Genomic DNA, 288,358 nt, shown 5'->3' with positions numbered 1-288,358 from the left:
ACTTAAAAGCATATCACGCTATAATTGAGAGAAGGGAACTTCCTTCAGACCTCAGCAGCCTTTGAGTTGGGGAACATACAAGGAAGTCTAAGATGTAAGTATGTTCCATATGTGGCCAATGGCCAAAAAGAAAAAGAAAAAAAAAAAAACAGAAGATAAAGGGAACGGGAAGAAAGTAGGAAACACACTGTAAGGTGGCAGATGGCAGATGTAACCTTCATCTTATCAATAATCACATTAAACGTAAGTAGTTTGTATGCTCCAGCTAAATGATAGACATGAAGAATGAATTTAAAAGACTAATCTATAATTTTTCTACAAGAAATACATTTTATAAATGAAGATAGAAATTAACAAAAAATAAAAGGATGGGATTTGTGTTTTCACCCCACACAAATAGCTGGAAAGGGCACTATTTCTACATTTACAACAAGAAAAATGCTGAACAATGACAAATTAATAACTTTCTTTAGGCCCACCAGAAATCTGACTTTATGAGAAAATTATATATACTGAAGTCTATGAATGATCAGATATTTGGGTTTCCAGTGTCAGAAACTAAAAACACAAGATACTCAAATTTTTATTTCAAGTAGACAAACAAATATTCAGTTTAAGTATTTTCCATATATGCAACTATGCTACAAACACATATGATTGAATTGTTGTGTTTATCTGACAACCCTACTGCTAGGAAAAAAATCTGAAGTACATGCTGCCAAGTTTTATAAAGCTAGGTAAAATTTTCCTACTTTATTTTTCACTTACCAAACTGTCAAAAGCCAGTTGTAGGCCGGCATATTATAAAGCCACTGAGTCTCACAGATACAAGGGGATTCCAACCCTCTCAGTGATCTACCCTCAAATCTGTCTAGGTGGCCACATGGAGTACATAGAGGTGTCTCAGCAAGTTGCCCTAATGATACTCCCCATAAAAGAGGATACACAGCTATTGCTGACACAGCCTGGATCCCTTTCTCTCATCTTTTCTCTGGAAAAAAACATCCAGGTTTTAAGAATTAATATAAAACACTAATAGTCAAGCAGTATAATATTGGTAAAACAATAGGCACATATAGAAAATTGAGATAGAGCAAAAACCCCAGAAATACATCTACAAACGTATTTTCAACTGTTGTTAACAAATGAGAAATGCAATTCATTATAAAAATATCAGTCTTTGGGGGCGTGGTGGTGCACGCTTGTATTCCCCGTGCTTGGGAGGCGGAGACAGGAGGATCGCGCTGGTTGGAAGCCAGTCTTGCTGGCTTAAGAGACCCTGTTTCAAAAAAAAAAAAAAAGAAAAAAAAATATATATATATCAGTGTTTGCAGCAAATAAGACTGTAAAATTGGATGTCCATTTGTAATAAATATATAAATAACCTAAATATATAATTCAGACCTGACTCTAAAAATAAATAAAATGGTCATAAACTGAGTCCAACACATAAAGATGTAAAACACCTGGTAAATATGCAAGAAATTGTGGTAACCTTGGTCTTGGTGCTAAAAGTTTAATATGAGAAAAAAATCATAAACCATAAGAAAAAATTAATAAATTGCATATAAAAATTAAAGATTGTGCTCTTCAACAAACAGTGTTATGAATTTGTGAATGTAAATCTTATTAGGAGAATATCTTTGCAAATGATGTATCTGATAAAGAACTTAATTTCAGTATATTTGAGTAAAAATTCTCCAAATTAAGCAATAAGAAAATAAGCTATACAATTAAATGGGCTGAAGGTGTGGACATGCATTTAATCACATCAGATATACAATTGACACATAAGTGTAACCAAATATTTTTCACATTGGCTACAGACTTCCCTAAGAATTTTTTAAATTTTAAATTCATATTTATTTATGGTCAGTTGACAGATAATACCTAAAAAAAGAACTTACTTAAGACTTATATATCCTTCAAAGTGCAGCTTTCTCTTAAGACACTGTGCTTTTATCTTATTGGTAAGATATAGCAAAAATGGCAATTTATTTCATGCTGTGTGTGGAATATTTCTTGTGTGCCTAGCTCGTTTCAGCCAAGAATTTAATTCTCTTTTCTGTCCCTTTATTTTATTGGGCCAAATAAACCAACCCTATCCAGAAATATGTCAGACAGCAATTTACACATATCCCCTGGCTTTCTCCATGATGTCATCAGTGCAATAAATCAAGTGGCTTCCAAGAGGAATCATAACTAAATCTTATCTCACCAGGTGACTTCGGTACACTGGAGAACCTAAACGTCCTCAAGAAAGACACTAAATCTATTTTGTAGTCTTAACCTGTGAAAAAAAAGTATTATGTTTATCTTCTCTCCATATTTGCCATGACAAGGGAATTGGCCAAGCCTTCCAAAGCACAAAAGTCATTTTGAGCCCTTGGATTTTGTGGGTAGTGACAGCCGTGTCTGTCTCAGCATAGTCAAGAGACACTGCTTTGCCATAGACACTGGAGACAACATGGATTTTACTATATCCTTTCATTTAGAAAAATTTCGCGTACATCTCTATTAATCATCCTTTCTTTCTTCTAACACCCCGTGCGATTAGAATTTCTCCACTGATCTTTCCATATTCTCTGAAGTTTGCTTCTCCTCATATATTTTGCCTTTCCCTCGTGTGAATCAGAGTTCCCAAAGTTTTTATTATAAATTATAAATACATACCTCTTCAAAACTGTATAGGTAATACATGTATTTATGATTTCATACATTTATTGGTGCATTATAGCCTCACATCATGATGAAGTTCGTAATGATAATGAGATACATGAACACAGCACCTGTTTTAACTTCCAGGTCTTTCCCCAATTCCTCCTCTTCTTCATAAATAATACTGATATTGGCATTATTGTTCTCATATATGTAAACAGTGTCAATGAAAGTTTATATTACAATTTTAAGAAATTATTTCTTATTTTCTAATTAATTCTCATGACACTTTTATAATGGGAACATATCTTGGAATCTCTATGAAAATGCTAATCTGCTTTACTTGAAACTTGTTTGGGGAACTCTAACTGTTCTCTCTTCATGGGTCAATATTTCTACAAGTCTATTTTCATCTTTCTTTCTCATTGATCCTTTTCAATTTCTGGTGAACAACAATTGTTCTTCCCAAAGAATTCCATAAATGTAAAATTGGTTGGATACTCTGTGTAGGTGGAATTCATTGGGATATCCAATCATCGCTGCATTTAAAAATATACATAGGTAAGTCAATGAAAATATTTTAAATCTGGCAAAATAACTGTCCTATTATTTAATATTATAATTTAGGCTCCAGAAAAAAGTTATAAGGATAATATATACAATAGGCAATATGCCATTTATCTTCTTGGAAAAATATTAGGATTCCTACCTTGTACTTTAGAAAACAGTAAGATACAGGTGATAAGGTGCAAAACATACTACCTACAAGAAATACTAAGATATAATTTTGTACTATTTGATTGGTGATGACCTAAGAAAAGTAAAATACTCCAAAAATTAAAATCTTCCACTTTAAAAATTTCTAAAGAATAAAAGATAAGAAAGACAATCATAAGATATTGACATGTGATATTAAAATTCAATAAAACAACTAAAAATGAATGTATTTATATAATTAAATAGTCAAATTGAAATAAAAATACAGCCAGTAGAAAAATAATATGCAGAGGTTTAATCTGAGAATAAACATAAAAGTCTGGTAAAATATCAATATAAGTCTAAGCAGAAAAAATAATAAAAATGTGAAAAACTAGTAATGTTAAAATTTAATAAGGATATGGGAAAACGGTCATTTTAAATGTTTATTAAAGTTTGTTCTTTATAACATTTTGCTAGATAAAATTAAATACTAGTTGTCATTGAACACACTAAATAAATTATATAACATTAAAAATAAAAGTGGCTATAAGATAATAAGCTATATTAATATAGATACAACTGTCAGTCTAATTGCTAAAAAATGTATTATGTACTTAGGCATATTCATAAAAAAGACAAAAATGATATATGTAGGTCCACATATGAATGTGTCAACACAAAGGGTTTAGGACTCATGAGCACTGTTCTCTTGACAGTGTTTGGAGCTGAAGGCAGGTCGGAGCCTTGAACTGGGAAAGGGTAGGTAGAAGTGATTTGCATTCTTAATATTGCCTGTACTCATAACTGAAGTGCATTGAAATGTAATGTGCTCAATAAAACTCCTTCCTACTAGTATTCAAATAAAATGTTAGCTAGGTCAATATATCTATGGTATTTGAAAATGTTAACAGAAGCACTGTTCTTTCCTTCCATCTGTCAGAAAATTATATTAATCACTGAAATATGTCACTCCACAGAAAAAAATCAAATGCATATGCTCTTTATTAAAGAAGAAGTATCAAACAACTGGTTTCCTAGTGTCTGAATTACACATCCTGTGTGTAGGGCTAGATACCCTCCATACTGATGCCGTTTTCAAATTCAGGCAAACTGAATATGAATCCTCAAGACTTCCGTCTCAGAATCTATGGTTGTTCTATTCTCCCTGGATGAGTTTCATTTTTGCATCCAAAGGAATGACTTACAGTATAATATATACACACACATATATACATATCTGCAAAAATACAAAATTATATGTTTTCCTCTAGGATAGCCAAACTTTAAAGGTTTGTTTTATGAGATAGTATCTGGTGTTGGTTACAAAAGAACCTGATTGATCATAAGTCAGTTAGCATTAGGTTTTGCTCAGTGAATTCACAAACACTTATGGAAAGTCCACTATGCCAAACACCCTTCTCTCCAAACCCTGGTAATCCCGCTCTGAGAAGCTAAGTATAATTCTTGCCATAGTGTCTGTAGTCTATAGTGGTGGAAGAAGAAATAGATAATAAAAAACTTATAGCACTGGAAAAATCAAAATTTTGATAACTTCTATGATATATGATGGTCATGTTAAAGAGAATAAATCTGTGCAAATATGTATGGTTAGTAGGTTTATGGAAGCCCTATGGTTAATGTGTTAAAGGCATAAAATGCAAGCTAGGACCTGAGCAATGAGTAGGAGCCAACTCTGCCAATAAATGGAAACCTAACTCTAGCAAGAAATAATATCCATCTCAGAGGCACTGAGGTCAGGAAGTACTCAGCATGCTGTGAAGAGAAACAGTAGTCCATCATGTCTGAAGGATGGAGACAAGAGAGAGGGAGCGATGAAGACCGGGTTGGAAACTAGTTCAAGACCAGAAAAGATGGGCCGTAGTGAGAAGTGATAAGCGACCTGGAATTTATTTGAGGCTCAATAAGAAAGCCTATGAAGGATTGTAAGTAAGGGTAAGAAATGATGTGATGGCTTTGTAGGCGGGAAAATAGACAAGAAAACAAATTAGAAGACTAATGGGAAAATCCAGCTTATTACACATTGACAGTAAACCCAATAGTTGTGAAATATCAAGAATAAGTCCTGTGTTTTGTGTTGGATAAGCCATGTGAGGCTTGATTCCACCAAATACTCAAATTAGTATAGGATTCAGGCTCAGGGACACAATATGTTTAAAGTAATATGTATAAAGTATCACATTTCTTAAGGAGAATTCCGCAGCTCACACCTTAGTTTATGTGTTTCTTATTAATCACTAAAATAGAAAATTTTACCACGGCTTAATTTCAGAAGAGAAGAAGTTGTAAAGATCATTAACTTTATATTGCTGTAATCATTAAAAACAATCTGAACCCAGTGTGGTGGTGCATATGTGTAATCCCAGCCAGCCTCAACTATTTGGTGAGGCCCTCCACAACTTAGTGAGATCCTGTTTCAAAATAAAGAATAAAAAAGAGGGCTGGGCATATACCTTGGAAATAAATGCTCCTGGGTTCTATCCCCAGCACCACATACATACATACAAAGAAAATATGATTTTGTTTAGTCATTTGATAAACAGTGAATTTTAAATGTCTGACATAAATAATAATCAGAATTATAACAATAACATTATGCCGGGCATGCTGGTGCACATTTATAATCCCTGAGCTTGAGGGGCTGAGACAGGAAGATCGCACAGGTTTGAAGCCAGCCTCAGCTACTTAGTGAGGCTCTCAGAAACTTAGTGAGATCTTGTTTCCAAATAAAGTATAAAAAAATAAGTCTGGGAGTATATCCCAGAGGTAGAAAAGCCCCTGGGTTCTACCTTCAGTACCACAAAATAAATAAATAAATAAATAAATAAAAATAATATTATAATTATGTTTGTGCAGAAAAATTAAAAATATATAATAAATAATAAATATATTAATTTATATAATACTTGAAGCAAAGGTAACTTGGAGCAAAATTATTTTTCCATATAGTATTTAATAAGGCTTCATTTCTTTTGAAATCTTAAAAGATATCACTAATTATTTAAAGATAATACAAGATAGTACTATTAAGATATCTAGATTTGTACTTAAATTGGCTCTTCAATGCTGAAATATACAAATATAATTAAAGGCAGATTTTATTTGAATCCAAATGTGTCTGAAATGTGTATTTCAACTCTTGTAATGTGTTAGATAACTGGTACTTGTACACTTCTTAGCAGACATGTCACAGTATGTCTCAGTTATACAACTAAAGTAAAATAGAGACATGTATAAATAATGATAAGCATGATAACGTTTGGGGCATAGCAAAAATGTAAGTAAGTCAATGTTTGTCATAATGTATTATATATTTAAATATTTATTATTTTATATTTAGCAAAGAATTTAAGTTTAATGACAATGTTTACAATTTCTATTTGCATAAGAATACATACATGTCTTTAGGAACTGTCTATAAATACATCTTGAGTTTCTCACCCCAACTCTTTCTTATCATATTTACCACATTTTACATAATAAATGTACACTAAATGTATAATTAGTTCATAAATAAATATATTATCCAGTGATAGTTAAGCAATGGGCTCAACTACAGGTCTACTATTGTATAAATAAAAATAATAATTAAGGTTACTTGTTGATGTCTAAAATGATTGTTTTGCATGAGAAATTTTAGAATATTTTATGAAAATACAAAAACTAAAATACCTTTAATTAATATGACACGCTGTGTTTTTTAATCCATATGATATATATAATTTTTAAGTAAGGGGTTGTGAGTATATGGAGAGGAATTGTACAATTCATTCTGGAGTGTATGAAAAAGGGCATGTGAAAATATAATTAACTACACACAGCACATATTTGTCAGACATGCTGATTACAACATCGCAGTTGCCCTTTCAATTTCCCTCTGTCCTGAATACTAGCCGCTGGTTGTCCTGGAATGAAGTGAATTTATACGGAAATAAAAGTCAGGCTGGCTGCTAACATTTGCATCCGCCCTGGCCTTTTCACTCTCTAATGTTAAAATTCTAGTCGAATTCCCTTAAATTGAACCTATAAGTCACTACCTGGAGAAACCAGAGGGACGTTTCTTTTCTATGTATCTGCTTTATAGAATGTGTTTTATCTATCTTTACAGACCAATGACACTCTGCGAATTATTTAGAGGGTCAAATTCTACTAATTGACTACCCAATGTCTTTTTTTTTCTTGATAAAATATTTCTATTTTTATCTGAGATGGCAATAAAAACTACTCAATTTCCTGAATTCTTAGGCAGCTGTGTGAAGATGTGGTTGAGATATTTTTTCCACCTTCATTTTTTTATCTTATCGTTGAATTGTAATCAGATATCGTGATAAAGTTGAGGTGACCAAGGCATGCATGCACACAGTACTCGTTGAGCCCACTCCCAGTCTCCACCTCACTCACTCTTCCTCTTCACCTTTCTATCCATGATGTTATGATCGGCATTGATAAATTTCTGTATGAAGTTGAGATTTGGCCAAAGAGATTAAGAGCACACCAGCAGTCCTAAGGTCCCTCGGATACTCAAGAATCAGCAGCTCTGCAACTTAGTTTTTTTTTATCCATAATGGTTATTTTTATATGAGAGCATATAGTTTTGTATACTAACATGTAACATTAGCCACAGGCTGTCTACATGTCTGGCCAAACATTATTCCAGGATTTTCTGCAAATATGTCTTTTGGATAGGATCAACAATTTAACTGGTAGGGTAGAGCAGATTGCATTCATAATGTGGGCAGATATCTCATCCAATCATTAAAAGCTTGAGTGGAGCACAAGGTTTAGTGCTCCTCTAAGTAGAAGTTTCTCCAGCAGAGTTCCTTCAAACAACACCTATACCAGAGCGCTCCTGGTGCTCCAACTTGCCTGCTCACACTGCAAAGCCAGATGGAATTGCCAGTCCCTGCCATCACATGAACCAAATCCTAAGATATATACTATTAATATATATAAAATATATGTTAATAGAAATATATAGCTAGGCTTGTTGTCTCATGCTTAAAATCCCAGATTTTAGTAGGCTGAGACAGGAAGATTGCGGTTCATGGCCAGCCAGAGCTACTTAGTGAGGCCCTTTGCAAATCCGTGCGACCCTGTTTCAAAATAAAGAATAAAAAATAGGGCTGGGGGTGTTGCTCAGAGGTAGAATTCCTCTGGGTTCCATACTCAGTACTGCGAAAAAGAAAGAAAAGAAATATTCCTCATTTCTCTTTTCCTCTCTCCATAGATATATATACATGAGCATGTATATACACTTAGATTCTGCAGTAAAAAAGGCCTGTGGAGAAGATCGAAGAAGAACCAAGAATTGCTAAGCAGCTGTATATATATAACCTGTTGTTCTAAGCCTCCAAGATTCAGGGTGTTTGGGTATGCAGGAAAGTGAGCCAGTGGGCCATAAAGGCCTCAAGACACTGCCAGGAAATTCTGCACCTGGGCCACATTACTTTGACATTTACCAAGAAATTTTGGCATTTTTCCATCGGCTTATACAAAGAAAATATCCAAGAAAAATCCTTGAAACCTCGTTACTTTTCTTCAAGTGAAGATACAGGGTGTTAATGTAGCTTTTAAGTCACTAAGTTTCTTCTTGATAAGAACTCATGGGAGTGATTTCAGTGGAAGAGATAGTTGTCCTTCTCCTGAACAAATTATGCCTGATGCTTTGGTTCACGAGCTTGCAAGGAGGAACGAGGTAACTGAGTAACTTTAACTTGTTCCTTGGATTCTAAGAAACATAAATATCAGCAAGCCATTTTGGATATCAAATATTCCAATGATTACTTCCTACTACTTTAAACATTCATTTCTTCCCTTAATTTGGCTAATTCACTCATTTTAAACTTATTTTATTAGAAAATGCAGAACTTCTGGAAAGATAGCAACCAAGAAAAGCAACAAATATCAGACTGCAGACATCCAATCTCCATTGCCTTTAAACAGCATTATTATGAAATCAAGAAAATAACATATCTTTAAAAAGAACACAATAAGTAAAAGGTGACAGGAAATAAAAACTAGAAGACCAATCAGAGAGCAGAAAAGGAACCTGTCCACCTTAAAAGCAGAAAAGAAACCTTCTCACCTTGAGGCCATGAATGGCATAGTGGCACCATCTTGCCTCACTGCACCCAACTCTAGAGATTCACAGCAAAACAACCACAGGAAAACAACCAAGGACTTGAAACAAAGTAAGCAGCTGCAGATCATTGGAATTGTAAGCTATCAGTTCCTCCTGTACAAACACTGGCTATAACTTGCAGCAGTGGCAGCCAAGTTCACCAGGCCCTCCAGAGACCCACAAAATTTCAATATCAAAATTTACTTCACATTTTTATTTACATCCTTGAGGTTGATATATCAAAGTAGAATTTCTATATAAATGGTAAATAAATGTCTAATCTTTTAATTCTTACCAAATTACCTATCATCAAAAGCATTACATGAAATGTTACTCCCAATACAGTGCATTTAAGATATATAACCCTCTTTTGACAAGTATTTGTGTTAGATTTTTAAGATTTTAATAATTTGATGGAAAAAGGTATCCTGTTTGATATTTCCATTTATTTGGTTTCTTATAAGGCCATTCTTGTAAACACCCTTCTTGAACAATTTTATGACTTTCTTAATTATATTTGGGCATATAAGACCTATTTACTTATTTATTTATTTATTTATTTATTTATTTATTTTAATTGGTGCACTGTATTCATAGATCATAGTGGGATACAAACTTTTGTAGACATACATGCACACATCGCCCAGTCAGCCCCCACCCGATCCCCACCCCATTCTCTCCCCATCCCTCCCTCCCATGCTTGGCTTAGTGGTTGACATCTAGTATTAGAGCAATTTATCCAAAATTAAAAATGACAATCTCACATAACAGTTTCATTTGTCTGATACCAAGCTTTTGATGACTTAAAGATAACATTTCAATATTTCTTTTTACTTTCTTTCTTACCAGAGAATATTTTTTTCTATTTTTTTAGGTGAAACTATCATATATTTATATATTTATTTTTCAGAAAAAAAATCTATCCTAATATGGAATATGGACTCTAGATACCCAAAATGATCTTGAAAAAGAACAAAGCTAGAAGATATATATTTTCTGATTTCAAACCATATAAAGCTACAATAATTGAAACAGTGTAGTACTATTCTAAAGGCAGATATATAAACCATTGGAGTTAAATAAAAGCCTAGAGCTAAATTCTTCCCTATATTGTCAAGTTATTTTTGACAAGGTTTCCACGAACATTTGGTGGTAGAAATAATAATATTTTAACTAAATATTGTTGAAACATAATAATTACATGGAAAAGAATAAAGTTGGACCCTTACCTAATCCCATATACAAATATTAACTCAAAATAGAAAAAAGACCTAAATATAAATCTTAAGACTATAAACTTTTAGGAGAAAATCTGGGTCATAAAACCTCAAAACACTGAAATTGGCATTGATTTCTTGGATATGATTTCAATGGCACAGGCAACAGAAGAATATACAAACTCCCTAAAAAATAAAAAAATATTGTATATCCAAAGACAATGTAAACAGAGTTAACAGTTACTAATAGAATGGGATAAAATATTTCCAAATGCTATATCTGAAGGTATATTAATATTCCAACTAGAAATCCTAAAAATTAACAACAATAAAGGCAAACAATACCATTTAGAGATAGGTAAAAGACTAACATAAGTAATGAATCTCCACAGATAACCAATCTTAGTTGACTGTTGGATGGAAACTCTTGTTTCTCTGGTTCTGGTGTGTGTTACCTATTTCTTCTTTGTAGTTAATCTCTTTGAGTATTTTCTCTAGCGCTGGTTTTGAAGACATAAATTCCTTCAGTTTCTGTTTGTCATGGAAGCTTCTTATTTCTCCATCTAATTTGATAGAAAGTTTTGCTGGGTAGGAAATTTTTGGCTGGAAGTTGTTTTCTTTCAGAGTTTGGAATATGTTACTCCAAGCCCTTCTGGCTCTCATGACTTGGTTTGGGAAGTCTGGAGTGATTCTAATTGGCTTGCCTCTGAATGTCACTTGGCCCTTTGTTTTTGTTGCCTTTAAGATTCTCTGCTTGGCTTCCACATTGGTCATTCTGACAATTATGTGGCGTGGGGATCCTCTTCTCCGATCCTGTCTAAAGGGAGTTCTATAAGTTTCCTGGACCTGTGTATCGACCTCTTGCTCTATGTCTGGAAAATTTTCTGCTATTACTTCCTTGAAGAGATTGTTGATCCCTTTGGTTTCACTTTCTTTTCCCTCCTCTATTCCAATTATTCTTAGGTTAGCTCTCTTAAAATGGGCCCATATTTCTTCAATATCAGATTCCTGCTGTCGGATATTTTTTTCTAGATTAGAAACTATGTGTTCATTTTTGGAATGATCATCTTCTAAGAGCGAGATTCTGTTCTCCATGTGGTCTAATCGGTTGTTTGTGCTTTGAATTGAGGACTTTACTTCATTAATTACATCCTTTATCTCTTTTTGGCGCTCTCTGAGTTCTTTTCAAAGCACCTCTATTATTTCTACAGTTATTTTCCTGATTTGATCTTCTAGAAATCTCTGATTTTCTGTTTTATCGGGTTCTGATGTTGTGGGGTTGTAGGCATTCATTGCTCCAGTATTATTCCTCTTTCCCATGATTTCGGAAGTTTGTGCCTTCTCTGGGTTCTTCCCTTGGGTCACTATGACTTCACTTAAGGTGTTCTGGATCTCGAGTCAGTAGTATCTCAGACCCCACTATTCCTTTGCTGGGTTGTATCACAGAGTCTCCGACCCAGAGAGTCGATAGAGGCTGCTTTAGACTGTGGGGGGTGCCAGGTTGCACGTTCTCCTATGCTGTGATATCTCTGCAACCGCCCCTCCCCCACTGGGTCAAGTCCCAGGGAGTACAGTACTGGGATTTCTCCTCTGTGGCCCACAATTTGACTCACTGTTCTTGAGTACACAGATGTAGCTATACTGGATTCGGTGAATTCTCTGTTGCTGCCGCCGGTGGCAATATGGCACCGCCACCATGCCTTCGGCCGTGAGGCTGGCGTATTTCTTCTTGGTTTTGATTTCCACTCTGAATCCCTGCAGTGTGTGCTGAGCTCAGCCACTGGGAGCTTTAGATTTTACCTGCGCCGAGAAATCCCGCCTGGCTGTTCTGCAGCAGCTCACCTCGGCTTGCTGTAGCCATCCGGTGAAGTCGCTGCTACCGCCGGCAGTATGGCGCTGCTGCCGCGTCCTCGGGCGTAGGGCAGTTATGTCCTCTGTGGCTCTGAGCTCTGTTCTCAGTCCGCTTTCTCTCTGGAGCCTGGTTATTTTTTTGTTTCTCTGGTGATGGTGTTTTCTGGCTATGAAAGGCGCTGATTTTGTGGTAATGGAGATTGGTTGTTAGCGGGGCTCTTAAGCCTTGCTTTTCTCGGTCGCCATATTCCCGGAAGTCCAAGGAAATTTAAAAGATCTTGACGAAGAAAGCGGCATCGATGGTGTGACCGGAAGTGCTCTCCTCTTTTGTTCAGCGGAAGCTTTTAGCATCTGCAGCAGCCACCCGCTCTTTCATGCCAGGCAACTTCCAGTGCCCCTCTAGCCAAGACCTATTTATTTTAATTGGCACATAACTGATATGATTTAGTGCATATATATTCAGATCACATATTGCAAATATTTCTCATTCGTCATCTGTTTTGTTTACACAAATTCACTTTTAGCTTTTTACTGATATACAACAGAAATTCTGTAAGATACATATATATTTAATGAGTAACTTGATTAATTATTAGCAAGTAAAGATTTGGACCTGATTAATACACCAATGTAGTCATTAGTTTTTCTAAAAATAAAATCTATCATCTATCTTGATATTTCTGTCATGCTTCCCTATACACACCTGGTAACATCTATTCACTATTCTCAGGCCAATGGCTTAATAGCAATGAAGATTTTAAATCCTGTATATAATTGAAATACAAAATATATGTTTATTTATTTTGAGAAAATATGTTTGTAATTGCATAAAAAATTAACAATGTTTCTGCATTTAGCGCTTTTTGCAGTTAATTTTCATTGTATGTTGTAAAAGACTTAACTATTGGAGAGCTGCCAAGTGAACAAAGGTAGATACAGGTTTTCCTGAATTCGAACTTTCTTGTAAACTGTCATCATTTGTAACAACACTCCATGCAGAGGCAGGCTCACTGTTCCACAGCTCATGGAAGCATTGTACCTTGAGCTTCCTTCCACGTTTAGGTTTATGACATGTCACAAATTAAAGTTTGTCTGCTTTGGGATATCCAGTATAGAAATACAATACTTATAGCATCATTTATTGAACAGGATACATTTTTTCTCATTGACTTTCATGAAATCATTTCTTCTAAATCAAATGACATGCAAATATGAGATCATAACTAATATATCACACATATATGCATTTCCCTATGCATATGAATTTGTTTGAGGCAAAATAGATGGAATAAAAAGTATTGGGTTAAGATGAAATTTTCTGTCTAGAATGCTAAAAATAATATCTAACACTGAGAGCATGGTCACTATAATTTTTTCAAATCTACCTTTTAATTAAATATGCAGTATTTGAAATTAAAAACAAGTATAAAAGCAGCTTTTTCCCCTTTTCTAAAAATATACCTCTCAGAGATAATCCTCTATTTCTAAATCACTATGAATAGAGATCCATTGTGTTTTGTCACTCCTGCCATTTCAAGTTCCTGTAAGTGATTAGCTCTGTGATATGGCACACCGAGACAGAGTGTCAATGACGAAGAGTTGAGATTGTGTCCCCAAACCCACCGTTGTATTTTTTGGCAAGACACATCTAAATGTTAATCATCTACCCAATTTGCCAAGCGGAGATCAAAATAGAAATATATAATCATATATTTGTGCGTTCAATGCACCACTGCAGTCTCCTTTAGGATGGCGAGGGCAAATGTGGCCAATCCCTATCTGTCTCTGCCAATGTTTATTTATTGTCAGTTGGTTCTCTGGCAGTCAGCAAGGCATTTGGCAGAAAAATGAGAAAAATGGAGATAAATATTCCAAATTCTAAGTCTCTGGCATGCTTAATGAAATTAAAACACCTGGAGAAGAAGGAAGATGAAGAGAAAATTACCCCGAGATAAATAATGTGAAAAACACGCTGACTGTGTTCCACCAGGAATGGCTAGCCAGAGACGCCATGAGCCACGTTGCCTAAATATCCATAAAAGTGTTTCTTTTGTGGACGGCTGGTTTGGCACCCATATCGGCATGTACCTCCCATGGAATGGACTTGTTCTCCGCTAGGTCAAGCCCATCCTGAACGCAATCAACAAAAGTTGCATAATTATTCCTGGTTGTTGATGAATATGGACTTCAGATGACTGGACACACACATCTGAGTTAAAACAATTGTCAAAGAGCTAAGAAGGAATCCTCAGACTCTGACATGAGTTTGCCATTTCAAAGTGGGGGATGAGGAAGGGAAGTAGAGATGAGAATCTCTTGCCAGTCAATAGCTCTGCAGAACAAAGACAGAGATCCTTTCAAGATATATAAATGGCGAAAGCAAACATTCCATTTAATCATTGTGCAATTCCCTAATGAAAGAAGATTACTTTTGGGAGCTCTAATAAAATTTGAGCACACATAGAGATTGGGAATCCTAAATAGAATCCAATCAGTGGAATGTGAAATGTGGGTATTGGCTAATAGGACACGGGTTGGAGTACTGCTCACAAAAGACAATTCTGTGAACATATTAATAGGGTTTCATTTGCTATATATTCCTAATTTTGTATTTAATTTAAAAATTAATTAGAATATATATGTAGTAATTATTAGAAAATGAAGGTTATTCAGGTGTTGTCATATTTAGATTTAGTGGGTCTTTCCTGTATACTCAAGGACCAGAAAAAAAAAAAAACAATATCAAGACATTGCTTTGCATTTAACAACTAATTTTTATTAAAATCTCTCTTAAAGAGAAATAGAAATACTACCATCAACTATGAGTATACATGTAAATATATGAATGTCAATCTGGATATTCAGTTTTGGGAGGGAGGGAAATAGGGAGGCAGGGATTCCACCAAGTGCTGTGTGCATGTATGTAATTGTCAACATAATTTACATTATTATGTGAGGCTATATGCACCAATTAAGCATATATATATACATATACACACACACACACACACACACACATATATATATGTGTGTATATGTATATATATATATATATATATATATATATATATATATATATAATCACAGATGCCAAAGAAGGTTCATGTCTCATTACCTGGTTTAAGAAAGACTAATATAAAAATTGTAAGTTATTATTCTTCTTAAATGACAACAGAAAAATATTATTAATATGAAAAACTATATACAAAAATGTCCATATTTTATTAATATAAAAAGACACATTTTAAAATATTCAGAGAACTTGTAAACCATTTGTATATCTCCATAAAACTTAACTTGAGAATGCTAGTTAGCTTTATTCTCCATTTAAATATTTCAACCAAGAGTAGTTATCTAATCCCAATCTTACTGACCTAGAACTGTAATGAACATGCCTGAGAATGATTCCAGGCAATTTAACCTACTTTCTATCTACTGTGCACAGGTGAGTTTTACAGCCTATATCTGTTTCATTATAAATTAGAGCTTATATTTTTGGTAGTAAATGAAAGGCACAGTTTGAATTCATCTAATAGTCTCCTTAATGATATCTAATTAGGACATCTGTTCAGGGTTCATGAAGTCACATTTTTCACTTGGTTTTCCCATTAAATTAGCATTTTGATTATTTTACTCTTTTATTAGAAGTTCATTATTAATGTGAAGATATATGTGTATGCATATGTAAGTACATAGGAACTATAACTAATTTTGATCCTAGAATATACTTCCTAACTAGGTTGAATGAACTTGTTCTTTTTTAACTTAATAATTGGATTAATCTCATTATGAATTTAGAATCTCCTCTTCCCCTTTCTCCAAAGATCTCTAAATTAGAGAACTTCCACAGAAGGTCTCTCATTAACTAGCGGTATCAATTGTCAATGACTTGATGATCAAAGGGATGATGTGATAAAGACTCAAATTTCTGATATCTTTTAAAGAATTCTGCTTTACATCAATATTACATTGATGTGACTTGAAGATGTCTTCTTAATAAAAAAAATCACATTCAGCTCCAACTTAATAAGTTTATAAGGCCTCAAATCTTAATTATACATGGTAGATATTTTAAATCAAATGAAATATTTGTTTTTCCTATTGCCTCTAGACAATACATGATACTTATTTTGTTTTTTTTTTGTTGTTGTTGTTTTTTCATTGTTGTTGTTGTTTTTTTGGTGGTACTGGGGTTCCTGGAAGCCCTTCTACCTACGGGCTACACTCCCAGACCTATTTTTCCATTTTTATTTGGAAACAGGGTCTCTAAAGCCAGAGCGCGAGGGTGGCTCCGAACCTGAGCAATCCTCCTGTCTCTGCCTCCCAAGCGCGGGAATTACAAGCGTGCGCCACCAGGCCCGGCCATGTTACTTATTTTGATTTTCTTTAGTCTTTCAGATTATCTAAATTAAAAAATCACACTGAAATTCTATATTTAAATCACATGAAATCACCATATTAATATTTTTGCTTCTTATTTCTACCTACTTTCAATGCATGTTTGCTTTTATCGTGGAACATTCGTTATAATTTCACCTTTAATAGATTCTATATATGTATCTGTTTCTCCAAACTAACATTATAAGTTTTTAGAAATATTATATTTATTAAATATCTCATGCAAGGTAAGTTCTTTGAGCAACAATTTCATTTATTCTGATCATTAACTTAATTTGTGTTTATGAATACATATTACTATACAAATAACACATAATCTAGCTTTGATGGAAATCTACAAAACAAAGTAAAGCAAAAATCTCAACAATAAGGATGAAAGAAACGGTATTTGTTAAAATATCTGTTGGATGCCTTTTTTATGTAAAATATGACAAACTCAGATAATAAATTGAAATGTCTCAAAGAATAAAAGCACAAGGATCACTTGGAAAAAACACAGAGGTCATATTTAAATTACTGATAATATAAAATGTTTATAATAATCAGCAAAGAATTATAATTTCCAAAAATAAAGCTTTAGAAATTTTGAGACATAGTAATAACTCAATAGCTCTCTTATTAGTAAACATTTAGTGGAAATGTGTGAATTCATAATAAAATTAAAAGTAATATATTCATTACAAAAAATAATTCTAGTGATAATGCTGACTACTTATGAAAGCCTGACTATTCTGATTTTAAAATTTACATCAATGATTAACCTTTTTAAATCATAAGTACAAATGAAGAAAGGAATATATTCATATAAAGGAATACATATATATGTATTCATATATATATATATATATATATATATAGAGAGAGAGAGAGAGAGAGATAGAGAGAGAGAGAAACTACTTCAGATCTGTTTCTGACAAAGATGATTATACTCCTCAAATAGCAGTTCTATTTCTGCTCCCACTGAATTTGATCTGGCCTGTGACTTTTCTGATATTAAAGTTCAGAAGAGAGGGCTGTACAGTGTTTCTAGAAATAGAGGAAGTACAGCTCTTGCCTTAGTCTCAAGCCCAGAGATGCCAAGCAGGAAGTATGATTGGTCTATTAGAAAACCCTCTTCTAGCAGACCCCCAAACCTCACCAAGTGAGATAGGGACTCATCCCAGCCAATCCTCTCACCTCTGCTCCACTGAGGTAGCAGGCATGAAACTGAGGTTGTCATGGGCAACCTCACCCCCTACACACACACACACATACACACACCCCAGCTGTCATCTAGATATCACTTAACATCAGATAAAACAAGTGAAATTCCAAGATCTGCATGAATTTTGAAAGACAAAATCATGAGCTTCAATACATCAATTGATGTTTTAAACTGCTAAATTGAAATTGGTGCATGAAAAGGCCAAAGGAAACTGAGACATATTTTTTTATAAATGTAGCCTCTTTGTTTTAAAATTAAATGGTGGATGTTATTAGTTTTATTTTTCAAATTACTGATTATAAAAAAAGTAGAGTGGGAATATTATCCAGGATTTTTTATCCTGTTTAATTAATTAATTAATTAATTTATTTATTACGATACTTGGGTTCCTGGAAGCCCTTCTACCTCTGGGCTACACTCCCAGACCTATATTTTATACTTTTTTTTTTGGAAACAGGGTCTCTAAAGCCAAAGACTCCTGTCTCCGCCTCCCAAGCGCAGGGATTACAAGCATGCGCCACCACGCCTGGCATTATCTAGGATTTTTATATAAGTAATTTTTTAACCCCATATTAACACTACTACAAGCCAGGCATGGTGGCGCACGCTTATAATCCCCACGCTTGGGAGGCTGAGACAGGAGGATCGCACAGGTTCAAAGCCAGCCTCAGCTACTTAGTGAGACCCTATTTCCAAATAAAATATAAAAAAGGTCTGGGAGTGTAGCCCGGAGGTAGAAAAGCCCCTGGGCTCCACCCCCGAGTGCCCCGAGTTTATTATAATAATAATAATAAAATAAATAAATAACACTACTACAGTAAACGCACTTCTTAGTGGGTAGTTTGATTGATACTTAAACTTAACAAAAATAAAATTAAATATGTGGCAATTTTTAATTATTTATAGTTATACAAAAATTTCTATATGTATCAATGATTCATGCTATTTCTATGAACAATTTACTTTTGCATAAGTGATCGTGTGTGTGTGTGTGTGTGTGTGTGTGTGTGTGTTACTGGGGATGGAACCCAGGGGCAATCTACCTCTGAGCTACACCCTTAGCCATATTTTTTATTCTTTATTTTGAAACAGGGTCTCACAGAGTTGCAAAGGGCCTCACTAAGTAGCTGAGGCTGTCTGCAAACCGCGATCCTCCAGTCTCAGCCTCCTGAATGCTGGGATTAAAAGCGTGCACCACCATGCCTGGCTGCATAAGCAGCCAGCTAAACGTAACAGCCAACTAAAATCTGAGAAATGAAAAAAACTCTCCAACCATTAAGATTTTTAAAAATATAATAATGATCTAAAAGCAAGAATAGCGCTCTGGAGGCAATTAAAAATACTATCCAGAACAATGAAAATATGTTTCCAACCCTAGAGTAAAATCTGTTGTACCTGAAATAATTTAAGATTGAAAAGTAAATTAAACTTGACAAATTTTAAAGGCATCCCAAGAACTGATATTTTTCAATTTGATACAATATTTATTATAAAGTGAAGAAATTAGACTTTTGACCAAATAAGAAGTCTTGTACCAATCATGGTAACTTTCTGGTACAAGCTGAAAATGCCAATCACTGCTGACCGGATACAACACTTTAACTCAAAGCACTTAGATTAATTTCCTTTCTGAGATCAAAAAATAAATAATTGAATAAGTAAAAATAAAAGTTGTAGCCGGCGATATGGTGCATACTTGTAATCTTAGAATTTGGAAGGCTGAGAAGGGAGGATCTGGTTCACGGCCAGCCTCAGCTACTTAGCAAGGCCCTTTGCAATTCAGTGAGACCCTGATCCAAAATAAAGAATAAAAAATAGGGCTGGAGGTGTAGCTCAGAAGTAGATCGCCCCTGGGTTTCACCACCAGAACCACAACATTAATTCATTAATTAATTAATTTAAAAAGTTGCAACTAAAAGGAGGTAAGCTGCTTGGAGTTTTAGATAGTTATATGGCAGTGGAGAAGCAATAATTTAGAATAAATGGCTTCACAGGATAAGCAGCCCAGTCACACTAAAGTTGGCGCCTCTCTGGCTTCTCTTCCGGATTGTGCTGATTACCTCATAGCCAGCCAAAGGGGGCCACGGGATGCCCAACAACCAGTCCCCTGATAACACACTCAGTGGGGGATGAGCCATCCAGTCAGTAAAGGCCTTGTACTTCGCGCGATATTCCGCTGTGAGCGGAAGCCCCCTCCTATTTTCAAAAAATCCCCAGCTGCCTGATATAAAAGGGAGCTGGGCTGTCTTAACAAAGCTCTTCCTTGCTTGCTTGCTTGCTTGCTTGCTTATCTCCGGCTCTGGCCTTGGGTTTTCTCTGCGCCAGATTTTCACTTTCAACAGGCACAAGGTTCTCTGTGTCAAGTAAACGAGGGGAAGGCAGCCCCAAACCTGGTGCTACTTTTCCCTCCCTGTATCTACAAACTCATCATGATCTGGAGGTTGAGACTTCAACAAGGAGCAGCGGACAGGAGACCAGCGAGCTACTCTGAGTGTTCCTTGGGCCTATAATGCACAAGAAGAAGATAGGAAAGTATGTGCTAACCCTACAAAGGAAAAAAGTATCGAGGGTCCAATGGGAGGACACAATGAAGAAGAGCATAAAAGATAAATAGAACAGAGCAGAAACGTGGAGACCACGAATGGCCACTGCAAGAAAACGTGGCCAGAAATGGAGCAGAGTTTTCTGCACCTGGTGAGTGGGCAACCGTGCTCTGGGGCCAAGGTGACAGCATGGTGAGTGGCATAGCTGACTAGAGCTGCTCAGACCCTGGCTGCTGGGACTGGAAGGGGAGTGGGGTCATGGACAAGATAAATCCTTCCGGGGCACAGTGACCTACTTCCTCCAACCATGTCCCACCTCCTAATAATCTGTTCAAATTACCAGTCCGCCAGTGCCTGAGCAACCAATGATGTGAGGGCCCTCAGGATACTGTCATTTTTTCAACACTCCCCCCTCTGGATGTGGTCATAGTAGGGACAAAGCTTTTTATGCATAAGCTTTTGGGGGACATTCTAGATCCAAGCAGGCACAGGGAAATACTTATAAAGGCTACCTCCAGGCTACGCGTATAAACTGTATGTGAAACATAAATGGATTTTGTGTTCACACTTAGGCTCCATTCCCAAAACTCCTCGTTATGCATATGCACATTGAAGAGATGTATTGGAAATACTTTAAATGTGGAAAAAAAGTAATAATTCGAAACACTTCCAGCCCCAAGTACTTTGGATTAAGGTTACTCTACCTGTAATGAATGAGGCGTGCTATTTGTTGTTAATGAAAGTCAAAGCATTCAAGTGTTTTTACATATTTGCAATGTCAGTGAGCTCTCACAGCACTGCTGCCGGTGTATCTTAATTATTAGAATATGTTCGCTAGAGTCACAAAGATCTCGCTTAAGATTTTAACTGAATTCCATGTTCACAATCTCTGTGAGCCTTGTGAGGGTCTCATTTAAATATGACTATTCAAAATAAATATTTTCTATCGTCACCACTAAATAATATTATGAACTTTCCAAGTGAGTCATTTTTATTAGTCAATAAAAATGCATATGGTGGGGCACCACATACCTTTATATGGTTCAATCTCAGAAGAAAAGCTGTAAGAACAAGATGGGCTCAGACCTTGCCGTCCCCAAAAGACCTCTCCAAGGCTTTGGTTTTTCACGTGGTGAAATGAATTCAAAGTTTGTTGAAAAATTTTTTATATCCTACTGCATATTAGTGTTGAGGAACACACTAGATTCAAGGTGGCCAAAAAAAAAACAAAACAGAATTTGGAGATGTTAGAAATAATTTGTCAAAAATCTTGCAGGGTGTGATGGCGCACTCCCATAATTCAACTTTTGGAAGGCTGAACAGGAGGATCTCAGATTAGAAGCCAGTCTCAGTAACTTAGTGAGATTCTCAACAACTTAGCGAGACTCCTTTTTTCAAATAAAAAGTAAAATAGGTTTGGAGTATAGCCTGGAGGTAGAAGACCCATGGGTTCCATCCTTAGTAACACACACACACACACACACACACACACACACACACACACACACACAACATTAGGACAATAAAAGTATCTGGAAAAGGTAAAAGAATAAGCTCCTGGTAGTGGTAATCATCTATCATCCCAATACTTGGGAGACTGTGACAGGGGGCTATCAGATTTAAGGCCAGCTTTGGCAATTATAGAGAGGCCATGTTTCAAAATAAGAAATAAAATGGGGATGGGGTAGATCTTGGACATAGAATGCCTTTGGGTTCAACCTCCATTATCTAGAAAAAATAACTGGAGAAAATTGATTATATTTAAATACATTTTGAAAGACAACACGGTTTCCTGAATAATTGGATATGGATTGTGAAAAAATAGAGTAATCAAGAACAACTCCACTATTTTTTTCAGGAGAGTGTAATAAAAGAGTGAGTATCCATCCACTGAATTGGGATGAGTTTCAGGTGAAGTAGGTCTGTGGGGATGAATCAGAAAGTAGGCTTAGGAGAGGCAGAGAATGAAATGTTTATCAGATAGAATTAAATCAGAAATGTCAACTATAAAAGCAATCCATTCAGGGATCTCTGTCAGACAGATGGGCTGATGATCTGGACTTGAGAATCTTCAAATCTTAAGTGATACTCAAAACCATCCCTGTATCCCTGCTTTCAGCCTCCAGAGAAGAAATCAGCAAAGATGGCGGAAATGGCCAGGGAGATATGAGGAGAACAGAGGTGTACTGTAATAAGGAAACGAAGAGAATGAGATGAATCGAGGAGGAGACAGTGCACTGGGCTAAATACTGCTACCCTAGAGTCAGATGACTTAGAAGTGCAGGAGGAACCCAGAGACTCCAGCACAGACATCGTCATGACACTGACAAACCCGATTTCAGTGAAGTAATCGAGAAATCCTGTTCCTAGTGGTTTCAGAGGGAATGGGGAGAGAGAAGTAGGAGAAAACAAGTATAGACACCTGTTTCAAAGCATAATTCTGCAAAGGGGAACAAGTAAGTGGAATAGCAATTCACAAAGGAAATGAGCTGGACAGGAGGCTAGTGTGTTTCTTGTAGGTAACTTTGTTTCATTACCTGAAAGCAAGGATGGCATTCTTAGAAGTTAAAAAATAAACTTTAAAAAAGTAAATATTGCTGTAGGAAAAAGAAAATAAACTTTAAAATTATTATAGAGATTTTGCAATATAAACAAAGTAGACTGTATGTTATTGTAAACTCCCACACATCTGTCTATTCAATTGGACAATCAGGAGCACTCTAATAATCTTGATATCTATCTCATTTTTGTTGTGTTTGTTTATTATTTATTTGCTTTAATTAATTTTTGCAGGCTTTTGAGGTAAATTTCAGGCATTTTATCATTTCTCCACTAAAACTTTAGTATGATTCTAATTGAAAATTATATTAAATTTTTACATAATATTATTTTATCAACTGAGCAAATTTGATTTTAATCATTTAATATTTTATATTAAATAACATCATATTACTATTCTTCTAATTGATTCCAAATATTATAGTATGTGTTTAATACAAATAAGATTTTATTTGCTTTATTCTACATTTTTCCATTTCATTTTCCTCTTTAGTCTGTGACAGGTTAGCAAATAGCCCACTCTCCACATTTGGCTGATTGTTGCCTGTTAACATGAGCTAACTTGCTTTTCTCCTTTCTGTGTTCTACACAATTGCAGTTAGACTTGGAGGGGTAAAGAGCTCATGGACCCATATGTCTTTGGGTGGCCAGATCACACTGGCTGCCTCTGTGTTTTCTATTCCACCCTGTTCCAGGGCGACTCCTGACTGCAGCCTCGCTGGGTGATGTCAATACTGCTCAGGGATGTTTAAAGTGAAGCGCTTTTATAATATGTAATGCTCCTATCTACTTTTCACCTGAAGGTTTTACTCTCCATTAATGAATGTTGCCTAAATTCAGCATTACAGCAGATACTGCAATATGAGAACTGTCCAAATATATTATTCTTTTTATTTCCCCCAAAATAACAACCTAAAATAGAAGTCATAGATGTATTCCAGGATGAATATTAATTTTTCCAATTTTTAAAATTGTAGATTGAGGCCGGGCGTGGTGGCACACGCTTGTAATCCCCGTGCTTGGGAGGCGGAGACAGGAGGATCACACAGGTTCATAGCCAGCCTCACTGGCTTAAGAGATGCTGTTTCCAAATAAAATATAAAAATAGGTCTGGGAATGTAGCCCGGAGGTAGAAGAGCTTCCAGGAAACCCAGTACCACCAAAAAAAAAAAAAAAAAAAAAAAAAAAAAAAAAAATCGTAGATTGGGACTTTGTTCAACTCCAATAGATTGAGTTTACCAAGTCATGGAATATCTATGTGTATATATGTATATATTATATATAATATATAATACATCATAAATATATAAATATAAAGGTACACGTATTTATACATATTATGTGCATGTACATAGATGTAATGTTTTCCAGCTTTAATTTTGGGCATGCTGACGTAATCTCTCTTCAGTTAGCGTCAATATTATCAAGTTTTCCCAAGTGCCTTTTAAAATTAATAAACCATTATTTTTGCTTTCTTATTTTAAGCTGTGCTGGGGATTGAGCACAGGGCATCACACATGCTATGCAGGTGCTCTGCCACTGACCTACATCTTTTGCACTAAGCTTCATTCTGTAGAGAAGCTTTAGGTTCACAACATAATTAAAGAGAAATCAAAGGAAGCATGCACCCTTTGTGACCCTCTCCTCACACACCACACAACAGGTGCATTTGTTAAGTTGGCAGACTTACACTGACCTATTGTTACCACCCAGAGTCCATGAGCTACATTAGGCTTCACTCATGGCATTGGTTGTATGTCATATGGGTTTAGACAATGTACATGATAGTATCATATAGAGCAGTTCCCTGCCCTAAAATCCTCTGTGCTCTGCCCAGTCATCTTTTCCTCCCTCCCATCAGGGGCAAGCACTGATCTTTTTACTCTATTCATAGTTTTGCCTTTGCCAGAATATCATACAGCGAGGAACATACTTTCAGACTGGCTTCTTCCCCAGTAACATTCATGTAACGCTCCTCCATATATTTTGTGACATGACAGTCCATTTCTTTTTAGCACTGAATAATATCCAATTGTCTTGACCTACACAGTTTATTTCTCCATTTGCATACTGAAGGACATCTGGGTTGCTTCCAAGCTTTGGTAAGGATGGATAAAGTTCCTATAAATATTTCTGTGAGTTTTACATAGACATAGGTTTCAATGGATTTGTGCATGTAGATAATCTATTGTTTTCTTTCTTTCTTTCTTCCTTTCTTCCTTTCTTCCTTTCTGTTTTTGACAGGGTCCCAGTAGTGGTCAGTAGCTTTCATGTTTTTAGGAAAGTGTACTCCCCAGCTCATTCTACATGTTTTCCTATTCAAGTCTACAATAAGATCTAAAACCAGTAATCTCTGGTTCTATACAGAATGAGGTGCCTGGTAGAGATCACGTGCTCATGCTATGTTAACCTATACATGATCAGATGGTCCCTTAAGTCAGTGGCCAGTCCCTCTGCCTTACTCTAATAATGCATGCATTATTTCTTTATTCACATGTAAAAACTTAAGTGTTCAAACTTTAGAAAAAGCAATTCACATACTTAAAAAGACTAAAAAGTGACATTTCCCGTTGCCTTATGAATATTTTGAGCTCATTTTGGCCAAAACTAAAATAATCATCTTGCTTTCCAATTCTCCATGTGTCCTATTTTTATTAATTCCAATTTCTATTACATATATACAAATCATTATGACTCTTTCCTGTATATAAAATAATGACTAGTTAGCCTAAACTTAAGTTTTAAGTCATTTATTCACCTACAGTTTTAATTTATATTCAGTTTTAGTAGCAGAAAGGCATAACTAAATTCTGGGAATCCTATAAACTGGTATGAATTTAAAAAATGATACTTCATTTCAAAGTAACATGACCAAAAAATATTGCCACATAATACAAAGTTTATTAAGATTTTCCATTTTATCTTTTCACAACAAAAGTCACAATTTAAAAAAATCCTAAAATAAAAAATAAATAAAATGATTTAAAGTTTCACAAGAAAAACATGATTAAAACTATAAAATTAAATTAAAATAAATAAAAATGAATAAAATAATTTATACTTATTTGAAGCTATAAGAACAATATGTAAAATATATGCAGGTTAATCATTTTATACATCTGAAAGATTGCTTGTAGAGTATCAGCATTTAAAAAATATTTAGTAGGTATAGAAAAACATTTTTGGTTAAAAAATGTGATTGTATTACTTGAGTTCCACACTTCATTTTATGTTTAAGATCCTCAGTTGAGAGTTGTAAAACTTACAACTTTCAGATCTTACATTTTCATTGGGATTTTCTATGCATGACTCTTGGAATCTGGCCTTTTCTTCAATGAGAAAAAAAATCATGGGCAACATGTTAAGAATTCGGTCTTTTTTCCTAATTCTTAATTTATTCCATATCCTCAAGCATGGCAGCAAGATAAGTCACAACTCTGTGCCAAGAAAGTATTAACTGAAAAAAAATGCTTTCAGAATATTTTAAGTAGATTTAAGAATTTGATTTTCTCGTTCACTGGATGACTACAGTTAAAAATGCAGTTTGAATCATAGATATTTAGCAAGTAAATCTAACTTTAAAATTGTTTCAACATTTCAATTAAAAACTATTTTGAATCATGATCAAATAAGTGAAGAACACAGGCAATAAGATTGCTTTTCATACATGATACACCCCATTATTTCTCTGCTAGGAACAATTATATTTTTCTACATAAAGTCAAGAAGAAAAGTCCCATCTTGTACTGTCAGGAAATTTTGGAGGCAATGACTGATATTTAACATGGATGAGTTTTCACAAAAGGAGATATTACAAAGACATCAAGTTAGCTCACATAACTGAAGACAGCGCATGACTGCCAAAAAATCCCCACGATGCTGCGAGAAACATGAAGGCAGCATTGCTCGACTTGTGTTTGGTCTCTTTCTTCTGCTGCCTTTACAACCTGCCATCTCCACCTTGCTCCCAACTTGCACTCTCTGTCTCTCATCTCTTTCCCATTGTTTTTCCTTCTTCCCCTTCTGCCTCCTCTCATCTCTTCTCTTTCCCTTGGCACTCTGCTCTCATTCCCCTCTTTGTTTCCCCATTTCTCTCTAGTTTCTTATCTTCGCATTTTCTTCTGTTTCCAATCTCTTTTCTTTCTCTCTAGTTCCTCTTCCTCATCCCTCTTTCCATCCCATCCTTGTTTTTTTTTTTTTCATCCATTTCTCTCATTTCTACCTAGCCACACCTCTCATTTCTCTATTTTTTGTCTTGTCCTTCTTTCACACTGCAGATACATACCGTGTTTGATGTAAAAACATAGCTACTATCCGATAATCAAACCTTTGAACTCTTGGGCCTTGAAGCCACTCTCTCTTCTGTCTCTTCCTTTCTCTTCATTTCAGAAGCCCTCCTTGTGGCTCAATTTAACTTAGGTCCTGAGCTTAGACCTATGTTCAGATAAAGTAGTCGCTATTATTGATTATTATTGATTTGTCTTACCTAATTAATCCTTAGATTATAAAGTGATTCCAAGCAGTGGAGGAGTTAGCATGTAGGAACATTATACATTTAAATAGAGACCAGTAGATTAGAGGTGTCGGATTCTACTTCTTAGATGTTTATAGAAACAAAAGATAAATGTCAAGTCAATGCTCCCAAAAGAAGACATCATTTAGACAGAAATATTTATATGATATATTTAAATATCAATAGCACATCAATGGTAATGGGGAAATAAAGATAGGATAGAATTAAAAGGACAGAAGTTGATGCACTCATATCTGATTCACAATGTATGTTAGAGCAGTTCCAGAGAAAGAGGAAATGTTGGCTTGGTTCAGGTAGCTGTGGAACTCAGAATATTTAATCTGGCAGGAGACATGAAAGAAAATTGTTAATTAGTAGTAATATGTAAATCAAACATTACAGACTGTACGTGAAATGATGTTCAGAGTTAGGCTACTAGGTAGATATAAGAATTTTCAATAAATTCTTCTCTCCAAACAATGAAATTAATGCCAGAGAATAAAAATTCTTAAACATATCAAAACCAGCAAATTGACTGAGGCTTCATATGAAAGCTTAAGTACACAGTACCTACAACTGGAAGTGGAAAAGGAAGAAAAATGGTGACAAGTACAACTTTATACACTCAAGGATAGAAGCAGAAAATGATTCTCATTTGACTTTTAAGAAACTATGGGTAAATATTGCATTCAAGATATGTAAATATAAATTTAAATGAATTGCTACTCAGTGCCTTGGTGCTAGTGTTATCCTTAATGGTCACCCTACTGTAGGGGTGCTGGAAAGCAGGCTGGAAGAAGCACTTTCCCCCCCAGCATGAGAAATTAACTAGAGAAGTCTTCTCCCATATTAGGATTAGAAATAAGATATTAGAATGTAGAGTTAAGATATAGAAGTAAGATAGGATTGGAAACAGAATGAAGGTCTGTAAGCCCAGATGCCCAGGTTGCAGGATTCAAGGACCAGGGTAGGGGACCCACCAGGTCAAACCCTCTAATCTCCAGCTTGCTGGCCAAGGTCTTTGTACATGGGACAAAGACCCATGTACATGGGACAAATCCCCATATCTCTGAGCCAAATCAGCAACCCCCCTCCACCCTGGGGAACAAGGCCATGCTAATCTGCTCTCCAGGCAGATTCCTCAGCACAGAGATAAGCCTGGCCCAGCCAAGGTGGGTGGGAAAGGCAGCCTTAGGGAATGAACACATACCATAAGGGAGATAAGCAGTCCTTAGCAGGCTCTGATGTGTGAGGATGCATGTTTTAAAATTATTGGTTGTACTTGTCTGTCCTTGTATCTGATTGGTTGTATTCCAAGGTTGGCAGGCTCAGACTTTTGGTGGGCTCTGACGTGTGTAACCACTCCCTCCTGGGGCTATAAATTGAGATCTGAAGTGAGCTCTGGGTCGAACCTCGACCATTTAGTGTCTTGGTCTTGACCCCTGGCTAGTCGGAACAGAGCTGCAGCACAATAAACCTCGCTTGCATTTTACATCTCTTGTGAGTCCTTCGTTATTTGGGTTGGTGGGCGATTCTCGGACCCTTCACCTACTTGGAATACACTGCTTATTTTAAGCATCCTGATGTGTTAGTAGTCCTGATACTTCATGAGTAATTGTGCCACATGTCCATTTATTGAAAGCACTGTCAAGCCAAACCTTCCCGGATCTTTGATACTTTCTTTACCTAAAACTTTTCAGCTTGATGAGATTAATAACAAGACACAGCAGTGTCACAAAAGGAATCTCATGATTCATGACACCTCAACAAATCACTACCCAGAATAACTCAGAGCCTCCGAGGATGATAAAGGAGGCTGCTAGTAGATTGCTAAGCTGTTTGGAAAAAAACCCTCTGCTACTGTTGTTCTCCATTGTTTTAGTTTTCTTCTGTTGTCTTAAAAGTTGAAGTAAGGACATCATTTTGATGTTTTAAAACCTATTTAGTGAATACTGATTTAGTAAATCAGAGTGAGCAAATTTAATTACATCGGAGAATCATGGACTGTGAATACAGGATAGAGAAAAGTTCAATGGCCACAAAGATAAGGACAGTAGAAACAAACTGCAAACTGGAGGACTCTCATAGAGCCTAAAAGAGCCTGGTGGTGCTGGAACCAGATCCATGTCCACAATGAATTTTTTTAGACATTCTTTTCAAATACTCCAGGGAATTGGGAATTCTTAGCTTTGGCTCAGTGTTACACCTCAAAAAGTCCCAATGATTCAGTAAGCAGATGCTGAGGTGAGAGAACAAGAAACAGCTGCCCAGATAAGGCAGTTAAGAATAAAGTATGGCCTGAGGAATGGATAAATACTCTGGGATCTGAGTTTCTTTAGATTGAAATGACAAAATACCTATCCTGGGTAATCTATATACAAACACCAGAAATGCATTCCTGACTCTTTTTAGGGCTGGGAAGTCCAAGGCTGCAGAGATAGAATATCTAGTGTCTGTTGAGGCTGCTCTCTGCCACATAGATAAGACCTTCTCAATGTCTCCTCATGCGGTGAAAGGCAGAAAAGCTCCCTTTGCCTTTTATGGCGTCTCTGTCTACATGAACAACTCATTCACCAAAGGCCCTATCTATCTATCTGTCTATCTATCTATCTATCTATTTATCTGTCTATCTATTTATCTATCCATCATCTGTCTATCATCTATCTATCATCTATCTGTCTATCTATTTATCTATCTACCTATCTATCATCTATCATCTTCTTTTATTTTGGTAATGGGGGTTAAACCAGGGACATTCTACCTCCTAATGCACCCCAGCTCTATTTTTAATAATTATTATTATTGTTATACTTTGAAACAGAATTTTACTAGGTTGCAGAGAGTCTAAGTTTCTGAGACTCTCCTTGAACCTGTGATCTTGTCTTAGTCATGCATGTACTGGAATTACAGGCATGGGTCACCACCCTCAGCAAAGACCTACCTCTTAATACTATAGGTTGAGGGCCAGGTTTCAACATACAAATTGAGGGGGAATAAATATTCAGGCCATAGCATTGTAGGGGTGCTGGAAAACAGGCTGGAAGAAGTGCCCCCCCCAGCATGAGAAGTTAACTAGAGAAATCTTCTCCCATATTAGAATTAGAAATAAGATATTAGAATATAGAGTTAAGATATAGAAGTAAGGTAGGATTGGAAACAGAATGAAGATCCGTAAGCCCAGATGCCCAAGTTGCAGGATTCAAGGACCAGGGTAAGGGACTCACCAGGTCAAAGCCTCTAATCTCCAGCTTGCTGGCCAAGGTCTTTGTCCTCCACGTGCTGCCCCCACAGCTGCAAGCAACATGGGCCCCGATCCCCATATCTCTAAGCCAGATCAGCACTCCCCCTCCACCCTGGGGAACAAGGCCATGCTAATCTGCCCTCCAGGCAGATTCCTCAGCACAGAGATAAGCCTGGCCCAGCCAAGGTGGGTGGGAAAGACAGCACTAGGGAGCACATACCATAAGGGAGATAAGCAGTCTTTAGCAGGCTCTGACATATGTGGATGCATGTTTTGAAATTATTGGTTGTACTTGTTTGTCCTTGTATCTGATTGGTTGTATTCTAAGGTTGGCGGGCTCGGACTTTTGGTGGGCTCTGACGTGTGTAACCACTCCCTCCTGGGGCTATAAATTCAGACCTTGGAGTGAGCTCTGGGTTGAAACCTCGACCATTTAGTGTCTTGGTCTCGACCCCTGGCTAGTCAGAACAGAGCTGCAGCACAATAAACATCGCTTGCATTTTACATCTCTTGTGAGTCCTTCATTATTTGGGTTGGTGGGCGATTCTCGGACCCTTCAGCATCTAATCTTCTAAAATATTTCTGGCCCAAGCCAGAAAGAAGTCAATTTGTTCAGTTTGTGTACCAGTCCTTTGATTGTGTCTCAGAATTATTTTGAGAACTTTCAAAGGCGCATAACTGGGCATAACCTTAGAAATATTTACTAAACCCCAAGGATGTGGCAAATCATTTGTTTTTTAATGTTATAAGTAATTTTGACATAATACCCCAAAATTAAGCTTTTTGCAACAACAATTTGATTAAGAAAAACAATATATTAAACAACGTGAAAAGTAGCATATGGTCAATGCTTGAGGCAAAATAATCACACAAGTAACATAAACTCTGCAAAGATGTAGTTTGATATAGAAGAATTTTGAAAAGTTTCTCAATGTCAAACTCAAGAGGATGCATCAAATGGAGAAAAGGTACATTATAATTTGCCTAGAAAACAAAATGCGTATCAATCCTGATGCTCTAGACAATGAAGGGTCTTAAGTCCTACGTGAATTTCTAGGTAGAGAAGATTTCAATTTATACAGAGGCCAGTGAAGCTTTCTCATATGGAAAATAATATTTGATCTATACTTTGGGATTCTGGCTAAGTTCTAAATGAAAAAGAAAACTGAAGCAAAAAATGACTGGTTCAGAAGCTGTGCAGAAGGGATACCTCAAAGTCTTCAAATTCAGAACAGAAGTAATCCTGAAATGTATAATTTGTGTAAAAAAATTCTTAGTGGTTTTTCTTACATGGTAATGAGAAACCAACAGGTTGAGAAAAATCTTTACACTGAGTCAGTGGGTTATTTTTCTTTGAACAAATGTGTGTGTGTGTGTGTGTGTGTGTGTGTGTGTGTGTGTGTATGTGTGTGTGTGTGTGTTACTGGTGATTAAACCCAAGGAAATTCTATCTATGAGCTTCACTTCCATCTTTTTTCTTTTTCTTTTTCTTTTTTTAATTTGGAAACAGGGTCTCACTAAGTTGCTGAAAGCCTCACTAAGTAGCTGACGCTGGCTTCGAACCCATGTGATCCTCCCGTTTCAGCCTCCTAAGCATGGGGATTACAAGCATGTGCCACCACGACCAGCTTTTTTTTGAAACAGGTTTTCACTAGGTTGCTGAGGCTTTCCTTGAACCTGTGATTTTCCTATCTTAGCCTTTTAAGTACTGGGATTACAGTCATGTGCCACCACCCTGGATTTAAGCTTAATTATTACAATAAAGGAATACATAAGGAAAATCATGGGATGACTGATTTATTGTTTGACTTTTAATATTTATAAAGAGAATTTTCTTCTTTTATTAAGAAATATCAAATACATTAAGAGGAACGAATATCCTGCCTATTACTTTCCCTGCTCATTTTTTCTGTCAAAGCATTGATTACTATTGATGAAACATCACCTGTGTTAACAATTTTGCTTCATTCTGCTCTTCTTATCATGAGATTCAAGAATATTGTAAACAATAATGGCTTTAGGAAAAGGCTAAATAATCCTAAGAGAATTCTAAAATACACACATTATGCTAAGTGAGATTAGTCAGTCACAAATACAAGAAATAGTTGCTTTCTCTAATATGCAAAAGCTAAGGCGAAATGGGTCATAGGAGGAACACTAGATGAAAAAGGAGATCCTATAGAGGAACAAATAGGGCAACCTGAGGGGATGGGACGGGGGAAGAAGGAAACTCTCTAAAGTACACGATGTACTTAAACATATCGAAGTCAACCACTAAGCCAAGAAATGGGAAGGAGGGATGGGGAGGGAATGAGGTGAGTAATGGGTAGGGGCTAACTGGGTGATGTGTGCATGTATGTCTACACAAGTTTTTTACCCCATTATAATGTATGAATACAATGCACCAATAAAATGATTTAAAAATAAATAAATTTCATTTATTACAATGCAATTATTATTTTTTAAATGTAATGACCTTTCCTTAGATTTTATTAAATGTTGGTAAAATAAGTGACCATGTAAAAATTTGTTCACTTTGTTATTGATTTGTTCACCCAAATACAGTTTATGCCAGGTGTGGTGATGCATAATCCCAGTACTTGGGAGGCTAATGTTATGGATTTGGGGAGTATGGTTTGGGGGTACTGTTCCCGGGGACCCCTGTTAGGGTCCTGGGCACAATTTCCCTCAAACCACAACAAAACCCAAAACGACCAAAAACAGAAAAACTGCAGGGTTCTTGTCCTAAGCTAAGAATAAATATGCATAGTTTGGACAGTTGCTGAAGATTTAAAGAAGTTTATTAAAAAGATAGAAATACAGGAAATAGAAATACAGAAAATAGTTGCAGCCCCATGCCAAAATGGCATGAGGGTGAGGGTGGCCCTGGCCAACTCACCACTCCCCAGACACAGCATGTGGACCAGAATTTTTATACCCATGACCTCCATCTTGTTTACATAATTCTGACATAGTAAAAGTCCCTGTAAGGTACCTCCCTCAAAGAGGTGAGGCAAGGTGTCTCCTTTCATGAAGGTCGACCCCTCCTACCATTTTAGCTAGCTTATCTATTCAGGTAGATCTGTCTTTAGATAGAGAAAGGCCTAGTTCTCCTCTCCTATTGACGTGTTAATTACTTTTAGCTAGGTTATTTTACATTGGAATAGTTGCCTGCTTTTAGGCAGAAACCAAGTCCTTGCACAGAATTGTCCCTCACCCAATTTTTGAAATATATTAATAATCAGAGCTTTCTCAAATCTTCCTAGGCCATTCCCAATACTGGTACAATTTCCTTCTGAGACTTGGGTCCCTTAATCTTAGGAACTGCTGAAGGATGAAGCTCCATCTTCTGTAGCTTTTTCTGAGCTAAAAAGGGATGTAGACCCTGTCTATCCAAGGACCAAACTAATCCTAAACTGATTTAGATCCTAACTGACTTAAAGGGGACATGGGTGATAAGTAAAATAAAAAATTAAATGCGAGTAAAATAAAAATGAGTACGGCGGAGTGTGAAAAACACGAGAGAGGTCCGGTACACGTGGCATGTAAAGTTTTAATGGCACGGCTCTCCCGGGGATCAGGGCGAGGCACTGTGGGGCCCGCGCGCCTGTCCGAAGCTAGAGGACGCGGGCTCTCCTTTTAAAGGCATGCATCTCGCGAGATGAGGGTTTACTCGCGGGAACGCCCAATTCTCGCGGGGGTTTCAGCCCCTCCCTTGCCCTGCAGAGGTCATGTGACACAAAGTCACATGAGTGCAGGACCCAACTTAACATTCCGGCCTTTTGATGGTAGGGATAATGGATGACGATTGGACCCTCTAGCTTCTTCCTGCTGTCAAGGGGCGTCATCAGGGGCCCCAGGCCGGGAGGAGTCGGGAGTTCAGTCCCCCAGAAGGGGGTGCAGGTGGGTGCATAGCTGCAGTGCGAATTGGAGGTTACCCTGGACAGCTTAGTGATGTGCGCTTGAGGAGGCTTGAACAGGCAAGGGCTGCGGCTCATCCTTTTCCAAGGGCACTGTTCCAGTGGCCCTCCTGGCCGCACGCCAGGCACAGTCTGATTGGTGGGCGTGGCTTCGCCCCACTTCAGGCAGGCTCCTGGAGGTAGTCGTCATTGCAGTCCTCCACACCTAGGTGGCGCTCCAGAGGGCTGAGCCGCCACCGCCAGCCAAAGGGCAGCTACCAGGGATCTGCTTTTTGGCAAAGTCAAGAGTGTACGCTCCATCTCCACCTGTTTCTCTCTGGAATTAAAACTTAGATGCCATGTTAAGGTTCTGTCAGCTGTGACGGACCTATACTCACAAAGAGCACGTCCCAAGATGGGTGTCTAGCAAGAATGGCAACGCGGACTCCGCACGGGCAGACAGAGAGTGTCGCCCCAGCCCCGGCCTGTCGTTTCCCGCAGCACCTAGGGCGCGCCTGAGCGGGCCACCCAGCAAAATTGCAGTCTGGCGCAGGCCAAGATGGTGACTGTGACATCACCAGGCAGTGACTATGCGCCATCACAAAATGGCAGCTGGCAGGAAAATAAATGGAAGCTGATGGGGGAGAGCATTTGGAGGGATACCAGACCGCTTATAAAAGTTCCTAACTATTCCTGGGCCACCGCAACCTATTTCCCAACTCGTATCAAGGCAGACAGGCTCTCAGGGCATCTGCTAGTATAAAGGTTCGACTCCCCATAATTGGTTCGCGGGCGGAAACGAAGAACAGGAAATGGGCGTCCCCGATTTCCCTGCTCAATCGTTCGGAAACAGAGGTTAAGAGATAGGGAAGAACGTCTTCATTCCTTCTCAAAACCGGAGGATGACCTGGTCATCCGCAGCGTGGTCCCAGTGGACCGGGGGACAATGGGTCACCAAGCGCTTGGATTTTTAGGTCCCAGTGGACAGGAAGACCCAAGTCCGGAACCCGCTAACCAAGGGAAGGAGGCAGTTTACCAGAGTATAGTGATGTCGGCCAGCGCTGGCTGTGACAGAAGCGCTGAGAAGCTGCTGGGGGCATGGTGGAGCCAGGGCGCGCGGATGCCGGTGGCTGGTGTGGACGGCACTGGCGGCTGGCGGGATCAGTGGGGGCGCGCAGGCGGCGTGGCTTGCCGGGCCCGCGGCGTGGAGACAAAATGGCTTCCAGGCACGCGCCAGACGCTGAGGCTGGGCCCCGAGGAGCACCGCCAGTGAGCCTGGCTCGGGGCGGGTGGGGCAAACCGGCCAGAGGTCCCGGCGGTGACCGGAGAACCAAGCTGGAACGGTGCTTTAGGAGGTCCAAGCGGCAGGCAGAGGTCCTGGCCCGTGCAGGAGGTCAGCAAGTAGAACAGGTGCCAGCATCACCCAAGGAGCCTGGCTCCGGGCGGGTGGAACTAGCAGCCTGGCGGCCGGTGGAGCCTGCACGCCCCGGCGGTGGTGGCCGCGGAAGATGGCCGCCGGCGCTCCGGAAGAGAGCACATGGGCGGGAAAAGATGGCCACCGGCTCTCAGCAGAGCTTGGGGCCGAAAAGATGGCCGTGAGCTCTCAGCAGAGCTCGTGGCTGGAAAGATGGCCGCGAGCTCTCAGCAGAGCTCGTGGCTGGAAAGATGGCCGCGAGCTCTCAGCAGAGCCCGGGGCGGGAAGAAGGCCGCCAGCTCTCCCGGAGAGCGCGGGGCCGGAAAGACGGCCTTGAGCTCTCAGCAGAGCGCGGGGCTGAAAAGATGGCCGTGAGCTCTCAGCAGAGCTCGGGGCTGGAAAGATGGCTTACGGTCCGGGCAGGCACGGGGCAGCAGCAGCGGCAGTGGTGGGAGCAACTCCTGCAAGCGGAGCGCTGGTGTGGGACCTCACAGTCAGCTGCTGGCGGGTCGGAGAGTCCGGGGCTCAAAAAGAGAGTAAAAATAAAAAGAGAAAACAGAAAAAAAAAAAAAATGGGGAGGGACCCAAGAGTTCTCCCGGTTCGGCACCAAATGATAAGTAAAATAAAAAATTAAATGCGAGTAAAATAAAAATAAGTGAGTATGGCGGAGTGTGAAAAATACGAGAGAGGTCCGGTACACGTGGCATGTAAAGTTTTAATGGCACGGCTCTCCCGGGGATCAGGGCAAGGCACTGTGGGGCCCGCGCGCCTGTCCGAAGCTAGAGGACGCGGGCTCTCCTTTTAAAGGCATGCATCTCGCGAGATGAGGGTTTACTCGCGGGAACGCCCAATTCTCGCGGGGGTTTCAGCCCCTCCCTTGCCCTGCAGAGGTCATGTGACACAAAGTCACATGAGTGCAGGACCCAACTTAACAATGGGGAGGTCAGTGATTTTGTTGGCTGTAGAACCATCCTCCTTTGATACTCTGGAAAAGAAGGCATAAACATGCTATATATTAAGCCATTGACAACAGTAAATCAGACAACAGAAGAGCATCCTAATGCAAAGTATACTGGCCAGAAAAATGAGAATTTTATTCTACCAAGATATTAACCAATCATTTTCTTGAAAGGAGGTCCACCAACAAGGTAATCCAGATGATCTGAAAGTAGGTAGTAGCCACAAATCCAACAGACACTTTGTTAATAGCCTGTTGTGCCCAGTCCAGGGGGAAAAAGGTGGCTTTTCCCTGAAAGAAAAACTAGGAGAAAAATAAGTTGACAATTCTTTAGTTTTGATAGACATAATGTAGTTATAAGGAAAAGTCAGGTGATTATGTCTTTCTCAAAAACCTAGAAAAAGACTCTTACATCAGTTTCTCCCAAAGTGGAAAGGTTCTTTTCAAGTTTTTACCACTCCTGCAGCTGTTAAACTAGAGGAACACAGTTCCTGGATTCATATGTCTAGAATTAAACCTGTACTTCATGAGACTTTACAGGAATAAGATTGCAAATTCAGGAATAAGCCTCCAGATGCTGAAAAAGACCTAAAAATACTATTCTTTTAAGCCTTTGGAAGATTTTATTATTCAAAAAAACCAAGAAAACTGAATCAGGATGTGTTACTTTTGAACTATATTTTTAAAAATAGTTAAAATATGGAGCATTTATGTATGAAAATTCAAATAACACAGTAAGTTGATAGTATACTGCTTTGAGAAGGCTACATGCCCCACATACATTCATCTTCTCTCTCACGCACAAGTCCCTGCACATTATGGTTCAGTAATATACTAAATAATTTTATAGAATAAAAACATATTTGTACTGAAGTTAAATTTAGATCCATCCACATTCAATAGCATTAAGACACAGAAATTCTGTCTGTTTACCATTGATATTGTGCCAGTATTGGAATGGCCTAAGAAGATTTGGGAAAGCTCTGGTTATTAATATATTTCAAAAATTGGGTGAGGGGCAAATCTGTGCAAGGACTTGGTTTCTGCCTAAAAGCAGGCAACTATTCCAATGTAAATTAGCCTAGCTAAAAGCAATTAACCAGTCAATAGGAGAGGAGAACTAGACCTGTCTCTCTATCTAAAGACAGATCTTAGTTGAGGAGAACTAGGCCTCTATCTAAAGACAGATCTACATGATTGGATAAGCTAGCTAAGATGGTAGGAGGGGTCGACCTTCATGGAAGGAGACACCTTGCCTCACCTTATTGGGGGACATACCTTACAGGGATGTTCACTTGGTCAGAATTATGTAAACAAGATGGAGGTCATGGGTATAAAAAGTCCGATCCACGTGTAAGCCCTTTGGTGCATTCATTTCGAGTCACCCCCCCATGCCACTTTGGCATGGGGCTGTATTTCTATTTTCTATATTTCTGTCTTTCTAATAAACTTCTTTAAATCTTCAGCAACTGTCCAAGCTATGCATATTTATTCTTAGCTTAGGACAAGAACCCATGGTAATTTTCTGTTTTGGGTCATTTTGGGGTTTTGTTATGGGTTGGGGGAAAGTGTGTCTGGGACACTAGCAGGGGTTCCTGGGGAACAGTTTCCCAAACCATATTCTCCCAATCCGTAACATATTTTGTTCTTCACTCTACCAAAAGAATGTCCATCACAAAAAAGTATCATATGTTTTTCTTCATATGTGGAAGCTAGTGAGAAATTGAGATACAAAAGAAATTCAAAAAAAGAATCCTAGTGGAGTGATGGACAGAGTCCATGGGATGCTGATAAAGAAAACACTTCAATAAACTGGATGTACATGTACAAAAATATCTATGCCAATCTCAATTTTGTGCACAGAAAAAGGCAGGGAGCCAGCTGGGCTCCAGGGGAAAGTTCACCAAGTGCTCTGTCCATGTATGTCTCTATCACTCTAAACCACATTATTATATATGATTGTGAACCAATAAAAATGAAAAAAATAAAAAGTAATGCCTAAGCTGAGTTAGATTACGTAAATTTTCTATGAATTATGATTCCAAAGAATATAAATTATATGAACAGAAAGTAGTAGTCATACTAAATTCTTAAGTTCTGCGTTATCAATTTAATGAAATAGTTTTAGATCTCTAAAAGAAAATAGAAAATGACATTAATTGATGCTGAAAATTCTGAGTTTTAGCAGAATACAAAGAATGATGACACAGATGCTAATATTTTTCTCTATTAAAAGGTAATTAAGGAATTTTCACTGAGAACTGCTATTTAAGTGTGTAGCTCTTTGGAAGAAAATATCTGAGTCATGCTGAGTGAAGAAATGAAGGATGATATCCAGAGCCCAAATAATTATACAACATACTCTAAATTTATGCTTAACAGAAACTATAATAATTCTCTAAGGAGAAGATACCATTCAGTGACCTAAATGTTTTCTGATTTGTTTGGTACTGAGGATTGGAACGAGGGGTATTCGATCAACTCTATGAGCCGCATTGAATGTTTAATTTATTTTCATTAAGAATACACCCATGGTCTATACACCGAGATGATTCAAGGAGGTGGTTTACCTTACAGGTGGAATAAAACTTCCATTCACTTAATTTCTTAATGTGTAAATAACATTATTAAATCAATTTATTAGGTGAACAAACAGTATTGTCTATGTGGGAATGTGTTAAATGAAGAAATTAAAAATAAAGAATTTTTTAAACAAAGAGCTTGCCATTCCCTTTTGGACTCATATGATTGAGGCCTAATGGCCACACAAAGAAAAAAACTTTTATAAGGAGATGATGGAGGCTGATTCCCAGACCTTTTATCACTTTCTTATCTTTGAAGAGAGAGCCATTAGGGTGACATCAGTGAGTGTAACTTAAAATGCTGCTTCCTTAATAGAGATGTTTAGCAGAGCACAGTGCCTCTGGGGTGCTTTGAGGAAACGGTGAGGCGATTGTGTTAAACAGACACAGAGGACAAGGCTCACACACAGTCCACAGCCACCAGTAACGTAATCACAGCGGCTGGTTAGCCTGATTCCTGTCTTTGGCTGCTGCTCACACTGTTCCTGTCATTTAATTATCATCCCAGGGTCTTAGCATTCTGAGATAGATATTTTCTCTTTGGGGTGGGAAGGGGTCCTGGGGATTTAACTCAGGGGCATTATACTTCCAAGCTACACTCCCGGTTTATTTATTTATTTATTTATATTTGGAAGCAGGGTCTCTTGCTAAGTTACTGAGGCTGGCCTTTAATGTGCAATCTTCCTGTCTCAGCCTCTCAACTACTAGGATTATAGAAATGAGTCATCAGTCCCTTACCTGAGATAGATATCTTCTATGAGACCTTTTTTATAGTTTGAATTAGTTTATGGGCAAACATTCCCAATGGATTTGTTGATGCAAGTGAGTATATACTTAGTGACTCGCTACATCTTTTTTTTTTTTTTGGTGGATCTGGGGGTGGAGCCCAGGGGCATTCGACCTCCGAGCTACACCCCCCCTGCCCTACTTTTTTTTATTCTTTATTTTGAAACCGGGTCTCACTTAGTTTCAGAGGGTCTCACTAGGTAGCTGAAGCTGTCTGCGAACCACGATCCTCCGGTCTCAGCCTCCCGAATGCTGGGATTACAAGCGTGTGCCACCAAGCCCGGCTTGACTCACTACATCTCTATTGAAAATTTTCTACATTAAATGCAGGTGATCTGATGTAAAAAAAAAAAAAGGCATTCTCTCTGCTCTCAAAAATGACTTCAAAAATAACAAGGTTCCTCAAAGCAGCATTAAGAACATCTGGAATTGAATTATTCTCTGATAGCGAGGGCTGTCGTCCACTATAGGATGTTTAACAGAGTCCATATCTCCACCTATCAGATGCCTAGCCTATCTCATCCGTACCCGTGGCAATCCAAAATGTCTACAGCCATTGTCGCGTGACCTCTGCGGGTGAGGACAGAGTGAGCTCTACTTGGGAACCACTGTCCCAGAGTGTGAGTCGAGGAAGGAACAAAGCAGAAGGTGCAGCAGTGTGGATGTTCAGCAGCTCCATGCATTAAGTGCCACATGGACTAGAAAGAACAGACAGATAGGGTACTATTAGTTTCCGGGATGAGTAAAGAGGGTTAGGAAAGATGGTCAGAATTTTGAGAGGTAGAAAAGATGTGGGTAGGACATTAAAATTGCTTTAAAACTTTCAGGGAGAAGAGCATACAGTGCATGCCCATCTTTGTGTAGAGAATTCTATAGAACAAATCCTGTTTGAATGTGCCATCCTACCTCTCCGTTTGCTCTGCTAAAATTTCTCATTTTTGATTTGTCCACACCATAAGAGCACGTGCTTACTCTTACCTTTATGCTAATTCAACTCTAGTCCTGTATTAATACTCTATGGGTATTTAAAGTTGAACACCACCACTAACTATTGTAGCTACAGTTCTAAGTATTTGATGTGACTTGATGTTTTTAATATATGCTACAAGTGCTATTATCCCCACTTTGCTAAACACAGTGGGTAAAATAAAGCATTCCATTCACACACTCTGTGCGCACTTGGGATTTGGACACCGGTCAGGTGTTTTTAGACTCACATTCTTCATCACCGTGATACCCAGGTGAATAATCTTCACTATCTTTGCCAATTAACACATGGCTTAATCCAGGCTGATAACTGCCCACTAGAGTAACTTCAAATCTATAACTTTAACATCCTATTAAATCAACTTGTGGAGGCACGTTTACTTCAGACTGTATTACCTAAAGTTACCGAAACTAAGGCACTAATTAAAATAATTTGTAAACGACTTCACATTTCTACATCACTGTATGCATTGTGGCCACGGCAGGCACCTCTGGTCCCATTTTGCTCGCTGGGAAACTGAAAAGCAGGAATCAGCTACCATCTACTGTGTGTCAAAGAAGGTCTGTGCTCGTCAAACATATTTCTAGTGTTTCTAGACTACAGGGTCTGGTGTAACCTTTGTTGATCTGCTATTTTCTAACTTAGACCATTGTTTTTTCAAAGATTCTGCTTTCTCGTTTGACTCAGACCTTTATAGAATTCCTTCCTTCCTTCTTATATTCCTTCCTTCCTTCCTTCCCATTTCCTTTTCTATAGTATTGAGGTTAAACTCAGGGTCATTCTAACCCTGAGCTACACCCCCAGCCCTTTTTAATTTTTTTTGTTTTAGAGCAGAGACTTATTAGTTTGGTAAGAATCGTGTTATATTGCTGAGGCTGTCCTCAAACCTACAATCCTCTTGTCTCAGCCTCCCTAGTACTGAGATTAAAGGAGTGCAATTAAAGGGTCAAAGGACACTATCAGTTTAATAGTAGAGCAGAACAGGAGACTACTGCAGATCTTTCAGAATATTCTGTATGGTACAATCATTTAGATTATAATTGAAAACTTAAACAAGAGCAAGGCATTATTAGTTTAGAATCCTAAAATCAGAAAAATTAAGTTGGTATTATCAAAGAATGCCCAGCAACATTTTTTAACCCTATCAGTAATATATGAGATGAATGTTTCTATTAGCATTGTTAGTAACCAACAAATGCAAATGATCTGAATGTCCATCAACTGATGAACAAATAGTAAGCAATAAATAAGTGATATATCAATATAATGTCATAAAATTTGTCAATAAAATGAATTAAGTACTTCATAAAAATGATTAATATTCATCTTAGTCTAATAAAATGACCAATGCCAATGTCAGTATGCCAAATTAAACTCAAAATTGTAAGTAACAGAGACTAGATAAAATTAAAGTGTCCAAAGGTCAACTGCCAAACTATTATACATCTATATACATATTGAAAACTAAATTAAAATTTAATTTAATTTAATCTAATTTAACCTAATTTAAACTAAACAAAAGTGACCCTCTGAAAACTAATTCCCGTGTAAGGACCCAGCTAAACACTGTCAAGAATCCATGGGCTCTGGAGTCAGAAAAACCTTTCTCTCATTGCCTCTGCCAGTTGGTTAAGAGCATGACCTTGACAATGACTTAGCTAATTGAGTGCCGTTTTGTTCAACTGGAATTCAGAAAGAAAAAAAAATTAATTATATCAGTAGGCCTTATTTTGTGGAGAAAATAATATATATGAATCACTTGTTTGTCATGAGCTTAACAAACGTCTCTCCATTTAGGTTTTGCATGAAACCCACATCATTTTTCTTTCCTTTTAACTCAAAGAGTTGGACTTTAAATATTACCATAGAGAAAGAATTTTCTGTCAAGTTTTAACTCTCCAGAAGGAAACGTCAGTGATTCTCTGCTGCATAGAAAATAATGGTTGTTTTTGATGTGCTACTTCTATCATTGTTTAATTATGGCAAGTGGTCATTTCTCGTTAATGATGAACTTGAGTTCTCCTAACATAAGAGCTTCTTTTGATACCCCAGTGTTAAGGAAAGTATCCTCCATGCACTCAGAGCACACTCTGACCATCTCAACCACATTCCTTCATTGTGTTATGTGAGAAACACACGTTTCGTGCCTATCTTTTGCACTATAGAGTCTGGTATGAAATGATTGTCTTTACCTTGTTCCCCAGAGAATTCAGAGTACCCTGTGAAAGAATAACCATCATGTACGATCCTTAATTACTCTTAGATAAAACATGCACCTTTATTCTTCAAAATGGGATTATTTTACAAGAAACAATTTACAAATCCATATATCGTATTTGTTGGTACATAATAATTTACATTTTTACACATGAATTTACTTTCATAAAATTCTTAGGTAGTTTATACAATTAAAACCTACATATTAAATTACTACTTGAGATAATTTTATATCTAGCATATGGCAGACAAAAGAGCCTGAAAAACTCTTTTCAGTAACAAACACCCCAAATATTAAAAATCTGTGTATTAGTGTGGTGTGTGTGTGTGTCTCTGTCTGTGTCTGTATGTCTGTGTGTGTGTGTGTGTTTGGGAAGAAAAATAAAGACAATTCAAAGCGGAATTCTTCTACATAAAAAAATGTTCTAACACCTGACTCCAGACATATGCATAAACACAAACCTATTGCTCTGTGTGTCCTTCTAAAATATACATGTCAAAACCTCCTCTCCAACAAAATAGTACTAAGAGGTGTTACCTTTGGGAAACCATTAGCCACAGTTGGTCTACTTTTACAAATAAGATTATTGCTCTAATAGAAGAGGCCTGGCAGTGTTTATTTGTCTCTTCATCCAAGTAAGAACATACAGAAGTTGGGATGTACAAGGACCAGGCGCTCACCACACACAAAATCTACAGGCACCTTGATACTGGGTTTCTCTGCTTCCAAACTGTGAACACTAAGTTCCTATAAGTTGTCAGTTATCCAGCCTACCATATTTTGCTATAGCAGCCAAAACAAACTAAGATACCTTCTAGTTTAAAGATGACTCGGGGTGTGGGGTCGGGGCACCTTCCAGGACACCCAAACTTGTTTTCAAGGGGAATTTTCATCTGCATTAGCACTGCCAACATTCACAGAAGGCAGGAAATAAACAAAACCGCAGTGTTGCTGGAGACATTTGAGAGAAGTCGTGAGTATCACTTATGTAATGATTTGTAGGCCACTTGAATCTTCACGGGAAGCTTTACAAGCAGGGTTTCCCTCATCACTACATGAAGAATCAACTAGAAGGAATACGGGTGAAAGCTTTGAAGCTGCTAGTAAGGATCTCATACTATGGTCTGCATAGTCAAGTAGCAAAGAATTTAAGATGGTAAAGTGAAATGGAAGATACGCATGAAGGAAAATTGTAGAGGCATAAGAGATAGTATTTGCTCAAAGATTAAATGCATACATGGTGAGGAAGAAATTAGAGCGTCACAAGTCCCACGTTTCTGAGTAGAGCAATTAGTACAGGGCAATGTCATTGTTATAACCACTGGGATGGGGTTTCAAGGTCTCAGTAAGATGGGAAGTGAATTACTGTTTGGTTTTTAATGGATTATTTTTACATAATAGTACTTGTTACTTTACAGTAAATAATGTTTTCTTTCTATTGCTATTTGTCATATGTTCTTAGATATTCTTCATCCTTTGCTGCTTAATGAATAGCAGATTCTTTCTTCTTATTATTTTAATTGTTTGTGAAATGTCCTTTCATGAGTTTGATAAGATTAGCATTTAATTAATATATTAATTTATGGAGATTTTCCCTCTTTATGCTAGTGACTGTTCCCATCACAGACATATCTTCCCTTTTTCAGGTTTTATTTTACATCCTTTAATTATTTCCTCAGGAATGACTCACATGTATTTTGCTGATTTACTCATAGGAACCTCTTGTCTTTGCTGTGATTATGAACATGAGCATTCCTTTTGCTGTCTCTGCTTGGTCATTGCTATGGTTAGGAACACTAGCCATTCATGGATTTTCAAATATTCTAAGTTTTCTTGCCTTTCTTATATTTTAATTTCAAATAGTTTATTTTGAATTTTTTCAATTTTTTCAATATAGATCCCATATCATTAGGTAGCATCAATTTCCTCTCTTTTTACAGTTTTATCTCCTGGTGAGTTGCAGTTAAGTGCAGTTTTATAGATGGCACTGTCTGTGACACAGGTTTCGGGCAGGAGCACATCTGCCCTGCAGCCTGTCTCCCTGTTGGCTTTGAGGACAAGAGCTAGGGAGGTTGGGGTAACTCCAGGAGGTGTTCCGCCTACCACAGCGGCCAGTGGATTCTTTTTATTAGCAAATCCAAGCACCCCTAACCTGACAGACCAATCAGTGACCTGATTTTAAGCCTGAGCCACAGCTCTTTGTTGGATGTAAAAAAAAAAAAAAAGAATAACAATTATTCTCAATTTTTAATTATTCTCAATTCTTTTTTGATGTCAGGCTGTTAAGGGAAAACAGAGAATCCAGTCTTAAGAGAGATGACGGGAATGGGAGTTATCCCGAAGCTTACAGGAACACTTCAGAAAGAAAAAAGGCACAAAAATACACGGAAAAAGTAGGAAAGAGATTAGGTCCAGTAAGCTTAAAAGAAATATGCATGAACAAGAACAAAACTAGTACATGGGGAATGGAAATAAAGGAGAACTGTGGACAAAGGGGACAAAACCATATGATAAAGTAGAGAGGAGAGGAAGGGGAAATTGAGGGAGGAAAGGAAGGACATGGCGCAGGTATGAGGCGTAGGCAAGACTGTGCGTGGGGAGTAGGGCATCTGCTCAGGAAAAAGGAGGTACTGGGACACAGTTTGAAGGCTGGGCGCAGGTTCAGCATAAGAAAGGGATGGCTCAAATTATCAAGAATCATCAAGAATGTGTTTGAGACACCTCAAATTATCAATATTCCATGAACTAAATGAGGAATGTAATGTTTATAATGAAGATGACTTCTTAAAGCAACTCAGTGACATTTATTACATTCTCTATGTTGTGCAACCACCATTCCATTTAGCTACAAAACTTTTTAATTGTTTTTACCTCAATTGCTGCATTATAGCCTGACATCATCATGTAGTTCGCAGTGATAGTGATATATAAACCTGCGCACAGTACTTGGTCTGCCTTCCCTCCAGCTCCTTCCTCGCTCCCTTCCTTTCTCGGGCAGGATATTGAGACTGACACTGTTATTCTCACATGCGTACACGATGTCAATGGAAGTGTTTTATTCGTTTGTTCTCCCTCTCCCAGCCCACCCTTCCCTAGACCACTTCTCTCCCTCCATGGGGTTTTCTCCTCAATTATTGGAAGTCTCTCTTGTCACCCCAAAGGAAAGCACATACAAATTAAGTAGCCAATACCATTACCATTACCACTACAGCCACTCAAGTTCTTTCTATCGAATTAAACCACCTATTTCCAACATTTAAAGTGCATGAAATCACACCTTGAGTGACCTTTAGAATCCGCTTCCTTCTCTTGGCATGCCATTTTAAAGTTACATGCACATTTATTTGATTAATCATTTTAATTCTTTTGGATGTTAAATTACTGGATTAGGAAATCGAGAAAGGTGAGTCCTTCAAAGCTGTTCTTTTTCAGTACCATTTCGGCTAGTTATAGGCTTATGCGATTCTATTCGATTCAAGAACTGGCTTTCCCATTTTGAAAAAAAAGGCCATTGTAATTTTGATGTACATAGCTTTGACTCTATACAGGAGTTTTGTTTAGACAGTGTGTGAAGATACCATATAGGAAAGAGATGAGAAAGGGTCACACTGCGGGGAAAGGCATCTGGAAAGGGCCAATCCTAGAATGGGAAGGTGGCCTGGGGCAGTGGGTTACACTCCAGGGATAGGGTCTGGAGAGTCTATTTCCAGGTTTGGGAGTGGACTGGAGAATTCCATATCTCAGGTTTTGTGGTCCCTCTGGACGGACACCTTCCTTATGCATCTTGGGGTGATCGGCTCTCCTTTACATTCACCCTTCAGTGACCCTTTTATTGTTCCTCTGCTCCCTTCCAACGGGAAAGGGGATCAAAGGGAGCAAGGCTCGCAGCTAAACTTCCGGTTCAAACCAGCTCACCTCATTTGTTAATGTCTACCTAGAAACCTAACGATTATTTTCTCACATAAAAATTCTAGCACAGTATTGAATCACAGCAGTAAAAATTGTTTGGTATCTTTGTTTCCTTTCTGTCTTGAAGGAAGATCATCTGGGGGAGGATACTAGGCACGTAACCAAGAACATTCCATCTCTGAACTGTACTCCTGAGGCTAATTTATTTTTTTATTTACAAAGGGGCCGAGGGTCTTGGTGAGTTGCTGAGACTGGCCTCCAACCTGGGACCCTCCTGCCTCAGTCTTCCAAGCTCTAGGATTACAGCCATTCTATTACATCTGGTTCTTTCAACAGTGTTATTATAATTATCTCAGTTTTATTCTTCTTGGAGTTGATTGTGAATTTTGGGTATGTACATTCATGTGTTTATGAAATTTGAGGAGTTACTCATTATTTTTTAAAATATTCATTCTGTTTCTTTCTTTTTTACTAGTCTGCTAGGACTCTTGTCATCCATCCGTGGTTTGCTTGGTAATTTCTCATAGTTTTCTTAGGCTTTTTTTTTTTAATGTTTCTACATCATTTTATTATATTTTTCTGCTTCTTAGACTAGATAATTTTAATGACCAACCTTCAAGTTCGTTCTTTCTTCTGCTGCTAAAATCTGCTATAATCACCTCTAGTAATTTTTTTTCATTAATACCTTTTAGCTCTAGAATTTCTATTTGATTTCCTTTTATAATTTCTGCCTCTGTTGATATTCTGGGTTTTATTATTAATTGTTCTCTAGGTTTCCATCAGCTCTTTGCCCATAGTTTCCTTCAGCTCTCTGAATATACTTAAGACATCTGGTTTAAAATTCTTACCCAATAAATTCAATGTCTGTGTTGCCTCAGGGAACAGTTTGTGTTCATTTCTTCTGTAAATCTGCTATATATTTTCTTGTTCCTTTGAATTTTCTGTGTGTCAGTGTGCAGTGTGCAGTGTGTGTGTGTGTGTGTGTGTGTGTGTGTGTGTGTGTGTATGTGTGTGTGTGCGCAAAAAACTGGACATTCTAAATATTCTTTTTTTTTTTTTTTGGTGGTACTGGGGTTCCTGGAAACCCTTCTACCTCCGGGCTATGCTCCCAGACCTATTTTTGTATTTTCATTTGGAAAGAGGGTGTCTTAAGCCAGCAAGTCTGGCTTCGAACCTGCGCGATCCTCCTGTCTCTGCCTCCTAAGCACCGGGATTACAAGCGTGCACCCCACGCCCACCATGGACATTCTAAATATTCTAATGACATGACTCTGAAAACTATATGTTCCATTTTTAAAGTTTTGTTTGGTTGATTTTTATTGTTGTAAACGTGTTATTTAGTGACTGATAAAATTACTTTTGTAGATTTTACGCTCTTTGTCATGTGTGAACTTGGAAGTGTCTATTTCTTCATCTATTGTTCAGTTAGTGTTTTGATAGACATTTCCTTCAGTGGCAGGGTAAGGGGAAAGAAAGAGAGAGAGAGAGATCAGAAAGGAGGGGGAAAATCACAGACATTGTGAATTAGCTGTGTTTTGCATAACCCCATTAACACTTACACTGCTGTTTGGAATTATCTTTAGTCTTCTCTTTGGCTAGTACTGCGCTTCAAAAAAAAAAAAATCAAAGATGAAACCTTAGGCTGTCTCTGGTTCTTATCTAAGTAGGTGTCATTGCTAGACATTTTGGCATATTTCCTAAACTCACTATACATAGGCTCTCCCGAATGCACTAATTTCCCAAAGAGATGCTCTCCCTGCATTTTTCTTACAGATTCTCAGTTAATTTATTTCTCGTTTCAACTATAATATTTTATCCCAGAAATCTGTAGCTTGTTCATAGAACCTTACAATATTTTCAGAAAAAGTCTACCATTTTCTCTGTTGTATGAGTTTTTAATTAGATGGGACAAAGACAAGGACCTGGCTTCAGTTCTTCAGGCAGACAGATTAGAACCAACATGGTTCATTGAGAATAAAATTGATTCCTCTTTTTGTACATGAGGGACCAGGCTCCAACCCTAGAAATCTAAGAGGCTATGTCTTCTATATTTTCACCACATTAAGGAGGGTTAAGGGTGAATAAGAAGGTCACAAGGGGTTTCTACCATTTTTTATTTTTTCTAAATTAATATTTGTTTGTTTTCTATACATTTAGCTAATTTCCAAAGTGCAGACAAAAATTATTTTGACGTTTTCCCTTCAGTTATTTGTTGTTTCTTTGCAGGAATGGGCCAATGAATATACTCTGGTATTTTCACTGAGGTCACCTGCTCCCATGACTTTTAAGTTGAGCAGTGTGATTCCAAGTCAATATTCTCAGAACAGCAAGATGGCCAAGGACTCTGCATTACTTGGACAAAATGATTCAGTGAACATCGATTCTGTTCTGAACTTCAAAAACTTAGATGTTGTATTATTTAAAAGGACCTTTGCCAAAGTGGTTGGTTGTACTATATGTAAAATTTTTGTTTTTGATTTTTGTTTTTGCAGTGACTATGTAGAGAAAAATCCATCTACGGAAAGTTTGTGATGATATATCGTGCACCCTGCCAGGGGATTTTCATTTATCATCACAAATAAGAGGAGAGGATGAAAACATGCAAATAATTAGCGAATAAATAGAAAGCTGTATTCAAGGCAAAACAAAGGACCAGAATAGTTCCACCGGTTCAAGGATATAACTGTTAGATAAAAATTCTAGACAAAAGAATTTACTATCCCTCCTGAAATTTGCTTTTCCACCAGTAATTGAGGGACTACAGGGAAGTTTACATAAGTCTTAATGTTTATCTTTCACTACCACTGAAGTCGTTACAGCAGTGCAAGCTGAGAGTCACAGAGGCTAAGTAAACTGAGTAAGATACAGACCTTTAATGAAATCCCAGGTTAGATGGCTTGAGAGCCAATCCTCTATCAGCTACAGTTTGAAGGCACTTTAAGCAATAAATATATATTTTTCTTAACCAAAATAATATATATATGAGCTCAATTGTCTTCAAGCTATCAATCTGCTTGCATTCTTCCAGGAGGCAGCAATGCTACTGCTGACTAATGATGACCAGGGCAACCACAGCCTCTTGGGGCCTCTCTGAGAGTCACAATCTTGGCAGTCCTGAGCCAGCACCAGGGATCAGTGTCAGCCTCACTGCTCTTGCTGAAGAAGGTCTTTGCAGTCCTAGGCCTCTGTACCGTGGAGCAAGGAGGATGGTACACAGTAGTTCAGCAGTTACCTCTCACTGCCGGCTCTTCTAAGTTATGTGCCTTCAGTTCAGAATTTCTATAACCACTGGAAATTCCAGTGATTCATGAAGATCATCCTTTTTCTGAATTCTAGGAATGGGATCATTTTTTTAGCTGTGTCTTCTGGTTGCGAATAATAAGTGAACTCAGAGAAGACACTTCAGAAACCTTCGGATGACTTTGATCATGTTAACAAGAAAGGACAAAAGAGAGACGGAAGTCTACATCAATAACTTTCAACAGCCGGGTTTTACCATTTGCTCAACCCCTTACTGAGTGCCTGTTATTTAGCAAATCACACATATTTGTGATGTATTTTGAATATCTGAAGCTATTTCTAACAGCTTATTATCTGAGGTATTGAGATAGTGTCACCCACTCATCTACTAATATTTTTAGTCTTTTAACATATGAGATTAGTGACAGGGTCCAAATCTATTTAGTTGTCATACATAATCAGTAATATAAAAAATAAAAAATACACTCCAAATAAAAAAATACACTCCCAGACCTATTTTTTATCTTTTATTTGGAAACAGGGTCTCTTAAGCCAGCGTGGCTGACTTCAAACCTGTGCGATCCTCCTGTCTCCACCTCCCAAGCATGGGGATTACAAGCGTGCGCCACCACGCCCGGCGAAAATCAGACATTATTTTTTTTAAGTTTATCTAATGTAATCACCTCTGTGCTTTAAAATTTTTTCAGTTCCAAGATTAAGTTGTCATACCTGGGATGGAGCCTGGGAAGTAAATAGCATGATTGTGAGAAGTGGTACCTCATCATGGGTTATTCTTAACCTGCCTCTGGACAGCATTTGAGAAGTACAGACCGAGCCACATCAGGAGACCAGAAGAAACCTCACGTGTTCCAGGAAAATCTGGTGTGAAGGAAGGGACAGCAAGGTGCCCTGAGGGACGGGACTGCAAGGTGACCTGAAGGAAGGCACTGCAAGGTGACCTGAAACTAAAGAAAGAGGCAGAAGATACAAGACTAAGTGGGTGCATGTAATGATTCATATTTAAAATGTCCCCTTGAGACCTCATGTATAGTAAGCAACCATGTTGGAGGTGGACTTTGGTTGCTGAAGAGGATTCCCATGGCACATAGCTTTAGGATATAAGACCCCTCCTCCCCTTCTCTCTGTTGCTGGTTTTCACCCTCTAGGACATGTAGGCAGCGTCTTCCTGTCGCCCTCTCCTGCCTCCAGCCACCATACCTGCTCTCTGCAGATCCAGCCTAACATGGACTATTACTCTGAAGTCTCAAAAACCTATGAGCAAGTAAACATTTTTTACTTTAAATTGTGTTTTCTGTTGTTTTGGATGACGGCATCAAGGATACTGACTAAAATGGTACAATGCATTGGTCATTTACTGACCAAATCCAGGTCAAGTGTAGCCATGGGACAGAGATATCTCCATGATTTGGGTGAGATAAAGGGGGCTTATAAAGTACTCAGGACAAAGGTAGCATCATCCAAGCTGGAATTTGCCTGGTTTATCACAAGCTGCATCCATGACACTTTCCGAGCACTGAGCACCAGGGTGTGGTCATAAAGCTCTCTAGGGCACTCAGTGAGTTTCTTCCTTTATGATACGCTGAGGAAATAGGAGAGGAAACAAAGCGGGTTACTCGGTGATTCTTGGGTGATCAGAGATGATCAGAGTCAGGTCAGGCTGAATTTCTGCACTACTCTGCTTCACAAATTTGTCTAGAATGAGTGTTTTAAAGTAGCACAAAGAGCCGGGCGTGGTGGCACACACTTATAATCCCCGTGCTTGGGAGGCGGAGACAGGAGGATCGCGCAGGTTCAAAGCCAACCGCGCTGGTTTAAGAGAACCTGTTTCCAAATAAAATATAAAAATAGGTCTGGGAGTGTATCCCGGAGGTAGAAGGGTTTCCAGGAGCCCCGGTACCACCACAAAAAACAAACAAAAAGTCGCACACAGAGCTCTTCTAGGTTGGCCAGTGGTAAATACCCAATAACTGAGTCATGGCTTCAAGCAAGGGATCTTGGTTCCGGAGCTAATGCCAGAATATAACATACTTATATGGATTCTATTCAGCAAAAGTGCACCACACTTATACTCCAACGAGAGCAGCTTTCAATTCATGCTTAATAAACAGAACATATGTGATTCCTCCTGAGATGAGAACTAATCCTAAGAGGGTGTTTTAAAAACTATCCTCAACTTCTAAGTCTACTTTAGCCTACTGTTCTAGTCATTTCTTTCCAAACGTTTTACAAGTAATCTCATATACTATGTATAGGTTAAATTTACTTTGAAAAAATTAAAAAATAAGAATAATATGAGGTCTTTATAAAGCATATAGTTTTGTGAACATTCCTTAAAGAGATGTGAGAACAAATACAAAATTAGTTTTTAAGTTAAATATTCATAATGGGAGAAGAAATAACAAAATTCAAAATGCTGGCAATTGCACAGGATTTGCATATTTTTAACTCATAATAAACTTTCTCACATGTCTCTATCATTGTTTCTCTATTTTTCCAAAAACAAATTCACAAGCACTTTGGCTGTATAGTTTTTATTGCCTCTTCAAATGACATACATTTATGTTATTTTATCATATTGTCACATATGAGTAGGAATACAGGCTTCCTATAAGAGAGAGTAAGAAAATAATTATAATCTTGCCTCTCAATTTTCTTTGACTATACTTAGGTGAGTGCTGATCTATATCTGGAATGTGGTAACTGGCTAATACTACCCACCCTTCATGCAGGAGCTGGCTTAGAACGTCACTAGACCAGTTTAAAAAAAAAGACAAAAGCTACCCTGGTATTTCTGATTTGCATAATAAAAACTAGGTAATTAGACTTTATGGAAATACATCTTGCATGAAAACTAGGAGATGAGTATTTCTGAACACACTGTACCATTAGCAAGCTGTGTCAGAGTAGGTAAGTTGTACAAACCCCTCTTAAGTAATTTGCTCATTTTTAAAATAGAAAAAAATTAAGTGTGTTAGGACAAGTTAATGCTATTTTTTTAGCTTTATAAAATTTGATAACAATATCCAGAACCAAATACTGAATCCTATCAGTAGGTAATGATTTATGTCTCCATGTGTCCCGATGCAATTATACTAGCTGTGTTTTTGAAGCTGTGTTCTTGAATTATTTAATTATTTAAATTCACAGGGTGTAGTGGTACACACCTGTATTCTCAGTATTTGGGAGGCTGAGAAAGGAAGATCACATGTTTGAGGCCAGTCTTGGCAATTTAGCACGACCTTCAGCTACTTAGTAAGATGCTATTTCAAAACTGAAAGCAAAAAGGGTTGGGAGATTAGCTCAGAGATTAACTGTTCCTGAATTCAGTCTCCAATACAAAAACAAAAAATTAAATTCAAATGTTCTCACCAAAATAGCCTCTAAATACCAGTACATAAGAGGCTGAGACAGGAGGATTGCAAGTTTGTGGCCAGCCTCAGAAATTTAGAGAGGCCCTCTGCAACTTCTTGAAACTTCTGTTTCAAAATAAATACATAAAGTAGGGCTGAGGGTGTGGCCTGGGGGTACACCACCCTTGTATTCAATCCTCAGTACCACATAAAACAAACAAAATAATTTTACATATAAAATATTGTGCTTTTCTTAATTATTACACATTGAATCAAAATGATATTACATAAAATCCTTAAATACATAAATAGTAGGGAAAATAATTCATCTGTTCTAGATATCTGAATATTGAAGTATTTCATATTTTTGAAGTTTTATATTTCTAGGTATATTTGAGACATATAAAAAGAAAATTGTTAATATCCCAGGTACATTTTCCACAAAAAAAAATGTGTCAAGCCTATTATGAAAGCATCTATTTGACATCAACTGCAATTTGAGGGCAAGAAGATAAAAAATTGTCTATAACTTTGAGAATCGCATTAAGATTCCAAATGTCTACATCTATCACTGCTGAGTTTTTATTATATACTCATTTATATACTATGCTGCAAAATCTATCTAAGGTCACTTCTTTATTCTTTGAAAATATGATACTTATTAACAGGAGGAAAATGAGGGAGACAGAAGAAATAGAGAAGGATTTATCAAAGAAAGTGACTTTTCTTAGTTGAGAATAAGAAAAAAATTCTTTATTCCTCTAGGAGTGTTAAACCACAGAAAGTGAGAAAAGGGCTGGTAATTAAATATAGTTTCCATTCCATTGTCATCCAGGGGGCAGTTCAGTTCTAAAGATGACAGCACACGCCTAAGCCCATCTAAAGGAGCCTTTGCTTCAAATAATTATAGGAAGATTTGAAAAACTAATGTTTCTATTTCATATGCAAATTTCCATGCAATATTTATGTATGTCATAATGATAAACCAGGCATAAATTATTATACAAGTCCCTGCAGTTAGGGAGCTGATTAGTAAATTCAGAGGCGCTTAAAGAATTTCTGCAGTGACAGAAAATAGTCTAAATCCTCACTATGCAGTGCAGTACCTGGCCAAATTTGGCTACTGAGTGCCAGAATTGTGGCTACTGCATAAAAGAAACTGTTTTTTTGTATTATATTTGATTTAAATTCTCATAATAGTAGACTCTTCCACACTGAGCACTTTTGTTTGATTATAGCACTTTTGTTATAGAAATGGAAAAAGTTGAAACGCAAAGATACAGGTCTCTAAAATAGATCCAAAATGGAAGAAACAACAGACAACAGCTCATCTTATAAGGAATTTGATGACTTTAAGGCATTTGATTTAATTTTATTATTTATTTATTTATTTATTTATTTATTTATTTTTGGTGGTACTGGGGTTCCTGGAAGCCCTTCTACCTCTGAGCTACACTCCCAGACCTGTTTTATATTTTTACTTGGAAACAGGGTCTCTTAAGCCAGCGCGGCTGACTTTGAACCTGCGCGATCCTCCTGTCTCCGCCTCCCAAGCGCTGGGATTAAAAGCGTGTGCCACCATGCCTGGCTTTAATGTATTTTAAAATAGAGGAAAAATCTCTAATGCACATGATATACTTTAACAAGCATATCAATCACTAAGCCAAATGTGAGAAGGAAGGAGGGAGGGGGAGATGATGAGATGGGAACTGGGTAAGGGCTAATTGGGTGATGTGTGTATGTGTGTCTCCACCATCTTGTATCCCATTAGGATGCATGACCACAATGCACCAATAATTTTTTTTAAATAAAATACAAAAAATAAAATAAAATAGTATTATTTAGGGGCTGGGAAGCAGCTCAGTGGCAAAGCACCTGCCTTGCAGATGTAGTGCTCTGGACTCAATCCCAAGTTTCAAAAAAAAAAAAATGCCGGGCGTGGTGGTGCACCCTTGTAATCCCCGCGCTTGGGAGGCGGAGACAGGAGGATCGCGCAGGTTCGAAGCCAGCCGTGCTGGCGTAAGAGACCCTGTTTCAAAAATATAAAATAGGTCTGGGAGTGTAGCCCGGAGGAAGGAGGGCTTCCAGGAACCCCAGTACCACCAAAAAAAAAAAAAAAAAGACAAAAAAAGACCTTCAGAAAATAGTATTATTTATTAGATTTTTTTTTGTAAAAAAGATAGCATATTCATATATATATATATATATATATATATATATATATATATATAGAGAGAGAGAGAGAGAGAGAGAGAGAGCAAGATTCAAGAGCCAACAGAATGGGAGAAGATTTTTGCCACCTAATCCTTTGATAGAAGACTAATATCTCGACTATACAGAAAACTCAAGAAACTCAGCACTAAGAAAACAAATAATGCAATAAAAATGAGCAAGGGAACTAAATAGACACTTCACAAAGGAAGAAATTCAAATGACCAATAAATGAATGAAAAATGCTCAGCATCATTGGCAATCAGAGAGATGCAAATCAAAACTACTGTGAGATTCCACCTAACTCCAACTAGAATGGCAATCATTCAAAACACAAACAACAGATGCTGGCAAAGATGTGGAGAAGTGGGAACTCTACTACATTGTTGGAAGGACTGCAAAGTAGTGCAACCACTTTGGAAAACCGTATGAAGCATCCTCACAAGAAGCATCATTACCATATGACCCAGCAATTCCACTTGGGGATCTGCCCAAAAGAATGGAAACCAAACTACCAAACTAATGCATGTGTATCTACATTCATGGTTGCACAACTCACAATTGCCAAACTATGAAACCAGCCAAGATGTCCATCAACAGATGAATGAATTACAAAACCATGGGATATGTAACCAATGCAATACAATTATGTCATTTACAGGGAAATGGATGGAACTGGAGAACATTATGCTAAGTGAGATTAGTCAGTCACAAAAAGTAAGAAATTGGATGTTCCCCATAGTATGTGAAAGCTAGGGAGAAAATGGGTCATAGGAGGAACTCTGGATGAAGAAGGAGATACTATAGATGAGCAAATAAGGCGGCCTGAGGGGAACGGAGGGGGAAGAGGGACATACTCTAATGTTGATGATCTACATTAACAAACGTATCAAAGTCAGTCACTGAGCCAAACGTGAGTAGGAGGGAGGGTGCGGGAGAGGGGTAAATTGGGTAAGGGCTAACTGGGTCATTTGTGCATGTTTGTCTCCACCATCTTGTACTCCACTAAGATGTATGACTACAGTACACCAATAAAAAGTTTAAAAAATTGTATACCCATTCTAAATATGGCGCATAAGTTTTATGGTACACATATGTGCATCAAAAAAGCAGGCTAATTGGCTTGTGACTTGGAAAACTACCTTAATGTGTGCGTATACATGGGACCAGAGTTTTAGGAATAAAGTAAAACTGCCTTAAGTAGTTTTAAGTAACTAGAGGGTTAATCCATTCTTTTGTGATGATATCTAATATATCCAAAGCCGGGCATGGTGGCACGGGAGGCTGAGACCGGAGGATCGCGGTTCGCAGACAGCCTCAGCTACTTAGTGATGCCCTTTGCAACTCAGTGAAATCCTGTTTTAAAATAAATAATAAAAAATAGGGTTGGAAGTGTCGCTCAGAGGTAGAATGTCCCTGGATTCCATCCCCAGTACCGAAAAAAAAAAAAAATCCCTTGTTTCATTATCCATTTCTCTTTTTCTTAGCACCTAAGACTCTCTGCCTATTAGTTACCACAGGGGATGACTGTATCTAAGATAATATAAATGGGGGGAAAAAAACCTTTATGGTGTGTACTCTGAGGATCAGGGGCAGGAGAAGAGTCTTAGAGATTATCAGGATGGCACTATATCCTTGTCCTTTAAAGGATAACTGCAGAGCCTAGCATGATAGAGAATTATTGGAAAGCCCACACAGGTAGTAACAGAAGACATTCCCAAGGTGGTCTTTTCAAGCAGCATCAGACGAGAACAGTTGCAGCCACAGACACCTGTGTGTCCAAAGGGCATGACCCGATACTTCAAACTTTGACACCTTGTAAAGCAGCAGTATCTTCTGAGGGAAAGGGGCAGAAGGTCTCAGTTTGATCTGTAGCTGACAGTAATTTGAGCTGTGGAAGAATAAAAAACACCCAGGAGGACAGATGTTATGGGCAGACTCACCTCCTTTAGCACAGGAGAGGTGGTAGAGAACTTCTTAAGTCTCCCCAAGTGATTCATATGAAGTAGAAATCATAAAACAAGGACTATTAGGACATGATCGAGAAGAGTTGGGAGAAGTCAGGCATGCTGGCACAGGTCTGTAATCCCAGCGCTTGGGAAGCTGAGAAAGGAGGATCACGGGTTGGAGGCTAGCCTCAAGGACTTAGTGAGACTTTGGTTTTGTTTCTGTCTTTTTTTTTTTCCTTCTGGTGATAGCGATTGAGTCCATTCTACCTTTGAAGTATACCCTCAGCCATAGTTTATTTTTTATTTTGAAAAATGGTCTCACTAAGTTACTGAGGCTGGTTGTGAACCTGTGATTGTCCTGCCTCAACCTCCTAAGTACCAGAATTACTCGTGTTCACCATCAGGCCTGCCTGAGACCCTGTTTCAAAATGAATAATAAAAGGGCTGGGGGTATAGTTCAGACTTAAGATGTCCTTTGGTTTAATCTACAACACCAAAAAAGAAAAAGTAGAAAAGGTGATTGATGAAGGAGACCACGTTTACCTCACAGACTTAAAGTGACCCAGGGCCAAAGTTTCCTTTGCATTTGACTGAACCGCGTAGCATTTCTCCAAGGTAAGTTTTCTCTTCTCAGTGAGCTCCCTGGGTGCCTCATTAAGAGAGATGTCATTAACTGTGAGGCTAGCAGTATTTCATTTGATGTTCACTGTAGGCTGGGCATTGTGCTTTGAGACATCTATGCAAGAAAATATTTATTGCCTTCTCAGGAATGTTGAAATACCCCACAATGTTCCTACCCTGTAAGTAGCAGAGTCCAAGAAGGGAAAGGCAAAAAATAAATCAATGTCCAATATTTAACAAAACAAATCATGAGGGAATACTTAGAGTTATTCTCAAGAATTTATCAAGATTTACATAATATAATAAAGTCATTTACCCTCCCATAAAATAAGGAAAAGGAATTCTTATTCAGCAGAAAAGAACAAAATAATATTTTCAGAATGTATGTCAGATGAGCTCAAATATAACTGTAGCAAGGAGAAAGAGATTCTGTTAGGTCCTGGGTAGAAAGGAAAAAAGATATAGGGAAAAATAAAAAAATAATAAAAATGCTAGATGGTCATTTCTGGCCAATAGCCAGATTTTCAAGCTGAGAAAATAATCCATAAAAAATGTTGGTCAGAATGTTTCAGTGTTGTATGTGATTCGATGTAGACACAAACACAGACTATGATGTTTTCTCACTCTTTCGAAAATAGTATTATCCCTTAGCCCTGGAGGCAGAAGCAGCTTATCCCCAGACATTTAATAGTGTAGGCCAGTCCTACTCGATCCTTACCCACTTCTCTTCATTTACACAACTGCCGGGGTCTAGCCCTAGCAGGAGTCTGGGGTCCACGAGTGGTGGGGTGAGGAGTTGGCGAAGTACTGTGGAGAAACAGCACATGACTCAGTGGAGGGTGAAGCTGATCTCTTTATTTTAGGTTTTGTGTTCTCCTGACTTTTGGTTTTGGCAAGCATTTTATACTGTCTTTTTTGGCTACCTTGTACAATTTTTTGAGAATTAATGCATCAGTAAATATACAAAGAACCAATACATCAAGGCAAGGTGGCAGACAACCAGTTTATTTTTTAGGGGAACATTTCCTCTTACAAGCAACCAAGGAAAACATCAGAAGTTTATGATTAACTACTAATGCAATATCATAACAATATCCCATAATAAGCATTAAGTTGTCTGATTGATGTACATCATTGTTTTTAATTAATAGGCACTACTGAGGAGAGGAACGTTTTATATTTTCCCATGTCCCAAGGCTGTGCCTGGGTAGCCATCTATTCTGCTGCTGTCCACATACCCAGTGTATGACCAAGGCGGTGGGGTTACTGGGGGTCAGTAGGCACTCTACCATAGCCTAGGTCTGATAACATATGCTGGCTCCCAGAACTCATGAGGTGGGAACAACTTGTCTTGGCTCTGTTTTAGGTTTATTGTTAATATTTGGTTGGGAAAAGTCTGGGAAGGATCAATTGCCTTTACCTTTTTGTTAAGAAGACCAATTTCAAAAAATCCCAAAATACCCATGCTAATACTATTCCCCAGAATGAGATGCTGTGTGCCCTTTCCTGGGAATGTCTGCCATGCAGGGTTCCCACTAAAATGAGCCTTGCTCAATTTTAGATGGTGAAGAAGGCGCGACACACAACCTTTAAATTATGATGCTTCTATCAAGGACAGATCATTCAGAAAGCAATTTAGAAAAAAATGGGAAAGCAGAAAAAGAGATAGCCCTTGCTGGAGAATTTGTTTTAAGGTTCTAATGGAGCAGAAGTACAGTTGGCAAATAATAATATTCTGTGTAAAGTTATGATATTAAGATTTAGCCTAATATGTGAGTGAATGTTTAAATTATGATAATTGTGTGATAGGAAGATTTCCCCCAAAGCCTGAGACCTGGTGTAAGTTTAACAAAGATGGTGGCCAGATTGGAATGTATGTGAGAGTGTTTATAGAAATGTCAAAAAGGTTCTGGCAGTCATACAGAAACTCTATCACAGAAGTCGGCAAGGGTAGTCTCAGAACAGGAAAACAAGGTCTGTGCACAGTCTCCTGTTCACACATTGCAAGATAAGTGCACAGGTGTAGAACATATCAGGCCATTAAATGCTTTTGAGAATATTATCTAAGTCTCCAATTCCCAAGTTCAGAAGGTCTCTGAGATTTTTGGATTTGATAAACTGCCTGTACCTTCTACAATCGCAATAAAACAAAGTCATCTATTTTCTTATTTTTCTCATCTATTTAATTTGATTATTTTATACAAATGTATTTGCAATAAAAAAGTCTAAATAATTTAGGGCAATAATGTATTTCCTCATTTCTTCCTCTAATAAAAATCCGCAGGACCTTCTAGTCGTAGAAGATCCCATTTCCTGCATGCTATTCTTCCCCATGTTAGGTCCTCATTAATATATTATCTCATTAATATCTTATCATTAATTTATTATCTCATGAGTATATTACCTCTTTAATATATTATCACTTACTGGCTTTGTTTCTGATATTGGCTTTCAATTATGTTTGCTTTAGAATATATTTATTTCTTTAACAGATTATTTTTTGGTGCTTCTAATTAGTTTACAAACTGACATAAACCTAAAATATTCTTACACTTTTGCAGTACAAAATAATTTTATATGAATATTGAAGAGCATGGAGCTACTTGTCACATGAAAGTCAAAGTGGCCATAAAAGAAACTTTAGGAAATTTGCTTATGCTAACTTTCACCAAGGAATGGTAATATTATCTAATTGCATAGTTATTAGGAAACTATGAGTTCTTGCTAATACTCCAGAAGAGATCAAGATTGATTTATTCTGTCTATATATTTTAAAGTAAAGATAAATTTGATTTTTCTTCTTTCCATTTATTCTTCCATTTTTATTTATTCTTCTAAGAATAGCATTGATGTATAAACAAAATATGATTTGGCTCAGTAATATCACTCTCCTTTCAATAACCTAACACAGATAGGTATACAATGTGCTGAACATTATAAAACAGCTACCTGCCTTATTTCTTCCAAATGGATTTCTTTTGAAAAATAAGAAGGAACATGGAATTGTAACTAGCATATTAGTTCATCGTATTATGTTAGTATTGATTCTTCATACATAAATGTTTTTTTTTAATTATTTGGGAAACTTATGGATAGGTAATGGCAGCCATCTAAACTTAAATTTCTCGGTATAGTCTCCAAAACACTACAGAGAACAAAAAACAATGACAAATAAAGCTGAATAAATACCATTTCTTCCCAATAACTAGGCTATAAAGAATGCTATATAATTCTGTTTAATCATGAGTACAAAATATGCCTCCAGTCCAGAAATAATATAGTACATATGAAACTAATTATATTTTTAAAACTGGCATTTCAAGTCATTCAGGTAAAGATAGTATACCTAAAAATTACCTCCAGATATATTAAATATGTAATATTAATATTAAATACTTAAATTCAAAAATTAAATTTAAAAATTATTTATTATTAAATTTTAAAAATAAAGTAATAAAACTACTAGAATGAAATACAAATGGTTCCTCAATAAAGTATGGATAGAATTTCTTTCTTACTATGATTCAAAATTGCTATTACAAAAATTGCAATTAGAAAACTTGACTTCATTATTACTTTTAAGTGAATGGTAAATTACATCATAGACAAAGTCAAAAGACAAATTAGAAGTTTGGAAAACACATATATTCTAGATGACACTTTTGACCCTAATATGTAAAGAATACCCCTAATTTTAAAATCACACATTTTGAAGATAAATAAAATTGTGGGTATTTAACATGGACAGCCTGTGTTTTAAAGTCTATATGCACTGTCGAATGGTTCAGTCTAACTAATTAAAATATGTGTCACTTCAGTTAGTTAACACTTTTGTGGTGAGAACTCTTAACATTCATTATCCTAGCATTTTTCAATAATACGATATATCATAATTGGCTACAGACATCGCTGCACAATATCTATCTTGAACTTAATGTCAGCTGACAAACTATAATCATGTTTCCTTTCACAGCTATTTCCTGGACCCTCTACTCCTACTCTAGTTTTTGGTAATTGCCATTCTACTTTCACCTTCCAAGAGACAACATTTTTAGAATTTATGTAGAAATAAAATCATGAGGTGCTTGTCATTTGGGCATATATCACTAATGCGCTTCACTTTCATTTATGTTGTCTCAAATGATAGGACTGTCTTCTTTTTATGGCTGAATAATATTTCATGTTGTTATATCATCTTTTTTTTTTTACTCATCTGTTGTTGAGCACTCAGTGGAAAGGAAAATAATACCAAAACACCAAAAAGAAAAAAAAATAATATTCATACACAAGATTTTAACTCTATGTTCTCAAGATGAATACAAACGTGACTGCTAATATTGAAAAGAAGTGGTGATTTAAAAAGTAACTCTTTATAAATATTGAGCCTTAGTGAAAATTATTTTTCACAGTATGATGAAGAATGCAATGATTTGGATTGGGTTGGATATCTATTAATACAGACTGATGCTTTTTAAAGGTTATGTGTTAATACATAACTCACAGTAATTTAACATTTTTCAATTTTTGCATATGTTCAAATTTTTCACTTGCCTAGAATGTAAATTTTAGTTATTTTTTTTCTGGTGGATTTTAGAACTTTTCAGTATTCAGCACAAAATAATACATTATTATCCTGGTAAGAAACCAGGATTAAAAATACAAATTCAACTCCTGGGGTAATTGACATGCTTAAAATTATTTCTTTTCTATACAGATATTTAACATGTCCTAAATTTTAAAACTCATTATATATACACTTTTTAGGACAAACAAGTTATACAAATATGGGTTTCCATGTGAGCAAGTATCATTTTCCCATTGCAAAAGTTCCTAATTATCTTATTTTGTATAAACAGGGAGCATGCTATAAGCATTTCAGCAAAGTCACATTTAGAGGGCATCTGCAGATTGTGAAATCTGTCACGCATGATAGGGACCAGAGAGAAAACACAGAAGGGATGGGAAGCATGAGTGAGGGTTCCTTCTGGACAGTTGGGTATGACTTTGGGAAATCATTAGGCTGGGAGTTGCATCCTTTCTAAGGTTGCAAGGTTAGAGACAAACAGCAGTTTCAAATTCTCTTATTTGAGATAAAATAATTTCAGCAACGTTTATTAATGGCCAGTATAGGAGCTGGAGTTAACATACACAGAACAAATTTTATAAGTAATATCAAGTCCTCCTCTAGTGAAAAATGTATGTATTGTTTAATTTGCTTCACATATTCATCATCCACATATTATTCGACTTGAAGAAAATATCCTCCCAATAATTTCTGAAGTTACTAGTTAACTACCTGATTTCTATCAACACATTCAACTCTAGTGATTTTATGTCTATGTATATATTTATGCATATATGTATGTAAACATGTATCTACCTACTATCATAAGTGATAAGCCCTGAAAGGCGAGTTGGGCATGCTTGTAATCCCAGAATTTGGGAGGCGGAGATCAGAGGATCATGATTCGTGGACAGCCTCAGCTACTTAGTGAGGCCCTTCACATCTCAGTGAGACCTTGTTTCAAAAAGAAAAAGAAAAAATAGGGCTGGGTTGTAGCTCAGAGGTAGAATTCCCCTGGGTTCCATCCCTAGTACTGCAAAAAATAAATAAATGATAAATCCTTAAGCTATAGACAAATGGAATATGGTGGGAAACACTGGAGTTTGAGCAAGTATTTCATTTGGAGGATCAATAAAAAGTTCATGGGGAATGTGTGATTGAGATGAAATGTGGTAAGCAGGTGAAATTTTAGCAGGTAAAGTTCAATGGCAGAGTATTTGCTACGAAGTCACATGTATTAGAAATAGCACCAGGAAGGAACACCCAAAGCCTCTTTGTTTATTGAAAGTTAGGATTACAGGAGAATTACAGGGCACCTAATGTTAGAAAGATAGATTGAAACCAGATGGTAGAAAGGGTTGAATGCTTTGCTCAGGGGTGTGCATTTTTTTTTAATGTGGAATGATTTCACTTGATTTAAATTTTAACAAGGAAGTAAATAATCAAATAGTGCTTTTGCAAAGTACTCTGAAAAGCCAAGTTCCCAATAAGGTAGAATGAGAAAGACAGTAAGAAGTGGCAGATGAAATGCCAGAACTCAATGAACGCCCAAACAACAGAGTGTGACAGGGTACCAAGCCAAGCACAACGGAAGCCCAACAGACCAAGGACAGAGACTGGACGCAATCAGCAGGGTCAGGCAGTGGGCAGACTCCCACCCACTTCACCCCAGAGATCAGGAGATTGAAAAGTCCCCATAGCAGTTCTGAAACACTTAGGATGTCATTCTTACTGGGTCCTCGCAGAGACTCATAGATATTGAAATTCATACAAGAGACACAAATAGTGGGGAGAACCCTTCAAAACGTGCATTTTTATCACCGTGTTACTTCCCACCAGAACACTCGAACTGCTCTCCTTTCCAGTCTTCCCCAGGGCAGTTGTGCATCCCATCTGCATACGTGGTCATGCTGTCACCAGTGCTTACAAAGACACCATGGCCTTGAGACTGCTTGCAAAGACTTTCCAAATGTCAGCCGCTATGTTCCATGTGACCTGGTTAATCCCAATCTTGAGACCACTGAAAATTCTGGAGGCTAGCAACCCAGCTTCCCCAAAATGCTTCTTCAAAACATCTTACTGGATTTGATATTTTTATTATTTTGAAAACTCATAACTCAAATGTGATGCAGTGTGTGTATGTGTGTGTGTGTGTGTGTGTGTGTGTGTGTGTGTGTGTGTGTGTGTAATCATGGAGAGAATATGGACTTTTCCAAGCTTATTCTTTGAATGTATCAAGAGAATGGTATTTCAGAAGTCTGGTATAAAGAAAAATGAGTCCTTTCACTTCCAGGCCAGTAGTTTGAATTCAGCTCAGCTCCGTATTAACTTTAAGTATGAAATATGTGATGTTTGGATTGGTTCTAGAATAAAAATAGAATGGCTGCCCCATTCGGAGCTGAAAGCCATCCATATTCTCCAAATCAGAGGCCCACTACTCCTGACATGTGAGGGTAAATAAAATAGGATGCAGTAAAATGGCTTAATAGAGCCCCTTATACAAGCAAAATGTAAGTATACTCTAAGTCTTCCACAATCTATTTTAGTTGAAAATAGGAATTAAATGAAGAGGTTCTGTTTTGTTAACCCATCATTAATGGAATGAGCAAGTCTACGCTTGAGTAAGATTAGAAATTGAAGGAAAGAACTTCTTTAGGTTATATGACTGTGCCATTAAGTAGGAAGCATTTTTTTAGAGATGGGGAACAAACCCTAAAATTCAGTGCCTATTTCCTCACTTTATTCTCCTAGAATCATATTTCACTGTAGCATAATGCCTTGTTTCAAGGTAAATTCTTCATTGTATTTTTATAATGGCTAGACAGAGGGAAGAATGAATGGGTAAAAGATTGGTTGGATGATTTGTGAATTAAAAATAAAAATCAAACTCCTAATATATCCAGCTCTTTTTCTATGGCTCAGACATGCACCAAGTGCTTGCATTTAACTGGGCACATTCACCTTGGACACAGCCTGGAAGAAGAAGCCCAAGTAGAGGACAACACCACAGGGTCATACTCATCACCTACCTCCTTCCTCTGCGATGGCTGGAGCTTCTTGCTACTGGGGGCTGAACTTAGGGCATTCTACCTCTGAACCACAACTCCAGTGCTCTTTTAGTTTTTGTTTGGAGCAAGTTAGGAAGTGTTCTTTTTTTTTTTTTTTTTTTTTTTTAGGTGGATAGTAGATATCCAAGTAGAACTAGCATACAAAAACTAGATATACATATTTTATGATGTCAAAAAACAGGCCCAAGACAGAGATTTGAGAGTCATTAGCAAATAGATAACAAATTACCAAGTAGATTAACAACTAAGGCTGCTTTAAGAGATTGCAATACACTCAATTTTTAATGGAATATAGATTTACATCTGGAGGCCTTATTTAATTATTGATTGCCTGATTGGTTGATTGATTGCAGTACTAGCGATGGAACCCAGGGGTATTCTACTACAAGCTACACCCCAGCCATTTTTTTTTCTTTATTTTGGAACACAATCTCACTAAGTTGTGGAGGACCTCAGTAAGTAGCTGAGGCTGTCTGTGAACCTGTGATCCTACTGTTTCAGCCTTCCCAAGTATTGGAATTACAAACATGTACCTCCATGCCCAGCTTTATTTCTGGAGGCTTCAGAGTTTAAAATAAATCTTGGTGAATTAAAATCAGGATACCAACAGGATCACACTCTTCCTGGAGCTCCATGTGAGAAGGCCCTCCTTTTCACCACTGGAAACTCTTCATGAGCGCCCTGCTCCTCTCTGTCCATCTTATATACCAGCAGCAGTATGTTGAATCCCCCTAGTGTTATCTTTTATCTTGTTTATCCCCCAATTCACACTTCACATTTTAAGGACCGTTATGACAACATTAGGCCCATCTGGACAACCTCCTTAGCATGAGATACACCTACTAGTAATATTAACCAATCTGTTAACCTTACCTCTCCTCATCCGTGTAAACTGACATACTCACTGATTCCAGGGATTAATGTACAGACATTTTGGGGACCAAACCTACTGCCTACCACTTTGGTTTTAGGCAAATTGTGTAATATAATTAAGTGGAGGTTTTGCCCAGGGAGCACAGATTGTGACATGGAAACAGGGAGAGGTTTTATGTCCAGATGTTCCTCCCACCATCAATCAAAGAACAGAAGAAGGAGGATAAAGACATATGATGGGCTTGAGGAACTTGGGAAAGGAGAACTAGAAGATTAGTGAAATCAGGGTGATGGGGAATAGTCACGAAGAGGGAAGATGGTAGTCAAAAGGTGGGATGTTTAAGCCTGAGACCAGAGAGAGGTTGTAGATACTGCTATTGATAAGACTCAGGGTGTAAGCTCAGAGGAGTGTGACACATGAGAGATAGCCCCCACCTGAAGGGCCAGATAACTAGAGAGCTAAGTTATATGGATACTGAAATAAAAATAAATCACACAACTCATGATTCACCAAAAATACAACTCTAACAAGAAAAATAATTATTTATATTTTGAATTCTTAAGCAATTACTATAGTTTGGGTATAGAGTAGGGTTTTTTGTTTGTTTGTTTGTTTGTTTATTTTTGCAGGTCTGGGGATGGAACCCCGGGGCATTTGACCTCAGAACTACACCCCCTGCCCTATTTTTTATTCTTTATTTTGAAACTGGGTCTCACTGAGTTGCAGAGGGCCTCACTAAGTAGCTGAGGCTGTCCACGAACCGTGATCCTCCAGGTCTCAGCCTCCCGAATGCTGGGATTACAAGCCTGCGCCACCACGCCCGGTCTAGAGTAGGTCTTTATTAGGTATCTGTGTAATAAAAATCAATTTGTGCATGCAAATACAAAGAAAGGCTTGGAAGATTACATAATAAATCATTTCCTATAACAAAACTATTTTATATGCCATAAGAAAATCTGGTGTGTGTGTGTGTGTGTGTGTACATTTTGCTATTTATGTATTTCATATATGCTACAACATTCTAAACAGCCTTTACACATGGCAGCAGTAGATTTTCTTTTTTTTTTTTTTTTTTTTTGCGGTACTGGGGAAGGAACCCAAGGGAACCTCTGAGCAACACCCCCAGCCCTATTTTTTAGTCTTTTTATTCTTATTTTATTTATGTATTTATTTATGTATTTATTTTCCACTACTAAGGATGGAACCCAGCGGCATTTTACCTACCAGCTATACCCCCAGCCCTATTTTTTAGTCTTTATTTTGAAATAGGATCTTACTGAGTTGCAATTGAATTGGGATGGTCTTGTCTCAACCTCCCCAATGATGGGATTACAAGCATGCACCACCACCCCCAGAAGTCTTTTTAGTTTTGAAACAGGGTCTCACTGAGTTGCAAAGGGCCTCACTGAGTAGCTGAGGGTGTCAGTGAACTGCGTTCCTCTAGTCTCAGCATCCCGAATGCTGGGATTACACGCGTGCATTACCACACCCTGATACATATTGAATTTTTTTACATAACACATTTAATATATTTATTTATTTATTTATTTAAATTTTTGTGGTACTGAGGATGGAATTCAGGGGCAATCTACCTCTGAGCTCCACCCCCAGACCTTTATTTTTTTTCTGTACTGGGGATGGAACCCAGGGGCATTCTACCTCCAAGCTACACCCTCAGCCCTATTTTTTATTCTTTATTTTGAAACAGGGTCTCACTAGGTTGCAAAGAATGTCAGCTGAGGCTGGCCATGAACCGCGATCCTTCTGTCTCAGCCTCCTAAATGCTGGGATTACAAGTGTGTACTACCACACCTTGCTACCATATTTGATATTTTTAGGTCAGGAGGCCATACTACATAATTGTACTAATTCTTAAACAGCTACCATGATGTACAGTAATATACACATTTATATATAAAGATCAATCAAAGGAAAAACCTGTTGACTGCTAATTGCTCTGGAATGAGTTACAGTCCCCTTATTCCAAATGCGATAGTGTTTGGAGGTGAAGCCTTTGGGATGAGGTCAGGACAATGGGCTCTCATGATGGGGTTAGGATCTCTACCCCAAGAGACATGGAAAAGCATGCTTTTAGTCTCTCTTCTGCAAGTAAGGACTCAGCCTGCAAGGTAGAAAGTCCTCAGTGGGGAAGCAGAGCAGCTGCTGCCTTCATCTTGGACCTCCCACACCCCACAACAGTGAAAAATAAGTTCTTCTTGTCTACAGACCCAGTCTATGGCATTTCATTTTACAGCTGCTCAAGCAGAAAAAGTACTTCTCAAAGGAAAGTTGGAGAATTTTTTAAACTTTAGATTTACGTTCTCATCTCTAAATTATTTTAAACCATATTGATCAAACTTTTATACTGTGTAAAATGAGTAAAAACCTAATTGAAACATCCTGTAGCAGATGATCAATGAAATCATGCTCCCCTATTATCTTGTATTCAGTACAGTGTGAAATAGTTAATATTATAGATTACAACAAAACCTTCAGTTTCATTTCAATGATTTAAGTGGATGCGATATTTAAGGAACGGTGCTAAACTTAGAATAATTGCTCGGTAGGTAATAGTCAAGAAATAGCACTACAGGAATGCTTCTAGACACATGTGCATTTGTAAGTAAGTGCCTTTCCTTGTTTTTTTAAATGTACAGTATTCGAATCTGCAGGCTGCATCTCGATTGCTTTGATTTCACCCAGTTGCTGAACACCTGAGGCAGAGAAAGCAATGATCAATTCCAGAAGAGTATTTCAAGACAATACAGGAAACCGTGTTTTCACTTCCATAGTCAAATAATAGGCTAAAGTCAGAAATGTGGGAGAGAGCTACATTATTGATGTTCAAATGAGAGTTTGAGAAAATTGCCATTTAAATGGTGCAGCCTATGTCAGGCTTAAGAAACCTACAATGAATACACTGAGACCTGCAAAAAGTTCTCACACTGGTAAGATTATCGCAGCCAGACACCTTAATAATATGGTTGCAAAAAGTGAGGGAAAGGATTACATTTTTTTTTTTTTTTTTTTTTTTTTTTTTGCTGGCTGTGAGGATCTGAGGTCAAGAAAGACATTTGAAAGGACTTGTAAATTGCAGATTAGGCTAAAACCCCTTATCAGTTTTTCTTTGATGAATCCTCTGCTATCAGCTTTTAAGTACTACTGCTTTTGGAGTCTCTGTTAAAAAAAATAATAATGATTGCCATAATGTTGGGAAAATGCACAAGCAATCATTGACTCTAGTTTTATCGCTTTGAAAGAAAAGGACTTTCACTGTAAAATGGTGTGATCACTGTGTAATAAAGACTCGCTGAATTATCTGAGCCACTGGCTAATATTGATGAAGGCATTGCTAAGGCCTTCTTGCTCCAATCAAAAGCACATACTTTTATATGGAAGTTGAGTTGGGGCCATCACTTTTTGAATTGAATGCACTGTAGTTGAAGGATAGAGAAGGAAATACTATAGGAGGAAAGGAGAAGGAGGCAAAGGGACTGAAGAGGGAGACCAAGTTTCTGAGCAGTAGCCATGCCTGTTCTCAAGACCACTTATTTAACCATTACATTTACCATTACATTTCTTTTTTCTTTTAATTGGGTGCATCATAATTTTACATTGTATTGGGGTAGAGAGTGCTAGAAAAGTACATGCACATAACTTCTGTTGCCCTAGGCACTGGGTCTTTCCCACACTCACCGTAACCCTCATCCCACTAGATTTTTAGATTGGAAGTGGCGATTTTATAAACACTCATGGCATTATTTCTGCTATTGCATTCTTTATGACTTCACCCTTTACTTTCCTAATCCCCCTCAGTCACTCTCCTGTAGTCTCTGCTCTTCTTCCTGATGTTGCCTTCATTTCCACTATCTTTCTAGCTTCTACATATAAGAGAGAACATACGGCTTCTCATTCCTTTGGACTGGGTGTACTAATTTAATATAATATTTTGAGTACTATTCATTTTCCTGAAAATGGCATAACTTTGTTCTCCTTTATGGCCGAGCACAATTTTGTCGTGTGTATAGATCGGTTTTGTGATCCATTCATTCATTGATGGATATCTTGGTGGATTCCAAAGTTTAGCTATGGCAAATTGTGCTACAATGGCATTTTTAATATGCACAGATAATTCTTGACTATTTTTTTCCTTTAGTAAAGGACTTCTACAGTAACACAGAGCAGTAAGACAGAAAAACTCATGGCATTACCAGAAGGAATCTGGTAGTTGATCTTTGTAGTATATTAGTTCCCTACTGGCTGCAACAACAAACAATCAAAATTGACTGACTTTCAGCAATCCAAACATATTTATTTCCTTACGGTGCCGGAGGCCAAACGTTTTAAATGGGTCTTACTGTGCTAAGAAACAAGAGTCTGAATATCTGGAGTCCCTAGGGAGAATTGTGTTCTAGTCTTTTTCAACATTAAGAGCCTGACCTGCCACTCTGGTCTCATAGCAAAGACTGGAAAGTCTTCTACACTGCATACCTGAGTAAGGGGTATTACTCCCTCTCTCTCACCTTGAGCTTCCTGAGCTTATATATCAGCCCCACTAGATAAACAAAGCTAATCACCTTTCTTTTATGGTCCAATAAATAAAAGATCTAATTCCATCTGCTACCTTTTCTTTCTCCATGCGAAGTCATACCACTTCTACCTGATAGTTGACTCTGGGCGGCTGTACATGGACCTCTCTGGGAGTCTGAACATCACCTTTCCAACATCACCACCATTACCAGCAGCATCACTGAAAATTCTTTGTGCAGTGTTTCACTGTCAAGCCCACTTATCTAGAAAGCATTTAATGTCTTTATATTGACAGGGGAAAGAGAGCAAGGGTATTTTGAAAATGGAGAGTCAATGAAGAAATCCCAATTCAAGAAAGGTCAGCATCCTCTTGCCTCAGAAAGTAAGCTTTAATGATAACACTGTCCACCTTAATTTATGATGGCTTAAGAACAACAGGAGACTTATTTTTACTGTATTTATTTGATATAAAAATTAGAACATCTTCGTAAAATATTTTTCTCAGGACACAAGTTTTATTTAAATAAATTTTCCAAAAATATTTTTCTAAAATTTTACAGATGCTCATAAAATCAGTCACTAAAATATTCACAATCAGATTACCCAGAGTACTATTGATGGTTTACTGCAATTAAAATAGTTTTAGTTAGGTAAAACAGTCTTCATACTTTGCATGACATATGTAAGCACTATAACACATATATCTTTTAACAATACTTGTGACTTTTGTTTACCTTAAATTTATGATTATTTAAAAATATGTACCATCCTAGGAAAATCCATTCAAATAGAACTCAGAACATATGGATTACATTGCTCACTTTTACAAAAACGGAACTTTAAATCAAGTCTCTTCATTTTAGAGACACCGATTCACTAAGCCATAAGATGAAGAGGATGGACTAGAATTGTGAATTTTGCCAGTTATGAGTATGGGCTGGTGAATATGTCAATTTCCACGAAATTGTTAAGAAAATCCATCTCTAAAGCTCCCTCACGTCAAATCAGTTTTTTCACTAGCATAAGACAGCTACAAAAGATATTGGTAAATTCACTATTTATAGCTGCTTAACTCAAAAATTCCCATTCTGATCCTCAGAATAAACACTGGCAAATGCTGATTTAGAATACAGTTATGATATTTCGCATGGCTAAATAAATATACTCTGTCATTGTCATGGCATTATCCTTTTATTTCCACTATAATTCCACCTGTCCTCCCCTTTGCCTGTTCCAGCCCTCCTGATTTTAGAACTATTAGCCCTCCTGTTAACCTGAATGTTGTCTGTGCATGCGTCCAACAAGCTAGAGACTATAATTCCCATCTTTCTTCTTCCAGAACTGTGAATATTCTGAGCTTATAACCAACTTGGAAACTGCCAAGTTAGTCTGACTGAATGCTAAAATATAGAAGCAAACAAAACCATGAGACTCTTGGAAGAGACAGAGGACTTTATTATTCACAGTAGTCTCAGTCTCCAGATGTATTAATTTTCAAGGGCCGACACAACAAGGGATCACAGACTGGAGGACTCCAACAACAATAAGTGGTTTTCTCACTGTCTTGAAGCCTGTAAGTCCGAGATCAAGTGTTACCAGGGTTACTTTATTCTGAGTCCAGTCTCATTGGTTTGTAAATATTTGTTTTATTCTGTGTCTTCACACACATTTTTCTTTGTGTTCAAAAATCTGCTTGTACCAGAAATATTATGTTCCAGTGTATCATGATTACCTCATCTTTGCTTTTTAAATTTATTGGCACATTGTAATCATACCTCATCATGAGGTACAGGATGGTAGGGGCCTATATGAAGACATAACTCATTTAGCCCTTACCAATCCCCACCCCATTCCTTCCCCCTCCTTCCTTCTCATGTTCAGCTCAGTGACTGACTTTGGTATGTTGTGAATGTATGTCACACACATTTGCTACCTTTTTAAAGACCTTATCTCAAAGAAAGCAGCCATACTGGTGGTTAGAATTTCAACATAAAGATTCAGGGGATTCAGAAGAGAGAATTCAGTCTATGATACCAGACTCTAATTTTTTTTTTTTTTACTTCAGTTGCCCAAGGCCCATTTCCCAAAAGAAGATATGAAGAGGGATAAATGTCATCAGTTGACAAAGTGGGTTGTGTTACAGGGAGAGAATCTGAGATTAGGAAAAGCAGATCTTTATTAATAGGCAGTAAGTTACCTGTTCTTTGTTGTGGAAGGAGATGCTGTCTTTGTCTTCTGACTCCTAAACAAAGATCTTTAAAACATAACTCTAAAAAAAGGTACTAAGTGATATACACTGCTTGCAAGACATACACTTCTCCCTTCTAGATAATGTTCTAACAGGAGTATAGCATTCTACTGGCTGAGACAGAAACCGAGAACAAAGCCCTTGAATTTCTCTTGTGCTTATTTTTTAAAATTCTCACTATTCAAAGTTCTCCAAGCAGCAAAATGAGACCAAACTGCAGAATTGACTTCAACCTCTGGTTCCTCCAGGACTCAGTCATAACCAGCTGGAAAAGTCCCATGAGTTATCACAGTCTACCTTAGAAAGTCAGGTAGCTTTGTTCTTATATTTCTCTATTGAGCATTGCAGGTCATCAATCCAGTTACTGTAGGAAATAGAGCTTTCACAAACTTTGCTTTAGGCTATCTGAACTCAGTCTAGCATAGTCCTATCATAAGAAAACATCCTGTCCAGTGAATTATGGCTGACTTGAATGCCTTCCAAGCCTGAGATAGTATCACTGATCACTTTATCTGTAGTTAGACACAAATTCAACACCATATTTTCTAATTGGATGACTCCCACTGTAGACAAAGCTGCGTACTGGGCGCACATAAGTAACGAGCCTGTGATTTCTGGGATACTCACGCCGCCTCCAGGGGTAGCCACAGTTTGGAACGTACTCTGTCGTTGTTATCAGCATGCTGCAAGATCTGCTCGTGACATTGGTAAGACTTAGACGATCTCTCATGACCAGCTATTAAGAATCGGCTATAAGAAGAATGTTCTCATGTTTTGATAAGGGAGACAAGGAAATCTGGACTTTCACGTCAGAAATTTAGTATCCATGGAATATGTGGTGCTCCTAGGATTTTTTTTTTTTTTTTACAGTTGAGTTCCCCAAGAGAGAATTGTATGTAATGCAGAGGAAAGCCTTTATAATTTCTATCGTGCTCTCCTAGCTGGCTGAAATATCTCCAGTCTCCAGGTAAAATAACTGAACATGGATATTTTGGAGAGATTGCCTATAGTTGTTAAGTATCACTTGCCCTAGTGGTCCACATCCTCAGCTGGGGGAGAGAGACCATTTATCCACTCGATGAAGGGGCTGAATAACACCTCAGAAGCAAGCATCATGGTCTTTGATTTTCAAACACTAAATAGAATACATCTATTCATTGTTTTTACAAATAACTCATTCTCGAGTGTTTTGTGATAGCAATGGTAAAAAATAATTAATATAGATGGAATTGGAGTTTTCAGATGTAACAGTAGGGATAACATCAGTTCTTTTATTTACTTTAAGAAATACTTTATGAAATAATTGACCAAAGAAGTTGCAAGTATTCCTGTAACTTTGAGAGAAAAAAAAAGTCATTTGCTTCCTTTTTTATCACATGAAATACTTCAGACCAGTTGTTCTTAAGTGCCCAAAACACAGAAGGGCTTAGAGAACCACAGATGCTGTTTCTTTTACTCAAAGAAATTCCTCTAGGGTTCTGAGGTTACCTGAGAATCTGTAACCCTGGCAGTGTCAAGGAAAGAAGACAATTAGAGAACCTGAAAATTGCTTGTTCTCTGGGAAGGTGTTGGAGCTGACGTTATTCCTTGTTCTCCGGGGAGGTGTTGGATCTGAAGTTATTCCTTGCTCCTTCCCAGGAGTTTCCCTGTGAAGACCAAAGTGGCAGAGCTGTCTGGCAGAAGATCAGAAATCAAGCAATCTGCCAACTTTGAACACTGGCATCGATTTGAGAGGGCTTCCCAGTGGTTATTTCATCGTGAAGAAGGCCCGAGGAGTGATCTGATGGTCAGATCAGTAATGTCACTGCTTCTTTTTCCCTTTTGTACAAGTCAAAGGTATTTCCTCTCAGGTGCTAATGCATTTTCTTTCCTTCCAACACAAAATTAGAGGCACCCATTCTAGTAGCTATAAATTATCTCCATTCATATGTTCCCCAACTCACACCGGAACTTCTTACTGCATGCAAAATATGGATGCAGATGCAAGAGGCATGAGGTCATGTATAATAAAACTTGGAAGTAAAAGTATACATGTGTTATTTAGTTCTGTGAACAATAACCAAACTAAGATTGGTTCATACTAATGAAGTGTCAATATCAAGTCAATCAGCCAAAAACAAAGAAATTTAATGTTGATGAGGGCTTAAATGTTTTTAATCTAGAATGTTATTAGAATAAAGCACAAATTGTGCTCATTGACACTTTGAGAATAGAAGACTAAAATGAGATATATTTCAGAGATGTGTTTTAATTTCACATGAGGAAGAATTAAAATTAGAAGTTGAAATACCTCAGGAAGTAGGAGTAATATAGAGGCCAATTATAGAAAAGTAGGTGGTCATTCAATTTTAATACTTGCAGAGGGCAGGCCTTGCTTCATATTTTAGCGGGAGATTGTCAAAACATCTCCCCAACCTGCAGCATCTTCCCCACAACTGCCAGGGTTATAGATTCTCAGGTAACCTCAGCCTCCTGGAGTGGAATTTCTGTAAGTGAAGACACAGCAAATGTAGTTTACTAAGCCCTTCTGTGTTTCTGACACAGATGAAGGGTTGAGAACAACTGGTCTGAAGTATTGCATGTGATAAAAGGAATCAAATGACATCTATTTCTCTTCTTCCAAAGTTATATAGCATGCTTACAACTATTTTGGCTAATTTTTCCTAAAGCTTTTCTCAAAGTAAATAAAACAACTGATGTTATTGTTGCATTTGAAAACACTAATTCCATCTACATTAGTTCTTTTGCATATTGCTGTAACAAAATGCATGAGACTGAGTTATTTGTAAAAAAAATTAATACATTTGTTTAATTTATAGTTGGAAAACCCAAGACCAGCGTGCCGGATTCAGCTGGGCAGTGGTGAGTACCTCGTTGGGAATGGCACAGCAGCTGCAGAAGCGCATGCGTTAGAGAGTCCACAGGAGGCAAGAAGTCAGATGGGGTCAGGGGCCAGCCTTGCTCTTTCAAATAACTTGCTTTCAAGGGCAGGAACTCATTCTGTGAGATCAGCACTGATCCCTACTGGGGCCAGCACCTGCACTGACCTGCAATCATACAGTCCAACTTTTAAATATCTCACCAGGCTCAGCATCTCCACACTGGGGTCCAAGCTTCCAGTTCATGAAACTTTAGGATCCTATATTCAAACCTGATTCCAACCATAGCACTAGTTTAATTCTAAGTTTGTTAAGGTACAAAGAAAAAGTAATTTTAAGGTATCTTTTGTCTGTTCACAAAAGATTAACTTTTTAATATGACATTTTTCCTTTTATGGCAAATTTAAGCTTTAAACAAACAAATAACCTGTTGACATGAAAAAAATATATATATATTGACAATAGTAGATTAGGACCCATTGGATTTCTTGTCCATTGCATTTTTATATCTAATTACTAAGGAAATCCTAAAGAAATCAATGTTTTATTTTCAATTAGTTTCACAGCGGGTGATTCTCAATTTGACCTTTTAAATGACTCTGTACATTTCATACATTTGATTGTTATATTTATTGCAAACATTTGGCTCTCACTCTGGTCTTCAGTAAATTAATTTTTCAGAAGTTAATCTCAAACACAGTTTCTAGCAAGATTCTTTTCTCGGTTCAGTAGTTCGCTATAACACAAAATATTAACAATAAGCTTAGGGGATTCTTCTTAATCTAAAACAAAACAAACAAACAAAAAAAGTGGCTGGGATAAACACACTGCTATGTTATGATAGTTGCTATGGATACTAAGCTCCTTCAGGGTTTGAGCTGTGTATATAAGCACCAAAATATTAGCCTTTTGATTAACTTGTGATTTTATAAAGAAATGCTATAATTCACAAGTTTGCTATGTTCTATCACAGATTAATATATTTATATTTACAGATAAGACAATTTTGAGAAAAATCTCTCTACTTTCTTTCCAATTTCCTTGACTGTAATGATAAGAAATGCATCAATTATATTTGAAACTTTAGTAATAAATCACATTCATGAAAACTTTCACAGCCAACTTTTTTTTAACATTTTGAAGTAAGAAATAAAAAAGAAACTTAAAGAAACCTTAAAATAGTTACCTTAGCAAAAATGATTTGGATAAAAAATTATAATAAGGATGTAAGTTAGAACATTATTAGCAGATTTTTTTATAATTTACAATTTTACTTTAAGTAAAATTCATATTTTATCAGTTTTAATCATATTTCAGTAAAATATTTGCATTATTCACAAATTTTTCCAGTCCCTGGCAACTAATAAAATTCATAATGTACCTGCTGCATATTCACAAACATATCAAAATCAATCACTAAGCCAAACATGAGAAGGAGAGATGGGGAATGAATGTGGCAGGAACTGGGTAAAGGCTAATTGGGTGCTGTATGCATGTGTGCCTCTACCATCTTGGACTCCATTAAGACATATAAATACAATGCACCAATAAAATATTTTTAAAAATAAAAAGATGACTACAGTGCACCAGTAAAAAATGATTTGTACAGAGTTGTATCAAAACAAATGGACTACTCTTTGTCTCCTCGGCTGCCCTGACTAATAACAGAGATAAAATACAAATAAGCCATAGGTTACATGGGAATTGCGCTGAAGTGCTTCTGGCTGCACAATTTTCTATTCTTTCTGACATTTGCTTATAATAAAAAACATCATTTATCTGACAAGGTGACTTATACCACCTAATAGATTTCAATCTTTAGAAACAGATTCATAGCAAACTCAAAGACTCTCTTCCATCTCCAAGTCTATGTTATGTTAGTTTAACAACAAATGTGTCCAGTTAAATACTTTCTGAGATCTCTCCTCACTCAATTCATTTGCTATTGTCTCCATCATATAAGCATTTAACTCTTTAGATTTAGAAACTATCTAGCTTCTTAGTTGCCCACTTACTTTAGATCAAATTACATTATTCATCTAATTCTGCAAATTATGATTGCCCTTGGCCATTTTGCTTTTTAAAAACATCAAAGTCAATCACTAAGCCAAACATGAGAAGGAGGGAGGGAGGAGGAGTGGGGCAGGAATTGGGGAAGGGCGAATCGGGTGCTGTGTGCATGTGTGTCTCCACCATCTCGTACTCCGTTAAGATGTACGACTACAACGCACAGGAAGAACCCAGTGGTTTCCAAGTGTTTCTGTCCTTACATTTTGTCAATCTCCGTATGAGCTACTCCCACCGTGTTTATAAGATGACTCCCTCCTCAGATTAGGCAGGGTGTCCTCCTAGTCACTTTAAAATACCAGGTAGGATCACGTGAGCAGCCTCATTCTTCCGGTCTTCTCTGAGACCCAGGGACATGATTCTGAAGTTCCCTCCCAGAGTTCATGAGAGGGAAGTGACAGGTCCATTACTTGAGATCCCCGAGTAGAGCAAGCAGAACTGCCTGATTGGAATAGACTGGGAGAGGTGAACTGCGGGTCTGTGGTGACCCCACCCCAGGCAAGCAGCCACAAGCCAGCTTCCCCAGGGCCACTGAGGCGAGAGCGGGAGTGAGTACTGATTACTGAGATAGCACCTCACGTGCTCAGTATATCTAGAGCAAATACTCCAAAATCAGGAGGACCTGATACCGGCCTGCAATCTAATTAAAAAGAGAAGCATATGACAATTACAGTTGAGTTTTTTTGTTGTTGTTGTTTTTTTGTTTCTTTTGTTTTGGTTTTTGCACTAGGGATTGAATCCATGGACATTCTTTTTCTGAACTACACACCTCTGGCTCTTTTTGCTTTTATATTTTTTTATTTTGAAACATGGTTTTGCTAAGTTGCTGCTGAGGCTGGTCTTGAACCTGCAAACTTTCTGTTTCAGCCACCCGAGCACCAGGATCGCAGTCCTGTGCCATCACGGCTAGCAGTGTTAGGAGACTTATACAACGGGAGCCAGAATTCCATCAGATATTCTCAGACAAGATTCACTGCAGTGCACACCCTAAAGCACACAGGACTTCATCATCACTCTTCCCTGACATGCCAATGACCATTTACTTCAGCAGAACACGCAGTTTCTTAAAATACCAGCACAATATTTATAAAGATGATGAATAAAATACCTTCACCATTACATCATAAATTGATCGCTCAATTCTTAAAATTTTCTTAGTAGCAAAGAAGGCACTTCAACCTACAAATTTTTATGTTCCTTTCATGTTCACATACAACATAGTGAAATAAATACTGGTGTTTCCTAAATATTTTTATATCACAATGCAAGAAATGAAAATTATAATTTTTTATCATAATTCAAAAAGAATAAATATTATAAAAATGAAAATCACAATTTTGATGGATTTTCAAAATAAAGGCTTCATAAACCATCTTGCCTAGAATTATACTAAAAAGCATAAATGCTAGTGATTTCACTCATATCTTTAATTATGACTAGGGTAAATATATAATTTGTTACAATAAGACTACATGCAATTAAATAATATAGTTTAATATCACAGTGTAACATTGATATATAATATATACTTATATATGCAATAGCCTTATTTAATCTTCAAAGCTCATACTAAACCTATGCATATATAATACATAGTATATCATACACTAATATGTTATATACAATAATATATAATTTAATCCTTGTGTATTAGCATGCATATAATGAGGATTTCATCAATATTTATCTGTTTTATAGGGCTTTTGTTACTTAAATCTAATTAGGAACGCAGTTTAAAAATATACATGTTTATGGAAGAGAGAGAGACTCATACTCTCAACGTATGGACGTTATGATGTTGCAGTACGTCCTGCATCTAAGAGCCAAGCTCTGTTCCGAGAGCAGCGCCCACCTACAGACAGGGGCCTCCCTAGACTGTCGCATCGCCACTTCTGATTCCTCCGCCTCACCCTCTCACGTAGCTGGGGTGGCAGATGTTTGCCACCTCACCTAGCCACAATTTTATTTTCAAATTGCCATACCAAAAAATGAAGTGTAAGGTGATGTTAATTTTTATTAGTCTTTGACTCTTTAGGGCAATTTTAGATACACACACAAAACAATGTGAGCAGAACTGAGACCCTCTGCCATTAATATCCCACCCGCAGAGGTCCCTCTGTCACGTGGTCCCTTGAAGTCACGATCGCTTAAGGTCTGCGGTTTGCTTCAGGGCTCATTCTTGGTGTTGTGTGTCCTGACATGTGGACACATGTACAGTGTCAGGTCTCCACCCTTCTAGTGTCATGGACAATAGCTGTCATACCCTCCAAAATTTCTGTGCTGGTTAATCCACATGTTTATTTACCTATTTAGTCATTCCCCCATTTATTTTTAATTCGGGCAACTTGGAATTAAATACTGGGCATTCCACCTTGGAGCTAAACCTCCAGCTCTATTTTATTTTTTATTTTGAAACAGAGTCTTACTATGGTGCCAAGGCTGACCCGAACCTGTGATCCTCCTGTCTCAGCCTCTCAAGTACTGGTTTTAGAGGCGTGTGCCACAGCACCTAGCTCCTTTCCAATTTTTAAAAAAGTCACATTAGAAAGCCATAGTCAAAAGAGTTAACCATTTTCAAACAAAGTGTGGTGGCAAGGGCTTCTAGATCCAGCTGCTTGGAGACAAAGGCAGAAAGACCAATTACATCCAGGAGTTCCAGACCAGCCTGGAGAACACAGTGAGGCCCACTCTCAAAGAAATTAAAAATCCATAGGTTTCTGATGCTCACTGAGGTAGGACAGTAAATAGCATGTCTAAGTGTTGAGGGCGGTTGTAAACCCAGAGTACCAGGTTAGTCTGAATCATGCATGTTGTTTAACCCAACCAGCTCACAAATCAGGATTCTGCGATGTGGTACCGGGCACGCTTTAAGAGCCCACATACAGAGGTCTTAGTCTTTTGGGGGCTGGCTGCTCTTACAAAGTGTCCTCGATGGAGGATGTATGAATGGCAGACATGGTTTTCTCACAGTTACAGAGCCTAGGAGTCCAAGATTAAAACAGCGACTCTGTTCCTCACAGACGGCTCCTCTGGCATCCTCGAGCTGCAGAGAGGCTGGAGGAGTTCTCTGGGACCACTTCTAAGGACACTGACGCCATTGGAGTTCACTCCACCCTGGTGGCCTGATCCCCTCCCGAGGCCTGAGACTCAACACCATCTTCTTGGCAATGAGATTTCAATAGATGGTTGGTGGTGGAGCAGGCATCCAGACCGCATGGGCCTGGCCTCCTGGGGTTGGAATGACAAAGACAAACACTCCTCGTTCACTGGGGTCCCCCAAGGGCAAAATGGAACTGCTGAGAGCAGAGGCGCTGAGTCCTCTGTCAACCTTCCAAAGGAAGCCCTTCCTCTTGACACTCAGGAGGGTCAAACCGCTATCACCTGCAACCTGCAGGTAGGGGAAAGGGATTCTCATCTCTACCATTAGGAGAAGGGCCGGGGCTTGAATCCTGCTGACCGCTGTGTAGTAGGAGACTGTCCTTCACCGTAATGGACAGGACACTAGGGCCTTCAGGACAAATGGAAAAGCACTGAGACCAGATGGCAGACTCAGCAGCCAGCCAGTACTCATCTGGAATTGAGCACGTCCACAGCACACACCCTTTTCTGAGGTCTCTTTTCTCTGACAGGACCTTTAATCTGAAGGGGAGAACTCCTCCTAACCACCTTCCAAGGGGATTGGGGTGATTTAGGCTGGATTTCCTGTGACCTGCATGAGAATTCTTTTCAGTTAACTGGCTTCCTCGGACATTCTGAGGCCCCTTGGTTTGGGGTGAGAGGTACAGGAGAACACAGAGGCCAACAGTTATGTGTCCTTGGCTTTCAGTGCCATCGTGGGCAAGACAGGGTAAGCCTTCCCCAGGGGAGTGTGGAATGCTGCAAACAGAAAACAATCCTCTGAGAAAGTGGGCAGGGCTGAGGCTCAGTGGGAGAGTACTTGTCTGATATGTGCAAAGGCACTGGGGTTCATCCCCATTGTTGGAAACTTAAAACTGATGCTCTGTGGGAAGTGTTAATCAGAGAATAACAAAAGGAAAGAGAACTGAAAGAGGAGACTGTTGAGGAAGGAGCTGGGGAAATCAACTGTAAGGTTTAATATCTAAGAGAGAAAAACACACAAGAGCATGTCTTCATTGCTGTGCGACGGCCAATTCTGACAGCAGTAATGGTGGGATTCATGATAGTATATTCTTTTATGTATGTTATTTTGACTTCTAAAAAAAAATCTTTCTCCTAAATTAGGATGCCATGTAGAGGACCACAGCTCTGTCTTCTTCTTACAGATCAGTAAACTAAGTCTCAGAAGTTAGAGGAGTGCTCTCACCACAAACCAAGGATCCAGGTAGGGGAGACATGCAGAGACTAAGGCGGCTGCTGTCTGACGTCTGAGTAACCTGTAGCCACACAAGGGCGTTCAATTCTTACGGGCGCAGGAGGCCTCATAAAACCTACAGGTGCCCCCAGAGGGCAGGCTGGCTCCGAGCCAGGCTGGGAATGGGAGAGCTGACCACGGATGCGCCGCTCAGGAATGCGGCTGCATCCAGCATCCTGTGAGAATAGTGGGCTTCCGCCAAAAGAAGATAGGCAATTGTTAATTGTGGTTAATCAAAGGGCCAGGCAGAGAGAGACAGGGAGAACTAGGTTGATAACACAGTGATGAAAGACAGAGCTTGCTTTGGGAGCACAGATACTCTGGGATTTTTTTTTTATATTAAAAGAGGACAAAACCCAAAACACAGAAAAGGGGATGTATAACCTTTAACTTTATGTGTTCAGTTGACTGAGTCATGGGCTGACCAGATATTTGGGTGGATGCTAATTTTCACTTTTCTAAATTTTGGGCTATGACATTAAATTAGAGGAACACATAAACAGGATGCCCTCCCCACCATGGGTGGGCTTCATTCAATGAGACAGGACAAAGTATTAGCAAGAGAGAATCCCCGCCGTGGGGCCAACAGTTTAAAATCTGAAGCATCAGTGTTCTCAAACAGAGGCACAGCCTCTTCCTGGATCTTAAGTAGTTAGCCTGTAGATTAAGATTCTGACATTGACCCTCCTGCAGCTCAAGCTGACTGAAAGTCTGGGTAGTTGCCAGCTTTGGTTTACCAAATCCAAAGCTAATTGCCATCCTTTTTATAGACATCAATTTCTCTCTCAGATATATGAGAGATTTAGTACATAGATACATTATGTATATTATATGTTTAAAAACATACACATAGGTCACATTGTATCTATTTTGTATGTATTTATTTTCTCCATATAAATGTGTGTATATATGTGTGTACAAAATTGTTGCATTGTACATATGTGTACATAGATATTTATGAAAAAATATACATATACATACATATATTGCAGTTTTATATGTGTTTGTATATTACTATGTTTTTCATTTTTACTGAGATTATACTCAGGAGCATTGCACCCCTGAGCTATTGCACCGACCCTCTTTTATAATTTTTTTCATTAGGGTCTAAGTTGCTGATAGTCTTTTTAAATTACTGAGGCTGACTTCTAATCTGCAATCTTACTGTCTCAGCCTACCAAATATTGAGGTTAAATACATATATTTTGTATCTCTTCTTTGGTGAAATTTCTATTCATTTCAGTTGCCCATTTCTTGATTGGGTTGTTTGTGTTGCTAGTGTAGAGTCTTTTGAGCTCTTTGTATAATCTCGATATTAGCCCCCTATCAGACTGGTGGCTGGTAAAGATCTTCTCCCATTCTGTAGGCTTCCTCTTTAGATTCTTCATGGTTTCCTTTGATGAGAAGAAACTTTTTGGTTTGAAGAGATTCCACCTATTTATTCTTGCTTTAATGTCCTGCGCTTTGGAAGTCTTATTGAGAAAGTTACTCCCTGTACCTATATGTTGGTGTGTAGATCCTATGCCTTTCTCTAATAACTTCACAGTCTCTGTGATCTAATTTCTAAGTTTAAATCCATCTCGAGTTGATTCCTGTGCATGGTGATAAGTAAGGATTCAGATCCAACTTTCTACCAATGGATAGCCAGTTCTCCCAGCACCATTTGTTGAAAAGGTTGTCTTTTCTCCAGTGTATGAGTTTGGCCCCTTTGTCAAAGATCACTTGACTATAGATTTGTGGGTTTGTTTCTGTATCTTCTATTCTATTCCACTGGTCAGTCTGCCTATTGTGCCAGTACCATGCTATTTTTACTACTATTGCTCTATAGTATAATTTGAGGTCCGGGATTGTGATGCCTCCTGCCTGGTTCCTGTTGCCGAGAATTGCTTTGGCTATTCTGGTCTTTTCTTTATCCATACAAAATTTATAACTGATTTTTCCAGGTGTATGAGAAATGTTGTTGGTATTTTAATGGGGATTGCATTGAATCTATAGATCACTTTTGGCAGAATGGCCATTTTGATGATATTAATTCTGCCTATCCATGAGCAAGGGATATCTTTCCATCTTTCAAGGTCTTCTTAAATTTCTTTCTTTAATGTTTTTTAGTTTTCTCTGTAGAGGTCTTTTACAGCTTTGTTTAGGTTTATTCCTAGGTATTTTATTAGTTGAGAGGTTATAGTAAATGGAATAGTTTTCTTTATTTCTTTCATTGTGGATTAATTGTTGACATAAAGAGAAGCAACGGATTTCTTTAGGTTGATTTTGTATCCTGCATCTCTGCTGAACTGGTAAATCAGCTCCAGAAGTCTTTTGATTGAGTTCATTGGATCTTCTAGATAAAGAAACATATCATCTGAAAATAAGGATAATTTTAGTTCCTCCATTCCTATTTGAATTCCTTTGAATACCTTCTCTTGTCTTATTGCTGTGGCAAGAATATCAAGGACTATATTGAAAAGGAGAGGTGATAATGGGCATCCTTGTCTTGTGCCTGATTTTAAAAGTGTTCTTGGCCAGCATGCCTCCTGGGGACCTGATCCCGCAGATCCCACCAGCAGGCTGAGTCCTTGAGCAGCACATGCATGCTCGTGATGGAGTCCGAGATGCTGGATCAGAGGCACACGGACACTGCCTGAGCAGAGAAGGCAGGCTCTGCCCACAGGAGGCTGACTGAGAAACCAGCACCTGCCTCCCACAGGTGACCGGTCTGACACCTGTATGGCTAGTTGCATCTGGACAAATGTCACCTCCTGCCAGAGGAACAGAGCCTGGATCCTGCACTTTCTGTGCCCAGAGTCTTCACTTCCTTGCCTGTTCCATTTACATAAGTGCAGTTCCTCAAACTGGGGTAGGTTCTGGCTTCTGGCAGCACACATGTCAGTCTTCCTGGAACCTGCCTGGTGGTCAGCATGACACCATCCCACTCACCAACACCCTGCAAGGCACATAGGAGAGACTTTGGTGTCAGGAGGGCACACCTGTCCTTACAGCATCGGGTGCAGGGCTGGGAGCAGCACCTGCTGATGGCAACATGTCCCGCCATCCCGCTCACCCTGGTACCTGCAGGAAGGAGGTTTCACAACAGAGGGGGCTGCCACTCACCAGAAGTTGAGTGAACAACTCAGCCTCTCTGTAGATGGTATCCTCAACTACACAGTGGGAGTAACATAGCATCTTATTGCAAATGATTGTCTAGATTCAATGGCAATAAACACAAAGCCCCTATCCAGCTGGGAAAAAATAAAAAGGAGGGACCTCCCAGATGAGAGGAATGAATGACTGTGAGTGTGTGAGAGAGTGTGTGTGTATTTGATACAGGAGATTCAACTATTCCTCTCAGGGCATTCAACTTATTGGCTACTCTTCCATTTCTATTATATATATTATTTTGAAACATGGCCTCACTACACTGCTGAGGCTAGCCTCAAACCCATGATCCTTTAGGCTCAGTCTCCCAAACCTCGTCCCTTCATCTCTCTTTCCTCCCTGTCTGGCTCACGCTGTGATCTCCACCGCCCCCCCCGCCTCCTGCTGGGACTCACCTCCTCAAATTCATGACTCATGGCACCTGGCACCTCTTCATGGACCTACCCATCCTGCTCACACACAACAGAGGCCCAGAGCCCAGTGGTCACCCATCAGAAAGGTGCAGAGCAGGAACCAGTGCTCCAGCTTGTACCTCAGTGGGATGAATGCTGGGCACCACCTGACCTGAGCTGGCACTGGGTGCACCTGAAGTGCCTAAGAAAGGGACAGTGTAATGGCCCTGCCTTATAGAGCTGACCTGGGAGCAGAGGGCTAAGGGGCTAAACTGCGGGATCCTATGGGCAGTCCTGCAAACAGGTGTGGTCCTGTAAGGGGAAAGTATGACCTTGGGGGAGCTCCAGGATCAGTGTCAAGAGCACAGATGAGGTGCTGTTGGGACCACCGCCACCTGAGAGGCTGTGGGAAGGGTCCTAGGAATCAGGACCATGTTCCCCGGTAGGTGTCTCAGCACATTCAGAACCTGAGATGGAAACCCCTGTACCTGGGAACAGGAACTTGCTTTGGGAAACTGCCCCTTCTTGCCACCCTCCAGCCTGGCAGGCTGCTGCCTCCTGTCACAGTCCTAAGCTATAACCTCAAGGACATCAGTTCCCATGCTGAGCTCCACAAGGAATCTTGAATTGTCAAGGGGCCCATAGCAGGGCTGGGCTTCTCAGAAGGCCAGGCACATGCCATCCATCACTCTAGAAAGGAGGAAATGTCACGATGATAAAACTGATACAGTTTGCGCCCTTAGAAAGAGGGAAAGCTGGAACTTAGAGCAAGGCACCACGCCACAGAGTGGCATAGTGGCACGACCCAAAACAAAGTGAGCTCTGCGTGGGCGCCAAAAATGTTACAGATTGGGGAGAATATGGTTTAGGGGAAACTGTGTCCGGGGATAACTGTTAGGGTCCCGGACACACTTTCCCTCAAACCACAACAGAACCCAAAACAACCAAACACAGAAAAAAACCACGGGTTCTTGTCCTGAGTTGGGAATAAATATACATAGCTTGGACAGTTGCTGAAGATTTAAACAAGTTTATTAAAAAGATAGAAATACAGAAAATAGTTACAGCCCCATGCCAAGATGGCATGGGGGAAGGGTGGTCCGAGCCAATTCACCACCCCCAGATACAGCACGTGGACAGGACTTTCTATACCCATGACCTCCATCTTGTTTACGTAATTCTGAGATAGTCAACATCCCTGTAAGCTTCCTCCCCCAGCAAGGTGTGGGGAGGTGTCTCCTTTCATGAAGGACAAAGGTCAACCCCCTGCTCCAGGCTCCCTAGACTATCCTGTAGATCTGTCTTTAGAAAAAGGAAGCCCTAGCTCTCCTCGATTGACTTGTTAATTACTTTTAGCTAGCTTAATTTACATTGGAATAACTGCCTGCGTTTAGGCAGAAATCAAGTCCTTTCTTTACCCAGGTCTGCCCCCATTTTGACACAATTATTTTTGAAATATATTAATCAGAGCTTTCTCAAATCTTCCTAGGCCATTCCCAATACTGGTAGAAAGCGACAGAGAACTGAGCAGATGCAGAGACCTCACCCCACCGGTCAACAGACTCCAACGAACTCCCGCTCCAAAGGACTCCCGGGGCCATTGAGGACTCTCAGCACAATGGACATGCAGGGACGGCCCCTCACATTCCCTTGGCCTCTGTGGACATGGTCACAAGTAGCATCAGGGTCACTTCCTGTTACAAGCAGCGTCTTCCTTTCCTGCCCCACAGGCAGCTCACAGCTCTGTCCCTTCAGCCACTTTGAATCACTGTTGCTATAGGGGAGAGTCTTCAGGTCTCTGGAGTCCCTTTTCCCCTCAGGATTATAGATGAATTTTCTCCACTACGCAAACTGAAGTGTGCCCGGCCCTGCTCTGTTCAAGGAGGACACCAAACAGAAAGACAGCTCCTTCAGCAACACAATTTTCCTACGAGGTGGATGATAGACAGGGGAATGAAATGTGTCCCAGGAGAAGCCACTGCTGAGCTTTTTCCCAGGTGAGAGGTAGGGGTCTTCTCCTGCCCAGGCTACCCCAGGAGCCCTGTGATACAGGCCCACGTGGAGATGCCGGAGGCAGCTTGAGCTCCCTCGTCCACGTGCAGCGAGCTGGTCCACGGGCAGCTGTTTCAGGCGAGGTCAGGCCGATGTCCACTCTGAGGGCAGCATCACCTAGCTGAGACAGATGTAAATTAGCAAGAGTCACACAGGTGTCTAGACTGATGTAATCATTACCCAGCACCCATAAAGGCATACAGTGGACTTCTTGGCTGGAGAGGACATAACAAAGCCCTATGGAAAAGAACCCGCCAGCCTGCCCACCTACTCGGCATGGATGGCTCAGGGGTCTGGTGTCTTCATAGGCGCGACTCTGTTGAAGAATCTCCTGTGCTTCTGGCCAGCGTTCCTGGCGACACTTTGTTATGAAAGGCCAGAGGCCCTGTGCAGGGGGTGGCCAGACAACAGCACTTCAGCATCCAGTCCGCAATGGCCCTGGTGGCCTTCCTCCAGCCCGCCAGTTACCAGGGCCACAGGCTGCAGTATCTCCAGGAGACTTGCTGCTCTCTGGCTTGTCCACAGGGCCGCTGGTGCAGGGGCTAGGCGTGGGGGGCTCAGGGTCAATCTGGGGGGCATTGCAAGGAGCAGTGGTGGGCATCCTTTTCAAGCTGCCCAGGGCGATGGCAGACTGGCTCCTCTACCCCTGTTTTGCCCTGACTCTCACTTGTCCTCAGCCAGCTGAGGATGAGAGGGTAGAAAGGGGTCAGAACTGAGGGCAGGATAGCTGCCTCTTCTTTTAGGAGGGGGAGGAGTGGGGCACAGGTAAGGGCTGAGCTTTGTCTGAGTGACCTGGACTTTGGCCTTGAAGCCTGAGCCCTGTGTCAGCTGACGTTGCAGCAAGAGGTAGGTGGCCATGCCGTGATCAAATGTCTTCTGATTGAGAGATATGCAGACTTCTTTAATGTTGAAGTCCAACTCAAACATTATCCCCAATATGGTGGGGTTGGGCAGGTTGGGTAGTGGCTGCCTGGAATGTCTGGGAGAATGCTCTTGCTCCTGACACAGCAATGGGATTTGTGGCAGCGTGGCCCTCTCAGCGGGGTCCACGGTTAAGAGCTGTCGGATGAGGCTTTGGGCTTCGGCTGACACATGGGCCCGCATTTCATAGCTTGCGTCCAGGATCTTCTCTGCCAGCTCAGGCACAGTCTTTCCGTCAAATGGGAGGCGCTCCGCCAGCATGTAGAACAGAGTGACCCCCAGGCTCCAGGCGTCCGCTGCGGGGCCATCGTACTCTTTCCCCTTGTAGAGCTCGGGAGCGCAGTATTCCGGGGTGCCGCAGGCCCTGCTCAGCTTCTGCCCAGCCCTGAACCTGCTCCCCAGCCCAAAGTCACACAGCTTGACGTTGCCGGCCTTGTCTAGCAGGATGTTCTCCACCTTCAGGTCCCTGTGAAACACGCCTTGCTCATGGCAGTAGTGCAGGGCGCACACCACCTGCCTGAATGCTCTGCAGCCTCCTGCTCCTCCATGCCTCGGTCCCTGGGGATGTGCCGCAGAATCTGTCCTCCAAGGGCCTCCTCCATCACCAGGTACATGTAATCCATGGTCTCCATCACCTGAAACAGCTGCACCACGTTGCAATGCTGCACACGCTTCATGAGCTACACCTCAGTCTCAATAGTCTCGAAGATCCCTGCGACCTTGCACAAGACCTTCAATGCCACCAGGATGCCCGTGAGGCGATGGATGGCCAGTATCACCTGGGCAAAGCTGCCCCGGCCAATAACCCCCAGGACCACATATTGGTCCCTGAATGTCTCCTCCGAGCACATGGTGGTGATGAAGCCTTGCTGCCCTCACCTCATCTGTCTACTCTATCTACACTACTCATTGCAACAGAACTAAATACTATGCTAACTAAAAATAACTACGCTAGCTAAAAAATAAACTAAAACAACAAATAAATTAAAAACAGCTACCAAAAGTTAAAGAAACAACCAATAAACAACAAAGAAAACAGAGAAACACCAAAACAAATAACCGAATCGAAATCCTGCAACTGCCAAACTCTCAAATGTGCTCACTAGCTAACTCTCCTACTGGTCACATCAAAGCATCCAGCAGCAACCAGGGCCTTATATAGCCAGCTTCCTCACAGTGGGACTTCCTCACAGTGGCTCCTGCGAGGTCACAGCAAAAAGTGGCCAGGTCAACGCTGGGTGTCGCCATGGTGAGCAGATCACACCTTGGGCCTGCAGGACCCTTTCAGTTTAATAATCAGAAAAAGGACTCCAGGAGCTTTTTCTTCCCTGGGTTTGAGAGACCAATATTTCCTTGTGTATAAATTAAAACATTTGTGATGCATCCCTCACTTTTTCCTTTCGAATAATAATTGCAGTAAATCTTAGTTTGAACACCTCAACATAACAACATCAAGGTAATTTTACATCAAGTCCTTTTACATCCACTAAGAGTGATTGCTTTCAAAAGGGTGGTACCACTTCACTCCTGTTGGGATCCTCTAACCACAGGCTCCTCTTCCTCAGACACAGGCCCCATGGTTAACATCTACTGCACCATGAGGAGGGGAATTTTCCACTTAGTCTTGTAAGGTCCTCCTCAGATCGCACTGGAAACCAGAAACCCTGGAACCCAGGAGTCAGTGGGTGGAGATGTTCAAATATAAGGGACACTCTTGTTTCGTCAGCCAGGAACGTAGAAAAGTGTCTCCTCATAAGAACTCTTTCCACATGTCCCTGTCCCTTCATGCTGATGTGACCACCACCCTTTGGCTGGGGAACTTTTATCAACAGAAGATGATTCGTTACCATCCTGAAGTCAGAATATTCAGGTTGAGTCTCCAGAGATGGTGAATGGGAAGGCTGCTTTCTGCCCTTTGAACATGGTACCAAGGTGCTGTATCCTCATGTGGTAGAAGGCATTGAGTCGTTGGACTCACTCTGAAAGCCTTTTTGCCTTATTGTGATTAGATTACACTTGGCAGATTTTGTTTTGCTAGTGTAGATTAAACTGAGACCATTCTACCTCTCAGCTGCTACCCGAGCTCCATTTCTTAAAAATTTTAGAAAATAATCTAATTTGGTGATTCTGGCCTTGAATCTGGGATCATTGTGTTTCTGCCTCCTAAGTATCAGGTTTACACTTGTACACCACCAAGCCTGTCTTACTTTTATGTATGTTTCTGTGTGTGTGGATATGTGTGTGTGTTTGGCATTTTGTGTGTGTGTGTGTGTATGTATGTGTGTGTTTGTGTGTATACTATGAACTCGGAACACAAGGCCTCCTTCCCCCATCTAGGTAAGCCTGCTTCCTCTAAGCTACATCCTTAGGCCTTTTCATTTGATTTTGATGCAGGGAATCACTATGCTGCCCCATCTGGCCTTGAGCTCATGATCCTCCTGCCACAGGCTCCCATGTATGTAGCAGTACAGGCATTTGCCACCTTGGCTTCATAAATGGACTTGTTCTGTGTCTGTATTTAGGTCTGGGATGAGACTGGTTGTGCCTTCTTAAGTCTCAATCCATCTATAAAGTCAAAGCCAGAGCCATACATTATACTGAACAGAAAGAACACAAGAATTAAAATGATTTTCTACCAAGCTCACTTAATAGGAAAGACAATACTCATGCAGGAAGCATGGGGCCTCACAGCTAAGACACGTAGGGACAAATACCAGCACGAGCGAAGCAGTCCCCACTTCCAGTAACTGCTCTATCCGGAAAGACACTAAACAGCCCTAAGAAGGTAAAAGTGCCAGGAGGAACAGAGAACGGGATCCCAGGTGCTGTCCAAAGTACTCACAGAGGAGAGGTGTCCTGCCCTGGTAGAACCTCAAGGAACAGAGAATGGGATCCCAGGTGCTGTCCAAAGTACTCACAGAGGAGAGGTGTCCTGCCCTGGTAGAACCTCAAGGAACAGAGAACGGGATCCCAGGTGCTGTCCAAAGTACTCACAGAGGAGAGGTGTCCTGCCCTGGTAGAACCTCAAGGAGCATGTTCTAGGCAGTTTTGTACAAGCATGGACAGACAGCCTGGATATCAATGAGTCTAGCGGGACGGAGGCACCAGAGGCCTGCGCGTGAGGAGCCAGTGATGGAGCAGGAACAACTGGAACCCCAGGCCGAGATCAGAGCAGGGACACTGTAAGCCAGGTGTTTCTGTTTCCATTTTCCAGAGAAGGGAACTGAGCCGCAGGGAAAAACAGCCATCTGCTGAGGTCCTCTTCTTGTTCAAGTCCATCTGCTTTAAGTCCTCACTCTCCCAAACCCTGTGCCTGAGTCAAACTCACATGTGTTGACTCTGCACCTTGTAGTTATCTAGATAAGATAGTGACATATAGAGATATTCATCATGGCAATCACCTGATCCAGATTTTTATTCTATCCTCAGTCAACTGCTTGGGTGGACCCTCAGACACTCATGCAATTCACCCATCTTCTAATCTGTCCCCTAAGCATTTGTACAGTCTCCAAATCAGTGAGCTCAGAGTAGGACCCTTGGGAGGGGATTGGATTCCAAGGCCTTGGATGACCTGGGTGCATGAAGAGGGTCCATAATGTACCATAACTTCACAGGGAATTGGGACATGGTAGAAATACCAGCAACAAGGCCTCATTGTAAAAAAGAATGTCACTGGGATTATACCCATTTAAAAAATGTTTTATTGGCTGAGCCTGGATGATCGCAGGTGATTGTGGACATCCTCAGCTACATAGTGAGGCACTCCACAACTCAATGATACCCTGTTTCAAAATAAGGCATAAAAAATAGGCCAGGGGATGTAGCTCAGATGTTTGATGCCCCTGGGTTCCATCCCCAGACCTGCAAAAAAAAAAAAAATGTTTTATTGGCAAAGAGATTCAAAATGGGGACTTCAGGATGCAGCACATCTCAGTAACTGAAACAAACAAAGTTCAACTATCGAGAAGGCAGCATCTAGACAAGCAAAAAGTTACACACACACACACACACAAAAAAAAAAAAAAAAAAAAAAAACATGGCGGAAGAAATCCAATAACTCTGAACTGCAGGATTCACTGCAAACACCCTGAGCACACATCTGACCTGCTGCAGACCTGCCGCCAGTGGCATCGTGGGCCGCGGGCCATGGGCCCAAACTGGGACACCTGTGTGGCAGCCTCAAGAAATCCAGATAAATACTCCAAGTGCTTGAAAGCGGCCACAGACCTCCAACATCTTAAGTGGAGATCTGCACCCGAGCCAAAACCATGTGCTCACTAAAAGCAGCACCCACAGCAGCACAGTCCTCCAGAGCCCCAGAGGAACCCTGTGAACACAGGAAGGCCTCGGGATCCAGTGGCACAGAGAGACTTCCAGTGATCCGGACCAGGGCAACCAGATAACCCTGTGTGCCCAGAGAATGGACCCGGCAGGCTAGTCCAGTTAGAACCTCCAGAGACACAGGAAAGATGCTCAAGGAGCGGTACCTGCACAAAGTCACAGGGGGGAATGCCAAGTCTACATTATGTGTCCTTTGCACAAAGCTGTCAGAGGCGAGAGAAGACATCAGACAGAAACTGGGTCAAAAGCTAACAATAGGGTACAGAGCAAATAGGAAGCATTGGAATATACTCCAGAATCTACCAGTGACAAGACATAAAATTTTGTATGGGCCCAGACCCATATTTGTAAATTAATAGGACTTTTTTGGTTGCATGTTTGTGTTGTTGTTCTTGTTTTGTTTGTTTTAACTTTTCTTTCTTTAATTTGGATTTTTTGCTGATTTAGCTGTTTGTTCTTTTTGTCTCACATAGTTGCTAGTTCTTCTTATTTTATTTTTGTTCATTGTTTTCTTTATTATCTTCTCTTTCTTATTATTTTTTTATTTATTTTTTGTCCTTGAAGTATAATTGTTAGCTTTTGTATCTTGTATAATATTTTATTCCTGTTTATTTGCTCCCCCCCCATTCCTTTTACAAACTTTCTCACACTAGCCTATCTACTCGTTTCTCCCAAAACTTTATTTTTCCTTACTGTATCTTTGTATTTAATACTCAAGGTATTTCATATCTCCATGCTTAAATAATAACTACAAGAGTCCTACTATCTAACCTCTCGTTCTCATCCAGATACTACCTTATCATACTTAAATTTATACTCAACCTAATCATATCCTCTACATTATCCAAATCACCCCAGCTCCTCCCCATTACTGAACCCTCATCATTGTAAAAAGCACCGGTTACTTGCTAACAACTCTAAATTACAACTAATAAGATTAGATTAAACATAGTACCCACAAACGATGGAAAGATATCAGAAAAACAGGTCTCAGAACCTTGAAAATGTGAGGACTAGGAATAGTGAAGAAACAAAAGAAATCACAAATACCCACCTACAAGAAATGCAAGAAGGGGGATTTTGAATCCTGATATAAAATATAATGAAAGGCTTTAAAACAAGTCTACAGAAAATGAAAGAGGAAATAGAAAAACTAAGAAAGAATCAGAAATAGGTCTGGAATAAAATAAAAGAGTCAATAAATGAACACAGCAATAGAAAGATTTCGGAAGATTAGATGAAATGGAAAGGAGAATATCACTGTTAGAAGACAGTTCATTCAAAACCAAAAACACAGTAAACAACATACAGAATTAATTACAGCAACAAAAATTAAACATCCAACAACTATGGGACAATATGAGATGTCCTAACATGTAATTATGGCAGAAATAAATTTATGTAATTAAATGAAAACCTAAACCAAACAATAGCAAGAAATAAAAGCAGCAAAATGATCCTGCCATCATAAAGGTGCCAGACCTCGATGGTTTTCCAGCCAAATTCTACAAAACCTTCAGTGAAGAACTAATCCCAATACTTCACAAATTGTTCTGGGAAACTGAAAGAGATGGAAGTCTCCCAAATTCCTTCTATGAGACCATTATCACATTAATCCCCAAACCAAATAAAGATACCTGAAAAAAGGAAAATTAGAGACAAATATTCTTGATGAACATTGATGCAAAAATTCTAAACAAAATACTAGCTATATGCCTTCAAAACCATATATAGAGAATTGTACACCACAAACAAGTCAGTTTCACCCCAGAAAAGCAAGGCTGGTTTAACATAAGCAAATCAATACACATTATTCGCCACATAAATAACTAAGAACAAAAACTACATGACCATATGCTGAAAAAGCATGTCACAAAATCCAATACCCATTTATATTAAAAAAAAAAACACTGCAGAAAATTGGAATAGAAGGAATGTATCTCAACACCATTAAGGCAATATGCAATAAACCCCAAACCAACATCACAATGAATGGAGAAAAACTGCAAGAATTTCCTCTAAACTCAGGAACAAGACAAGGATGGCCACTATCACCACTCCTTTTCAGGATAGTCCTCAAGATTCTTGCCACAGCAATAAGACTAGAGAAGGAAATCAAAGGAATTCAAATAGGAAGAGAAGAATTAAAACTACCCTTATTTGCAGATGACATGATCCTTTATCTGGAAGACCCAACAAACTCAACCAAAAGAATACTGGAGCTGATTAGCCAATTCATAAAAGTAGCAGGATACAAAATCAATCTAAAGATATCACTTGCTTTTCTTTATGCCAACAATGAATCCACAATGAAAGAAATAAAGAAACCAATTTCATTCACTATAACCTCAAAACCAATAAAATACCTAGAAATAAACCTAACATGTAAAAGACCTCTACAACAAAAACTATAAAACATTAAAGAAATTGAAGAAGACATTGGAAGATTGAAATATCTCCTGTGCTCATGCATAGGCAGAGTAAATATCATCAAAATGGCCATTCTGACAAAAGTGATCTATAAATTTAATGCAATTCCCATTAAAATACAAATGACATTCTTCACAGACTTAGAAAAATTAGTCTTGAATTTCATATGGAGAAAGGAAAGACCCAGAATAGCCAAAGCAATTCTCAGCAATAAGAGCCATGCAGGAGGCATCACAATCCTAGACTTCAAATTATACTGTAGATCAATACTAGTGAAAACAGCATAGTATTGGCAAAACGACAGGCTTGCTGACCAGTGGAGCAGAATAGAAGATACAGAAACAAACCCACAAACCTATTGTCAATTAATTTTTGACAAAGAGGCCAAAATCATATGCTGCTATCCATTTGTAGAAAGATGGAACTAAATCCTTACCTCTGCACAGGAATCAACTCGAGATGGATCAAAGACTTAGAAATTAGACCAGAGACTGAAGTTATTAGAGGAGGGCATAGGCTCAACACTCCAACACATAAGCACAGGCAGTAACTTTCTCAACAAGACTTCAAAAGCTCTGGAAATTAAAGCAAGAATTAACAAGTGGGATGGCATCAAACTAAAAAGTTTCTTTTTATCAAAGGAAACCATCAAGAACCTAAAGAGGAAGCCTACAGAATGGGAGAAGATAGTTACCAGCCACCACTCTAATAGAGGGCTATTATCTAGAATATAAAAAGTGCTCAAAAGACTCTACACTAGCAAAACAAACAACCCAATCAAAATGGGCAACTGAACTGAATAGACACTTCCCAAAAGAAGAGATACAAATGACCAATAGATAAATGGAAAAATGTTCTACATGATTAGCCATCAGGGAGATGCAAATCAAAAGTATGCTGAGATTCCATCTAACCCCAGTCAGAGTGGCAAGCATAAAGAAGTCAAATAACAACAAATGCTGGCAAGGATGTGGGGACAGAAGAACTCTTTTACACTGTTGGTGGGAGTGCAAACTAGTTTGTCCACTATGGAGATCAGTGTGGGGATTCCTTAGAAACTGGGATTATATCCACCATATGATCCAGCTCTATCACTCCTGGGTACTCTTACAAAGGTGTAGAAATCAAAGAACTACAAAGGGGTTGAAATCAGTAACATATGCATACCATGTTCATAGCAGCACAATTCATAATAGCCAAAATATGGAACCAACCTAGGTCTTCATCAACAAATGAATGGATTGCAAAATTATGGGAAATACACACAATGGAATTCTATTCAGCTATAAAGAAGAACAAACTCAGCAATTGCAAGAAGATGCAAAGACCTAGAGAACATTATGTTAATGAGATCAGCCAAGAACAGAAAGAGAAAGGATGTATGTTTTCTCTAATATGCCCAAACTAGGGAGTATTGGGGTACCAGAGGGACTCCAGATAATGGAAGGGAAATCTCAGCAAAGCTAGAATGGAAAAATAGGAGAGGAAGAAGGCTGAGGTTGATTACTGGAGGAACTACATCCGAATATGTATAAAAATATAAATATAGCATGGTTACCCTGGACACTCATTGTTGGAAGGGGGAAAATGGTAAAAGGGGGTGGGGGGAGAGGGCACCAAGTACATTTTAAATGTATATCATTTATTTTCAATAAAAAGTTAAATGAATAAATAAATAAATAAAATTTAGAGTGTGAAAACATAAAAAACTTACTAAACAAAAGGACCTTCAGCCCTTTATTACTTTTTACTACTTTATTCACTAGGATACATAGGCTTTTAGTGCTAAAATTTGGAATGTTTGCTGATATGTGTCAGAACCTCAGACTAAGAATTATTTTAAAACAAATTATTTAAACTACTTCTCTTTATTGCATTAAATAATTTTGTATATTATTAATCTAAATATTTAAATTTACATTTATTTAATATTTAATGAAAGAAATATTTTGAAATAAACTTTTATTTTATTTTAAAATATATCACTAAATATTGAAAACTATAAGAAAGCAAAACAATGAGTCATGTATAAATAAAAATATTTAGTGATAGTTTTTATAGTATTTTTGAGGTAAAGTTTAAAGTATTATTTCAAATTAAAAAGGAAGACAGGCCTGGTGGTGCATGCCTGTAATCCCAGTATTTATAAGGCTAAAACAGGTACAAGGACAACTTCAGGAATTTAGCGAGGACATTTGCAACTTAGTGAGATCCTGTTTCAAATTTTAAAAATTAAAATAGGACTAGCTGTGTGGCTCAGAGGTAAAATGCACCTGGTTTCAATCCCTAGTATCACAAAAAGAAATTATTTAATGAATAAATAAATAATAAAACAAATTAGCAAAACCCTACTATATTGCCATAACTGCCTTAGCTGAATGACTTAATTTTGTCATCAGGTACTTAAATTTTGCAAACATAGATCATACTCAAAATAACAGAAATGATGTGCTGCTAAAACTGCTTACAGAAATGCCCCTTTCCTGTGTAGAATCTCATCTGTTTTCCTCTAGTAAGGAGACTGTCCCCCCTCCCCTAGACCACCAAGTGCGGAGTGAGCCCATGGCTGGAATACACGCCATCCTGTTTATCACATCTAGCCACCTGATGATTTATTTCCCACAACACACTCACTATGCATCGCCAAGATGGAACATCACCATCATGATACAGAGTTCTGTTTTGAAAGGAAAATGATAAAGAGTGGTTTCCAGTCCTCAGCGCCGCTGCACTCTCTCAGCATGCATCTGCCACCCCAGGATCCCCAGGGACTGTCCCACACACCTCCTTCCTTGGTCACTTAGCCCTGTGGGAATTGTGGTGTGACTGTCAAAAGCAGCAAGGGCTTTGGGGTCAGAAGAGCTCACTCTGAATGTTATCAGACACTTTGAACCGTCATGAAGCTGGGCAGAGGGTGGCAGACTTTGATTCCCTTTTCATGTCTCCACAGTTGAAGATCTCAGTGCTGTTGTACTCACTGTTCCCATCACTGCTGAAAAGGGAACTTCAAAACAAGCTCTTAGAAGTCTACCAGGCACAAAATAAGGGGCCAGTGAGTGTTCGGGTATTTTTTATTTTCCCCAGTATTGTCACTCGCAAAGATCTGTATTGTGGAGGATGCTCTGCCAACGATCTTGATCTTTTATCAGCTGCTCGATGTCCTGGATTACCACCATGCATTGATCTGCTGATTTTGGTTTCTTAGATCACATGACATCATTGAGACTCCTCACTCTGGAGTGGTAATCTACTTGTATGTGTCATCCTGCTAAATCACTTTTGGAGGAATTAGAGGCATGATAACTTGATGACTTTATCATAGGACTAAGATCCAAGATAAGAAAATCTAGAGGGGAACCTGACACTTGGAGACATTTCTTTCACAGGTGTCAACCCATTTTTTCCTGTGTGTGGTACTAGGGACTTGAACCCAAGGACATGCTATCTCTGAGGTACACCCCTATATATTCCCAGCCATGTTTTTTGTTTGTTTGTTTGTTTTGAAACAGGGTCTTCTTAAACTGCAGAAAGTCTAGCTAAGTTGCTAAGGCAGCTGTGAACCTTGATCTTCTTGTCTCAACCTCTCAAGTACTGAGATTATAGTCATGTACCACCATACCTGGCTGGTGTCAACCATTTCTTAAACACCGGAAAGCCTAAGATGCCAAGCATCAATTTTGATAGCCTCTTGGGTCTCATGGGATATAGTTTCGTATGACAAGGTGGGTGAGGTAATTTGCCTTCTGCCTATTATATGAATCTCGAGTGCGGAACCACACAAGTAAAGAATTACTACTGGAAAATTCAAACTTTTTTTAAAGAAAATTTGGCAACCTATTTGTCACTTCATTTTATTTTAAACAATATGCAGGCAATTTACATTTATAGTTGACCTTTAAAATGAAGCATTTCTAAATGAAACATGTTTGGCAAGGTGAAATGTTAGCACAAGCTCCAAACATTATTTGAAAGATTAACATGTAATTTACCCCAAATGCAAAAGTGGGAAGAACATAATTTTCTGGTGCTTCTAGTTTTAATTATACTTCATTAATAAGATCCTGAAAGAGAAAAGATGTATAGTGAATTTTGCCGTTTGTTTCTTGCTCTCGATTTGATAAAACAGATAAAATGAGGAACATGATTTTGAAATGTGTTATAAAAAATCTATATCACAAACAAGTCTTAAGTTGTAGCCAAGTTTTGGTGAAAACACACAATTATTTGCTTTCATTTGGATACAGTTGGTCTAGAAAGCATTTATGTGCTCGGAGCTTGGGCTGCGATGTGACTGTACTGAGGTGAAGGGACCATTAACAGGTGAGACAGGCGGGAGGTGATTGGGCCCTGGCGCCATCACCGTCAGAAGCGATCACTGTTCACCTCAGGTGACTAAGCTTTGTCTCATAGGACTACAAAGGTTCCTGCAGTTATTGGTTGCCACACAAGGAGACTTCACAGGTGGCCTCTTCCTGACACACTGCTTGTCACTTGTCTGTGCACTTTCACTGTGCAGTTGTCCACCAGGATATGATGGACCCTGAGGCCAAGACCAGATATGGTCCCCTGAGTTTAAGCTTTGCAGCCTCCAAAAGCATGAGCCCAAAGGAACAATAATTTTTTTCTTATAAAGCACCAAGTTTTAGTTATTTTTTGTTATAGCAACACAAAACCAGACTAAGATAGAAATTGATAATATTTCTTCTTCTTTTCCTAAGAAAGTCATATTTAAAGATAACTATAGCCAGGTGTGGTGGTGCACACTTATAATCTCAGTACTTGGAAGGGTGAAACAGGAAGATCCTGGGTTTGTGGCCAGCCTCAGAAAATTAGTTAGGCCATTTCCAACTTAGTGAGACCCTGTTTCCAAATAAAACAATAAAATAGGGCTGAGAGTAGCTCAAAGGCAGAATACCACTGGGTTTCATTCCCAGCACCAGACAAACATAAAAGAGGTAATTATAGTATTAAAATATACATTATGCATAATAAGCATGATCTTTTTAGGATTACAAAAAGAATGAAGGCCAAGAATTTTATTTATTTTATTTAACTTTTTGCTATTTTAAGTGTCCTTTGTATAGTTGTCACAAAAAAGTAAAAGAAAAAACAGATATATTTTCCAAAGGTGACTGCACAATATTGAGACTTACCACTTCACCAGAGCAGATAATTAAATCGTTTATTAATTATAGGTTGAAAAGCACAGGCAAACCTGATGAATTATTATCACAGGTCACAAATGTAGCAAGAATAAATTTGGTAAAAATTATTTTCTAGAACAACAATAATACTTTGGAGGTCTTTCCAAGTTTTATGTAAATTATAAATCTTGCATTTAATACATTTCATATTATTTCACAGAATGATTTGAAGAAGTTTTGTTTTAGCAAATTATAAATCTACCATTTGGAAAGAATCTTTGACTAAACTATGAGGAAATAGAACTTCTAGGTGTTTTCTGAAATTTATTTTTATATAAGTAATTACGAAGTCCATATATAGCCAGCAGTATTCAATGTCTTGGACCAAAAGTGAAGACCCAAGACATATATTCCTTGATCCGGCAACTCTGATACATCTTTGGTGGTGTTGGCATTGCAATTTTCTAATTACCATTGAAAGAGTGCTTCCCAAGGTGGTGACGGTTGTTCTAATATTCTACTGAGATATCAGTTTCATATTTTTATTTTTATGGCATTGGAGATTGAACCCAGAGGCATTATACCACCAAGGTATACTCCCAGCTCTATTTTATTTTCATTTTAAAATTTACTTGGTTCTTACTAGATTGATGATAGCACTATTTGTTAAGGCTGTCCTTGAACTTGCAATGATCCTTCTGTCTCAGCCTCCCAATTACTGGGGTTACAAGCTTGCACCACCATGCTTGGCATATTTTTATATTTAATTAATCAGATCTGCATTTATGAATTAACTTGGCTGTCTTTGGGGTTATGTTGTCCTTTCTCACTCTACGTGATTATGGTGAAATCCAAAATTCTCCAATCTTGACCTGGGCTGGAGTATGCATAGAACTAAATTCATACTTCCATCTATAACGGTATAAGTTATATTTGAGTCATTTTCTGTTAACTAGGTAAACAACTAAAAACATTCCTTTTAGAATAGCAGGGAATACTAACAGGAGTTTCTTTCGGGTGATCATGGTACTAGGGTTGAACTCAGGAGCATTCTACCTTCAAGCTCATGCCCAACACTATTTTATTTTTATTTTGAAATAGTGTCTCTCCAGGCTAATCAGAGTTTCACTAGTTGTTGAGGTTTTCCTTGCACCTGTGATCCTCCTGTCTCAGTCTTCCAAATACTGGGATTACAAGTGTGCATCACCGTGCAAGAGTAAGGGTTTAGTTTAAAGGTATTTCTTTCTGAGAACTTAGCAATAAATCTATAAGGTTGATATGGCACCCTTGGAATTGAGTTTACCAGCAGATGAGAAAGTTTCCCCATTCCTTCCATCTCCTTTAGGTTAACAGTCTCGCTTTCTACTAAAGCATGAAATTAATGAACTCAGATTTCTTTTGACAGTTGAAGAATACCCCATACAACATTATAATCCTAATTTTATCAAAATGTTCCTCATTTTTCTGTTGCTGAAAATATCAGAACTCAGCAAATTCAGGAAATAAACACTAAAAACCATGAAATTGTCACCAGTAAAACCATTTAGAAAGGAGATACCATATCTATGCTGCATGGCTGTGCCTAATGAACACCCGAAAGAAACTCCTGTTAGTATTCCCTGCTATTCTAAAAGGAATGTTTTTAGTTGTTTACCTAGTTAACAGAAAATGACTCAAATATAACTTATACCGTTATAGATGGAAGTATGAATTTAGTTCTATGCATACTCCAGCCCAGGTCAAGATTGGAGAATTTTGGATTTCACCATAATCACGTAGAGTGAGAAAGGACAACATAACCCCAAAGACAGCCAAGTTAATTCATAAATGCAGATCTGATTAATTAAATATAAAAATATGCCAAGCATGGTGGTGCAAGCTTGTAACCCCAGTAATTGGGAGGCTGAGACAGAAGGATCATTGCAAGTTCAAGGACAGCCTTAACAAATAGTGCTATCATCAATCTAGTAAGAACCAAGTAAATTTTAAAATGAAAATAAAATAGAGCTGGGAGTATACCTTGGTGGTATAATGCCTCTGGGTTCAATCTCCAATGCCATAAAAATAAAAATATGAAACTGATATCTCAGTAGAATATTAGAATTGGGAGCTATAAGAAAAGAAAAGCATGAGCTAGTTTGTCAAAAATAAAAAGAAACAGAATTAATTAGAGGAGGGTCTATTCAATTCACTTGCCCACTTCTTCATTGGGTAATTTGTTTTGCTAGTGTAGAGTCTTTTGACCTCTTTGTATATTCTGAATATTAGACTTCTATCAGAGTGGAGGCTGGTAAAGATCTTCTCCCATTCTGTAGACTTACTCTTTAGGTTCCTGATGGTTTCCTTTGATGAGCAGAAATGTTGTAGTTTGATGCCATCCCACTTGTTAATTCTTGCTTTAATTTCCTGTGCTTTGGAGTTCTTGTTGAGAAAGTTACTACCTGTGTTGGAGTGTTGAGCCTATGTCTTTCTCTAATAACTTCACAGTCTCTGGTCTAAGTCTTTGATCCACCTTGAGTTGATTCCTATGCATGGTGAAAGGTAAAAAATTAGTTCCATCTTTCTACAAATGGATAGCTAGTTCTCTTAGCACCATTTGTTGAAAACGCTGTCTTTTCTCCATTATATGAGTTTGGTCCCTTTTTCAAAGATCAATTGACTATAAGTGTGTGCGTTTGTTTCTGTATCTACTATTCTGTTCCATTGATCTGATACCTGTTGTGCCAATACCATGCTCTTTTTATTACTATTGCTCTGTAATATAATTTGAAGTCAGGGTTTGTGATGCTTCCTGCATGGTTCTTATTGCTGAAAATTACTTTGGCTATTTTGGGTCTTTTCTTTGTATAAAACTCATGACTGATTTTCTAGGTCTCTGAAGAATGTTATTGGTATTTTGATGGGAATTGCATTTAATCTGTAGAACACTGAATTGAATAGACACTTCACAAAAGAAGAGATACAAATGACCAATAGATAAATGAAAAAATATTCAACATTATTTGCCATCAGGGAGATGCAAATCAAAACTACGCTGAGATTCCATCTAACCCCAGTCAGAGTGACAAGCATAAAAGTCAAATAACAACAAATGCTGGCAAGGATGTAAGGAAAGAGTAATTGTTTTACACTGTTGGTGGGAGTACAAACTAGTTCAACCACTATGGAGATCAGTGTGGAGATTCCTTAGAAAATTTGGAATAAATTCATCATATAATCCAGTTATACCACTACTGGGTATCTTTCCAAAGGGCTTGAAATCAGAGGGCTAGAGTAACATTTGAATACACATGTTCATAGCAGCACAGTTTGTAATAGCCAAAATATGGAACCAACCTAGGTCTCCATCAACATATGAATGGATTGCAAAATTGTGGGAGATACACACAATGGAATTCTACTCAGCAATAAAGAAGAACAAAATGATGTAATTCACAAAAAGATGGAAAGACCTGGAGAACATTATATTGAGATCAGCCAAGCACAGAAAGAGAAGGGACATAGGTGTTCTCTAATATGCTCACAGTAGGGAGTATTAGGAATACCAGAGGGACTTCAGAAAATGTAGGAGAAACCTCAGCAGAGCTAGAAAGGAAGGGTAGAAGATGAAGAAGGCTGAGGTTGATTAAAGGAGGAGCTACATTTGAACATGTGTTTACATGTGAATGTAGCATGGTCAACCTAGACACTTATTTTTGGGAGTGGGAAAAAGGGGATTTGGGTTAGGGTACCAAACATTGTGATTATATGCCATTTTCAATATGATCCATGTAAAAAATTGAATTAAATTAAAAAATAATTAGGGGAAAAGAGAAGAGAATGTGCTATTAAAATTCTCAAAAAAAGCTGGGCATGGTGGTGCATGCTTGTAATCCCCACGTTTGGGAGGCGGAGACAGGAGGATCACACTGGTTCGAAGCCAGCCACGCTGGCTTAAGAGACCCTGTTTCCAAATAAAAACTATAAAAATAGGTCTGGGAGTGTAGCCCGGAGGTAGAAGGGTTTCCAGGAACCCCAGTACCACCAAAACAAAAAAAAAATCAAAAATATGTAAATATATCATAAATATATGTTAAATATATGTTTATATAGTATATAAACAAATTTTCATGTATACCCTATACAATTGTTTCCAGGTCCTTGATCCTGCAGTAGGAGACTGACCGGTGAGAAGAGAGACTCGTTTTCCAGTGCATGGTAGCCCCTGAAACACATACTCCTGACGCTGCAGTACACCACTGCCCAACTCTCATTGTTCAATTTATTTACTGAATCCTCACTTAACCCTCTTTTTTGAACAATTTTGGCTCTTACCACAATTCCATTTTCCTCCTCTACTCCTGTTTAGTTCTTGGTGGTGTCCATGTCTGCATACACGACTTTCTCAGAGCTAGCAGAAGAATAAGACGACATAGAGTGGGACAAAAGACTTGTAAGTCACATACCTAATGCAGAACCTTGTTTCCAGAATGTACTCAGAACTCTCAGAATCAGTAACAAGCAAAGAGTTTCCCATGAAGCCCAAACCATCTGAGAATAGACTCAGTATTGCTAGGTATTAAGAGCACAAGTGATATCTTACACATCTTTTAGATTATAGAAAAGGTAAAAACCTCATCATCTAACTATAGATAAAAAAGTTGGCAAAGTAGAATTGCTACACACCACTAAAGAGAGTTATGGGGTAAGCATACCTGAGGAACAATTGGGAAGGTTCCATCAAGGGCAAACAGGCTCTTCCGTGTGATTCAGAAAAGAGCAATGGTCTTTTTTTGAGAATAGTCACATTGAGTAACTTAGTTGTTTTCTAAGGAAGCTAGACCAGGAGTGAGGAAGCAGGTAGAGTTAGAAATCTCTGTGACTAGGGGCAATGGATGTATCTCAGTGGTAGAGCACTTGTCTAGCATGTGCAATGTCCTGGGTTCAATCTCCACTACCTTAAAAAAAGAAAGAGAAACTTTGACTCTACAATTTGAAAAAAAAAATATTCCTTGTCTAACATTAGATTTGAGGTCATCCTCAGAAACCTAGAGAGAGCCACTTTCAAAATAAAAATAAAAATGGTTGATGGTGTGGCTAAGAGGTAGAACCTCCCTGAGTTCTAATCCTAGTGCTCTAAAAAACAAACAAACAAACAAACAAATTACAAACCTATGTTTCCACTCATCTGTGGAAGCTAGAGAGAAACGTGGAAGCAAAGTAGACTTCAGAACAATGTAGGGAGATGTTAGTAGAATAATGGGAGGAGACTGGGGGGGGCAGGAGGTGAAAAGGGTGATCTGATGATAAAAAAAAACCACTTTAAATAATCCTTTGTTCACAAACAAAGATATTTCTATCAATGTCAATATTATGTATAGGGGGAAGAGAAGGCAGAATGAGAATCAGAGGGAAACAAGTACCATGTGCATATCTGCACCTATCACCCTGAACCTCACTCGGATGTGTAATTACAACTTACCTATAAAATTAAATGATGCAAAAACACCAACACATGCATTTCTGTTGCCCTTCTTAATTTCTTCTTAAGACCTTAGTTCAAGGAAATAAGCTGCCGTTCCTCAGTAGCCCCAAGGAGGCCAATGTAACAAGAAACTAAAGTACCAGTTCTACAGCTAGCGAGGCCAGCCGCAAGCCAGTGATGAATGGAACTTTAAGAGTAAGAGCTTGGTGGCCAACTTGATTGTATGCTGAGAGACCTCAAGCCAGAGGCATGAAGTTCAGCCCTGTCTAGATCCTCACTGTCAAGAGATGACACTAACTAGTTGCTTTCATCTGCTAAATCTTGATATACTATTTGATGCACCAATAGATAACTATGACCACTGGGTTGGGGCAGAAGACAAAGAACATATAGAGACCTCATGGAATATTGGCACACCACTCAGATGTAATGGGGTAGAATAAGGATGTCATATATAGTGGCCACATGAGTAAATCAGTATAACACAAATTGTGTAAGTGTTAGTAATTATGGATATATGATATCATAGAAAAGAGTTTAGAAAGGGAGCTTTGCAGTGGAGATATTGATATCAGGGGGAAAGGTTGAAGTTTGAGAGGCAGGAATACACCGCAGATGTGCGTAGAACACAGAAGCAGAAATCAATTCAGAGGGGGGAAGTGAGCAATTAGAGCCCACAGTAATGTTGAGGTTTGCAACTTAAATGACTGGGTGAGCCAAGGGGCTACCCTTAAGCCTCAGCAAGACCATAAGGGAAGAGGGAGTTTAGGTTGGATGGGGAGGCAAAGAGTGAAACTCGCTTTCCAGATGTTAAATATCTAAAGTTCTTATGGTACCATGAAGTAGAAGTGTGAGTGAATTTACTATTGAGGAATGCAAATAAAAAGCTAAAAGAGAAGCTGGGCTCTACATTGAACAGACATCAACAGAGTGTGAAGAAGACAAAAACCCAGTTAAGAGACACACGGGTGAGTGGGAAAGGGTCAAAGATGCTGGAGGGAGGGAGCCCGAGTCACAGAAATCAAAAAGGAGGGAGAGAAGCAGCAAATGTGAGAAATGAACCAAATGCAGCAATAAAATAACCGCTCGACGCCTGGCAAATGGTGGGGGGAATTTGGGAGCCTCTGGCACACAGTGCTGAGGCATCACAGCTGCTACCGCGAGGCTTGGGGACACCATTCTGCCCACCTTCCTTGTCCAGAGCCCATGTGTGGGACCACAGACTCTGCTTTTACATCTCAAGGTGTGCAGAAACCATGTGTCAGGGCCAGATAGGAACATATATTCTAAATTTCTTTTTTTTTAAATCAGTGAGAGGAAAGAATCTCCTCACCAAGCAGCTGTCCACGAGGGTTGTTGATGGAATCCTGCATTAGCTGCTATATTAAAACATTAATTTGTTGTCCCACTGCAGTTATACATTGTAGTGAGGTCCAATGTGATAAAGACACAGATGCATGCAGCTCTTGGTGCACTTAACTGCTATTTTAAAACTGGAAGGAGAGATGCTAGCTTCTTTCTCTGAAAACTGGAAACAACATTGTTATGACCTGCCCAGTAATGAAAAACACTTAGAAGAAAAAAGCCAAATACATCAGTGTATATTTTCTTAGATTCTTCATGAGTCGTTTCTCTTCACCGTTTTAAAAAATTGATTCATCACATAAAGCCTATTTCTACTTGTTAGCCAGAATGCCTTAGTCAGAGGAATACCAGCTCCCACTAGACTACCAGGCAATACAAAAAACTCACTCTTAAAATAGACTATTTATTTGCCGGGCGTGGTGGCACATGCTTGTAATCCCCGCGCTTGGGAGGCTAAGACAGAGGATCTCATAGGCTTGAAGCCAGCCTCAGCTACTTAGTGAGGCTCTCAGCAACTTAGTGAGACCCTGTTTCCAAATAAAATATAAAATAGGTCTGAGAGTAGAGCCTAGATGTAGAAAGCCTCTGGTTGCACTTCCAGTACCACCAAATAATAATAATAATAATAATTATTATTATTATTATTATTATTATATATATATATTATTAATTTTTTGTTTGTTTATTTATTGGTGCTAGGGATTGAATCCAGGGGCATTTCAGCTTTGAAATATACCCCTGGCTGTTTTAATTTTTATTTTGAAACAAGAAATCCCTAAATTTATGAGGGTACTGCTAAGTTGCCAAGGCCAGCCTTGATCCTGCCATTCTCCTGCACAGTCTCCCAAGTACTAGAATTACTGATGTGAAGCCAAAGCAGGCTAGACCTTTATTTGTAGATTAAGCTACTTTCTCTTTCCCACAGCAATATTGTGTTTAAAACATTAACAGCCCCCTTAGACTTTTCAACTTTTTTTCCATGTCTGTTTTGCCTTCATCTTTTATGTGAAGTAACAGGGCAGAGGGAATGTTTGAGCCCACACTCATGTGACCCAAGGAACAAGTTCTGTGTCTGCCTTGGAGGTGAGAAGAGGAGCTAAGCAGATGCTCGAGCAGATGGGCCCTAAGTGGCGCCTGCACATGGGATGGCGCTTCCCGGGTGTTTGGTGTACCGACTGGAAACTTAGATGGTTTTTATTTTTTCCTTTATGTGTACAAGCAGGTACAGAGAGCACAGTGCTCTAACATCCTCGCAGGGCTGAAAGTGCCAAGTCCTGCTGCCCAGCACCTCCCTGTGCCCATGTCTCCCACTCACCCCGCCGTACCTAGGAGCACATTAGGTGCTCCAGCAGGAAAAAACCAGGTGATCAATGTGCTTCTTTTTTCAACTGAAGGGAGCATCTTTTACTTCTGAAAGGCCAGATGGGTCCCAGTTTAACTTTGAATAAAACCTGGTGAGTGCACATTCCTGCAATGACAAGCCAGAAATGCACGCTCCTTGCTCAGACATTTCAGGAAGGGAGACACAGATGAATAAACATTCAACTCACAAGTCGTTTTATCCTGCTTTGTTTGGGGGAAAGATATCCAAAGTTTTATTACTCTTTATTAGATGAATCAGATGCCACAAAAACGAAAACTCCAATACAATGGGTGATCATTAAAAATCCCCCAGAGCCGGGCATGGTGGCGCACGCTTGTAATCTCCACGCTTGGGAGGCTAAGACAGGAGGATAGCACAGATTCGAAGCCAGCCTCAGCTACTGAGTGAGGCTCTCAGCAACTTAGTGAGACCGTGTTTCCAAATAAAAATATAAAATAGATCTGAGAGTATAGCTCGGAGGTAGAAAGCCTCTGGGTTCCACCCCCAGTGCCACCAAAAAAAAAAAAAAAAAAGGAAAGAATGCAATTTCTTCCAGCTACTGTTATCCAGCTATGAAAACATTTATCCAGTTACTCCAGAAGCCTGGCAACAAATGGGAGAACTGTGGCCACTGAGCTAAGGTCTTCTATGGCCTCTCCAAGACAGCTATACTGTTTAGTTTATTGTTTCTCTTCCTTATTTATATAGATAGAAAAATGATAGATAGATGATAGATAGATAGATAGATAGATAGATAGATAGATGATAGTATTCTTTTGGTGTTGGTGCTGAGACTTGAACCCCGGAACATTCTACCTCTGAGCTACACATCTAGCCCTGTTTTATTTTATTTTTGTTTTGAAACTGGACACCACTAAGTTGCTAAGGGCCTTGCTAAACTCCTGAGACTGGCAGCGAACCTGTCATCGATCCTCCTGTTTCAGCCTTCCAAATACTGGGATTACAGGCATGCACAATCAAGCCAAGTTTAATTTTAGAATTCCCTGGTACCTTTGTGATGCCCCCCACCTTAGTCCATTTTGTAATTACAGTTTAATTTCCTAAAATTACTTTTTAAATATTTTTCTTTTATATTTTCTATCCTGTTTTAAAAGAGTTTGATGCATAAGTTCTGAGAAGCAGAAGGAGCAGAATCTGAGGGAATCAAAGCACCTTTGATGAGGTTTGTGTAAAGGGCAGACTTTAGGACCAGAAATTGTTACCACCGGATGGCTGTCAAGGAAATGGAAGAAACAAGGGACTCAGAATCACTCTAGCAAAGACCCAGTCTCAATGGAGACATTCACAGCAAGCATCTTTGAATGAGAAATGAGGACCACTGATTTCTAAGCTGGTATTCAGGAGACGCTAAGCAGAGGCCCCACCTGAGTCCAGCAGACTTCTGACACTTCTTACCATAGAACACTGGGATAATAATGGTGCTGTTTTGAGATGTCCTGCATGCAGTAAATTGTCTCAGCAGCAGTAGAAAACTGATTCATGTTCAGTTGTCCCGATCACTGTGCTGCCTTATAAGGTGATGTTAGGTTAATAAGATGGAATCAAAAAGGTGTGAGCTGATCTCACTTAATATAATGTTCTCCAGGGCTTTCCATCTTCTTGCAAATGATATAATTTTGTTCTTCTTTATGGCTGAATAGAATTCCATTGTGTGTATTTCCCAAAGTTTTGCTATACATTCATCTCTTGATGGAGATCTGGGTTGGTTTCATATTTTGGCTATTACAAATTGTGCTGCTATGAACATAGGTATGCATATGTTGCTGTATTTCTCTGAATTCAACCCCTTTGGAAAGATACCCAGGAGTGGTAGAGCTGGATCATATGGTGGATCTATTCCCACCTTTCTTAGGAATCTCCACACAGATCTCCATAGTGGTTGAACTAGTTTGCAAGTGAGATCAGCCAAGCACAGAAGAAGGTACATGTTTCCTCTAATATGCCCAAACTAGGAAACACAGAGGATACCAGTGGGACCCCAGATAATGGAGGGGAAATATCAGCAAAGTTTGAATGGAAAGATGGGAGAGGAGGAAGGCTGATCTTGATTAATGAGGGTCTACATCTGAACATGTGTAAAATTATTAATAAGACATGGTTAACCTGGACAACCATTGGTGGGAGGGGGGAGGGAAAATGGGGACGGGGGGGAGAGGGCACTAAATATAGTTTAAATGTATACTATTTATGTTCAATAAAAAATTGTTAAAAGAAAAAAAAATAAAAACAATTAAAAAAAAGGTGTGAGCTGAAAAAGACAGGGGCCTTCCAGAACGTGGGATGTACAATAATGAGATTTGAGGGAATTGCAAGAAACTTAATATGTATGGGAGAGAGAGGTTTCAGGTAAGTGAGATGTGGAAGGAGCCTTCTTAGGAAGGATTAAATCTGCAGAAGATGGTGAGAAATTGGTCAGAAGGAAGGTTCTTGGGGCCACCTGAGAGGCAGAGCATAGATCAGGTCGTGTGAGGGGAAGGACACTTTCTATCTGTGCAAGAAGAGAGCCTGGGCAGCTTACAGCCCAGAAAATCCATGTTCTGTGTATGCAGATAAGGGCCTAGGAATATGTGACCTCAGCCAAGGGAGGCTAGGAAGAGTCCTACATGATGCAGATCTGAGGTGAGAAAATTCATGCAGCATCAAGTTGCAGAAGGAGGAAAGTTTGAATTGGGTATTTGTGTAACCCCCGACCAAGACACCCTCTTAATCTTAATCTTACCTCTTTCATTGGCCCGAACATTCTGTCTTTTAATTCTCGCTCCTTTAAGATTTCTGTTTACTCATTTGCTCTTCTCCTTTGCGACCTTAATTCTTCTTTTTGTAAATATTGAAGACAGCAATAAACGCATGAGCAGTTTTAATTCAATTATAATTCTTATTTATTCAAAATTTAAATTAAACCCTAATCTCTTCATGCAAGTTTGTACTGTCAAATATGTCCACTAAATTATATTAAGTAAATATAATGTGACCAAAAATTTGGTAAGGAGATTTTATATCACAAAATGTCTCTTCGGTGACTCAGTCGTGAAGTACCACGTTGCTGAAAGATTACTGGGCAACATGATTTTTTTGTTGTTTTAAAGGAGAAGTACCAGAATTTGGGTTAGAAATTAATATTTGTCTCTGTGGGTCATGTTTGGAGATTACAGCTAATTTTAGATATTTTACTGTCATTTCATTCTGGACTAGTGAATGAATTTAGTATTTTACGATTTGTTTAGTAGGACTCATTGTTACTTTTATAAAAAAGTACTCCGATTCTTAAAATATTTTTATTTTTGTAACACAGCCTCCTTGTTGATCAGGAAAAAGTGTTGTTCTTTTAACCAGGTAATAGCTTCACATGTCATAGAGAGTAAACCCACAAAACAATCATACCATATTTTAATTTCCCTTATTTTCTCAATGAAATATACTGATGGAGCTATTTGCTTAAAACTTTAGAGCTTTTATCATCAAAAGGAAGTCTGAGAACCAGATCGTGCTTTATATGTGTATATAAATGAATGCAGTAGAACCACGCACGCTCATCATCCTATTTTACTGTAATTACATCTCTGCGTGCCCTTGTTAGAATGGTTCTCATAAAGAAGATTTAGCTTGTGCTGTTAGGAATTTCTGTGCTCATGTTCTCTTTATCTTTATCTTGCTGGGAGCATTCTCTGATCCTTATCACATCACTTTGTAACTACTACAGAACATAGACACCTAATTAGTAAGGTTTAAGAAGGAGTCAAATTAAAAGACACTGCTACGAACCTGAGCAAGTGTCCTCTTTTTTCTTTTTTTTTTTTTTTTTTTTTTGGTACTGAGGAATTAACCTCAGGAGCATTCTGCCTCCAAGCAATACTCCCAGCCCCTTTTTATTTATTTTTTTATTTCGTTGTTTTGAAACTGGGTCTTACTAGGTAACCGAGTGTCTCACTATGTTGCTGAGCTATCTGCAAACCTGTGATCCTTCTGTCTCAGCCTCCCTAGTCAAGGTATGAACCCCACGCCCACCTGATAGGTGACCCCTTTAGTCCCAGAATGATACTTCATTCCTTGCCTGATTTGTAGACTGAGACAAAAGAAGTTTCTGTCCCTTGTATGTACAAAGTTAAAGTATATTATCCTGAATATATATGTTACATCTATCACACTAAAGCTAAGGACACAAATTTCCTTTGTCGACTACCATTCTATACTTCCTAATCACTTGAAGTCAATATAATTTTATGGAGCAAGCTTAGACTTGGCAACTACAGAAGGCACGGACTTTGAATGTCATTTCTACCTTGCAGTTGAATTAATCCACATGCCAGTGGCCAGGTGGAATCATCTGTATCTTTTTTTTTTCTAACCCAGTCTATTTTTCCCTTTTGTTAGCAGTTGTGTAAGAATCTTATCATTAACTTTTAATCTATGCATCAAAAACTTTCAGGAATGGAATGGTGACTACTTGCTGAAAATCAGCAGCTGAATGTATTTCTCAATATTATTTCAGAAAATTTTTGCGAAAATTTATAATTAAAATTTTCTCTCTTTTGGCACTGGGGATTAAAATCAGGGGCAATTCTACCTCTGAGATAAAGCCTCAGCAGGATCTATTTTTCATTTTGTAACAAGGGACCACCAGTTGCTGAGGGTTGTACATATTTCTGAGACTGGCCTTGGACCTTGGATCCACTTGTCTCAACCTCCCAAGTACTGGGATTATAGATATGCACCATCATGAACCTATTTGCTAAAGAATTTCTTTACTGAGTGAGGAGGGGTGCGCCAGGAAATACACAAAGAACTATGTGCATGTATGTTTTTAAGGCATGGATAGTATAGTTGCAATGTATAGTTGCAATGCACCAATGTATAGTTGCAATGCACCAATAAATTATGAAAAGAATACAGTGTTAGTATTCTTTACATAGTCTATACATAGACTATCTTTCCAACATTGTTCCAATCACATAATGTTTGCTGAAGAAGTACTACTTCTTCAGAAAGATATTATAGCCTCTGGAGGAACTGGGTTACTTAAAACTAAACTCATTTTTTGATGAGATTCTGACTTATTTTGACAAGACAAATTAAATGCATAAAAAGTATTTATGAAACAGTACATAGGTACGTTTAAGCTAGACGATTACTTTATCAGCACTGAAAAGTTTAGGAGGAACATAGTAATAACGAGAAGTGGGGAGTTTGAAAAATTGATATGGTATTACAGTGTGGAAAGCCCATGGACTGTGGATCACAGTGTAGGCAATGACCCAGGCCACAAAATTTAAAAGTTAAGTGGCAGTAGACACAATAAATAATACTTCTAAACCAGACGCGGTGTCACACACCTATAATCCCAGTACCTGGGAGGCTGAGACAGGAAGATTGCAAGTTTGAGGACAACCTCGGCAAGTAGTGAGGCCCTCATCGATCATGTAAGACCTTGTCTCAAAATAAAAATAAAATAGGTCAGGGGTATAACTCAGAGTAGAATGATCCTAGGTTTCATTCCTACCACTACAAAAATAGATTTCTAAATTTCAGGTTTTTTAATCTAAAAGATAGAAAATTTCAATCTCATAACATTTTCATAAGGCTAAATGAGATATCAGTAATTAGTAATTTTAAAATTCTAACTGCACGCCAGAACTTTCCAAAACACTTTATCTCGATTGACTTTTTGTATCCACCCATCAGTCCTCTGAGATATATACCATTATTCTGCCCGTTTTACAATTGATATGCAAAGATGCAGAAAAGGTAATTGACTAGCTTAGAGTGGCGTTTGTCCACGGAGGAGCTGTGTCCTCACTCCAGAGATCATTATCATGAGCCCATGTTAGGCTGCTCAGTGAATGTGCTGATTATGCATGTCACAGGTGGACAGGGAAAGGTATGTCTCTACCTTGAAGTATTGTTGGGATATAGAGCCTTAAGAGACATAGCACCTTAAAAAAAAGTGTTTTAAAACATCTGCATGCACATAGATCGGATGTGCCTTTCAGAGCCATGTAATTATAATTATACCAAAAATATGTTTCCTGAAAGTTTAATCATCTTTTTTTAGAGATTTTTGTCTTCGAAATTGATACTTCTGGGGAATCAGGATATAGAAAATATCTGCCATGACTTCTTCAACTGTAAAGAAATCAATGTAATTGGCAATTCATTACAAACTCTCATACTTTTCATCTTTAATTTGAGTTAATGGGTATATGACAGGTATCTTACCGAAGAAAATTATTAGTGAATCCTAAATTTTATCATTTTTACTATTAATAAAAAATATTTTTAAGCTGGGCATGGTGGCGCACGCTTGTAATCCCAGCATTTGGGAGGCTGAGACCTGAGGGTCACGGTTTGCGGCCAGCCACAGCTACTTAGTGAAGCCCTCTGCAATTCAGTGAGACCCGGTTTCAAAACAAAGAATAAAAAATAGGGCAGGGGCTGTAGCTCGGAGGTCGAATGCCCCGGGTTCCATCCCCAGACCCGCAAAAGAAAAGAAAAGAAAAAGAATATTTTGAAATCTTGAGAGTGTATTAAATGAATTGCAAAATCATGATAAGAAGAGTGTACCCACAGGTGGCCTGAGTTTTTACTCAGAGGTCTTGTGAATACTTAGATTTCTCTTCCTGCAAAATACATGAGGAAACTGACCAAGAGTTTTTCGTATCCTCTGTATTTGCTGCTAATATTATCCTGGATAAATTACTTTCTGCTCTGCTTCCTAAGATAAAAAAGGAACATAACATTCCACTGCCCAGGGACTTTAAGTTGTTTGCTGCCTAATAGTTATTTTTATTTGAAGAAGGGGGAAATGATTATGTCAATCATGAAAATCTATTGACTTTTGTGAGAAAGATAAAAGTACACTTGGTCTTCTTATTTACTCTTGGAATTGAAGAATAATATATCTTATTGAGAAATCATATATTTATTTAAATTTTCTGCATGACAAATTATTTACAGATGTGCCACTGCTCCTCATGAATCAACTTACTTCTAATAAATATTAAAGACTCAAATGCCCATAAAGGAAGCTGTAGCTTAACATGTCAGATTCCAGTCTCGAAAACAATAATCTATAAAAATAGAAATACTGCATTTTATATAAAATGCAAAGAATTTAAGAATTTGAGCAGTACTAACTTCAAACATGTAAAGCTATTAAAGCACCATTATAATAGAATTTACATCTCAAGAGATTTAATATTATTAGTAAATAGAAGCAATATTCAAGACATCCTCATAGAAAGTTAAAGTGAAGAAAATCTTCCCATCCACCCCAACCATTGAAAATAAATTAATTCTTCCTAGCTTTATGCATATGTATAATAAAAGTAGATGTTTACAGTCAAAATAAATAGCTATCTACAGTATCCTAGCTAATTTTGGAAAATAATTGTTTTTGCCTTCCATGTTATCTACTGCTATTTTTCTCAAGTGTAAGACACCAGTAAGAACGAGGAATTCTATTTGACATTGCTATAGACAGCAGCACCAAAAATGACAGCTCCCATATAGTGGCAAAAGAATGAGTGAAGGAAAGTTCTCTGCAGACCCTGCACCACAGTCAGTTGCAATCCTGAGAGCTGAGAGGTAAATCTGCTTCTTGGCCTGTTGAGACTAATACCCTCCACTCCTGCCTTCAATTGCCTGTCAAGAAAAGTTGGGCTTCAGGTTTGCAAAATAAAAATCAAGTAGCAACCTCAATTGCTGCTTCCCATATATACAAAATCAAGCAGTGTAACACTCTCTCTCTCTCTCTCTCTCTCTCTCTCTCTCTCTCTCTCTCTCTCTCTCTCTCTCTCTCTCTCCCTCCCTCTCTCTCTCTCTCTCCCTCTCTCTCTCTCCCTCTCTCTCCCTCCCTCCCTCCCTCCCTCCCTCCCTCTCCCCCTCTCTCCCTCCCTCCCTCCCTCTCCCTCTCCCTCTCCCTCTCCCTCTCCCTCTCCCTCTCCTCTCTCTCTCTCTCTCTCTCTCTCTCTCTCTCTCTCTCTCTTTTTTTTTTTTTGGTGGTACTGGGGTTCCTGGAAGCCCTTCTACCTCCAGGCTACACTCCCACAGCTATTTTATATTTTTATTTGGAAACAAGGTCTCTTAAGCCAGCAAGGCTGGCTTCAAACCTGCAAGATCCTCCTGTCTCTGCCTCCCAAGCGTGGGGATTACAAGCGTGCGCCACCACCACATCTGGCATAAATCTCCAATTTTATTCTTCATTTTGAAACAGGGTCTCACTGAGTTGCAAAGGGCCTAGGTAGCTGAGGCGACCCTTGAACCTGGATCCTCCTGTCTCAGCCTCCGGAATGCTGGGATTACAAGAGTGAGCCACCACGCCCAGCTTAAATCTCCAATTTTAAATCTTGATTTTGAGAGCCGGGCATGGTGGTGCACACTTGTAATCCCTGCATTCTGGAGGCTGAGACCAGAAGATCCTGTTTCGTGGACAGCCTCAGCTACTTAGGGAGACCCTTCACAACTCAGTGAGACTTTGTTTCAAAAATAAAAGAAAATAAAAAATAAAGCTGAGGGTTTAGCTCAGAGGTAGAATGCTCCTGGGTTTCATCCCAGTACAAGAAAAGAAAAGAAAAGAAACTTGATTTTGAGCAGTTTGTGTAGTTTCAAGAAATTCCATGGCAAAATTGTTCATAAGCATGGCAAATAAGAGCTTTTCCCAGACCAGTGTCTGAATGGGAATGAAAAATGATCATTCCAACTTCCCACCTTGCAGTCCGCAATGGCTGTATTCCACAAATTACAAACTGTAAGTCAGAATTATTAAAATCTAATATTTACAAGCATTGCTTGAGGTTTTATACCTTTTATTAACTATAAAGGTGTATTTATGTAATATAATAGAGGTTTTTTTCAAAAACATTTTTATTGCTGCATTATAGTCATACAACTTAATGGAGTACAAGATGGTGGAGGCACACATGCACACCGCATTTCTTTAGCCTTTTCCCAATTCCCTCTCCACTCCCGCCCCCTTTCCTCTTTCTCATGTTTGACTTGATGATTTATTTTGATATGTTTGTGAATGTACAGTTAGGAAATTTCCCTCTTCTCCTCTCCCATCCTACAGATGAGCAAAAACATTTTGAAACAGGCTGTAATTCTCAGATTATTGAAAATAGAAATCTTGGCACAGATAGGATCAAATAGAATGAGAGCAGGAGATTAGAGATGGTGAATATGCCATAGTATTCTAGTAACCACTGTAGAGTTTTTAGTATGGTGATATGCGGTGGATTTAATGTAAGACAAAGAAGAGAAAATAAGAGAGAAAAAAGACAAGAGAGTAGGTATGTGCAAGGGAAGAATATAGGAAGTTTGATCCACACTTGTTATTAGAAAAAGAAAAGATGATTTCATGTGCCTAATTTACAATATATTGTCTTAGTAGTCTATTTTGTATAAAATAGCAATACTGAATCATTCTTAGACAAGCTTGCTTTATACTGAAGCATGACTCCCACTGTCACGGCTGGGATCTGTCCCACCAAACCTCACATGTTGACGCGTAGCATGGTCAGCGGTGGGCATGGCTGGGGAGCGGGATCGCCGCGGCAGGCCTGGAGGTCAGCAGCTGACCCTGGCTGCTTTGTGCCTGTTACGAGCTGAGCAGCTTACTTCTTCCGTGCCTGTGGCCTTTGATGTTTTTGCCTCTGCAACCAGGAGCCAAATAAAGCTTTCTTCTCCCTCATGGTCTTGTCAGCTATTTTGGCTATAGCAATGGCAAAGTTTACTGACATATTCCCTGCATTTGTGTTTGGAGAGAGTATTTTTAGGAGATAATTAGGGCACAGCGAAGTCATTGGGGTGGAGATCTCAGAGGACTGGTGACTAGGAGTAGAGAAGAGAGGGCTCCTTCTCTAGAGCAGCTAACAGAGGAAGGCCATGCGGGCACACAGGGAGCGGCGGCCATCTACGAGCAGGGTGAGTTCTCTCCAGAGACCCACCGCCCTCACACCCAGATCTTAGACTCCCACAGCCTATCATCTCTGCGTTCCAAAAGCCCACGTTGTATAATTACATTCACGTGGGCACTACGTTAACTGCACATGGTAACAGTCTGAAATTTAGAACTTTGTTACTGATTTTCATGAGGTTAAGTGGCATGACTATATATATATATATATATATATATATACATATATATATATATTACACAAAATATATGTAAAACATTAAAATATAGAAAAATAGGATATAATTTATATATGTATATATATATGTTTAACAAAACTATGATTTGTTTCAGCATCTTCTGAATCTAGTTGAAGGTGCTCTACTATTATTTATTCAAAAAATACTGCACAATAACTTTGGAGTCAATTACATTTTTATGTATGGATACGTTTTTCATCAGGTACAGTTCTCATTCTCCAGGTAGTCAACTTATTTTAGAATGGTTTGTCTAGAATTACAAAAGTCCTTGGGTAACATCATTCTCTTTTGCACTCGTTGCTAGAAGGAAAAATTTATTTATTAACTGTCAATGGAACAAAACATGTGAAATATGTCAGCTTTTCATAACCTCCCAAACACCTACAAATATTGTTATATCCATTTTCTGAAAAACGAAATGTATCAAGAGTCCTTAAAGATGCAAAACATACCCTAAGAAACGCAGTGAGAATACTGAGTGCAGAACCGAACAGCAAGGATGTCCTCTGGGTTTCTGCTCTGACACATGATCCCCCTGCACAGGCAGAGGAGCTGAGATAGAGATGGGTGGTTTGGTTTTCAATGTAGCAAAGCTAGTGGAGTTAGGGGCAAACTGATTCTTCCTTCACTGGAGAGGTCAATTTTCTTGGGCACATGACTCTAAGCAATTTTATAACACTGCAACTCCTCCCTTCACTCAGTTTTACAATGGGGCTAAAAGTACTACCACCTCATAAAAAGAAAGGGAGGAGTGAAGCAGCGGAGGCCTGGGAGTAAGAGCTAAGGGCATTTCCGGCACCAGCCCACTCTGATGCTGCTCGTGCTCTGCCGTTGTTCTGTGCGGCTCTACTGTTTCCTTGTCCTCTTTTCAGTTCTCTGTGGCATAGAAAACACCAACTCTTATTTGCTTGTTTTATGGTTTCTGGTTTTACATCTCTTGGCAATCCTCTCATCTTCCAGAATATAAAAAATAAAAGGGTATTTGAATTCAGTTTAAGAGCTTGACAGTTAGTCACATTTAAGATGTTTAGAGACAAATAAGGATGTAGTTAAGGCTTCAGGAAAATGCGGGGATCGCTGCAGCGCTTTGGACAGTTCATGGCAGGGGCAGTGCAGGTGCTTGACACTTCTTCTTTTTCCTAAAATCTTAGTGTGCTCGTAAAGGGGATGGTGACATCACAAGCACAAGTAGAAGAAATCCTGTTTCAAATGAAGCAATAAAATGTGTACAATATATGAGTAGTTAGAGAACTCGACCAGTTCTTCCCTCAGGCTTCATAGCTTCACAATGATCGTGAGTAAGGGAAGGGAGATTTTAATATTTCTTTAAAATATGAGTCCGTGTATGACTTTGTCTTACAAAATTAAAAATGTCTTTGATCTGAAGGTCTCAGGTTCATCCTCGCAAATTAAATATCTAAAAATTGAAGCTAGGGGTGGTAGCACATGCTTGTAATACCAGTCATTGGGAAGCTGAGACAGGAGGATCCTAGGTTCCAGTCAGCCTCATCAACTTAGCCAGGCCATCAGCAATTTATGAAGACCCTACTTCACAAGAAAAAAAAGAGGAGGAGCTAGGGGTGTAGCCCAGAAGTAGAATGTCTCTGGTTTCAATCCCTAGTACTGTAAAGAAAAATAAGTATCAGAAAACTGATCTCTAGGCTTATGCATATACCAAAGAGGTCTAGATAGATGATAACAAATGTACAACTCTATAAGGCTGGTCAACTCTGAGGGAGTGTGGAAACTTCATGTCAAAGTTGAAAGCACATAACTAAAGAGTCAAAAAGAGTCACCATGCAGAAAAGGAGTAGTAACCAAAGACACCATTATCTTCCAGGGGGGAAAAATGTAACAAGCTTCAAAATACTTCATAGTGGAGAGTAAAAATAAACGTGTACATCTGTATAATTGTCGCGCGCAGTGACGACTCTTACACGATCTTCCTCAAGCAGTTTTATTACCCCAGGTTCTTGTACAGTTCCCGTAAATCTTCTTCCCGTAAATCTTCTCTTCTCTCTCCTTTCCCCCCAGAGATCTTCCCCTTATATAGAGCCCAACAGCCAATCAGCAGACTGTTCACGTGCACAACTCATGGCAACAGCCAGTCCATTGGCTGTTGCCCTATGGCATGCGGTGTTCCCGTGTATCTCATGCTCTTGTCGTCACTTCCTGAAAGCTGTTTACCACCTAAGTGCTCTGGGGAAGATTTCCGCTCAGCGCCATCTTAGCTCTCGGACTTACTGGCTGATGGGCGGGGCCCGTCACAGTTCCCCCTTTTTTGTTTTTTCAGACAGGAGAGGACAGAGGACTCAACCCCTGTATGTTTGGAAGGGGCTTCTAGGCCCACCACCTTTTGCCAGGGACGGGACAAGAATCAGTGGCAACCCGTATGCAGTTGAGCATGCCCTCCTCGGGATGCACCCTCCCGGGGTCCCGAGTGCAGTCCTAGCTGGCATCCTGTCATTAAGACTTTCCCATCGCCGCAAGCCATATTTGAGGGGATTGTCCCAACTCCATGGCTGCAAATGCCTGAGCTATGAGCACTTGATCTGTAGCGCGCTGACGGATTAGTTTTCTAAGACAGTAGAGACATAAGATACACAGTAAGACCAGACAAAGACCAAGAGCACCCAGTCCAGCCCACTCTTTTAAATGACGAGCTGCTTGTTGGATCCAGGACATCAAGGTGCGGGCCATCACCGGGTCAACTTGAGTAGTATTGGTTTTGATGATCTCCAACCGCAACCGTCTTGTCAAATTGTCAAATTTCGATGACCGGTTATCTGTAGGATATGCAGAAAGCTCGCAAGAAAGATTAGCGGCAATAAACGCATTATCATTAATCATGACAAGGGGAGCTAAATCCGTGCAACTGCCATTTATCCCACAAAGAAGCCACAGATCAAATAGGTTAGAATGAAAGGCCATGGTCAGGCTCTAATAAGTAAAATTATAACCTGCAAAAGTAGAATTTGCTCCTGTGCCAATTTTAAGGGGAAAAGGTAAAAGGATTAAGCGGGGAAGAACTTGAGCAGAATGACTCAAAGGCAATAGAAAAGAAAAAGCAGTCAAAAGCCCCCATTGTGGATCACTTCCTATCCTTGGAATTCCACAGTATCATGGTCCCCAAAAGAATCAGTCGATGGCTCATCATCCTTTTGTTTCACCAGACGAGTCAGCCGCTCTGGAACCCAGACAGGATCGGCGCCGTTCTGTGGAAACACACAAACAGAGCCTCTGGCCCATGTGAGCACTGGGTCAGGTCCCCTCCATTGCCCTGTGAGGGCATCCTTCCAACGCACGAAACCCTGGCTCGTACCCGAGGGGGCAAAATGACGATCGGCAGCAGTCTTGCCATTGACATCTAATTGCAAAAAATTCAAAGTAAAAAGGGCTAAGGATAGGCGCTGCTTCGGTTTCATATTGGTTCCAATTCCCTCTTTTTGTTTTATCAAGCATTCTTTAAGAGTACGATGGGCGCGTTCCACAATACCCTGTCCCTGAGGGTTGTACGGAAGGCCATGCTTTAGAGTTATTCCCATCTGTGAACAAAAGGATGTGAATTTTTGGGAAGTATAAGCCGGGCCATTATCAGTTTTTATTTCTTTAGGCATATTCCATGCTGCCCAGGCCTCAAGGCAATGATTGACGACGTCATGTGCCTTTTCCCCGGCATGAGCAGATGCATGAATAATTCCAGAGACAGTATCTATGGAAACATGGATATATTTCAATTTTCCAAATTCAGATATGTGAGTTACATCCATTTGCCAGAGATGTAGAGGGAGCAAGCCTCGTGGGCAAATGCCCACATGTGAGGGGTGTAAAAAAGGGGCACAGGCATTACAGGTTTTTACAATTTCCCGAGCCTGATGTCGAGGGATTTTAAATCGCTGTTGTAATGTTTTAGAATTTACATGATATTGACGGTGAAATGCCTGTGCCTGTTGCATTTGAGTAAGAGAAAAAATCATATGTATCTTGGTGAGTTTATCTACTAGATCATTTCCATATGTAATAGGGCCAGGTAATCCAGTATGTGCCCTAACGTGCTGGATAAAGAATGGTGTCTTTCTTAAATGTATATAAATCTGGATTTGGCTAGCCATAGAATGAATAGGAGTATGTAAAGAGAGTTGACCCGCGCATTCAAGCGATCTAACCAGATTAACCACATATTGTGAATCTGATAATAAATTGAAAGGAGAAGAAACTCTCTTAAAAATTTCTAAAACAATATTTAATTCAACCAGTTGTGGAGAGGTATGTGAATATTGGATGATAACAGGATCGCTTCCCTCTATTAGGTAGGCCCCCACACCAGTTTTGGATCCATCAGTAAAAATGTTAATTGCATTAGCTACAGGTTTGTTTTTAGTGACCAATGGGAAAATGAGAGGATGTTCCAGAACAAAATGTAACAATGGATCTTTGGGAAGATGATTGTCTATTTCACCACTGAAAGAGCACATAAGTATAGCCCAATCATCAATAGTGGCTACCAGCGTTTGTACTTGCAGAGCAGTGTACGGTACCACCAACTTATCGGGCGTTCTGCCAAAATGTTGGATGCACTGCTGAATGGCTTTAAGGGCAAGGCTTGCTACACTGGTGGGATAATATTCAACTACCTTTTGAGGGGAGACTTTGGGGTGAATCCAAAGAAGGGGTCCTTGTTGCCAAAGAACACTAGTAGGCTGTTTTTCAGTGGCCAGGATACAAGCCCATAATGGCTGTCCAGGGGTCACTCGACGGAGAGACGCTTTCGTAAGTGCTTGTTCTACTAATTGTAACGCATGGCGGGCCTCATCGGTAAGGACGCGAGGAGAATCTAATTGAGGATTGCCTACGAGCAGATTATATAAAGGTTTCAAGGCATGGTTAGGAATTTGTAAAAAGGGTCGAACCCAATTAATGTCTCCCAACAGTTTTTGGAAATCATTGAGGGTTTTTAATTGATCAGTGCGGATGATTAATTTTTGAGGCAGGACTGCATGGGGGAGAACAATGTTGCCAAGAAAGTGTATATTTTCTCCTCTTTGTACCTTTTCTGAGGCGATGAATAATTGATGAGTTTCCAAAATCTTTACAAGGTGACAATAAGCCTCCTCAAGTATGGAGGGATTTTTTGTGGTTAACAAAATGTCATCCATGTAATGAATACACCGAATTTCTGGAAATTTGGTTTTTACGGGCTCAAGAGCACTATTTACATATAATTGACAGAGGGTAGGGCTATTGGCCATTCCTTGTGGGAGGACCACCCATTCATATCTACTGTCAATTTCCTCTTGATTAATAGAGGGAACAGTAAAAGCAAAACGAGGAGTATCCGCAGGATTTAAAGGGATGGAGAAAAAACAATCTTTTATATCTATGCTGATAAGTGGCCACTCCTTCGGAATAGCAGAGAGGAGTGGAAGCCCTCGTTGGACTGGCCCCATAATCTGCATTTGGCTATTTATGGCTCGGAGGTCGTGTAATAACCTCCATTTTCCAGATTTTTTCTTTATCACAAAAATCGGGGTATTCCAAGGAGAGGTGGATGGCCGGATATGGCCTAACTGTAATTGCTCTTGTACTAATTTCCTTGTTACTTCAAGCTTTTCACGGGAGAGAGGCCACTGAGGAACCCATACTGGATCTCCCGTCTTCCAGGTAATGGGAATTGCCTCCTCAGTGGCTACTGCACAAAACCCAGTTCCTCGCGACCACTCTTTTCTTTAGTAGGAATTGGGCTTTTACGTCCCTGGAGGTGTTTTCCCAGCCCGTAGGAAGGGTGGTAGCCCTGGCGAAGGAGAATATTATGGGCTTGGGGGAAATAAGATGTATTTTGTAAGGAATATCCCATGTCCACTAATAAATCTCTTCCCCAGAGGGAAACTGGCAGCTCCAGCACATAGGGTTCAAACTGCCCCTTATGTCCCTCCTGATCTTTCCAATGTAAAGCCCTAGCACTGAGGTCAGGGGTTTTAGCATAACCCAAACCTCTAAGTTCTCCGGTAGCCTTTTGAGTGGGCCATGAAGATGACCAATCTTTACAGGCGATGACACTTTTATCTGCCCCAGTATCTAAAAGTCCTAGGATTTGCTTGCCTTCCACGTCCAAGGTTATCAAGGGACGAGTTCCCATATCAAAGGCAAGAGATATTAACTCATTTCCTGAAGAACCGAACCCACCAATACCGCGTCGTCCCTCTGCTGAAGGAAACATACCATGTAGACTGGGAAGCAAAAGTAACTGTGCCACTCTATCCCCAGGGGAAATGGCAACGATACCCCGGGGCGCTGAAACCATCACTTTGATGATACCGGTATAATCCTCATCTATAACCCCCGGATGGACTACAAGTCCTTTCATGGTAGAGGAAGACCTTCCAAAAAGTAAGCCAACAGAATTAGGTGGCAGAGGACCTTGAAAATCTGTTTCAATAATTTGAACCCCCATTTGTGGCGTTAATACCAGCCTGGAGGTGGCACAGAGGTCCAATCCTGCCGAACCTGGAGTGGCTCGCCGGACTGTTCCGGAGGCTGTAAATTGGGCCACTGAGGTGGCTGTGTCTCCATGGCCCCATACACCTGAGGGTTCCCATATTTTTGTGGGCCCTGGGAACGAGGGCCCGCCCTCCCGTTTTTTGTCTGAGTATTTGATGATTGCTTTCCAGTATAGGGCAAGGGGTTGCCATCGATATCTTTAACCGAACGGCACTCAAAAGTAGGATGCCTTCCTTTTCTACATCGACGACAATACTCAGGAGGAGAAGGATAAGATTGGGACGCCCTACACTTAGGACAATCTCGTTTTAAGTGTCCTGTCGCTCCACAGGAAAAACAATTGCCATTTTTGGTACTATTCTTACTTTGTTGTCCGGAGGCCTGTATAATGGCTGCAGCAAGTCCTGAATTGGTTAAGGGTCCTCCGAGTTCCCTGCACACCTTCATCCACACCTCTAGGCCTTTATGTTTGTAAGGAGTGATGGCCTGTCTGCATTCTTTAGTGCATTGCTCATAGACCAATTGTTTAATGAGCGGCATGGCCGCGTCAGAATCCCCAAAAATTCTTCCCGCAGCCTCTACTAGACGGGCAACGAAGTCTGAAAAGGGTTCAGTCAATCCTTGAGTAATCTTTGTAAGGTTACCAGATACCTCTCCTTTGTTAGGGAGGGCCTTCCAGGCCTGGGTAGCGAGTCTGTTGATTTGTTCATACACCTGTTGTGGATACCCAAGCTGTTGATTAGCAAATCGTCCTTGGCCCATCAGCATGTCTATATCCCAGGCTGAATTTCCTGCTGCTCGATTACGTGCAGCTTGTTCAGTGGCATATTCTATATAATAAGCTTTCCAATCCAAATATTGGCCAGGATTTAAGGTGGCCCTAACCAAATTTTGCCAGTCTCCTGGGGTCATGGCATAGCGATGTAAACTCTCTATTATTGCTATAGTGAAAGCAGCTGACGACCCATATGTGCGAACTGACTCTGCGAGATGCTTAACTATTTTAAAGTCCAAAGGCTCATGATAACGATTTCCCCCCTCCTGCAGCTGGAAAACTGGGAAAGCTTGATTTGCTAGAAAAATTCCCGCATCTCTCCACATCTGACTACTAAAAGAGACACCTTCTCCTGCTCTGGGCGCAGAAGGGTTATACGGAGGAGGCGAAATTTCCTCTTTAATCAGTTCAAAAGCTTTCACTTGTTTACAAATGGCCTCTAATTCCTCCTCAGATTCATCCTCCCCCTCTGACTCTGAATCCTCCTCACTGGCCACTTTAGAGGAAGCTGAACGTTCCTCTTTTACACCGTCTAAAGCTGCCTGGCCCTCCTGCACAAATTTTCTAAAGCGCCTTTCTTCCAAACAGGCACGAATCAGCCGACAAAGCGGCCGAGTCCCTCCTGTGACAATACCTTGTTCTTCGGCGCGTTCTACGTCTCTTCCCAATTTATCCCAGCTTGCTAAAGAAAGATTCCCTGATACTGTAAACCATGGCGCTACCCTATCTATTTGTTCGAGAAAATCTTGTATTGTCTTGTCCCTAAGCTTTAGGCCTCTACTTTTCAACAAAGCTTTCAATGCTTTATGCAATGGGTGAGATGGACTATTTCCCATCTTGTCGAATCAGGACCAGCCCGATTCTCTAACTTACTTACACTAAAAAATATCCTCCTTAATGGAGCCCCCTTTGATCGGGGAAAATACAGCGCTGTTCCTCGCTTTTCCGCGAGCCTCGCTTATCCGCGAGCCTTATTTACTAAATATCCTCCTTAATGGAGCCCCCTTTGATCGGGGAAAATAACCCTCCGTAAACGGAGCCTCCTCCTCCCTTTTCGGAGTCAAGGAGTACTTACCAGCCGGCTGCCCTGGACTGCCGAGGTTCTGATCAAAGCGAAGGTCCCCGTACGGGCCAACCACTTGTCGCGCGCAGTGACGACTCTTACACGATCTTCCTCAAGCAGTTTTATTACCCCAGGTTCTTGTACAGTTCCCGTAAATCTTCTTCCCGTAAATCTTCTCTTCTCTCTCCTTTCCCCCCAGAGATCTTCCCCTTATATAGAGCCCAACAGCCAATCAGCAGACTGTTCACGTGCACAACTCATGGCAACAGCCAGTCCATTGGCTGTTGCCCTATGGCATGCGGTGTTCCCGTGTATCTCATGCTCTTGTCGTCACTTCCTGAAAGCTGTTTACCACCTAAGTGCTCTGGGGAAGATTTCCGCTCAGCGCCATCTTAGCTCTCGGACTTACTGGCTGATGGGCGGGGCCCGTCACATATAATCATCAACAATGTCTCCAATTTTATGTAGAAAAGAGATTTCATTGAGTTCCTCAGGACTAACAGTGTTCAAGATCAAGAGATCTCATGTGTGTGTGATAATCTGAAACTTACCCTGAGGTTTGAGTCAACATTCTCTCTACTAAAAACATGCAACTGTCCTTTCAAGGCCTTTCATTCTATACACTTTTATGTGTGAAAATCAAAACTCATGGCAAGAATAACTGTAAAATGTTTGATATGAGTGAGTCTACTTTAATGCTATGGATTAGATCAAAGCCCTGAAATGCATGAGCATGTAATCATACAGCATGGCATTAAGGTGTGTAGCACATGGCACATGCCTGGATCTATTATTTTTATAACATTCCTGTAACTATCGAAAAGACATAATATGTGAATATAGTTTAGAAATAGAGACTGTTATAGTGAGCTCTAGAATGCCCCCTGAAGAGTTGATGTAACTAATTGTGTCCGTGTGTGCATTGTAATGACCTACTGGGTGGTACCCTTGGAAGACAAGGTACAGGTGGAGACGGTGGATGCTGGGGGATGTGACTCTGACTGTGCTTTTGTCTTTGAATCCCCTTGCTGGCTGGCTCCTGCTTCTATTCTCCATGATATGAGAGCAGAGCCTTGCCCTCCCTCTGTGTGCGTACTGCGTGTCCTGAGATTCACCAAGCCTGACCTCACGTGGGCTGAACCTGAAATCTCCAAAAACTGTGAGCAACTGAATCTTCCTCCCTCCAGGTCGTGTGGCCAGTTTTTCTGGATTATGGCAATGGGAATGTGGACTGTGACAAAGTGTGTTATAAATATATATGTTCAGTAATTTTATTCAAGTGAGCAGAGCAAGTAACTTTCTATTGACACTTTTGATAGTTATAAGAAATTGAATGTTAGCAGTAAGGCAAATGAACCAAAGAGAGTAGTAAATATTTATCTGAAGGGCTTAATCTTTTATTTTGCAATAAATAAAGATGTTACTAATACTGAAAGAAAACATCACCATTGCATCACCGGCTTTTCCTGTAATTCATCTATTACAGTACAGTGGCTTCTGTAATGTGTACCACGTGCAGCATTGGTGACTTGTGTGCACTCTCTCCAGGGCCACATAATGTTTGGTGAAGAGCCTGAGAACAGATCAGTACAGTGATGAGTCTGCTGATTCACTCAGTGTTAACAGGTGAGCAAAGAAAAAAAAATTTATCCAAGAACTATGGCTGCACCAGGCTCCTGTGGTTTCAATTTCCAGCCACAAGGTCCTTAAGCTTTCCTCCTGGGGCTGATCATTTTGTGCCTTTACTGTGGAAATATGCTTTCATCATGTTCATCAACATTGTGCTGATTTTTAACTTACTTATTTTTATACTTTTATTGATACATTATAATTATACCTCATAGTGTGTTCTGAGTGATACAGATATACATGCACATGGAATTTGGTCTATTTCCCTGCACATTTTACCCTTCTGCTTCCTCTACTCTCTCCATACATATTAGTGAGCTCGGTAGTGATACCTTTATATATGTTGTTATGGTTTAGATTCAGAATTCCCTAGATCTCAAATGCTAGACAAGGAATACATATTAACGTGGGTCTTGGTTGCTGAGAAGGTCCTCTGGGGTGTGCCTGCCCTTTGCTCCCTCTCTGTGCTTCTAGCCTCTATGATGTGACACTTGTCTCTCTGCTCTAGCTCTCTGCTCCCCACCCTGTGCCCTGAGCTCTGCAAACCTCACCCGGCCTAACATAGACTGAGACTACTGAATTCTCCAGAACGGTGAGCAAATAAATTTTTCTTCCTCTAAATTTGGTCCCCAAATTGGTATTTTGGGTCACTGCACTAGACTGCTGACTGACACACATGGACATAATGTTATTTAAACATTTTCCTTCCTCAATCATTCCATTGTCCCTCCCCCAGTCTCCTTCTACTATTCTTCTGTTATTGCTCCTCTTTTTTTTTCTGAAGTCCCTCTTTTTTTCTATTTTCTCTGTAGCTTCCACAGATGAAAGAAAACATACCACCCTTGATTTTCTGAGACCGGCTGACCTCAGACAGCATAATATTCTCTAGTTCATCCATTTTCTTGCAAATGACAGAATTTTGTTCTTCTTTATGGCTGAGTGAAATCCCGCTGTGTATACATCACATTTTCTTTTCCTATTGGTCTCTTGACAGACACCTAGGCTGGTTACATAATTTGACTTCCGTGAACTGTGCTGCTACAAACATAGGTGTGCATGTATCACCATGGTATTCTCTCTTTTGGAAAGATACCAAGGAGTGGTGTACGTGTGTCACATGATTACACAGTTAATAAAGCATTATTTTCCTTCTAATTTCATTATTTAAGTGATCTCTTGTTCTAGGATCCAAGGATCTATGTTAGTTATATTTCACAATCATTACCTCATTTCTGGAGTAAGAATGGGTATATTGAGTGAGAAAAAAATAAAGAGCTGACCTGCTACAGCAGAGTGCACACATGCTTCGTTCCAGGGTACACCGTCATTCTCACTGGCATAGCTAGCATCCATCCAGGACACGCGACACAGCAGGGGACAGGGGAGGAAGTGGGACTCCAAGTTCAGTCTGCAAGTCAAGGCCAAAACTAAGAGAACGACCCACGCTTAAATTTTAACAGCTACAATGATAAGGATAAAATAGTTATTTGATAAATAACACTTACCCAATTAAAGGACAAAAGATGATTGGATATTATATCCTTGAGTAACCAAAACCCATAATGCTGAATGCAGCGTGTCCCTTGATATAACTATTAGCGTAGGGCCCTCTAAATATTTAATGAGTGCATCTGAGCTTACAGAAAATCTAATTTCCGGGTTATCACTAACAGCATACTCTGCCTCTGAGACAGTTTTGTTTCCTTAAGAAGATGTAGACTTTATAAAATAAAATTGCTTCATCTTAGCATAAGTACAGTGGTCTTGGCCAAGGGAAAACAAAATGCTAAGAATAACAAATCATTTTGAAACCCACATAATGATCAACGGATAAACTTATGTCAATGAAACTGATAAGATGAAAAGTCTGAAATAATGCAGAAAGAGAGAGAGAGACAGAGACAGAGAGTGACCCATTCCTCTTTAGATCTCATTCCAAATACAATAACACCTTTACAGAATCTTTGTTTTAAAAGCGTGTTTCTATATTCCCCAATATTTGATTTTTCATCTATATGCTGATATTCTTTTTGAATATATGTAAGTACAGAGTAATTTAAGTCGTAATTTAAAAAGTCTAAAATGCAGGGAGTTCTTTTCAGCATGTAGTAAATTGCATGATCATTTTCATCTTCAAATATTTTGCTTTAATTAATCATGTTGGCTCCTCCTACATCAGGGAAGACACACCTGATAGAATAGATGTGACTGAAGTATAAATTCCTAATCTGTATCCAGAACCCAAGCACAGGAAATATGACTCAGAGTGTGGCGCCTTGGACTTTTGTCCTGTAACTGTGGTTGCTGTGCGTGGCTGAGTGGGCTTTAAGAAAAATCTTAAATCATTATTAACACTTCAGGATATTCATAGGAAATCACATCTGTCTTCAAGGGACCTTTGAGCGTGAATAAAATGAGAAAGATAAGCGACATTCCGAATGTTTTAAAGCTTGGTTCAGTCTAAAGATACATTATGCTTTCTAAAGTTATGCTTTCTAAAGTTATGTCTTAAAACAGATTTATGCTTGTCTTGTTACACACCTATTTAATCCTAAATTTCTAGTTCATAAGATATTAGGTTGGTAAAAGTAGGTTCTCTTGATTTTTCTGGTAGAAGATTAAGAGATCTAATTCAGCCTAAGATACTGAATTAAGTTTCCCATTCTCTGACGTACTACACAGATAACTGAAAATACAATATGTTTTGTTGAAAGAAGAAAGCAAAAGCATAAACAGTGCCTCCACCCGTGTCTCTTCCTCTCTCTCTCTACCATTTGAAGTTTCTCTCCCTTTCTCACACCTTCCTACATTACTGCTCACATAATATTTTTGATGTAACCATTAGTTTGCAAAATTTTTCTTTTGTAGCAGAGTTTCAAGTTTTAAAGGGAAGGTATTTAAAAGTCTTAAAGAGCAGCATGCCATGCTTCAATATGCATTTAGAAGTATAATCTTGGAGAAAGTTGGGATTTTTATTGGAAGAAACCTACACTGAATAAATTCCTATAAATTCTAAGGCTGTTCCAATTGTTAAAGTACCAGAGGTCACCCTAAAATAAGAACACCGAGGAAGAGGAAACAGATCAGAGCCAAAGAATTCCAATAAAGGTAGTTTCAGAGGATGTTGGTTCTAAACCTGGCAGAGATGTTTAATTAATGGAAGGCAGAGAGCTTGTGAACTCAGCAGTAAATGCATATTTTGGGTGGGTTCAAATCCTGGGGTAGTGGAGATCATCAAAGCTGTTAGAATAATTGAGAAGAAATGGGAACTATAGATAGCGATAGGAAAGTGTTTAATGCAAAGATGAGAATCAGGTTCCCAAAGCTTGTGTCCAGACTAGTGTTCCTCAGGAGACATAGTACATTTAGACGAGTCTCATGCTCACTGGAGAAATGACTCCTATTTGGAGTCCGCGAACCACAATCCTCCTTGTCTCAGCCTCCCAAATGCTGGGATTACAAGCGTGCACCACCACGCCTGGCTCATAAAATATTAATATATGCTTTATTTAAAATATCACTCTGTGAGATAAGTATAAGTATGAAAACCTGCAATCAAGGAAATGAAGGCAGCCCAGTGCAGTGGCACGCGTCAATAACCCCACAGGTTCACAGCCAGCCATCCTCAGCAACCTAGTGAGGCTCTCAGCAACACAACATGAACTTTTCAAAATAAAAAATTAAAAGGGGCTGGAGATGTAGCTCAGAAGTAGAATACCCCTGGGTCCAATCACCAGTACAAAAAAGGAAATATGAAAACTGTTAGAAAAGGAGTAGCTCTTCTCTCCTCTCAACATGAATGACGGCAGGTATCCAATTGCCATCACCTTGAGGTCCCACAAATGCGAAGATTATTAAACCATTTTAAATTAAAGCATGAATTATAATGTCTAATTAACAAATCCTAATATTACATTAGAAATTATGTTGTGTGAAACTAAAACTAGGATGAAACATTTTCTACATTAACTTCAGATATATGAGAGCTAATTAATACATTTTAAAATTATTTCAAGCTGGGCATGGAGCACATGCTTGTAATCCCCGCACTTGGGAGGCGGAGAGAGGAGGATGGCACTGGTTCGAAACCAGCCTCGCTGGCTTAAGAGACCCTGTTAAAAAAAAAAAAAAAAAAAAAAAATATATATATATATATATATATATATATATATGTGTGTATGTATATGTATGTATATAATAGGTCTGGGAGTGTAGCCCGAAGGAAGAAGGGTTTCCAGGAACCCCAGTACTACCAAAAAAAAAGATAGATAAAATAAAAAATAATAAAATAAAATTATTTCAAAGAGTTTATAGTCATAAAGATGATGCTTATTTGACGACTAAGAAAAAACAACACGCCAGTGGCTTAACATCCAAAGGTTATATATATATATATATATATATATATATATACACATATATATGTGCAAAATCTTATATAATATTATATAATAAATACTTGTTATATTCGTAATATATATTTGTTATATATATGGATGTTATATATAACATATAACAAATTATATCCATATATATATAATTATCCATAGATGATAGATAGATAGATAGATAGATAGATAGATGGATAGATGGATAGATAGATAGATAGATAGATAGATAGATAGATAGATAGATAGAAAATGAGAAATATCTGCTGGACTTTCATCCCTGGATACTCACCTTGGAAATTTGTTTAACGTCTGCTCAGTGGCTGGCCCCATCAGAAGCAGGGAATCTATCTGGAGGTCTCCTGATGTCTTCATTGTTGATGTCTGGAAAGACAGAGGTCACTTTCTGTCAGAATTCTTGGCCAAGAATCTGATCGCACGCGTACAGAAAACTGTAGTCTTCCATTCTCCCTGGAGAGAAAGAATATAGACCCTAGTAACATCTTCCAGTGTTGTCTAACACGGCGTGCATGTGAACAATGCATCATGAAGACACTGACCTATCCAGTGGGTACAGAGGGAAAGATGAGCAGGGAAGCAATGTTCAAGATACCCAGGTATTAGGGAGCCGGGGACACCTTCTTCCTGGCTCAGCCAGGAGCTGGAAGTGCTCTGAGGTGACCTGGAGCAGCAGGCCGTTCTCTGAGGTGACCTGAGTGGCAGCTTGAATCCCAGCCCTTTCTGAAGTCGGCCTGTGTAGCTCCACAGCCTGGCACTAGGTCATCTTACATGGGAAGAAGGGGCTGTGCAGGTATGGTGGGGCTGAGGATCTTGACATGGGAAGACTGTCAAGACTGTCATGGGTTATACAGAAGTGCTTCCTCCTACATATCCTTTTACTGATGTTAACAACTTATACTGGTATTAAAACATATACCCTCATTGGTTTGATCTTCCCTGTTTTTTGTTTGTTTGTTTCTATTTGTAATGTAAACAACTAATTCATATCTAGTGTCAAAGTGAGGGAGCCCACAGTAATTTTATCAGTTCATATTTCACCTTGTCCCTTGTTATAGCATGTGATTATATGAATATTTATAATATATATACATATATCTGTGTGTATATACATACATACATGCATAATAAAATGCCTTACATAAAGATTGGAACATGGCAGTACATAAATATATATGCTCCAATGAATTCATCTTATCAATCTTATTTTATCTATATTTTAGATATAGATAAAACCAGCTTCAAAAATGCTGGTTTGGAATAGTCATACTAATTTTAGAAATATGTAATCACAAGGCAAAGTTAAAATTACTTTTCCAACTTTATATCCAGTTGCAAAAATTTGGAAGCATTTATGAGTATATAATTTTGTATGACATCAAAATTGTAGAGATATTTCTCTGTGATTTTCAGATATTCATAGTTTTCTTAAAATGTAAATACTGAAAAAAATTAATGAGTAGCCTTTTGTCCCCAAACGGAGACCTATTAGTGAAGAAGCATTTTAGAGCATCTACAGTAGAGGCAAGATGTGATAAATCACTTTAGAATTTTCAACAATTTTGGGGGCATGATACTTTCCCAATGCACAAGTCTCTTCTGTAATTGGGTAATCCTGACACATGTGACTGGTACTCGGGTTTATTGAAGTATAAATTGTGTGTTGCATACTTTTGTGAGAACTCTGCCTTTCTCTATTACTCTGAAGTAACATTTGAGTGTGACTGATAGGATGATAGAAGTATTCAAAGGGTAACATTTTTAGTCCAAATTGAAACAGTAATTATCTAAAATCAAGATAACTCCATAGAAATGTTTTTATACAAATATGACTAATTTTCTTCTTATATAAGTATAGAAGAAAGAACTAAATTTAATATAAAAGTATTATTAGCTTCACATGAGTCACTCATATTATCCAAATGTCACTTGAAAATAAATGAAGAGGGGAGAAGAGTGAAGGAGATTGGCATGTGCCAATGAGAAGCAAATTGCAGAAAGACGGGGAAAGGCAGAGTATTTTTAAGATGGCATTGCTTTTCCTGAAAGGAAATGTTTGTAAATCAGAGGGACTTGATTGTCTTACTTCTATCATTAAAATAACGGATGTTAAAAGATCTGCATCACTGTCAAAACATCGGTAAGCCAAGTACTTAGGCATTTTTTTTACTAATTACAACAGGAAATAAATGTGGCCAAAACAGAGGCTGGGCACCATGCAGTACTGCATCAGTCCTTCTATCAAGGAAGGAAAAGAGAACAAACAACAACAACAACAACAACAACAACAACAACAACACAACTGTGATTATAGGCCATATTACCTGTGCTCAGGAAATGGTTAACTATTGGATTTATAAGCCTGTAACAAGTACACCATCACACCCAACATTCTCAGGGCTCTAACTCAAAACCACTGATCACAATCTTAGAAGAAGAAAGACTTATTTGCTCATAGTGTTTGGAAATTCTAGGGTTCAGTCATTGTCAGGCTGTCTGAGGAGCTCCTGGCTTGCGAGGAGGCGAGAGGATAGATCTAAGAATAGATCCAAAGAATAGATCTAAGTCCGCTAATGTGAGCACTAGAGATAGAAATCCAATGTGACCAGTGCTGAGTCTGTCCAGGACACAACTCGCCTCTATCTCCCTGTCTCTGTCTCTTTGTCTCTCTACCTTTTTGTCTCTAGCTCTAACTGTATATATGTATATGCACATATATAGATGAGTATTTTACGCTACATGCCTGTATATAGGCAAGCACACATTGGGAAGAAGGTGAAATGGTACGTTTTACATGAACTTGAAGTGAATCAGGTTGGAAATCGGGTTGAATCGAGTTTGGGCTGGAGAACTTGCTCATTGACTCTGTAAAGTCTCCCTCCTTTTCTCTGATTGCAAGGGGCATCAGAACATTAATTTGACTAGTGTGGACAGCTTGAGGAACTGGACTTCTTTTCAAAAGAATGTGAAACTTTAGACAGAGTAGATGATGGGATGTTTGCACAGCCTTCGTTCAATTAAAGAATCAAACATCTCTGGAAGCCATGAGAAAGAACGCGAAAAGGTTGTTTCCCAGCCAGTATGAAAAGAATGTCCCTCATCTCAGAATATATATTTTTGTGCTTGTGTTGGTGCGTTATCGCCTCACATCACAATGTAACTCATGTTGACAATGACATACATAACCATGCTCTTGGTGACCCCTCCCCATTTCTCTCCCTCTCTCCCAATACAGAGTCCCATGGTATATATTCACATATATACACATAGTCCACGGTAGTATTTATATTAATGAACCTGAGTCTTCCTCCACCCCTACCCCTATATCTCCTCCCTGGCTACCCTGAGATTAGCCAATCATAGAGAATGAAGAGTCATATGTTTTCTTTCATATGTCCAGGATGGGGAGTGATTGGGATATAAGAGAGACTCCAGGTGATGAAAAGAAATCTCAAATAGTAAAGAATGTGGTCCTCTAAAATTGTTATTGGTGCACTGTAGTCATAAATCTCATGTAACACAAGATGGTAGAGGCGCACATGCACACCTCACTCATGGAACCCTTCCCCAGTTCCCACCCCATTCCCTCCCCTTCCTCCTTCTTAGGTTTGGCTTAGTAATTGATTTTGATATGTTTGTGAATGTTCATCACGTACATTAGGGAATTTCCCTCTTCTCCCCTCCCATTCCCCTTAGTTGAGTCACAATATGCATAGTTCTCTAAGAGCCAGTGCACCTTATTCTAACTCTACACATGACATGCTTATTGTAAAGTGGAAAACAAAATATAAGACTTTCTATATTTAATATATTTAATACCATAGTCATGTGACATACACAAAAATAAACTTAATGGTCAGATTTATTAGCAGGTAAAAAATGGTTTTTTTGTAAATTGTTAATTTAACATTTTTAAATATTATCAAATACCTTGCTAGACATAGTGGGCACACTTGTAATTCCAGCATTTGGGAGGCTGAGACAGGAGGATCACAGTTGATGGACAGTCTCAACTACTTAGGGAGGTCCTTTGCAACTCAGAGAGACCTTGTTTCAAAATAAAGAATAAAAAATAGGGCTGGGAGTATAGTTTGGAGGTAAGTCACCCTTGGGTTCCATCCCCAGTATCACAAAATTATTATCAAATACCTTAATTAGTGATTTAATGTAAAGATACTCAATTGTTAAACTCATAAAACAAGGTAGAAAGTGGTTAACTCTGCCTAAAAATATTTCTTTTGAAAGAGAAACAACATCCAATTCTGGAAAAGAAGGCATTCTTTGTAACTTCAGACAAATTAGACTTTGTAGTATATTCAATTTTGCAAACTCATTTTTAGTGGCAACATACTTTAAAATATCATACTTTATTTTATATTTTTTACAAATATTTTTATTGAAGAGAGCAGTAATTATTTATGTGGTACTGAGAACTGAAGCCAGGGGCATTCTAGCTCCTAGCTACATCCCAAACCTTTTTTATTTTATTTTTTGCTTGTTTTGAAACAAAATCTCACTAGGTTGCTGAGTCTTGCTAGGTCACTTGGGCTGTTCCCATTGTGCAATCCTCCTGTCTCAGCCTCCCAAGCACTGGGATTGTAGGTGTGTACCACCACTTCTGGGTACACATGATCTTAAAATCTGAAAGGCCTTCAGAAATGGAGCATCCTGCTCCTTCTTCTTTTCCTAATTTGTTACTTCCATATTTCTTCACTAATGTATTATCAGCATTTCTTTTCATGAATCCTTTCTTGGTTGCCCTTGAAAGCAGCTTGGAAATGTATGTTCTAACAAACTAAACCAGTGTCTAACCCTGCCTTTACCATGTGATGATAATTTGAGTCTGACTTTTTTTTTCTGGTCTTGGAGATTTTTAAAGACAGAGGATCAATGTAACTCTTCTTCCAATCCTTGATAGCTAAGAGCTAATTTGATACTTAATATCTGCTTAATTAAATTATACTAAGAAAAATTAATGTGACGAATGAATGAAGGAATGGATGTGTATAGATTTGGCTGGCATAAAGACTAATCATGTAACTTTGGCTTCATGAAGAAAAATTAGAAAAGCCAATACTTTGCAATTTTCCTCCTATCAGGAAAAATCTTTCTGACATCAGAGTGAACTAATAACATTAAGGAAAGTTAGGGCATGGATGCTTTCAAGTTAGAAAATCATCATTTCATTAAAAATTATTTTCATTCATCTAGCTGTTCTCCTTGACCCTATCAAAGAGAATAATTGTCAGGGCTTCTCAAGTCATTGGCCATCAAATAATTGATTATTGCTTAATAAAATATCAGTCCTGGGCATGTGAGTCTAACATTTTCTGAGAATTGGGAAGTGAGCCACAGTAGTGAGTGGGAGTGAGGAACCCATGACCAAGGAAGAAGATCTTGATGAGGTGGCTGTTTGAGGAATGGCAGCAAAAGAGAATACGAGATCACAGAAGGAACAGGTCCCACGCCTGAAGAGTAATATAAATGGGAGAAACACCTCTCGTCTTCCAGCTCCCACTCTTCATTTTGGTCATGCATGATACAAGAGATAAAGATGGAGAGGATCCAAGATCCCACTCTGACTTTAGTATCTTACTTTTAGGTACTCTCAAGTCCAATGTCCACACTCTTATGGAATGAGGTCAACTGTAAAAAGAGTATTTTAACACTATATATACATCATGCACATATACATATGCACTTCAAACAACAGAATACATGTCTGCTGAGTAAAAGAGCAGAGGAAAAGGAATAATTTTAAAAAGAAAAATATATTCTTTAGATAGGGGATGAGTCATTAAATATAAATCTGTGCAGGAATTAATAAGGGATAAATAGATTTGACCATTTAACATTGTAGACTGGAAAAGCATAAAATGTAAAAAACAAGAGAAATTGGAAAATGGATTTTGTATAAGTATTACACAAAATATAAGTATAGATACTTAGAAATTATAAAATCAGTAAGAAAAATAAAATCATCATATACCCATTAGATTTCCCAGCCTAACTCCCATGCAGCCTTGAAACACTCAACAATGTCGTTTTGTTGAATATTTTTTCAAAAGAATCTTATGAATCCAAATTCTCTCTGTAAATGACTCTGAAGAAAAGTCCAGAGGGCTTTTCTTCATTGACATACATCCACTTAATTCTACCCAATTTGAGTGACATGAGAAAATTAATGAATCTTCTGAGAATCTGAGCAGATGTACTAAAAGTATCTCATTTTAAAATGAGGAGGCTTCACCTTTAAAAACCCAGATCTATTCTTTAATAATCATATACTGCCTGAGACTCATATTACTTCATCTTACAGTAAGTTTAAGAAAAAGAATATTGTACAGAAATGTTGTAAACTCAAATAAGACAGCCTAATAGAATGTAAATTATGATAAAATGTCAGTAAAAGATTATAACTTTTAGATTTTCTACTTGAATTAAAAATGCTATATGATAAATTTGAAGATCCCTGTTTTCCATAGTTTTAAATAATTTATATTTGGCTGGGCGTGGTGGTGCACGCTTGTAATCCCTGCGCTTGGGAGGCAGAGACAGGAGGATTGCGCAGGTTCGAAGCCAGCCACACGCGCTGGCTTAGGAGACCCTGTTTCCAAATAAAAATGTAAAAATAGGTCTGGGAGTGTAGCCCGGAGGTAGAAGGGCTTCCAGGAAACCCAGTACCACCAAAAAAATTTATGTTTGTAAACATATATTAAAATAGGATAGTTGTTCCTCAAAATATTAATAGGGTAGATGGATTTTTCATATCTTCATTTTTTTCAGGAAAGTGCCATATACTTCAATTTTTCAGTTTAAAAATAAAATAAAGAAATAAAATTTTTGTGATGGAAAAAATTTAAATTTACAATTCTATTTTTTCCATATGAGAAGCTACCACTAACTTGTAAAGGTTAAAAAAAATCACCACAATCTTCACTGGACTTATTTTATAAGCTTTCTAACAAATCAATTTGGGGGCAAACGATTGGATCCTGTTAAGAATATGTGATGTATACTATTTATTATAAATGCGTGTGATATCTATATGCATAAGAATAGAAAATAGTGCATTTAAAATTACTAAGGTAGTTTATATAACTACTGTCAAAAATATGGATAGTTTGAAAATATGAGCTTTATATTTTATGATTATAAATTTTAATATTGTATTCAAATTCAGTTTTATGAAATATTGATTGCAATTGTGACTAAATTTAAGTAAATTATTTATCAGCCTGAAATCATGGTGATAGCCTTGAGAAAGGGAACTGTGACTAATTCAAAGTTATATCAAGTTTGAGGTACTTTACACTTACATTGTGGTATTAGACTGTGTGTGTGTGTGTGTGTGTGTGTGTGTGTGTGTGTGTGTGTGCAGACATGGATGTGGGAAGTGTGTTTTGTGAATGTGTATATGTATACACACATATACACATAGATAATTAATTCTAATTTGAATATATTTTCCAGAAATATAAGTGAATAACTATCATTGATTTTGATTGCCCAAATATATGGTTTACAATATTTGCTCAGGATCTGTCATATAAAATATAACCAACATGAAAAATTTCCAAGATTAAAAATGTTCAGGAGTCACGCTAATAATTTTGTTTTGTTTATAACAGGTTAAATTCTGGGAACACAGATCTGTTACTTAAATATAAGATAGGCTTTTTTGTCCAGTATTTCTCAGGAAAAATATAAGTTCCTATTTAGGGAGTAACAAGTCCTTTGTATGTGATTGCTTCACAAAGGCTTTAGTCATAAGACACAATCTGAGGTATTGAATGATGCTCCCTAGAAATATACATTTTTTTTCTTTGTCAAGGTATTTGTATAATGTAACGATATGCTTATTATATCAAATGTTTCTTTAAGTATAAATTGCTAATATCACAAATAGAGGCTAGAAAGTTGCACTCTAGATTATAACTTCCTCATTATATTCACAAATTCAAAGATTACTGTCTTAAAAGAAATGTTACTTCATAATAATAAAATGTTACTTCATAACATAATAATAAAATGATACCCTCTTAAAAGAAATATTACTTCATAATAATAAATGTTACTTCATAATAATAAAAAATGTCCTGTTACTTAGGGCAAACTTCTCAAGTAAGAATATATTTTAAATTACAAATGTCATTAACCTATACAATTTATTAATACTTTAATTTACTTCCTTAAATGGAAATTAGAATGCAAAATAATTTTAACTAGTGTTAAAATCAGTAGTTTATCCATGCAGAAGACTTCATTAGATAAAGTTTTAGGATGGATTCTAAATAAAAATCATACTCTTTAAGGTTGAAGAAATAAGCTTATACAGAAGACCTAAATAGTTTATGAACAAATTTGGCCAAATGCTCAAAGAACATTCACATGTTTTAAAAAAAACCATTTCAGAGGAAACAATGGAAAAATATACAAATCACTTCCTGAGAACTAAAAACACTATTTTATTTTGCCAAAAAATCTTAGCAAATGAAAGAAAACTACATTCAGTTTTACTCATAAACAAAGGAATAAAACTCCACATAAAATTTTTACTAAATTGAATTTAAAATATGCTAAAATAAAAACCACTTTATGATCAATTTAAATTTACCTCTGTAATTTATTATATGGTTTTGTACATTAATAACATAAAAAATAATGCAAAACTAAAGAAATGAATCATTCAAAATATTCATAATGTGAATACACAAAACATTCAATATGGATCAGTACTATACACTATTACTTAGCAAAGATTATAATATAATACATTTAAAAATGGGATCGGTATGGGCTAATTGGATGATGTGTGCAGGTATGTCTCCACAAGTCGTTTATCCCATTAAGATGTATGACTACAATGCACCAATAAAAAAAATTAAACAAAAAGTAAAAAGATAAACATTTTTAAATTTTTGAATGAAGAACAAAAGATATGATTATGTTCTACTATTAAATAATACATGTACTTATGGGGTGGAGTGTGGTAGTGCACCCCTATATTTTCAGTACTGAGAGGCTAAGACAGAAGGATCACAGGTTCCAGGCCAGCCTCACCAACTTAGCAAAACCCTCAGTAACTTTGTGAGACCCTGCTTCAGAATAAAAAATAAAAAGAACTTGGGTGTAGTTTGAAGATAGAATGCCCCTGAGTTTATCTCCTAGTAAGAACAATACTAACAACAACAACAAAATACATAGACTTAAGTCTGTATAAATTAAATCTAAGCTAAAATGGCTGTGGTTTGGGTATAGGAATAAACAGCTAAATAAGAAAGATGCTAAAACTGGTCACAAATACATTGGAATTTGCCATGTGTTTCTAGTAGTCTGAACTACACTGGACTGCATGAAAAAGAAAACCCAATTAACACAAGCATAAACAAATGTGGCTACTACTTCAGACCTGGAAACCTGGCTTTGGTGATGCTGTTAAGAGACTTAGCTCTAACGTCCCATACTCCTTCTTTGTGGACCTCAATCGCATGGATTCAAGAGATTTGCACCATGAAACATGTATTTACATTCTAAATAGAAAAAAAAAAACTTTTACAAAGTAAAAGTCAAAGAAGGCAGGCTAATTTGAATCATGAATAAACCTTAGAACAAAATTCCAATTAACGTCAGCACCTTTTATTTGTAAGAAATGAATCATGTGACCTCCCCTAGCTGCAAAAGACGCATACATGAACGTACGAGCTCTCTGAGACCCAGTACGAAATGCAGGAGCGAGAGAAGAGAGTAGTCATGCTGTGCTATTGTGTAACCAACACTCGGACAAACTTGGAAAATTTGCAGTGACATCAGTGGAGGACTATTAGAAATAATGATAGCAATTGTACCATTGTCTATGCTCATATGAATATCTGAAGGCAGTCACTCAACGGTGCATTAAAACATTCCAGATGCATTTGAAAGGTGACAAATCAAAACTATGAAAATATAGGGAGAATATATAGCGATGTTTGCAAGTTTAAACAGAGCTTCCAAAACAAAGCACAAATCTGAAAGCCGGGAAGGAAAAGATTAATAGAGTTTATCGCTTCCTATTTAATATTGCTCTACAAGAAAATGTAGTATAAAGTTAAAAGCCAAATGGATTGAGAGAAATTATATTTGCACATAAATATTGAAGAATTCATATGCATAATATTTTGAAGGTCTATATATCTTTGTGCAAAAACAAAGGAGTAAAAGAGACAAAATACATGAATAAATGACTTTCCAATGCCTGACTAATAAACTAGGAACAATCAAGAAAATCAAAGTAAGTAATAAACTGCAATGCTTTACAATCACCAAATTTGAAAAATTACAAACTTAGACAATGTATATTCATTGTGAAACGCTATAAATGCTGCTGATGATGTTATTTGTTTATTTATTTATTATTTACTTATTCATTTATTTATTTTGGTGCTGGGGATGAAACCCAGGGGCATTCTACTTCCGAGCTTTACCCCCAACCCTATTATTTTCTTTCTTTTGAATCTCTTAAGTTTTGAAGGGCCTCACTAAGTAGCTGAGGCTGGCCACAAATCAGATCCTCCTGTTTCAGCCTCCCAAATACTGAGATTACAAGTGTGTGCACCAAGCCTGGCTCCTGGTGATGTGTTTAAATGTCATATTTACTTCAGGGTTTTTTTCTAACTTATTAAAACTTAAGTTGCCAAAATGAAGTAATACTCATACACACCTTAAAATTCCCAAATTTTATTGCCATTTGGGAAGAAACACTGTATAAGTACAAAAAATGTCTAGCTTAATTTTTAAGAGAAAAAAATATGAATTAACCCACATTTATGCCATGAGAGAGATAGATTTAGATATAACAAATAAGATTTTATACACAGAAATATAAAACATTTCTATAACATCTTGTTTATTAGATGAAAAGGATCAAGAAACAATAAAATGCAATAACAATATTTTTTAAATTAATTGTTGTTGATGATAGCCACTCACCCTTCTTCCAATACATACTGTATACGTGTGTATAAATATCACACAGAAAAATATGTACAATTAATGTGTTAATGAAAGTAATTAATTAGTTAATTACAGATTTTAATCAACTTACATGTTATAGATACATCTATCTGCATATGTTTAGATGTAAAGGCTTAAAAGTCATATCTCAGTTTGATAATAATGGGTCTTTTCAAGGAGAAAATAGGTTGGGATTAGAGGAGATGTTTCAGAATAATCTTGAAAATTTTATCAATGCAAATACATACATATATAATTATATACTATAAAACTATAAAGAAATATGATTAAAATATATAAAATGACATAAACAAAAATATGGTGTGGTATGCGTGTGTGTGTGTGTGTGTGTGAGTGTGTGTGCGCGCGCCTGGGGATTGAACCCAGGAGTGTTCTACCTCTGAGCCCCATTTTATTTCATATTTTCAAACAGGGTTTCATTGAGTGGCTGAGGTCCTCACTAATTACAGAAGCTGGCCTTGAACCTGTGGTCCTCCTGTCTTAGCCTCTCAAGTACTGTGGTTATAGACATGTCACTGTGCCTGGCTAAAGGCACATTTTTAGACAGCATTTTCTCTGGCACTTTAACAGAGTGGAAGGTGAACATGGATTTACAAGTTACATCCTCACACTCTGAGAAGCCATGGGACAGAGGTGTGAAATGAAAGCCCAGACTCCTGAGTAGAACGACAAACACACTGAATGCTCTGAGCAGGGAAATGTTCTGAAAACAGACCACAGGAAATACCAGCATGGCAAGTATGCCTTAGAAGGGTAACAACAAAATGACTTTTGTCCCCATGACTGTCAATGTTCATATGCTCTGAGAGTCAAACAAAAACACAGGCAAGCCAGTTGGATGGTAACCCTGCAGCATCGAGGCTGTCATGCAAATAAGGTCAGGGTGGAAATCTGTTCCATGAAGCAGCATAGATACGCCAAAATCAACACCTGCCAACAGCCACCTCGGCTGGTTTATCCTCATGCATCAAAGAGAACAAGAAATGGGGAAAATATGTGCGAAGTCCTCACACAATCATTGGAAGGAGCAAAGCAATGTTTAAACCCTGCTAAACTGCATTTGGCATTATGAATAAGGAAAGAGCAAGAAAAAATACATTAGCACCAGGACTCATACAGTTTTAATATTTTAGTGTATCTGTTAACTAACCAAAATTTGGTAGCATTTTCTTAATTACTTAATGAGAGAAAGTTTACATTTTTAAAAATCACAGCGCAGGTAAAACTGGAATATATAGTTAAGTAATACCAAGGACTTGCAATGCCAGAACAGGTTTTAAAATTGCAGATAATTTGAAAAGAAATGGAAATCACAAATATCTGAAGAATATATTAAGTCAAAGTTGGACAAGTATCCAAAGTCTTTTGGTAGTTGCCTTGTTTCTGCTGAGTTCACAACACTCAGCTTTTATTTTGGATTTCATTGTATTTTGTTGATTGAAGGTTGGCTCTGTTTTCCTATTCTTTAATTATAACTTACTCAAGTAAATTATCTATTTATTTTTATAGTATTGGTGATTGGATCAAAGGAAATTTTAACTCTGAGCTTAACCCACCACCAGCCTTTTTTAAAAAAAAAAATTTATTGGCTGGGGCCTCCGAGGCCAGGATCGGAGCCTGCCGAGGGGTTAGGCCGGTGCTGGGGCCAGTGAGGCCAGCACCGGAGCCTGCCATGAGGCAAGGTCAGTACTGGGGCCTCTGAGGCCGGGATTGGAGCCTGCCGAGGGGTTAGGCCGGAGCTGGGGCCAGTGAGGCCGGCATTGGAGCCTGCCGTGAGGCAAGGCCAGTGCTGAGGCCTCCGAGGCTGGGACCAGAGCCTACCTTGAGGCAAGGCCGGTACTGGGGTCTCTGAGTCCAGGATAAGAGCCTGCTGAGGGATTAGGCCGGTGCTGGGTCCAGCGAGGCCGGCATCGGAGCCTGCCGTGAGGCAAGGCCGGTACTGGGACCTCCGAGGCCAGGATAAGAGCCTGCCGAGGGGTTAGGCCGGTGCAGGGGCCAGCGAGGCCATCATCGGAGCCTGCCGTGAGGCGAGGCCAGCATTGGAGCCTGCCGTGAGGCATGGCCAGTACTGGGGCCTCCTAGGCCGGGAACGGAAGCTGCCGAGGGGTTAGGCCGGTGCTGGGGCCAGCGAGGCCAGCATTGGAGCCTGCCATGAGGCTAGGCTGGTACTGGGGCCTCCGAGGCCGGGATTAGAATCCTGTCAAGGGGTTAGGCCGGTGCAGGGGCCAATGGCCAGCATCGGAGCCTGCCTTGAGGCAAGGCAACTCCTGTGGCCTCCAAGGCCGGGACTGAAGCCAGCTTAGGGGTTAGACCAGTGCAGGGACCAGCGAGACCAGAACTGGGGCCTCCCATGAGGCAAGGCCACTGCTTGAGCCAGCGAGGTCTGGATCAGTCCACTGAGTAGCCAGGCCACTACTGGGGCCATCAAGAGTGGGATCGGTACTTGCAATGCAGCATGCACAGAGAAATATCACAGAAAATATCAATCAGACACTTCTCTTAATCAGCAATAACTAGGAGGAAAAGGGCAACAGGAAGAGGTTGAGCTATAGAAAGGGCCCTATAGTGAAGCAACTAATGTGACCAATCAGAGGGTATGTAATACTGGAGGACGGAGCCTCTTTAAAACGCAGGAGGTACATAAACAAATGTATCAAAGTTAATCACCAAAGAAGTGTGGGATGGAGGGAGGGGGAGGGAATGGGATGGGGGCTGGAGGAGGGCTAATTGGATGATGTGTGCTTATATATCCTCTCAAGTCTTATACTCCAATGTGATTGATATATGACTACAATGCACCAATTTAAAAAATAAATTAATTAAAAATTTTATTGGTACCTTGTTGTCATACATCTTAATGGTATACAAGATGATGGAGGCATACATGCACACATCACTCATTTAGCCCTTCCCCAATTCCCACCCCATTTCCTTCCCCTCCCTCCTTCTTTTTAAATTTTTTATTGGTGCATTGTAGTTATACATCTTAATGGGATAAAAGACTTGTGCAGACATACATACACACATCACCCAATTAGCCCCTACCCAATCACCTCCCCGTCCGTCCCTCCCCATCTCTCCTTCCCATGCTTGGCTTAGTGGTGCACTATGATATGTTTATGAATGTACATCAGGTACATTAGGGAATTTTCCTCTTCCTTTCTCCTTCCCCCTCAGTTAGGCCACCTTATGATTTTATTTTGTAAGTTCCCACTAGGTTCCCACTAGACTCTCACTAAATGGCTGAGGCTGGCCTCTAAACCTACACTCCTCCTGTCACAGCATCCCGAATGCTGAAGTTAATTACAGGAGTTTGCCACAACACTCTCTATGTTACTATTTAGGGAAAAAATCCCAAAGCCACAAAGTTTAAACACATAGGAAAAAATGTGTTACTATATTTTATTCCACAGAACTTTCCAAAATATTCAGCAGTTGTGTAATGGATTTGGGCTGGTTCCTTGCCGTAATACTTAATGACTTTAGAGCAACTGCTGACCCTGCTACAGCAGTCATCCTCAAACATTAACTTCTCCTCCTTCAACCATTCCCACTCACTCCAGTAGAATCACTCTATGCACAATATCAAACACAGGCCCCAAAGAGACGCATCTCATATTTCATGTAACCTGCTCTGTCCAACCCATTTTAGCCAGCCATCCTGGCATTCTTAAGGAGTAGGCTGGAGAGATTCAGAATGTTTTCCAAATATGACTACGTTATCATAGCTTTATCATGATTGCACATATGGCAATTATTCATTTCTTGGTATTTTTAAATCTGTGGGTAGCTCTATCACTAGTAGATACTCAAAAAATCATCAAGCCACATGTTCACAATATATCTGAGAGAATACCTAGAACATTTCCATGGAGCTGAAAATTACCTCTCAGATGCAGGAGTTAGGATCTGGGCAACATAACAGTGTAACTGGAACTTTTTTCAGTACTTTCATTGATATGATCTCCCTCAATAGTACATGGAATCAATTCCTCTGGAGACCAATCTCTATTTGGTCTTGGTAGACCACAAGGCCAAAGTGTTCATCTCAGTGTTTAATGTACTATGTTTATCATGATTCAGTTCTTCCTTCATTTTAACTTTTGGAATTTCTGAACCAAGGTCAAGATTATAGGAATACACAGATAAAATACACCCTCCCTTCTACTATAATAAACTATGAAGCCAATGCCGGCTGGAGAATTAACTGTTTTGTCTTTCTTTTCTTTCTTCCTTCCATCCACCCTTTCTTCCTGCTAGCCTGTCTTTCTGCCTTCTATCTTTATGCCTTCCGGCATTTTGACTCTTGCTCAAAAATCATTCCTAAAAGAGCTTTTGAAAGACAGGGGAGTCAACAGTATTGACACTCAAGCTGTTTCACATCTTCTATACTTTCCTTGCACAGCTCCTTTCAAACTGAAAAAAAAAAAAACGCAAAGTAAGAGAAGCTGATAATATAAGTAGTTTACTACTGTGATGATCATTATCATTTACAAGATCATTATAAGATACAAAGAAGTCAAGTCCATCAATTAGTAAGAACCTTGAATGCTCAGCCACATTTAAATAAGAAATTAATGAATATGTAACCAAATATAGTTTTTTCTTTGAAGACATATGAGATGGATTAACTTGAGTGTGTGAGTGTGGGTGTGTACATATAACTGCATATGTTTAGTTGCAAAGATTAAAAGATTATAATTCATTTTGATAATACTGGAGCTAATAAAGTGCCATTGTTTGATACTGAAATAAACCTACTACTCTTCTCAAATGAGGTTTGTCAGAAATGCTATACAACATTGCTACATAGTGCTTTAAATAAAATAATAGTAGTTCTTATTATTTGTTAATCAAGCTCAAGGTCAATGCGACTTATGAGACTTAAAAGGAAATACTCGTGAAATATGGGCATTATCAACACAACCTATTTCTTGACTTATTAGTGAACCAGGCCTAAGTAGAATTTCAGCATTTTTAAATGAGTTTCTTACAGCTAATTTGTCTTGCCTTTCCTGCATAATTAATCAAATTCCTGATAATAAGAAGCCATTAAAATATGAATCGACACTGAAATAATTTAGTGCCTTTTTTCCTATTTTGCGTTTTACGTGGTATTAAAAACAAAGCTATTCTACAGATTGAAAAAACACACATTCATCTGGCACATGGGGGAATCATGAGTAATGTCCAATTTTGTATTCCTTCATCCATTAAAGTGGGACCTAGACTGAGGAGGCAAACAGACCTCCTGCTCTGCAGAACCTTCTCTGTTGGAGGCCCTGAGCAGGATGCTTGGCAGATGGCTTCTAATATGAGCAAGCAGCCTTTCCGTGAATCTCATGTGTCTAGTTTAGGTTATTGGATATACTTGGGGAGTTACAAAATGCAGTTTGTACTGTTCAAATCTCAGTGAAAATCAAAGTCAGATTTTGTAAGTAACTGAAAGGTTAAATATAGGAAACAAGAATGGTGTTAGTTTTCTGTTGACCAGCCGCTATAGTTTGGATCTTGAATGGCCCTTAAAGGCTCATGGTCCCCCAGAGAGTGATGCAGACTTTGAGAGGCTAAGCCTCGTGGGAGGTCTTGGGGTGATGGCGTGTTCCCTTGAAGAGCATCCTGGAACCACAGCCTCTTTCTCATCTTTTCCTTTGCACCCTGTTCCAAGACCCCACCATGGTGTGCCATTTCACCAAAGGCCCAGAGTGATAGAGCCATCAAATTGTGACTGAGATGGACACTGGCATCCAAAACTCTGACCTAGAACAAATAGTTTTCTCTTTATAGTCGACTATCTCAAGTGTTCGTTGTAGCAATGGAAAACTAAATAACACCCCCCCCCAAAAAAAAAAAACCTCACAGACTATGAAGTAGTCAGATATTTAAGATCTCTTTCCTCAGAAAAAAGGAAGTAAATACGGTGCTATTTTCCCCTGGCCTTTTTGTTAAATCTCTGTCAATAAGGCTACATTAAGAAAATATATGATAGGTGTTACTTTACCTGTATATGAGAAAAAAGGACAGAAAGAAAGCTCTTTGCAACCCACTACTTTATTCAAACCAAATCTAGAACCTGAAACAATCTTATGATACCTCTGAAAAGTATACATGGAAGATACCCTTGCCTATGTGTGCTGTCTCTGAAGCCTTTAAGACTTTGAATGAGTGGCCTTTAAGTAAAAATGTCTATATACATAATTTATTCTATATTTACAAGTACTATATACATGTATGTATGTGTGTGTATACTTATGTCCAAGTTTTTGAACTGTCAAAATCATCTTGTCTTTTTTATTGGGAAATTGGGTCTGAACAGTTTTTCTAAAGTTCTCTGAGTATTTTGCCATTTCTATCAAATTTTTCTTTAATTACTTGGAATTCATATACAAACTTAGCAGTGAATATTATCATCTAGTTTCTCATTAACTATTTTTAATTTTTAGAAACATACCAAAAAGTATGGTACCCCCTTTAGTGAATATAAATACATATTTTTCTTTAAAACAGTTACATAAAGTTTTCTTTTATTGTGTACCCGACCCCAGCATTTTTCCTTACATACAGGCACTCAAATTAATAATGTAAAGATAATTCGAGATGCCTTCTAAATTGCCAGTGTTTATAATGAACTTTATGTAGTCTAAATAGTAAGCCTAAGATTTTTTCAGTTTTATCACCTCTAGCTAATATTTTGTCCATATTTTTATGGATAAATATCTAAGTTCTTCACTTTTCTTTACAAGTTCTCTTTCAGAACTGTGAGTTTTGGAAACTACTACCAGCCTGTGCAATATATTTATAATCAATTCATAACTGATTTGACAAAACAGCCTATTTGCAATTCAACAATCAACTCTAAGTTCTGTACTTGAAGTTAGACAGGTCTTTAAAAAGTATTGTGAGTTCTGCATAAATAGTTTATTCGAGTTACTTATGATCAACATGAAACCCTCTGTCATTATTTTTCCTTTGAGGGGTATTTTCAAGTTCCTTTGCTGGTAAAGCATTTTCTAAAACAGTGAGCTCTAGTAGTAAACATTTTCTACTAGAATGTATACACATTACCTCTGCTTCATATCTGAGGTAATGTGCATGGATTCCTTTTATGCATCTTCAACAACCATTTTTAATCCAAAGCTTAACTGACAGGATTACTGATCACAAAACAGAAAACCCTCAATCAGAGGTTTTATGTACAATTATACTTCACACAAAGCCAATGAAGTGTAAGTTAATGCATGTCTTAATTTAGCAGCGATAACAGAGAGGTAAATATCCTTTTATTTGCTATGTTTATCATATCATTCAATAAATTGTGGTATAGACTAAATTCTAAAGACTACTAAAGACTATAGACTATATAAAGACTTTAATGAAATAGATATGTGTTGTGTATAAACTTCTGATATTTTGCTCCACAGATGTAGTCAGAAGTTCATGGTTGTTATTCTCAGCCTAGCTTGAACCTCAGAAACTCTGGAGTAAGGTTAAATAATCTGCATCTTTAACAAAAACAGCAGAATGTTCACTGTCAGTAATGCTAATCTTTAAAGAAATGCACATGGTGTTAAATATTGTGGAACATGTTGTGATCTATAAATATGCCTCGAATGAAACATATAATAGAATCAGAATAGAGTGCATTTTAGGAAGATTCTAGTTTGTCAATTCTGGGAGCAAACATTGATATCAGTTGTATATTGGTTGTTCACCATGTCAGAGATCTACCTTCTATTGATATTTTCTATTACAGCGTCTCCATTTTTCTATCTCCATTGGGTTACAATGGAAATGATTGTGGAGTGCATGGGTTCTGGTAGGAAGGTACAGCTGCCAGGTTGAACATTTCTAGATTTAATTTGTCTCTTGTGTAGAATACAAGGGGTTCAGAATGTTCTGAGTCCTGTGTCATTATTAACACTTGCTGGATGTATCACTGGTTACAGTGTCACCAAAGTACTATACTATACCCCAGTTTGGGGAAAATGGACAATTTTCTGTATTAAAAGGCTTTTATGAAATAACAGGAGTCACGCTTGAATATGTTCATCAGGGCTAAAGCCTGATGCTTATTCTAAGTAATAACCTGATTAGAAACGTACAGGTAAACAGTCTTTTACTGACTTCTTTAAGGGCATCTGTGTGTTGTGTGTGTGTGTGTGTGTGTGTGTGTGTGTATGTGTGTGAGGGGGGGAGTGAGGCAAGGGGTTCAAGGGTTTAGATGATCAAAGCCTGAAATAAAATTTTAACCCTAAAATGAGAAAAGGAAAATAATTATTTTTTTCCTAGACACTTCAGTATATTGAGCATTATGACTATAGGATGCACAATATCTTACTTAATGTTTATATTCATTAGATAAATAAACCTCTGTAGAGCTATCTTCTGGTTACAAGTTCATGATTAGGTAAAATGAAGCACAGAGCTTTAAAGATGAAAGAAATATTCAGAGTCAATGATGTCTGATAGCCTTATTTTCTAGTTGGAAAAAAATCAAGGAACTAAATTGTTGCTGCCTGTTAAATATCACACTTGGAATAAGAACCCATATTTTAAACTTGCAGGATGATTTTTTTTCAATTTTGATTTCGTCAGTCACAGATATATAAATGCATATTTTGATTTTTTTCTTTTCAAGAAAAATAAAAATGAAGCAAAATAACATGACTTTTCAATGGAAAAAATGTCTTTTAATGAGAGTTAGCCATATATTAATTATATTTTAGAAGTTTAAAGTCACCAGTCTTTATATATTTATATATTTAAACACTAATTGGCCCTCACTGTGTAGACAGACACACTTTGTATTAAAGTGTGAGACAGTTAACTATCTGCATTCAAACAAGCTGAAGCAACCTGACTTACTCCTGTTTAATACCTAGACTTCAGATCATCCTTAAAACTGGAACTGTCTTCAGTCAGCCCTGGTGTAGTCCCTGCCTCCTGCATGGACTCTGGACCAGCAGAGGGTGGTCCAGACTCTGGATCTGCTACAGGGGTGAATGAGTGCATGTGAAGGAGTAACTTTGAACTGGCTCCAGCTTATTCAGAAGTGAGTTGACAACTGTGTCTCGTCCTTCTTGAAGCACTGGAGTTTGGAGAGTTCTGAGCCACCCTGTAAGATATTCCACTATTCTTCTAGATAAACCGTGTGCATGAACATAAAGGTGCCATAATTTGCCACAAAATAAATAATAACTGTATCCTTATATAATATATCCTTATATATAAATATATATAAATAACTGTATCCTTATATAAATAACAGCCGTATCCTTTATTTTTAGTAAAATCTAGATGTGATGATCTCATGTCTATGGCCTATATTTTCTTAGCAATGTTGAAATATTGTTTCCAATAAGCCTACAATCTTTGCTCAGCTGTCTCAACTCCTAATGACCAATTCAGGATGAAAACAAGCTCCTTAAATTCCAGGACCAACTTCCACATATGCCAGGGGATTCAGTTACTACTTTACTGGGTTGATGGTACTTAAACTTAAAATATGGAGTAGGTGGCTAGCAAACATAAGTATTATGGAAATTCACCAAAAGAAGAGTGAAGAAGTTCAGTTCTGCCTTGATTGTTTGGAATACCCTTGAAGATTCTAAACACCATTAGGCTAAGAAATCAAAACATTAAACTGTTTACCCCAGGCATGAAGACATGGAATTTATTGAAAAAGTCCAAGAAGCTTGTTATGCAAGGCAAAGCATCCCATCTCTCCCCTCTAATGACATACAAATTAAGATGAATCTTTTCAACTTCAAAATATGGCTAGACACTTAGCCAGTGCCATTAATCTAGTGACAATGAGCAAGGAGACCATTGCAGAAGTAAAAAAGGTACTAAGAAAAACTAGTGGTCTGATTAAGTGGTCTGATCAAGAGGCATAAACTCTTTTAGGAACTACAACAGCACTGAAATTTCTAGGGAAGTAGCCTGCTGGAGGAGAGAAACCTCAAGCAGCTAATAGAACCTTTATGCTCAACTGTTTAGAAGCACAGAGGGCCTCACACTCTACAAGTAGTATAACGCACAGCAGAAGCTAGGCTCATATTGGATTTAATATCTTAAGTGTGATAATGCACAAGAAGAAATATGAGAAAAAATTGCAAGATATATGCAAAATTAAAAGAATTTTCCCCAGGTTATACATTTAATAAACAGAATAGCAGATATTCAAAAGATTATGTTGAGATGACCTTTATGCATACACAACTCGGCTTGGGGGGTTCAGCCACAGATCTCATATGGAGTCTACAGACTTCACTGAAAGTGCCCGAAGCGCTGCTCCTCTTAACGACTTTGCAAGAAAGTACTCCTAGCACAGGCACAGGCGGCAGCTGCTCTTCTTCTGTTTACTGCAGTGTAAAGTTAATGAAATTCACTGATCAGAGCACATTACTCTTTTGTTATTTAATGCAAAGAAAGTGGATTCCAGAGACTAAAATATGGTCAGAGTCAGTGATGATTCCTCTATCAGCAAATATACTTACCCTTTAATTAAACTGCTTTTTTCTTAGGAATGACACTAATACATAAACACGTTAGCAAGCTCTGATTAGTGAAAATGCTCCCATCACTTAGGGAGGCACGGTAATTATGTTGAGGCCTCGTGGCTGCCATTTAGGAAATTGCAAACACAGTTCACAAAGTAGCACTTCCATGGAGTGACTTACTTTCCATCCAAGTGTTTCTTTACAGAAAAAGCAGAGCTCAGATGCAGTTCTCCAAAGGGGAAACTCGGCAGCTTATTTGTTAACATGGGGATTATTATCACATTAACAAGACGTGGTTTAGAAGAATACTAAGTTTATAGAATAAAAGCTGCCTAATGCTTATGAATATGCCAGTTCAGTATATTTTTCAGATATCCATAGTTGTGGCTTGAATTTAAAATGTCCTCATATTGTAGAGAAACAAGGCAGCCATGTTGGATGTGAGGCTTGGTTGAACAGGGGTCCCTCGAGCTGTGGCTTTAGGGATTGTATATGGTCCTTTTTCCTTCTTGCTTCTGACCTCTATGATGTGAGAGCAGCTTTCCTCTCTTTCTCTTTTTTTTCCCCATTTCTGTGTCCTGAGCTCCATAAAAAGGGCGTGACATGGACTAAACCTCTGAAATCTCCAGAACTATGAGTAAATGAATGATATTTCCTCTGAGTTGTTTGTGGTCAGGCTTATGGGGTCATAGCAGTAAGGATGTTGGCTGAAATTTCAATATTAATATTACTATGCTGGTATACCTGAGGGTTTTCTGACAAATAGGATATTACTTCAATCACCTGTTATTTGTAACTAGTGCTTTCTAGTGTTACACTGAAACATATAAATATGTATGTGAACATGTGTGTTCACATCCACATATTCACATATATTCCCCTATGTGATTTCAGTCACAAAAGGCTCACAATACAGTGTTGATTCAGGCAACAGATGTTAAGCACTAGCTGTATGACTGAAGATTTTAATCTCATAAGAAATGTAGAGAGAAGCTGGCCGTGGTGGTGCACACTTGTAATCCCAGCATTTGGGAAGCTGAGGCAGGAGGATTGCAGTTTCCAGACAGCCTCAGCTACCTAGTGAGGCCCTTTGCAAGTCAGTGAGACCCTATTTCAAAGTAAAGAATAAAAAAATAGGGCTGGGGGTATAGCTTGGAGGTAGGATGCCCCTTGGTTCCATCTCCAGTACTGCAAAAAAGAAAAGAGAAAGAAAGAAAGAAAAGAATTATAATACAGGAGATGCCAAAGACTTTGTCAAATTCCATCATTTTTAGTAGACATGTTTCTCCTCTTAAAAATAGTAACTTATAAGCCATATTCCAAATTAGAAAATAATAAGAGGGAAATATAATAAAATAAAAGTTTGCAAGTATACTAGAAAGGAAGAAAAAGAAGTGACAATAGTAGTAGGCATATAGCATTCAGTTCATCTTTTGATTATTATGAATAATGCTGTTATGAATATGGGTTTAAGACTATCTTCTGATTTTGATTTTTTTGCCCATATGCCCAAATGTATCCAAATTATTTTTGTACATAGAGTGAGGTAAGGGTATAACTTCATTCTTTTCCATGTGGATTTCCAGTATATCAAACACATGGTGATTTTTAGAAACCACCACATTACTTTCCATGGTGGTTGTACCATTTTACATTCTCACCAACAGTGCACAAGTGTCTCAGTATGAGCCAGGCGTGGTGGTGCATGCTTGTAATCTCAGCATTTGGGTGGCTGAGACAGGAGGATGATGGTTCAAGGGCAGCCTAAGCTACTTATTGAGGCCCTTTGCAACTCAGTGAGACCCTGTTTCAAAATAAAGAATAAAAAAGTAGGGCCGAGGGAGTGTAGCTCGGAGATTGAATGCCCCTGAATTTAAAAGGGGGAAAAAAAAGAATATCAGTATGTCCAGGTCCTTGAAATACTTGATATTTTTAAATTACTTCTAAAATATTCTTGAGGTACTTGCTACTTTACAAGTTTTTTGCAGTATTTATTGTCATTGTAGTAAGTATGAGGTGGTATCTCATTATGATTTTAATTTGTATTTGCATTAATAACAATGTCCAGAATCTTTTCGTAGGCTTGCTAGTCAAACGAGTATCATCTTTGGAGAAAATTCTACTTCAATTTTTGCCCATTTAAATGTTTAATTTTGCTGATATTGTTGTTAGGGGTTCTTTATATATTTGGATATTAACCTAACCCCTAATCAGATATATAACTTACAAATAGTTTGTTCACTCCACAGGTTGCTGTTTGTTTTGTACTGTGATTTGAACTTAGGGGCATTAAACCTCCAAGCTACAACCCTAGGCCTTGTGATTTTCTTATTTTGAAACAGGCCTTGCTACACTGCTGAAGCTGGCCTCAGTCATACAATCCTCCTGTCTCAGTCTTCCCAGTACTAGAATTATAGTATGTACCTGTATGCCTGGCTTGCTTTTTCACAGACTATTCTTAAAGTAGTTTTACATTCAAAGCAAAATTCTACAGAAAGTTCAGAGGTTTCTCAAATGCACCTCACCTTTGTTCATGAATAATTTTTCCTATAATCCATGTATCCCCCAATAAGGTACCTGCGTTATAATTAGTGAACATCCCTCATACATCTTTATCATCCAGGGTCCATAATTCACATGAGAACTCTTTCTTATATCATGCATTTTATGGGCCCAGACAAATTTGTAATGCTATACACTCACCCTACAGAGTATTCCTACTTTTCCCAGTTTCCCTGCCTCCTCATCTCTCCGTTGCTTCCAACTCTTGGCAACTACTCACTTTTTTACATTATGCATAGCTTTGCCTTTTCTGGAGTGTAACAAAGTTACGACTATACAGTATATTACTTTTTCTGAGGGCTTCTTTCACTTGGAAATACTCATTTAATTTCCCCCATATTTTCTTATGGCTAGGTAGCTCACTAAATATATTTTTTCTGGATGGCTCAGGCTATATGTATCTATTTGCCACTGGAAACATTGTGGTTGCTTATAGGATTGGGAAACTATGAATAAAGCTTCTCTAAACATCTGTGTGAACATTTTTGTCCAGAAGTAATTTTCCAATTCCATTGGGTAAATAATGAACAAGACCTGGATATTATGACAGGAGCATGTTTGACAGGAAACTGACAAGCCATCTTCCCAAATGGCTACACAACTCCCCATACCCATTTGATTTAGATTTCCTATTTCTCTACATCTTTGTTAGTAATTTTGGTCACTGTTCATGGCCCATATTTTACTCATACTAACAGTTGCATCAATCAGAAAAGTGATTTTCTTTGCCATTTGTATTATTTCGTGTCAAAAACAAATGTGTCAATAATTTCCATTTCTGTTAAAATTATCTCTTGGACATCATATGTATGTATGTGTGATGTTTTATTTGAAATGTGAAAGTATAAAACTGGTGTTTTATCTCACTATTCACTAGGCATATAGCTATTTTGATATCATCTTATGTTTATTTATTTCTTCTTAGTCCCATAAAGTTCCTACCTACTTATAACATCACAGTATATTTTTACATGAATGCATTTTGTTAGCAACTCTAGCCTGGAAAATATCAAATACTCAAGACATGGATGGGAAATATTAGCAGAAATCTTTCCCATTCATAGAGAGGTAATTTGACACTTATAGTAAGATTACTTATATTCCATGAAAGCAGATTCCATTTACTTTATTTCATAAGCCTCCTTAGGTAAAAGAGTGTCTAAAACCAAGCAAAATGTTCCTCTTTTCCACTTAATAAAATATACTCTGACTTGCTATCCTGTGTCACCTTCTTTCTAATGCCTTTATCTACTCCCTGGTAAAACTATACCTCTCAACTCTGACAAAGCAATAGAATCCCATATTTTAAGAGAGGATTAGAGTTTGATGGCTCTAGAATCTTCCTTGCTTTAGGGTACTACTTACTTTCAGCTTAAATTCCTAATGCTTCTGGCTTTGATCACTGACTTTTAGAGGAGAGGACAGGTGAAGTGCTTAGTTCAATGAAATTGTTTGCTTCATCGAGTGTTCAAGGATTTTTAAGGTCAATATTTTCGGGGTACTAAAACGTTCTCTAATAGGAGGACATTATTTGAGCTTATCATTCTAATGCAAGTCCAAACTGTAAAATTACCTGATGCGATTTTGGAAGGCAAATCGTTTTCAATGAACAAACAAGTTTGACATAAAAGATGTCACATAGAGAAGATACATGCTTGCTTAATCATGGGGCCATGGCACAAAAGTCTTTTAAAAGCCATCTTGATTTTGGACTTGCTCAGTAAGCCCTCAATGGTACTCACCTATCGCTTTAACAATCTTGAGTCAACTCTAATTCTCCACAGTGACTGTTCCAAACCCTTCCCACTCCTTCTGTCTTCTTAATGCATTTCTGCTGCTCACTTTCAAACGACCTTGCTTTCCACTTCACTGAAAACAAGTCAGCTCTTTGCATGCAATCTCAATCTCTCTTACCTTTGCTCTGCTTGCACAAAACACACATGAGTAATTCTTACCTGTTGGGTCACATACCACAATGAGACGCATAAAAATCTCTTCAGAAAAAAAATCATGTATCAGTGTCAACAGTATGTTAAGGCTAGGTATTCTATGACTCACTTCATCCTATTTTCCTCCCATAATATATAAAAAATAGAACTTAGATGGTGCTCAGTGTGTGCGTGTGGGTGCGTGTGTGCGTGTGTGTGTGAATATGCATGTACACACATGCATATCCCAGCAAGATGAAATTTGAGAGCCAGTTCTCTAATGGTTTATGTATTAATCCATGTATTAATCCATTTAAGGTGTGAACCTTGCCAATACTTAAGAAAACATTAATATAAATGAATGACGTGGAGGAATAGTGGGGACTGAACCCAGGAGTCCTCTACCTCTGAGATATACCCCCAGCTCTTTTTATTTTGACATGGTCTTGCTAATTGTTAAGGGTCTTCTATGTTGCTAAGACAGAAATTCTCAAATATTTAATCCTAACTCAGCCTCCCAATTACTGGAGTCTTTATATAAAATTTTATCACTTTTAATTGTTACATAATTTATGTATTTTAGGTATATTTACATTAGTCATGACAAATAATACACCCATGTAACCTCTGTCTCAGCTAAGAAAAAGAGCATTCCAGTCTAGCAAGTTCTCTTATGTTCCTTTCCAGCCAATCTATTACACCTCTTGGCTATTCTGTTCTATTAAATTTATTATTTCTAGAACTTCATATTTGTTCTTTCCCCTTTGCCTTTCCTTCCCTGTTTTCCCTTTATTAAAATATTTTGCCATTCCAAACTGTTGAGTTCACAAGAAGTATATTCTTTTGTATTGCTCAGTCAAATTTGATTCAAAATATACCCCAATTTGTTTTCCATTTTATATTAGAACATCTGTGTAATTTCCATATTTGTACTATTAAGATGCTGCTATGAATATTCTTGTAAAGGCGACTTGGTGTAAATAAATTTCTCTCTCTCCTATATAAATGCCTCACAGTGAACCTGCTGGAAGGGGCCTTGTAGATAGCCAATCAAGGTTTCACTCCTTGCGATAATATGCTGTGGACTGCGGAAGCGAGTATTTATTCTTTCCCCCATTTTTCTTATTAATTCATGGCCTCCACCCACTGATTTAGTGACATTCATTAATTCAGCATGAAAATTGCACATCATAAAACAAAGAATTATGTTCCCAAGTGGATATTTTAACTTACAAAGACCTCGGCAGCTAAGGCTTGTGCTGGTAATGAGAGCCATGTAGAAAGGCTGATGAAGTCTGAAGTAAGTCACAGCACTAAATCTTTGGCAAGAATAGGGACAGAGGATTGGGTGATACTGGGCTCCTGAAACGTGCCCTTTACCAGAGAGGAAAACATAGGTGAGGAATCCTATAACCTGTCAAGGGGCTGGAAAATGTGTATGGAGATGGCTGGGTCTTGCAACTAGAGACCTTAGTAGGACCACAGACATGAGCAACAGGTACCATGAACAAACAAGGACAGAAAAAACTGAAACATTCTATGAGGATGGTGCAGAGAGAGGGGGACAATGCCAACTCAGCCCTTCCCTCAGAGGCCACACGATGTGAAACCCCCCACTCACACTGGCCCAGCACATAACACGGCCTTGGGAAGAGGGGAGAAGAAGGGAGATGGGGAAGAGTCCTCACTTGTCCCATTACTTATTTCCTAGAAACTGTGATTTCCATAGTAACTAATTTGGGCTAGATTAGTTGAGTTGGGTTTTCCACTTAAAGGGAATTTAAGATTCAAAAGTAAAAATTCTTTACAAAGATACTAAAGTGCATATTTGATAGATCTACATTAATGGCTTATAAAATTCATATCCGTCAAACACACACATACACAAAAAATAATTACCTTATCTTCATCCCAAAGCCCAAATGCCTCTTGGGACATCCTTACTCCTTTTGTCCCCTCTAGTTGATGGTAGATAATTTCCTTTGGAAGTCAAATGAAACATCAGCATACCATGCTAGATTGTAACTGACAGGAAAATATAAATAAAATTTCTAGCTTCCACTTGCTTGAAGTTGACTTTAAAGATCACTAATGGAGAGATCACACAGCTGGCCAATATATTGTGGGTCTTCCACTAGCTCTACCATAGATGATACCTTTGCCTGAAGCCACCTAACAGGTCAAAACTATTGTCCTGTGCAAAGCTATTTTTTCCATCTTCCTCTATTCTCTGAGAAAAAAAATACCTTTGTATCCTAAATATTAACTGCAGGGTCAGCTATTTATGAGAAAAAAGAACAAAAGGACATATAGAACTTTCTAATCAATAAGTATTCTTAATATTTATAGCATCAGAACATCTGGTGACCTCCCTATAATAGAAGCCCATGGTCAGAAAAGCAGGCCACCCAAAATTTGTAATTATCTTTAGAATCCACCTATCTAATGTGGATTAAACTCACGGTAAGAGTTATATCCCCAATCCTAAAAAGCAAGATGGCTTTTTAGGACAAGAGTCCTCTTTTTCCAATCTGCCAGCTCAGGAGCTGCATGATGTGGCCAAGAGGTACAGCGGATGTTTATATACATAGAGCTGGTTAACAATCTTCCTGAAATAATCGAGACCTTTCCCTGGTTAATGAGACCAGATCTGGTCCTATCTCCTTAGGAGATGTCCTATTGAAACTTTTCTATGTAGTCAAGAACTCATAGCACTTAAAAAAAAAAAAAGTCAAAGCTTCTAACTTTTAACTCTGAAATAGCATCCTTTTCTCAATTATAAACTAGTCATTAAAGAGGCTAAAAATATTTTCCTGGTGTGTTATCAAATATTAACAGGATTTATTTTCTTCCAATCACCACATTAATATGTCTGAATCCTCATTCTCTCTCCCTCTGTCTGTTAAAATTAGAATCCTTGCTCTAATATAATCAAAAGTCCACACTGGCAGAAACTGCAGGGCTCAGCTCTTCCTCAGCTGATTGCTGCCAACATCAGATAGTATGAAATGAGCTGGAAGGAGAGCAGAAAACGCCAGCCTCTGTGGCCAAGGCCTCTCCAGACTTCTCCTGAGACCTCCAAGCTGCCTCTGCTTCAGAGCTGCAGGTGAAGGAGAGGAGGAGGAAGGATTGCCCAACACCAACACCTATATCCTCCGTCACCTTCTGCATGTTACAAATGAAGCCACTGCATCTGTCCTGGGATGAGGGGGAAGGAGGGAAGAAAGAGGAAGGGAAAAGAGAGAGTGGGGAGAAGCAGAAGAGTGAAGTAGGCTGTGGAGGGGAAGCTGATGAAAGCCTTACAAGCTCAGATGAATTAAGTCTCCAAATACCGAGTGTGATTATTTGTTGTTTCTACGTTCAGTGGGCAAGGGAAGAGGCGGGAGGGACGGGTTCCAGGTTATGGCTTTGGCCCCGGAATAATTCATGAGGCCAAGGTAGAAACAGTGATCAGAAGCTGTTCATGAAGGAGAATCATTCTCTTCCTGGAGAAAGGGAAGGTCTCTTGAATAGTAAAATACATGAACAACACCCTTACAAAGACTGCTAACGATCACCAAAATACCTCATCTAATCAGGGGTCATTAGTTTATTCAATACAAGTTATACAGTTCCCAAAGCAACACTGTGGGACAGACACTTTGAAAATTATGTGGATTTTTTGTTCAGCAGGAGAAAAGGGGAGGGAGAATTCCATGTAGACGAGAGATAAGAAACAAAGGCAAAAAGCACATAGCTTGTTGGTGTTTTGAGGAGAGAAGCTTCCAGAAAGTGGAGCTGAGACCAGCCTGTCATACTGAAGCAAAGTGAACCCAGTCCTGAAGACGGGGTCCTGGGCAGAAGGCTCTACCATGTGAGCCGGCAAAGTTCTGGTCTCTCCTCGGGGAAGACGTGCGGCAGCTGTGTGCAGCTGGTCTGGGAGAGCGGATGGAATCCCACTGCAGGCCCGTGAAAAGGTAGCACTGGCATTTATTTAAGGCCTGCTGCTGGGGACCTTCAGTGCCATGGGTCATGTCTCCACAAGCAGGACTGTCCTCAGCCTCTCCTCTTTGCATCTCTCAAATCTTACCAGGGAATTTGAAAGAAGGAAATATCTAACTTGTTTTATTTTATGTCCACTTTCTACTCTACATTGTGGGTTACAGGGACTGGTTCCTCCTTTAGAAATAAGAACGCCTACAGGCTTTGTTAGTATTCACTGGCAAATACAGGATATAAACTGAATACATAGCATTTATACTGCATTCAACCCTAAATAACCCAGAGATGGTCGAGTGCTGCCTAAGGTCGGTGTGTTTGCCCATCGTTTTCTGGTGTCAAGAAGCTGGAAAACCCAAGTTTACATTTTTCTGTACAGTCTTACTGGTAATAAAGCAGATTTTAAAAAATCAAAACATGTAGCTTGTGCTTTTAACATTCAAGAGTTTGTGACCTTGAAAGACAAAGGAGGGTTTAATATATTGACCTTCCAATCCTAACTGCACACACACATAACAGAACATACAGATACACAAACACACACAAAGAAAGTGAACCCCTCGGTTTCAGAATCTCCTGTGGATACCCAAATCATAAAAACTTAAGTCTTTTATATTAAATTTAGTACATTTGCATATAACCTACACATCCTCCAAATATATATATATATATATATATATATACACACACACACATACATATAGTTATTGTTATTGTTGTTGTTTGTTTGTGGTACTGGAGATTAAACCTAGGGACACTCTACCAAGCCACACCCCCAGTCCTTTTCATTTTTATTTTTAGACAGTCTTGCTAACTTGCCCAGGTTGTCCTTGAATTTGTGATCTTCCTTTCTCAGCCTCCCATGTACTGGGATTAAGGGCTTGTACAACCATGTCTGGCTTTGCTGCGTGTTTTAAATCATCTGGAGATGACTCTAAATCAAATGCATTGTAAATGTGACATATAGTTATTTTGCCATATTTTTTGAGGAAATAATGATGTTTGTACGTGTTCAGTAGGATGCAATTGTTTCAAATATTTTTTATCTGAAGTTGGTTAAGTCCACTGATGTGCAACTCGTAGATAAAGAAGGCTGGATGATGTGTGCGTTTGTATAAATATGCCAGGACGAGGTGAGAGAGAGAGGCGTGGGTATGAAGTGGTAGAGAAGCAGAGAGAAAAGGACAGAGATTGATACAAACATATGCTCCGAATTGAAGATGAGCCATATAAAGTGGTTAAAGAAACACCATAACTATGTTTTGGCATGTGTGTATGGTACTGGGGATTGAACCAGGGGCATTGTACCTCTGATCCATACCTTTGCAGCTTTTTATTTTTATTTTTGTTTATTTTGAAGCGGGGTCTCGGTCGTTGCCGAGGGCCTCACTAAGTTGTTAGACTGGCCTCAACCCTGTGACCCTCCTGTCTCAGCCACAGAAGTACTAGGGTTAAAGGCAATGCAGCACCACACCTGGATGAGAACCAAGCATGTTCTAAGACTTTATTTGAGGAAGCAAGGCATCCTAAGTGGGGCATCTCCAATCCAGAAGTGGATGGGAGCCTGAACACATTTTTGTTTTGTTTTGTTTTATGGCAAGGGGGATTAAACCCAGAGGCATTTTACGTTCCATCTACATCTCTAATCCCGATTTTATTTTTATTTTTTGGTGGTACTGGGGTTCCTAGAAACCCTTCTACCTCTGGGCTACTCTCCCAGACACCTATATTTTTATATTTTTATTTGGAAACAGGGTCTCTTAAGCCAGCGCAGCTGGCTCCAAACCTGTAGGATCCTCCTGTTTCCGCCTCCCCAGCGTGGGGATTACAAGCGTGCTCCGCCACACCCGGTCATCCTGACTTTATTTTATTTCTTATTTGGAAGCAGGAACTGGCCACGTTGGTGGGAGTCTCACTACTTTCTAAGGCTGTTCTCGAACCTGCAATGCTACTATCTCAATCTCCCAAGTACTGGGATTACACGTGTCCCCCAACACCAGGCTTAAGTGACAAGGTTTTAAAGAGCAATAAAGAAGTGATATAGAGAAGATATCTCATTGAATACAGTCAGAAAGTTGCCTTCTTTGGGCTATCCCACTGGAAATCCTTTAGTTATATTAGTTTATTGGCTCACCTAATTGGTCAAGCATAAGTACTAGCTTTCTTTAGTCTCTTAGAAGAAACAGCTCACTAAATTTCACTTATGTTTGCTAATTGAGCAAGGTGAAGGTCACTGATGAGGGGCTGAGTGGCTTTGTTCCTCAGCATTCCTCAGGCTGGGCCCCCATTTAGCCTGCTTTAACACACAAAACACAACAAGTCTGCATTGTCTTCCTGTATCCTCACAATGCAATGTTTTATTTTTGTACCACGTTCTTGGTGTGATTATAGTGTTCAAAGGTACACTCTGCTTTTTTGACAACCTGCCTCCCAAGCACAGCACAAATAATTTATTTTGTGCTCACGTTAAACAGCAGCGCAGTGTTCAAATGATCTGAGGAAACAAAGTACTCTGCTTTGGGCAGGGTGAGTGGGCTCACTGCCACTTGGGTGGCAGTGCCAGAGATCCGGAAGGGCAATTTAACACTATCTGATGTTCTACTTGCATGATGAATAGAGAATTGAACTCTAAACTGAGCTACAATTAAGTGGCTTTTCAACAAATCAGGGGGGAAAAAAACAGGTATTTGACGTAGAACCCCAGCTAAGTCTGAAGCTATAAAAATAAAAAGGAGAGTAAAAAATGGAAGCGGTTGAAGAAAAATTCACTGTGCACCTGGGAAGACTGGGAAGGGCCAGTGGTTATTGTTATTCATTCTGAGCATGGTGAGGTCATCAAACAGGATGGTTAAGAAGAAAGCGTGGGTACAGAGAGATGTGTTGAGAGAGAAGCTCGTGAAACTTGAGGTCTCAGGAAGGGCCAAGTATGAGATGGCCAATAAATTGCTCTAAGGGCAGGACATCTGTGCTTTTATTTTTATTTGTCTGGCGTGCTGTGGATTGAACCCAGAGAGATTCTACCAGGGAGCTATACCACCCAGCCTGATTTTATTTCTTATTTGGAAACAGGGTCTCAGTAGGTTGATGAGAGTCTCACTACTTGCTGATGCTGTCCTCAAACCTGCAATCCTCCTGTCCAGCCTCCCAAGTACTGAGCTTACAGGTGTTTGCCAACATGCCCAGTTGTATCTGTGCTTTTAAAGAAATCAAGCACTTTCTATCTCTTTGCTTTCTTTCCACTAGAAAACTTCTTCACAAATGTATTAAAAGTTAATCTGTAGCTACAGCTCTAGTAATATACTATGATAAAAATGTTGATCTAAATATGTCATGATCATTCTCAATAAGGGAAATCTTTACTAAACATATAGGTACTGCCAGCCATACACTTTGTTACTAGTATAAATAAGTAGATTAAAGGTCTCCCAGACATTTTACAAAGAAACCTTGTAAGATTATTATTACAAGATGATGATGATGATGTTTATTATTATTATTTCAATGCTTGAAAGTCTTTTAAAAATAATCATTTTGGAGGAGGGAAAGAATTTTCCTTTCTTCTGATACAGTTGCATCTAGAAGGTATAAAACAATCATCTTACAATATGCTTTTCTTTAGTAGGTATATAGTTATATTGTGCCAATAAAATTCTTTTTTTTTTTTTTTTGGTGGTACTGGGGTTCCTGGAAGCCCTTTTACTTCAGGGCTACACTCCCAGACCTATTTTATTTTTTGGAAACAGGGTCTCCTAAGCCAGTGAAACTGGCTTCGAACCTGCGCGATCCTCCTGTCTCCGCCTCCCAAGCGCGGGGATTACAAGCGTGCGCCACCACGCCCGGCTTGCCAATAAAATTCTTAAACAGTCATACCACCGGGCGTGGTAGCGCATGCTTGTAATGCCCACACTTGGGAGGCAGAGACAGGAGGATCACGCAGGTTTGAAGCCAGCCTTGCTGGCTTAAGAGACCCTGTTTCCAAGTAAAAATATAACAATAGGTCTGGGCGTGTAACCCAGAGGTAGAAAGGCTTCCAGGAACCCCAATACCACCAAAAAACAAAACAAAAAACAGTCATACCAAAACCAAGAAAATGTAGAAATTAATAGAAAAAGATATGGGTAAAGATCAGATCTGGTTCCAGTGCCAAAACAATTTGAGGCAGCCATGAATAAAGTTCTCTAACTTTTTGAATTCTCTGAAAATAAATGTAGACACAAACAATCCTAGCCAGAAAATTAAAGCTCTTTAAAGCCTCAAATTCCTAACCCACTATCTCTTTGTACAAAGGTATTTTCCTTCAACCTAGAAATGGCCTGCTATATGACAGAGAGTCCAAGTTGTGGGACTCAGTAGCACAGCTTCATCACACTACACGTCCGTAGCCCTACTAGATGGGAGTGAAGTTGGTGTCCTTGTCAGGCACCAGGTCTTAGAAGTGACCATCTCTGTCCCTAGATAAGAGGTTGGACCATCCCTTCTCAAGGAAGGGAATAAATCTGTAGGGCTAAAGCAGGGTCAGTATTAACATCTCTATTAGTGCCCAGGGAATGCTGACTATGCTGAGGGTCCAAGGAACATACGCAGATAACTATGGCTTTGAAGAATTAAATATGATTATGTCCATTATTTCTAAGATAAATGCCAGGCTCCCAGTAACACTGCAATCAATCTCAGCTAGCTAATACATGTAGCTGAAGGAGAAGGAGAAATGGAGGGGCGGTATTCTTCTCTGAGCACCGAGGTAAAGCAGAACCCCTCTTCTGCAGTTGCTTTCTGAGCAGACCGGTTCTTTCTATTAGGCATTAGTACTTCTACAATGGGAAAAACTTCGTTTCCACTTTCTTTTAGCTTCATATTCACCTTAACAACCCATATGGAGGGTTAAAGGCTTGGAGAAAATGAAGAATTTGAAATTCCAATACCTCAAAAACTTACTTTTAAAAAAAGTTTTACTAAAAGCAAAGTTGTAGAGTGAGAGAAAAATGATGTAGGCAGAGATCCTTATATATTTTTCATTTCAGTAGTATGAAATTGGCAGAATTTTGGGTGATGGCAAAACCCAGAAAATGAGCAGGATATGAATAGCAAGACAACAAGGGTGATATCCAGGCTTTCCTTCCTTGTGACTCTCCGCCTCTCTGTGTGCCACCGGTGGTCTATTCCAGAGCACATTGGCCCTTTGACTTCTGTGACTTCATACTCTCCCTCATTTTGCTCCCTGTCCACTCTGTCTCCTGCTTTCCATCCTTTGTGACCTTCCAGTGATGCGATGCTCTGGAGAGCCAATCTTGGTCGACTTCTTTTTCTACTTTTTCTCCTCACCTAGGTAACTTTAGTTCATCACACTGCACGACATATCTAGGTTCTTAAACACACACATTTATTCTGCAGATTCGAACTTCTTTGATCCATGGATCCCCTTCCATACTCTTAGGATGTCTAATAGATATCTCCAATAAACTGCACTCCTCACCTCTGCCACCCCTGAAGCTGCACCTGTGAAGCGCCTCTGATAACCAACAGAACCCATCTCACATCGTTCCAGGAAAAGCTCACTAAAAGGTGTGATTGCCTTTTCCCTTCCCTCAAACTACAGATATCATCAACCAGAATTCTTCACACCGTATGTGTGTGTGTGTGTGTGTGTGAAGGTTTATATTATGCATATATGTATATATATATATATATATATATATATGGTGTGAACAATTCAGGGATACATATATACATATACATACATATTCACATACACTTACACATACACATACATTAGCAACTCCACATCCACAAATTTAATAAAAACCAACCCAAGTTCTTTCAGGTTTCTACTATCAATGTCTGACCTCATCTCCTTCCCCAAAGTCTACTCTTCATCCAGCAGCTACAGGATTTATTTTAAAATACAAATAAGATAGTAGAGGCACTGTTCTCATACTCCAAACCTGATAATGGCTTCCACTCACATGGAAAACAAACCAACCCTCAGCTGTCAACTGAGCCTCCCCACCCTGCCCTCTCTCTCTTTCCCAGCCACAGACATCTTGCTTTTCCTTAAACATGCCCCGTTTTTCTGCCTGTAGTTCCTTCTTTCCCTAGCCTCTGATCAGCTCATTCCTTCACTGATTTCAAGTTCACTCTCAAATATCACCTCCTTACAGTGGTTTTCCCTCTCTGCCTGAAAAAAAAACAAGCACAATCCCCCCAGACATAACCTACCTGGACATGGATTTACCCTGCTTTTTTATTTTCACAAGACTGATCACCACCTGACATTTATATATTTCTTTATTTTAGTCTTTCTCACTAAACTGTATTTAACAAAAGTGTTTCAAGGTAAATAGCATTGAGAGGGAGTTTTTGTTTATCTTCTTCATTGTTTCATACCAGTCCCTGGACCAATTGATTTCTTGTAACACACTTCATTAACACTGATGACTGCTGAATGTTACCACATGCCTATGAAGGCCAGGTACTCTGTGCATGTATATCAACGTAGATGAACTTTCCTTTTAACATAAAGGCACATTGTCTCAAAAGAAGTCTTGGGCTCAGGTCTCAGACTTGAACTCTAGAGTTTCTATGACTTCATGAACAGCTCTTATTTAAAAAGGCAGTGGAGAACACAAAGGCTGACTTCCACTTCACCATCCACACTGCACTTGACTAGAAGCCTGATGAGACGTAAGGACATTGGGCTGAGATGGGAAACGGTCTTGAGCCACAGCCTGTTTCCATCTAGTCACAGAGGAGATGCTGAGTGAGATGAGTGGAATTCACCAACAACACAAGGACAGAAGACGACCGAGTGGTCAGCGTGACCCTGTAAGTGACCATTTGCCTATCATTTGAAATACAATTCATTTCTGATACGAACCGGCAGACAATAAAAGGTGAGACCATTAGAAAGAATTTATCAGCAGTCATTATGCTATGTTTTGCCCTAACACATAAAGGGCTGATAGGAGACACTGCTTTAAATTAATCCACATCAATATTTATTGAGTAAAAGCTTTGCAGAAGACTCTGTTCTCATTGACTTATAAAGCATCGAAATGTATCACATCATCAAAAGGAAATAAATTGCCCAAACTCAAAATGTCACTCTTAAATTTTTCTGCCAGCCATTGGCCAAACTGTTTGCTTTTGGGAGACAGAATGAGAATTTTGAGTGTTATATCACGAGCTTGAGTTAGTGAGGGATTAGAAAGATATTTTAAATTTTATTCCATTGATTGTTCTTTATGGAACAGTGAGATGCCAGCATTGTTCCTTGCTATGTTATTTCATTTTTATGTGGGCAGGTCTTCTGTTAGACAAACTCCAGAAATGGCTTTTGATTAGTGTCAGATTCAGATTTCCTTTGAGTGATAAGAAATAAAACATGACTTGAGAAATTGGGCTAAGACTAAATACTGAATGCATGCAAAATATGAATTTCTAGAAGTCCTTTTTTTACTTTATTTATTTACCTATTTATTGGTACTAGAGATTGAAACAAGAGGAATCCTACCTTTGAGCCACACCCCAGCCCTTTTTTATATCTTAATTTGAAATAGTGTCTTCCTAAGTTCTCAAGAGCCTTTCTGTATTGCTGAAGCTGGCCTGGAACCTGAAATCCTCCTGTTTCAGTTTCCCAGGTGTGTCTCCACACCTGGCCCTGTTTTAATTTTTTTTTTTTTTTCGAGTCTGGGGTTGGAACCTAGGGGCATTTGACCTCCGAGCTACAGCCCCTGCCCTATTTTTTATTCTTTATTTTGAAACCGGGTCTCACTGAGTTGCAGAGGGCCTCACTAAGTAGCTGAGGCTGTCCACAAACCGCAATCCTCCGGTCTCAGCCTCCCGAATGCTGGGATTACAAGCGTGCGCCACCATGCCCGGCCCCTGTTTTAATTTTAGTGACATAGCTTAGATATGGTTCGACTTACACACTTAGAAAAGGCTAATTAGAGAAAACTTGGAATAACAATCATATTTTTGTGTGTGGTACTGTGGATGGAACCCAGGGGTATTCTATTTCTGAGCTACACCCCCAGCCCTTTTTTTATTCTTTATTTTGAAACGGTCTCACTAAGTCACAAAGGGCCTAACTAACTAGTTGAGGCTGGCCAAGAACCTGTGATCTTCCTGTCTCATCCTCCCACATACTGGGATTACAAGTGTGCACCACTGCCGGAGCCAGCCGGCAAGAGTATGGGTTCTGAAGTGAGGCGTGAGGATGGAGAATTTTAAATTCTAACATGGGGGAGCTGCCAGCCTACTATCTCTACTGGTTGACCCCTGTTCATGGGTTACTATTTCCTACAGGTCGACGACTATGCCTGGGTCAGTATTCTCTATTGCGTGGACGCTCCTGGCCAACAGAGCTTCTGGGTCAATCTCGTCTTTATTGCGCCGGCGCCGACCTTGTTTTTCCAGAGGTATTTATACACAGCTACAGGTCAATCAACATTCTCGTGCTACCACCACCGGAATACAATACAGACCAATACAAAACACACATTACAGATAGGCCTATCAGTACCCTCGTGTCATCACCACCTGATCCTCTCTCAGACATCTTTGAACTTTCCATAACCCCAAACCTTTTTGACTCTGGGTGAAGGACAATCAGCTGAGTCAGAGACACCAATCTAGGGAAAGGCCTTAATGGCCCCCAACAATTCCCCCTTTTTTACTATATTCAAAGAAGACTGTCTTAGGTTGTTTCCTTTTTGTATCAAAGATTACCCTTCTTTGGATAATACAGAGCTAAGCTGTATATCCTGTTTTAGGTTTCCTTGTCCCAAGGAAATCTTACCTGTCATTGACTACCAGCCTCTTAAATGGGGGTACCCTTCAAAGGTAAATTGTGCACTTCTGCTGAAAAAATGCTCTCACTTTGGCCTGAGACCACACTTTGTCCCAAGTCTCTAATAAACAAGGTATTGGGAGTATCATGTAACATAGGTATTTCAGCAAGATATTTTCTCCAATTAACACAATGCTTTTTACATGTTGAATCAATTTTACAGAGTAAACAACTTATTAGTGGGCTAACATTTTTATCTTTTTCCCCTGGGTAACCAGGACCCCACAAGACCAAACCTTCAATAGCACAATTATCAGTCTTTGTCCAAAATAATCCAAAGTACCAATTCCAAAATAATATCAGTCTTTGTACTATCAATTCTCTGTCCAATATATCAGTTTCTATACTTGTCCTATCAGTCTTTGTACTATCAATTCTCCGTCTAAAATATCAGTCTCTGTAAGCAGCCCATTCTTTAGTATAATCAATGTACTGTTTTCTTTGATATTCAATAGCCAATTCAACTTTTTTAAGAGCAGCAAGTCCTTCCTCTCTTAAGATCCAAGAGGAAGTTGGGTCTGAGTCATCTTTCAAGATAACAAAGGTTTAAATTCTTCAGTAGTAATATTTAAAGATGGTCTTAGCCAATTAATATCTCCTAAAAGTTTTTGAAAATCATTTAAGGTTTTTAAATTATCTTCTCGTAAATTAATTTTTTGTGGCATAATAGTCTTGGGATAAAGAATGTTTCCCAAGTAAGTATACAGCGGTTCTCTTTGTATTTTTTCTGGAGCTATAATCAAACCATTATTTTGTAATGCAATTTGTAAGCTAGCATAAGCTGACAACAAAATCCCTTCATCTGTATGTGTTAATAAAATATCATCCATATAATGTATCATATATACAGATTTATAGGATCTTCTGACAGTATCTATAGCCTTTGCAACAAATTTTTGAAACAGAGTTGGACTATTGGCCATTCCCTGAGGTAGCAATTTCCACTGATACCTTTGCATAGGAGCTCTATAATTTATAGATGGAACACTAAATGCAAATCTCTTACAGTCTTGTTTTGCTAAAGGTATCATATAAAAGCAGTCTTTTAAATCTAAAATTATTTTATAAGTGTCTTTGGGGATAACTGATGAATTGGGTAGTCCAGGCTATAAAGCTCCCATTAATTCCATAGTTTTATTAACTTTCTTAAATCCTATAACAGTCTCCACTTACCAGATTTTTTCTTAATGACAAATATGGGTGAATTCCAAGGGGAGTTAGAACTTTCTATATGTCCGTAGTCAAGCTGTTCCTGTACTAACTGCTCCGCGGCTTTTATTTTTTCTAAGGTTAGGGGCCATTGATCAATCCCAACTGGTTCCTTGTTTTTCCAAGTAATAGGATCGGCATGGAGCACAGGCTGATCAACAGCCCCTTCTAAAAATACCGTAGACCTGCTAGAGGGCGTTGCAAATGAAGCTTTAAAGGCTCTATAACACCCTGATTATTTATCCCTAGACCTTCCTCTGGTAAAAGTCCTTGATTTAACATTTGTTGTGTCACTATAGGGCTGGGGCTATAAAGATATACACCCATGTTCTATATAACATCTCGGCCCCATAGGTTGACAGGAAGTCCTGGTACAATATAGGGTTGAAAAACTCCAGTATGGCCTTCCTCATCTCTCCAAGTAAGCCAATAACTGCTTTGTTCAGGGCTTTGCATCTGTCCTATGCCGTTAAGGTGAGTGAGGGAAGAATGCTTAGGCCATTTTTTAGGCCATAGATCAGCTGTTATGACAGAAACATCTGTTCCCATGTCTAATAACCCTGAAAATTCTTTCCCATTAATAAACAATTTCAATTCTGGTCTATGAGTTCAATCGCTTGGACCCAAAAGGCATCTGATGAGCCAAATCCTCTTTTACCCCATTTAGGAACTCTGAGCACTATTGTTAGTTTGCACCTGAGGTAGCAATACTAATTGTGCCAGTCGTTGGTCTGCATTAGTAACAGCTATCCCTTGAGGAGAATGTATCATGATTTTTATTTCTCCTTCATAGTCAGAATCAACTACTCCAGGGGCTACTAAAATTCCGTTCATGGTGACACTATTCCATCCTAACAACAATCCTACTGTCCCTTTAGGTAACGGACCATAAATGCCAGTGGGAAGGGCTTGCATCCCCATTTAGGGAGTTAACACTGTATAGGTGGAGGCACAGAGGTCCAGTCCTGTGCTGCCTGGGGTTGCTCTGAATAAGTCCTGAATGGTTTGTTTTGTTGAGAGTTGTCCGCTGTGGCACAGCTGTCTGGAGTGCCCCATAACATTGTTGCTGAGGGGCCTGAGGCGGGCCCCTCCTTCCGTTTCCCAACAGGAACTGATTCCCTTGCTCATCAGTCCTCGATTTACATTCCTTAGCCCAATGCTTCCCTCTTCTACATCGAGGGCATAAGCATGGCTCTCGTCTATTACTAGCACTCTGCCTCTGTGGACAGTTAACTAAATGACCATTTTGTCCACACCCATAGCTTTTAACCATATTATTCTTAGGTCCCGATTTATGTTGTTGGAAAAGGATTTCTTGTACAGTTTTCCCTCGTACTGCTGCAGCCATAGCTAGTCCCTGTGTATATGCAGGTCCTATATCGGGACATAGCTGAATATAATCACACAGGTCTCCTTTCTTTCTAAAAGGGCGTAAGGCAGCTTGACAAACAGTATTAGCATTCTCAAAGGCTAATTGCTTTACGAGCAACAGCCCTGCTTCACTGTCGCCTATCAATCGACTAGCAGTTTGTTATAACCTGGCTACAAACTCCTGATATGGCTCGTCTGGTCCTTGTCTTATTTTGAAAGGTCTTCCGTTTGTTTTCCTGAAGAAGACAACTGTTCCATGCTCAGCTCACAGCAGCATTGGTCTGCGCATAAGAAGCTAGACTAAATTCCAGTCGCTGAGCGGTCTCCCTAAACTGTCCTTCTCCTGTTAACATATCAAGATTTATGGGTATTCCCTGAGCTATGTTCATATCTGCTGTGAATTGGCATTGTTCTGCAAATTCAGACTTCCACAATAAAAAATCACCCTCTGATAAACAAGCTCGGGCTGTTTCCAATCAGAAGGACACAAAGCCTCCGTAGAGAGAGATTCTAACATGGCCTGAGTGACAGGTGCTGTTGGCCCATATTGAGCACAAGCCGTTTTTAATTCTTTTGATTGTTTGAACCAGTTTGGTCGGCATCTAAGAAATCTAAAAACGCTTCCTTAACCATCAGGGTCTTCAGTGTCCGGAAAAACTCTACATCCCCTAGTATCTTCTCCATTTTCTACAGCCCGATTTATAGCTGCTTGAAGGAGTGAAATTAAAGAAAACAACTCATCTCTATGGTACTGAGCAGCCGATTCTTAGGAAGCTTAAGACAGACCCTATCTTCTAACATATATGCAAAAAAAAACAAAACACTTATTTTTTGACCCACTGTATATTATATTTTTTGACCCATTGGATTTTTACAACTCTTATGTTAGGAACTAATCTTCTAACCTATTGTCTATTACAATTTACATGTTAGGCGCCTTCATTTTCTATCTTAGTTTCTTCATTTGCCGGCTTACTTTCTTTTGCGCAAAGCTTTACTTTAGTGACCAATTATATATTACAAAATTCCCACGTTTCACCGCTACCAAAAATATTTTGAGCGCGCTCCATTTTTATTCGGCGGTGTCCTTTACGGGATCCTCAGCTTCAGAATTTCCCCATACGGGCCACCACCTGCCGGCGCCAGCCGACAAGAGTACGGGTTCTGAAGTGAGGCATGGGAATGGAGAATTTTAAATTCTAATGTGGGGAGCCGCCAGCCTACTATCTCTACTGGTTGACCCCTGTTCGTGGGTCAGTATTTCCTACGGGTTGACGACTATGCCTGGGTCAGCATTTTCATTTGCGCCGACACTCCTGGCCAACACAACTTCTGGGTCAATCTCATCTTTATTGTGCCGACGCAGACTTTGTTTTTCCAGAGGTATTTATACACAGCTACAAGTCAATCAACATTCTCATGCTACCACCACCGGAATACAATACAGGCCAATACAAAACACACACATTACAGATAGGTCTATCAGTACCCTCGGGTCATCACCACCTGATCTTCTCTCAGACCTCTTTGAACTTTCCATAACCCCAAACCTTGTTGACTCTGGGCAAAGGACAGTCAGCTGAGCCAGAGACACCAATCTAGGGGAAGGCCGTAATGGCTCCCAACACACCACCACACCCAGCTAACAAGAATCATAACTGAACTTAGTTCAGAGAGAAAAAAAAATCACTAAGCTCTAAATGTTTGGAGAAGAGTGACAGGGCTTTCTGGGTGAAATAATGATGGTACTGCAGAATAACGCCAAACAACTACAGGTGTGACAGTGTTTTACAGCCAGTGGTTACATGACAGTTCTGAGTGTCCTGGAGTATAGTATGGAGCAGATAAGGAAAGATAAAAATAACAGTTTCCCCTCTCTTAAGCTGAAAATACCAGTCAGACTGGCCAGGCAACTTTCCCTTATTGATAGAGCTAATAACTCCAGACAAAACGCTGATATGCTTTTCATTCTGCAGTACTTCTAGGAATTGTTTGCTCTTAAGAAGATGTGACACTGACAATATGGGTGCAAACTCCACGTTAAGATCAGCACACTCCACTCACATGCTTTACTTTCTGCACATAGTTTGCCTGTATGACAGAGCACAGGACCTGCTAAGTCCAAGACAACAGGGAACCAAACCCCCCTTTCATCAGAACTGTGCTCTTTTGAGGCAACAATTATTGTATCTATTAACGTACTGGCAACTTAATGCATTTATTCTTAGTATATGAGCATATCTATAAATAATTCATACAACCCCAGGTCCGCCTTTCACTATCAATGAATCTGGGGACGTCTTATGACTTCTCTGTTTTAAGATGACATTTATCTGTACAACAGGGTGAATGGTAGTTTCTACAATTGTTCCAAATATTAAATTGCAAATGTATTTGTTGGGCTATAAACTGTTCTGGACATCCAGTCATTCCTCAGCAAATATCTTTACCAATAGTGATTACTATTTCTCTAAATATAATGAATGTTGTTCTTAGTGAATAAGATAGACTTAGAGTAATATATCTTAGGTAATGTATATATCTATAAAATTAAGATAGAGTTACAGTAATATATATAAGTAAATATCTTAAGTAATATATGTATCTTAGTAAATAATATAAACTTACAGTAATATATAAATATCTTAAGTAATATATCTTAAAATAATAAGATAGACTTATAGCAATATATTAACAAATATCTTAAGTAATATATAGTATATCTTAGTAAATAAGATATATTTATAGTAATATATGTATAAGTAAATATCTTAAGTAATATATATGTGTATATATATCTTAATAAATGTGATAGACTTACAGTAAAATAATACACACACACACACACACACACACACACACACATCTACAGTGGTTATTGAAGAAAACACACATTTATTAAAATGTAAATGATTTTTTTATAAAAATTTCTCATTGGGTTGTGCTTAATAAAATCCTCAAGGATCTTCCTGAAATACCAATATGCCCTTAAGTTGTATTTAGATTTATTTAAAATTAAGGTAAATGTATTTACTACATACAACAGATTCTCCTTGTTCATGGTAGCTATGTTCAAAGCACTGCTGCAAACAATGGATTAGCAAATACTAAACTATTGCTCCTGAGGAAAATACTGGTTTCGGCTTACTTTGTTCAGCTGACCAATAAGGGGCCTTGTTTTGTGTGAGTTTTTATTTGAAGACATGTTATTTAATATAAAGTGCGGATGCATTCATTTGAACGCATGGCCACCAGCACTACGGCTCATGCCTGAGGATGCTGCTTATCTGACAGAGGCACTTTACAGACTCCTGCACTCAGGGACACTAGACACCAGCCAACACTGCTTAGGGAACATCATCAAAGCAAAATCACCAACAAAGAGTACAACGATGTAAACACAGGACACTCACCGCCCACAGGCCGACCAGGTCTCCAGTGTAAGAGCTCAAGGAAAAGGCAGGTTCTCCAGCAGGTAACACAGGTGTCCTGCCATCCTGGGAACTTCTGAGAAGGACCACGAAGCACCCAGAGGGGGAGATTTTATGAAAGAGATGAATTTGCAGATATTCTATACAACATCTCTGTATCTTTGTTATTGTTTTTGCTCTAAGTGAAGCTTAAGGAAATTTAAATGGAATTTGAATAACACAGGTTACACTAAGCAGCTAGAGAAATCTTGTCTCCTGAAGATACTGTATAAAACTACAAAACTGCTGGGTATGGTGGTGTGTGCTTATAATCCCAGTACTTAAGAGGCTGAGATAGGAGAATCACAGGTTCAAAGCCAGGCAATTTACCAAAGCTCTCAGCAATCTACTGAGACTGTTTCTAAATAAGAAATAAAATCTGGCTGAGAAGGTACCCTGGAGGTAGAATGCCTCTGGATTCAATCCTCTGTACCAAAAACAAACAAGTAAAACTACAAACAAAACAACAGTGTACACATACAAGGTTCTTTTACTATATTTTGAACTACAGTCCCTCCATTTAAGGTATAAGGTACATTTACTTACACTTACTGGGTGATAGACACAATCACCTGGTTAGCCTTATTTATTTATTCATTCATTCATTCATTTTGTGATACTGAGTATTGAACCCAGGAGTTTCTACCTCTGAGCTATACCCCTAGCACTATTTTTTTCTTTTGAGAAATAGTCTCACTAAGTTGCTGAGGGCCTTGCTTATTTGCTGAGGATGGCTTCAAACCCTGTATCAGCCTCCAACATACTGGGATTACAAGCCTGCACCACCTTGCCTGGCTGGCTTTTACCCCAAATAACTTTCAAGTCTCACCCTCATCTTGCTGAAGCACAATCTTTAAGAACACTGAGAAAAAAGAAAATTTATTTTTAAGAAGAAATATTTGGTAAAAATTTAAGTCAATAAGAATGAAAGCATCTCGATATTTTATAAATGACTGTGGTCACAAATATGTATGTCAGTTATCATTATATGTGACCAAAAAGACACCCTCTTGGACTGTGGGTTCATCTCAGTGGTGGAACATTCTCTTAACATACACAAAACTCTGGTTCAGTGCCCAGCTGAGAAAAACAGAATAAAATTAAACAGAAGAAAATGTCTGTCTGGTAATTTTGATTTCAAAGTACTATTAATATAGTTCAACACTTAACAAGAGATTTCAGGATATTATTCCAAAAGTCCTAAAGCAATTCATTAATTTTTAACATGACTCAAAATATTTTAATATGCAGAGCAAAAGCAAAAGTACTGTTTCTTAAGATGAAATTTAGACACTTGCATTTTACAACTTATGTATCTTCTGGATACATGTTCATTTCAAATATATATCTTTCTGTCACACATACATATGTTGGCTTATCTAAAAATAGGTAATTTTTAAGACTGTATAATGTTAAAAACTGAATAATCTCTTCTATTTTCTTATAAATAACTTTTTCTTCTTTTAGCTTTTCATTTTTCTTCCTTTTTCTAATTTTTAACTAAATCCTTTTGTAGCTAAATTAGTATTTATACATAGCATCATGTAAAAATTACATAGCATTACTTCAACTGTTACCTTCTTTAAGTATTTTCCTCTTTCTTTTCTCCTTCCCCTAAATCCCTCCGTCACTCCATTGGAGTCTCTTCTCCTCTGTCATAGCTATTCTTTTTCTGAAATTCTATCTAGCTTCTACATGTGAGAGAAAACACAACTATTTTCTATTTGAGACTGGCTTATCTTGTTTAGCATAATAGTTTTAAGTTCCATATATTTTCCTCCTAATTTTTCTTTTTTATGCCTTAGGAAAAATCTATTGTGTGTATAAACTACATTTTTCAGGTCCATTCATTCATCTGTTGATGTACATCTAGACTAGTTCTATAATTTGACAATTGTGAATGATGTATAATTATAAAACACCAATAAAAGCATAAAATAAGAAATTAAAATAAAATAAAGTTTAAAAGGGGTACAGAAAAAAACCCTTAAAAGGTGTATATATATATATATATATATATATATATATATACTTATGCACACATGCACACTTCTGTGTTTTTGCTCAATACGACCTTAAAATCCTACATCCATAGCATTGACATCAAAGTTAAATTTGTGATCATAGCATTCTATTAATTTTCACCTAATGGTGTCAATACAAAAAATCTTTAAAATTCTAGCTCAAGCCTATTAGATACTAAAATGATTTATAGTCAGGCAAAAATGTCTCTGTGATTATATTCTTTCTATATGTCAACACTACATAGAACATACTAAAACTCACCTCCAAATACCAGCTCATGTGGCCTCTGCATGTGCTTTGAAAAGAAATCTGTACTCCACACACCTGTACTCACAGGCATTTTCTTCCCACAGGAGAAGACTCTAGATACTCTCATAGCAGAGAATGCCTTCGCGGCTCTCGTGCCTCCTTGACTATCTCTGAGTTCTGCCTTAACCAGAACCAACATGCACAGAGCATTTGAAAAGCAGCGCTGTGCTTTGGTCCTGATTTACCATCGGCTTTTCCGTTAGTGCAATCTACCCTTTGTTGATACAAAGGGATGTCTAGTTTGGAAACTCAGCTTGCATTTAAACGGGGCTGTAAAGGCAGTTAAGCTGCAGTCTCTGACCTTCTCTCCTGGCTTCTCCTGCCTGGCTAGCATCCTGCACGTCTTGAACTTGCTGATTTTGGGAGCCTGGCCCTGTGGCATACTACTGTCAGCAAACATGAGACCCGCCAATGACCATGTCTTCTATGTTCTGTCCTGATCATTCTGATTTCTCCAAGGAAAGGTCTTTCTGACTTAGGACTCCTTAATCCATAACTATAAATTTAGCAGTGTGGACTTCTCAGCCACAATAAGATCCCCAGATCTGAATGCTATGTAGCATTTGACCTCCAAAGATAAAGCTCCAGAATGAGAAACAGATGGTTAATAAAAACATGAAAATATTGTGATCTAATAAAGCAGGGAAATTGCAGCATCAGCTCAGGTGTAAGAATATATTTTTTGAGGTACTGCGGATGGAACCCAGGGACATTCTATCTCCAAGCTATACCCCCAGCCCTACTTTTTATTCTTTATTTGAAAACAGAGTCTCACTGAGTTGCAAAGGGCCCCACTAAGTAACTGAGGCTATCCTCGAACCGTGATCCTCCTGTCTCAGCCTCACAAATGCTGGGGTTACAAGTGTGCACCACCATGCTCAGCTAGAGGTAAGAATATTTATACTTATATATGTTATCTGAGTATATATTTATGAGTATACATACATGAGTCTATATTATATGGTAATATATACATTTGTTTGTTTAGTCACCGTGAAAGCCCATAGGAAAGATATGGTTATTGTCCCTGTTCACGCTATTCACTTTAATGACGATACAGAAACAACCTCAGTGTCCATCAGATGATGGGTGGATACATAAAATATGGGATACAGAGACACAAGGGAATACTATTTAGTTTTGAAGAGGAAGAAAATCCTGTCATTTCCAACAACATAGATGAACCAGGAGTAAATTATGCTACATGAAATAAGCCAGGCATAGAAAGAAAAATATGATATGCTTTCTCTCATTTGTCTCCTCTTGGAAGAAATTGATTTTGTAGAAATAGAAAGTGGAACAGTGAATACCAGAGGAGGCTTTAGAAGTATGAGGGAATGTTAGTCCAAGTTCCCCGAATCACAAGTTTGTAAGATGAATGAATTTAGAGATATGATGTGTAGTATGAGGGTTACAATTAATGATGTACATTGTCTAGCGAAAGTTTTCTGGGAATGTACATTTAGATATTTTAACCACATGCATCCACAAAAAGGCAAATATTTCTGCAAGTCAACTTGGCTGTCGTCATGAATTCACTAGGGATGTCTCAAAACATTTAAGGTGTTAGCCAGATGTGGTGATGGCACACTTGTAACCCACATATGTTGGAGGCTGAGAGAGGATAATCCTAGATTTGAAAACATACTTAGTAATTTAGTGAGATTCTCAGCAAACTAGAAAGACTCTGCTTTCAAAATAAAAAATAAAATAGGGTAGAGGGTGTGGTTCAGAGGTAAAATGCCCTTGCACAGACAAAACAAAACAAAACAGCAATACATTTAAGGTGTTGTACACCTTAAACATGTAAAGACGAAAAGGTTTTGAGCAAAGAACAAGAGGGATGATAACTAACAGGAAAAGGAATGCATCACTCAGTATTCTTGTAAGAACTTACATTTATCTATACCATGTATCTGCACACATTACCTTCCATGTATTCTCATGTTGGCTATTTTCTTATAGTTCAAATTTAAACACTGAGATGAACTGACACTAATAATTGCCCAAGAACATAAATGCTGGAAAGCTGGGCTTCCAGCCTGGATTTCTGATGCTAAATCTTCCCTTCTTCCTCATCTGTGTCCTTTGCCAGTTCTATGTACAAATCTCCCATTTTTATGTTTCTTACAAAGATTAATTTTCTTCTGGGAGTGGTGATGAATGCATGTCTGTAATCCCAGTATTTGGGAGTCTGAGACAGGAGGATTGTGGGTTTAAGGCCAGCCTCAGTAATTTAGTGAAAACTTCAGCAACTTAATGAGACCCTGTTTTAAAACAATAACAACAACAACAACAACAAAAAGTATGGCTGGGGGTGCAGGTAAGAGGTAGAATATCCCTGGGCTCAAACCCCAGATAACAACATGGAAAAGAAGAATGCATTTTTTTCAAATTAAAATGTCACTCACTCAGAAAGGGGTACTCACTTTGTCAGAAAACAACAACAACAACAACAACAAAATGCTCATGGGAACAAATAGAAGGACATGTACAAAGCCTTTGTTCTTAAAAATCCACAACTGTTTCAAACAGCAAACTCAACATTTTCAGTTTCTGAACTTTCATCTCTGCCAGGAGCAAGAGTGTAGTTTCCATGAGTAGAAAGAAAGGCTTAATGTTGAATAGAGAACTGCAGGATCAAATCAGCAATGAATCAAGAGGCCTGGAAGTTCATAAATGTTAAGCTAGGTGCATAATACAAGAAAGAGGAGGAGGAGGAGGAGGAGGAGGAGGAGGAGGAGGAGGAGGAGGAGGAGGAGGAGGAAGAGGAGGAGAAGGAAGAAGAGGAGGAGAAGGAAGAGGAGGAGGAGAAGGAAGAGGAGGAAGAGGAGACAAAGGAGGAGGAGGAGGAGGAGGAGGAGGAGGAGGAGGAGGAGGAGGAGGAAGAGGAGGAGGAGAAGGAAGAGGAGGAAGAGGAGACAAAGGAGGAGGAGGAGGAGGAGGAGGAGGAGGAGGAGGAAGAGGAAGAGGAGGAAGAGAAAGAGAGAGAGAAGAAAGGGTACCACTGCATTGATCTAATTCAAAATACAACTGTCAGCAGTATTTCTTAGGATATATTCTAAAAGAGAATTTTCTTTCACAACGAAAATATTTCAAACTGTTTAGATTTTTCTAGAAAAAAAAAGTTTCCTTTCAAATTTCAAATGAGAATAAAAAAATGTGTGCTCACAGAAGAAGGCTTTTTCTTGAACTGTTCTCTTTGCATTTTGTTCACGTTTTGTAGGTTTGTTAACACCATGATTACAAGCAGCAGCCTCCAAAGAAGACACTTGTTTCTAGTAAGCTTCTATTTATGCCTTTTCTATTCATTAACGCTGTGCTTTCTGTAATTGAAAATGCTCTCCCAACCATCTGTCAACACGAGGCACATTCTAACCTCGCTGGCAGGCCCTCACCTTCTTCTACATAAGATTTGCACACGGGCCAGATGCTATCAGAGTTTTAAACAAAAATTGTGTCAGGAATGTCACTAGAGTATGGTTATCAGTAGCCATTATTTAAACATAAAATGTTGTGCGTTTGTTTGAAAAGAGCTCCTCATCATGCAACCTTCTCTCTTAGAGTGGATTCTGACCTGGGGTTAAGGATAGAGACAAGAGATGAAGAGATGGTAAAATTTTATAGTTATTAAAATTTGGCTAAAATGAAAAGATTAAAAGGCTCTGTTTTAGCAGTCGTCTGAAATAAGAGATTAATATTATAATATTCACAGGGAAATATGCATACATTTTGTGTATGAAAATATTCCATGGTATAAGAAGAATCTGAAGATCCATGAGGGCTTGCTCCTGGGTGCTTGATGTATGGTCCATCCCTAAGAAAGAACATACATGATCTATTTATTACTCATGGTGAGATTATAATCATCTCTGACTTTCTGAAAGTGTTTTGATATTTGACCATTTTTTTTTTCAGTACTGGGGATGGAACTCAGTTGCTCAGAGGTAGAATGCTTAGAGGCATTATACATTCTACCTCTGAGCAACATCCCCAGCCCTATTTTTTATTCTTTATTTTGAAGCAGGGTCTCACTGAGTTGCAAAGGGCCCCACTAAGTAGCTGAGGATGGCCGTGAACCGTGATCCTTCTGTCTCAGCCTCCCAAATGCTGGGATTGCAAGCGTGCGCCATCATGCTTGGCTGACCATTTCTTTCCTATATCATTATACTTTATTTATGTTTCCTGGGTTCATAGATAATACATATAGTGAGATTTCATACTAGTTTCCCAATACTAACCCTGTGTTCTTTTTCCAGGACCACTGTATAAGAGATCATCCTTCCAACGGAGGCTATAAAATATTCAGAATACCTTCATAGTCTACAAGAAAATTCACTCTAGAAAGTAATTATATTGCAAAAATATAAATGCCACAGTTGGACAATTTTCCAAATGAACATAATATCCCTTAATTACTTATTTGCTAAATCCAATTTAATGTGTTCTGAAAAATTAGTAATGTTAGGTATAAAAGTGTTCAAATGCTTGTCACTTAATTTCATTTAGTCCCTGTAAGAATACTAAGGAAAACATTAACAATGCTATTTATTTAATTATTTTAGGACTTTATTCTTTAGAGCAGTTTTAGGATCCAAGCAAAATTGAGAAGAAGGTACACAGACTTCTCACATTCTTTTGCTGACAACATGCAGGGCCTCCTCCATTACCAACCGCCAGATCAGAGTGATGTATTTTTACACTGTTGAATCTACATGGACACATCATAATCACCCAGAATCTAAAGTCCACATAGTATGCCCTGCAGGAGGTCATCAAGCATGCTCAAGTTTGAGACCCACTGTCCTATGGAGAATGCTCATATTCTCTACATAAATTCTTCAAAATTGTTCAAAAACCAGAAATATTAACAATTGAACAATATTATAAACTTCTTATTCCTTCATGCTGTATTGGTTCCAAGACCATTTCCCTTCGTACACTTTGTGATGACTATGTGAGGGGCACCATCTGCTGACACAACACAAATAGTTTGCTGGATTCTGTACCCTCTAGAGGTGATACATAACTCTCCTCCCTCGAAGTGGACCACCACATCTAGTGATTCCTCCCAAAGCATATTGTTTGGGACAGAGAAAGAAGGAGTGACTCTGCAGAAGTGAAACCTGGCAAACATTCTTGATCCAAGTGATCCAGTTGGCACCAATAGAAATGAGGAGTTTGTTGGCCTTTGTGGTATGTAACTTAATGGAATGGGTTAAAAATGATACTTTACCTTAGGCATCCTCACCTAAAATTCCATTGTCACAGCCTACCCATGAGGAAAACACACGTGAGAGGCATTCTACAAAAACTTTGAGACCAGTGCATCTCAGAATTATAGAGGAAATCAGAAAAGAAGTAAAGTCACACCCAAGAGGAGACTGAGGAGATATGGAAAATTAAATATAATGTGGGATCCTGGAACAGAAAACAATTTTGAATAAAAATCTAAGAAAATCTGATGAAACCATGGATGTTAACTTTAAAATTGTGCACTAGGGTTGGTTCATTAGCTGTAACCAGTATTCCATACTGATTAAAAATGTCAATTATAGGAAAAACTAGATATGAGAAATATGAGTATTCTCTACTACCTTTACAAGATTTCTGTACATCCAAAACTATTCTAATATAAAATGTTCATTTTCAGAAAGATTAAAGTGATCTCATTTGATACAAAGAAAAATCCAGTAATATGCATATGATGGAGAGGATTTGAAAATAAAGAGGTAAGGACTGATAAACAATACAAATGTGAAACTATTAATGAAAGAAAACTAGATGGAGTAGTATTAAGAGTAGGCAAATCAAACTGGGATTAAAAGTAGTGGATAATATAATGATTTGATTATTCATCAATAATACAGTATTGTTGTCTTGTGAATACCTAGAAATTGTATTAAACAAAACTGACCAATTTAAAAGGAAAGGCTTTGCCAGTTATACACATGCCTGTGATCCCAGTACCTGGGAGGCTGAGACAGGAGGACCACAGGTTTAAGATTAGTATTAACAACTTAGTTCAGATCATATTCAACACAAAAAATTAAAAGGGCTGGGGGCTTAACCTGTAGGAAGAATATCCCTGGGTTCAATCCCCCAGTACAGATAGATAGATGATAGATAGATAGATAGATAGATAGATAGATAGATAGGCAATAGATAGCTTGACAAGTATAAAATTATAGTGCAAGAATTGTATACCCCTCTTGCAGAGAGAATATATGATAAATTTTATTTAAAAATAGAGTTGAACAACAAAACTAACAAATATTATCTAAAAATGCATACGGTATGACTAAATGATTCTTGTCATGTAAAAATCAATCACTCATTGATTCAGATAAAAACAATTTATGAGTTAAAAATTAGCGTCCTAGAGACCACAGACTATATGTGTGTGTGTGTTAAAAATCTATAATCGAGTGACTATGTTAAATGTCTGTTTGTTTGAAACATACTAAAACATAATGCTTACATAATTTTGCTTCATTGCTATAAAATATTATCTGCTAGTTTCACACAACTCAATACAAAGATGATGTAAATACAGGGAACATTGTGTCATATTCACTATCATGGGCAAACAGAAACTCAAAATCATTATTTGCTTTACAAGGAAGAATGAGTCCGCACACTGAAAAATTTATCACCTCATGATGCTTTTTATTATTTTAGAAAATTTCTTTATCTGCTTGCTCAGCATTGGTTACCATTTCCAGATGAATACCACTGTAGAATTTGAGCAAATGCAAGATGACATAAATTTCTTGATTTAAGGAGCAAAATTAATTCACAAGTATGGATATATGTGGAATAATACCCACTTAATATACTAGGCTGTTATGAATCAAACAAAAATAATAGGTAAAGTTGCCTGGTCAGCTACAAGGTGACACATAAATGTGCAGTATTATGTCACTTGCCTACATATAACTATTATTTCTGAATTTATAAATAAAAATATTCACACCAAAAGAAAGTTTGGGGACATAGTCGCATTTTGATCTATAAAAGTTTTCAGCATGAATTGTACATACCCTTAGGGATATTAGCCAGTTGCTGAATATTACCCATGGCATATCACTTGCCCTCACCTTCAATAGGAAGAAAAACATTACAAGATTTATGAAAAATATGTACAATCAAATATCCTTTTATTAAATATTCAATGAAGTGTGTTAAAGCTGTCAGAAGTAATGGATGGCAAGCATACCAATTTACCACCAGCAATAGAGTAAATGAAATTGCTGAAATACAAAATGATGAAAATACCAAAAGAAAGCACATACGTTGTTGTTAATATTTATACAGAAACTTTATTTTGCTATACTCTTTGCCACTTGAAAATGGAAAGAAAGAATCCTTACTTCAATTTTGGGTAGTATGTGATGAAAGTATATAACTCTCTACTATACCTCAGTGCAATATAGCACTTTAATCTCACATAACCAAGACAAAAGCATGTGTAAGGGTAAAAACAGTGGTGTAAACGGGGGCACCATAACTTTCTGTGTTCCAGTTAAGGCGGGAAGGTTTAGCCAATTCAAATGTGTGACACCTAATCAATTTAAATTACAAATACAGTTTTAGTGGAATTTTGTTCCAGGCATTTCAAGTATATCCTATGCAATATTTTAAGCATATTTTTACTGAAAATATTCATTTATGCACGTGAGTTTAATATTAACTGGCTCTCCACTATTTTTATCTGACAACCCTAAATTCAGGGAACTCTAAGGATTAACTGGCTAGTTGTAAAAAGAAAGAGATTCCACTGAATGAGGAGAGATGGAGCGTTTTTATCAACTGATCATGTGACAATTGGAGCAATGCTTTACAAAATTAAAATTAAATATTCACTGACATGTATAAACAAAGAACCTAGTTTGGGAAGTAACCTGGTTTTAGAAGGCACATTATGCTCGCACACTTAGGTCTAATATTCTACGTTCCATCATGTGGTATTTGGGTAACCTAGTCTAATCACATGACCTCACTTAGCTTCAGGCTTACCACCTTTAAGTGGAAATAATAGTAACAATAATTGACAGTAATAATAATTACTACTATACTTTATTATAAAAATAGATATGCTATAAATGATTTTTCTACTTATTTTCATTTAGGGGCAGATTGGAAGGCCCCGATGATTCCCTAATCTATTTCTTTCTGGCAAATTTAATTTACGTTCATATTTTGAGAACACTTATTGGCGATGAAAACTTCAGCCCCTTTGGACATGCAAGTGGTAAAGGCAAACTGACAAGTCTCAGAGCGATTGCACGTTGACCCAGATGTCAGCTCTGTACAGAGAATCCTGAGCCTACTGAGTCCCTGGGCTCAGGGAAAGGTCAGGGTAGTGGTGGGACGTGAGAAAGCTGGCCTGGAGCATTTCCTTCCTACCTGATTTCTGGTCTTTCTGGAGTATCCTGAGTGTCCAGTTGTGTGCACACAGCAGAGTGACTTCTTAGAGCACTTTTGTCCTGTAAGGATCTAAACATAACACATTTGAGAGGTTTGTATCATTTTGGACCAGGCTAGAGTCTGCAGTCCAAAAGCCATGTCAGGAGAGTTATCCTGGACCTATATGCCAGTTCTACATCAGTCTTCTATGTCACCAAATCTTAAAAGAACTTCACATGATCTGGGGCTGGGTTCCTAGTGAAGCGTTCAGGTTTTGTGATGTAGGCGCTTCATGAACAGCTCTTGTGAGGAGAAAATTGAGAAAAAGGATAAAAATATGAAGGTCTGGGTTAGCACATGAATTACCACTGTTAATGTTTTTCCTGACATTTAAATACAATATAATGATTTTTTCTTAATATTTCTGGTTTGCAGAACATATGTGTGTGTTTGTGGAATTCTTGGGAAAAAATTACACCAATGATCCACAAGTACATTTCAGATTTTCATCTGTAAAATGAAAATCCTTGTCTAGCACCGTCAAATTATTCTCCACAGATAGAAAAATGTGGCCAAGAAATAAAGGTCAGCACATTTTAATTTTTAATTTCCTAAAGGCTCAAATACCTAATATAAGACCAAAAGGGTTCTAAAGCTAAGGTGAATATCTTTATTATGAGTGTTTTTTTTTCTGTAAGATATGTTTTTAAAATATATTTTCTAACCATTACCTACACATCAATTCAGAGGCAAGATACTGAAAGATATCAATTTTTACATGTATGTTTTATTGGGTTAGAGTTTTACTGAAGATGGGGTTATTTTTAAAAAGCATAAGGAAGTTTGTTGCTATATTTCTAATAGCAGAAAACACTGAAGCAAATGTAATTTGATACACAGGAGTGTGCCACCACCCGCCCTTGTTTTATTTTAAATTGACAAAATCATGTGTATTTACACTGTACAACATGATGTTTTTTTATTTTTTATATTTGTTAGTACTGGGGTTCCTGGAAGCCCTTCTACCTCCGGGCTACACTCCCAGACCTATTTGTATATTTTTATTTGGAAACAGGTCTCTTAAGCCAGCATGGCTGGCTTCGAACCTGCGCGATCCTCCTGTCTCCGCCTCCCAAGCACAGAGATTACAAGCGTGCACCAACATGATGTTTTAAATGTATGTACATCGAATAAAGCAAGGTTATCCTGGGTATTAAGTATCGGGAGGGGGGAAGGGAAACAAGGTGGGGGGAGAGGGCATCAAATACAGATTAAATGTATAACATTTACTTTCAATAAAATAAATTTAAAAAAAAATAAAAAATAAATGTATGTACATTGAGAAATAATTAAATCTAGCTAATTAACATGTGTTACCTCACATAGTTATTTTTATGGTAAGAACACTGTATATCCACTCTCTTAGCATTTTTCAAGAATACAATTTAGTGTTCCGGGAAGATGGCGACCGAGAAAAGCGGGGCTTAAGAGTCCCGCTAACAACCAATCTCCATTACCACAAAAAGAGCGCCTTTCATAGCCAGAAAACACCATCACCAGAAAAACAAAAAAACCACCAGGCTCCAGAGAGAAAGCGGACTGAGAACAGAGCTCAGGGCCACAGAGGAGACACACGCGCCCGAGGACGCGGCAGCAGCGCCATACTGCCGGCGGCAGCGGCGAACTCAACGGACGGCTACAGCAAGCCGAGGTGAGCCGATGCGGAACAGCCAGGCGGGATCTTTCGGCGCAGACAGCATTTAAAGCTCCCAGTGGCTGAGCTCAGCACACGCTGCAGGGATTCAGAGTGGAAATCAAAACCAGAGAAGAAAAAATATGCCAGCCTCATGGCCGAGGGCGTGGCAGAGGCGCCATATTGCCACCGGCGGAGGCAGCAGCAGTGAATTCACGGAGTCCAGTACAGCTACATCTACGTACTCAAGAACAGTGAGTCAAATTGCGGGCCACAGAGGAGAAATCCCAGTATTGTGCCTCCTGGGACTTGACCCAGTGAGGGAGTGGTGGTGGCAGAGATATCACACCATAGGAGAGCGTGCAACCTGGCACCCCCCATAGTTTAAAGCAGCCTCTATCGACTCCCTGGGTTGGAGACTCTGTGATACAACCCAGTAAAGGAGTAGTAGGGTCTGAGATAATACGGACTCGAGATCCAGAGCACCTTAAGTGAAGCCATAGTGACCCAAGGGAAGAACCCAGAGAAGGCACAAACCTCCGAAATCATGGGAAAGAGGAATAACACTGAAGTAATGAATGTGCACAACCCCACAACATCAGAACCTGATAAAACAGAAAATCAGAGATTTCTAGAAGATCAAATCAGGAAAATAACAGTAGAAATAATAGAGGTGCTTCGAAAAGAACTCAGAGAGAGCCAAAAAGAGATAAAGGATGCAATTAATGAAGTAAAGGCCTCAATTCGAAGCACAAACAACCGATTAGACCACATGGAGAACAGAATCTCGCTCGTAGAAGATGAGCAATCCAAAAATGAATGCATAGTTTCTAATCTAGAAAAAGATATCCAACAGCAGGAATCTGACATTGAAGAAATATGGGCCCATCTTAAGAGAGCTAACCTAAGAATAATTGGAATAGAGGAGGGAAAAGAAAGTGATACCAAAGGGATCAACAATCTCTTCAAGGAAGTAATAGCAGAAAATTTTCCAAATATAGAGCAAGAGGTTGATACACAGATCCAGGAAACTTATAGAACTCCCTTTAGACAGGATCCGAGAAGAGGATCCCCACGCCATATAATTGTCAAAATGACCAATGTGGAAGCCAAGCAGAGAATCTTAAAGGCAACAAAAACAAAGAGCCAAGTGACATTCAGAGGCAAACCAATTAGAATCACTCCAGACTTCCCAAACCAAGTCATGAGAGCCAGAAGGGCTTGGAGTAACATATTCCAAACTCTGAAAGAAAACAACTTCCAGCCAAAAATTTCCTATCCAGCAAAACTTTCTATCAAATTAGATGGAGAAATAAGAAGCTTCCATGACAAACAGAAACTGAAGAAATTTATGTCTTCAAAATCAGCGCTAGAGAAAATACTCAAAGAGATTAACTACAAAGAAGAAATAGGTAACACTCACCAGAACCAGAGAAACAAGAGTTTCCATCCAACAGACAACTAAGATTGGTTATCTGTGGAGATTCATTATTTATGTTTAGTCTTTTACCTATCTCTAAATGGTATTGTTTGCCTTTATTGTTGTTAATTTTTAGGATGTCTAGTTGGAATATTAATATACCTTCAGATATAGCATTTGGAAATATTTTATCCAATTCTATTAGTAACTTTTAACTCTGTTTACATTGTCTTTGGATATACAATATTTTCTTTTATTTTTTAGGGAGTTTGTATATTCTTCTGTTGCCTGTGCCATTGAAATCATATCCAAGAAATCACTGCCAATTTCAATGTTGTGAGGTTTTATGACCCAGATTTTCTCCTAAAAGTTTATAGTCTTAAGATTTATATTTAGGTCTTTTATCTAGTTTGAGTTAATACTTGTATGTGGGATTAGGTAAGGGTCCACTTTTATTCTTTTCCATGTAATTATTATTTTTCAACAATATTTAGTTAAAAGATTATTATTTCCACCACCAAATCTTCGTGGAAACCTTGTCAAAAATAACTTGACAATATAGGGAAGAAGTTAGCTCTAGGCTTGTATTTAACTCCAATGGTCTATATATCTGCCTTTAGAACAGTACTACACTGTTTCAATTATTGTAGCTTTATATGGTTTGAAATCAGAAAATATACATCTTCTAGCTTTGTTTTTGCTTCGAGATTGTTTTGGGTATCTAGAGTCCATATTCCATATCAGGATAGATTTTTTTTCTGAAAAATAAATATATGATAGTTTCACCTAAAAAAAAGAAAAAAATATTCTCTGGTAAGAAGGAAAGCAAAAAGAAATATTGAAATGTTATCTTTAAGACATCAAAAGCTTGGTATCAGACAAATGAAACTGTTATGTGAGATTATCATTTTTAATTTTGGATAAATTGCTATAATACTAGATGTCAACCACTAAGCCAAGCATGGGAGGGAGGGATGGGGAGAGAATGGGGTGGGGATCGGGTGGGGGCTGACTGGGCGATGTGTGCATGTATGTCTACAAAAGTTTGTATCCCACTATGATGTATGAATACAGTGCACCAATAAAATAAAATTAAAAAAAAGAATACAATTTATATTATTATTACTATTATTATTATTATTATTATTATTATTATTATTACTGGTTTGGTGCTACAGATTGAACCTAGGAGCATTTGATCTCTTAGCTAAAATTCTAACCCTTTATATTTTTTTGTTGTTTTTTTGAAACAGGTTTTTGCAAGTTGCTGTGGGCCTCACTAAATTGTCTCAATTCCGAGATTCTCCCATCTCAACATCCCAACTACTGAGGCCGCAGACGTGTGCCACCACGCTGGACTGAGAATACAATATTTTATTAACTAGAGTGAACACGCTGTACAACAGGTCTGGACTTACTCCTCTAACTGAACTCTTGTATTCTTTGACCAACATTTCCCCACCTCTTCCTTCTCCCTGACCCCTTAGTTCCTGGTAACCATCATTCCACTCTCTACCTCTCTGTGATCAGTACTTTTAGATTCCATGTATGAGTAAGATCAGGTAACATTTGTCTTTCTGTGCCTGGTATTGTTCACTTTACATAATGTTCTTCGGATTTTTTTTTTTAATGTTTCATTGGCGCGTTGTTGTCATACTCCTTAATGGATTACAAGATGGTAGAGTGGCACACGCGCACATCACTCTTTAGCCCTTCCCCAATTCCCACCCCATTCCCTCCCCCTCCCTCCTTCTCATGTTTGGCTTTCTTTTGAGAACCAGCCTACTTTTAAATTTGCTTTCTTGTTCATGCGTTGTTTGAGTTACTTACATGGTTTGGATTTTAACCTGTTATATACGTAGTTTACAAACATTTGTCCCATTCTGTACAGTATTTACTCTGTTGGTTGTTTCTTTTGTTGTTCAGAAGATTTTGAGTTTGGTGTAACTCATGAGATATTTTTGTTACTGATGCTTCTGCTTTTGGAGTCAAGCCAAAGTGTCACTGCTGATTCCAATGTCCTGAAGCATCTCCCCGTGTCTTCTTCTAGCAGTTTTCTAGGTGAGAGTCTTATATTCAGTTCCTTAATCCATTGAGTTGGTTTTTGGATCTGGTGTGAGATAAAGGTTAAATTTTATTTTTCAGCTTGTGAATAAAAAATTTTCCCAATCTCATTTATTGAAGGACTGCCCTCTCCCCCACTGTGTGTTCTTGGCTACTTTGTCAAAAATCACTTGGCTACAAATGATTTTTCTGTGGATTTATTTCTTAACTCCTATTCTGTTCTATTGAGGTCTGCTTTTATTCCAGGGCTAACTTCTCTAAAACTTAGTAGTGTATTTTTTTCTTGTTACTCCAGATGGGTTTTTTTTTTTCAGAACTGGGAAAGGAACCCAGGGGCGTTGTATCCCCACCCCTATATATATATATTTTTTTTTTAGTCTTTTTAGTTTTTTAAACAGAGTCTCGCTGAGTTGCAAAGGGCCTCGCTAAGTAGTTGAGACTGTTTACAAACCACAATCCTCCAGTCTCATCCTTTCCCTGAATGCTGGAATTACAAGCCTGCCCCACCACTCTGGGCTCAGACTGTTTATTTTTAGATTTTAAAAATCAAGATGCAAAAATTATTAGGATGTTGATTGAAATTATTTATACTTACAAGTGGACTTAGTAGTATATTTTAAAGTCAGGTAGTACAATGTCTCCAGCTTTGATCCTTTTGCTCAAGATTGAGTCAGCTCTTCAGAATCTCTTATTGTTCTATATGAACTATAGAACTTCTTTTTTTTTCCCATGGAAAACATCATTGGGGGTTTAAGAGGCATTGCATTAAATCTACGGTTCACTTGTGATCAAATTGGTACTTTAACAATAATAATTCTCTCAAAATATGGATATAATTATTTTACTTATTTGCATATTTCTCAGTTTCTTTTATCAATGTTTTGTAGTTTCCAGTGTGAAAATCCTTCACCTCTATGGTTAAATTCACTCCTAAGTATGTAGTTTTATTTTTTGTAGCTTTTGTGAATAGGATTGTTTCCTTGACTTCTTTTTCAATCTGCTTTTAGTATATAGAAATACCACTAATTTCTATGTTAGGTATGTATACTATAACTTTGCTGAGTTTGTTAGTTCCAGTAGTATTTTGTTGGAGTCTTTAGGATGATCTAAATATATATGACGGTGTCATCTACAAACAAAGTTTACCCTTTCCAATTTGGAGTTTTATCCTTTGATTTTTGAAGTAACTATGTTAATTTTTAGTGTCAAGTAGTGATTTATTTTATAAGCAAAAAAGTATTGATTTCAACTAGAAATTACCCTTTACAATAAAGTTTGCTTAAGGGCAGACTATACCTATAGATCAGAAGCAGAGCGCCTCCTTACCATGCATGAGAACCTGTGTTTAGCCCTTAGCACCACAATAATTGAGTGAGTGAATGAATTAATGAATAAAAGTAAAATGAACTAAAGTGAATGTAAGATATATCGAATGCATGTTGGAGGAGATAGAAAATACTTAGAAATGTATTAGCGTATACATGTGAAACAACTGTGGACTTAAGGGCATATTTTCAATTCTTTATTCTTTCATTTTTAAAAATTTTTTATCTCTTAAATAATATTAGTTACCAAGAGATGAATATATTCTTCCTACAAGATACGACTTATTTCTTATTTCTATAAATAGGGATGTTACTTCATATCTAGTGAGGGTGTTACCCTGGAAGTTACAGCATTTTGTCCCTTTCCAAATAAAACAGAGCAGCTAGTAAATTTCTCCTAGAAGTCATACCTTTTATTCAAAGAATCGAGTCCAGAGATATCTGAGCTTTCTGCACATAGAAATTTACAATCAGGCTGGAAAGTAGATACCTTCTGATAAACAATGACTTATGCTGAATTTCTAGTTTCTTCTTATTTTTAAAGTAGAGTGGTACTGCATTGTTCTTTCCCACTTCAATCTGACAGTTTTATGGCTGGATTATTTCTGGGAAATTTGATTCCCCTTCCATTTTCTAAGAAAGCATCACAGCCTCAAGAGAAAGATTGAACTCTACTCTTCTTTTGCTCCCCAAGGGACTATGATTTTGCAGATTATGAGTTGACAACTCAGCTCACTGGGAAGTACTTAATTATCTCATGGTAGAGTTTTAATAAACTTTATAGTCAAAAAATTTAGTCACCCATATAATACATCAAATTTTGGTTACTTATGTTTGTGACTTAATTTTCTTTTCTTTTAGAGAAGTTATATTTGTCTGTATTATTTGAAGGAAAATACATCCAACAATGAATGTAGTTTTGGAGGTTTTATCAAAATACCTGAAATGTTATTTGCTATTAGTAGAAAATACTTAATGAGTTCGTCATATGTGCAAACATTTCTTCCAACTATTTGCTCAATATTAACACCCCAAACTGGAAGCTGAACATTTTTACATTTCCAGTACCCCGTTACATCTTCCATTCCATATGATTCTTTAAATATTGTACACAGCATTACAATATCCGCAACAGTGACTGTTTCTGTTTAGCTTGGATTTCACTTGGTCTCATCTGCCTGAATAAAGTATCACAGGGTTCCAGACCTCAGGAGACAGTGAAGGAGAAAGAGCCCTCAGAGAGCAAACTTGCTCACAAAGGTAACACTGGATTGGACGCCTGGGGTAAGACTGTGGTCCAAAAGCTGTCTTATCCAAGTGTGCACCAAAACTTGTCACTGGGAAAAATCAGTAATAAACAGACCACAATAATCTGCAGGAAAACAATAAGAGCTACCTGTAGGACTAGGGCACTAGTTATGAGAGTTTTAAATGGATATTTGATCTTAGAAAACTGTATACTATTAAATGAATGCAATTGTTAGAGTTACTGTAAGGTAATTTGTCTTTTATCTTACGGCTTGTTTAATCCTTTTTTTTATTTAATTGTTAGTTCTTGAAAACCAAGTCTGGTAGTCTTTCTTTTGTAACTAAAAAGGTAGATTTGCAATATCTTGACAGCATTCCAAGGAAAATATAAGCTGTTTCAAAAAAAAGGTGGCAAATGCTCTAGCTCTTTAAGCAGCAACAAAGCAGTACTTCATTGCTGAGTTATCGTGATTGTATTTTACCTCTAATTAGGATTGGTTGTTTAAAATATAAAATCTATAGAAGTTGCATGACATCTACTTAAATATTTTTTATAACTATGGTCATGAACCTATGTAAAAAATATTGGTTGTTTATATGAAATTCAAATTCAGTGAGGCTTCCTGTAATTTATTTGGCAGTCAGTCTGGAATATTTATTAGTTCTTTGTAGCTTGTATTTAACTCTAAAACCCAATATGTTATATTTAGAAAAGTTAGTTCACAGATTCCATATAAAATATTTTTAAGAAAAAAAGGCACACAGAAAAATCACATAATTGCACTACTCAATAATGTTTAACCCAATGAAACATCCAGATAATTGATACACACCGCAACATACGGAATATTCTAATTACATTATGAAATATCTCTGGGTACATTTACCTGCTTGTCAGTCACACATCATGCGTGTGTAAAGATCGAGCTATCCCAACAGACTTCATTTTATACCTGAACTGGTTGGTGGGAACACATCAAGATTGAATCAGGCTTTCTCAGCACCTATGAAACAACTCTGTCATACAACGAAGGGAAGATATAAATGGTGCATGACTGATTTTCAAAAATGGCAAGACACTATGAAAAGGTTTGGAAGAAAAATTCAGTGTGTCCTATTATTTAATCCATTGATTCAGTGAATCTACACTGAATTCCTATTTTGAGCCAGGTTCTGCTTTAGAGACTGAGGCAAGTCATTATCCTGGCACTAAGGAGTCTCTGTTGTCTTAAGTAAGAAATGTTGTTGGCTCAGACACTACGCTGTGCAGAAACTACTGCCCATTAAATCACAAATCCTGCAACTTCCAATTTACCTGTGTGAGTGGGGACTGAGGAAGGTGTGGATGAAGGAGCTTCTCACGTGACAGCTTTTTCTCTCCCCTTTTCTATGCTCAGTCTTGCTAATCGGGCATCATTAAGGTAAAGATGATTACAGAATGTCTTTAGATTAGAATAAAATTGGAAAATTGGGGCTAGGAATAGTCATTCCTCCCTGTTAAGGTCCCACAGCTAATTGTACAGGGACAGAAAGGGAATAATGAATTAGCCATGAGGTCAAGTTGGGTGGGATGTGACAGTTTAAGTTTCAGGTTTCCTGTGGAGCCCTTTAGTAGAGACATAGAGTCACAATCCACGTGAACTGCTGCTTACTCGTCAGATTATACTGATGATGTGCATTCACCACAGATTTAGAAGAGTTATTGTTATTTTTCTAATAAAATTGAGTTAAGACCCGCAAAGAATCATTTTTTAAATAAGAACTAAACTTATAATTTGGATCTTTAATACAAATTCTAGGAATGGTCATATTTATGTGACCACCTAAGATAAATGCTTCAATAGTTGGTAATTATGCCACGATTATGCTTTCATCACTTTATTAATGATAATGTCACCTTAACTCTGAACCTCGAGAATCCTAATGTATAGTTTAATGAAGAATAAAAGGCACTTTTCATCTTTTGGACAGTTTTACAGAGAATACATGGGCATATAAAACAGATAGAGATATTTAAAAGGTCAAAAATAAAAAGGCACAAATTAATCTAGCTGTCAGCTAACCAATTCTAAATTGATGACCAGCCAGAGGGAGGGCATCCGAGGGACCTCCGGTGACCAATGGGATGCCAGACTCCATGCTCTCCATCCTCCAACATAGCAGCAGAAGTAGCCCAGGAAGTCTCACTCCTCCCCTAGATGAAGAGAGACTCATCCTCCCACCAGGTGAGGTAGCACCACTGGGGGAGGTCACAGCCAGTAATTACAGTCCTCACACCTTACATAAGACCATAAGACGGTGTGCTCACCCTACACATGGATAATCAATTCACAGGATAAGTGCACCAACTTTTATGCCATTCCTTAGCAATGTGCACAATTTTTGTTTATCAACTGTAACTCAATCAACCCCCCAAAACATAAATAAGATAAAAATTTTATGTAGCAACCACAACAAAACAATCATCAGTGGCCGGATGAAGAACTCTTTCCTTACATCTCCCCCCAGCCTGGAGTTTCCTCAGCATCACATGGAGGCAGTGGGCACCAGGCAGAGATCCTGCCGTAACAGGAGTCCTGGCTCCTGAAGCTTCTTGTTCCTGACAATTTGGATCCCTCTTCCTGCACACAGACACTGGAGAGGCGGCACAGGACACCTTTCCCAGGGTTCAAGTCCCAATCATGGGGGCTGGCCACACGCTCCTTCATGTGGAAAGGGGCTCTGCAGGATGAGGCTGTGATGAGGAGTTATTCGGGTGGGTACAGAATAATCACGTCATTCTAGACAGTAGGAAAGGCAACAGAGATAGGTAGGTCAGGGATGCGGTAGCCGCAGGCCTTGTCCACCACAGCTAACATTCAGTTGAGGAATACCCATGGCCTTCCGAGGCTGATCAGGCTAGACCTCAGCCTCATCGATGTCAACATCTGGCCTTGGCCCAGGAAGAAACCGCTCCCCTTTAGAGCTATGAGATGATTTGTATAGGTTGTGTGGAGTCCCAGCAACAGAGAATGAATATACCAGAGAAATGTCTTTGTCCTTCGGCAGCTAAGTTATCTGTTACTGACCCAGGAAATTCAGCCCATCTGTGGGCACTGTTCGAGGGACCTCACCACATATGTGGCCTGGCCCAGAAAGCCCTTCTTCCTCAAAAACCTGGGACTCTTCCCCAGGGATATGGGAGACTAGTGAAGGCTGACTCAGCAGCCCCAGTTCCACAAGCGAGCTGAAGAAGAATGTTCCTTCAAGGCAGGCAGATGTCATCACGACACTGACAGCAGAGGTGACTCCCAGAGATAGTGGGAGGCCCTGGCACCAACCAGTCTGAGGCTTTTTGGCTCAGTTTGGGATAGAAAGGCAAAACAGTTCTTTCTGATGTTAACGGCCCTTGATGTTACCGGCTCTCACATCTCGGAGTTACTGGCTCATCTCAGGATTCTTTTGATCGAAACTTGGCAGAAACCAGGATCAGGCAAGCAATAACACACAACTGGGACATTACTGGAGTTGTGCTTGAGTGCAAGCGATACAGTGCATGGGTAGGGGTCCCAGACCTGCCATATGAGGACGGGGAGCAAAGCTCGCATAGGCCATAAAGGGCAGCTCTACATAGGCACATAGTCATCTGCTGCACATATCTCAGGGTCTCTTGGCTCAGACACAAGGATTTCCATGTTTCTTCAAGACCTTCATATTTGCAAAGGGTGCATCCACTCTGGTGGGTATAAGATGTAGAGTTGCTAGCAATCACCACCCCAGGAAGCTCTCATATTGGTCAGGCTTAGAGAAAAGCTTGGCAGAAGAGTAAGCAGAGCTTGGTTATTAGTAGAAACAATTATCTGAAAGCAGCTTCCACTAGGCAAAAATTCTTGTTAGAGGAATCAGGGGTCCTCCCTGTTCTGCCTCAGCCCAATTTGGGATACAGATTGCTACTCACTCAGGCAGCAGAAGGGACCACAGGGACCAGAAACAGAAGGCCAAACCATCTCAAATGATGCTTCAAAGTATCTGAAAGTTAGACTGTCGTTCAAACTGCAGCCCTCAAGATAGACGATGTATGTGCTAAACACAAGCATAGCTAACTTCCTGCTGAATATTAAGCAATACTCTGTCTCCTGGCACAATAGACAAAATGTGCGGGACACAAGAAAAAAAAGAGAAGAATCAAAAAATCAAAACTTGGTGAGAAAATACAACTGAAAATACTGAAAATACTGAGATGCATCACATGTAGGAGATACCTGACCAAGGTTTGAAACCATGGATCATAAAAACTTCATTTCAACAATCATATAAATTTACCTGAAAAATAAATTATATACATTTACACAGCAAAGGTTAGAAGTTATAAAATGTGTAATTAGAAATTATAGAGGTTATTTTTTTAGTTTGTTTTTATTTGCTTTTTAAAAATGCTTTTACTGGTGCACTGTCATCTCACATCATAATGTAGTTCAGGTGATAGGGACGTATCTACAATCTACACTTGAGTTCATAGTACAGTATGAGTAAGAAACTTGCAGGAGTAGCTCAGTAGAAAAGTGTGGCTGACACATGACAGAAGGTTGGGCTTGAGGACTGATTCACTCAATTTGAGCAACAGAGATAAGACAGACTGAGAAAAGTGGCAGTGTCAGCACCCGTGAAAAGATGACAAGACACCCATCGTTCATATCACTGGGCTCCCAGGGGACAGGAAAGGAGACAGCAGGTTGGATGTGACACCACAACCCCATGCGTTGAGTCTACAGGAAACCACCTCACTGTAAATGACACAGGTGGAGGGAACGTAAAAGAATGGGAAAAGATGGCACATGCAAACAGCAATTAAGTGAAAAAAGGACATGCCATATTAGTGTGTGATAGAGCTCAGAGTAAAAAAATTGCTAGAGACAAAATTTTACAATACAACCTCATCTTGCCAGTAAAGTTATAAAATCAATAAAATTATAAAACAGAATATACCCAAAGAGGTCAGGCACAGCGGCACACACCTGCAATCCCAGTACTTAGGAGTCGAAGACAGGAAGATTTCAAGTTTTAGGTCAAATTCAGCAACTTAGTGGGACCGTGTTCAAGTGTTTTAAAAGGGGCTGTGGGTTACTTGAGTGGTAGAAAATGGTAGAAACCCCTTGTGTTCAGCCAATTCTCTCTCTCTCTCTCTCTCTCTCTCTCTCTCTCTCTCTCCCTATCTCTTTTCTCTCTCCTCTCTCTTCTCTCTCTCTCTCTCTCTCTCTCTCTCTCTCTCTCTCTCCCTATCTCTTTTCTCTCTCCTCTCTCTTCTCTCTCTCTCTCTCTCTCTCTCTCTCTCTCTCTCCCTATCTCTTTTCTCTCTCCTCTCTCTTCTCTCTCTCTCTCTCTCTCTCTCTCTCTCTCTCACACACACACACACACACACGAATAATGCACATGCAAATGAAATAGGAGATCAGAAAACACAATCATTGGACAAGATTCACTGAATAATTCTACCAAATATCTAAATTAGAATTTTTACAAATTTTACAGGATTATGTACAGAGAATAGGGGGAAATGCTTACCACTACACTTTATAAGACTGATTACCTTGTTACCAAAAATGAGTAAAAGCATAAAAAAGAAAATTAGGTGAATATTCCTATGAACTTCGAAGTAAAATACTCAACCCACCTACCTCCGACATTACATAAAATACACACAATAAGTAAGTGGGGTTTGTGGAAGTTACTCAATGCTACTTTACTATTCAAAATGCAATTAATAAAATTCACCAGGTCAAGCCAATGAATACATTTATAATCAAGTCAGCTAACACAGGAAAGTCATGTGACAAAATCCAAAACTTATTCATAATAAATATTTTGAGAAACATAAGACAGAAAGTACCTTAACTTGATAGAATACACATAGAACTCCTATAGTTAACAATCACACTCAACGATCAAAGACAACCCTCAAAATGGGAACAAGCCAAGATATTCCCTAACACCAGTCTTTTCAGCATAGCTGGAAGTTCTAGCTAGTGCAATAAGGCAAGAAAATGGAAAAGCATGAAGTTTGGAAAGAAAGAAATAAAACTTTTCTTATTTCCAGATTATGTTATTTATGTAGAAATCTACAGGAGTCTAAGAAACAACTCTTAGATCTAACATGTCAGTTTATCAATCTTCAGGATGAAAAACCAATACATAAATATCCATTGATTTTGTATATATTAACAATAAACCCACAGAAACCAATTTAAGAAAAACAAACATTTATAAGGGTTCCAATCACAGCTAAATATTTCATATACACTTAAGAAAGCATGTATACTCTATGCATCAAATTACAAAATACTGATGAGAAAAATCAAAGGCCTAAATAAGCAAAAAAAAAAAAATCAGCATTATAGATTGGATGCCTTAAAATGGTAAGTATCAATTTTATCAAAGTAATTTATAGACTCAGTTAAATTCCCAAAAATCCTATCAAAATTTTCCAGCCTGCCAGCTTGTCCAGCAAACTTTGAAATTGCCAGCCTCGAGAATCTTATGGAGCAATTCTTTAAAATAAAATAAAGTCTCAGAGTAGAGGTACATAGACGGATGAGAGACAAAGAAATACATGATGATAGAGAGATATCCGAATGCTTCTATTTCTCTGGAGAAGCCCACCAATAATGACACCTGATTACAAATAATTCAATCCTCAAAGAATGTCCTTTGGAATGATCTAAAAAACTTCCCATGAACTTGGGTATGTATACATTCAATTTGTGACTTTGTATGTAAGAATGCGATTAATCTCTTTGTGAGATGCAGAATATCACTCTCATGGTGAACACACACAGGCTCCAGAGACCGCAGTACTGCATTTATCCACAACTCTGAAGAGTTGTGGATAAATCTCTGAGCGAGAGAGTTCATTTATTTGTACCTTATTTTTTTCTCTGCAAAACTCAGTAATATAATTCATCTCATAAGGTTGTTGTATTTAATGAGTGTAAACGTCGGGCATGGTGGCGCACGCTTGTAATCCCCGTGCTTGGGAAGCAGAGACAGGAGGATCGCACAGATTCGAAGCCAGCTGGGCTGACTTAAGAGACCCTGTTTCCAAATAAAAAGATTTTTTAAAATAGGTCAGGGAGTGTAGCCTGGAGGTAGAAGGGCTTCCAGGAACCCCAGTACCACCAAAAAAAAGAAAAGAAAAAAAAATAAGTGTAAACATAAAGTACTTCAAAGAGTACCTGGCATGTAGAAAACACTAAAATAATTTAGCTAAATAATAATAATATTATTATTTTCATTAAATTTATTTTAGGGACCATTCAATTGTTTTTTTGTTTAATAAAAGACATTTTAATTTACATAGAATATTACAGGAGATTATTAAAAGATGCTTGATCAACACATCCCGGCACATTAAAACAAACAACAAATCCTGATGCTCCCGTTTATAGCAGTTTTAATAGCAGTATTAAATACTGGTAAAAAAAAAAATACAGAGCAGTAGAGGACCCCTCTGTCAAGGTTTCTGTAGCTGTTCTGCGCAGTTTACCATCCTGTAATATAATTCAAGTATAATGTGGTAAAACCAGCTCATAGGTTCTCTTCATATTGTGAGTTTCTTTTACATAAGAAGTCATTATTTTCAACAACCACACTGATTTTATTTCTTCTCACTAAAAAATTAGGGGTCATTATAAAAATAGTATGAAAAGTGCTGTAATGAATGGTAAGAGACACTTACCATTGGTTTAAAAATGATTGTAGCCTTTAGAGACCATGCATTTATAATTATAAATATATGACAAGCAAAACTGTAAAGAATTATTGTACAATGATTCAGTGTCATGGGATGAGGCAGTAGACCAAGAAAAAGTGTACATCTAGAACCCAAGGTCTAGATATGACTATTCTTTGTCTATCTACATGTCTTTACTTAAGTATATTCTCTTTATGCCCACATCCTAATGCATAGAACACCCACACTAGTATGTGTCATTTTTTATTAAGGTGTTGGGTTGAACCAAGACACATACATGCATTTTCTAGTTTATATACCATGATCCAAAGATACCTTATTTTGAATTATTCTACCAAAGCATTATTGATGTGTAAGGTTTTTTAAGCCTAAATAGAAACAAAAATATCCCAGATTTTCAAAAGCTCATTTTAAAGAAAATACTGAATATTAGTTTTAAAACATCACAATATTTTAGGAGGAAAAAAATTTAATTAAGGTAGAAGTTCTTGGAGTGCCAGTTCTGAAGTCTTAATTTGTCTTAATAAAGGAAACCGATGGCTTTACCATGTTAGTAATATAAAAAGTCCTAAATTTCATTTATTGTGACCAGTGAGTGTTGATTTCATTTAGAGAAGTTTCAGTAGTTTACATTCATTTGTCAGTCTTGTAAACTCTCTGATTTAAACCCCTCCACCATCATTTATCCTCCTGTGGATAATAGATAGGGAGAGAGATTGATTGCAAACTTGCAATCCAATCCGTAGGTTTTGATGTTTATAATATCATCAGCACCTTGAGATTAAATTATGACTCGCAATCCATCTTCCTTCTCTTCGCCTATTTGTTTTCCTCCAGGTTTTGCAAGCGCATACTAAAACGAAAAGAAATAAGATGCATGCTAAAGTTGCTGAAACGAGGTGGAGTTGTAATGGGGCGTTGAGTCGCTGTTTCTTCTAAGGTACAAACTGATAAATGGATGGAACACACACATAAAACAGTAGAACACTCATTAGCCTGATTTCCTTTTAGTAAATCTTAAACTATACTGAAAAACAGTAAGACTTCTACTACTAATAATAACCTTTGACAACTCAGCATAGCTCTTCTGATTTCTCTGCATGGATGCCTAAGTGGTTGTAGTGAATTCTTCACAGTCCCTGCCAATGTGTGGCCGCCAGACACCTGCATTACCCTAAGCTGCCAGCCTCCTAGAGGCACTGAAGGACTCTTCCTTGTCTCTCAGTGGTTATTAACAATTGAGGAAACAAAAGGATTTGCCCTAGACTATCTTAAATCTCCTGGCCATTGTATTACTGTGTGTGGAGGTTAACCTAGCTGATTTCTACTAAGTAGACTTTAATAGACGACTTCAGAAATGAATGTGCATAGACATCACCAGACATCTGTATTCAAAATATACCGTTTCTATAAACGTGTTTCAGAATCTGTCTTTTTAAGAAGCAAACAATATTATTAAAAATGTACCATATTTTGAGAAATACGGTGCTAGAAATGGAGCCATAAATGAAAAGTATTACATAAGAATGTTTGGCTTCTTTCTCAAATCTCTTTCTATTAGTGACTGGAAAAATGGAACCTAAGAAGATTAAAATGTATGTGTCTTTGAAATCTGGATAGTGTTTTTGAAGTGCCCTATATTGTATCTAAAGAGAAAAAACTGTTTCTCTTTTGCTGAATGAAATACATTTAAATAAATTGACTTATTATTCACAGTCTTTGGAAATGTTTCTGCATGTTTGCTTTAGATGTTACAATTATTTGAAGATCTGTCTTTATTTGAATTTTTTGTCTTTTTAAACAACGTAATGGAGCCATCTTCACCCCTTGTATTTACATTATATCTTCATACTTGCCACTACTAGAATCTTAGCACCCTTGAAGATTTTGTAGTTGGTAGTTTTCCATCATTATAGTTTATTAAACTGATTTCTAAGTAAACTCTCTCAAAAGCATGTTTATTGAGAACGGTTATGTTCAGATCAGTGTGTTATAGTCTATACAACAGCACACATAGAAATTTAGAAATATGTATCTGATCTGGCCTCACTTATCAAAAAACAAGAGAAACCCCGTGTTGGTTACAGAAGGATCTGGAATGGAAGGTTGTAGAGGAAGAAGCAGAAACAATGGATGAAGAGACACTGAGCAGAAGAGACAGGGCAACAAGTGGGAATCCCAATCTTTATGTTGGAAAATGGAGAATAAGGAATTGGACCCAATTTGCAGAAGCAAATGGAGAGGCGCTGTCTCCGTGGAGGGCTGGGTGTGTGGAGGGGGAGGAAGCTAGTCGGTTCCTGTTCCCAGGCGCACCTGAAAGGCAAAAGACTGACGCAGTCACAGAGCCAACTGAGAGGACAGGCCAGGGGACCTCACCCTCAGGCGAAGGTCCTCAGCTTTGATTAATTGTAAAGTGGAGAGGTTGAGGCACAGACACCGCTGCATAGGTGCAGGGTCTGGGGAGTAATGATTAAGTAATAAAGGTGGGGACAAAGTCTAACCAAGAAAACCATAGAACAATCGTAGAGTCTTTTGAGAGAACAGTTAGCAATAAAACCTCTGAGGGTGTGCCAGGGATCCTTGAACCAATGTCTGACAAGCAGGATATTTCGGAATCGATGCCGGCAAGATCACAGGAATGTTTAGCTTGGAGAACGGCTGCTTTCAGCTAGTCCAGCAGTCTAAGCCTTTCAAAGGCAAGTGTTAACCTGTTTCTGAAATTCTTATTCTCCACATAAGCTGTTATGTTTTTGGCGTGAGGAGCATGTAAGCTTCAAAATACAGGACAGAGAAGAGCCATCATGAGAATGTTGTTAGGAGTTTAGCATTTAAGTTAGAATAAACACCACAGGAAGTCATGGGGTTTCTAGAAGGCAGAATCATTGCTCACATGCAGACAATGCCTTAAGAAAGCTCTGATTCTCTATATTGCAGCTATGGCCACTCGGGTTAATCGGTGGAGCTCCTGGTCAGAGGGCCTTTCAAGACTACAGTGGTATTTCATGAATTCCACAGCAGGAATCGGTGGAATGACAGGGAGAATCAGGAAGCCAGGCTCAGCTCTGCCCTTTTCCATCTCTGCACTCTGGATTCTGTCTTTCTCTCACTTAAGTGATGGAAAAGATGGCTCCCATTGCTCAGTGTTTGCATATTGCAAGGCCAAGGCCCGAGAGAGAGTGGAGGGCCAGATCTAAATAACTAGGAAAATGTTAATAATGTGGTTCAGCATAGATCTGGTGCCCTACATAGAAACAATCAGTGTAGACCGGAGATATTAGCATGGTAGTAACATACCTCTGAGACCATGTCAGGAGGGATGGGAATGTCCCAAGAACATATGTGTTCAGTAAAGGGATAATTATTAGAAATCCTTCTTTTGTTTCCACACATACATAAAAAGCATGTGTTTATATTCTGTCCTAAATAAACAGAAATGTTGCCTTATGGTTTTTATTCACACCATACTCAAATAGAGGAGAATTCCTTTTCCCAAGGAGATACGTTTAGAGCACTGTTTTCTGTGTGTGTGTGTGTGTGTGTATGTGTGTGTATGTGTGTGTGTTTGCAGTACTAGGGATGGAACCCAGCAGCATTCTACCTCTGAGTTACATCCCCAGCCCTATTTTTTATTCTTTATTTTGAAACAGGGTCTCACTGAGTTGCAAAGGGCCCCACTAAGTAGTAGCTGCAGCTGTCCGTGAACCGCGATCCTCCTGTCTCAGCCTCCCGAATGCTGGGATTACAAGCACATACCACCACGCCCAGCTCAAAAGCACTGTCTTTTTAAGTTCAAATATTTAGGTATAGTTCCATTGAGGTGAAATTCCTTAGTTTCTTACACTCTGCAGAATGAATGAGGAACGTAAGCACTTCCAACAGGCGTAGTAAGCAATATGATTTACAATTTAAGGAAAAGGGAATAGAAAAGCATCACATATTGTTTTATGGTTTACAGCATATTGGGTTCTCTGATAGAAACAAGCGTCTACCCATTTATTGACCAACTACCACCATGTCTTCGTCATTGAGTCCAACTGCTCCGGTGCTGGATTTGGACCCGTAGGTGGGCAGTGTGGCCATGCCTCCACCAGTGCCATCCATTTCTTTGGGGTGGCAATTCTTGGACCTGTGCTTTGCATTAGGGATATTATTTATTTTCTAGACTCATAATTCTGAATTACTAGAGCAATATGTTTTAAGAATGAAAACCTCCAGAAAATCTCTGTCTGATGGTGAAGCGAGATGCATGATTATCCAACCTCTAAGTGCCTGCTCAACCCAGGAGAATTCCCTTAATGGAATGGAGATTTACTGGCCATCTGGATGGGCTTTTATCTATCATGAGCAGCCCTTGACTAAGTGATATGAGATAGCCAGAACACTGACATTTTTTCCTTTTCCCACTCAGCACACTAAAACTTTGGATTAATCTATGATCGGTTTCCAAAGAGAACACCAAAAATGGTTAATCAACTACTTCACCATATACAATCACCTTCCAATTTCCTGTTAGGATAGTGGGAATTTTGCTTTTTCTGTCCTACCTTCTTTTCTCTTCTTTCTATCTCTCTTTCTTTCTTTCTTTCCTTCTTATTTCTCTTTCTTTCTCTCCCTACTCTGTTTTGAATTATCCAGGATCACATTTCACATGGGCAGGTAATCTGCCAACCTGAGACAGCATAGTCTTATGTTTTTGAGGATGGATTTTGGGGCTGGACTACATAAGGATAGATCATGGACCTGCCACTTAGTCTGGGGCAAACAGCCCAGCCTGGCTGGACCTAATTAGTTGTTGCTTTATTAGCAATTACTGCATTGGTAAATTTGGGATCATAATAGAATATGCCTCTAGTATTGCTGTGTGGATGAACTTAATCTACTTAGAGTGCCTACCACATAGTGATCCTTATAAAGTTTCAGCTATTGTTATAGTTGGCCTCTACCAATTGACACTGATTCTCTACCCTAATTCCATTAAGAATTCATCCAATCCCTTTTGTGTGGTCTCCCTGAATATTTGAGACTGTGCTCCTGACCTCCTGAGTCCTCTCCTTTCTTTTCTGCTCAGTGGTCCTCTAACATGTCCTCAGTGGCATGGGTCTGAGCCCTGTGAATCCCAGATCCTCTCTCACCCACTGACTTCTAAGAGTCTTCTACATTTTCTAAATCAAAGTATTTAAAGTATAGCCTGATGCAGCATGGAAATTATATAGTTGGTTGCTATCATTAGCTTTCACCTTCATCTTAAAAGATAATTGCATAACAGCCGGGCGTGGTGGCACATGCTTATAATTCCAGGGTTCCAGAGGCTGAGACCAGGAGGATCACAGTTCGCGGACAGCCTCATCTACTTAGTGAGGCCCTCTGCAACTCAGGGAGACCCAGTTTCAAATTAAAGAATAAAAAATAGGGCAGGGGCTGTAGCTCGGAGGTCGAATGCCCCTGGGTTCCATCCCCAGACACACACACACACACACACACACACACACACACACACAAAAGATAATTGCAGATTTATATATTTCATATGGTGAAAGTGAAATCACCTCATAGAAGATTTATTTGAAGAAATAAAGAAAACTGCAAAGGGTAAAATACCCTGGGTCCAGCCTTGGTCTCTAAATTCATAGGCTGAATTTACCAGGAATATAACCTTGACAAGTTTGTTTTCCTAAGCCATAACTTTTATTACTAGTGTTATTGACTAAGGAACTCTACTGGCACTTGGATTTTGTTTTTGTGGTTCCAGGGATTGAACCCAAGTGCATTCTACCTCCAGGCTACACCATCAGCCCTATTTTATTTGTTTTAATTTTCTAACGAGGTCTCACTAGCTTTCTGAGAGTCTCCCTAATTTGCTGAGGCTAGTCTCAAACCTGTGATCTTTCTATCTTAGCTTCTCATGTTCTGGGATCACGAGCATATGAAACCATAGCTTGCTTGCTATTGGCAATTCAAAAATGTAAAGAGGATTTTTCTCTTTAACCACTTCCTCTTATAATTGCTGCGAAGCTTTAAGGTATCATTATTATCATATCCCACGGAAATGCCCACCCTAAATCATGTCTACTCCATTGTGTTTTCCTGATAACATTTAAAATTGCATAATCTCATTTAATAAACTTTGTTTTCTTTTTTTGTTGTGTAATACTGGGGATGGAACCCTGGGGAATTGTACCTCTGAGCTACACTCCCAGCCCTATTTTTCAGTCTTTTTTTTTTTTTAAAAAAAAACAGGGTCTCATTGAGTTGCAAAGGGCCTTGTAAATAGTTGAGGCTGTCTGCAAACCACAATCCTAAAGTCTCAGCCTCCCAAATGGGATTACAAGGGTGAGCAACTTAGTTATCTTTTTTTTTTTTTTTGGGGGGGGGGGTCTGGTGATGGAACCCAGTGGCATTGGACCTCCGAGCTATACTCCCTGCCCTATATTTTATTTTTTATTTTGAAACAGGGTCTCACTAACAACTTAGTTATCTTTGAAATGATTATTTCTTTCCCATAAAGATTTGTTCTTCCCTTGAAGGATAAAGACTTCAGCTGCTTTGAAACCATTGAATTTTCAGTCCTGGCCCATGGTGGATTCCCAATAAATATGTGTTTATTTTATGAATATCTGGCACATATAGTCACACAAGAAATGAAATTATCTTTCAGATTAGGTTATGAAAGCACAGAAGGCATCTGTTAAATGTCTTGTAAAAAGTTAATGAAGTTTCATCGGAAACTCCACAGATGTTGCAAGGGTCTAAGACAGTACCCTCAAGGTGATGATGATTTTATTGAAGGTGACAGAAATAGCTGATTATTCCACAAAAGCCTATTTTTTGTTTCCTGTAAACAGGGAGAAGAACCTGGTATTTAGCAGAACACAATACTATTAAAATCAAGCCACCTCTTTCCCAGCTCCTGTACAGGAAAAGGGGCCTAGATAATGAAGTTCCCACCAGCTAGGTAGGAGTAGGCATGAGTGCATCCATCCAGCCTGAGCCCATCAGAATGGGGACGTGGGATGAGCTGTCTCCAGTACTGTAGATGGGGATAGCACAGTAGAGAGAGAGTGGCAGCAAGGTAAAAACAGCATGGATCCCTGGTTCCTGGCAATTTCATGAGTGGAACTCAACACAAGTCTGAGAAATGGTTACTTTAGAGGGTACAAGCCCACTCTGAATGTATGCCAATTTAAGTATGAGGCACATAAAAATAAATAAATAAATAAATAAATAAAGCACAAAAAATCAAAATAAAATAATCGTTTCTGGTCTCTATCATATTCAAACAAATTTATACCCTGAATATTAATGCAAACCATCGGTGATCTTAATAGTGATCTTTGATCATCTACTTGAACAGGGAGGATACCAGTGACTGATTTCTTCCTCTACTAAACATAGAATGATTATCTCCTGCTAAAATTAAATATAGATTACTAGGATTATGGGAATCAAAAAGGGGTGGTGACACATTAACAAGGAGAAAGCCCTTTCGGCCCCGGGACTGAGGCCATAAGGAGAATGCACAGCCTTCTGGACCTTGTGAAATAAGGAGCCCAAGAAAAATGACCACTGGCAAGAGGTATGTGCTCAGAGGAAGACAAATGCCACAGAATGACACGAAACTAGGGAAAGTAGGTTCTGTACATACCCAGCGTGCTCTGCCACCCTCTGGTCCACAGCTCATGAGCTATCTTCTGCTAAAGACAGGTAGGTCATCTAAAAGAGCCTGTAGACTTCAGCCCAGGAGACACAGAGCAGGGTAGAGAATGTCAGAGAATGGCCCCTCCCAGATACAAACAGACAATAATCAGCAGAGGCTTACTGGCTTTATTGGGGGAATATGCCACCATTCCAATGGTTGAATGTGGGAGTAGGCTCTTCACAGGAGGCATGGGGATGTATTCCATCAATTTTAAAAACTAAAGAAAGCCACAAATCTTGGTAAGCAAGTGGCATCATAAATCTGCTCATACAGAGGGCCCGTCTCTGGTAAGCAAACACTATGTGTGCCAATTATAATTACCTGAAGTCAGAACATATGTCACCTAAAAATTTGGATACTCAACAGCAGGATATTAGGCATACAGCGTATGAAATGTGACTGCCAAGGAAATGGATTTGTTATCCATACGAGATATACTTAATAATGCTACCATATACATTCAATAAGCAGTGTTGAAATGCATGGCTGACTGAATCCAGATTACTCAGAGTTGCGCTTCAAATCCTGAAGGTATTAAGAAAATACCCAGTGCAGCATCGTGCTGGTCAGTCTACTCTGTCTAGTGAATGCTCTGTACTCTCTTCAGAACTGTCCTTGCAAAGCACAGAGGAACACCATGCAGGTGCACTCCTTAGGAATTCAGACTTTGAGTCTTTCAGGGAAATGAGATGGCTGTGAGCTGGGCTGAAGGTAAGACCTCTGATCATGTGATGCCTTTTACCTCAGAAATAATCAAGCTCTATTTCCAAGAAGCCTCTCCTTCCAGATGACCAGTGAAGCGATACACGCTCTGTAGGTTTAAGTGAAGAGAATATTAATAGAATACCTCATGCATAGAATTGAGTGGGAAATAGCATGTGCAGAGAGTTGGAGAAATGAATTAGGAAATTGGTCAAATATTGAAAGGAAGAATGAGGGCAGCACAGCCTCTCATTTCTCTAAATTGATTTTAAAAAGACAATCAGTAAATCGACTCAGCCTTGAGTTCTCAGATGATCATGTTCTGGAAAATGGGGAAGTAAGGAAATAATTACAGGCAGAAGCTTCAGCGTCTCCCTCAGCAGGGCGATCCCAGAATGAGTAGGTCAGAAAGTGGAACAAAACCCCTACATCTCCCCAGGGAAGCGCCTCTTGGCTTGCGGAAGAGCACCAAAATGGAGAAAGCAGCACAGAAATCATCTGCAGTCGGGTCACCCACTGAGTGACCATGTACTGAGAAGCTACCAGATGCCAAGCAGCACGTGAAGAGGACAGACACGACCAAGGGCAGCGCTTCCACGGTGACAGACCGACCCCTGATCAGAGAGAAAAAGATAAGCGGGACACTCAAAATGAAGTCTGCACGCTAGCATCACATCTCCAGAGTGCCAGGGGAGCGGGAGACCCAGTGCCTGGAGCGAGGACATCTTTCCAAGAAGAGGAGGCCCTGGGGGTGAAGGCACGGAGCCCAAAGCTTCTTAAGAAGATGCATACATGACAAAGAGCAGTGGAGTAGTAGGACTCTCATTCAAGCAGGCATGAAGAGGTGCTAAGGAGAGGTGTGGCCAGAGTGGGGGTGCAGCTTGGCAAGTGTGGTAATCCTGGGGACCTGGCTTTGTGGGCTTTGTAACAGTTAGGGTGTGGCTTGGTGGGTGTGATAATAGTGACAGCACAAGCACGATTGGTGTGGTAATTGTGCAGGCGTGGCCTCATGGGTGTAACAATTTAGGGGCATGGTTTGGTGGATGTGGCTTTGTGGGTGTGACTTTGTGGGCGTGGCTTTGTGGGTGTGATGACGGTAAGGGTGTGACTTGGTGGGCATGGTAGGAGCAAAGTTGTGGCTTGTGGGTGTGGTGATGGTGGGAGCGTGGCTTGTAGGTGTGGTATTGTTAGGGCATGGCTTGGTGGGCATGGTAATAGTGAAGATGTGGCTTCGTGGGCGTGGCAATGGCTTGGCCTGGCTTGGTGGGTATGGTAATAGTTAAGGTGTGGCTTGTGGGTGTGGTATGGTGAGGGCATGGCTTGGTGGGCGTGGCAACCACTGGGCGTGGTTTTGTGGGTGGGATGGTGGCAAAGGCATGGCTTGGTGGGCGTGGTGATAGTGAGGGCGTGTTTTGTGGTGTGGTAATTGTGGGGGTGTGGCTTTGTGGGCATGACAACCTCTTGGCATTGCTTTGTGGGTGTGGTGGTGAGGGCGTGGCTTGGTGGGCGTGGTGATGGTATAGATGTGGCTTGGTGGGTGTACTAATAGTGAGAGCATGCTTTGGTCTATAGTGAAAGTTTTTTGAGAAGGCAAAACGGATGAGTTTCAAAGTAAGTGAAATAAATAAATGCCTAGAGAAATATGTGAAGCCATTTTAAAGGTGATGGAGTGAGACTAGAAAGCTTAAATCTCTTTAGCGACAGCATAACAGTTGAGTTGGAGGAGAGGATTAAGGACAGAAAACGGGGACATGTTGACTAGTCCAGAAAAGAGACGCAGCATCGGACACTGGACTGGAGGGACTTGCTGACAGGTCAGTGTGAAGGAGATGACACCAGGGACCAGAGGTCTGAGTGGGGCTGAAGCCTGGCCCTCTGTCCTTAGGAACCCACTGCCGGGTCCATCTGCGGCCTTGTCACCTAGGAAGCTCTCCTTCGTGTGAAACTGGTCAGTCTCCAAGGTCTTTCCCTCCTACCTCTTCCTTGACTTCAACCAGACCAGATGCTTCTTTGCTTTTTCTTCCAGCTGTTGCCTCCCAGGCTCACTTGACCTACCTCCTCTGCCAGCGTGGACCCTCTCTGCAGCGGTTCATCTCACTCCGACTCCCAAAGCCCATAGGAAAAACACAGCTTCCTGGTGACTTCACCTCAGGTCTCTGTGCTCAAACATCAGAGCAAAGGTCCTAACACCCATTTTGTCTCAGCATTCTCACTGTTAGAATCCTAAAACTCTGACCACACATCCTAGAGGAGGAAACATGTATTTACTCACAACTGTTTGGAGATCTCAGGGTTCAGTCGATGTAAGGCCAGGGTTTGAATCTCAGGGCCTGCTGGAAGAAAGCAGACAGAAAGGAAGGACAACACAAGACCTTTGCACCTCCCATCATGCAGATAGGAAGCGAGCAAGCAAAGATACAAACGCCATCTCCAAGGCCCCAGGCACCCACCTTCTCTAGTCAAACCCCACCAACCCAGGTCACTGCCTAGAAAAATCCATCAGAATGGATCTACCTACCAATGAGATTATAGCCCCATGACCAACCCATTTCAACTCTGAACATTAGCACCCAAGCTCCTCAGGCAGCACTGTATATCCGACCACACCACATCTCAAAGCTCATCTCCATGGCTCTGTGGATGGCCAACCAGTCACCCACGCCACTAAGCCAAAAGTCAGGCTCCACCCTTTCTTCCTCTTGCCTCCTGTATTTTTTTTTTTTTTTTGGGTAAGAAAATTCTATGGAAGACAGAGAATTAAAGGAAGCCATGCATTTTGTATTGTTTCTTTCTCAAAAACAAGTTTCAGGATTGCTTCTAGGGCTGAGCATGGTGTTACATGCCTGTATTTCCAGTACTTGGGAGGCTCAGACAGGAGGATCACAGGTTAAAGGACAGCCTCAGCAACTTAGTTTGAATATGTTTCAAAATAAAAACTAAGAGGTGGATGTATAAGTCAGAGGTAGAATCCCCCAGGGTTCAATTCCTAGTACTCTCCCAAAAACAATTAGCTTAAAATTCATGCTTAAAATTTAGTGCCACTGTCTCTCATAAGAAAATTATATTTCATAAAGCTTTCTGAGCCTATACTATATGTAGGACATTACAGGAGCCACAGAAATATAAGTCTAGATACCCAAGCTAAAATATAGCAAAATAAAAAGTAGTTAGCAGTGAAGAAAACAAGAAAAATAAAATAAAATGGTTTAATTAAGATAAATGTGTAGGGATTAATGCATTTCTGTAAAATAAAATATAAAATGCAAAATAGTGCAGAGGTTGCTTTTAACCTACATAGAATAAATCACATAAATTCTTATACAGTAAGTTTCCTATGGCTGAATTATATTAGTTATAACTCATATATAGAAAGACTTAAAGGTTAGTCAGAAGCATTAAGTCATATCTTATACCATGATTTCTCGGAATTCAATTATTTACTCGTTAAGTAATTTCCTTGTTCAGCAATGATATTTTAATGCACACATTTAATATTCAAGTAAAACCTCCTTTTAGAAATACTTTCAAAGCAGTAATACAATTGGCATTGCAAGTAAGAAGTTGATAAATATAGTTAAGAAGCACCTAGGGTTTTCCAGGTCCCCAGTCCATCCTCATGCCTCTTTACCTCTTCTCAGACATATTTCCCCCCAGCTTATAAAGACTGCTGCAGAACATTTGAACTGAAGTTGCAGTCCAGTGAGGCTCCTGAAATATGCAATGACTCTCTGTGATACTGGGATGCAAATACTTAATTATGTTTTAAAAACTAAGAGACACAGTGTGTGTAAAGTTTTCACCACTGACCTGGGATATTAAAAACTGATTCAGTTAGCCAAGATGAAGCCAGGTGCATGAGAAGTGGCGGTTGTGCTGTCTTTAGGTGCAGGAGGGCAGGAGCCACAGAAGGAGCAAGCAGGGCGCTCTTCCCACCCCTCCCGGATCTCCTGGCTGGCCACCTGTGCGGCCTGTGCACCGGGAGACTGGGACTGAGATCGGAAATGCACAGTGCGTGAGAGAAGGGAAAATGCTAATCTCCATGCAAATGAAAAGTCTGACTTGTCAACCTAGAGAAAAATACTTCATCAATCGAAATTTTCTCGAGCATAATTGTCCAATCAATCTTCTAAATCCTAAGATAAAACATATACAAGCTGTTATTTCAGACTCCATAAAACTCAGCTATAAAGTATTCTTTCTTATTAAGACACATGGCTGGTAACAGGAACAAATAATATACTTGTGACCTTTGTGGCTTCAAAATAGATCCAGTCCGAGCAAAGCCCTTGGACTAAGAAAGAAAATGAAGTGACATTTTTCACACCTTCTGATTAACTTCCAATGCCTCCCAAGCACCAAAGACTCCAAACTAAGATTGCTATATTAAGATAAAAACACGTATTAGTAAAATATATAGGAGTGGTAAGAGGACACAAATCAAAAGCTAACTATGGAAAAGGTTTCTGAATTTCTTTCTCACCTTAATACAGTGCATTAGACAAAAGGCTAGAAAATAATGACACAATGAATTTTGCTTTAAATTTTTTTCACCCATCAAAGCAAGAACAGAGTCTTTGTTGTGTGTGTGTGTGTGTGTGTGTGTGTGTGTGTGTGTGTGTGCAGTGTGTGGCTTTAATCACAGTAGTCAGTACCTGATCACTTGAATGCAAACCCATATTTTACTGTGAGGCATGAAGGAAATCAATCGCTCTGAGCTCAGTTTACTCTTGTGCAAAATTGCATAGAAGTAATGGCTACCTCAAAGGAATGTAAACATATATAAGTTAAGCACTCTGTGAATAATCACTTTTATTATTAATTGAAGATACAGCTGCTTCATAGAAGCACACATAGAGCTCTTGTCACTTCTTATATGTGTTCAATTCACCAGAAAAAATAACAAGAAAATAAAGTGAACCACACAAAATAAATGTGATTTGGAATATATGTATGTAATGTATTATCAAAGCAGAGTAATAAAAATGAAGACTTAAGAACTGAAAATATTTATTGTGTTTCAAGATAAAAATGAGGTTGATTTTACTGAAAAACTGTGAAGTGGATTCTCCCTTTAATATGACATAGCTTTATGAACTTCTCATAATTAAAAATAATCAAATGTTTTGTGCATGTAGTAGTGGGGATTGAACCCAGAAGCATGCTACCTTTGAGCTACACCCTCAGCCCGACTTTACTTCTTATTTGGTCACAGGGTCTTTCTAGGTTGAGGAGAGTCTCACTACTTGCTGAGGCTGTTCTTGAACCTGTGATCCTCCTATCTCAGCCTCCCAAGTACTGGGATTACAGCTGCGTGACCCCACACCCAGCTTAATCTAAAGCTTTAATAAGAAGAAAAGTGCCAGAACCAAAGTAAAGTTTCTTAAAACTCAGTGATCAAGTTAATATATCATAAAAATAACTTTGTCTTCTACCAGCTACTCCACTTGATTCCAAAAAGTAGCAAGAGAGTCACATTAAAATTAACATGATTTTAAAACTACCCCATATAAAGGAGATCTTAACCCTTAATCCTAATGAGTTACCTAAGAAACAGCCTATGACTAACAAATTAGTTTTTAATAGGAAGAATAGTTTTATTTGGAGTTTATGTATGCCTTTGCATTGAGGGTTAATTTACTATGTCATACAATTTTTTCAAGAAGTGTGTGGCATGGCCCCTGTCCTCCTCAAGGTAAGGAAAACATTTACAAGAATGAAAACTACATTTGATGTCCTTCATGGTAGAAAAGAGATTAAGAATTTACAAAAAGCATTTTTATGAAAGATTTTGTTCATAACTTTCTTTCTTAAAAAATATCAATCTTGTCCACTTTTACCTTTCTGGAAAGGAGACTGATTTCTACACAGTGAAGGATTACTAATATTTTTATTATTTCATCATTACTGTTGTTAGTCTTGAAGATAGCAGTGAATATTAGCATAAACATTTGGAAGAACATCATAATGATATTTTTAATAAAAAGATAAAGCCCACGAGAAATTAACAATCTATTCTAAATTGTTAATTATTTGTTAACAGATTAGTTGTTGTTATAGCCAATCTATTTATTAGATCAATTGTGGGAAATGTACAATTTTTTAAATTGTTAATTACTTATTAATAGATTAGCTATCGTTATAATCAATCTGTTATTAGATTAATTATAAGAAATGTACAAAATCATTCTCGGGTCCTCAGGTCCTGCAGGCTGTGCTGGCCACAGTCACTGCCCAGCCACTGGCCAGTGGGTCTCCAGCCTCCAGCCACAGGACTCTGCAGGACTTAGATCCTGAAAACTTCCTTCCTAGCTTAGTAGTATGCACATTGCTTTTGAAAACCCCTTCCCTAGATGCACCTTGCTCCATCTCTTGGTCTGTGGAGAAAAGGGAAAAAGGACTTCTCCAGAAATACCTTTCAAACCTCCTCACATCCCCCTAGGACAGTGACAGTGCACACGGAACATTTTGTCCCTACACTTAATCACTGTGGGAACTAAATAATTGCATCTGTGAAAGTTGCAATTGCCTAATGTTTGGCATTGCAGACAGACACTGGGAATGCCCTTGGAATTCCAGACCATCACTCCAACCAGGAGTCAGCTTGTGGAGCCCACCTACCTGTGTGTGGACCCTGGAGAGAGACTGGCTCTCTACTTCTCTGGGGCTCAAGCTGTGGAGGAGGTCAGCACACACTCAGCTGCTAGCCACATCACAGCTCTGAGAAGCTCACCTTTCCTCCATTTCAGAAGAGCAGGTGTGGGCTCAGGTGTATGTGCGTCATTCAACAAGGCCAAACCACGTGTCTGAGAGCAACCACTCACTGTTTGGGCTGTACCATCCATAAGGTCCTGGCAGAGGCAGGCAGAGAGAATCTCATCTAGCTCCACCTCGGAGATGGCCAGAGCTGGGCAGAGCATCACTGTGAGTATTAATGTGTCAGTCTCCTGGCTCCTAGCCCACTGCTATTGTCTCCACTGCTTCCCTCCTGCGGGACCCAACCTTCAGCTTCAGATCTGAAACCCAATGATTTAGGAAAGTAACTGACCACTATAGGAAGGGGAACAGCTCCCTCATTCTTGACCTTTGTTGTGGTTCATGAAATTCCGTGCTTTATGAAAGCAACTGAGCATTATAGGAAGGGGCAGAGCTCCTTCACTGTTATCCTCTGATCTATATCAGAACATCCTCCCAAAAGCTCATGTGTGGGAAGCATGGCCCCAGAGAAGCTAGGTTCAAAGGTAAGGCATAGTTGGAAGAGTTGGGGCCACGGGGGCATAATCTTGAGGACTAGATCTGCCCCGTGCCCCATCCTCTTCCTCCTCCTCCTTTCTAGATGTCAGGAGCTGAGCTGCTCTTTACCCCCACACCCTATCACCATGATGCTTCTGCCTTGTGGCTGGCCAACTACTGAATCTCTGACACTATGAGCCACAATAAACCTCTTTCTCTAAGTTGTTCTTGTAAGGTATTTTCATTACCATAAGAGAAAAGCTGACCAAGACAACCATTTTATGGCCGGTATTTTTGGTGGAATTAGATGATAGTTATGTCCCATGTGTGATGATTTGTGTTGATACCTAAGAAAGCCACACCAAGGCATGACAAATTTAATCATAAAAAATTCTTAGAACACCTGCTTTGCTTCCTCTCACATTTCGGATTGATAAATGTGTAAAGAGGTCTTAGTTATTTCAGTTAAGTTTGTACAGAATGCCCAATGAGCAGAATATCTGGGTTGATCTGTTTATCACCTCTGTCTCTATTTCTACTTTCTATATACCCATCTGTCTTCACAATAAATTCTGATTCTAGAGTTCAACCTCAGCATATGTCCAAGAAAAACATAAAACAGAATCTTAAAATCCTACAAAACTAATTTAACTTGATACAAAAGTTTCTAGACAGAATGATAAGCAAGAGATCCCAATTAGTTAAAAACACAGATTGTGCAGTCTCAGTCACCTAAGCATTTACCTTCTCTGTGCCTCAGCTTCCTTATCTATTAAATGGGCTCACAACAGCTCCTGCCTTGTTGCTCATTGGGAATGTCAAGTTATTTTAAAACCGCTTCTTACTTTTTTATTGTGAGGTTCATTACATCATGCTTTGGTCAAAATGCATAGAAGTGTCCATGTGAAATATGGCCACCATAGCATATAAATTAGACTTCTGTGAACCTCACCTTTACAACTTTTCCAGTCATACACAAAAACTCTGCTGTAGTTATTACCATCATTATCACACATCACACACACAACTCAGGGAACGGCTCCCTGAGAATTCCATTTGCCTTGCTCCTACCGAAATTCCACATCTAGGGCAGCTGAGATCTTTCTCTCTCCTTTTCCGTTTTACTCCTGCTTTCATTCTTTCTTCTAGTCCCCATTATCAGTCCTTCATCATCCTCTCCTCTCCTGTCTGTCCCTTCCTTATATATGATGGGTTAGACTGGGAGGGGAGAAAGAAGAGTAGGTGTCTATTAGTGTCTGAGATGTACCGTGGCACAAGACTTCAGTAAGGAAATTCTTCGCTCTTCTGGTTTATAGCGTAACAGTGATAACATTCTTTCTGTGCTTAGAAATCAAGGAATCTTAGTTGTATGGCAGTGTTTACAGAAATGCCAGGAAATACCTGCTGGGTTACCTGGACATATTCGTCGGGGATGATGTCCCACCCAAATGGCAAGTGACTGGGAGAGTAGCAATGCGGTTCTTACAGAAGTCCTCATGTTGTTTGCTTTTCCTTTTTAGTTGCTCTTTCTAGAATCTCCAGGAAGGGTTGAATGTGCTGGTGGTGAGAACAGGCATCCTATCCACAGTCTGCTCCTGATACTAAGGAAAAGCTCATCTGTTATCATTGAGTATGCTGTTAGCTGTAGGATTGTTAGAGAAGCCCTTTGTCAGATTATTTTCTTTCTTTTCTTTCTTGCAAAAATCTTTTATGAATTTATTTTTTGGAATAAGCAGTACAGTCACATAGTTCAAAATGTTTTAAAGGGTATACATTTAAAAATCTCTTACTCACTCAATTGACTTCACTGAAAGCATTGGTTTTGAATGTATCCTTTCAAAAACATCTTATTCATATATAGAAACATATACTTTTATATTTTCACTTATAAACAAATAGTAACCTACTATAAGTATTAGCATGTACCTAATTTTTCTCTAACCAAATATTTTTTCTATATTACTTTAATTACTTTACAAAAAAAAAAAAAAACAAAACAAAAAACTTAGCCTTCTGTCCAGGACTTCTACTCACAAAAGAAGGATTAGTCATGTTCCTCCAAAACCCATATATCAAAGCTGCTAAGTAAAGAAAACAAACTTTATAAAGCTACTTCCCTCCAAATTGACAAATTTGCTGTCATAAAAATATTTAACACATCTCTTTTAGTAATTGCTAGAGCAAGGAGGGTAAAAAGATAAGCAAGTAAAGGAAAGCTTTGAAAATTAAAATTAATGGGTTTAATATAAGTATCGGACATGGTACATTGCACCTGAAGAATACACATTAATTTTACATGGAGTACCAACAGGATTTGAATTTGTATTAGGAATTAGAGGAGGTGTCAATACATTTCAAATAACTGATCCCTTATCAAGCATCTGAATAATTATGATTACAGCGCAATTTTATAAAAATAAATTTTAAATTGACAACTTAATAAGATTTGTTTAGAATTAAGTAGTACTATATTATAACCCTGAGCACAAAATAAATGATTAAAAGTCAATACTGTAATAAATGAATAAAAAAGCAGGTATAGTGGCACATGCTTGTAATCCCAGTACTTAGGAGGCTGAGACAGGAGGATGGCAGGTTTGTGGCCAGCCTCAGCTACTTAATGAGGCCCTCTGCAATTTAGTGAGATCCTGTTTCAAAACGAAAAAAATTAAAAGGGGGCTTGGAATGGTAGTTAGAGGTAGAAGGCCCCTGGGCTCAATTTCAAGTACCTGAAAAGTAATAATAAATTACAAAAGGAGAAGAAACAAATCTATCATACAGAAGAATCACCAGTAATTCCACAGATACTCACCTTGACTGCAGGAGGGATGAGTGAGTGCTCCTCTAGTAGGTGGTGCTCCTAGGGCTCCTCCCACACAGTACAGTGTAGAAAGAGTACCAAAAGAGTAAATTATAAAAACAAAACTCTGGAGCCTGACAAAGACTACCTCAGTAGTGATCGAGGTCAACATCAACAGTCAATGTCACGATGGCAGGATATATCTTCGCTATGATATGATGAAAATGGCCCTTCACAGTCTTTCTCCCCAAAATCTATAACTTCAATCTCATCATGTGATAACTATCAAAGTAATTTCAGAAGAGCGATTTCCTACAATATACCTGAACGGTATTCCTCAAAGCTGCCAAGGTCATCAAAAACAAAAACAAAAAGCCAAAGAAACTGTCACACCAAAAAAAAAAAAAAAAAAAGAAAACAAAAACAAACAAACAAACAAAAAATCATGACTAATTGTAGTCTGTTATCTTGAATGAGATCCTGAAACAAAAGAAAATAAGGGTAATAGTTAAGAACTAAAGAATTCCAAATAAATAATATAAATTTCATTTAATTCTTACACATCAATACTGGTTATTGGTAACAAAGATAACTTATAGTAAGATGTTAATAATGAGGAAACATCACATTCTTGGGTTATTGGAGTACTCTGTATGATCTTACCAATTTTCCTGTAAATGTAAAAATAAATCTAAATGCTAAAAGTAACCTGTTAAAAATAGATATCTCATGACTATTTCTTTTGTGTGTGGGTGGTACTGGGGAAAGAACCCAAGGGCATTGTAACTCCAAGCTATAACACCAGCCTTCTTTTTATTCTTTCATTCTGAAACAGGGTCTCACTAATTTGCAAAGGGCCTCATCAAGTTGCTAAGGCTGGCTGTGAACCAGTGATCCTCCTGTCTTAGCTTTCTAAAAATCTAAAGATTATAAACGTGTGTGCGTCATCATGCCCTGGCTTGTTTTGAATTTATTTTATTTGCAGAACTTTGGATGGAACCCAGGAACATTCTGTTTCTGAGCTATACTCCCAGCCATATTTTTTATTGAATAGGATCTTACTAAGTTGCTGAGAGCCTCACTAAGTAGCTGAGGCTGACCACAAACTTGCAATCCTTCTGTCTCGGCCTCCCAAGTACCGGGATTACAAGCCTGTGGCACCAGGCCCAGCATTATTTTTAATTTTAATTTCAAAATTCTAAGTAACTGATGGACCTAAAACAAGAAATAAAATGATATCGAAAATATTACATTTCAAAATTAGCAGAATGAGGCAAATGAAATGATACTTAGAAATGAACACATAATATCCAGAATATACAGAGAATTCAAGAAACTAAACACTAATAAAACAACTCAAGTCGGGCGTGGTGGTGCACGCTTGTAATTCCCATGCTTGGGAGGTGGAGACAGGAGTATCGTGCAGGTTCGAAGCCAGCCTCACTGGCTTAAGAGACCCTGTTTCCAAATAAAAATATAAAATAGGTCTGGGAGTGTAGCCCGGAGGTAGAAGGGTTTCCAGGAACCCCAGTACCACCAAAAAAAAAAAAAAAAAAAAAAAAGAAAGAAAGAAAAAAGGCAAACTAAAAAGAAAGGAAAACAACACAATCAAAAAGTGGGCAAGTAAACAAAATAGACACTTCACAAAAGAAGAAATTTAAATGGCCAATAAGGGTATAAAAAATGTCCAACATCATTAGCAATCAGAGAGTTGCAAATCAAAATTACCCTGAGATTTCACCCAACTCCAACGAGAAAGGCAATCATTCAAAACACAAATAACAACACATGCTGGCAATAAACAGAGATATTTTACCCCAAACCACTGCTGTGAGACATCTCAGGAGCTGGCCCCCTTGCCACTTAGCTTCAGCGGGCTGCAGCCCATGGTTGTTCTGACTGAGCCTCATAGAAGTCCCTGAGCCAGCACCACCGGCCAAGGCACTCTTAGCCCACAGAAACAAAAATCAGCACTCACTGATTTAAGCCACTAAGTTCTGGGGTTGTAATGTAGTGATGGATAATGAACACACATCCTTTTTTTGACTATACATCACTTTGTATATCAATCTACAAAATGCCTCTTCCTTCACTCAAACCTTGTTACCACCCAGATAGAACTGAGTAATCCTGGTATTATTATATGAGCTCGTCGAATATGTGAGCACTTCAATCTCAGAATTCCATCTAAGTCAGTTTTTCAGCTTTATTCGAGGTACCAAGTTAACCAAGAAAGAAGAATTGCCAAAGGGGCAAATAATTTAGCAAAATACTATGTACAGAGCTGCAAAAAAAGGTCAAAGAGAAAAGAAGAAATAGCAAGGCATTCAGAGACTAGAAATAGTAGGAACCCATAATGTCTACAGAACCCAGAGTATTTTAACTGTTATCCAAAATGAGTTGTGGCCACAGGGAGGGTTGAAGTGAGAAGAAGGACCACCATGACTTTTTTTTTTCTTCTACCTTCTCAAATTCTTGGGATCCCCCACTGACCAAACTAAACTAGAAGCCAGAAGGTCTCCCATTCATGGTACAGGTGAGGAAGAGCAATGGCCTCAGTATGTTCAGGCTGTGATAACAAAACTCTGAGTGCTTATAAATAACAAGTATCTATCTACCATTCACAGTTCTGGATGCTGAGAAGTCCAAGTTCAAGGACCAGGGGGTCCGGTGAGAGCTCGTTACCCACAGATTGCACCTTCTAGCTGTGTGTACAAGTGGTGCAGGGGTAAGGCAGTTCTAAGCACCACCCAAAGGCCACGCCTCTTAATATATTCTCATTGGAGCTTATGTCTCAACGTATACATCTGAGGACACACTCCCACTTGGACCTTAACGGTGGACAATGGACCTGAAGGACCAAGTGGAGAATCAAGAGCACGTGGTTGACTTTAGTCCCAAAGTCTCTGTAGTCGGTGACTGTTTTTGGACCGTGCCAGAATGTAGAATGCTATTTTCTTATTGGATGCAAGATAAACCACTCAACATTTTCATTTCTCAGGGAGGACTAGAAACTGAGGGGGGAGAGCTACATGACCTCCCCCACAAGGATTTTCAGACAGGAAATGTATAAATCTGAATTTCAGGTGGAGAAAAAGCTAGCAGAAATACATTTTATGTTCAATTTGTGCTCATTTGCCACTCAGTTAAGAATACAAGTAGCAAGTTTAAAAAGGAAATACGATAAAATTAGTACCCAAAAATTCCCTAGGATATTTTTTGTATGTATAAGTTCTTCATAAGAGCTATGAGCTAAGACTCTCAAATTTTAAAACCTTAAAATTGATAATTTTCTAGGCTTTTATTGGAACAGGGGAATTCAGTTGCATTTCTCATAAAGCATTTCATTCTTCTCTGCGATATTCTGAAGATCTGCTTCCCCTGTAAACGACTGAGAAGTTTCTAAATTATATCTTCTGCAAAACACCAATAGGTGTTCCAAGATGTGGGCACCAATTCTTATTCCTCCTCCTACTCCAAGCTCTGTCCCATACATAAACCATCATGAAATTGTCCCAAGAGAGGAGTGAGACTCGGAAACATCAAAAAGACCTTTTGATCTGGAAACTCCTTTTGTGGCATGACACATAAAATGTTTAATTGCCTAAAGGAATGAAAGCAAAGCAAAGACTAAACAGAATGATTTTAAAACGTCCAGGGTCTAGTTAAAAGAATGCAAGATCACAATTTCTTCTTTACCATGCTAAAATCAGATGGTAAGCTACAGCGCTTTATGATGTATAATACCTACAGATAACCAAAGAACAGCACATTAATTTTGTCTGATAATAGAAATGTTGAACAGGAGGTCTGGATCCAGGCAAAACCTAGGTCGAAGTCACACCTTGGACTTGTCATCGTTGTTGTTTCCAGAATTCAGTCCTCTTCACCACTGACCCTACAGAAGCCAGCACGTTTCTTTAGACAGATATTTAGGTATTGCTGTTGCTTTTATAGTCTCACAATATACCTAGTCGTAAAGTCATTCAAATATCATGAGGAAGCCACAAGTGGTGGCACATCCTAGTAATCCTAGTACTTGGGAGGCTGAGAGAGGAGGACCGCAGGTTGAGACCAAGCCTCAGCTACTTAGTGAGGCCCTCCTCAACTTAGCAAGATCCTGTTTCAAAATAAAGAATAAAAAAATAGGCTGGGGTGTAGGTTGGAGTTAGAATCCCTTTGGGTTCAATTCCCAGTAGCACAAAAAGAATTATAATATATAAGATATAATGTATATAATATATATGCATATACATTAAACATTTGAATACTCTAATAAAGTATGAAGGTTTATGTATTTTAAGTAAATATTTATACATATGCATATGTGTATATATCGCTTCTGAAAAAACTATATCTGCCTTAATTCTCTTTAAAGTTATGGTCAGGTTACAAATAAAAAGCAAACAAAATAAAATATATTTTATGTTTGGGATGAAATTTGACCTTCAAATTATTTATGGGGTATTATTTCTCTTTATTCTACAGCCTTAAGTCAAATGCAAGATATAGATCATACCAGTGGGTAAAATCAATAACCATATACGCGAGGTATAAAGGACAATATTTTAAAACTGAATGTAGGGTTTTTGCTCACATATTAAATCAAACCTAAGAGTTTTACAGAAGTAGATAATAAACTGCCAATAGTTTCGGTCTTTAAGACTCCAATTACAATTGATCTAAGAGCCCAATAGAGAAAAGATTAAAATTATGACAGTGTATAAATATGTTAAAACTGTATGATAGAAGCTAGATGTGACAGGGCAGACTTGGGAGGCTGAGACAGAAGGATCACAGGTCCAGGGACCGACTCGCAACTTAACATGACCCTATTTCAAAATAAAAATAAATAAATAAATAAAATTTGGCTAGAAGTATAGCTCAGAGGCAGAACACACACACACACACACACACACACACACACCAGGTTCAATTCCCAGTTTCACAATAAATAAAGAAAGAAACAAACTACCTAATACATTTCTTGTAGCTCTGAAAAAAACATTAATCAGTGGAAGGTTTTTCTGGGTATGGTTAAGTGCCTCTTAAACTAAACAACATTGATGGACTATACATTTTAGAACAACTATGGAAATCACTTCACTCCACTCTTAAGCCTTAATATTAATTAAAATAGGAAAATATTGAAAGAAAGACCTGGGAGTCCATCTCCTTTAACCTGTCGTGACCCGGATTGAAACTCTGACAGGAATACAATCAGCCTAATAAAATAAGTGATCAAAAAGTGTGGCAAAGGCAGATGAAAGTTACGGTGTTGGCTTCGGGGTCAATACTCTAAAAAATTAAAAGCTATGGAAAGTCGAGGACAGTAGAAGGTTGGAGAGTGGCGGAGAGAGGCTTCTCTTCTGATGCAGTCACGAGGCATGGCCTCTGTGGAGGGGAGAAACTGCTTCACAGCTTAATGGGTGGTGATTTGGTAATTAAACAAAGTCAGCACCAGGTTTACTATTTTCAAATTTACCAACATTTTTCAGCCACGCATATTTTTCTCTATGTACCCATTTGAAACCTACCTGAACAGTATTGAGAGTCATCTGCTTTGCATATAGTTTTATAAAACTAAGGTGAGCAGCATTCTGGGTGACTATCAGGTACGTGGTCAAGAGTTTTGATACTCACAAAATGTGTCTGCCTATACTACATGATCTCAGGCTTCCTAGTAGATATCTAGTTTGTTTAATCATAAGTAGCAGCTTAGTTAAACAAATCCTCAATTTAAAAGCTAGTTATTGACAAAAAGATTTTGAAGAAGATTATCCAATAAAAACATGGTTTTCTTCTTCATAACATTGCCACACAAGACGCACCTGCTCACATCTCTTTCCTGCAGCTCTTTGATCTCTAGGAGCTGGCCCCATGTTTCTCCACGCTTAAACCGAGGGTAGGGTGAGTCCTAGCTCCTGTCCCTTCTGTGAGGACCCTTTCTGAAGGATAAAATAAAGGATTACAGAGCTCCTCTGCCCTGCTGTGAGGCAGCCAGATGCAGTAACAGGCTGATCGGACTTTTCCATTACCAAAACCATAAACCCAAAAGACCTTTTCTCATTTGCAAACAAAATGGACTAAGATACTGACACCAATTTATTAGTTTATTCCCATAAATTTACTCTATGTCTACTTTGAGCTTATTTTCAAAAGGAAGTAAAGCTCAACAACTCACAAATAACCCAGATGTTAATTAAGACATCTGACTATGATAATTGGTAGAAAGATGTTGTCTTGATTGTTACAGATTAAGAGTGAAATCAGGTCAGGTAATAGCCCCGATTTTGTTATTTTTAAATTTTCTTTTATTAAAATTTGAGATTCTTTGCATTTTCCTGTAAACTTCATAGTCACCTTGTCAATTTCTAGGAGAAAACACTTGCTAGGATTTTTCAAGAATGCCATAAATCTATAGATGAGTTTGAGATGTTTTAAGTACACTTTTCCAATGTGTGAACATGGTGAGCCTTTGCGATTCCTAAAACCTTCCTGAATTTCTCTACATAAAGATTTCTGGTTTTTAATGCAATATGATTTATGCCTTTTTCCCATTCTGTTTATTACTAAAAGTGTATTCTTTCATGTGACTGTGAGAATTATTTGTTAATTTTCAGATAATTTCACAATAGTATGAATACTAAACACTCCTCATAGTATTGCTTCTAAAAAGTCATATATCTCTTAAAGAAGTGAAGAAAATAAAGAAGAAATTATACACACACAAATTTTTCTCTTCTTTTTATTTATGGTAGTTATGCTTTACAATGTCATTGCAAACACTGAATCAGTGAATACTGAGCCATTGCTTCTAGTGGAAATACAGTTTACAAAGAAGATTATCAATTTGCTGTCTGGCTTCAGTCCCTTTACAGAGCTCTGTGACTTGTTGTCTTTGAGAATTTTATACAGGTTTATTCCTTTCTTGCACACATGATTAACCTACCACTTTATATTCAATAGCCAGAACTCACTCCTCTAATGACCATATTTTATATTATAAAGGTTTCACACACAGAAGGTAAGTTTCAGAGAAGTTAGTAATCCTGCAGGCTTTGATTAGAACTTGAACTTCTGATCTCAGTGTTGTATTCTTTCCCAAGATTGCTGTCACCCCCAGTGTGTTTTCCTGTTTACCCTTTCTAGTAACAGAAAGGCTGATTTACCACTGACTTCAAGTGTGTCATACCAGTGTCTAAAAATCAGAAATACTTTTTTAGAAGAATGGGATGATTTCTCTTTAAAAGTAAACATATAGGAAGGTGCATGAGCTATTTTATCACCCAATTCAATATTTTGTCTTTGATTGGCTGCCTTGCAAAAAATATTGATTTCTCAATGTCATTTTTCTAGTTTCTCAGTTGCAGACCTTAAGTCATGCATTAGGTGCTGACTGTATAGCAAAATTCTGCTTAAGAGCATCTGAGATTTGCACTGGAATTGTATCTAGAATTAGACATCATTCCTTTGTCTCATTTAAGCAAAAACAAGCGTCTATCTCCAGGATTCATGCATTGTGCATAAGTATAAATAAATAATAGCCCTTCCAATGCACCTCTTCTTATTTATCAGGTAGCAAGCTAAACAGAAAAGGTGCCACACTGCAGCTGATCTATCAATCACCTTATTATACCTGCAGAGAATAGAGCATCTGCTTGCAAAGGCAATGTCACAATCAGATCACTCCTGCCTCTACTGATTGCTCAGCGCCAAGCGTGTCATCTAGCTGGATGTTTATATTGGAAAAGGTTACCTGAGCAAACTCATACACACCAGAACTAGTAAAAAAATGTACGTGTGACATCTGGAGGAGGGCAATACAGGACTTGTTTTCATTTCAAAGAAAATTGATACAGGTACACACAGCCACCACTATGACAGACAATAATAGGGCAGAACTTAGCAAAAATTCTTGCCACAATGCACAGTTAGCATCTTTGTTCACACTCAAAACTTAGGAATTTAGAAATTTCTAGTAGCAAGAAACAGGCTTATGAAAATAATTAGGTTGGGAGGCTGAGACAGGAATAGCACAAGCTCGAGGCCAGCCTCGGCCAATTAGCAAGAAACTCAGCAACTTACGGAGACTCTGTTTCCAAATAAAAAATAAACTAGCGTCGGGGAGAGAAAATCCTCCTGGATTCAATCCCAGCACCAAACACATGCATACAAAGACTAAATACACTACAGTTATGTTCTAAATGAATTTTAACTTCTTGAGCAATCAGTTAAAAGGGATAATCAAACCTCAGAACTTGAAGTAAAAGAATCCTAGTTTTAGCTCCAATACTGCTGTGTATTAGCTCTGAGAGCTTGCTTCTGTTATATTTACTGCTTGGGACCTCTGTCTCCTAATTTGTAAAAACAAAGATAAATGGATCTACTTCTGAGAGTTAATGTTAGACATAAATAGGTAATAGAATTGCAGAATACTGTATCACATACTAGTTTCCTTCTCTAGCCTGATATCCTTAATTCTAAGAAAACCTTGAACGCTCTTGCTACAAAATTCATGTTAAGTACACCCTCAAAAAGTCTCAGGAAAGAAGGCAAGTATTTGTGTAGAATATACACAGTGACTATAAAACACAAGGATATGTAAATTACAAGTAAAAACATATATATATATATATATATATATATATATATAACATTAGAAATGGATATGATGCTAGATTGTCAATTCTTGGCAATACCCTACAAATTATGACTTTCCTAGAATAATGAAAATGTTAGGTAGCAGCTGAGGTGGCTGTGACTCCAGCCTAATCTCAGACCTGCAAGAGCCACAGTAGAAATCTCATCTGTGCTAAGTCTTTCCCTGAGACACACAAGGGGAATGAAGGATAAGAATATCTCAGAAACCACCAGCTTCTACACTGGGTAAAATATCTATGCTTCTCTTTTGTGTTCTTACAGTAATCTCTTGCCAAATTTCAGGTACACCTTGAATATCCTTCCAAGGAAAAAATAGCTTCCGCTAAGATAAGGGTGAGCTTTTCAGGGTTTCAAGTCTGCTCTGAACAGGAAACAACCTGGAGGCAGGCAGGATAATGTGTCTCAATGTCACCAGTGTATTTCCTCCAGAGCAAGCTTGCACCCCTAAGCCCTTTTGTCGCCAGTGGTAACTGAAAGTTTTCACTAGACACCTACATAGATCTTGTCATTTTTGCAGCCTCTAAGAAATATGAAGGTCTAGATTTTTATATATGATATTATATTTATACAAATGGTCAAATTGTAAAGGAATGTGCTCAGCATATTACTTTAAAGAAATTTCAAAAGTATAGAAGATTTACAGTTTAGTATGTTGTAATCAATGTCCAAAGACTGTTAATAAACTACTACTAATCTACCGATAAATTACTTTAGCCAAGCCAGGCATGGTGCCGCGGGTCTGCAATCTCAGTATTTGGGAGACTGAGATAGGATGATCATGGGTTGGTGGAAGCCTCAACAATATATTAAAACTCTCAGTAAATTAGCTAGACCATGTTTCAATTTAAAAAAAGGGCTGGAGGTATAGGTCAGATATAGAATGCCCCTGGGTTTTGTCTTTAGGACCACAAAAAATTAAATAAATAATTTTAGCCAACAGCTTATTAAGTAAACATAATTTATGCAATAAAACATTATTACAGAAATTATTTTATAAATAACAAACATTCCTTCCTTCCATACTAAATTCTGCAAATTATTATTATTTTTTATTTTTTTGGTGGTACTGGGGTTCCTGGAAGCCCTTCTACTTCCGGGATACACTCTCAGACCTATGTTATATTTTTATTTGGAAACAGGGTCTCTTAAGCCAGTGAGATCCTCCTGTCTCCACCTCCCAAGCGCGGAGATTACAAGCGTTGCCACCACGCCCGGCTAAACTCTGCAAATTTTTTAACTTGTAAAATATTTTCACATATAGCCTAGACATATAGCCTAATATTTATGTTAATTTATGCACATTGAGAAAATGCAAAAGTGCTAATTAGCATGAAAATTGCCATGAATGAAGATAGGAATATATTTTATAATAGGAATTTAGATGCGTCACAAGGTGGTAAATTTGTTACCTATTTAAACATCCAATTTAAGTACAGAAAAGTTTGCATATATATTACACAATTTGCATCATTAAAATAGCTTATCTATGCAAAATGTTGGCTTGCATTTTATAAGTTATCATTTGTAATAGAAGTATATATCTTTGCCTACAGTATTATCTCTATGTATGTATATAGAGATATGTATATATTATAGTATATGTATAGATACGTACATATAATAATACATGTAATATATATAAATGCATATGTATACATACAGATAGATGCTTGATAGTCATATAGTCCTTTATTTTATTTTTACCATTGAGGACCCTTTTCATAATTTTTTTCTGCCTTTGAAATCACAGAAAAAAATAAGTAAAACCTTCTGCATTATTCCTATGGGCATATTATATTTTACAATCTGCTCACTTCCAAAAAACTAGATAATAGTCTTTGAAAGAGCAATCAAAAGGAGTTTATAGCTCTTTCTGTAGATTTAATAAAACATCTGTCTTGTTCTCTTCAATATAGTAGTTCCCTACTTAACGGGAAGTTCCTACCACATAGGAAACATTTTAATTAAAAAATAAATAAATAAATCCCAATGCAGCGCCACTGGCTTCAGATGCACGAGGAGCCCAAGCATGTTGCAGAATTTTACTTTAAATGCACCTCAGTTCACTGCTCCAAGCTAACCAGAGAAACGATACTGGACTTCTCGTGGCTGAAGAAAGAGAGCGCATGGCTTCCATCTTGTGCGTGTGTTCTGTTATGATCTCTCCAGCTTGCTCAGAGAGCACCGCTTAAACCCTCATTTTCTTCAGGCACCTCAAGCACTCCTCTTTTAGTGGTTTCAACACAGTGATATAGGCATGGCCAATCCAGTTATGTTTTTGATCTGATCTCTGGTGGACTCCTGAGTGTGAATGCTATACAGTTCAGAAAGCCCAAGGTGAACTCCTAAGCCATGAACATTAACAGCAAACCTCTTGTGTGTTTCACCTCAAAGCTTAGACACCCACCAGGTCTCATTGTCCCAGGAAACACAGGCCAACACTGCATGCAGCCGGCTCCCGTGAGCTGTGGCGGGAGATCCCCAGAGAAGAACGCTAATGCCCAGGGCAAGCTGTCCCTCACTGGCTCGTGGCTATGTGTGTCTTTTTACTTAAAGTTTAAGATTCAGATCTAACCACTTAAAAGGATTGGAGAGATTGTATGACCTCCTGTCAACCAAACTGATCCCTACAAAGTAATTTATTATAGAAGAATATTAAAAACAAACCATGGGAGACAAGACTAAATACTAAGACTAAGCTGTCCATGCAGGACTGAGGTCCTCCAGGAAGCACAGGTGAAGATTGCAGCCAGAGTGATGCCGCGGGGCCTGGTATCCCTCCAAATATCCAGGCATTGTTCACGGTTGTGGTTGTGTGTGTGTGTGTGTGTGTGTGTGTGTGGTTGTGTGGATGTTACCAGGGAATGAACTCCGGGGCATGGGCATTCTACATCAGAGCTGCACACCCATAGCTTTTTAGTTGTTATTTGAACATTTGGAAACAGAATCTTGCTGAAGCTGGCTTGAACCTGCAGTCCTCCTGTCCTATCCTTCCAAGTAATGACTGGGACTATAGGTGTGAACCACCACACTCACCTGGGCAAACATTGTTTTTTCATTTTTAGTGTTATTAAATGGTTGTATTACTTTCAGTATACTCATATTGGTGTATTGTAATTATTCATCATAATCAAGTGTATCCTGATAAGGAGTACGCAGGTACACAGCGCTTGGTGTGGTTATCAGGGACGGTGCCAACTAGAAAAGACAGAGCGATCCACTACTTTGGTTGTTGTTGTTGTTTTGTTTGTTTTGTGGTACCAGATATTGAACCCAGAGGCATTCTATATTCAAAGTATACACCCAGCCATTTTTAATTTTTTGTCATGAGACAAGTTCTCCCAAGGTTCCTGAGAGTCTCACTAAATTGAAGAGGCTGGTTTTGAACCTAGGATCCCCCTGTCTCAGCCTCCTGAGTACCGGACTTAGAGGCATGTGCCACCATACCTGGCTGATCCACTACTTTGAATGAGAACCTTCATAAGCTCCACAGGGAGGTTAACCTTAGTATTCTCTCTTGTCCTTTTCAGATCATATCAGAGTCAACCCAAAATTAGTATCACCAATGCAAACATGTGCTGACACACGAGTATTCACGATGATTGAGCCCTGGCATATGCTCTGCCTTGAACTGTATGAGCCGTCACAATAACCACGTGGAGCCTGAAGACAAAACTCCACAACATCAGTGGATTGTGGTGGTCCATGCCTGTAATCCCAGTACTTAGGAGCCTGAGACAAGAGGATCACAAGTTTGAGGACAGCCTCAGCAAGTAGTGAGACCCTCACCAATCAATTCCTTGTTTCAAAATAAAAATATAAAATAAGGCTGGAGGTACAGCTCAGAGGTAGAATGGCCCTAGGTTCAATACTCAATACACACGCACACATACACACACACACAAGCACACGTGCACACACACACACATACACATAAACACACAAAGCTCTACAATGTTGTTGGCAGTGTTTTCAGAATTTATGAATCTTACTTAATGTTAAATCTATGCACCTGTCTTTCAGGATTTTTTAGCATAGCCGTACAGTCTGACATGCACACCACCTGCAAATCTTTCAGAATGCACAATAAAATGAAACATGATTTTAAAAACTGATTAGGGACACTGTCCTATAGCATTTACTCTCAAATATGGGTATAAAAAAGAAAGCGACCCTGGTAAGGAGAAAGACTCCTCACCTGCTCCTAGAGGATTCTTGTGCAAAGCATCAATCAGAAGACCCTACTCTGAGAAAAATTTTTCCTTTAAAAAAAAATCCCATAATTTTCTTGTTCCCCCTGGCCAAAATTTCAGCATGTTTTTTTTTCCCAGGAATTCTGTGGTATCTCAATGGCTGTGAACATTTTTCTACTAAAAGCCACAGGAGACAGAAAGGGATATATTTAAAATAACATGAGGAAAAGCATCCTCGCAGAGAACTAAGCAGGGTGACCGGAATGAAAGAGATACAAACACCACCCCCAAAGTAGCCTTCTCTGTCTCTGCCTGGTGGAGGAACTGGCCACACAGCAGCGGGTGGCTCTGCCCGAGACCCCAGGCACTCTGTGGAGCTCGGAGGACTCAGTGTGGGCAGGTGAAAGAACATTTTTAGAAGCTAGAGTGCTGGTATACACACTGCATATCAAACAATCCAAGCTGGTATTTTTCTTTGGCTGACTTCCACTAGAAGAGCCTTTGACAAACATCATTCTCTTTCCATGTGTATTAGAAAAGTTTTAAATACCAGTTATAATTTTTAAGATAATATTTATTTATAAAAGTTAATTTATGGTCATTACTGTGGTACCAAAGTAATTTGGTTCATTTTATGTCCCCTACCTTTGCCAAAACAGCAATAGCTTTAGGTAGGTATGGGAAACAATAGAGTTTTATAGTGAGGTTGGAAAATAAATTATAGATTTGAAAATGTATGATTTATGGCATCAGCCCAACTAGAAAAAAACCTAAATTTAGAATCAGTCTTATAAGCCGGGCATGGTGGCGCACGCTTGTAATCCCTGCGCTTGGGAGGCAGAGACAGGAGGATCGCACAGGTTTGTAGCCAGCCTCGCTGGCTTAAGAGACCCTGTTTCCAAATAAAAAAAAATTTAAAAATGGGTCTGGAAGTGTAGCCCGGAGGTAGAAGGGTTTCCAGGAACCCCCAACCACCAAAGAAAAAAAGAATCAGTCTTATAACTGATTAAAATGCAGAATTATAAAACATAAGGTGTTGTGATTTTAATAAACTAATATTTATTTATATGGCTCAGATTTGTTGCATAATGTCTTCCTGAATTTGACTTACTCTAAAATGTTGTGTAAATTTTGTGAGTTACTGGGCCTTGATTTATTTGTATATCAAGAATGATGATGACTCTGAGCCGGCAAAACCTTTTTAAAGGTAAAATGAGGCTATCTTTATAAAATATTCTGTGAAATGCACATTTAAAAGCAACCCTTCAGAAATATATATATATAATATATATATTATATATATTATATATATATATACCTTTAAATATATATATACCTTTAAATATATATATATACCTTTAAATATATATATATATATATACATATATATATCTTTAAATATAGATAGAGAGAGAGAGAATATTAGAATAAATTATTTGTCATATTTTGGAAATAATTTTGAATTCTATTAGTCTACTACAGAAATCATTTGACTTGAAATAAAAAGGTTTGAATGATATTATGCAAAATGCTTTGGTTAACTAGAATTCTACTAAATTAATATTCTTATCATTTCTAAATGTACCTATCCCTTCCATACAAATACATAATCAATAGTTAACCTCACAATTCTTCAAGTCTCTTCAATGTCTCTGACTACGTTAAAGTTTCTTTATATATCACTGTGATATTTTCATTATTGTACTAAGAACCCTTAATCCCAGAACTTGACTAGATTAATGGGTAATGAAAGCATCTGTTCTTTGATCAAGAATATTAATTTCACAGGTGACAATTTTTTTGCTCAGAAGAAAGTGTTCTTAAAATAATCAGCGTCCAGATGTAGGGATAATGATTTATGGACACTAAGTCTTAGAAAAATGGTAATTATTTTGACTGAGAAAATTTTGACTGTGTCCATGTTGTATCACACATTTCTTACCTAAGTCACCTGTCATTCCTGCACATCTGCTCTGAGCCCACCTGCCCACATCAGGGATCCCATACCACTTCCCACCTCAGGTTCTCTGACGTTTCTGTTCTGGTTAACTCATCTCTCTGTGTATAGGCAGAAACACACAACACACACACAACAGGGCAATATGGTTTCCTCATCCCCGCCATCACCAACGTTCTTCTATCTACTGCAAGAGGAAAGAGAACCTCACATGTGAAGTCGTTTTTACAGTCTGAAATAGAGCACATTACAAGAATTATTCGAATTTAAATGATAGTTCTACTTTTCACATTTTTTCTGTGTGTGTGTGTGTGTGTGTGTGTGTGTGTGTGTGTGTGTGTGTGTTGCTGGGGATTGATCCCAGGGCAGTTATTCCTTTAAGCTATACTCCTTGCCCTATTTTAGTTTGTATGTTTAATTTTGAAACAGGTCTCACTAAGTTGCTAAGATTGGCCTCAAACCTCCTGCTTTTGCCCCACGAGTAGTGGGATTCCATGTGTAGGCCAGCACACCTGGATTCTCTTTTTTAAGTTTTTTTATTGGTGCATTGTAGTCATCCACCTTAATGGAATGCAAGATGGTAGAGGCATGTCACTCACTTAGCCTGTCCCCAGTTCCCACCCCATTCCCTCCTCCTCCCTCCTCCTCACATTTGGCTTACTGATTGACTTTGACATGTTTGCAAATGTGCTTCATGTGCATTAGGGAATTTTCCTTTTCCCCCCTCATCCCCCTCAGTGAGGTCACCTTATTTGCTCATCTATGGCTTCTCCTTCTTCATCTAGAGTTCCACCTATGACCCTTTTTCTCCCATATTAGGGAGAGCATTCTATTTTTTTTTAACTTTTTGAGACTCACTAATCTCATTCCCATAATGTTCTCCAGTTCCATCTATTTCCCTGCAAATGACAGAATTTTGTTCTTCTTTATGACTGAGTAAAATTCCATTGTGTACATATCCCATAGTTTTGTAAAAAAAAAAATGCTGTTTTACAATGAGAATCCACCTTTAGTTTGAGTTTGTGCATTTTTACAAAATTCAGCTTACGGAGTATGTATTTAACTTATAGGTATGTATCAGCTTTGTGGAGGAGTTCTGAGGATTGAACCCAGGTCATTCTACCTCTGATCTAGACCCCTCAAGCTTTTTTGGGTTTTTTTTAGAACAATGTCTCCTGTCCTCGAACCTACAAATTTTCTGTCTCATACTCTCAAGTAATAGAATAACAGGTGTGCACATCTTGCTTGGCTTCTTCTGTCTTATAATAGAATTAGTCTAGAGAAGTATTTGGCTCTTGTTTAAGACATTTTATGTCTATGAAAAGCTTTTTGATGAATTATAGTAGCATCGAATCCATAAATAGCATTAGCATAAATTCAGAAAAAAATGCTATTTCAGAAACCAACATTCCATGATACAAAAATTAGTTCATAGAATTCAGTGTAGGAAATGCATGTTGGAAAATATCTCTGTGTTATAAATAATATGATTTACAAAATTTACAATCAACAGAATTACTCATGAGGTAGTAGGGATAAAAGTTGGAATCTTGGTGCCAAAAAGGGGTCTGCAGAAATTAGGAGAAATAAGTCTTTATTTCAAGTGGCATTATGGTTAATAAAATCTCTATGGACCAACCACTATAGAATAAAGAAAATGACAATAAAATGAGTTGGACCTATGGGGCCATCCATTGACCAGCCTCAGTGCCTCGGTGGGTGGAGGGAGGTCTGTCAAATCTCTTAGTCCCCAAGACATATCCAAAGCTGGTGGGTGCGAGCAGTGTGGGATTAACATGCATTAGTAATGACTGAGGTTAATTAATTTAAAATAGATTAAAAATGCCAAAGAGTAAGATTACTATGCTAAAGTAAAACATTGGTTCTGGGGCTGAGAGTTCAGTTGACCTTTCTTCTCCTTACCCAAATTACTCTGTGCCTGGGTTCTCTAAATCTGAAAGCCACTACTCTGAGAATTTTTTGTGGGTTGTGAGAACGCGGTGGCCCAGTTCTTCCTCCGTGATGAGGACTGACACACGCGGCCAAGGGCAGCTGGGGCCTCTTCCCACTGTTTCATGCCACATGTTGCGAGCCGTCTTCAGGAAGCAGGCGTTGTGTTTACTCTTCCTCCGTTAATCTGCCCAGATGATGTTCTTTCCCTGTGTACTTTCATCTCTCCCGAGTCACATTAGTGGCAGGTGTGTGACATCCACCTCTCTCCACGGCAGCATTACAGTCTCTCATTAGTGCTGTACCAGGACCCCACTCTGGCTCTCCATCATGTCATATCTTGGCTTGGTTTTCCAAACCAGCAGAGCCATTTACAACACGGCCCCTTTTAAAGCTCAAAAGTATTCACTGTTTTTATCTTCTGTTGCTTTCATGACTTCAGTTCTCCTTTTTTCTCCAACACTGATTCCCTTTCTTTCTACTTCTGCTCAGACCAGCCAAGCTGCTGGATGACACTCCTATAACCATGACCACCTTTTCCTGTCCAGACTATGAATCACAGCAAACAATTCCCTGGACATCATCCCAGTGTATAAATTATGAGTCAGCCCAAAAGTGCCTTTTAAAGTCTTTATCTTTTCTCCTTCAGTCATTTCTAGAATCAGATACAAAATACCTAGAATTCCTTCCTGAGGGGTGTGGCCACTGAAATGTTTTTGGTGGTGATGGTGCTTCACCTTCAGGAGCTTAGACATAAAGCAGATGAATACCTGTGTTCGAATGCTATTATTGTGTCTACTTTATTGATTGAGTAAAGTACACATTTATTCCCTGTCTCAGAAGCCATTGCAAGGAAATTACAAAAATCAAGCTCCTTGACTCCTATCTCATTGACAGCTTTGGAGCTGCTGCTGTTTGTGTCCACAAAGGGATCACATCTATTTCATTAGTAACATACAAAAGTCAAGATGTTTTTGACAGGGATTTGCTGATCTCTTCATAATGGTCTTGTCTAAACCTACCTTGCTTGGTGATTTTATTCAAGTGATTTCTGGGCCTGAGCAGACTTTCTTGTAAGATACATTCTTGAACTTATACTGACCCTAGGCCTTTCTGTGAACAGTAAGGAAGAATTTTTACTTTAATACCCACTAACAGCCGGGCGTGGTGGCGCACGCTAGTAATCCCCGCACTTGGGAGGCAGAGACAGGAGGAACGCGCAGGTTCGAAGCCAGCCACGCACACTGGCTTAGGAAATACCATTTCAAAATAAAAATGTAAAAAAGTAGGTCTGGGAGTGTAGCCCGGAGGTAGAAGGGCTTCCAGGAACCCCAGTACCACCAAAAAAAAAAAAAAATACCCATTATCTCAGTCCAGATCAGGGAATTAACAGCCCAGATGGCCAAAATTAGATGTATTGTCACAAAACAAAGTCAAAGCTGCCAGTTAAGTGGAAGGAGATCCCCACTCTATCCTTTTGTGGCTTGCTTGGCAATTGGAAATAAACAGAATATTTACAAATAAGGTTCCTGGTAAATTCTGTGCTTCCTCTCTTGACCAGCAGCACATTGTCTCCAGGATTCCTGGGATGCCATAAAGCTTCCTGATTACCCTCAGATGGCCATGCTGGAGAGGCCCCATGTGGACGGCCAATGGCTCCAAGTGAATCCTTTTTTCTGTCACTATATCAAAGTGCTAGACTTGTGAACAAAGCATCTTGGGCCCCCCTGACTAGCCCATCTCCCAGCTAAACACCAGCAAAGGGCACCTGTTGATGTCACTTACAAGAAGACTCATCCAGCCAACCCCCACCTGAATCTATGGCCCAAGGACCCTTGGACATATTTAAAAAAACTAAAGTTTTAAGCTGTTAGATTGCAGTGTTCGGCTGGTATGCAGAGAAGATAGCAGAGACCAATATTATATGGCAGGTTCTATTTTCTTCCTACCATTGCTGGCAATATGGTTCTTATAATCTTCTTGGGCTCATTTGTCAATTTTGTGTACTAATTATTTTGTTCAAGATGGGTGTGTTGGTGCAGACCTCTACGGGTATTTGGGAGAATGAGATGGGAGGATCACAGGTTTAAGGCCAGTCTGAGGAACTTAATGGGAACTTGTTTCAAAATGAAAGATAAAAACATATGGGTTATAAACCCAGAGGTCAAATGCCCCTAGGTTCCATCGTCAATACCCCAAAATTTAAAAATGGTCCAGTTTGGTTGGGGATATGGTCTTATCTCTTGTCCTACCTTTGCTTTTCTACACCTAGGCCTCTAGTGTTTTGGAGAGAAGAAAAGAATAGGAGTGATAGCAAGAGTTGTTTGAAACACAGAGCTGCACATTGCTGGTTCATCTACCACTCCTGGCTCCCCACCACAGGTTAGATTCCTTAAGTGTCATCAGTCCTCAACCCTGACTTCACATTGGATCACATGAGGAGATTTGAGAAAATCATCCAAATGCCTGGAATCTCGTTGCGGATCAATTAATTCAGAAATTCCAGGATATTTTAAAAAGAGGTCCATAGATAATTTCACCATAGCAAGGGTTCAGAACCACACTTATCTACTCACTCTGCACACAGTGTTCTGGAGTGATGCTTAACTTGCCACAGTCTTCTCTATTGTTAGGAAGAAAAGAGCATCTAAGACCTCCTCAGCTCCTGCCACGGCCAGCATCCCACCAGGAGCCCAAGTAGGCCTTCTCTAGCCCTTCTCAGTCCTTTACGTAGAGCACTAGACACTAGAAGTTCCCCTAAGGATCTTTCAGCGCTCCGAGGAACTTGGAGGGCCACATTCCACCTACTTCCCAAGCAAAGTACCCATGTCTCTTTTATGTCTTGATTTTCAACCTTCTAGAAATCCCTGGCCACAAGCAGATGACATTTTCTAGAGACGCATATGTGCACATACTCTTCTAGAACTTTCCAAGAACATGCCAAGATAGGCCTAGAGACATTCGGGTCATGAGTCCTCTAATAAAGGAAAGGGTCATCGGGCTTTCCTTCAGGTAGGAAGCCTCATTCTGTAGGAGAACCCCCCTGACATGGTTTGAAGTACCCTGCCTTCCTCCCACAAACATATAAAATTCCCAAGCCCTGGTTCAGTATTTCTCCTATTGCCTAAAGAAAGATGGCCCCTCCTTCACAAATATATAAAAGGCACTTTCTTTTAGGTAGGGACAAAACATTTTTGTATATTCTAAAAAAAAAAAAATTAAGCTCTGATAAGTGTGTCATGCAAGCTCTCTCAAGAAGTTTTTATTTCTTATTCAGAAAAAAAGTAATGCTTCAATTCTAATAACAAGTGTGAATAATATAACTCATGGCATTCTTTATAATGTATGTTTTTATATAGTCAAAAGAAGAAAGAAATTTTCCTCTGATTAATCTCTTACATATATGCATACAAGATCTGTATATTTATATTTTTCAAATACGTGTTTCATATCTTTAGCTACATCTACAAAAAATCAGGATAGTAATTCTGATACTCAAACAATACATGCCTATTTTCTATTTTGCTTTAATTTCATTTAATTTCATTTTGAGAGTCAATCACCGCTAGAAAATTTTATTTAAACAAGGAAAAATCTACCTCCTCCCTTTTTGCATAATTTATGCATCAATTTGTTTTTACTATAAGAGTTGCAAACTAGTTGACTCTATTTGAAAAAATATAAGCCAAACATTACTTCTTTTCAGGTAGAAACAGAGCAGCCAAACACATTGTTTGTGTTTATCCACATTTAATTGATGTAATACTTAGCACTCAAAGAAGGTGTATCAATTAAGAGTGAAGGGGAAATTTGGGGGCCACAGTGCAAGCTCCAGTGTAAATACCCTACAATATGTAACCTGTGGATACAGATGGTTTTTCTTTTTTACACAATAATTTTGATTTTTCAAGCATTAGCAGGCAAGTGACGGTACTGAATAAGTCATTAGCTTTAAGATGAAAAAAAATACCATCAGAAATATAGTATGTGATATGAATTTGGGGAAATAAATACCTGATGAGCACCCAGGCATGTTTAATTTTGTAAATAACTCCAAATAGCCTCAGTGCATTTAAATAGTCATTGAAATAGTTGTTCTTTTAAAGTATTCCAACAGATGGAAAATGCAGAATCCTCTTTACTGGCAAAAGCTGATTCTGCAAAAATGGTTTAAGAACAGAGGCTAAGATTTTAATAGTATGTGAACTGGTAGGTCATCTGTCACGGTGAGGTCAGCCAAAGGCCTTTGGCATTTTTAATACACTGCCTTAATTTGGAGGAAAGGTTACATATGCTTTTTCTCTGAGGAATAATACAGATTTAAGCTGCAAAGCCCATGCTCATTACGTACACCAGTGGAAATGGGATTACCTGGGAGAAGTAGAGTATACAATACTTTATTATAAAGTAAATAATTTATATTAAAAATATTTTCCAAGTTGCCACACTCTTCTAAAGAATATTTGTTAATTTCCCAAGTTATTACTAGGCAAATGACCCGTGTCAGATCCTGGAGAAACACTTGTAAATCAATAAGATGTGGCCTCTTTCCCTGAAAGACATGGAAGTTGGTGGGTGGGGGGAAAGTGACAGCGAGTGGGTGGAATTGTGGAAGAGTCGCAGCTCTGGTGAAGTCCAGGTGTCTGAGGACTCACAGGACAGAGTGTTTGAACATGGCGGAGCGAGAGCCCATCTATGTATATCACATTTCTAAGAATTTCATCAACAAAGGTAAGCAACTTCTGGGCCCGTGACCAGGGAGGCAGATAGGTACAAGTGGAAGTATTTGGGAATAGAAGACTGCTAGTGTAGCCTAGGCACACAGGAAATCAAAGAAAAGAAACTGCAAGCTTTGGAGGAAGGGTGCTGAGTACTAAGATGGCAACCCAGCAGAGAAGGGGGAGAGGAGGGCAAGGAGAGCAAGTTTATGAGGACCAGAAGACTCTCACAGATGTCCCTGAGTGCGGGAAAGGGAGGGCAGCCAAGAGCCTTCATGCCTCAAGGCTTCTGAGGACAGAAGGCAGGGAACAGTTTGAAAGCTGAGGCAGGAGAAGTACAGAAAAGTGACTCCTAGGCATGGGTGGGCGATGTGCTCCTTTTGATAAAATGTAGATGAGCAACGCTCAGAGCTGATTTACATTAGGGAACTCAGTGATACCCCATTTTCTCTAACCAATTTCTTTGTTACGTATCAACAACATTTAACAAGGCCAACTACTCCTGCTTTCCTGAAATGCATCGTTCTTCCATGACTCTGTTACCTAACTGCCACCTCTCTGCCTGTCATCCCTCTACACAGTGTCTAAGACTTCAATCTTCTTTAGAGTTTGGTACAGGGATGATTTTAAATCCACTCTTTCTCTGTGAGATTTCATCCACTCCGATGTCTTCGTATGCCATCCAAATGAAGACAACTCCAAAATTGCATCTTCTTATGAATGCAGAAGCCATTTATCTAACGACCTATATCTCTTTTTGTGAATATCTTACTTGTGTCTCAAACAAAAACAAAAGATGTGCTTTCATGTTTTCTCTCCAGAATCAGATTCTCAAGTCTTTTGAGTATCAGTAAATTTTAATTCTATCAACTCAATCACGCATGGCAAAACCATATAGGTGTCCCTGATGTGTGTCTCTCCTTTAATATACCCAGTTCAACATTATCAACTAGAAATTAAAAATACATCATTACCTTTTTCTTTTCTTAGCTACCACTGTATCTAGGTCAAAATTTTATGGATGCTATATATCTCACTGTAGTTTCCTGAGTGGCCTCATACTTACTGAATCATATTTCTCTTCTGAAGGATGGCAGAACACTCATCACCGGCTTTCTATTACAGATACAACCCCAAACCCTTAAATTGGCCTAAGAATCCTGTGTCTCTCTGCACCACCTCTCCAGACTCATCTTGCACAAGCAAGCAACCTTCTCACTCTTCCTTGGCCACATCTGTCTTCCAAGGTCTGTAAAGGTACCATGTTATTTGCTGCTTCAGAGACTTTACTTCTGATATTTTTCTCTGGGAGACTTTTCCATTTACTTTTCTGACTCACTGGAATGATACTGCATTCCTCGGCCTAAGTTTTTCTCTCAGCATGTGTCTTCACCAGTATAAATTATATCAATAGGTTTTTCTTTCTGTTACATCACTCACCTGTTAACCAGAAATGCATGTAGCTCTTTCCTAGCACCCAGTCCTCAGCATGGTGGGTACCCATAATATTTAAAGGAGGAAGGAAATGAGAAAAGGAGGGAGGGAGAGAGGAAATGAAAAAGGGTAATTGAGAAGAAAGAACATGTAAATATTTCTGACCGGATACTAAGTCTGGATCTAATCAACTAAGCAAAGCAACAACAACAAAAGCAAAACATAAGATTCTCCAGCACTTCAGCACAGGAGTCAAGGAGGTTCTAAATTAATCAAAGATGAAAAGAGGTTAATGTAAGTAAAAAAAAAAAAAAGATGGAGGGGTGTACAAACGTAGAAACTAATTTTCCATGTAGATTAGATGGTCTTCATTGTTCATTACACTCAATATTCCATGGACTTCTGGACTACCGGGGGAATTCACAACCAAATGTAAGTGTTAGACTAAAGTAAAATTATCTGCATCATTTTTATCATCTTGATTATAGGAAGCTATAAACTATGGTTTTTAATATTCTACTGTGGAGAAATTACTAAGTCGTCAGCAGTTGTCATGGTGTGCCTATAAACAGAACTTATACCTATGTGACTGGAAAAGTTGTGTTGCCCAGGAAAGAGTGTTGAGATTAATTTAATTAGGGGTTTTCTTTGAAAACTTTGAGCTGTCTGAGCCAGGGTAGGTCTGGGGCAAGACTGATATTTCCAACCGGGGATCTGTGCTAACACCAGCAACAGCTCATGGGGAATGCTATATGCCTCTTGAAGTGATTGTCACTAGAGAAGAAATACCAAGATTTCTACTGGTCTTAACACAGGAGAAGGAATAAAAATCAAGGGCGCATAAGAGGGCCAATTAAAGACTCTAAATATGTTTAATTTCTGTTTCCCTAGGGAAAACAAGATTTGCTGCACTATGAATAGAGATAGTTGGCAGTATTCAGACTCACTTTTACATTTCCCAAAAGCTAAGACGTGGGATTTCTCACCATATATTTCTACCCCTTCCATGTCCAGTAATGGTTTCCTCTGAGATAATTCTATTTTTGACCTACCCCTCTGATATGATTCTATTCCTGACCTCCTGTCATGGGAAGCTGCCATTCAGTGGGGAGCATGTGAGTGATTCTACAACTATGTTAGCATGAAGCTTTTATTAATACAGCCACGCCTCTTTTCCTTCCTATTTAAAGAAAGTAAGAGAATCAGGTAAAGTCTTATCTTTCAGGTAGAAGTGTTACACAAAACAAAATTTAGTTTTTCTAGAGTGAAATTATCAGATCAAATTGGTTAAGGTCATTTCTCTTACCAAGAGTGAGGGAAATACTAAGGTGGAATTTGGTAAGATTGAGTTCAGTTTATTCTCAGTTGTAAAAGTTTGAGAGCATAAGGATCCTGTCATTTTAAATAGGAAATATCTCCAAGGAGAGAAAAAGCAGAGAAAATGAAGACTGACTCTTGGAATCAAGCATATCTCTGTATTTTTAATAAGCCGTTTAACTCTAGCACATCACAGTTCACACCCACTGACATGTCACTGCCCACATATCTCTGCATTTTTACCTTCCGGAACATACTTAAGAATCCAGATCTTACAAAAGTAGGAAGCAGAGGGATTATTTATCTTTTCAATATATAGCTGGTTACAAATAAAACAATGATTATCTAAAAACCAGTAAATATTTTAAGTAAAATGATTGTAAAAACAGAAACAGAATTAACACAAACAGATGAGATTATTTAAGCATGGTTTTGTCTGTGTGTGTGTGTGTGTGTGTGTGTGTGTATGTAAGCGAGAAAGAGAGAGAGGATAAGATGAGAATTAGTTGAGCTTTCACAATCGATCATAAGATTCTCTTTGGAGGTCACAATCAATTCATTGAGCCCAATGTTTTGAGTTCTTACCATGTTACAGACACTTTGCTATGTCCTAGGGATGAAAATATGAGTAAGCTATTCAGATTTCTCGAGCAACTGGGGATGACACGATACCCAAGGAGTAGATCTCATGAGAGTTATGTGGAGTAAAGGAAAGATTTATAGAAAAAGGGCCCTCTGTTGTCTCTTGAGAAAGCACAGACATTTTTCAGGGAGACAAGGAGAGAAAGGTGCTGGACACAGAATACCCCACAGCTGGAAAGATCCCTGGTGGAGAAAAGCCTTCCAGCCTAAAAGGTAGTGGAAAGATTGGGGGGACACAAAAGTAGAAGGATCTTCCGCCCATGCTAAAAGCAAGAATTCAGTCTTCTGTACCAAAAACTGGTTTGGCCAAGTTTTTTACTAAAAGAGTAAATTCAATAGCAATTAAAAAGTGTAATAATAATTGGAGGAGATAAGTTTCAAAGGAAAGTAAAATTGTTGACATGTAAGAGATGGATTTCTGATCAGAAATGGTGACACTTGTCCGCCCTAATCCTGATGAAATGGAAAAAGATATAAGAACTTAAATACATCACAGCACTGGCAATCTTGCTGTGATGATTCTAATCAGAGCATCCGCAGAGTAATTTTTGAGGCTAGAAAGTGTCAATTATGGTTAAACATCTTTCTAAGATCCACCTTCTCCTTTTCCCAGGTAATATATCCCTGCTTTGTTAGTGAAGTTGTGTGTCTGTCTCCAGGCAACATATTCTCCCTTACGGTTGAGGGTGATGATGAGGCTATAAGTGGATATATGATTCAAGGTACCTCTGGGCAAACTCCTGTCTTCAGATTAAGGAAATGCACATGTGGCTGGGCTCTGCTTCCTTCCTGGATTGTGGATATGATGGTGAACATGCAGTTGCCTTCTTGCAACCATAAGAAAGATCAACAAAACCACACAGATGCTGGACCTAATCCTATTAAGCTGGTATTGAACTTTGAGGAAAAATAAACACAAATTTGATTAAAATCCTCCAAGTTGGATTTCTTCTTAGTTGAAGACAAAACATCCATAACTACTCTATAATATGAGTAGGAAGAGAGGAATATGTAACCCCATAAGAAAACTAGAGAGGGTTTTCATAATGAGCAAATTACAATAACTATAACAAGCAAGAAATGGCATGCCTGCCATTTTTAGTTATCAGCCAAATTTTCACTCAAGTGTTTAGGAATGCAGTAAAAGTTTGTGCTTAAAGCTAAAGAAGAAGAAGCTGATGGCCAGTCACATGGGCAGGGTGGGGGAGACCCAACATAAGAGGAGCTTTAATAAAGTTAAAGAGAAGAAAAGGTGGGAAGAAAAGGCAGAGAATCTTGCTGCAATTGAAAATATAAAATGCAGTATCAGGAATAAACTCTTGTATGTCACATGTAATAGAAAACAACCCTGAAGCTCTTCAAGGAATGAGAAAGAATCAGTCAGTAACTATGCACCACAGCTACAACCACCAAGACAGGTGTGTGACAGAAGCTATAATATTCATTATCCTCTCTTCTTTAGAAACACAAATATGACTCTTGTCGATTGAATAGTCAATTTGTTGGGGGGGAGTTTTGAGTTTGTGAGATAATCATTGTCGCTTCTTCCTTTAAGATGCAGTCCTCTGGGAACTTGAATCAGCAAGCATAAGTGAGGATTGTAGAGTGGGAAGATGGAAGGATCCAGGCACAGGTGACGACAGGGAGCCTCCCCATACAGGCCTCTGCCACGTGTCACTGGGCTTCGTCTCTCTGATTGCTAATGATGCTAGCATTTTTTCATTTAGTTATTTGCCTTTTATTTATTTTTTTTTTGTAAATTCTGCTTAGGTCATTTGCCGATTTTTTTTTAGTTATTTGTTGTTTGGTGGTTTGTTTCATGAGTTCTTTGTATATTCTAGATATGAGTCCTCTACCAGAGGACTAGCCGTCAAAGATCTTATCTCATTTTTTGAGCTCTCTCTTAAGGTTCCTGATAGTGTCTTTTGTTGCACAGATGCTCTTCAATTTAATGAAATTCCATGTATCAATCCTTGTTTTAATTTCTTGTGCTTTGGGGGATCTTGTTGAGGAAGTTTTTACCCATGCCTATATTTTAAAGATTGGTCTTATGACCTCTTCCAGCAACTGGGAAGTGTCTGGTCTAATTTCTATGTCTTTGATCCTTCTTGAATTGACTCTTATTCAGGATGAGAAAGTGGGACTTATTTCCATTTTTCTGCATATGGATAACCAGTTTTGCCAACACCATTTGTGGAAAAAGCTATCTTTTTTTTCAGTGTATGTTTTTAGCCCCTTTGTTAAAAATCTTCTGAATCTTCTATTCTGTTTCATTGGTCTATGTTTTTGCTTTTGTACCAGTATTATGCTGTTTTAGTTACTGTGACAATGCCAAATTTTAATAAAGAGTTATCAAAAATCAATATAGAGACTAGAGAAAGAAAAGAAACACAGAGGACTTGAGTATTCTACTTTGTTTTAATAAATTCATCCATAAATTGTACAAAATAACTCTAATATCTATAGTTTTCAATTATAAAGTATGTAGACAGTTAAGTATTTATTAGGTCATACAAGAAATTGCTGAATTTCAAACAATATAATACAAGTCAATCACATTTATGATTTGCATCCTGAGATCTCCATACAGAGCACAGAGAGAACCAAGTAGAAAACACCTTGTGAAATAGTTCTTGAGTTTAAAAATCTCCAAATAGAAACCACAGTCAATTTAAGATTAAATAAGAATGATATAATTTATGTTTTTCAATGATAGCAGTATTCAAGAGAACATTCATTACCTCCAATAATAACACTTAAAACTTCAATTTTCTGTGCTAGAAAAGAGGAAATACTACAAATATAATTATTAGCCCTTAACTTCTAGATTTTTATGAGAAAAATCAATTTTAAAAAATAATGAAGGTAAGACAATGATATGAAGTAATGAAATTTTAAAAATAATAGGGTTGGCTGGGTATGGTGGCACACACTTGTAATCCCCGCGCTTGAGAGGCAGACAGGAGGATCGCTCAGGTTCGAAGCCAGCCGTGCTGGCTTAGGAGACCCTGTTTCCAAATAAAAAAGTATAAAATAGGTCTGGGAGTGTAGCCCGGAGGTAGAAGGGTTTCCAGGAACCCCAGTACCACCAAAAAAAAAAAAAATAGTAGGGTTGGCCAATTATTATCATTAGTGAAATAAACAAAGGTATAAACATTATAATGTAAAAGAAAGAAAGAACCAAAACTTCAAAAAAATACATAAAATGTTTTTTACAAATGCCGGGCATGGTGGTGCACGCTTGTAATCCCAGCATTCGGGAGGCTGAGAAAGGAGAATTGCAGTTCGTGGACAGCCTCAGCTACTCAGTGAGGCCCTCTGTAACTTAGTGAGACCCTATTTTAAAATAAAGGGGAAAATAAGGCAGGGGGTATAGCTCAGAGGTCGAATGCCCCTGGGTTCCATCTACAGACCCACAAAAAAAAATTTTTTACAAAATAAAAAAGTAAATTTATAGTTCTCTGGAAAAAATATATATTGCCAAAATTGCCTGGGATTGAAAATATTGATTAACCTAATTTTCATAAAACATGCTGAAAGCACAGTTTTCAAGTTTTACCAATTTTCCTTAAAAATTTAATGAATTTGTCTTCTTCTAGGAAGTTTTAACAAACACTAAGGAACAAATACTTTCTATGTACTATTTAAATTATTCCATAATGCATTGTCTTGGTCAGCTTGGGCTTCCATAATAAAATATCATAGACAATGTAGAAGGCAGGAAGTCCAACACAGAAGTTATGATTGGTTGAATCAGTTTCTATACAGTTATCTCCAGTCTTCTAGAAGACTACCTTCTCATCCTGAGATCTCCATACATCTTCACATAGACTTTCCTAAAGTGACTCTGGATGGGGAGAGAGAGAGAGAGAGAGAGAGAGAGAGAGAGAGAGAGAGAGAGAGAGAGAGAGAGAGAGAGAGAGAGAGAGAGAGAGAGAGAGAGAGAGAGATCTAGTGTTTCATAGTAATCCTGTAAGAGCAGAGCCCTACCTGAGTGTGAGTGTCTCGTCTCATAAGAACACCAATCCTATATGATCAGAGTCCTCCACCCTTATTGGGGCATTTCTCCTAGGTATGGAAAAGGAACAACTATGTGCCACTTATGGAGGGCTGAGGTAGGATAGAGTAAATAAAATAAATAGGTTGAATGGAGACAAGCAGGGAAGGGGAAAGGAGAGACAGTAGCTTTGAATCTAAAAATTCAATGATTGCCCTTTCATTCCGAAGGCCTATTTTCTTTCAAGCCTGAATTACTAAAAGGTCAAATGTTGAGTACAATAAGTCAAAATTAATTTGGCACCTATATATTTTGTTAGTTTATAGAATGTATATTTCATCTGATCAGAAGTCTAGAGAAAGACATTTTACAAAGCCCAGCGATTTGGGTATAATCTAAGTGCTATCAACTAGAATGATCAGCCTGAAGATTCTGAGAAAAATTAGACAACCATTGCCAGCTCCAAGCCCCATGATCAAAGAAACCCAGCTCACTGGGCTGATGCCACCCCACCAACTCTCAGGCTCGCCGTTTTACAAAGTTTTCAATAAAAGGAGCGTTATGCCCCAAAGTGTTCTCTCTCTCTTTCTTGCGATGACATATATTCTCCTTGAGCATGTATCTCTTGCTGATCTACATAAATCTCTCTGCGTAGCTCTATTCTTTGTCTTGGAAATTTTCCTCCAACCCACTTCTGTGCCATGATATTTACTTATGACTTGGTTTTATCAGTTTACTTTCTTACTCCAAATACAGCCACACTGAAGCCTAAGGCTTCAACAGGAGAATCCGAAGGGAACATGAACGTTCAGTCCCCTGCACTTTTAAAGGAAGAGCCAATTTGTCAGTCATTCAATAAGATACCTGCCTTCAAATCTCAGAGGCAAAAAATTATTCAATGACATTCTAGCAACTTAACACCACTGCTTCAATAAAAGATTAATGCAGCTAGGTTTTAAATCTTGGGAATAAGAGAAGAGAGAGAATTATTCCACATTAAACATATATACAGCTGTAGATTGTGATAAAATGGTACATTGTACTTCCCCAAAATAGAAATTATCTTAATGTCCATGTGATAGCAGGTGTTCGAGTTTGCAGATAATGAGAGAAATGAAGCCCTCCGAGGTGGGGCCCACATCTGCTGTGGAGCCTGCAGAGCTGTCTCAGGCCAGAATCTCTAGCCCTTGCTGTTTCAATGAAGGCTTCTGTCCCTTCAAGCCAAGACGTTTTCTTTCTGCTGACATTCCTTATGGGCAAAGGCTTTAATCTGTTATCAGCTCTTGGCAGTTACTGTTCTCCTTAAATGTTTAAATTGCACTTATTAGGTAGAGGTGATGGATTTGGTAGTTGACATATTAGCTATTAAACAGGAAGCTTTAATTTCTAAGAAAAGAAGGTAAAGAGCAGTTAATTGCAGATAAAATAACCTAGCAACAGCTCACTATACGTGGAATATAATTTAGATTCAGAATTAGGATGGAATCTACTATTCTATACAAAGTGTCATTCTCAAGGTGATCGAAACTGTCCCCATACAAAAATATGTATTTTCTCTATTAATGATCAAGGATATTCATTTCTACTTTCCTGAAAAAATTTAAAAAATAAATAAAATTTTAAAAAAACACCTGATCCAGAAGTTAGCCATCTTCAGTCTGGGTTACTCCAACACTTTCCATACAACAAAACTACCACCTGCTCTCACATTTCTAATCACTACGACATGCGGTTTCATTTTTTATTTGAACAACTCATTCGACTTAACCAGCCAGTCTCAGAAAGTCAAGGGTGCTATGTTTTCTCTCATATATGGAAGTTAGAAAATTGGAAATAAAGGGGTCTTCATATCAGTGAGGAGAGAGACAAGAAGAAGAGTGGAAGTTGGTCATGAGAAGGATCTCAGGAGGGGAAAAAGGAGACTTGATAAAGGAAATAGCCCAAACAATGCTAAGCCCATGTATGTAGGTATCGCTACCAATCTCACTGACGTGCACAGGGATCAGTGGAATCCAGAGATAAACATACCAAGTCCTATGTGCATATAGATTTACGTCACTTTGAATACAGTGATGCATAGTTACAATGCAGCAATAAAAGTATCTTAATAAAAAGAACCAGCTCGCTTTGCCACGAGCGACCTTATCGAAATACACTTAGCATTTTCACCCAATGTTATTTTTCTAAAAAGTGAGCAATAACTTTAATCAATAAGGATTCTAATTTTCCTTCCTGCCTTTTTCCTGTTTATCCAAAATGAAATGATTTTGAAAACTAGAGAAATAGAAGAGGGAGAAAACACATCAAGTAACTTATCCTATAAGTCATAGAAGAATTTTGTGTTTTATTTGCAAAATTCAAAAGAATATCTTTAGTTAAGCTAACCTGTAAGAGGCTTCAAAAGGCTATTATCTTAGTAATAGTGCATAGGAAAAAATCGTTAGTAGCCTAAAATTAGAGAAATATATTCAATAGTAATATAAAATTTATTTGAACATAGAAAATTTGGAAGAAAACAGAAATGAAAGAATTTTAAGAAGCTTGGTCCTGCCAGCAGTTAGCTGAATTTCTCTCTATTTTCTCTTGCGTAAATTACAACAGATGCACCAGCTCCAGCTATCCCATAATCGCAGTGCTAATAGAAGAGTACAGGAAAGGAGACTAACATGTCAGTATATTTTACATATGCCAATCATGAGTTACATCACTTATTCCTTTTAAGTGTCTTCTAAGGTAAAGAGGATGGTCATCCTTTCAAACAGAAACTACAATTTAGTGGTAACTTTTCTAGGCTCATAACTGATAAAACCAGGTTTCTTTTTCAATTTTTTATTGGTGCATTGTAGTCATACATCTTAATGGAATTAAAGGTGGTGGAGACATACATGCACACATCACCCAGTTAGCCCTTACCCAATCCCCACACCATTCCCTCCACCTCCCTCCTTCCCATGCTTGGCTCAGTGATTGACTTTGCTCTTTTTAGGTACATCATGTGCTTCAGAGAGATTCCCTCCTCCCCCCTCCCATCCCCTCAGTTAGGTTGTCTTATTTGATCCTCTATAGAATCTTCTTCATCTAGAGTTCCTCCTGTTACCCATTTCTCCCTAGCTTTCTCATAGTTGGGAGAGCATCTGATTTCTTATTTTTCATGACTGACTAATTTCACTTAGCATAATGTCCTCCAGTTCCATCTATTTCCCTGTACACAATGGAATTTTACTCAGCCATAAAGAAAAAGCAGGTTTATAACCAAAAAATTCCTATTTCATATGTAAATTTCCCTACAAGTGACCTGAGAATTAAGAATTATATATTGCCCTTTCAAATAAATTTTGGAAACTTGAGGTAAGTGGTTATGAAGTTGTATTTGTGCACTTCTTTGCCACATTTTCAGTGCAGTGGCATATACCATGAGTGCCCAGGAGCTAGCACACATTCGCAGGATTCCCAGGCTTGGTAATATTGAGTCCAAAACATCTACCAGGCTGAGTTCTTTGTGGAATAAACTTTTTGAAACACTCTACCAACCTGAACTCTAAAAGAGCTAGTAGGTTTTGATGAGTTGAGGGTGGAAAAAAAATTAAAGCCCATAGTGAGAAGTGATGTTTTATTTCATGAATAGTAATAAATAGTTATTTTCTAAAACTATTGAAGAAGAAATGCATAGACTATATTTAAAATATACTTTGAACTACAACTGATATAGAACATCTCATAATACAAGAAGATGGAACTAATATTGCACTAAAATAATATATTAGCTGTATTTCTGTTATGGACTGAATGTTTTTGTTCTCCATAAATTCATATGCTTAAATCCTAAGGTGATGGCATTATAAGGTAAGGACATTCATAGATGAGGAGAATGTGGGATCCGTGTCCTTCTAAGAAAGGTCTAAGAGTAATCACTCACACCTCAATTCATGTGAAGACCACCAGAAGACCCTATCTGTGAAACAAGAATTGGGCCTCCCCAGGAATCTGACCAATCAGCACCTTGATCTTGTACTTCCAACTTTCAGAACCATGTAGCCCTGAGGATTGACCTCAGGGACATTCTATCTCTGAGATACCCCCTTCCCATTTCAATTCTATTTTGAAACAGGACTCCATTGAGTTGTGGAGGGCTTTACTAAGTTGTTGGGGCTGTGAACCTGTGAAATAGTCTCAGCCTCCCATGTACCAGGATTGTAGATATATGTCACTATGTCTGAAAATTTTCATTATTTAAGCAACCTAGTCCATACTATTCCTGTTACAGCAGCCATAACTGAGACCATACCTTTTAGTCATTGCTATAGACAAAATATGCATCCATTGAAAGAAGTCAGGCTGGATTTGAAAAATTCACCTACCTATTTTTAAAGTTTTTTTTTTATTTTTCTGTGGATCATATTGAAAATGCCATACATTCAGACTGTGCTTGGTGCCCTCTCCCTGCAATTCCTCTCCTCTCCCAACAATAAGTGTCCAGGTTGACCATGCTACCTTCATACTTTTACACATATTCAGATGTAGCTCCTCCATTATTCAACCCCAAACTTCTTCCTCTCCTACTCTTTCATTTCAGCTTTGCTGAGGTTTCCCCTCCATTTTCTGGAGTCCCTCTGGTATCCTAATACTCCCTAGTTTTGGCATATTAGAAAAAACATATGTCCCTTCTATTTCTGTGCTTAGCTAATATCACTTAACATAATGTTCTCCAGGTCTTTCCATTTTCTTACAAATGACATGATTTTGTTCTTTATAGCTAAGTAGAATTCCATTGTGTGTATTTCCAACAATTTTGTAATCCATTCATCTGTTGATGGAGATCTAGGTTGGTTCCATATTTTAGCTATTATGAATTGTGCTGCTATGAACATGGGTGTGCATATGTTACTATAGTTCTCTGATTTCGTTGCCTTTGGAAAGATACCCAGGAGTGGTATAGCCAGATCATATGGTGGGTCCATTCCCAGTTTTCTAAGGAATCTCCACACTGATCTCCATGGCAGCCGAACTAGTTTGCACTCCCACCAACAGTGTAAAAGAGTCCCTTTTTCCCCACATCCTCGCCAGCATTTTTTCACCTACCTATTAATTAATAAACTGGGCACATCTTTTGGAAGAGGCCACTATGTTTGTCAGCATTCTAGGAATTGCAGGTAAAATCCTGAATAAGACAGACAGGAACCCTGATCTCCAGAGTTGCATGATATGCTATGGAAGAATGACACAGAGATCTACTGAGTTCATGATAAAACTTCCCTGGTATCACAGCCAGACTAGAGCTAAACACATCTCCACTTCTGTCCTGACTTATAGTAGATTATTATCTGATGTCTCATTTCCTCATTTGTTAAGGAGATTACTATTTCAGTGTCCTTATGCAAATTGGATGATATAACAGATATCAAATCAGGCACATGGTTCATGGTAACATTAATAACTAACATTTATTAACTGAGCAACATATGCCCAAAATGAATTTATTTGCATTGTTATTTAGTTCTCAAAACAACTTATGAATAGGGACCTCATGGTATTCTTTTGTACCTCATAGTTTTTTAAGTAAACTGAGACACAGATAGCTGCATATTTTGTCCAAGTTCTCAGATTTAGTAAGTACAGGGTCTGGGACTTGGTAGTGAGTGAGTGTTTTGGCCTATGGTCTAATCCCTCATCCTCTTCTGGGTGGCCAAGAAGACCTCAGGGGAATCCATCTGCTTTCCCAACCCCACTCTATCCAGGGGACAGAATAATCCCAGTCATGGTCAAACTCCACAAAATCTGAGCAGAACCCCATGGTTTAGTATACACACAGAACAACAACTTAGCTGCCTGTCCTTTTACATAATGGCCTAACATGGAACGCTAGCATTTTTTATCTCATGATGCCTGGAGCCTAGACAAGATGTCTGTGAATTGATCTGTCGTATTATTTGGGGGGAGGAGGGAAGTGAACAGTTATGTGTTGTCATGATAGCTCAGTCTGTGCTACAGATAGACATCTTTGAGTTCCAGCAGCCATGCTAAGGACATCACTGAGGTGATACAGAAGCAGACAGGCAGACCAAGGTGCTCTTAGTACTTAGACAGTTGGTCACTTCTCCCAATCCCACCTTCATAGGCAAGAAATTTCTTACTTCATTACATTTTGGCCAATGAATATAAAACCTTTAATGAGAAGAGTTAGAGATTCTACATTTTCTTATATGATACAAGAGATTGACCCCAAAGAACTTGAACATCAGGGGGTCAGAGACCAAAATAACCAGCAAAGAGACCCTTCCAACCCATCCGCAGAGGCACTGCCCAGCTGGACTGGAGCCAAAGATGGAAATTTTTCTGTCTGTGCTGTTGAATGGCATGACTATGGTCAGACATGGAGCACTGGAATACAGCCAATGTGATTAGGAGCCAATTTCTAAATTTTTATTTAGTGTTACTTTTTTTTTGGTGGTACTGGGGATGGAACCCAGAGGCTTTCTACCTCCGGGCTATACTCCCAGACCTATTTTATATTTTATTTAGAAACAGGGTCTCACTAAGTTGCTGAGAGCCTCACTAAGTAGCTGAGGCTGGCTTCGAACCTGTGCGATCCTCTTCTCTCACCCTCCCAAGTGCGAGGATTATAAGCATGTGCCACCATGCCCAGCTTAGTGTTACTATTTTAAATGTGGCAAATGTCTACCATATTAGACAGTGCATGTATAGACCTACAGTTTCATATGCTGGAGGATAAGTAGAGAGATTGAAGAACAGCCCCGTATCCTTGAGAAGTGACACCCAGTGTCTAGCCTGTCAAGTAGTATCAAGGCTAGGTTCTCAAACTTCTCTGTTCTGTACATGCTTAGTATCTCATAGTTTTTCTATAGAGCCCTTAAAGCCAACAGGACTACCTAACCACTCCATGTATCAAGTAACTAAATTCAAATAATGTAGTAACATTCATGGAATGTTCAACAAATGTCCCTGTGCTTCCATCAAAAATGTAAACTATGCCAAAGTGTCCTTGAGAATGTGCAAATACATATGTATAGTGTAACAGATGTCTAAGAAAATTATAAACCTGACACACTTAAATGCATAAAATCCCACCTAAAAAGCAAGCAGAGAAAGAAGTAGGTCCCTTATACACGGATAAACTGCAACAATAAAGAAAACAAAGGAATGTTTCTTACCCATTGGTGTCCCACAAATTAAATTTGATTAGTCAAGGAAGTGAACTTAACAAACCAGTGAATGATAATTGAGTCACAGTGTTGGGGAGGAGCCCACAAATGCTCGAGCTTCTCAGGAGACTTGTGAGCAGAACCTGAGTTATTTACTTACGATTCTTTCTGGACCCAGGATTCTTTGGCTTTGTCATATCAGAAGGGTAGGTAACTCAGCTCAGGCTAATGAGAAGTTAGCTGTCATTTTCATTAAGATATAACTATATTTATTAGGGAATAAATCACTTTCAACATTATGATAGTTTAAGTCATCTAAACAACAAAAAAGTGTGCTTAGTAAAAAAGAAAATGTAATTCATTTGATGATTCATGGACAATGATTCATGACCAAATTCCCCAGAGATGCTTACAAATTTATCCACTGTACTTGAATCACAGTGTTTGCATCTAGCATTCTCATTTAGCTGAAAAACAACGCAAAAGCTTAAATAACACATTAGGAACCCAGGTGACCACATTTATGAACATATTTTCATACAGGTAAATTATTCTAGTTGGAGTCAATAAGAATTTACTCTCAGCTAGAAAACTCTGTGAATCCATAAGATGTAAAGTCACAATGTAGGCCAAAGACTTTCATTTGGGAAGGGATCATAAGATAGTTTCTTATGGGAACACAGTATTGACGGCTTTATCTTGGGCTCAGAGCTGCATATGATGCAGCCACAATGAAGAATAAATGGTATCTCATTAAAAGTGACCCTTGTATCAGTACCCTGACATGTTTAAGTACGTTTGCTGGAGAAGACATGCTCAGTCTCTTTTTTGTGTGACTTCAGTTGCCACCCTACCTAACTGCAATTTACTTTGAACAAATAAAGGTTTTCTAAATTTAGGAAGCTTACCTTTGTTGAAATGCTTTGAAGAGCTTTTAAAGAATTACACACTCTTGTTGGAAATTAATTCAAAGGACATAATGGACAATTAAGGATGTAGTTCATTCCACATTCTAGAAACATCTCATGGATCCAATCACAAGAAATTGGCCTCCTCTGGTCTCAGAAGTAAAGCTAGGTCAAAATAAATGTTATTTGTACTTAAGTTATTTGGGAAGAGGGAACCTAGATGAAGTATTGTAGTAAATTACCTGAGAGAACTCTCTTAACAGCATTACTAAGATAGGCTGGTGAAAGAAAAACCTCACACATTGCTCAAAATAAGCCAAGAAATGATTCAGCAACTCAAGTGCCAAGACTGTAAATGACTTTACATAATTTAATGAAATTTAAATACAGTGGAAGGATAAAGCTTTGTTACTCAAATTTTTAGCTCTTTCAACATTTTGAGGTACTGGATGAGGAAAAAATATTCAGTGACCTTGCTAAATTTCTCTTCTTGTTTCAATGACCTTCTTGTATTTATTTATTTATTTATTTATGTAATTATTTATTTATTGGTACTGGGGATTGAACCAAGGGTCATTCTACCTCAAAGTATATTTGTATTTTTTATTTTGAAACAGGGTTTTTTTTCCAAGTTGTGGAGAATCCCATTAAATTGCTGAGGCTAGTCTCAAACTTGTGATCCTCTTTTCTCAGTCTCTCAAGTACTGGTATTATAGGCATGTGCCACCACATCCAGATTTTAATTTTTAATTCATATTTTAGACTTTTCTTTTTTATATATACCTTCATTGGTACAGTGTAATTATACATCATAATGAGATTCAAAGTGCTAAAACATACATACAGTCTTCTGTTTAATGACAATTTCCTGTTCAATCTTTCTTTGTACTGTAAACCCAAAGTCAACTGTTGAAATATTTATATTTAGTATTTAACCAATGAATATAAAGAAAAACAATGTATTAGAAAAATTGCTGATTGTTCATGTTTTGAATGTGGCAGTCATTCTCATCTCTTACTTTCCCTTTTCACTTCTGCCTGTGTTCATAGGATGAGGCAATCCATCCGCTATATACCTGTGGGATGATTTTAGTAATAGATAAACCTCAAGGAAGCTAATTTCCTCCATTGGCTGCCGGGCTGTCATTTGGAGGGGAGCTAGAAAGAAAGGATAGAGATGAGTGAGGATTTCCATTTTCAGTCTTACAAACAAGTCATTTCAGTGTGACTACTTGAAATATATATGTATAAACGGGCACGGTAGTGTGCACTTGTAATCCCAGTACTCTGGAGACTGAGACAGGGGGATTGCAGATTCACAGCCAGAATCAGCTACTTAATGAGGCCCTCTGCAACTTAATGAGACCCTATTTCAAAATAAAGAATAAAAGATAAACCTAGAGGTGTAGCTCGGTGGTAGAATGTCCCTGGGTTCCATTTCCAGTACTGCAAAAAAATTAAATATATATATACTTATATATTTAATTCTTAAATATATATTTATGCATATAAATGTATACATTTATATATATAATTTTATATGGTATATATACCATCTTACTATAAAATATCATGTATTTATTGTTTAAAATAAATCTGCATATGCAAAAAGAATAAGGCTAGGTAAAGAAAGCGGTCACTCATCAGCCATCCACCTGGAAAACCCACTTCCGAATGAAAATGCAGAGTGACAACCTGGTGCTGTGCTGATGCGTACCTTGTCCTCGGCACTGTTTTATGAGCACCCTGCCTGGTCAGGAAGCGAGTTCTGCCCCATGTTGTCCTGGGTTCCTCATGCAATCTGCCCTAAGTTCCTTAGAGAGCACCAACACCTCCATCCTTCCCCTTTCTGCCTCCTATAAGATGGTGGCAAGGTCACTACGGCTGATTCTTTACCTGCAGATTTCAGTTATTCCCTCAGCGAAGTTTTCTAAAAGTAGAATTGCTGAATCAAGGGGTATAAACTTCTGATAAATACTGACAAATTGGTTTCAGTAAGTTTCTGCAGACTTGTAGATTCATCAGAAGTATTCCCATTCCCCACATCTTTGTTGACATCACCACTATTCGAATTATTAATCTGCTCCAGCCTATAAGAAAAATGTTATCTCTTACAGTTAATTTCCATTTCTTAAAGGTGAACTGGAATAATGTTCTGTATTTATTAGGTATCATGGGGTATATATTTCGAAGTCTAATAGTGGGTGAAATATCTGATAAACACTGAGGAGGTAGCCTCCAGGAAAGAATAAAAGATTTAAAAAGCTACAGTTTTGTTAGGTGACAAAATGACATTATATTATGATATTTAATTATGGTAAGAAAAACAGACAAATCCAATTCATGTTTAGCAACTTAAAGTATATAATTTTAAAGAAGAAAACATGGGCGACTAAGCCAAACATAATTATTCTTGCTAATAAATGGATTTATAAGTTGAAAGTTAGTGGAATAATGACCAATAAACATAGACCCATCAACAGCTATTTCTGAGACATTGGATCATTCTAGCCAGTGGTGTCTGAATCTGACTTTAGGACATACCTAGTCTTCTAGATATCTTCTCTCAGAAATCTTAACCAATTGAGAATATACAAAAGGTAACAAGTTGAGATTAAAATACTAAAATAGTTATTTGTGAAAAGCAGGATCCAGAACTTAGTGACTGGCATCCCACAATCACTAAGCTCTGGATCACTAAGGATGATGTGGAGGGCAGACTGGCTGAGAACAGGCTCACATCCCCATCCACCAAGAAGAAGCATCCCAGAGCCTGGCCTCCCTTGAGGAGAGAGATGTCAAGCCCACCCAGTTTGCCTCCTCCTGCAGGGAGGACCAGAGGGCCGGAGCCAGGGAAAGGCTGAGGAATTAAATATCATGAACAAACAGTAGGTGAAATAAAATTGTCTAGTGAAATATGAAGAGGGGCTAGAGCCTTCTAATTGTTTGATATTTATTTAGTTAATAAGACCCTTGTTGTGAAGAATGTCTTACACATTTTGAAAGTATTCAACTGAGGAAAAAGCAACAATTTTTCCTAAGTATCTCATAGCAGATGTTTGACATCCTTACATTAAGTGAAATTGGGATAATTCAGATGTGAAAGGGAGATGACAAATAAAAGTAAACGAGTACCTTGAAATAACATTCTGGTCTAAAGTCTCATGGGCAATTTTAAAGGTCCACGGGTGTCGTTGGTTGATTAGTTTGCCTTGGTTGATATTGTCAGCTGCATGGGGATTCTGTGGTACCTTCATGACACTGGACTTCCTTAGGGTGCCTAAAGGGAGGACTGCTCTTATCAGAAGATTTAAATATGTTCAGCTAGAATGAAGTTAAATCTGATTATATGATGGCCTGTAAAATTGTGGACCACTAAAAAGAACAAGTGACTTATAATGTTATTAATACATGATGATAGCACACCTTCATACCCATGAACTGTCAGTGATACTTCAGGTCAACAGTGTTGAAATGGAGAAACTGAGACACAATGCAGCCCAGCGCTTCTGGTTGAGTCATGGTCTTAACAATTGCTAAGGTTCAAATTTAGGCATATATTTTTATTCCCACAATGAAATTTTACTTTCATTACATGCGGGTCAATGCACATTCAAATAACTCTATAAATTTTTTTAATGTTTTAATTGTCTCTCCATTTGCCACTACTTGCGAAGTCATTCACTGTACATGTTTTTTTGAATATTCCAATTTTTCCAATGCTTAACAGGCAGGAGTTCACCTTCACCTACTCTCAATTATTTGGAAACAAAAGAGTGCATTGTGTTCTTCAGGAATATTCTAGGACGCCATGTATAAAAGCTCAAACTGGCCTGTTTTTATGTATTTACTTTGCATTCCTTTGAGAGGTAAAAGTGAAATTCATTTAGCTGGTGCCTAAAGTAAGTTCCTAATGGAAGAAATCAATTCATAAAATAATATTTGCTTTATTGATTAATGCTAAGTATAAAAACAGTCTTTTATGATTAACAGTGCCTAAATTCAATGTGTATTTTTTGAATGGCATAAATCATATTTGATCCAACTAAAATGAAATCTTTATCACATCACTCCACAGTAGAGAATAAAAGTACCAAAATGCTTCTAGTTTAACAGAAAAAATTTAATTCCCATCTTTATAGAAAGTTTTCATTTATAGTAATAAGTATTACATAAAATGGATCTAAGGAAAATATTTTTAACTAACTAACAACACTTGGTATGGTGATGAATAAAGAGTGCTAGAAACGTGTGTAGGAAAATCTTTGCAGGATCTTAAGCTCATTAGGGAAAGATACTGAGTTTAGGTTCAGAGTTCTGAAATGGAGACGCTTCCAAGATATTCATGGAGTCACTACATGTGCATCGGAAATACAAACACAGAGCTCAGAACTGGAACCTCAGAAGAGATGTGATGTAAGGGATACTCTGAGTATCATTATTAGAGGCCATAGGTGGGCAGAAGATCATTTAGTACACCTTAAATAAGAAAATGTGACTTAGAATGAGTTTGGAGCAACATCAATTTTCAAAGAACAGACCAAAGAAAACACCCTGCTATAGAGAAGGAAGAAGGCCGGATAGAGAGGAAGGGAGGTCATAAAGGCCAGAAGAGACAGTCAAGAGCAGGAGACTGCCACTGTGTGAGTTTGAAAGGCCCAGAAAGCAGTGTGTGAAAGAGCCCACTGGGGCCAGATGGCAGTATGGAATCGATGTTACTGGGGCCCACAGACATGGCAGCCTCCACTGATTTAAGAGGCAGAACCAAAGAGAACATTGAGGAGTGTGCAGGAAGGGGAGATGGGAGTCAGCACTGCAGCTATTGGTTTTAAAAAGCTGGACTATGATTAGATGAAAAGAGAGAGAGCATGATTTATTATATTTATGGAGTTGGTTTTGTTTTGTTTTTAAAAATAGGAAAGACTGAAACTTATTTTTATATGAATGGGAAGGCTATGTAGAGAAAGGAGATGAAGACATGGCAGAGAGTCACTAGGGCAAAATTTTTAGGCAAATAGGACCAGAGTAGTTACCAGACAAATATTGGTTCTCATTGTTTTCCAGTAGGGAAGGAGAGAAGGAAGGTAATATGATGGATATAAAATACTTATATTTACTTATTGATAGAGCTGGAATATCTTCCACTTTCATGGATAGGTAGCAAAATCAGTCATCTACTGAGACCCAGGCTAGAGAATACAGTGAGTTGAAGGTCAGAATAGTGTTTATAATAGGTGAAATGACTATTTCCGAGGGGCAGAGCAAGCCAACCAGAGTAAGATCGGAGAAAAGCCAGGCAATTTGAAGGGAAACAGTTCTGCTTAATGACTAGAATTATAGAAGTGTCAATTTGCCAGGCAGTGTAAATATAAACCCAATGTTCCCTACAAGAAGGTTTTTGATTACTAAGGGATGTAGAAGTTAGCAAGAATTCATGACCTGGTGTCCATGAAGTAATTTTGGAATCCAATAAAATTGGCTAAATACAAACAAATACAAAACAAACCTGAACATGTGATGAATTGAAATAGGATCAAAGTTAAAACGTTTTTGCATTATTGGCAAAATAACATGAACAAAAATAAATGTCAACGCTCAAGTGGCAAGAAAGCTCAGAAACAACAACAAAAGTTTCTCACACAATATGGGTATTAGGGGCCCACTTTCCAATTATGGCATGAAAATAAACTCTTGTTAAATAGATATAAAGTAAGATTTACACATTTAAATTAAGATACCCTGTTCTCCACTTCACATTAGCCTGGACAACTCCAGCCATATAATTACTCTAAGCATGACCTTTGAGACCTTTGTCTGGACATGAATGGGTGGCTGTATATAAAATTCTGGTGACAAAATGTACTTCCTATCTACTCTGTTTTTTCTACCTCATATGTGAAACATAAAAGATATCATCATTTTGTCCTTAAGTATTATAGTTGCATCTCAGAAAGTTCTCAAAATAATTGAAATATCATTATCCTCCTGAGATTAGTATTCATTCACTCCAGAAAAGGTATCATTTAAATATTTCTAGGTGTGAAAAGTAATCTTATATAATTTGAGTCAAGATTTAAAGTTCATTGTTTAATGTGTTTTATGTGTTTAATTTTTATCTATAGTTTCCCCTTTTTTCTATTGCCCACAATTTATTTGTTGAAGAAAACAGATAATTTGTTCTATAGAAATGCTCCCAGCCCAGATTCTGACCTCTCTGATTTTAATTAATGTATTTTGTACTTTCAATAAGCTGATAGGCTAGTATAGACATTTGATCAGATTCAGTTTTGTTTCTTTGCAAAGTTCTTCCTAAATTGCATTATGTAGATTCATTAAGAACACACAATTTTGGTTGTTTTTCTTTTTATAAGTTTAGCAGCTACTGACCACATCTTCATGTGGATTCATTATTTTATTAGGGGGTTGCAACTAAATCATGTCCTACAACTGTCATTCCTTCTTCATTTATCATGTGAATAATTCCATAAAGACAATTATCTGTCCATTAATTATTTGGTTGTGCTGAGGTACAGTTTATACAGGGAAAAAAGCCTCATTAGATGTGTTCATTCCACCGCACACTACTCCTTCCTGATGGTCAATGACACTGGTGGTCTCAAGAGCTATCTTGGTATCTGGAATAACAACCTTCTCCAGGCTCATGTTTTACCTTTCCTTTAAGACCTGGGATTAATCATTTTGCTTAGAACTTCTGTTCCTTTAAGTGAAAAATGATATTTAGAAATTACAATTCAGTCATTGGATATTATTAAGTCATCAATCAATGTTCCATCTTTATTAAATCTTTTTTTAAATGTTTTAACCACATTGGATTATCAGCCTCTTTTTGTCCTTAAATGTAGCAGCATGGCAATTCTTCCAAAATACAGAGAATTTCTTTTTGTTGAGAACTAGCAATGTAGTCAAAATGGCACCACTGAGAAATGTTGGGGACAATAGTCCTTGGTGCCCCAACTGTAGGGTTAACCTTCAGAACGGCATTCTCTAGCTTTGCATCTGAACTTGGACTCTGCTCCTCACTCATTCTGGGTTTTATATGGGTGGGTATCATACCCTGGTATCTAGTTGCCATATTGTACTCATGCCTCTCACCCATCTTTTTATAAATTTATAGACTACCCTACCAACTACCACAAAGTGCTAGAAATTTCTCCAACAAGTAGAAGACTTAGCATCAACCCCAACAACTCTCCAGGTACCCCCGAACCTCACAGCCCCATAGATGGAAAAGAATTACCCAGCAGCATCACAACAGCCCAGTCAAGTAATTTAAAATTTTCTAAAGGGTTTTGATATACAGTTACCTTAGGTGAATCATATCAGTGGGATCCAAACCACTTGGCTTGAGCGAGACTCTGACCTGACCACAGTAAATAGCCTCCATGATCCTGAGAGCATGTACTTCTCCCTTGGATGAATAAAAACAGCCTTCCATATTCAAATCATTTATATCCAGGAGTTTTTTTCAGGCTTGTTCTGATGAATACGTGGTACACTTTCTGAAAACCGGCTAATGTGTAAGTTCATTTGAGAGATGTTTGCGTAAAAGATGAATGGACTCATAATCATTTGTAATGATTTTAAAATAAAGTTTAAATTAGAAGGCAAAACATACATACATTTGTCTGCTTTTACTGAGAGCTTATATCTCAGCCATTACAAATTACAGAGCATCTATATTTGTAATATAGCGACATTTCTAGTTACATCTGGTGTGTGAATGTGTGATCCACTGGATACGCTCAGGTCTTATTTTCTTCAGCTCTCTCTGACTTACCACCCTCTCTACCCTTCATCTTTCCTGAATATCTTTCAGAATAAGTAACAGGTTACCTGAGTTTTTGTACACTCGATCTATGTAGTAATCTCCTACCTGTGATCTTTTCTCCAAGCTCCATGTTTTGTTTTGTTTTGTTTGTTTTCTGTGGAGTTTTTTTTTTGCTATGATATTTGCCCTTTAAATATCAGTGTTCTATATGCCTCTATGTTTGGTCATTGTTTTCTTCTGACAGAATCTAGAAAACCATGAGTCACTGTCCATCCACACCTGCTCTTCTGCCTATTTTCTCTATAGCTGAAGGACACCAAACCATATCTGGCCAATCACCCAGAAAGGGTTGGATGCCCAGATCTTTTCCACTTCCCAACAATCCTTCAAACTCATCTTCTACATATTTCCACTGTCATTTATAAAATTGAGTCTTCACCACTTAGCCTGGCTGACTGAAACTGATTCTTGGTTATATTTTTGTTGTTGTTGTTTTGGGTATTGAGTATTGAACCCAGAAACATTCTATGTCCAAGCTATACTCCCAGACCTTTATTATTTTTTACTTGGAAATGGGATCTCACTAAGTTTCTTGAGTCCTTTATAAATTACTGAGGTTCTTGAACCTGCCATCCTCCAATCTTAGCCTACCAAGTACTAGAATTACATATATGCATCACACCTGGCTTGCAACTGCTTTTTTTAGTTTTAGCTTCACTTCTTGTCCTTCCTACACACAATCCAATGCCATTGAATACAGTAGCCACCAGTTGTGTGTGGTTGCTGAATTCTTAATTAAGTGAAATTAGAAGTACATCTCCTTTGTCAAAAAGGCCACATTTCAAGTGCTCAGTGGGAACATGTGCCAAGTGGGTACTGCATTGGACACCACACACTTAAGATGTTTTCATCATCATAAATAGTTACACATTGCTGTTTCAATCATGCATGAGAATTCCAATTTACCCCCTGCCTCATTACCTACCACATAGAGATCCCTCAAAGTTGTCCCAAACTCCAGGAGAATTCTCTAATCCGGGAGGGTACAGGAGATGCTATTTCTAAGCATTTGTGACGCAAGACGTCTCTTTGTCACAGCCGTGATTACAAAGTGCATCAATTATGTATCTGTTTTCTTCAGAAGGGACAACTTCCAGGGCAGGAACTGAGTCTACAGCTCAAGATGGTAATACGTCCATTTAATCATCCATTAATCAATTTCCAAAATATTTATTGGGCATTTTTAAAGTGTTGTCCAGCAGTAAGTACAATATAATTTTAAAACATCTAATTTCCAGCAATAAGTACAAAACAATTTATAATTAACTCAATGTTCAGTGTTTATTGACTGAATTAATTTTTTTGCTGTAATAACCAAAATTTAATCTTAAAAGTCTATATAAACTAATCATTTTTACAATATAGATATTGAATTGGGAGCCATCAATAAATCAGACAATGAAACTGAATTAACTTTTGATTATAATTCTTGAGGGTCAATACCATGTAAATCAACTAAAATATTTTTGGACATATCTTTACAAGTATTGACATAGTAGCTGTCAGACTATATAAACCATAAGTTTACCAGGTAAAGATTTATTTAATTTCACGAATTAACAGATATGAGACATATAATTGGCCAGTTTGACAAATCTTCAGGAGATCAGAAAAAGACAGAGTCTGACTGCAAATTTTATTCCATGCCTATCAGGGTGCCAAAAATATAGCAAGTCTTCAACAAACCAAGCTGAATAAATGTTAAATACATGCAGATATCAGTTCTGTTTCCTGAGTTCTTTAATAATAAAGCAAAAATATCTCTCCTAATACCAGCCAAATATCTTTTTTATCCATAAAATTAAAGGCATCTTCAAAAAATATTTAAAAGATATAACGTATTTTTGGGAAAAGACAAAAAGTTGTGTATAAGTTAAGTATAAATAAAATAGACAAAAGAAAGTTGTGCATTAATAAAAAATAAATGAAATATAAGTTTGTTCATTATTTTAGAATAAATGTATTAAAACAGTGCCAATTGTATGATCTATTTCACTTAGTTTGGGTAGTTTTCACCACAATATTGTTCTTTTGTCATGTGTATTGAGAGAACAAACTATAATAGTATTCATATATAAAAAGTCAAAGAGAAAATACATAGGGCAGTCAAAATTGTACACTACTTCCCTTTAGAATAATTTGAGGAACATGTATGGAAAATTATCAGTTTCAAAGATTTCAACAGGTAGGAATATGATAGATTATTATTATTATTGTGAAACAAGTGTTTCACAAATAATTGTTTATAAAACAGTCAAAAGAATGTACTCTAGACTGAAAAGCTTCATTGGCCACAATAAATAGTATAATATTGAACATGTTACTTGAATGATGAATCTGGGCACTGGGGCATCCCAAACTCAGTTCTTTCCATGGGACTTACACAGTTCAAGTCATTATTTATTTAATTTAAAGTTATCTAAGAATAAAATCTTTTTAGCATAGTATAAATAGCAAACAATTTTAGATGTTAGTGTAACATAAAAGGCTGTAAAGTTATTTAAACTTTTTAATTGGTGTCTAGAGAGTCTCAGCATTTCTTGTTTTCCTAGGCTTTCCTTGTTTCAAGTAATTTCATTCTTATTTACCTTCTTTCATGCATTCAATATTTAGACCAAATACTATTTCTTTGACAACTCTTACAGTGTTTTGAAATTTGTAAACTAGGTGAGTCAACCAGAGTGTGAGAAATTTACTGTTACTTGGCCTTCATCCAAATCTCTCTCCTCTGTTCTGTTCAAGTATGGCAGGCTATGCTAGCAAATAATGAATTCAGGAAAAACTGCACAGAACATATGGCTTCAATTGATTTTGTTCCAAAATAGTGTCTTAAATTTTTTAATTAAAATTAAAAAGATATTATAGAGTATAAGTAAAGTATGACTTCCTTTTTAAATTAATAAACAGATAATAAGGTTCTCACGATATTCAATTTTGTATGTAGTTGCTAAAATCTATAACCAAGTGGGTGTCAAACATACACAGAGACTAGACACAGGTTTAGGTAAATGTACACACACAGACACACAAGCACATTAAAACTGGTGTTTCAGACACTAGTACAGGATCTCACTGCTATACCTGGCTACTCCAATCTCCTCTTGATAGTTCACTGACTCTCTTAGGAATGCCATAGCCACCTCAGACAGTTTGATACAAATAAAGTGAGAAAATATTTGTTGAAGTATAAAACCACAATGCATTTGCCAGATAGTATCCATACTGTAGTTATGAAAGGAAATAGACCACATACAGAAAGGAGAATGACCCTCCTGTTTCACTTTGCATTCTTACTGCTGTAATCTAAAACATTTTACTATCACAAATTAGAAAAAGCAAGATTTATATATTGCTCATAGTTCTGGAGATTTCAGGGGCTCAGTCTATGTTAGTCCAGATTACATCTGCGTGGCTCAACATGACATGAGGAGCAGAGAGTAAGTACAAGGGATCTGCTCTCCCATCAGGAGACAGAATGAGAGAGAGAGAGAGAGAGAGAGAGAGAGAGAGAGAGAGAGAGAAGAGGAGAAGAAAAGAAGAAGAAGAAGAAGAAGAAGAAGAAGAAGAAGAAGAAGAAGAAGAAGAAGAAGAAGAAGAAAAAGAAAAAGAAGAAGGAGCAGGAGGAGGAGGAGGAGGAGGAGGAGGAGGAGGAGGAGGAGGAGGAGGAGAGTGTGTATTGCACAAGGGGAGAAAGGGCCATATATAATCGCCAAGGTCACAGCCCCAGGGACCAGTCCTCAGCAACCAAGCCCCTCCTCCAACATGGCTGCCTTACCTCTATAAGGTCTAGGGGAACATTCTAAATTCCAACTATAACAGCTCCCTTAACTTGTTGATTTGAAATGGCAATGCATTGCAAAGAACAAGATCCCATTTTTCTGAACATTTAAAAATAAATGTGTTAAATATTAGAAAATAGCTTTGTCAAAAATCTGCAAAAATGTTTTGGCTAGGTGCCTGGATTCAGCCCTCTTCCCACAGAGCAATGTTTAATGAAAACATCATCAGAAGAATCTCCTATACTTTTATCAATATCTTTCATTCTTTTAAAAGAATTTATTTTGTGTCTTTGTGGATATCCTTTATTAATTCTACCTGTCTGATCTAAGCTAAAACTTCATGAAGAATAAAACACAGAGCAATGTTTAATGAAAACATCATCAGAAGAATCTCCTATACTTTTATCAATATCTTTCATTCTTTTAAAAGAATTTATTTTGTGTCTTTGTGGATATCCTTTATTAATTCTACCTGTCTGATCTAAGCTAAAACTTCATGAAGAATAAAACATGACAATTCTTCTCGATGTGAGCAATCACACCGGCTCAAAGACAACCAAAAAACTATATTTGATAAGATGTCTTTCTACACACAGTAGCATCTTGTAAAATGAATAAAGAAACATGCATATTTCACCCATCACCGGGCGCTCTTAGGGAGAACTCATACATCATCTCTCAGAAGCAACATTTGATCATTCGAGTCTTTTGGGATCACTGCTGACTAATTTTTGAATAATTCTACATCTGGTCTCAATGAAGCATGTAGTAGGGAAAACAGTCAATAAAAATTAAATGCATATTTGCTGAAATCTTATAGCATTGATCAAATTCAAAATAAAAAATACAACTAAAACTTCACATTTGCTCTAAATAACCATGCATCATTTGTGATAACCTTGTTCATTTTCTTGTGATTTATTTTCTTGTCTTTCTATCCCATGGGCCAGATGTCAACGCTATTTCAAGTGACTCAGGCTCCCTTTGCTGACTTGGGCTTGAAGGGTTTCCTGTTGCTGACCTAGTGCTGCTCATTTACAAATGAAAAGACACAAATGCTCTTGAAGAAGGAAAAGCCAGAGATGAGCAAATAAAGTGAAGGAACTGAGAGGAATGGGAGGGGGAAGAAGGAAATTCCCTACATGTACAGTATTATGTACATTCACAAGCATATCAAAGTCAATCACTAAGACAAATGTGAATAGGAAGGGGGGAGAGGGAAAAATGCAAACACTATGAACGCAAAGTGAATTTATGGCAGGAATTCAGCTGGTACAAATCAACCTCAAGAGATCTCTATAGATCTTATAATGTTTTGGGTGACACTGGATTCAGAGACTGGGACACTAAGAAAACAAGTCATTGAAGGTCATATAGAAAGCCACATTGTTTACATCATTTGACCTGAATACAATTTGCCAGTGAAAAATGTTTAATAAATATTTAATGAAAATAGCAAATGACTCCCACACATTAGTTCATTTCTTACAACTGCAAAGCATTTTCATCACTGAATAAGGAATTAGAACCAGTACTTAATCCTATAAGTTGTTTAATACAAAGAAATCCTCTTTCTCTTTTGCATGGTAGTCTCTGAAGATGGGTAAATCCTATCTTCCCCACCTTTCAAATCATTCCTCTCCACCATTTATAAATGTATGTCTCAATATTTAATATTTTAAGTACATTTTACTGCTGTGTAAGTGGGTTTTTAATCAGATAGATAGATAGATAGATAGATAGATAGATAGATAGATAGATATAGATAAATAGATTAGATAGGTGTCATTTTTAGGTCATATTTCTATTTATTTATTACTACAACCTCCAATTTATAGCAGAGGTCATTATACTCTATCCCTTTTTTGTTGGATTAGGAAGTGAAGATAACATCAAAAATAGATACTGATATATATTTTTACATGAATATATACATGTATCACAATAGTAAACCATCTATGTCGGTCTGTTTCCAAAACTGGCCCTCATTCTCCACCCTTTCTCATTTATACCATTTGCAAAATAACACTTTAATTCCTCCTTCAACATACGATGCTGCTCTAAGGGGCATCTGTGCTGAGCCTGTGGCTTGCCTTGGACTATAGAATACAGCAGAGATGACTTGGACTCTTCCTCAGACTAGGCCACATTTCTTCTTCCTCACTTGGACCTTTATTTCCCTTGTCATAAGGCCAATATTACCCCACCGTATGAGAGGTGATGGAGCAGAGGTGCATCACCCCAGCCCAGGATACCCCGGAGCAGCCCTCACCAAGCCAGCCTCCAGTTGACTGCTGACCCAAAAGCAAGACCAGCTTCAGGCTGTCTACAGAAGTCCTGTGTCATTCCATGGAGCATGACCAAAATTTACACTATTTTTTGCTCACCATTGAAATGTGTACTTTTTTGCTTTGTGACATTATAGTAAATATTAATAACCAATATATCATCAGAAGGTCCTATAGAAATGTATATGAGAAGCTTCACTTTACCAAGGTCAGTGTCCCAGAACTGGAGATGTTGCAGGGCCTTCTCTCACCCTCCTTGGAATAATCAACCCCCAAGTAGGTACCGATTTCTACATGCTGCCGTCTTCTCAGAAGAGCAGCAGTTGACCAATTTTTGCCAAATGTTACAGATCTTCAGATACCTTGATTGAGTCCATGAGACAGGACCTGGGAGACATTTGTGTCTCTTAAGGAAATTCAAAAGAAATTTCACGCGATCTATCATGAAAATGCAGAAACATCTGGAAAACTGAATGTTTCTCTGTACAACTAATGGTTTGTCCTCACACACTGTGTGGTGGAGAATTTAAGATCCAGCCTACAGAGTAGACAGTGATAGGACACAGGCCAAAAATATCAAGCCTAGGTAATTTTCCTTTCTTGTCACTATAGTTAATGGGCTGACGTAAAAGAAGAGAATTAATTTTGCAGTTTTAATTAGGATTCATGCTAATTGCTCATATTGAGCCCTTCTGATTTGGTGACTTAAGCCTTTGAAATAATTTAAAAATTTTTTCCCTGACCTATTTGGGGTAATACAAAGTTTCTTCAGGGTATTAATTTAACAACAATAAGAAATGTACACAGATAAGAATGAGGTTGAAAGTAAATTAAATAAATCAATGTCGTGGGGAAATTAATTGAATCTTTTGACCACAGGAATATTTTGAAAGCATTAGTGATGCCTATGTAGTAGAATTGATTTTTAGCACTCGATTTAAAAAATGTTTAACATGAAAAAACACTGCAGATGCTGCGTCTATTCTTCCTAAGGTAAATATAGCAGGTGGATAGGTACATGACTCATCCTGGAAGCACTGTAAGAAAACTTTCTGTTTCTTGGCTTTAAATATCTTAGTTGAATTGCAGTTCATTTTCACAAAGCAGGTAAATATATATTATGTATGTTTTATTTATAATTATGCATATACATATGCATATATATGTTATTGAAGATTGAATCCAGGTGCATTCTACCTCCGAGCTATAACCCAGCCCATTTTATTGTTTATTTATTTATTTATTTATTTATTTATTTATTTATTTATTTTTGAAACAAGATTTGGCCGAGTTTCTGAGGTTCAACTTAAACCCATGATCCTCTTGTCTCAGCCTTCCAACTACTGAAATTACAGATGCGTACCACCAACCCCAGTTGAATCATATATTTTTGAATATATGATTTTGAACTACATGATGACTAACTGCCAAATGTCTACTATCACTTGTTATCATAAGGTGCCAACGAAAAGAAAGGTCATAGAAAGATTCACATGGTTTAGGATACTTTAGAAGAATGCCATTAATGTGTCCCTTCCTTTTTTTTTTTTTTTTTAGAGAGAGACGTTGTAATTTACTCACATTTTAAAAAAATATACATTTATTGGTATACTATAGTCTCACATCATAACGTAGCTCAGAGGGATAGGGACATACATACACACAACACTTACTATGTCTCCCTTCTTAGGAGAAGAGCAATGCTTTTTGCAAATAGTCATTAAGTTATATTGTCCTTGAGAGTTATTGCATACATAAAAATAAAAGAAAGGTGAGAAGTTGGTTTGTACCTGCAAGCCCAAAATAAGAGGCTGAGAAGCTGTTTTCCCAAGCATTTTGCAATCAGAGGGCCTCCTGATGCTGTTTCCCTTATTGGTGTTGCCATTACTATTATCTTCATTATTCCCTTTCATTAGGCAGCAAGTCAGTGTTAGAACTTTATACCTCAAACCCTGAAAATGTACTTAATTATTCTCATCTCAATTAATTTCCCAAAGAAGATATAGTATGTTTTTAAAAGAGCAATTAAAAACAATAAAATGTAAAAGTAGAAAACAGTGGAAGATGTGTCTGGTGACAATGTACTAAAAGTATACTTTCAGTGTCTAGCCCACACCCCTGATGTGTGAGATGAGATCTGCATGTTGTATGTACTGACCTTGAGGAACCTGGCCTGGGCAGCAATGTCTGAAAAGTATGTGCAGGAACTCAACTGGGACTAGAGCCCAGTCCATGGGGGATCAAGTCTTTAGGGCAATTGGTATCACAAAATTTGCTTGTGTGTGTGCGTGTGTGTGTGTGTGTGAGAGAGAGAGAGAGAGAGAGAGAGAGAGAGAGAGAGAGATTGCTAGGGCTTGTGAAGACGGAATCAAATAATCAAATGCTGATATAAGGAAATCTAGACAGCCATCGAATCCTAAAATGAAGTGGAAAAGAGCTTCATTAGTTCTTAATAAGATGTGACGAGTCTGAACATCATCCATATACATTAATGAAGTGAAGTTGGGAGAATTGAATACAGAAGATAAAAATGTGTGTAAATGCTGGAAACAACTTAAAATTGTTATGCTTAGAGGCTCGAGGTTAAGACATCGTCAAGAAGAGACGAACTAGTCGCGATAGCAGAATTTGAGGGTGACGAGTTAGTCAAGAGGTACAGAGAATAACTTTATTATGAAGCTGTCACACAGCTTAAAATAGTTCAAGATCCTCTTTACAGAGTTTGCAATGATATGGAAATTTTTACCTTGGAATATGTAGTGGATGCAACTTGCTAAAATCAAATGCATATATATTTTTTTTTTCAGTGGTACTGGGGTTTCTGGAAGCCCTTCTACCTCCGGGCTACCCTCCCAGACCTATTTAATATTTTTATTTAGAAACAGGGTCTCCTAAGCCAGCCCGCGTGGCTGACTTCGAACCTGCATGATCCTCCTGTCTCCGCCTCCCAAGTGCGGGGATTACAAGCGTGCGCCACCATGCCCGGCTTCAAATGCTTATATTTTAATTGAGTAAATATACACTTACTCCCTGTTTACCAAATATGAGATGATAAGAGTTAGGGATTACACACTTCATGGCAATACTTAGTATTCCCTTGCTTTTACATATTGGAGATGTCTTATATTCATTTTGGTTTGGGGGTGCATTTCCAAATACACAAAAGAGACATTGTGCCTGACGCTCCTGAGACAGGCCCTCCGTTGTGATGTCTCTCTCCCCCACAGAAGTGCCTATTTCCACCTCAGAGAACAAACACACTAGGCAATTTCCCCCCAGCCTGACTTCCAGCAAGAGCCCACATGGGTACAGAGCACAATTCTACCCAAAAGGTCTTAAGGTAGATATAGGGGACATGTTTCATTATGCATAAAATATCAATGATAAGAAAAGCCTCTCTTTTGTGGAATCTTGTGCTGTCTCCATGGGTCCCCTGGAAGCCTGCCACACCGTGACAACCAAAACAGCCACTAGTGTGTTAACAGAAGAGACCAGAAAGAAATTAAAACACCTGAGCCCTAAGCAATGTTGCTGAACTGCTGCTCCGACACTGAAGTAGCCCATGGCCAGAACACTGGCGAGACAAAATGACAGTGTCCCATTAGCCCAGTATTTATACAATGTCCTGAGAGTGGAAGCCCAGAAATGATCAGGCACACCACCCCTCGGGGTATGCCGCAGAACCCCAGGGGCATCTCAGCACACAGCATGAGGTTATAAGGACAGCCAAGTCTGGCTACATTGTGAACAGGTAAAGTGCTACTGAGGACCTCTTCTGACTCCATTACCCCTTAAAATCATCTGAATCCAAAGCTCCATCAGAACCCCTCCTGAAGTCTTGAGCACCTATCAAGCAACTTTGCTTCATTAAACCTGGTTAAGCCCAGTGATTTACCACACCCAGAGCATGGTAGCCCATCAGCGAAGTGGATTGTGTGCATGGCCTAAGCCTAAAGCAAGTGCAGGAAACTCAGAATGTGCATCATTTAATTTTTATACTATGACTTTGCTTCTAAAATCTCAATGTAAGTTACATGAGTTGATGTCTTTGCTTTGAGTTTGATAGAAATGTGCTAAATCCTATAAGAATCCAAATGATGTGCATAGGAAAAATAGTAACAATGATTTCTAGACACATAGATGATGATGATAGATAGAGATAGATAGATGATAGATAGATAGATAATAGATAGATAATGTCGTAGCTAAATCTATTGTGTTTATTCATACCTCCAACAAATGTTTTATTTTTATTATTTTACTTCCACTTTTTAATGGAAAAAACTGAGTTACAGAAAAGTACAGTAACTTGACTGAGGTCACACAACTCCTAAGGGGGCTGAAAACCAAATCAAATACAGGTCACCATGGTCCAGAACACATGTGATGAACTGATATTCCATCTCTCCTCAAAGTTCTAACAGTGCGAGATCCTATAATTGCAGTAAAAAAAAATTTCAGAAAGACAAATGATATAAACTATGCAGAGAAAAGAAAATCCCGCTGACAGGTATATGACAGAGAAGTCTTCCACCTGGTAGAATTGTTAACTGAATTTATTCCCAGTAACATTCAAACATAATGTTCTCAGGAATTATGCAAGACCCAGATGTTGTGGGATGAAAATTCTGGAAGGGCGTTAGGGAGCAGCCAGACCTGACACTTCAGGGAGTTCAAATTCATTGAGGAGACCATGAAGGTACGGAAGTTGGATCCCCAGACCTGTGGGGATCAGTGTGATCTAGTTTACATGCCCATCATGAGTACATTTGACTGATCCACCCATACAGAGACACCCCTCCTTCCCTCACTCATCCCTGTGTTTCCCTCCCTTTAATAAATATCAGTCACAAAAGTCAACCCAGGTAAAGGAGGACAATTTCTGAACAAGGGTTGAGAGTCAAAAGAGGCCTTCCAGGTAAGCATTGGATTCTTACTGATTGTCATTCTTATGTACCAAAGTTTTGATGGAGCAATGGCAAACATATTAGAACAGACTCATGGTCAAGAGCAAGGTTTTTGAAATAGCAAGTAGGGCAAGATTGTGAGGCACCATGTTCCTAGGAGAGAAACAGTCAAGTTTTCTGGAACTACACTGAGACGGATTATTCCATAATGAGAACAATAGGTTGAAAACAGTATTCACTGGTCTGAGCCCCAAACACAAGTCATTTTTGAGCTGCTTAGATTACTGCATAACCTGACTTCTTTGGGCAGGAGTTACATCATAGACTTCTCCCCACTCTTCAAAAACACCAAGAGGGCAATATATTTAAGACTTCTCTAAAAGGTCCAGGGTCCTGTGACTGTTTGGTAACATAATGCTTATTACAATAGCCTGAAATGTGCCTGATTATAATTAAGGTGTGGCGTGCAATGTAAAATTCTAAAGGTACTTTGTACAGCCATAAAATGCTTTGTAATCTTAATGTGTCGTTAAAGCATCAATTATTGACTTTATTATACACACTCACACAAAAGGCTCACTGCTGATAAAATATTGCTTCATTGTTACAGGGCCTCGGTGCTTGATACAGCTGAAATCTTCCATGCTTGCTGTCACTCAGACATTGTCTCCGTATCAATTCCTAAAAGGCACTTTGCATTTAGGATTCCAAAATAACAGTGAAGCCACTGAAGGTTAAACTGTCTTTCTTTAGAAAACATGCTAAAAGCAGCAGCTGGGAAAGCTGGGGGCTGTCTGTCAAAGCTGGGGGCTGGTTTTCAAGCTGATCCAGGAGGAGTTGCATAGACTGTCACTGGAGGAGCTGTTGATGTAACTCCTTGTTATTGTGAGATGTCTGCCACTCAGAACATCAACCCCTGAATACCAATAATGATGTCATCTGGCTTTTCTAATCCTCTCGGGCTATGGAATAAACACATTATAAGAAATGTAGTCCAGCCAGGCATGATGGCACATACCCGTCCACCCAGAGTACCTGGGAAACAGACAATTTCAAGGCCAGCCATAACTTAGTGAGACCCTGTTTCCGAATTAAAAATTAAAAATTAAGCTTACCATATGGCTCAAAGGTAGAATGTCCCTGAGTTCAATCCACAGCATCAAAAAAGAAAAGAAAAAAAGAGAAAGAAAAGTAGTTTCTGGATGTGAATAATTCTTTAGACTTCTCAATATGCATCCACAGCCAGTCATCCACTCATTTGAGACATGCTAACAACGCCTCATGGTGCTGCAGACTGAGTCTCTGCAGCAGGAATCAAGCAGACAAGATCCTCACCTTGAGGAGCCTATATTCTAGAAGTCTGCAAGAAAACCCTTGTGTCCTGAGTTCTGAGGACTCCACAACTGCAGGTGGCGGAAGTAATCCAAAGACTAAGAATTGATGCTCTGGAATGAGGTGGAGACAGACTCCTCCAGGAAGCACAGTTAGAGACTGTCCTGCAGCCAGGCTCAGAACTGGGGACTTGAAGATGAGGAAGAGTAATGTCACAGGAGCAGCAAGGAAGCAGGGAAGCAGGCAGGGCAGGTGTCAAGACCCGAGGGGATAGAGAGGAACCAGACATCTATGTCACCAGTGAGCATGTTAAGTTTGAAGCCAAATAAAATTACAAGACATTGAAGACATTTAAGCAGGAGGGTAAAATGAGTTGATTAGGAATTTAAATGCATCATGTTGACCACGCATCTTCATAATGTTTACTTTTATCAAAACTTAGGGAGACTAATTGCTGCCTGTGCTTACTACACAAGGAAACTGAGAATCTGAGAGAGGACTGTCTTGCTCACCCGAGGAAGTTCAACTACAGGAGAAAGCATCAAATCTGATCTCTTTTTTCAGGCTCCCTGCTAATTTCTCTCCACCATGGTTGCCTCCTTCATGTCTGCCTGTAACCAAGTTATGTGCCACAAAATCAAATTTCCAATAGGAACATTTACTTTAAATGTCCACATTTGTAAAATTATTTCACATCATACTTGGGGCATTAAATTGAGCCAATAAGAAATGAAATCATGGCTGAAAATGCATTAAAAAATTTACTCTAGAATACAAATAATGAAATGGCTTGAAATAAGAGGATTAATCCGATTGGCTGAAAAAAAGTTACATGTAACTAGGCTAATAGGCAATATTTAACATTCCACTTTGAATCATTTCTTTTCATTCTCACTGAAGATATGAAATCATACTCTAGAGGGTTTGCCACCATGGCCCACAGCTACTGTCCCTGACTCATTTCTCCTCTTCATCACCTTCTAGTGTAAAACTGGGAGCAAAATCTCAAGTTACAGAAGCACGCATGAAATATAGAACTCATTTATGTGAAATTCAAAAGAGATAAAACCAAACAAAAAAAGTGTTGTGTGTTAGTCAGCTTTTAGTCACTGTCTCAAACATCTGAAAAAATATCATAGGGAAGAAAGGGTTTATCTTGGCTCATGGTGTCAGAGGTCTCGGTCGGCCAGCTCATGGCTTTGGGATGAAGAAGAATATCATGGTGGAAGGGTGTTGTGACTCAAAGGTGTTCACCTCAAGGCAGTAGAGGAGGAGAGAAAAAGAAGAAAGAAGGAAGAAAAGGAGAAAGAGGAAGGAGGAGGAGTTGAAGGCTGGGACAAGATGTGGTCCCTGACAGAAAGCCCCCAGGACCCACTCCTGCCTAGTAGGTTCCAACCCCCACACTCCCTATCACCTCCCCGTGGAGGTTTTAGATGATGGACCCAGTGACGAGATCAGAGCCCTCCTGATCTGATCTTTCCCCAGACACCTCACCTCAGAATACAAATGCCCTTGGGAGCCAAGCCTTCAACCCATGAGCCAGGACAGTCCAGACCCAAGCCATAATATCTAGTATATAGGCAATGAGGTGAATAAAAAATAAGATGTTCTCCCTAATCTGTGAAAGCTAGGGAGAAAATGCATCTTAGGCAGAACTCTAGGTAAAGAAGGAGAAACCATAGATGAGCAAATAAGCCAACCTAACTAAGGGGGAGGAGAGGGGGAGAGGAAAATTCCCCAAAGTCCATGATGTACATTCACAAAGATCAAAGTCAGTCAGTCAGCCAAACATGAGAAGGAGGAAGGGGGAGGGATGGGGTGGGAATTGGGGAAGGGCTAAAGAGTGATGTGCGCATGTGTGCCTCCACCATCTTGTACTGCATCAAGATGTATGACTGCAGTGCACCAATAAAAAACACATCCAGGATGATATTCACCTCTGAGTAATATTTATGTAACTAGCATCCATATACCTACCCTCTAATTGAAAAAATAATTGTCTTTGTCTTTAGTCCTCCACATGTCCATTACATAAATATTCCTTATACATATTTACATTTTAAATCATAAATAATTGCTAGAAGGAGCTACAACTTTTTAAAATATAAGTTAGATTTAGAGAGAGGGAGAAAGAAATAAGAAAGAAAGAAGGAAAGAAAGGAAGAAAGAAAGAAAGAAGGAAAGAAAGAAGAAAGAAAGAAAGAAAGAAAGAAAGAAAGAAAGAAAGAAAGAAAGAAAGAAAGAAAGAAAGAAGGAAAGGAGAGAAAAGTCATGCCTCATCTGTGCAGACACTGGAATACAGAAAAGGATGTGACCGTATACACCACGTTCAGCCATGTCCCCATGTATACCAATACATCATCTTCTGGGCCAGCCCAGACAACCCCACAACTGTCCCCGTGTCCATCAAAGACTTTCAAGTCCACAGATTCCTGTTTCTTTGGGTGTTCGTTTTCCTATGAAGTCTCTCATGCCATGTAAAAGTTCTGTTGAATAAACTTGTGTGCTTTCTTCTCACCAATCTGTCTTTTGTTATAGATGACTCAGTCATGAATGTCTCAGTGGATGAGAAAATAAATCTTTTCTACACATTCTGGAAAAGGCTATCAGGGGGACACTTCAACAAGTAAATGGACAAAGGGATGGGTCCACAAAAGTGAAAATGCAGTAATACTGCAGTTCTTCGGACACTTCTGGTCCTTTTCAATTAAACATATTCTACTCAAGATACTTGGAATAAAGGGTATTCAGAAGGAAGTGTGAGCATCATTCTGGGTTTTATGAGCATGCTTACATGGCTGATTCAGTTCATCCACAAAGAGGAATTAATTGACTTTCCCTCTGAATAAGACATTGTCAGCAGAGACCTGTCTGATCCCTAGGAAAGAAGTAAATAGACTTGCAACACAGATGCAAAACGTTAAGAGATGAAACAAATGAAGAAAAGTGCCACTGTCAGGTAAACATTATTCAAAGCACTTAGTCTCACCTATTAGTGGGCTGGCTTTAAGACTCATGTTCAAAGTTGCAGTTTCAGCCAGGCGTGGTGGCGCACGCTTGTAATCCCCACGCTTGGGAGGAGGAGACAGGAGGATCGCGCAGGTTCAAAGCCAGCCACGCTGGCTTAGGAGACCCTGTTTCCAAAAATAAAAAAGTATGAAATAGGTCTGGGAGTGTAGCCCGGAGGCAGAAGGGCTTCCAGGAACCCCAGTACCACCAAAAAAAAAAAAAAGTTACAGTTTCTGTGGGTCCATTTTCCTGCTATCTACTTGGTGAGTGTGATCAGGCAGTGTTCTCTTGGGTCTGGGAGACACTTATCCCACGACAGGTAAGCACATTTTTAGAATAACTTAAACTTTTTGTTAGTACTATATGGAAGTATGATCTTAAAATATCCTTTTCTGAAAATGTTTTCCAAGGTCAATATGCTCATCAGGAAAAAAAAGCTTAAGAAAACCCTGTGCTTTTCAACAAAGCATTGTGACCACCCTAGGTATACTACATCTACTGAAGGACTTTCCTGGGAACAGAGGCTACTGGGAAAGTCTAATACTCTCCTACCTGCTCTTGAGGAGCGAGCTACTCTTTCACTTCTAAAGCCCTGATGACCATGGAAAGGACATTGCATTTAGTATTAGAATCCCTGGAACACAACGCATTCTCTCTTGCTTACTAACTTAGGAAATCACTTGGAATTTTCTTTTCCATACATGTAAATGGAGTACAAAATATCTACCTGATAAGGTTTATTAAAGATAAATGATGCATTTTATCTGAGAGCTCTCTGAAATTAAAATGATGGGTGGGAAATAAAAGGTTATTTCAAGGCAGCATAGAGCAACTCAGTGGCCAAGATGGATGGAAGAAAATACATATAAGTCAGTATCTTTGACCTATACAGTGGCCAAAAAAAATCTCTAAACACCATGAAATCAAACACATGGGTATATCCAAGAGATTAAAGCCATACCTAAATACAGACACCTAAAATTTGCAAGGTTATGACAAATGGTGAAGAAATCCAAGTACCAACTGCCAATTCAACACAAGACAGGCAGAAGAAACTGCTTCTCAAGCCAAGTTCAACCAGTCTTGGGGCTAGACTATTTCAAATGCTTTTTCCAGAGGGAATGGCAACATTGTGCTGGTTTGGATTAGAGACAAAAATAAAAGCACATTTAAAATGACAAGAACAATTTAGAAGTTCTGGGTCCCAAAGCAGCACTGGCCCTATGCAGCAGCTATTGATAAACCCTTTTCTGTCCTTTGAGGGAGCTGAACCAGGTCCACCACCACATCTGTGACGATGGTGCATCCTATGTTCAGATTTTGACTTTCTTTTTTTCTTTTTTTTTTTTGTGGCACTTGGGGTGGAACACAGAGGCTACATTCTCAGACCAATTTTTTTTATTTTATTTAGAAACAGGGCCTCACTAAGTTGCTGAGAGTCTAAGTAGCTACGGCTGGCTTCAAACCTGCGTGATCCTCCTGTCTATGCCTCCCAAGTGCTTGTCGTTTCTAGATGTTTTATAAATGGAATTTTTCGCTGTGCTATTTTGGGGGATTAGATTTTTTTCACCCAGCATGATTACCTGGAGATTCATCCAAGTTCTAAGTACCTGTCGCTCATTCTTCTATTGATGGACAGTATTTTGTGATGTATAGTGTGTAACAAAGGAACTATATGCAAGAAGTTAAATGAGAATGGTTCTCTTAATTTCACCTGTTGAAGAACATCTGGCTTAATAAACAAATTGGGGTTACTATAAATAAAGATATTATGAACATTTTTGCATAGGTATTTTGTAAATATATATTCTAAATAACTGGTATAAATGCCTAAAGATGTAAGTTTCCTGAGTTGGTTGTATGCTGGCTGTATATTTACTTTTGTAAGAAACTGCCCAACACTTTACTTATTTTTACTTTTTATTGGTGTATTGTAGTAATACATCTTAATGGAGTACAAGATGTTGGAGACATACATGCACACATCACCCCATTACCCCTTAACTAATTTCTGCCCCATTCCCTCCCCCTTCCTCTTTCTCATGTGTGGCTCGCCAAAACTTTATTTAAATGACTGAGATTTTTTTATATTCTTGCAAGCAATGTATAAGAGATTGAGTTTCTCCTTGTCTTAATCACCATCTGGTATTGTCATTATTACTTTTTAATTTTAGCCATTCTGATAAGTGATATCTTCCTGCATTGCTAATTAGTATTTCCCTGGTAGCAGAGAATGTTGGACATCTTTTCATATGATCGTGTGATGTGTGAAGATCTCGGATGTCCATGACTCTTGTGCATTTTGTTATTGGATAGCTTATTTATAACCCTTTATCAGACACATAGTCTGACAAATATTTTCTTCTTCTTTATAGTTTCTTTTTATTACATTCACATGAATTTTTATGAAGGAACTTTTTATATTTTATGTGATCTAAGTTGTTCATGATTTCTTTCATGGATCTTTCTTTTGGTTTCAAGTCTTTGAACTGTGTTTAACATTAACTCTCAAAGATTTGTTCGCTTTTTGTCCATAAGTTTTACAGTTTTATATTTTATGCTTGCTTTCATGGTTCACTTTATCTTTTATATAAAATGAATTTTGTGTTGAAATTCATTAGTTTTTTCCAATGGCTGGACATTTGGTGCTGCACCATTTCTTTATTTTTTATTTTTTTATTTTTTAATTTTTGGTGGTACTGGGGTTCCTGAAAGCCCTTCTATCTCCAGGCTACACTCCCAGACCCATTTTTGTATTTTTATTTGGAAACAGGGTCTCTTAAGCCAGCAAGGCTGGCTTCGAACCTGCGCGATCCTCCTGTCTCCGCCTCCAAGCGCGGGGATTAGCTTGCGCCACCACGCCCGGCTAGCACCGTTTCTTTAAAAAGTGGTCCTTCCTCCAGAGAATTGTGTTTTGAACTTGGTCAACAATCAGTTGAGAATATTTTTGTGAGGCTATTTCTGGGTCCTCTATTCTGTTCCATCGATCCGTGCATGAACTTCTTAGCCATTGCCACCCTGCATAGACTAATGTGGCTCTAGTAGTTCCTGAAAGGGTGTGGAGAGTTATTTCTCTCAGTTTATTTTTTTTTATCAGTATCATTTTAGCTTGTCTATGGTGTAATCTTGTCCATGTTTACAAAATACTTTGCTGGGATTGTTAAAGGAATTGCATTATACTATTGGTTATTCAAGGGTTAAATGATGCTTTTACTAGGTTGATCACTTTGGGGGAAAATGGACACCTTTGTTGTAGTGAGCCATGCAATTTGTGAACACAGTGGGGTTTTTTGTATGTTTTACAGTCTATCATCAGCATCTTGTAATTCTCATCAAATATTTTGTGCACAGGCAGGCAGAGAATGCTTAAAAATTTCACTTTCTTTGGGGGAAGGATAAGTGGTATTGTGTTTAGATTTTTTTTTTTTTTTTGGTAGTACTGGGGGTGGAACCCAGAGGCTTTCTACCTCCGGGCTATACTCCCAGACCTTTTCTTATATTTTATTTGGAAACAGGGTGTCACTAAGTTGCTGAAAGCCTCACTAAGTAGCTGAGGTTGGCTTCGAACCCGTGCGATCCTCCTGTCTCAGCCTCCCAAGCGCGGGGATTACAAGCGTGCGCCACCACGCCCGGCTGTGTTTAAATTGTTATTGTCAAGTGTCTATGGCTGGTATTTAGACGTGTTGTTGCTTTTTGCTTCTTGATCTTGTATCCTTCCACCTTATTGAACTCTTTTATTAGTTCTAGATATTTTATTTTGCATAGATGCCTTAGAAAGTTACACATAGT

Source organism: Muscardinus avellanarius (assembly GCF_963383645.1).
Source record: "Muscardinus avellanarius genome assembly, chromosome: 17".
NCBI classification, from domain to species: Eukaryota; Metazoa; Chordata; class Mammalia; order Rodentia; family Gliridae; genus Muscardinus; species Muscardinus avellanarius.
Note: the sequence above shows the minus strand (reverse complement) of the source record.